Source organism: Astatotilapia calliptera, chromosome 16 (assembly GCF_900246225.1).
Source record: "Astatotilapia calliptera chromosome 16, fAstCal1.2, whole genome shotgun sequence".
Classification (NCBI taxonomy): Eukaryota; Metazoa; Chordata; class Actinopteri; order Cichliformes; family Cichlidae; genus Astatotilapia; species Astatotilapia calliptera.
Window position 1 is genome coordinate 19,699,671 of NC_039317.1, and position 243,793 is coordinate 19,943,463.

General features: G+C 40.1%; 17 protein-coding genes across 32 annotated transcripts in view; 5 read left to right on the plus strand and 12 right to left on the minus strand.

Annotated features, from left to right (window-relative positions):
- Nucleotides 1-46,379, minus strand: part of myo3b (myosin IIIB) — a 70,074-nt gene extending 23,695 nt beyond the window's left edge. Inside the window, exons 1-29 of one of the 6 annotated variants that reach the window (XM_026144906.1) lie at nt 46,284-46,379; nt 45,946-45,982; nt 40,181-40,364; nt 38,579-38,599; nt 37,761-37,895; nt 35,856-35,960; nt 35,476-35,575; nt 34,840-34,916; nt 34,054-34,199; nt 26,542-26,607; nt 22,935-23,090; nt 19,518-19,602; nt 19,306-19,422; nt 18,746-18,850; nt 18,382-18,465; nt 18,034-18,236; nt 17,855-17,953; nt 17,662-17,776; nt 17,422-17,548; nt 16,616-16,826; nt 15,660-15,807; nt 14,373-14,526; nt 14,151-14,239; nt 12,594-12,723; nt 6,500-6,579; nt 5,709-5,729; nt 4,468-4,545; nt 2,806-3,011; nt 86-197 (exon numbers count right to left, since the gene is read on the minus strand). In XM_026144906.1, coding sequence (XP_026000691.1) covers nt 86-197; nt 2,806-3,011; nt 4,468-4,545; nt 5,709-5,729; nt 6,500-6,579; nt 12,594-12,723; nt 14,151-14,239; nt 14,373-14,526; nt 15,660-15,807; nt 16,616-16,826; nt 17,422-17,548; nt 17,662-17,776; nt 17,855-17,953; nt 18,034-18,236; nt 18,382-18,465; nt 18,746-18,850; nt 19,306-19,422; nt 19,518-19,602; nt 22,935-23,090; nt 26,542-26,607; nt 34,054-34,199; nt 34,840-34,916; nt 35,476-35,575; nt 35,856-35,960; nt 37,761-37,895; nt 38,579-38,599; nt 40,181-40,364; nt 45,946-45,953 — 3,162 coding nt within the window. In that variant the 5' untranslated portion in view covers nt 45,954-45,982; nt 46,284-46,379. Of the gene's footprint in view, nt 1-85; nt 198-2,805; nt 3,012-4,467; nt 4,546-5,708; nt 5,730-6,499; nt 6,580-12,593; nt 12,724-14,150; nt 14,240-14,372; nt 14,527-15,659; nt 15,808-16,615; nt 16,827-17,421; nt 17,549-17,661; nt 17,777-17,854; nt 17,954-18,033; nt 18,237-18,381; nt 18,466-18,745; nt 18,851-19,305; nt 19,423-19,517; nt 19,603-22,934; nt 23,091-26,541; nt 26,608-34,053; nt 34,200-34,839; nt 34,917-35,475; nt 35,576-35,855; nt 35,961-37,760; nt 37,896-38,578; nt 38,600-40,180; nt 40,365-40,693; nt 40,844-45,945; nt 45,998-46,283 lie in introns of those variants that run through there. The other 5 variants (XM_026144905.1, XM_026144901.1, XM_026144902.1 and 2 more) reach the window with 5 other exon arrangements.
- Nucleotides 46,380-49,272: 2,893 nt separating this feature from the next.
- On the minus strand, nt 49,273-84,825 carry ubr3 (ubiquitin protein ligase E3 component n-recognin 3). 2 transcript variants are annotated; one of them, XM_026144151.1, is made up of 40 exons: nt 84,321-84,825; nt 82,751-82,890; nt 82,315-82,467; nt 81,977-82,132; nt 81,583-81,623; nt 81,285-81,351; nt 81,071-81,201; nt 79,592-79,820; nt 78,547-78,726; nt 77,583-77,716; nt 77,383-77,469; nt 77,235-77,300; nt 77,052-77,141; nt 76,718-76,846; nt 76,455-76,507; nt 76,229-76,362; nt 74,842-74,927; nt 74,591-74,732; nt 73,312-73,408; nt 72,285-72,426; nt 71,864-71,968; nt 71,574-71,744; nt 70,939-70,971; nt 69,699-70,144; nt 68,379-68,467; nt 64,853-65,002; nt 64,309-64,442; nt 63,749-63,859; nt 63,241-63,441; nt 62,550-62,686; nt 59,796-59,881; nt 56,265-56,370; nt 54,472-54,572; nt 53,359-53,483; nt 51,202-51,309; nt 50,854-50,979; nt 50,590-50,769; nt 50,090-50,299; nt 49,806-49,945; nt 49,273-49,633 (listed from the first exon to the last, which is right to left on the minus strand). In XM_026144151.1, the coding sequence occupies exons 1-40, from the start codon at nt 84,752-84,754 to the stop codon at nt 49,516-49,518; spliced, it is 5,568 nt and encodes a 1,855-aa protein (XP_025999936.1). In that variant the 5' UTR covers nt 84,755-84,825; the 3' UTR covers nt 49,273-49,515. The 2 variants fall into 2 exon arrangements, with proteins under 2 accessions (XP_025999936.1, XP_025999938.1); XM_026144153.1 differs by lacking the exon at nt 70,939-70,971.
- Nucleotides 84,826-86,180: 1,355 nt separating this feature from the next.
- On the plus strand, nt 86,181-88,378 carry mettl5 (methyltransferase 5, N6-adenosine). The gene is made up of 7 exons (XM_026145089.1): nt 86,181-86,452; nt 86,538-86,652; nt 86,743-86,927; nt 87,466-87,548; nt 87,720-87,771; nt 87,853-87,902; nt 88,256-88,378. Exons 1-7 carry the CDS (start codon nt 86,353-86,355, stop codon nt 88,295-88,297), a joined length of 627 nt encoding a protein of 208 aa, XP_026000874.1. The 5' UTR covers nt 86,181-86,352; the 3' UTR covers nt 88,298-88,378.
- ssb (small RNA binding exonuclease protection factor La) lies at nt 87,964-97,252 on the minus strand. Its single transcript, XM_026145087.1, has 12 exons — nt 97,123-97,252; nt 95,016-95,082; nt 94,825-94,928; nt 93,037-93,211; nt 92,673-92,780; nt 92,467-92,570; nt 90,852-90,923; nt 90,718-90,760; nt 90,479-90,619; nt 89,782-89,968; nt 89,545-89,652; nt 87,964-88,475 (listed from the first exon to the last, which is right to left on the minus strand). Exons 2-12 carry the CDS (start codon nt 95,073-95,075, stop codon nt 88,396-88,398), a joined length of 1,182 nt encoding a protein of 393 aa, XP_026000872.1. The 5' UTR covers nt 95,076-95,082; nt 97,123-97,252; the 3' UTR covers nt 87,964-88,395.
- Nucleotides 97,253-99,187: 1,935 nt separating this feature from the next.
- On the minus strand, nt 99,188-103,023 carry klhl23 (kelch-like family member 23). Its single transcript, XM_026144892.1, has 4 exons — nt 102,527-103,023; nt 101,085-102,314; nt 99,892-100,044; nt 99,188-99,812 (listed from the first exon to the last, which is right to left on the minus strand). The coding sequence occupies exons 2-4, from the start codon at nt 102,307-102,309 to the stop codon at nt 99,502-99,504; spliced, it is 1,689 nt and encodes a 562-aa protein (XP_026000677.1). The 5' UTR covers nt 102,310-102,314; nt 102,527-103,023; the 3' UTR covers nt 99,188-99,501.
- A 1,423-nt stretch (nt 103,024-104,446) lies between these two features.
- phgdh (phosphoglycerate dehydrogenase) lies at nt 104,447-111,601 on the minus strand. Its single transcript, XM_026145878.1, has 12 exons — nt 111,348-111,601; nt 109,412-109,563; nt 109,259-109,324; nt 109,106-109,160; nt 108,819-108,917; nt 108,600-108,732; nt 108,360-108,508; nt 108,108-108,260; nt 107,100-107,238; nt 106,706-106,833; nt 106,389-106,611; nt 104,447-105,681 (listed from the first exon to the last, which is right to left on the minus strand). Exons 1-12 carry the CDS (start codon nt 111,483-111,485, stop codon nt 105,527-105,529), a joined length of 1,590 nt encoding a protein of 529 aa, XP_026001663.1. The 5' UTR covers nt 111,486-111,601; the 3' UTR covers nt 104,447-105,526.
- A 3,832-nt stretch (nt 111,602-115,433) lies between these two features.
- On the plus strand, nt 115,434-119,363 carry cfap210 (cilia and flagella associated protein 210). Its single transcript, XM_026145182.1, has 9 exons — nt 115,434-115,615; nt 116,001-116,200; nt 116,338-116,511; nt 116,597-116,802; nt 116,907-117,063; nt 117,135-117,274; nt 117,384-117,576; nt 118,161-118,325; nt 118,411-119,363. Exons 1-9 carry the CDS (start codon nt 115,567-115,569, stop codon nt 118,762-118,764), a joined length of 1,638 nt encoding a protein of 545 aa, XP_026000967.1. The 5' UTR covers nt 115,434-115,566; the 3' UTR covers nt 118,765-119,363.
- A 2,110-nt stretch (nt 119,364-121,473) lies between these two features.
- On the minus strand, nt 121,474-128,804 carry ppig (peptidylprolyl isomerase G (cyclophilin G)). 3 transcript variants are annotated; one of them, XM_026144956.1, is made up of 13 exons: nt 128,630-128,804; nt 127,990-128,056; nt 126,899-126,973; nt 126,705-126,812; nt 126,532-126,576; nt 126,354-126,441; nt 126,199-126,228; nt 125,960-126,099; nt 125,687-125,861; nt 125,417-125,602; nt 125,245-125,335; nt 124,983-125,122; nt 121,474-123,352 (listed from the first exon to the last, which is right to left on the minus strand). In XM_026144956.1, exons 2-13 carry the CDS (start codon nt 128,048-128,050, stop codon nt 122,356-122,358), a joined length of 2,136 nt encoding a protein of 711 aa, XP_026000741.1. In that variant the 5' UTR covers nt 128,051-128,056; nt 128,630-128,804; the 3' UTR covers nt 121,474-122,355. The 3 variants fall into 3 exon arrangements, with proteins under 3 accessions (XP_026000741.1, XP_026000740.1, XP_026000739.1); XM_026144955.1 differs by having other exon boundaries at nt 128,607-128,804; XM_026144954.1 differs by lacking the exon at nt 128,630-128,804 and adding an exon at nt 128,135-128,383.
- Nucleotides 128,805-129,327: 523 nt separating this feature from the next.
- On the plus strand, nt 129,328-134,224 carry fastkd1 (FAST kinase domains 1). Of its 4 annotated transcripts, XM_026144953.1 has the most exons (16): nt 129,329-129,692; nt 129,794-129,977; nt 130,083-130,222; nt 130,300-130,368; nt 130,447-130,572; nt 130,662-131,060; nt 131,149-131,259; nt 131,408-131,539; nt 131,620-132,106; nt 132,189-132,303; nt 132,379-132,507; nt 132,605-132,736; nt 132,842-132,955; nt 133,455-133,599; nt 133,684-133,798; nt 133,918-134,224. In XM_026144953.1, exons 2-16 carry the CDS (start codon nt 129,885-129,887, stop codon nt 133,999-134,001), a joined length of 2,391 nt encoding a protein of 796 aa, XP_026000738.1. In that variant the 5' UTR covers nt 129,329-129,692; nt 129,794-129,884; the 3' UTR covers nt 134,002-134,224. The 4 variants fall into 4 exon arrangements, with proteins under 4 accessions (XP_026000736.1, XP_026000737.1, XP_026000735.1 ...); XM_026144951.1 differs by having other exon boundaries at nt 129,328-129,710; nt 129,794-130,222; XM_026144952.1 differs by having other exon boundaries at nt 129,328-129,692; nt 129,761-130,222.
- A 1,574-nt stretch (nt 134,225-135,798) lies between these two features.
- Nucleotides 135,799-139,316, minus strand: klhl41a (kelch-like family member 41a). 2 transcript variants are annotated; one of them, XM_026144763.1, is made up of 7 exons: nt 139,031-139,316; nt 138,141-138,943; nt 137,908-138,065; nt 137,717-137,824; nt 137,431-137,616; nt 136,181-136,327; nt 135,799-136,052 (listed from the first exon to the last, which is right to left on the minus strand). In XM_026144763.1, exons 1-7 carry the CDS (start codon nt 139,224-139,226, stop codon nt 135,941-135,943), a joined length of 1,710 nt encoding a protein of 569 aa, XP_026000548.1. In that variant the 5' UTR covers nt 139,227-139,316; the 3' UTR covers nt 135,799-135,940. The 2 variants fall into 2 exon arrangements, with proteins under 2 accessions (XP_026000548.1, XP_026000547.1); XM_026144762.1 differs by having other exon boundaries at nt 138,141-139,316.
- Nucleotides 139,317-139,918: 602 nt separating this feature from the next.
- Nucleotides 139,919-146,488, minus strand: bbs5 (Bardet-Biedl syndrome 5). The gene is made up of 12 exons (XM_026145906.1): nt 146,278-146,488; nt 145,994-146,076; nt 145,680-145,745; nt 143,159-143,208; nt 142,720-142,847; nt 142,498-142,633; nt 142,007-142,102; nt 141,027-141,089; nt 140,779-140,913; nt 140,533-140,616; nt 140,274-140,297; nt 139,919-140,176 (listed from the first exon to the last, which is right to left on the minus strand). The coding sequence occupies exons 1-12, from the start codon at nt 146,337-146,339 to the stop codon at nt 140,075-140,077; spliced, it is 1,029 nt and encodes a 342-aa protein (XP_026001691.1). The 5' UTR covers nt 146,340-146,488; the 3' UTR covers nt 139,919-140,074.
- A 1,582-nt stretch (nt 146,489-148,070) lies between these two features.
- Nucleotides 148,071-163,778, minus strand: col28a2a (collagen, type XXVIII, alpha 2a). Of its 2 annotated transcripts, XM_026144752.1 has the most exons (37): nt 163,562-163,778; nt 163,245-163,382; nt 162,418-162,992; nt 161,758-161,778; nt 161,548-161,607; nt 160,541-160,594; nt 160,247-160,249; nt 159,803-159,847; nt 159,693-159,719; nt 159,567-159,611; nt 159,393-159,437; nt 158,439-158,492; nt 157,519-157,587; nt 157,365-157,433; nt 157,155-157,223; nt 155,730-155,798; nt 154,876-154,944; nt 154,678-154,746; nt 154,284-154,352; nt 154,101-154,172; nt 153,946-154,014; nt 153,792-153,863; nt 153,530-153,598; nt 153,346-153,414; nt 153,198-153,266; nt 153,014-153,082; nt 152,811-152,879; nt 152,579-152,647; nt 152,308-152,376; nt 152,139-152,219; nt 151,995-152,030; nt 151,872-151,908; nt 150,249-150,806; nt 149,874-150,163; nt 149,535-149,778; nt 148,718-148,894; nt 148,071-148,623 (listed from the first exon to the last, which is right to left on the minus strand). In XM_026144752.1, exons 2-37 carry the CDS (start codon nt 163,372-163,374, stop codon nt 148,616-148,618), a joined length of 3,669 nt encoding a protein of 1,222 aa, XP_026000537.1. In that variant the 5' UTR covers nt 163,375-163,382; nt 163,562-163,778; the 3' UTR covers nt 148,071-148,615. The 2 variants fall into 2 exon arrangements, with proteins under 2 accessions (XP_026000537.1, XP_026000538.1); XM_026144753.1 differs by lacking the exon at nt 160,247-160,249 and having other exon boundaries at nt 163,562-163,777.
- Nucleotides 163,779-166,768: 2,990 nt separating this feature from the next.
- LOC113007807 (ATP synthase subunit beta, mitochondrial-like) lies at nt 166,769-169,939 on the plus strand. The gene is made up of 10 exons (XM_026144754.1): nt 166,769-166,957; nt 167,473-167,646; nt 167,728-167,902; nt 168,086-168,207; nt 168,313-168,497; nt 168,624-168,782; nt 168,870-168,992; nt 169,076-169,288; nt 169,387-169,588; nt 169,691-169,939. The coding sequence occupies exons 1-10, from the start codon at nt 166,852-166,854 to the stop codon at nt 169,786-169,788; spliced, it is 1,557 nt and encodes a 518-aa protein (XP_026000539.1). The 5' UTR covers nt 166,769-166,851; the 3' UTR covers nt 169,789-169,939.
- zgc:172182 (coiled-coil domain-containing protein 89) lies at nt 169,487-173,424 on the minus strand. The gene is made up of 8 exons (XM_026144755.1): nt 173,216-173,424; nt 171,634-172,106; nt 171,357-171,487; nt 171,155-171,291; nt 170,979-171,055; nt 170,262-170,361; nt 170,084-170,177; nt 169,487-169,548 (listed from the first exon to the last, which is right to left on the minus strand). Exons 1-7 carry the CDS (start codon nt 173,273-173,275, stop codon nt 170,091-170,093), a joined length of 1,065 nt encoding a protein of 354 aa, XP_026000540.1. The 5' UTR covers nt 173,276-173,424; the 3' UTR covers nt 169,487-169,548; nt 170,084-170,090.
- A 213-nt stretch (nt 173,425-173,637) lies between these two features.
- Nucleotides 173,638-229,161, plus strand: lrp2a (low density lipoprotein receptor-related protein 2a). 2 transcript variants are annotated; one of them, XM_026143784.1, is made up of 81 exons: nt 173,638-174,256; nt 179,286-179,393; nt 179,695-179,817; nt 180,102-180,218; nt 180,638-180,748; nt 180,885-180,998; nt 181,088-181,204; nt 181,755-181,898; nt 182,012-182,131; nt 184,923-185,051; nt 185,375-185,544; nt 187,949-188,172; nt 188,599-188,805; nt 188,893-189,095; nt 189,239-189,379; nt 189,573-189,776; nt 190,229-190,421; nt 191,431-191,556; nt 191,675-191,805; nt 192,005-192,142; nt 192,249-192,530; nt 192,669-192,908; nt 194,372-194,491; nt 194,941-195,057; nt 195,150-195,530; nt 195,869-195,883; nt 196,184-196,432; nt 197,008-197,219; nt 197,304-197,488; nt 197,588-197,816; nt 197,950-198,127; nt 198,267-198,395; nt 199,149-199,315; nt 199,524-199,667; nt 199,761-199,870; nt 200,339-200,516; nt 200,618-200,831; nt 200,922-201,161; nt 201,357-201,545; nt 202,730-203,662; nt 203,742-203,907; nt 203,986-204,144; nt 204,230-204,519; nt 204,614-204,814; nt 205,002-205,028; nt 205,133-205,168; nt 205,268-205,510; nt 205,595-205,720; nt 206,766-206,885; nt 207,476-207,607; nt 208,952-209,153; nt 209,233-209,528; nt 210,941-211,607; nt 212,693-212,863; nt 212,948-213,171; nt 213,277-213,454; nt 214,016-214,212; nt 214,308-214,553; nt 214,702-214,830; nt 216,239-216,358; nt 218,161-218,277; nt 218,823-218,939; nt 219,117-219,254; nt 219,409-219,531; nt 219,629-219,757; nt 220,558-220,689; nt 220,792-220,923; nt 221,008-221,151; nt 221,232-221,397; nt 221,477-221,605; nt 221,698-221,921; nt 222,018-222,197; nt 225,146-225,265; nt 225,445-225,535; nt 225,685-225,752; nt 226,565-226,682; nt 226,792-226,912; nt 227,095-227,202; nt 227,712-227,828; nt 227,928-227,999; nt 228,093-229,161. In XM_026143784.1, the coding sequence occupies exons 1-81, from the start codon at nt 174,187-174,189 to the stop codon at nt 228,261-228,263; spliced, it is 14,049 nt and encodes a 4,682-aa protein (XP_025999569.1). In that variant the 5' UTR covers nt 173,638-174,186; the 3' UTR covers nt 228,264-229,161. The 2 variants fall into 2 exon arrangements, with proteins under 2 accessions (XP_025999569.1, XP_025999570.1); XM_026143785.1 differs by lacking the exons at nt 205,002-205,028; nt 205,133-205,168.
- A 541-nt stretch (nt 229,162-229,702) lies between these two features.
- rdh1 (retinol dehydrogenase 1) lies at nt 229,703-236,193 on the minus strand. The gene is made up of 6 exons (XM_026143786.1): nt 236,057-236,193; nt 233,461-233,496; nt 233,009-233,339; nt 231,285-231,543; nt 230,371-230,534; nt 229,703-230,279 (listed from the first exon to the last, which is right to left on the minus strand). Exons 1-6 carry the CDS (start codon nt 236,177-236,179, stop codon nt 230,059-230,061), a joined length of 1,134 nt encoding a protein of 377 aa, XP_025999571.1. The 5' UTR covers nt 236,180-236,193; the 3' UTR covers nt 229,703-230,058.
- Nucleotides 236,194-236,609: 416 nt separating this feature from the next.
- Nucleotides 236,610-242,115, minus strand: dhrs9 (dehydrogenase/reductase (SDR family) member 9). Of its 2 annotated transcripts, none has more exons than XM_026143787.1 (5): nt 242,043-242,115; nt 239,329-239,645; nt 237,384-237,642; nt 237,137-237,300; nt 236,610-236,838 (listed from the first exon to the last, which is right to left on the minus strand). In XM_026143787.1, exons 2-5 carry the CDS (start codon nt 239,639-239,641, stop codon nt 236,615-236,617), a joined length of 960 nt encoding a protein of 319 aa, XP_025999572.1. In that variant the 5' UTR covers nt 239,642-239,645; nt 242,043-242,115; the 3' UTR covers nt 236,610-236,614. The 2 variants fall into 2 exon arrangements, with proteins under 2 accessions (XP_025999572.1, XP_025999573.1); XM_026143788.1 differs by lacking the exon at nt 242,043-242,115 and adding an exon at nt 241,804-241,952.
- Nucleotides 242,116-243,793: the final 1,678 nt, after the last annotated feature.

The window sequence follows — 243,793 nt, forward strand, 5'->3', positions numbered from 1 at the left end:
TCTTTTATGTCTTTACAAACTTTAATGTCTTTTACAAATACAAATAACTTCAATATTAAACTTTTTGTTTTAAAAATAACCCCACCTTTGTCTTTCCCAGCACCCAGTCTTTTAATTTGGCCCTCTCCAGTATGGCAACAGCGTTTTCTTTGCTAGTTTCAGGCATCTCGTGAGCCCGAAATGCAAGATAGTAATATCTGGAAGAGGAGATAATGAAGAGAAAAAGGACACCTTTGAACAAATGTAGTTACTCAAGCAGAGATATTGTGTTTTGCTATTATTTTAAAAAAAATCTGGGAGTATTTGGAGCTGATAAATATAAAAACTAAGCATTATCTTTGCACAGGAAGTCGTTACTTTGTTACATAGTTTTTACGTCCTCAAAAAGCATAACACAATAAAATCAAGGTTGGATAAAACACTAAGTTAAGTGAAAAACTGTGCAGAAAACCCAAAATACAGTGTCCCGATATGAGAACACAGGGTGTCAAGAGGCTAACGAATTGCTGAAGGTGTTTTTATTACAAGCTGCATTCACAGATTCACTGACACACAACTGACAGAGCTTTATTCGACGTCTTTAAGCAGTACAAATGCATGCACACAAATGCATGTAGCAGGCAGTCAGATGGATGCAGAGAAGACTATGTGCAAACTAGAAGACCCGGAATCAAACTATGAACTTGTGGACAACCTGCTTTACCTCCTGAGACACTGACATGCCAATAATAGAACAATATAAACAGATTTAAAGAATTTTAAAAAGCTACTTTCAACTGCTTTCTTAGTGACAAGGGATCACATATTTGATTTGGCAACTTTTTTAACACATTTTTAACGTATGTCATTCCTATAAAAGATTGTTCTGCCACTTATTCATTTATTTTTTGATTAGGCAGTCTAAAAGTTTCAAGTTAGGTATCTAAAAATGTTGACTTACAGCTTCAAACTTCAAACTTCTGATTTTTTAAGTGAAATAAGCCTCCATACCCTCCTAATGCAAGCTCAAAGGGATCTTTGTGTTCTCCTGGGATTGAACCAGGAATCTTTCACTTATTAGGAAAATATATAAACCACTAAATTATAGAGAATAAATCAAGCATGTGTCTGAAACTGGAGCCATCTGATATACAAATCTTGAAATGTTGAATATTTGACAAGATATTGATAATTTAGCTAACTTAGTTTTGGTAGACTAGGGGATGACGTAGTGCCTACTTACTTAACTGTCTTCAAGAAATGACATTATCAATATCAACATCTTGTTGCACATTGCTACTAGAAGTACTGTTAAGAGAACCACAGTTAAAAACTTCCTGCTGCTCAGAAATCTGAGTCAAACATGACTCTTTAACAGAGACCAGCGCTGGATCTCTTTTCAATGCATCATCGTCTCCTATTTCAGTGGCCACAGAAGATCCTCATTAGCGCAGGCCTATCAGTGTGCATCACCCACGCCGCTGTTTATTGCTCACATTGTCTGGATCCATCCACTGATCCTGCTGTTTATAAAATACCAGCATAGGACAGAGTGGTTCTAACTGTTTGCTCAGGGACATCAAGGCTCCAGAAATACTCGTTCATCTTTCGTGTTCTGGCAGTGGTCAAAAAGAAGAAGAACAACAAGAAGAAAAACTTCTTTGAACTCCCCTCCCCGCCTCAGTCTACAGCCTTTCATTCTAATTCCTGTTGATACCTGTTATTTCTTTGATGGTAAATACAAAGCACTGCAACATCAGACGAGCCTTTGATATGGGAGCACAAATTTAAATCAGTTTTCACTAAAGGTGCAGTTTAGCCATTCAGGTCTGTCTGTATGACTTCTGCCTGGCTCAGGTAGGATGATATGGATTCAATAGCAAGGTTAAAATATATTTACACACTCTCCTTCTCACACAGGCACACTTCAGGCACAGGAGACAACAGGGACGTCATCGTGCCGGGGGTTGTGTGCGATCTTCCAGTAATCGGCCTTCAATACTGGGAGCAAAAGTAGGACATGCAGGGAAACACCATGTGGTCATTCAAAGTTTCAGCTCGCCAAAATTAGGCCCACATTTTTAAAGCTTCCCCCGAAGCAACGACACTAACCAGTCATCTCAAAGTTCTTCTTTCCACAAGTCTAAGTTAATTAAATTTTATATAATCTTAAAGTCTCCACATTAGAGGTGGCTGGAATACTTTTCAAAGGAACACTGATCAAACATAAGCTTTCTGGCATTTTCGCACAGCCTCATCTAAATGTGTGGATTTTTTTCCCCTTAAAATTTAGGTGTACGCTTTTAAATTGGAGGAAGCGTGTAGTGCTTAGTAACAGTTAAACGGATCCTGTCCCATATTTTTAAAAACCCAAAACAACACCCTTACGTAAAGCCCCCCGTTAATGATGAGACTTGTTTTAATTGTGCTCTAATGTAATACCGATGGGACAAGGAGACTATGTTTGAGCTTTTTCAGGTCACCGAGTATAAGAACAAACTCTTTATGAATAGTAAAAGGAAATCTATTAAAATGCATCACCCCTTATAATCACAGTTCCTCCTTGTTTGAATTTAATCCATATCTTCCAGACTGGAGTATCCACCCAGTTAAAAGAGCTGCAGGATTTAGTCTTGCACTATCACTAATGACTGCCAATTAGTCAGCCTCTTGCTCTGCTCAACATGTACCCCTATCTAATTAAAGAACCCGTGTTTTTGTGTGATGTAGAGCACGGCTCACTTGTTCTACGCCATCTCTGGGGTTGTGTCAGCGTGCGTGCGTGCTGCAGAGAGGAGGCGCCGCCTGTCTCGACGCCACTCTTACCTGTTGACAAAGTCTTCAAACAGGATGCGGTGGGAGTAGCCTTGGCGGCGGATGTTCACCGTCTCCAGGATCCCAGTGTAACGCAGCTGCACCATCACCCGCTCCTTGCAGAAGCAGAGTGCCTGCCTGTCGTCATTAGGTTTGATGCAGCGCACAAAGTGTGGCTGGCCCACGACCATCTTAGACAGCAGGTCCATCAGGGAGTACTGCACAAACACAACAATGAGGGCAGAAGCAAGAGAAGACACGAGAGAGCAGTTATATCGTTTCATATTATCAGGGTTCAAAGGTCAGATCAGATCTGCACTGGAAGAAGCATTCAAACTTTTTCCAGACAGTCTCATAACAAGCTCGATGGTACCCACGAGAATGAATCAGTATGAATCAATAAACAAATCTATCCCAACAGGACACAACAGTGTTTTCAATTCTAAAGTAAAAGACATCGTGAATTATTTAGGGATTTGAAAAAAAAGCAACACTGTGTAATTCTATTTGCAGAATTGTTGGTATCAGTTATGGTAATGTTAAAAAAAAATGCAATGTAATAACAAAACGAATTAAAGTGTGCAAGTAGATTCTCATTCATCCAGGTCCTGGCAGTCTTCAGCACTTAAAAACAAGGTATGTGACCTGCTTTGGGATTAAATATAGGGTTTTGTCCATCAGTTGTTTTAGAAGTGACGTCTTCTTTTTAAGCACTAATTAAAGATGTATTTACTGAGATGTATTTACATTTTATGAAATGAAAGGTGTGTTACAGGTTCATAGTCTATGAGTATGCTAAGGTCCTCTCACTTGGATCCAATTGACCAAAGCAGAGCACATTTCATCATCAGGCCATGAGCATGACATCCCTGCAGACGTTCAAGTACCTGCCAATTCTGTGTTAACTTGTTCAACTTCACACTCGTCCTACAAGGCAATATAACAGAAATGACTACTCATCCATGGTGTCTGCAACTATTTGTGTCCACAAGTGAGTACAACCCCTACTTTATAAAGCTGCAGTGGACTTGTTGGCAGACAGTTACTGATTTACACAGAACAAATTCATTAAATTCAATTTTGCTGTCCACCAGCCATCTTCAGCAAACATTCCCCAGCTAGTCCCCAGAGCAAGCTGAGGACATCTTTTAATGCTTTTCATCAGAGGTAAATTGACAAAGAACACATGAATACCCATAATTCATTTAATGTAAATATTATATCAGTAATAACTGAAGGATCCATTGATATCACAGACTTTGCTGGTTTGATCAGTTACAACATCATATTAATAACAAGTTAATCCACTCATCAGTGGAAGGCTTTTAGTTGTTTTCAGACAATCAGTGCTCCTGCTTTACGTCATTGAATCTTGCTGTTTGGAGTTATTGATACAGCATAAATTAATCATATTTGTATGAGCTTCAAATTAGTCTGCAGCTTCATATGTTATGAAGATCATTAGCTGCTCAGCTGAACCTGAAAAGCAGCTATCATTTTATTTTCACATTTGAAGCTTTTCTTTGTTACTCTTACAAACAAAGTACACAGTTTAAAAATGCTCAACGGCAAAATGAGACCAGCACGCAGACTTCAGTCTCATTTTCCTGCTGATGTATGGTGGAGTACGTGTCATCCGGGCAGTCATTTTTAGTGAGAAATGCAAACACCTACACGGAAATAGGAGGCCACCGTCTGTCTCCTCATCTTGGTGGTTTCTTCTGGGTGGCGGATCATCTCCATGGTGTCCACCTGAACACAAACAGTCGCGATAAGCACGCTGCACTGATGATCAGGCCAGACTTAGGCCACTGCAACATAAAATGCAGCAGATTCAAATGAGATGCTGTTCATTTGCGACATGACATCTTCAGCGGGCTCTGCAGAAATAAAGGTATTATTACAGCAGGTCCCCTTCCTCTAAATGGGCCAGTTGGGAAAACACAGCTGTACTAACTGTGCCGTCTGTATAACACAGCCTCATAAACACTTAAAGCTAACAATCTAGAGAATAATTCGGCACTGCTGTGGGGCATGGGAAAATTGCAGAGCATTCTGAGTAATGAGACTAGCCGTCACCGAGCAGACAGTCATCCTGATGACGGCGGATTAACGAGGACACAATATAAGCTTTCTAATGGCCTTCGCAGTTCATGGCTTCATCAAAATTAATGATGCAATAGATATTTTATAGTAAGTGAATATCTTAATACTTTATTTCATCCTTGCACGGAGAAAGGAAGGTACGTGAAAGGCTGTGCGAGCTGCATAGGAACGAGACACTCCGACACTTTGTACTTCTGTATGATCTGCTTTCAGAATAGCAAACGGCTATCGGAGACTCACTTCCACTGTTCTAACAACTGTCACTTTAATCTGAGCGCACTGGTAGCTTCTCGTAAGCGTCAGTTTCTGTCAACTTTTCTCCAACTCTGATTGAGAACGAGACGCATACATATTACATCAGTCTCACAGAGTTATTACTAAGAAGTCCTCTCTTCTTCAAGAATAACTGAGTAGGTGCTTAGTGGAAGCTCAACAAAGTAGGACTGTTATTATTCCCACTGTTATTCTGGCCTTTGTTTCCGTCTCACATGAAGCATTTTTATAATCTAAAAGACACATCGCAGTGCATTTGTTTACATTAATAACTCAGGAATGTGGCTGTGTGGAGAAAAAATGGTTCAAAAGGGATGATTTACATTTTCCAAAAGCAGCTTGTGATTGATGTTTTATGACTGGAGCTGCACAGTCAGTCTGTGAAGCGCAGTTTGAAGTTTTAGTTTTTGGATTACAATAATGCGATGATAACTTCAGTGAACTATGTTGGGTTTATTTTCTCAGATCTGTCCTGTGCTTCAGAGGTGGTGCATTTGGATTCAGAAAGTTTTACTATTATCAAACAGGGCTCTTACCTTCAACAGGTATTTGGGAGACTTTGAGTACAGCACATGTTGTCGAATAACATGGAAGGAAAGGAAGAGAGAAATGGAAAGACAAGAGGAATCTGAAACTCAGTTTTAAGAGAGGTTCGAGTGTTAAAGCATCATGTGACTTCGTATTTCCTACACAAAGATCAGATTAAAGTTAGTCAACATAGGCTGAATATTTTCAGTCATTTAAGAAACGCGATCTTAGAGATATTATTAGCTTGTGAAATTCTGCCCCTTAAACAAAGAAGGTCCAGAAATGAAAGTGTTAAAGTTCAGAGGGAGAGGCAGTAAGAGCTTTTTCTTTTAAGAAAATTTCCAGCCACTGATGCTGCCAAGACTCAGCTCAAACAAACTTAGAGTGAACATGAACAATCAGCATTGCTGGATGCAACAAGAGATTCTACATGAAATATCATGGAAAGAAAACCGTCAAGCCAATGCAGTGATTTAAGCTGATTTAGGAGAATCTGCAAAAGTCATCCTTAAAATTTAAAACGCTACCTGCCAGCGACAAAAACAACAATATTCACTAAGTCTCAGAAACTACTTTTATGATGTAGACACTGAGTGCCAGATGGCGATGCTGTATCACCACAAGCAAGACAGCAAACATAACAGGGCAGTCAATTAATGTGGCTATGCTTCACAGCACAGGTTTTTACTGGGTTTCTTATGGTGCAATGCCTGTGAGCAACAAATAAAAAAAAATGTAAAAAAAGCATTATGGGGCTTTTTTTTGCACGTGATGATTCGGGCTACGGCTGAATGCTCACCTTGGTGCGTCCTGAACCAAGCTGTGGTGGGAGAGATCTGGAGGCGGCGGTGACTCTCGCTTTGGACGTCGCCAGATTTCCTGTTGAACACAAGAATGAAGCCAGTGGACTTTCATGCAGTAATATGAGAAAGCAAATAATATTTGGGAATGAGCCAGCGGCGTTTCAGTAAACACTCCGGGATTGATTTTCTTTTCTTTTTTATTCAACATACAAGAAAAAGGTGTATAAAGCGTGCACCACTATGTTGGTGTTCATAGAGCAGGAGAGTATAAAGGAAAAAAAACTAAGCTGAATCCATGGGCTCAGGAGTGCATCTGTGTGCACAGCAGTCCAACAGCCCCACACACAGTGGAAAGGATGTGAACATAGCATATGCAAGACAGTCTGAACATTTCAAAGTTTCTGCACAAGATGTCCAAATGTTTTCTCTGGCTATATCTTCAGAGGCTAAACTGTGATTAATAGCAGTGAAAGAAGCCTTTGAAGCAGGATTGGTGACATCAAAGTCCTAATCCATGGGTGGCAGGATTTTTATAATGAGTGGGAAGTATCTTAACACATTTCAAAGGGTTTACTCCATGAATAAACAATAGCTGCACAGATGTGCCACACACACCTTTAGAAAAATACGTCTGCAGACACAGGAGGCAGCATTACCCGAGCAGCCGTGTATGGCAAGAAGGAAAACCTTTTTAAGTTTTTTTTTTAAAGATAAAGCCAAAGTGACAGCCCAACAATTGTTCTAGATTTTCTACCGCACACAGACAAACTTCGAAAATGCAAATATGCTCTCGTCTTCTGCGATATCATTTCAAGACTCGCATCGGTTGGTGAGGACATCGTCTGACAGCGAGCCAGAAACTTAAACACCGGATCAGCGCCTGCCTTTTCCCAGAGGACGCTGCACTATCAAACATGTATTAGAAGCTTCAATCAAAAGCCGGACTGATCAAAATCAATTTAGGATGGATTAATTAACAGGCAGTGCACTTCTAACTTTAGACAAAGGGTGTCCTACTGGTGCCAAAGGGTTTTGCACTGAGCCAAAGCAATGTGCCGTTCATAGCACACATAGATACACACACACACAAATATGTGCACACACACACTGCTGTAGTCAAAACAACCAAAAACATATGATGTGAGCACTCTTCAAAAGAGTCTTTTAAGCTAGTACTGATGTTGCTTTTAGCTTTTGACAGTTATCTCCCGATTTCTATTTATGCATCTGCTTGTTTATTCTGCTAATAAATCAGTTTTTTTTTTGTATCAGGCAACAAACTAAATGCAAGACATTCTGCCATATTAAAATATGCTTTTTATATTTGTTGTAAATACGTTTGGAAAAATAACCAACAGATCAAAACTGGAACCCAAAAATAGAAGAAAGGACAGAGTAAAGCCCGATATGATGGAAATGTGAGCAGTTAATTGCTCATTATGAACACATGTTTGTGAGAAGGTCTTGTGTTTAGGATACCGGGAACAGATTTTACAACCTCAAAGGCCCCTTCGGCAAAACCTACACACATGCACGCACGCACGCACGCACAAAAAGTATGATCTTTGAGAACAGGGGCTGTTAAACTGTGTCGGGTATATTACCAGCACACAGGCAGGGAGGGCCCTGCTCCAATTAGCCCAGAGTAAAGCTGGATGGATTAATTGGAGTGGGTCTTGTGCAAATGAAGTGCGCTCTCTCTTCTCCCCATTAGTGCTGCTGGGCCAGATCATCTGAGCACATTTGTCATGATGAATTAGCGGCTGCGAGTGGAACGGGCTCGTGGAGTGTCACTGTGCTTTTACGCCTCTCACTTCCATGACACCATCAAGAGGAGATGAAGGGGCTGCGCTGCGATGAGAGAAACTATGACAGTTGTACCTAAGCCTTGCAAATGGACACTCGCTGCTTTCTTCGTGTATTCCTTGGCGGGTCGTATTAATTCATTCTTCCGGCGGGTTTCATATCCCCTCCTGACTAGATGATTAGAGCATTGGTTAATAGTCAGTATCCTCAAAGATTTCTGCCTCCTGAGACACGAAGCCAAGGGAACACCTGTGATGTCCGGCCTGAAAAGAAGACCTTCTAATTTAGATACAGTAAGGAGCTTGTCTAATGATGTGGATAATAATTATTCAAACACAGAGACGAGCTAGAAAAGGAAGATTTGTTCTTTGAAAGCGGATTCAGCTGAAGAATAGGCTACATGTGTTTTAAGTTACAGATGGAGACAGCCCTTATTCTCAGAGTTCTCATGATAAAAATAAAACGAAAAGAGAAAAGGAGTGGAAATATAAGAGGTTAATAATTGAAAAGGAGGGCGAGCAGGTGAGGGGAATATTTCCCAGGTCATTCAGACTTGAGAAACAGGTGGAGGAGCGTCCCACTGATCGTTTCTGCTTCACGCATGTTGCTCTTGGCATGGACTACCAAGACGCAAACAGAGAGAGGCAGAGCGGTGTGTGGGGAGTGGGGGGTAGAAAGAGAAGAAAAAAACCCTTCCTTGGCATCTGTGCGTTCACTTTGAAAATTAAGCCCAGCAAGAATCCTGTAGGAAAAAAAAAAGCTCAAGCTGGCAGTTGTATTGGGGTTCTATTGACAAGAATAGTCAATGTGCTCGGGATTAAAAAGCAATCCCGCGTTCAATATGACACCTCCCTACATGCTTTTATGAGTGCCAGTGTGCGCCTTGTACTTCAGAAGCTGTGGATCGAGCTGTCGACACGGGGGACAATCAAAGTTGTAAGAGAGAGCAGCCTTCCTGAGCTGAGTGAGCAGAGCCTTGCTGGATATTTCTGCCCGCTCTCCCGCTCTCTTTTTGAAAACATGTGATCTAGAAACTCAACTCAGCAACCAAGCAAATTAGATTAAAGCACCCGTAACCCCCCGCCACCCTACCCACCCTCTATAACCACCACCGTTTATGCCTAGAGATGGCTTCGGGGGCTGTTGATTTAAATGCCATCCACTACTGTCAAAGCAGATCAATCATAAAAAAGCATGGTGTAATTGGCTTTTAGTGACACAACACAGTGTTGCATTTATCAAAGGATGTTGTACCATGTGACTTAGGAGAGCCGGCTTCTTGCTATTGATGTGCAAGGCCCGTCAAAAAAAAAAAAATCCCTCTGCTGACTCAAAACATTCCCCAATACTGCGATTAGGAGAGAATTCAAACAAAAGTATTACTTGGTGAGTGTCTCTCCTGCTAGAGAGAATATGTGGAAGTGCAGTGAAAGACTGCAGTGTCTGCCGACTGGGATGAAAAAAGGCAGAGAACAAAGAGCCAAATATGTCATATCGCTGGGAGAAGCCTGTCACTTCCACACAGGAGGATCTCCTTACATGAAGGGAGACGGAGGGAGATGGCAGAGGATGGGAGAGCTGCAACTGTGGCTTTGTGTGAAGATGTAAAACCAATATGTAAATTGCTCAATATGAACTCCACAGCCCTAAAGATCTTGCAGAGCATATTAACGGCATGAGCTTCTTTAGCAACTGCAGCAATTGGCAAATGGCATAAATGCTCCAGCTGACAAATATTAGACTTCAGATTGTGATGTGACGTGGTAAAACTGACCATTAAAAACAGCTTTTTGCTTTTAAATCTGCAAAATAACTAGGGGAGTTAGGTATGAGATAAATGTAATCAAAGGGACATTAAATTATAGTATAAACTTGAAAATAAATGGGAAAAACTCAGACAGAGGATAAATATTTCACATTTGTTCTGAAGGATAGTGCAGGATCTATGATATATCTAATTATTTATTCTGCAAATACAAAGAGGAAAATACAAAGATGCATACAAACTCAGGGAGGGTTTATTTGTTTAGAAGCTGGTAATAAGAAGTCACGAATGCTATGTATTAGGTGCTAATAGCGTCCCTTTCAAAGACGGCATGTAATAGTAAATCTTTATATACAGAAATCATCCCGTGATTAATTTTTTAAATGGTGGCTTGCCAATGAATAATTCAAAATGACACCAAATTACATCAGTGCAGGTCCCGTTCATACCTGTTATTTTTCAGCGTACAGTATAAGATGTTAAAACCTTATCGGTTGAATGAGAATATAGCATGTGTGTGCCTGCGCGGCCCACTATCTGTGAACTCCATCCTCTGACAAAGAACTGGCAGTCTCGATGAGAAGTGTGCATGTGCAGATGTGCTATGCTACAATCAGCAGGGCCAGGCAGCCCTGAGGCCACACACACACGCGCACACACACACGTCCACTGTACTGTGACCGTGGGTTGCCCAAGCCCTGGTAGACCCAAGTGAGCTCTGCCAATTCAAACACTGTGATTCCCCTGATCTGGGAAAGGCCCTGGCTCTGAGGAATTTGTCCATGCAAATACATCCCATTTCCTCTGACAAAACACCACCACATGTCCAAGCCTCAAGGACCCACATTCTGCAAGGCTCAAGTGCCCTCGCTATTCACCGCCTGGGAACTTTTTACTTTCTGAGGCCTTCACACTTCCCTGCTACCCTTCAATCATGAACGGTCGGGATATCACATTCTCAAATTGCGGTCGCTTGTTTTACAGTCGACAGAAACCAAAAAGCTAAATTGTCTGATTTATAGGTATTGTGTCCTCACTGCAGTGTGACATGTGCATCACCACAAACATTAACCTCCAGTGCATTCATGCACAATATGTGTAGTCCAAAACCCCAGATCCAGCATTTCGCTTTCATCTCTGCATCCAGGCCGCTGCAGGTCTACGATGATGTCCCCTAGTGGTGACACACTGAGGGGGCGGCCCAGACAGTGAAACCACCCTGGTGTAAAACAGATTTCCATCAGATCGCCCCAGATAATGGTAATTTCACAGATAACAGAGAATCCATAATGTGGAGTAAAATGCAAATTAAATCTCCCCACAAATTTTACCCCGAAGAATAGATTTATAATTTTCTCATGCGTTACTGTATCTCACTTAAACAGTGCTCCATCTTTTCCGGCACGATAAGCCCGAGCAGTGTTTCATAGCTCTTTATCTAACGAGATGATCTGCGGGTCCACAAGCTGCAATATGAAAATCGGACCTCTGACTCTAAAATTAAAAAAGATCTGTGTAAGCACGGTGTTTCTAAAAGAATCTTAAACATTTCAGGATAGTCAGGTCAGACACAAACACAGTTGAAAAGAAAAAAGGAAATAAAGAAGCTTTCAGGAGTGCAGCAGTAAACACTGCAGCACATCTTAGTTTCTATTCAGTGCCTTTGTGCACTGAAATTAAGTGTTCACTGAATTGGGTTTTATAGAGTGTACTTTTCTGAAGCTCGTAATTGCAGAAAGGAAGTGGCTGAAGGCTCCCTCGTGCACAGCCAGCAATTGAAGTTTGCAGACACGCTGCACAGATTTCTACAGGAGTCTCAGCTTAGGTGCCTTTTGTGAATCGAATCTCCTTCTAATGCCACTGGGAGAGAAAGCAGGAATTTACAGGTGCCTAAAAAAGGAAGTGAATCACATAAAGTGGCTTAGCTGAAATAAAAGTAGGAAGTGGGAATCTGATAATATAAAACATCTATTAGCATTTCAGCTAAATCAAGTGACCAGGAGGGCCCCAGCCCCAGCTAATGACAAGCACATTACTCTACCTTCATTTAACCAACAGAAAAGAGGTGGGAAGAGTTGCTTTTGTGTTCTCTAAATACTCTTTTTTCATCCCCTGGGTATTTAGAAACCTTATCATAAAAATATCCCACTGCACCCACAATCTGCAGATAGCATTCAGCAGAGGGAAACCAAGAGGGACAGCTTAGTGAAAATAAAAACAGAGCGCCATGCGGAGAGCTGAGCCTCTCAAGAGATAATGGAGACTGCAGATTTATCCGAGCACGGCACGCAGAGGCTTGAAATGAAGGGGGGCTGGGGGGGGGGGGGGGGGGGGGGCAGCAGATGCCTGGGAGTCGCGTCTTAAAGAAACCCACTTACCTGAACATTTATGGGAAGAGTACACAGCAGCACTATTCACTGAGTGATATAGTCCCGCAATTGTTAACAAAAGGAAAGTTTCCATTTCCTCTGTGGCTAGTGGTTAGTTGCTGAGATTTTCTAAATAGCATTATATCATACCTGTTTTAGTTAAGGGGCTGGAAAACAGCTGCTGCAAAAGTTTGTTCTCTGACGTCCTCAACACCACAACAATGTCTGCAGGGAGAGTGTCTCTGTTTTTCTCCAAAAAGCCATTCACATTGTACATTACCTGTTGAGTAGGACATGAGAAATACACGTACGTGTAACAGTCAATTCACATTTTCTGAATCTGAATTGTCATCACTCTATGATAAGGCTGAAATTAATGCTGGGGTATGGTTTAATTTATATATATATATACACACACACACATCTTATGTGAGGGTAAAAAGATCCCAGAGAAAACTGATGTTCCTTTTAACCACAGAAAAACCACAGGTGTGAGCAATAAAAATACTGATGGCTGAAATCCATTTGAGGTTCAGTTGCCGGTGTTGCGCATGCTGCTTCTGCCAAACTGTCAAAGCTTACTGGAATACAGATGTTTTTAGAAACACCTGCGTTTTTCCTCAGTGACATGCGATAAGTTTGCTGTGCCGCTATCCAGTCCTGGATTTATGAAAAATTCCAATAACACAGTTCAAACAGCTTGGTGATTCCCAAAGAGCTATTAGCTGAAAGCTTGGCATATCTCGGCATGGTGTGCAGTATGTCATTAAAAAATCTGAGGAAACTGAACAACTAAAGGACAAAGGAAGAAGTAGCAGCACTAAAAAATGTCTAGCAGATGAACAGTATCTGAAAGTCATGGCCTTAAGAAATAGGAAGAAATCTACTGTTTGCTGAACCCTCGTCAAAAATGGTTTCCCAGCGAAGGATGGCTGTCAAGAAGCCATTCTTAAAGAAGGGAAACAGGGAAAAAGGGCTGAGGCCTATCCTAGCTGTCATGAGTTGACAGGCAGGGTTTCTAATCTGTCACAGGGATAACACAGAGAAACAGACAACCATTCACATTCACCCCTTTGGCCAAATTAGAATCACCAGTTACCTACACAGGCAGATCTTTGTAGTATGGGAGCTCGGGTACCCAGAGAGAATCTATGCAGGTGCAGGGAAAGAGGGTAGACTCATTGTAGGGAGCCCCAGCTGGGTGGTAGATTTGAACCCAGGACCTGGTTGCTATGAGGCTCCAGTCCTAACCACTGCTGCACTGTGCCACTCTTCATATGTTCGCATGTCTCATATTATAATCCACTCAAAAAAGTGTCTCTTTTCACATTTTCTTCATATAAGATATTTATAAGAAATAAGTATGAAAAAAGTTAACATTATGAGAAAATGTGAAGGATCAACTAAGATAGACTTTTTAGTAAAATTTCACAGACTTATAGGATTTTGTTTCCTATTTTTCTCTATATGGGATGTAATAATTTTTTTTAAGTCACAACAAACCTAATCAGACCCCAAAACAGATGTAGAGAAAAATCCTTCCATAAAGTATGCAGATGTTTATGAAATACTCAAAGTAAAGGCATAATCAGAATAGAAGGTTTTACCAAGCATTTCAAAGGCCTGAACACTGGTTTACATGCTCACACCCATCATCATCAAGGCAGTAGATTGTTAGTTAAACACATCCAATGAAGTATCTGATACCTGTCCGGCATAGTGCTGAATTCCAAAACAAAGCTCCACTCGTTTTGGTATCAAAAAATATTTGCAGCGCAAATTGTCCTCAAACTTATCTGTAAAGAAGACATGTAGAAGAAAATTACAGCACGTGAAGGCTCATTATGCATTGATCTGTGAACTCTTATGTAACTGAGTTATTTTATGTGCTACATCTCAGCATGTTTGCGACTGTAGTTCCAATCTTACCCACTAGGGTCTGGTCGGTGGCCTGAGGGAAGCGGCTCTCTTCATCCAGCAGGGACAGCAGACCCATGGGCTTCTGCAGAAACATGTCCAGAATGGGCCTATTGTCCTCATACTCCACCAGGCTGGCATCAACTTCCTCGCTCTGGTATTCCATCTAATTAGAACCAGTGAATGCAGAATAATAATCTAGTTATGGTTTCCCTAAATGACCCAATTAAACAATCTAGGCTAAATATGCAATGTGCATGTGTGGTTTAAAAAAAAAAAAAAAAAGAGTTTCTAATCAAGCAAACCACACACTTGCAGCCAGCTGTGTGTGTCTACGGCTGAAATTTACAGCGTAATAGAGTCTTTTACTGAATGCATAAAACAGAACAGCTCCAAACCAACAAATAGAGCCACTTACTTATTCATAATTTATTTCAATGTGCAAATAACCCAGAGTCAAATCACATTATTGCATCTATTTAATTTCAGATCAAAAAGTTGTTTTAAATATATATTTTACTAATAAAGTGGAACCAATGGATCTAAACCATCCTCATGTTTAAATCATTAAGTCAGAATAATCAGTTTCTGTGTACAGCAAGACTGAAGACATCCACACACAAAATAAAGATCCCTTTTCCACCGAGCATTAGCCCTACATCAGGGGAGGATGTTTTCCACAAGCTAAAGGCCTTTTTTTCAGAGATCACTGCTATAATTAATCTGAACGGGGAAAATGTAGCTTCCAATAACACTTCTGGTCCTGGAGAGAGCTAAAAATGTGAATGTAAATGAAAGTGCAGAGGCTATTATTAGTCCATATGCCGTGCGGAGTTTGGCCTCAATAAATAATAGTTTGTATTTTTCTAAAGAAATGCACACTGAGCTATCTAATGAGAAAATGTGCCACATCACTAAACCGAGCCACTTTTCTTGAGTTCTCTTTAAAAAAGACTGTTGCAAAGTTACTTCAAACAAAAGGGTTTCTGATTGATGTCAATTCATCTCCATCGAGGAAAAAAGGCTTTTCGCACTTCAGGGTAAACAGCTTCATTAAATCAATTAAGAGAGTAATTTGGGGTGACTTGTAGGAAAAATTAATGTTGAGAGCTTTTCTGAATTGGTAACTGTGTAAACACCAAATTTATTTAAGTGACTAATTTCCATAATAGTGTTTTAAATGGAATGTTCTCTGCATATTTTGTGTTATTCTTTCACCCCAAACACATTACAGTGGTATCTTCTACTTTGTGCATTAGAGCGGATCATTTAAAACCTATTTATGCATGAAGAACTCACCTGTTCGAGAGCAAATATGTGCTGGTTGAAATAAAACTGAATCTGCTCGTTTGCGATGTTGATGCACAATTGCTCAAACGAGTTCTTCTTGAAGTTTTCAAATCCAAAGATGTCCAGGATTCCCACATTCATGCCGCTCTCTACGGCACTTCAAAGGAAAAAAAGGGGGACAAACAAACTTATTCTTCTATGCGATGGAACAAGCAAATCCCCAGCAGCCATATTAATTGATAAAACTTTAATGATAATCCAAGTTCCACCCAAATACGGAGTCTGGTCTGGATGGCCTAGTCTGACGAGAAATCATAAACACCGTCTTTGAAAAAGTCAGATCTTCTTAAATGGCTTTTATTTCAGTCTCTATTGATTTAACCTCCAGTTATTTTCAATGTCTGCACTAACAATACTCACTTCTGCAACACAGCATAGATATTTATGATCCTGTATTTTATATTCAGTGCTTGGAGCTGCTACTTTCATGATCAGTCATTACCCACAGTATGTAGAGGTCACCTTTAACCAGTGCTACCAGGTTATTAATGGCAATAAGGAAACGGCTAAGATGACTGGAATGCAGACGGGAACTCTGGCTTCATCTCTGAGAGACGACTCCTTGACAGTCAATGCTCATATTTATGAAGGAATTCTTTTGGATCAATGAAAAGCCTCTTTGCAGTCTCTCTGAAGTCTTTTTAATCATCTGAACATTATTTTCTCTGCACGCAACTCTGTATCAAAAATTTATTAAAACTTTTTTCTTTTTTGCTCTCCTTTTGCTTGTCTTGTGCTTTCCCATTGATATTCCCCTCTTCATGTTTGCATCTACCTCTGCAGACTTCCAGAAAGGTCATCAGAGCTTTGCAGAAACTGAGTGAGAAATTACACCCCAAGAAATTACAGAAAAGACAAAAACAGTGGGCATGCAAACAAATTGTTCATCACTAGCACGCACTGACCAGACATTCATGTCAGGCTGCAGGAGTGAGTTGATGCGATTCACTATCCAGCTGAACAGGCGTCCGTACAACGCCTTGGACATGGCGTCTCGGACATCGGCGGCTTTGTCCACGGTGTTGGAGCGGATGATGGTTTCGCCCCTCGTGACCACACACTGAGAGGTAAGTGCTTCCTGGAGCTCCTCGGGTCCAATGCTGAGGAGAGACGCAGCTGAGAAAAAGGCGAGACAGTCAATCAGTTTCACAGTGAAGAGATTACTGCATCTTATCACAATACTATAATAACAAACTATAACATGGTTATACTGCAGATATTTAAAGTGGAAAGTGGAAAGGTTCCCTTTTCTCAAATTCTACAACATCACCTCAAATCAACAGCTCAATGATCCCAAACACACATCTAAACTGTTTTGGGGATGGATAAAAATTTGTGGACTTTATTTAAAAGCCAGCTGAGCTCTACCAATTCTCCCAACAAGATTGGTCAAATATCCAAGCTTGCTGATCATGGTGCAGCTTGCTAAGGGGCATTTAACCAAATATTAGTGAGAGGTAATGTATATGTCTGAGCCTATATGCATACTTTTGACCATGTGTGGTTTAGAGAATATCCAAGATACATTCAAAATCACACTACACCCTACAAGTTCTTGTTTTTAAAGCAGCTAAAGATGTACAATCCTGTTTTTTTGCAGCCAGTGATTAACTTCCTAAAACACTTCAGGTCGTACAAGTTTATGGGAGTCACCGATGACCATTTTTTATTTACAGTCAATGCTTACAACACACATTGCCTAACATCTCACCGTTCTCTAAGGCCTCTGAGTTAGGCACTTCACTAATATCGGTCTGATGCTGGGATGTGATGGAGGCAAATTCAATATTCCCAGTATTCAAAATTGCTGAGAGAATTTTGTAAGCAGAGTCGACCTCCTAAAAACAAGATATCAAAAGAAAATTGTTACATATTACGTATTTTATATATTACAGCTCTCAATAGATCTGTGCCCAAACATTGCATATGTGATTGCTTGAGTGTTTAGTACCTCTTCTGTAAAGCCGATATTTCGGAAGCACTCCTGAATGGCATCAAACTGCTCTTTATATTGTTTCCTTGACACAATGTCTTGCATCACTTTGCAGTGCTGACTGTCAATGTACCTGCAGATTCATGTTATGACAGTCAAATTAGTTTCCACATTGTGAGGAGCGAATGATGGGATTATTTGCATCACAAACCTGGGAGGTGTCCCATCTGGCAGCCTGTAAGTCTTCAGCTCGTCTTGGTGGTAAAGGCCGGCATATATGTAATAGAATATGTGGAAATTTTCCTCCCCTCTGAAGGAAAAACAAGCAGAAGTTAGATGAATTACTCAAATCCAACCGCAGGAAGGAAAAAAGCAAGGGCAGCTGCTTACGGAGCCTGTTTGATGACCCTCGACTTCTCCAGCAGGTATTCAGATATCTTGGCCCCAATAACCGCTCCTGTCGGCGTGAACTTCATCTCCAAGTACTTGCCAAAGCGACTGGAGTTGTCATTGATTGCCGTGCAAGCGTTTCCAAAGGCCTCGACGAGAGGGTTAACCTGCAAAATCTTCTCACGGAGTGTCCGATTGTTTGCCTGAGAGCAACAAAATAATTATTTCATGAACTCTGGTAGATTTTTAAGATAGTTTATGAAGTAGTTATATCAAGTAGTTAAGTCTGGTATTAACAAGTTAGAAATGATGATGAAAAATAGTGACCAAAGAGCTACTATGCAGTACCTTTCCCAGGAAAGTAAGATGCTGAACAATTAAATGAGCACTTTCTGTTTTCCCAGCACCGCTTTCTCCACTAATGATGATACACTAAACAAACGAGATAACAGTTCATCAAGCGGGAACACTGACATCATATACCATAATTTTTTCATATGTTATTTACTAACATTTCCTTGCTCCTTTGCTTTTGTCCAAAAGTTTCCAAATCGACATTAAAAAATAACTGATTGTAATTAAAAGAAATTGCTCGAAAGCATTTGTAAAACCTACAGTGCTTTATACAAAATAATTTTCATTATTATTCTATCAGTTTTAGGATTGCACGGTACAATGCTTCAACCTATTCAGTCACTTTTCTGGAAGATACCTGGTCTTTGCAGAATGTCACCATGCCTTGGTAAGCTGCATCTGCAGTAGCAAAGATGTGTGGAGGGTTGTCAGCTCGCTTTACGCCATGGTACAGCTTAGAGAACTAAAAGGGGCATAAAAGTATTCATGAAGACTTTTATTTTTATTACGGCTTTGAAGAAATTAACAACCAACAGCTTGGAGAAGACAAAACTCTGCAGCGTCACATAATATCAATATCGGATATCCAGTGAAGAGAAAATTTGAGGAAAAATGCATGCAAAGTTGCTGACTATGCATTAGAGATGTTTAGAGTAATTTAAAAGATTAAAAATAGTTGATTTAAACTGACTGAGCAGAAAATTTGGGGGCCAGATTGTTGCACTAACTAATATGACAATTGCCATAATAGTTGCTGTTACTGTGAATAAAAACAAAATAATAATAATAACAATAACTAGCCCTACAAATAGAGTATCCACTAAAGCAGAACCTGCATCATGACTGGCATCCATTCATCATTTCCACTGTGTTTGTAAAAAAAACACAAAAACTATTTGTGACTGATGTGTTACCGACCTGAGGAGAGTAGATGCTGAGATTCTGGAAAGGATTGAGAGCGATGAGGATGTCACCGACGTAAGTGTACACCTGCAGCTCATCATACCTCTTGTGGAGATGGCTGATGATTGTCTCCTGCAGAAAAGAAAACACACACACACAGCCTAAAATCAACAACTTTTCAGCTTGGGCTCATCAATGCATGACGAGATAAACACATAAAATCCTACCTCGTCTAAGAACTCCAGGTTCACCAGATCATCATCAGGACAGCTCTCTATTATGAGGGTTTTACGAGTATTGATCCGGACGTGCCTGTATGAAGTCAAGGACACGAGATGCCTTTTAAGCCTGTAAAGTGACCACTAAATGAGAAACAGTAGTGTGACTGGCTGAATGTAATACCCAGTCACTTCCATGTTTTTCACGAGGCCCTTTAAGCTTTCCCAGGGGACAAAACTCCTATTATCACAGGATGTGGTTGCACTTTATTCATGTTTTGACCTATCACTCTCCAAAGAGCCCCTGTGGACAGAGGTCAACTAACCTCCAGCTGGCTCCACGAAAACCTCAGGGGAAACCACAGAGTGTGAGAAAGAGAGTAAAACAGAGCGGTGCTTGTGAGTGCCTACTGCTTTGTGTGCTGTATGTGTATATGCACAACACAGAGTGGACATTTTGACATTTCTATAACATGTAATGCATCACAAATCTTAGCATGACTACCAATAATAGTCGCTTAGGACAACATGAATGTAGTCAATTCCACAGAGAAGAGACTGACATCAGCCAAACCTAACAGCCATAAAATTTAGACCATTTTTATCAGCGTAATATGGTTTAGTGGAGTCAAAAATCCCATATACTACCATGAATCCAGACTCCAATAGTTAAGTCTGCATACAAAGCCTTTTACAAGTGAGTAACTACCAGTACTAGCTAGTCAATCTAGCCCTTTGCTGAGCTTAACCCACTTTGTTCCAATTAAGACTTTAGTGTGAAAATCTTGCTGGGAGCCAATTGTAGCAACATCCAGTCAAAGGCCATCTACAGTCTAAAAAGTCAATAAAGTGTCACAAATCTGAGAATAACTGCCAAAAATAGTTGCTTAAGACAGCATAAAAAAATCAAACTTACAATCTTTCTTAAATTTAGGGGGTTATTTAGGGTTTTTTTCAGCAATCAAATATTTATATTGTGCTAATAATATAAATATTCATTGTCCAGCCTCCTATGATAACCTTTTTATAATACACCAAATCACTGAAGGTTCTATTATGACATCATGTTGCACAGCAACCACACACCATTGGGCTAGAGTGACCCATTTCCTTATCTTCCTATAAGACACTTAAGCTCTGTAATGTTTTAATTTCACAACAGTAACATCTACTTTAGTAAATACCAATACACTCATTTTGTTATGCATCTCCAAATTGTATTTGCATTTCCATATAATAAATTACAGTAACTGTCACATTACCTTGTGAAATCAAGGTTTCTGTATTTGTAGACCATATCAAGATTTTAATATTAGAAAAATATTTGTATATTTGTACTTTAAGGCAAAGGCATTTAAAGCTACTAGAATGAGTCTAGCTGGAATATAATTCCAGCATGTTATTTACACGTATAGGTAATTGTGAAATCCTCTTTGACCTTGTGATTTTTATATTTGATTGAACAAAATCTTTCATACCAATTTTTCATTATATATACTTGAATGGGGTGGAAAGTGTGTGGCTGAAAGGGGAAGCAGTGCATTTATATCTAAACAACATCTAACACCCCTAGTTTTTATTTACTTTGGTTTTTTTATTTTTGCTTTTGTAAGTGTGATTAAGTACATCAGTTTATTAGCAGCACGACAGACTAAACAATACTGCAGCATGCACTTCTATAAATAACCAGTAGCTTTGTGGTTGGTACTACAACACAGGGAGCAATATTGCATTTTGGATAGCGTTAACATTTCTTTCACCACTTTTGTTTCCAGAGTTATTAACGTTCCAAACAAGAAGAAAAAAGCAAATACAATTAAAAATGAACTTGACAGATTTTTTCTTTCATTTTTTTTAGAAACCACAATAATAATATTGCCGAATGTACTCAGCGAAATCATATAGTAATACTGAGATAGCCATAACATATCTTAACCTAACCAGCCCAGTATTAGTATCATGACATTTTGACTTGTCTATGCTATTTTTTTTAACATGCAGCTGAAAGCCGTCCCAGTTTTCAAACAATATTAATAAGCATTTAATCAAGTGTCAGGTCAGATAAGTGGGCCATATTTAATTTCACTTCTTTGACTTGTAAGCCTGAAGAGCTTATGATAAAACAGGGTTAAGTAACAGTAACAAGTAATCTCTAAACGTGGACTAGTTAGGTTGCATTGTGCAACCTAATTTTAATGCTTGGTGGTTTGGGGCTTCAACAAAAGCACAAACAATAGTTTTTTTCTTTTCTTTTGTCACATTTGTAACATGCATCCATATTCCATTATAATAAATATACAATCATAAGACTAGCTCGAAATATAAATTCAAGCTTCAGGTTAGGAGCTTTTTCCTCATCTACTTTTTGAATTAATTCTCTATTCTGAATATAGTGTAAATGCAACAGCACAGAAATATGCTCAGTATGTGGTCCCTATAAAGTCAATCCCCGTCATCATGTCCCTTAGAGAAAGACTTGAGACCTCTAGCGTCTCACTCGCTCCTGCTTTGAAGTAAATCACACTATTCCACCTACGGCAGCTACTTTTAAGTTCTCTATGTCTTTATTCTTATCTGGAGTCATTGTTTGCTGATCTGTGGCATGAGAGACTAAACCAGGCGAGCCCAGTTCTCGCCCTACAAGCTCCTAATCCCATTATCCACTTTCACTGTGGACAGGAATTCGGGATCAGGCTCAGGCACAGACTCTGCACACTCCCGGGAGTAAACAGAGTTGGCACAACATCAAGACTCTCAGTCAAGGGCAGGTTCAGCAAACTCCTTTATAATGAAGATTAAGCAATGCCAAAGTCAGTATTTCTCCAGTAAACAGGAGACTTTCTGCTCTGTCGCTTGCTGCCATGTGAGTGTCAGGGTGAAGATTTAACTTTCAACATGTGCCTTTTCATATGGCTGCGTTCATTTTTTACACACATAAGGAGGTTGTAAGGTAGTTGCTATTTTAATTAATGAAGGAAATAACTAATTAGCTCATTAAAAGTGAACAGGCTGTAATGCTGCCATGTCACCTATTTCTGGGTGCAAATCTATATTTAATTATTCCATCATTGGGTTAATTGGTTGGAGAAGTGATGTGTACTAAGTACATCCACTGGACTAATTGGGATTTATTAATCTAAGGTTACTCAGCACAATAACTCCTTCTGAATTAGTCATACTGCCCTTACTTCTCTTTAATCACATACTGTAATTTCCATTACTCTGTTTCATCTTCATTTCTGTGTTGGAGTGTAAGAAGATGAGACCCTGCCCCCTACTGGACAGAAAAAATATCAGCACCCAATCCATGCCTATCAGTGAAATAGAGATCTTCAACATCCAAATGAACTAATACAGTTTGCATCTTTACTATTTCATAACAGGGAAATTTAAAACAAAACAAAACATAAGATTTGGGATACTTACTTGGATTTGGTTTTGCAGCCTATTTGTTGCTGCTCTTGGATGAGAGCTGCTAACTGCTGACGGAGAGCTATGTCCTTGCCATGGGCCTGCTTGATGAAGGGGTGCTCCAGAAGGTGGGTCACAGATGGACGTGCCTCAAAATCCTTTATCAGACACCTTAAAGCAACAAAATATCACACAGTTACCTCTAAAACCCTCAGACAGACAAACTGTCCTTCATCAGTCTATAAATCAGAGTGAATTAAACAGTTAAGTGCAGTCACCTGAACATTGCGGGGAGCTGATTTGTCTGGATCAACTGTGAGTGATACTCATACCAGTGCGGTGCCGCTTGCAAGTGTTTTTAAGCGTGGGTCACTAATCGATCCTTCTCCGAGGACCACATGGTCACTATCACCATGGCCCCGAGTCCAAACAAGCCCTGCTGTGGCACAGCGGCAGGTCCTATCTGTGATCTGCAGTGTTTGCCAGCAAGTGATGTCACTTTGTGATACAGGCCTGCCTGCAGCAACCCTTCAGCCACTGATGTCAGTTTGCTGATACAAAGGCTCTTCTAATATTGACTCTTCTGCGCCACACACACACACTGAAACACCCGCAGAACACATTTGGCTTCACCCTCTGACAGTTTTGATATATTGCTAGACTGGAAATCACTACCCGAGTGCCACGATACATCTACCAGACATCCAGATTCGTGCTGTTCGTTTACAGCCAAAGACTTAAAAGATTCTGAACACCAACAATTGCACTCAGAGGAAAGATAGGAGTAAAAACACTGATCTAGCTTCTAACACCTAATCGACACTGAAATTCTGTTTCTTTTATCAGTTTAGGCTCAGAAAGTTAATTCCATGAATTCATTAGCGTCAGAACATTAAGTGGAGGTTGCTGCTATTAGCAAGGCTGTGCTGCTGGGAGACTGAAAGGCAGGCCACTTTGTCATAGGAGTCAGTTCTTTGGCTGCACAAGTGCAGACACCGGTGATGGATTTATTATCCCCCCCACCCTCCGCCTCAGTTTCCTCCTTCCATACACACACATATACACAACAAGCCTGACAGGACTGTCAGAGGGTTCACAAAAAGCCTGCAAAGCTTGATAACATTGTCCAGCCTCCTCACATTGAACTCTGGTGGGCTTTGTTTGAGGAGATTAACTTTGATATGATATCACACAATCCATTAACCCAGATTACAGAGCTGCAATCCAAAGAGTAGCCAATAAAAACCAGGACAATGACATTGTAAAAAAGTAATATCTGTGCTGATTTAAGGAGAAATATGCCTCCTGACCAATCAAAAACTGAAGTGACATAAAAAAAAAATCCAACAGGCCTTTGAGGCAGATGACGTCTGCTTGTTTTTACTCTTTTTTCCACCAATGCAATCAGAAACCATCCCTACACAAATAACCCTCCAAACAAATTGAATTTATTTTCTCATTACAGTTAAGGCCTGCACGCCTCTCTGCAGTAGATATTAGGGTTGTATTTTCTAGGCCTCCACTACAAGCCACCTCTGACATTATTAGCTTTGCACAGTGTAGGAAATGATAAGTTATCTGGCCCTCAGATAGCACTGATAACTCAGGTGAATTAGTTTGTTCCTCTGTGGCAGATTTATACAAAAGAAAGTCAATGAATAGAAAGAGAGGTTGATAGAATCGGGCAATAAAATATCAATTTCAGTTCCCTCTATATTTACATGCACATTCCCCCCTGATGTACAGATCTGTCTCCATATGTTTTACAGTTTCACACACTCATTGCATTACTATTATAGTAGTGCAATGAGTGTGAAGAAAAGAAAAGAAAAAAGATTTGTCTTATTATTTGTCTTATGTGTGGAGGCACTGACATGGTATTTTTTATTTGTTTATTTGGATTCCCATTAGGGTAAGGGCAGCTGATCATTTAGGGGACTCCATTAAAAACACACATCAACACGCTTCAGAACGACATTAATAAAGCACTAAAAATAATAAAAGCAAACAAAAACAAAACGAAAACAGATTTACGAGAGTCACGTCTAAATTAAATTTCAGAGGTCATGTTTTAGTGACCTCTTCAATTAATTCTGTTTTTTTGTTATCTGTCTGTAGAAAACAGCTCTCATCATAAAATTATCTGAAGGTCCAGCTGACCAGCACTCACTGGGTGTATCACATAATTATGACAAAAACAAGCCCAGCTCTTCTTTCAGTATACTCTGTGCATGAACAGACGACTGGTGATATGTCTGTGAAAGCGTCTGGACTTCTTTAAGTTGCTTGAAGACGTTTCACTTCTCATCCGAGAAGCTTCTTCAGTTCTAAGGTCAAATGGTGGAGAGTCCCAGATATAAACCTAGTGGGAGTGACCCCCCACAGAGGGACAAAAGGACCCCCTGATGATCCTCTAATCGCCTGAGCCAAGGTGGGAAACTGGGCGTGGGTCCCAATCAGCCAGAGTTTCGGGTGTGTTCATTGTGAAACCTGGCCCCACCTTATCATGCAAATTCCTGAGGTCAGATGGCCCAGGATGTGAGTGGGCCTTAAGGCGTCTGGGAAGGGATCTCAATATGTGAAAACTAATAACTAATGAATTAATAATTATTCAATTAATTATCCACAGTTTTTATTGCTTTGTACATTTGACCTTTTCTTATTTGAAGTTTCCTCTTTTATTTGAGGCAATGTAATGAAAGTATTATATTTAAAATTAGTATTATTATTTTTCCAGGAACATTTAATGTTTAACATTCTTCATGAACATATTTTGAAAGGTAGTATTACTTTATCCAGTAAATGTAAATCTATACAATTTTACAGACTTTTGGTGTATGTCAAGTTCTTCTTGTAAATCTATGGCTTTAATCTCAGACCTTTTTTTGAGATAGGACAGTGGAGAGAAGACTGAAAAGCTGGGAGAGACAACAGACAACACAGTATAAGGCCACGCAGTGGATTCTAACCATGTCCTCTGCAGCAGCCTCACAGCAAACAGTCTGCCTACTGAACCCACTGAGCTTTACCAGCACCCAAGCTGAGAAATTCTCAGAATGATTATCCTCTGAGCTCAGTATTTGTTATAGTATCAATGGCACTAATACGACATAATGTAGATCACCCATAGTTCTGAGATACAGTATTTTTAGGTTGCCTTGGCACTCACAGCATCTTTAAGGTCACCTCAAAGATCTTCAGTGGCATTTAAAAGGTTAATTCATAAGCTACAGCTTGTATTTCAAAGCTGAAGCCCACTGTGGATCATAATCCTGCTGTGAGAGCAGATATTGTCTCAGTTTCACTTTTATGACATAGCAGATAACAGTAAAAATGTTCTGTTCTTGAAATGCTGCTCCTTTTTTCTCCTTAATACCGTTTGTGCTGTGGATAGAAGTCTGAGCTTCTGTCCACAGCACCTTTTTTTTCCCAAATCAATTCCTGTAATGCTTCTATTTGTTTCTTGTCACCATAAATCAGCAAAATCTGTAATTTCCCGCAGGAGGCCCAAATATTAAATGTTTCTTTCTTCACAGCCGTTTCTGTGAAAACGTCCACTTTTCTACAAAATCTTGACTGTAAGATGACAAAGGCTGACAGGCTGAAGTCAGAGGAGACTTACTGGCTGATGAAATGGCTGAAACTCCTGCTCCACTCTTCAGGATGTCGTAATGTGGGTGAGGGATTTCTGAAACACAAATCAAAACAACATTTAAAAAAAAAACAAAAGCTAAGGAGATATTAAAGGAAATTCGCATTAAATGATTATTGCTGTAAATGACCAAGATTGTCAGCATGTCTCCTGAATCATTTGACAAATGACGGCTGACAGTTAGAGTGCGACCATCAGACTCCTCTGAGAGTCTGATGGTCCGAGGACAAGCTGATCGGGGTCCAGGTCTGTGGCAGCCAGAGAAAAAGTGACAAATGATAACTGCTCCTCCACTGTCTGGCAGGAAGCATCTGCCATTGGGAGCCAAAATTATGGGAGCTAGTTATACCTCTGTCAGCAGCATTTACGGAGGCCATCCATAATGAGCCTAACACTTTTCAAGTGTGCACGATGACAGGAAGCAGGTCTGTATGAGGAGCCAAGGCTGGAAAGAGCCTGAGTACAGTCATCTTCACCAGGAGCCGTCAGCCTGACAGCCGGAGGCCGAGCTTTCTGTCACTGTCAGGCAAACAGTGACACACCTGGTCAATGCATTTACTGACTGTGTTAATTAGATCGCACATGCTGCTCTAGAAAGCTGCCAGACAAGCAGAGCAAAGAGGGAAAAACACAGTTTGAATTAAAAATGAAAACAGTTTAGTTTATGAAAAACACGGCATATGTTTAATATCTTTTTTTAAAGATACAAGGGCAAGGGGGGTGTTAGGGCACAAAATCTGTCATTTTCTACAGCACTAAGTTAGTCGAGTCTTTGATAAGAATTCAGACAGGCAATCCTTTCCAAAGTGCAGATCAAAGCCAGTAACTGACTGCCTCAATGCAACCTCTAATATGAGCCCGAAGACACGTTCTCGCCTTGACGTCGTACCATACTGCTTATACGTTACGTAGTCAATATAGCAGCGCACTGCTGATAACACTGTCAAGAGCACTCATTGTGCTTAGTGAACTCAGGCCGCATTTTTTCCTTCAGTTTTTGCGAGTACTGCCAGCTAATGTTGTAAACAAGAATGGCTTATTCAAATTTTGGACCAGGCAGAGCTCGTACTGTCAGGCTCGAGTCACTGTGGATCGAGGTGTCAACAACCCCTGACAGCTGTAGCAAGACAAAAATAAAGTCAGTAAAATGTCTGAATATGATACTAGATATGTGTAATTTTTAAGTCCTGTATTTACCATAGGACATAAAATATTACAATTTATATTCAAGGAGAAACTTAAGAAGTACTTCAAGCCTCTCCATAGTCTATTCTCCAGCCTGGACACACAATGCAGACATTGCAAACAGCACGTGTGATTACAGTCAACATCGTCATTATAAAACCTGACCGTTCTTCAGCATCTGAAACAAGCAGTGACATCCTTTAAATTTCACAAATCAACTAAAGCCACACTTAAGGTTTCAGTACCTTACACACTGCTGTTGTATTCTCCAGCTTGCATTAAGCAGAGACACAGTGGCCTTTATATAAGCTTAACAGAGAAGGAGTACCAGGGCCCCAAATAAAGACTTAGTCAGCGAATGGAGCACATACTTAAAATTTTGGCTCATCCATCACTGCCGCCACAGCACCAGTACTTCTTTGAGCATACATGCATGAACACTGAGAAACTACAGCTACATTTATCATGTCCTTGGTAGCTACATCACCAGTGCCTCCAGTCCAGGACAGCACACAGAGACGGTAAGATAACTGCATCAAAGGTGGAGATATGAGAAGCCTTTAATCGTGATTGGAAAGTCATCCAACCAGACAGTGATTTCCTGTCAGGGATCGTCAGTGTCAGATAATGGGAAATTTGGAACATTAAGTGTACAATTACTTCACTACACTGACTTTTTTTCCTACATAAAATGCCAATATAGAAAAATCAAGGCGATGTGGCAGGTTTTTTACAGTAACAATGAGCGATTTGATAAAACATCAGTGGGGTACACGGTTTCAAAATTCAGCATTATTTCTGCCATTCATCTGTGACAGAAAATGTGGCAGGTTTCCAACCCTGATCATCCACAAAAATATTTCATTTTTGCTGGTGGATGAGGGATTTTGAGCCAAGAAAGCAACTAAGGATGGATGTGTTTTCTCTCAGTCTTAGCTCCATAACCTGTTAAATGTTCATCAGCAGTTATTGCAATAAAAAAATAGCATTTAAAACAAAGCCTAAAAACAGCCTTAGGCACAGATCATTGTCATAACAAGCTACGAGGCAGCCAAAGTCTGGACCTTTTAAATAATACAGTAGAAATTTGTACAAATCACTTGGACAGTCTGACAACCTAGACGGCTTTTATTTTGAAAAGACTTTAGGAAAAATTGGAGAATTGTTGGCCTCTGTTTTGGCGTTTAGGAGGTCAGCTCAATGCATAACTCATGAGGAATCCTAATTGGTGAACCAGAGGCACAGCGAGCCATTGAGTAAGCAATTTTCTCCCTTGTGCTATTTTAATTTCAGGGGAAGGAATAATCTGTATTTTGACATTTTGTTTTATTTCATTGTTTTATACAAACAACACTCTGCGTTCATATTTTTATAGACACTGTTGCTCCTGCAAAAGAGGGAAGCTGTACAAAATAAAATCCTTTATAGCTTTCAAAATTTCTGGGTTTGATTGTGTTGCAGCTTTAGGACCTAGTCTCTACAGAAGAATGGCCTTTTCTACTGGGGCACAGTTTGAGGAATAAGGAACCTCACTAATTTCTAACCACTGGTTGCAGCACAGGGCACATACATGCTAACATTTCTATATCCACCAGCAACCTTCAGGACTGAAAAATGAAGCCAAGCTAAAGTGCCAAAGCTGCAGTTCCTTCAATGGCCACTCGAGGCAGGCTGCAAACACGAGTCAATCCCCATACACTCCTGTGCTAGAAGACCAGAATTCAGCAATTTCCCATAATACTGCAAAAAACAATAAGTTATTCTTTAATGGAGAATTTCTCAAAGATTGTTTGGTGGACTCTGCCGTCCTTATATTCTCTGAGAAAAAAGAAGCAGTGAACCGTGACAAGATGGATCGAGGACATTGCGGGAAATCTGTCAAGAGTAGCTGTGAGACAGGCTGAATGCATGACTCAAATGCATGACTCTTGAGACAAGGCTAAAGCTTAAAGAGTGGCTTTAATGGAGAAATCGCTACAAAAAATTACAATATGAAACTCGGATAACTCTGGAACCAGGAAGTAATCTATATAGCAGGGATGGGATCCATAACACTCGTGAACATGGCCATAAACAAAGTGTGCAATTCTGACTTTTCTCCCTGGCTCTGGACGAGAGCTGTTATGTCCATGGCATATGCCAACTACTAATCTGTGTACATGAGGTTACAGAGGAGATGGCAGCATGCAATCAGTGAAAGGGACCACAACAGAGAGTGATTTGTTCACACAGGTAAATGTATGCTTGGATAGGCTGAGGCTAAAATGGGAAAAAATGGGAATATTGATTAATTAGCTGTTGGGGTTTTACTCTACCTAGTCCACATTTTTATAGATATACTGGTAACCTGTCCAGAGTGTACCCCACCTCTTGCCCTATGACAGCTACAATAACCTCCATCTCCCTTGAACATTTACAAAAAAAATAAAACTAATATTGAGTTCAACTTATTGCTGCCGCCAACCACAACAGTTCCAGTTCCTCATGTGGACCTCTCGTCTCTATCTGTGGTGGCTTTCAAAGTTTGTTTTTTTAAATTAATATTTGGCAAATAACCAGGTTTATGCTGCACTTTTGGTGAGTAAAATAGCGATAGTAATACTAGTATTAATATCCTGCTTTATTAGCAGGTGTCTGTTTCTGTGCGCTCCACCCACGCAGCTTATGAATGCAGCTTCTTGATCGAGCTTGCTAGCATCAGCTGCTGAATTAGCACTCCATCCTCTGGTCTAAATACGGCAGTGTTTGCCATATTTAGACGACCAGCATGGTGGCAGAAAAAAGCGCTGACACCAAGGCTTCAAAATATGGTGTCCTGAAAGCAATAGGGGACACCACTTCTGTTGACATCTGTTCTGCTGCACACACTATAATACAAAACAGCACACAAGTCTGGATATCTTTCCTTCAGCTGAATGATTGTGTTAGCCTTTGTTGCCTCTGACAAGCCATCACTTACTTTTATTCTGCTTGTCCTGGTCTTACTCAGACACATACATGTACTATCTAATACGTAGCTAATATCGACAGGGGTAACGCTGAATAAACACAACCTTGGACATCTTTGCCAGCCGCCTCTAAGCTTTACAAAGTATTTTACACACACTTTGGTTTGACTTTACATGGAAACTGTGAGGCTGTGTGGCAACGAGAGCACTGGCTCAAGCAATTAACCTTTCCGCATATTAAATATCAGACACCATCTTCGTCTTGAGTATCTATAATTAGTTTTGCAGTTGATTTTACAGCTTTGTCCTCTGACATGCTCCATTACCTTCATTCATGGTCACCATGATCATCATACATCTGTCATACGCACTCAAAACAGCAGGTAATAGTTAAAAAAGCATCATGGACACCTTGGGTTCAATTTAGAAATTAAGCAACAAGCATATGCATGCTTCAACAGGGTGTCACAACTCATCAAGTGTGTGATTTTTCTGTCGCACAAACAGACCATTTACCAAGGTGCCCCTAATTCATCGAGCTCATCAGTGTCCTCTCTGACAGCTGTCAGTGCTTCTCTTATCATCCATGGTAGCCTGCTGGGATGAGAATCATTTCCACCAAAAGCACGGCCAAAGCGGTGACATAATGGCTATCTGCTGCTGGGCTCAGAAGTGGCCCCACACATGGGCAATTAAATCCACAGCTTGACTCGAGAGACTGTCCAGCAAACAGCATAGGAAAGCAAGGAATGTGATCCACAACTGTGCATATTTGTCTTCCTTTTTACTATCTGGATGTGTTTCAGCTGAGAAAGAATGACTAAGTGGATAATACAGAAAAGATTAACTACCCGACAGTGAAACCTTTAGCCTGGAAACACATTACTACGTGCAACTGTAAAATACCAGAGAGATGAAAATGCTCATTACATGTTTTAGCGCTTACACAGGTTTCATAAAACATGCACCACTCAAGGACAATACTCCAGGTAGAGGCTCCTCTAGTAATAGTTTGTGATGTATTAAATTGAGAAGGAAAAAAAATTTGTGGATTGATCGAAACCTGTGACGATGAATCTCTTGGATTTCCTCATGAATCACTCTCACTGCCACCGAAGACCCAAAGGTGAAACTCATTTCCTTATTCACAAAGTCATAAAAGGTTTTTCTCATGATTTTGCCTGCGCCGCTGCAGCAATGGGGGAAAACATATTTAAGATAAATGACATGTTAACAGAATCCTTTCATGGTTCGACACATTCATGGTGATTTATAACAACTTCTAAACCTTTAAGGTCCCGTTTTACACTAAAAAGCTAAAATACACATTTTGATTGGAAAAAAGATGACGAAATGTCACTGAAGTATTTGTTTCCAATTCTATCATCATCAGAGTTATTCATAAAGGGCGAAAGGTCAAAGAAACCTCAAGGAATGATTGAAAACTGTCTGGTGAAATGGAAATGTCTAATATTATGGCTGGTGATTAATAGGGAAGTATGACTGCAACTTGTTTCTTTACATTTTGCCTCCAAGAAGCCAGACTTTCTTTTAATTTTTGTGGTCTTGACTAACAGTCCCGGCTTTGTGAAGGTCTTTAAAACGTTTCTTTGGACACTGGGTGCTTTTATATTCATTTTCAGTCCAGTTCAGTTGTGGTACCTCATCATTTTTTAGAGGACTTTTGGGATTTTTTTTGCTAAGCTACTTAACACTGACCTCTGAATCATACATGCATCTGAAAGGCGCTTAACTCAAGGGATGAACCAGTGTCGCATCTACACATAACATTTTAAAGTGCATCTTTAGGCCCTTTACCAGCAGCCTGTCACAAAAACACATATTTTGTTTCCATGTCTTTAGCTGAATTGACAAAATATGCCAAAGATGGCACAGTTTGACAGGCCCAAAATAAAGTTTTTGCACTATCGAGGTGATTCCCAAAGAGACATTATCCTAAAATGTATAACAGCATGTTGTGCAGTGTGTCCTTACAAATATTAGGAAACTGAGGGATAAAAGACGAAATGGCAGGCCTAAAAAACATCTACAGCAGATGAACAGCATCTGAAAGTCGTGTCTTTAAAAAATAGGGAAGAATTTGACATTTCTGTCTCAAATTCTCATCTATATGTATATATATGTATGTATAGGTGAGAGGTACAACAGTGAGTGTCTACAGCCGTCTGTAAAACATCACGGAGACTGGTTTATGATTTGCAACGGATTTATTTTTCAGCCTGACAATGATCCCAAACACACTGCCAGTGCAGTAGAAGCAAACATTAATAGAAAAGCACACAGTGGGACACTATCAGTCATGGATTGGCCTCCTCAGAGCCCAAACCTCAACATTATTGAAGCAAAAGGCAGCTGACATCCAAAGAAGAGCTTTGAATATCATTCAAGAAGCCTGGAAAACTATTCCTGAAGACTGCTCTAAGAAAATGCAATCATACCAAGTGTTGACAATCAAACTTGGAATTGTACAAACTCTGTTTTTGCCTTACTTATTTTTTGCACATTTCAATAAATAATTGCATTTATTTCCGTGCAAAACATAAAGACATGAATGATGAATCCTCCAAACTCTATCCCGAAGCGAGAAAAAGAGTTACAAATGTGTTACAGAGTCAAAGCCTGACAAAATCTTCACCCATGCGCTCTGCCATCAGCTGTAATTTCTCGTATAATTATTTTACATTCTGGTTAAAATTTGGTGCTGATGAAATGCTGCGTTAGCTCCCATAATTCCTGCTACACAAGGCCTGCTCCCGAGTCTTGGCAGGGAGGAGATAATATTGTGACTGGGAGGAGGTGACAGCCTCATCTCAATGTGAATGGAGCTAATCACCAATGCAAATTGCAATCAGAAGGGGCATATCTCTACCTAACTGAGAGATAATTGCGCGATTGTACTGATAACAAAAGGTCAACTGCGTGTAGCCACTAAGCTCTCAGATGATCATCAGACACACACGGTTTCCAGCAGTGAATATTTTTACAGATTCAATCGCTGCATTAATTTTAAGGCCAAACACTTCTACGTTTCTGATGATGGAGATTTTAAACACTGATTATTCAGCAGATGCGTCCTTTCAGATAGCAAAGACGAAAATGCAGCGGCAACTGGGAGAGTGAAGCAGAGCCTACCGATTCAGCTTTTTATTTTCTAAATTCAGCACAAAATCAGTTGTCAGAGAAGCCGCAGTGATTTTTACCTTTTATCCATTTGATCATAAATTTCAGTTCAGAATTTTCCTCCTGACAGTAAGGAAAGGGTTTTTTTTTATGTCCCTGTGGCAGCTGCCTCCAGCTGTGTGGCAGGAGCGCCCTCTACTGGACTCACCGTGGGATCTTGAAAAGGGCTTTTACTGGATGCATCTCAGCCAGAGGGGGATCTCCGTCTGCCAGCTCGATGGCTGTGATGCCGAGAGACCACACATCGCAGCGGGCATCATAGGAGTAGTCGTACTGCTGTTCACAGGCTATGACCTGGAAACAATTCACAGGGTCCATTTTAGACAGTCACCGAGTGGAAAGTCCGTTTTTCTAGAAAGAGGGGTGAGATTAATTTTGTTTGATTTTTAGGGTATTAAATTCAGATTAATGATTCAAAGAAAATTACTTTTTTTTTTTTTTTTTTTTAAAAAGCATTGTGAACCTGAAAAAATCCTCTTAATGCCAAAAACAGTCAGCCAAGCTCATTCACAGCCCATTTAAAAACAAGCACTGAAAGGCAGGTCAGTGCAGTAGCTCCGGGTACGAGCTTCTCTTTGCCACAGTCAATAATTATAACTGGCACTACATTTTACAGCTGAGTTTATTCTAATTGCCCCCGAGGTCCCTCCCTACCAGCTCAATCACCGCACCTCATTTCTGCCAAAAGAGTAAGCCGAGGGGCCACAGACTCCCAGCTATTAACCTTGAGGCGACCTCAAGAGCTGCACCCGTGGAGAGGAATACACAATGACACATGGGAGGGAGAGTCACACGGAAATAACTGAGGCGCTCTGTTTAACAGCTACATCACACTGTACATGTATATAAAAAGAATCCATTAGCCACTAAAACACGTGTGCATGTTTTACTGCTGCATTACATGAACATGCGTGTGCAGCCCTTAGACTCTGACCTCAGGAGCCATCCAAAACGGTGTCCCGACTGACGTGTTCCTCCGCAGTCGTGCGCTCGTCAGTTGAGCTGAAACACCTACAAAAAAAAATGGAAATGGAAAAAGAATCGCAAAATTCGATCTTACTTCATTAGCGTGAATATTTCTTGGGATAAATTACAGCAGACAGTAAATGTTTGAACTAATCAATAAATCCTGGCATATAATTTAGTGTGGCAACCTGCCAAGCAGCAATAATAATGGGCTATAATCATTTCAAATTATGTAGGACAGATTTTTATCAGCGTGAGTCCACTTCATCTCCATGACACAGGGGACATAAACATGCCTGGGGGTGACTCAAAGTCATTTGCCATAGCAGCTTTCTTTTAATATGCAAAGGATCAAATAATGCAATTTAAATGAGCAATAATAGCTTCGGGCTAAGGCTACGGTCCATGAATTAAAAGACGTTATGGTGAGCATGGGACTAAAGTGTGGGTTAAATGATTTATCCTGCGCTTGTGTTTGCCTTCACAAACAATGTTGCTGACACTTCCAAAAGATCACTCACAAAAAAAAGAGTCATTTATCTATAACAGCGCACTTCAGAGAAAAGATTGGAGCGGCTAAATTGCCTCTTTCAAAGATCATTACCAAAGTCAACCAGTTTGACTCCTCCCTCAGTTGTCAGGAGGATGTTGTTGCCTTTGACGTCACGATGGATAATCCGGTTGTTGTGCAAATGCTGGAGACCCTTTTAAATTAGAGGACAGATAATGCAAGGTGCTGCTGAGCATGAATCACGACACACAATTAGTCATTTGCGTAAAAAAATAAATAAATCTGCATATGATGCATTAAAAGTTGAGCTGTACAAACTACATAAAAGAACTCCCACAGCTGTTCGTAAGGAGAGACATTCATAACTGCTTGTCACACTTCCCCAGCTGAAAATAAATCCTCAGCCCGCTCTCTGCATGTTGGTGTCCCACCTCCTCCCCCTGCATTTGCAGCTTTGCAGAGGGCCATCTTACCAAGAGGGCACTGCATAAGATGTATGCGATAACAGGCTCCTGCAGACGCTGGCCACGCATCAGCAGGCCTTTGATGAGTTCTGTGACAGAGCCGCCGTTGCACAGCTGGGAGGGAGACAGAGAAACTCCAGTGACTCGTCCATCACTCACCACTCCAGATTATGATTCATGGAAAGAGCTAGCCCACACACACAAGTTAGAGAAAGCAGAGCAGCACAATAGCATTGATATTCGTGTAGGTGGTGTTTCCTGGCTAACTGAGACCCAGATCAATGCTTTCTTATATACAGAAGAGCGACAAATTAAAGGGTAAACCAACATAAAGTGTCTCAGTATGGTGTTATTGTGTTTGGTCAGTACTTGGTCAGAAAGCAGCTTCAATATGCAAAGATTCTTCATGTCTGTGAATCAGCTAACCTAACACATCACTCCAAAACGTCTCAGAGCATTCAAACAGGTTAAGAACTGGTGACTTCTAATCAAACCAGTCACTGTGATCCTGATCCTGAAAAGCTGTAAAGCTGATAACTCAGAACACTTTATATTGATTTGCACTGACCTTCTGACTAAAGGCAAAAGCTATCCCAGCAAAATGTCTCTGCTGGCATAACTAATTCCCAGGTTTCTCAGACTGTGAGCCACAGTGGATTAATGTTTTTCCTTTAATTTGTCACCGGTCTATGTGAAAAAGGATTTAAGAGTTTTAAACTTCATTTTTTTAAATAGGGGTTTTATTTACTTGAGCCATTTGATTATGAAATTGTGACGAAATACAGGAAAAAGACACTCCAGGTAACAGATTGTTTGGTATCACAATCATTGCACTAACTGTGCATACACGCATGGTTAATTTGAAGCTTGGAATAACCCTGGCATTTCCCACCAACCTCACACTGTGTATCCCTCAGGCCTAATAACGTGTTTTTCTCTCAATTTCTTTGTTTCTGAAACTTGTAATGCTATTATTGACTAGCACGCTTCTTCCTTTCTGCCGTTTTGTTGACTGTCAGAGACATGGGTGGTCTTTGAGGTAAATGACAGCTTTATCCACCATTATTATGGCCGAACTGAAGAGTACACCTGACACACAAATGGCCCATTTCCCACTGAGCCAAAGCAGACATAAAGCATTAGCAAAAGCTTCCAAGTGGTATAAACCTGGTAATAAAACCAAAATGTGTTGTTTCTTTCTACACTGTTGTTTGCAGGGATTTAAATGATAGTGACAGAATATCATCTTTACCGAGTTTTAAAGGGGCTGAGAGCCAGATTTAGACAGCTTCAGACAGAGCCAGGCTAGCTGTTTCTTTTGTTATGCTAAGCTAACTGGCTATGGTGTAGATTCATATTTAACCTACAAACATAAGGATCTAACTCTTATGGCTCAATCACACTAGAGTAAAAACTAGACAGCAACCTCCTTGCAACTATGAAAAATTTGGTGATTGCACTGAATTTGTTTGCTATAAGCAACAGACTGCAAGGAGACTAGCTGTTGATCACAAAGCGATTGCACAAGTTGCTCGACGGGAGGCAACCTATTTCCTAACAATCGCAGTCTGACTCAGAAAGACTGCAGTCAGCCAGTTTCTAAATAAGTGCCAACACATTACATTTAATCTTAGCCTGTCAGGGCCAATGAGATCACATACTGATAACAGACTGACAGAGTGACTGTTTTAATGGCTGTCTTGAAACACCAACGTCACTTTGAAGACAGCAACTAACTGTGTGCTGTGGCAGACCTGGTCCCTGTCTTCAGTTTCTTCAGATTGCCAGTTTATAGAACATGGTCGCAATAATTTTCCCAACCACAGTTGCATTAATGAGAACTGACAATAAGCCCTTCATAAAGTATGAAAAGTGTAACACGTGTTATACAAATATACATAATAAAGTGCTCACCTCCAGTATCAGCCAGAGCTGTCCGCCAGTTAATTTGTCGGACTTATGAAACATGCCATAAAACTTCACCACGTTAGGATGGTTGGGCAGGGACCTCAGTATGTTGTATTCTGCCTCAATCTCCTCATCCACATCCTTTAAACAGCATCAGCAAACAAGCAGTGTTTAAGTACAGCAAGGAAAGAGATAAACCAACACTGTGATGTGTTATAAAAGGTGTATTTGTGCTTCAATATTTCAGGCTGCGTTTCATTTTTAGTGAACTAGGCTACTATAATAAGAAACCTAAAATTGGGGTTATAAACTCAGTAAATAAGGAAGGGATGGGCCGCTGTGCTGAACTATTTCTGGAAGCACTTTTCTATCAAAGTAAATCTCAGTGGGAGGGAAGATCAACAGTCAGAGAGGCAGAATTTCTCTTCCTGGATGTCTGAGTGATAGTGTCAGCAGTCTAATCAGGGAGAGGGATGGGAGAGGAGGCAGCTTCATCTTCATGGCCATCAGGGGCGCATCATGGTGGATAGCGCTGCCAGGATGGGGATTGTTCCACTGACACAATCACAGGCTCGCCTCAGACCGAGTCACACTCCCACAATATGCTGCCAATTCAGAGTCTACAGTATCCTTATCACGCAAACAAATGGACGGTTATACAGAGAGGATACAGGCGATGCAGGAGCTACAGTTTCTGGTAAGAGCACGTTAAATTTAGCACGACAGGAAATAAATGAAAAGGGGAGACATTGATATATATCACAGGAGCAAGTGCAAGTACGACTGCATCAAGATGGAGAGGGGGAAAAGTACCGGCAACTTACTCTGTTTGAATGGCTCGAATGCTGAGACAAGTTGGTTACAAAGAAAAACACAGTGGTTTTAGTTTTCTGTCGCAGTATTATGAGGTCCTGCAAGGTAGAAACCTCCTCACCAACACTATATAATAAAAGGTTACAGTGAGCCATACATGCAATGTCAGATATCATATCATTCATCGGGAAAACCTGGAGGTTTAATCTGCATAAAGCCAGCAGTTAAATTACATCTTTAAGCTAAGTTTTACTTCTACAGGATAGGCTTGTGAGTGATGTACAAAGAGCCAAAAAAGGCCATAGAAGGTAACAAACAATAAAAAAGGTGCAGGTTCAACTAAATAAAGTGTTTAAAAATGGATTTGCAGAGTAATTAAACCTCTTAGGAGTTTTAGGCAGGTTTAGTTATGCTTTTGTTTAGCTATGAGATAACACCTGGCAGAACTGGCTGTATTTACACGTTACATTAGCATGCCCTAATCTAAATCAGTGGTTCCCAACATGTGGGTCAAAGCCCTCAGATTCAATTAACAGCACGGTCCACTGCCATGCAAGTGAATCTAGGAGGCTGACAGTGACATTTCAAAAAGAAAAAGGATTTGTCTCCAATTCTCCCTTTTGTGACAACTCCATGGGGATACATTCTTCTATAACTCAGATGCTTTACTTGTATTAAGACTTAAAGTCACGTGTGGTTCCTTTGAGCAACATGTGGGTATCTAAACAGGTGGTCGGTTAGACCTCAACTATAATTATTTTTTTACCCCAGTCTCTCGGAGCCCCATCTAACCTGTCATCTTCATCTTCAGTTTCTATCACTGATGGGTGTCCGCTCTGCTGGAATGGTTCATCTGAGTCTGATCACCAAATAGCTTTTATTCAAATTCTGTCTTTGAATAAATAATTTATTTTTCCAAATGATCTCTCTCTTATTGAAATGCAATTATCTGACGAATAACTGCTGTGCAGTTTATATGTTATCTTCATATCCAAGAAGTCTGTGCACCAAGTTTAGTGAAATTCAGGTATTTGAATTTTCCATGGTCTTAACTGCATGTGTAGGTAGTGGTTTACACATTCACCTAACATGCAAATGATCCCTGGTTCAAGACCAAGAGGAAACACAAATCGCTTGGGGGTAGCACCAGGAAGGGCAAACAGCAAAAGCTCAAATCTACAAAGCATATTCTTCTCATAATCGCATAATCACAAAGGTCATGGCAGTCAGGTGAGGAGTTGTTCAACAGATTTCTTCTGCATTTGCAAACATTCATTTGTTCTTTCTGCCTGCTGTCTTGGTTAAATCAAATAGTGTCATTTCAGGGTGCTATAAACCAAATAAGCTGGGAACCACTGAGCTAATGGGTGCTCATCCAGAGCTAGATCTACTCCCACAACAAAACACCTTAAGATCGCCATTACTTCACTGCCAAACAGCATCAGCATAAACTCATACACCTCAAACTTTCTGACATCATACATACACATCATTACTATTCTGCAAAAATAGCCTGAACAGATACTGCATCTAAACCCTAACCAGTTCTGTGAGATTGAAAACAGTCAACAAGAAGCCGGGTCCAGCAGTAAACACACTTTAATCAGACTTACATTAATCGGGTCCAGCACTTTCACTGCTGCCTGACTCCCATCTTTTTTGTTGGTCACTCTGTAGACTTTTCCATAAGTTCCTTTGCCAATGGTTTCCACTATATCCCAGTCACCTGATGGATCGCCCAGAGTCTCCAGTCCAAGCATGCTGGACTTGTAGGGGTACAGTCCATATAGTGATCTCCTGGACAATAAAAACAGTCATACCAAGATTTAAAAAAATAAATCTTGAATAATTTGCAAAGTTTACAGAAACAAATGGAAATGTTAATTCCCTTAAAACCTTCACTACTTCGTCTTGCAGAAAGGATGCTTGTTGTGAATAACAGTTGAACCTTACCGTGACAGAGCAGCAAGTAATTAAAACCTATAAACTGTGCAGGTAAAGCACACAGAGTACATTTATTCCCTGAGGCATTTTTGTTCAGCTAAAACCAATGACTGCATCGACCTGGACAAATCAAAGCAAAATAAGTCCACAGATATGGATGGAGAGGACAACACTCTACTTACATGGCAAGTGTTATTTTCTCCTGACTCATCTGGGCTGAGAAGAATTACAACCAAAGACTCTCTGGCGATCATAATATAACAACACCAGTAGCAACAGGAATGGCCTCCATGGGAGGACAGGCAACAAGTGGCATTTCCCACAGCTACTGAATTAGCCCTCTCCACAGGGACCTTGTCACTGCACACTAAGAAGTGCAATCTTCTAAAGATCAATCGGATTGGTCAGAGATTATCTTGAGAAGCGCTGTCCTGAGTGAACACTGAAGCATTGCCACACCTCCAAATAAACTGTTGTATAAAACTATAAAGCGTTTGCACGTCTTCAGCACTAATGACCAACGGGAATGGAAAACACCAATGTAAATCATCCTTGTAGTCAACATGTGATGCTTCTGTGGCAAAATACAACATATATGGCCAATGATGCAAAGGATTAAGTGTCAAAACAGCTGAGAACAAATAACATGATGGATCAGCAAGTGATACAGCCACGTCGGGATGCATGAATCTTATTTTTACAAAACGACACATAATCCAGATAAGCGTGATGGAGAGGGATGTTTGTGTGCAATCCCACGAATGCTCCTTTTGTCATAAATGTGTTATGCATCACGGAGGTTGTATGACCCTGAGAAAGGCTGGGGAAGTTCGCATACTGATGGGAAAAACAGTGAATGATGTTTAACCCTCAGGGGCGCAGCAACTCACACATGAGGACAGATTTATGAAATGTTGTGCATGCACCGTGAGCAATGGCATGCTAACTGATATTAGATGGATATACCACGATTCTGCAGAGACGCACAGACATGCAGCACAGAGTGACACCCTTCAGAGTGTCCTTCAAGGAGCTGCATGTGATCGCAGAAAAAGCCAAAGTGCCTGCTGTAATTATGAGTTTTTTCACATCACACATTTAAATACAAATATACCAGATCACTTATATATTACTATTTATAAACAAATATGTTGTCTTACCCATCAATCAACATCTCTTTGCAAAACCATCAAAGTGGAGAGTTTCCCCCCCATGAGCTGTAATGTTTTTATCTCATCACATAGAAAGTTAGTTTGCCCACATAAGTGGAGCACACACTGTTGGAATTTACATAAGTAGCAGTAAAGACTAATTACAGTCATTCAGTTTTAATAATAGAGATTTAATAATATATTTTTTCTTTAAGGATGTCTACTGCAAGTTCTGTAAGTACTGTAACATCACCTGCCACTTGTTGCCACCACACCTTCTATTTTTTTCTATAACAGACAGCTCATATTTCTCTACAGTAGCTTTTCTCTGAGATATCTGCAATGTTTTCCTCCAACTAGCCTGTATGCAGATTATTGTTAAATGTACAATTAATTTAGTGATTAATGTGTAAATATTAGATTTTTAGAACTTTACAAGAAGCACAAGAACTTTGATCTCACCCAATTTGAGCAACAAACCCTCCCCAAAACCTACCTTTTGAAAAGAATCCATCAAAAAAATACCACATGTTAGCTCACTCGCTTAAATCTATTCATAACTCATTTAAAATTAATAAAGTGCAGATGATAAAGCTGTAAGTGAGACATACCTGCTACTGTGAACGTGCTTGCCACTGCCTCACCACAAAACACTCCAGGCTAGTTCATGCCAATCTATAGGGATTAATAATTCACTAGTAATCTGCAACCTGATGCACAGTGCTGTTAAATATTCAGGTGGCAGATGTAGCCACTCATAATGGTGGCTGATATGAAGCATCCCCTGTTGCAGCCCAGTAACCAGGAAGTCCGTGACAGTTTCTAAGTCACATGGTTTCTGCCTATCTTCACTCAGCTCATAATGTCCTTTACACACCGAGCTGCTGCTGCTTCACTCGTTCAGACAGCTTCTGATGCTCTACAGCCTTATAAACCTTAAAGCAATAAGACAAAGATATCCAGAGCCTCCAGAGACAAAAGAACCCTCCCAGGCTATAAGTATATAAGACTACAAATATGTAAGTATTTCAGCTTTTTAGTCTAAGTTTAAGCATTTAAAATGTGCCTGGATCAGTACTTTATACTAATAATAATCAGTTTCACCTGAAAAACCACAATGCTACATATTCCAGGAGCTGGAAAGTGCCCCAACACAAGCCGACACTTGCACCAACTACGTAGAAGTTTCTAACATTTTTATGCCGTTCCTCATTTTGAACGTTTTCCCAAATATGGGCATTTGTCACATTTTGATTAATCACTACAGCATTAGCAAATAAGGGGGGGAAAAACACAATATGACTGTAATTTTTTAACAAACTAATTAAAAACATAGAGAGCATGTTTCTTCAGTTTTTTGTGCAAATTAAAAACATTTTTAGACACAAAAGGTTCTCTCCACGCGTGTACTTGGAGCTGAAACAGCCGCTCCAAACAACCATGCCTTCATTTAATCTCCTACACAATTACTGGTATTATATTTCTTGAATAAAACTTTTCTGACTATAATTTGTAGACAGGTACAATCTATGACGAGGGATCACAAAATAGACTGAGCAAAGTTTTATAGCATCTAAGAGAAGAAAAAAAAAAACAGATGCTGAAAGAGAACAAGATCAATTTATTGATTTTTTTTTTCTTGCATTCCACTTGACATGTTTGCTAAGTGATTATCGGCATAATAGTGACCATTAAAGCATTTAAATTATACAATGTATTTGTGGAAGCCAACTAAGGTTAAAAATAGCATCAGCTATAAAATGTCTCTTTTCAGCTCAGCATCAGTTTTATGCTCTGTACTGGAACTGTGTTAAACCGCTCGGTGCCTACTTAATAAATAAACAATGTAAATACATAAATGAGAACCAAATCTGATCAATAAAGACTTGTTCGAGCTCTTTTTTACTGCAAGAAGGCAACGAGAATTTCTTTAAATGGGCAGGAGATACAGTGAAATAGCGCTTAAGAACAGGACACCGCTGCTCTTCGATTGCAGTGCTCAGGTTACCCTTTGTTTACCATTCTTGTCAGCACAGCTAAAAAAGGGATGCTGTGTCTGATACACAGTGGTACATGGTATTTTCAGTTACAAAACAGGAATATGTGCATAGTAACACGGTGATTATATTTGGAAAAACTACCCTGCTCTGCCTTTGCTCATCGGGCACATTTTCTGTGCATCTACATAATGCTAAGTGTAGGTCTGATGCGGTAACAGCTGCACATGACGTGACCGGCTGCAGCACATCTTTGTCACCAGAAACAGTACAGAGTGAAAGGCAGTAATCTAATTTTCTGCTTCCATCAAACTCGCACAATTCCACCCTCTGTGGCAGAGCCTTATGGGAAGTCCGCTGGGTAAACCCCTTTGGTAAGTCTATGGAGAGGGGAAAAAACCAATAATCCCTTTTAAGGGGATATGAAGAGGCTTTACGGTAAACCTCCACTAGCTATGAGTCAGGCCTGAAGCATTTCGCCCTTGTTCTCACCCTGGAAGGCCAAAGCCTCACACAAGCAGACACAAATGCATTTCTTTTAAACATTAACATCTTTAATCTTAGCGGTGCACCTGCATGATTAATGATCCCTGATTGACATCTTTGGATACACAAAGCATCAACTGTAATAACAAAAAGGCACCATCACCATCTAAGTAATCAGTCTTAAATGAATTATAATTTATTATTTATAATTAATTATAAATTAACCTCAGCCATATCATCACAAACACCACAGCTGTGCCACTGTGATGGATGTGAGTATGGCTGTGCTACTGTTTGAACGCAAGGGAAGCAATTTTTTGTTCTTACATTTGTTTTGGTCAGTCATCAGGCAGTTTGTGAAATTTTCTTCCCTTCAGGACAATCAATTGATCTATTGTAAGCGGTATTACTGTAAAGTGGAAAACATTTAGGCATGACAAGCAAACCACGTAAAGTTTACAGACTGGAGTCGAGTGAGGCGGATAGCATGTAAAAGCTGCCGATGCTCTGATAAGTCCATAGCTCTGTACCTCATTTGGCATTAACATCAGCACCAAAACTGTGTGCTGGGAGCTTCATGGCCGGGGTTTCCATGGCCAGGCAGCTCCTGTTAATGTAATGTGTAGGTGACCCAGTGCTTTTTTCTTTAGTGTTACTCTAATAATGTGTTACCTGAAGTCAGGTCTTTAAGTGTTTCACACAGTGTCGTGTATGGACACCAACACCTGATGTAATCAGCAAGTGATTTAATTGTACACTTTAAACTTTAACTCAAGGGGTTTAAGAAACAGGTTTAAAACCTTTTTTTATAAGGTCTGTTCATTTTTTACACAGTTTACATGCAGCTTTGAGCCATGTGTGGTCTGTTTCCACATTATTGGCATATAAAGTCTGGAGTTGATTCCAGTTGTTTAAGTTCGGCAGCTGTTGAGAATGAGAATTCATAACATAGAGGCACAAAGAGGCATCAGACCAAGTAAAGAAGGCTAAAGAAGGCTACCATAAGGCAGAAAAATACCAAACTGACCTATCAGAGAGACAGGAAGCTTCCGAAGTGGCCAAATCAACAATGCAGTAAAGAGGGTGATTACAGAATCTTTTACTTGGAAAACCACTTCACAGCATCTAACCAAATCAACAGCAGTTCTGAGGCAAAACAGACCCCTTGAAAACACAGAGGTGGTGTGACAACATGGGCCTGTTTGACTGCCAACGGAACTGGGTCACTGCTGTTTATTGACCAGAAGCAGGACATCTTCTTAAATGCATGGAGTTATACTTCCTGCTGAAGCCCAATGCTTCTTAATGCCAATAAAGAGAATACTCTTAAACATCAGAGTCAGTCACCTGACCATGTCTTTCACCAAGTAAAGACAAAACTGAAGGTGGTATAGGTCTGGCAAAGCCTATAAAAGAAGGAAATTCAGAGTGTGATGAAGCTTCTGTACTAAAGATGGAAGTGTACATTTCACATCTTTATTGTTCTGCTTTAAACCCACTGTGGTAATGAACAGAGACAAAGAGAAAAGAAAAGAAAAAGGAGCATTTTAAGCTAAAGTAAGTGTAAAACACAAAAAGTGTTGTATATATTGGGATTTTTGCATAACTATCATAATGTAGCCTATTTAACTTTTTTTCATGTAACTTCCGGTTTCTTCCCTGAATGATTGCTGGTTTACAGTATTTCACAGAGTAAAGTAAAAAACCAAACTGACACAGTGATTAAAGATATTTAGGTTTAAGATTTAGGGCTGTACATTTTTTTTTTTTAGCGCTACAGATGAGGAGTCTCGTACCTACCTCGACATTGTCGCCTCAGTATTTCCATCTCTGTCATCTGCAAAACAGGAACCTGTTTAAGACAGAGCATCACTGCACAGCTGAATCTCCATCTCCGTGTGAGTTTAATAAAGGCCTAAAGCACACTGTCTGAATCAACTCTTTAGACCCATCTTACCGTCCATAGCAACATATGCGAAGTAATTTCCCTGTTTATTCAGCAAAGACTTTAATTATTAACAGTATGGACACCTGAGCATGTTGTCCTGCAGACCGGAAACGGTTAACTGGCTGACCAGTATCACCTGATGTAACCTTGAATAGTCTATTCATGCTGTGGAGAGCAGCGTTTTACTTACCTGCGTGGGGGGGAAAAGAAGGAGATGTCGAGTGATGCCCCCCCGGAGGACGGCCTGTAACAGCAGCATCTCCCAGCCTGACACTGGTGACACGGTCTCAGCTGTGTCCTTCATAAAAACTCCCAGCCTGTGCAGATTACTTCTTTTTTTTTTTTTCTTACTTCTTTTTGGCCTAATTGGTAGCAACCAAAGCCTTTGTGTGACCATTGGTCTTTACCCAGAGGGCCTCACACCAATTATCCTGCTCAGTCACATGGCAGTGAAACCTTTTTCAGAGCACTGGGCCAGAGACTAGATGGAGCAGTGCAAGGAGAAACCAGCACAGACGGCTACTTGTTTGCAATTGTGTTGTAGTTTTTCTTTTTTATAATGATAATGGTTGAGTACTGGATTTTAAAATATATTCAACTTTTTTTTGCAGCACCTCTATTCTCGTCTTTGTTGAAAACCTGACCAGATCTGTCTGTCTCTACCTCCTCGGATTTGAGCACCAATGGCCCAGAGACCTGCAGTTTTCATTATGAGTTGAACAATGACTAGTCACCACTTCTTCACTCAGCACAGTAAATAATATCATTTCTTTTCAATGTAATCTTCCTGTGGGAATGTTAGCTAAACATTGTTGCAGACCAGTCTACCCCCAGAGAAGGATGGCAGCATCCTCTCACAGCAGGAATAATACAGTAAAGTCTGAATGAGTATCTCCAGAATTTGCTGTTCAGGCTCAGAGGTGTACGTGTCATAACATTTGCATTACCTCTACAAGTCACAATAGTGAAAAGAGACTGAAGTAAGCCAAGATTAGATAAATGAAAGAAAAATATTAATCTCCTGTCCCACCACATCCCAAAGGAGATATATTGGATTGAGATCCAGTACAGAGAAATTACTGTCATGTTCAAAATGATCATAAAAAATGAAAAAAAAGACACAAAATCACTGTGTTTATATTTTATTCACATATGTTACATTTTGCATTAAATGTCCCAAGTCACACTTTCTGGTCAAACTCAGAAAGTTTGAGTCAGCACCTACAGTAATGTACTGTATTCTCTCCCCATTCATACAGGAAAACACACAAAAGCTTTCAGTTACAATTTACACCCATCGTTGGCTATTTGGTTGCGGTCATTAACGAAGTGGGTACAACAAAAATAAGAGAGACAGGAAAAAACACAAAAAGCAGCATGCATGAATTCAAGAGGAAGTCTTTCAAGTGTCGACTTGTTCCTTAGAGATTCTGCGATGCAGCACAATGTGACCCAGCATTTCAAAACCAAACATCAGGGATATCAGCTGTGTGCTCATCACTGAAAGTAAGCATTAAAAAAAGGGGGTCCTATTATGCCTTTTCTCTTTTTCTGTCATTTACAAATAAACTGGGTCATTGATGTGCTGGATGCTGACAACAACTAATTCCTTTAAGCTGCTCAGTTCACAACAGTTTTCCCCAACTCCTGTGCCGAACTGCAGTTTTGAACGTGAGATGAGGAGGCGGAGCTTGCAAGCACTAGGTTTTGGTTTTTGGGACGCCAGGCAAAGGGCAGCCAATCAGAAGAAAGTGAGCTTTTAGGTTGACAGAGGTTTGAAGAGACATTTTAAAGAAGAAGAAGAAGAAATGATAATAAATAAGGGGCTTTTTATGTTCTTGTGAACTGTGAAGAAGCAAAGTTTCTCTAATGAAGTCTCATTTAAAATCATGGAGCTGGAAATAAGCATAATAGGCCCCCTTAATCTTGCAGGCACGGCTGGATGAAACTTCTCTTCCAGGATAAAAAAAAAAAAAGATGATAATCGCTAAGACACTTAAACAATGGTGGCTTAAAGGATGTCATGCACAGTGTACAACAGATACTCAAGTCTGATAGTCTTGCAATGTTGGAATGCAACTATAAACCACAACTACATGATGCATGATGTATAACAGATAGTTGTTAATAATAATAATAATAATAATAATAATAATAAATGTTCTATACTGCAGTTTATGACCTGGCAATCAGAAGCGTAAAGGGAAAGCCTTTTTCTGATGGCACAGACAGACGAGTGACAAGTACTGCAGTCTCCTCACAGAAGCAACACAACTCCCACAGAGTTTCATACCTCGAGAGAACACTGACATAACTCATGTAGCATTTTTGCTCTTGCATGACGCTCAGGACACCAGATGTGCAGTGAGATCTCTTTGCCTTCCCTCAATGTTTAGACTTATATGTTTATATGGGGGTGGTGATGATGAGGCTTAAGACAGCTGAGTGTCTTAAAGGTGGAGTTTTGAGTTAAACAGAGTGAAAAGGCCAACGCTATGAAAAGTGTAGTGGGTGTAACTTGGTGACCGCACACCTCCTCAACCATTAAACTGAGTTTGAGTCAAATTTCCCAGCCATCTATGGTAAACCCAAAACACAACCTTAGGAAAAAAACAAAAACAAATTCTTCAAAGTTAAAATTAATTACTTGAACAATGAGCAGCAGCATTTATTTAAATATCTAAAACGTATTTCAGCAAAAACAAAAAAGAACAAAAAAAATTCCTGAGGATGGATTGCAACTAGACCCATAAAAGAAAGAGTCTTTGCTTGTTAGCAAAATAAACTCTAGTGTGTTGATGGGTGGACTTGTCCTGCCTCCTATCACATGTCAGCAGACAATGAGTGCACACTGCAGTAACATCGCTATACTTACCAGGAGCTTGAAACTCATGCCAGCACAGCAGAGCACATTTTGATAAATAATAGGGATATGCGTTTACATCAGAAATGGTGGTAAAGTAATCAAACTTTGCAGGGACAATCGGCAATTGATTTTTGTTTTGTTTTTTTAAACCAAATAAACTGGAGCGACTTTAAAAGCCTGACCCAAACCAATTCGGTTTGTGGGCAAATTTGTGCTTTTTTTTTATATCCCCCCCCCTTTTTTTTCTTTTTTTACTTTTTTACTTTAATCTCACCAAATTCTGTTTTTCCCTGTAGAAAAACCACACAATAAATCACTTGAACACACACACGTGTTAAATCTTTAGGCATGACTGTACACCAAACTTCACATAAACCAAGGCTGTAGCAGAAATAGCTCTCGCTGGATGTTTGTGTTTATCACAGCAAGAGTTTCCAAATATTTTGATCAAGGCAGACACATAAGCCAGAAGGAAAAAAAATCCCTAAAAAAAACAAAACTAAAAAAAAATCTTCTCCATCATGGGATGTGGTTTTTCAGTGGACTTTGGAAGATCTTAGAGTCCATTATAATGAGGCCCCCAACGCTTGTTGATGTGATCAAAGGTGTGTGAAACCCACTGTTGCTCCAACACTCGATACCGCTCCTCACATAAGTAGAGAGGCTTGCCACGACTGGAAACATCCCAGAGGGGGGAAAACAGGAGTGAGGAAAAAAAAGGGGGGGAACTACATTTAAATTCATACTAGAATCACACCAAGTGTTATAAGTGTACTTAAAGAGTTGCTCTAAAGACTCTATGCTATCTATTAACAAAAAAGTGTGACTGGGTGTTACGCGTCTTACCGTAAATCCCGATCTTCCTCTCCGTGTGCATCAAGGTAAACAGAGCCCCACAGACAGAAACGATGTCCACGGATGATGATGATGACTGAAGCATTTATCAGTAGAAAGATGCCTGTCGCAGCGCCACAATGTTGGGAGTGCTACAAAGTGACAAGTGTGGGGGGGAAAAAAAGGTTTGCTAAAAGCTGACGACTTCAACAAGCAGCTATGTCAATTCTGCATGCTGAGCCTCACAGAGAATGCTTTGAAGATGATAAAAATGGAACTATAGTGGGAAAACTCACCAAAACGCATTCACAGATGCCCTGCTGCTTGCAGCACACGCCTTTGAGACAGACGAAAGCGCCGCAAACAAGGCAGAGCGCGGGGTCTTTTGGCACCTTTTTGCAGGCAGAGCAGGCCTTTCTGTGATAGTACTGGAAGATGATATTGTAGTTGTCAGGCAGCTGCAGGAGACGGGGCGCTGCCCACTGAGGATCGTGGACCAGCAAGGTCTGAGGAGGAGAAGACAGACACCCAGCAATGAACTGATTTTATCTCCTTATTACACTTTGACCCAAAGGAGGAGGCCACAAGACACGTGGTCAGCTAGACACATGTGAGAGGTACAACAAAGGCTAAAACTAAACTTTAAATACAGGAATCAGATCTGGCACATTAAGTTAAATTAAAATCCAAGTATTTCTTATAGAATATGTGAGTATTTTTTGATTGTCATTTTAAGAAACCTTTACTTGCTTTGCTCGACTGCACGCTGTTAAAAATGAGAAGTTCATAAACATACCAGTGACTCGGCAGCATGTATCTGAGAGAGCCCTTTGACCTCAGCGCCCCACTGCGTCACCAAGTCAAAGGTGTTGACTGGCCACTCCAGACACGAGGCACTTTGCACGGTGTTGGCAGGCTGAGGGGCGGAGGGTAAAAGCCCTAAACATACAGCCAAGGATGCAAACTCCTCTTCCTCCTGTAAGAAGCCAAACCGCTTTGCAGTCAGTTAGTCTGAAAAGGCAGTTTTAACATTTAGGATGACATTTATGATGAATCATACCAAGCAGCCGGTTAGGTTGTCTCCATACAGGTGATGCTGCAAAAGGCAGGAGAGGCGCAGGAAGGGCAGGCAGAACTGCTGCAGGCTGAACTCGATAGACTGCGGGGACCACACACTGGAGCTCAGCTGGAGAGGGAAACAGCAGTAACACCTGATCAATAATCAGCCTACAGCTCGCTGATAATACAGTGATGTATATCTCCCCTAGAGAGATCAGTAGAGATATTAAACACAGTCTCCCACGGTAATGGGCAATTTATTGTTAAAGGGAAAACGAAAGAGGCAGAGAGGAGAAAGAGTGTAATCCTGAAGGCAGTCATGCTCTAAGCAGTCATTTTAGTGCCTCACCATTGTTGCTTCTTCAGAGTTCACCTTGTAGACACTCTTGTCCTTCGAGAGCTCACTGATAACATGACTGAGCAGTGCTTCAAAAGACTTATCAGAATTTGCAGCGCTCTGTGGAAGAAAATAAAAATGCAGACAAACATTAAAAAGGCCAAAACTCTCCGTTTAATCGGACACATAAACTTCTTGGAGGATCAACAGATATAAGCTTTCATCTACTGGTGAACATTAACACAAATCTTCCTGCTGTTTTGATATTATTATGTCTCTCTCCGTGTTCGCCGGTGTCTTGTCTCCACAAACTTAAACCTATAAGAACCTATTAGATGTTAATATCTATTGTACCATTCAGTACAAAACATCTGAAAACGTTTGATGAATTCAAGGAAAAGCTAAAAACAGGTGTTGGATCTTTAAGAGTCTCCAGGAGCTGGCCTAAACTGTTTTCCACACAGTGAGTAAATCAGGCTGGGAAGTTGTCCTTTCTCATGTGAACCAAGGAAGAGTTGGTAGCTTGAATCAAACTCACTCTGATGACTGGAAATGCTCAATTAGATTTACACAAGAACTATAGTCACAGAGGCAAATCTGGACATCACAGAGAGGCTGTCAGGTTAAAGACTGTTTAATGACTCTATTGGAAACTTGTGTGATCATTTCTAAGAAAGTGAAGAGCTCAAATACGTTAAAAGAAAAAACAAAACAAACCAAAACCCCTCCATCCATCTGTTCTGCTTATCCAATTCAGGGTTATGCTGGGATTGGAGGCTATCCCAGCTATGATGGGACGAGAGGCATAGTACATCCTGAGCATGTGTCCAATCTAACACAGAGACAGACCATGCTCTCTGGTTTGCTACCAGACCACCGTGTTGGACATTTAAAAAACTGTTTTAAATTAGAAATGGCTACTATTAAACCAGCATATTTCTCAATATAAAAAAAACAAAATCCCTCTATATAATTCTAGCAAATTCTCCACAGTCCTTCTGTTGTGCATACAATGTGCTGCACTATAGAATATAATGGCTAACACAGAATAATTCTTTAATATAACATCTGATAAGCAGTAGAGACATTACTGAATGTGTGTTCTGATAAAAATTCAACCGGTTTGGCTCGTATGTTATACAGAGCAAAAGCTGCGAGCATTTATCAAGCTGAAGGTGGCGGAATATAAAACAGCCACCTTATCTCGTCTGCTGTCCTTTGTCATAGATTTATAGTGGAGGAATTTCAAGTCTACCGATTTCCTTCCTTAAGGCTGTGATATTTCTGCATCTTTTAAAAAAATAAAAAATAAATTCAATTTAATTACAATAGCGTAGATGCTGTTCTTGTTGTAGATTTAAAAATGGAAGCCCGTGAATGCCCTCGCTCCACTGCTCGTGACTGTGTAGGGGGAAGATACAAATCCATACTTCCATTATGGATGACAACACCCCAAAGAGGAGGGTTTCGGCTATTCGTCTTTTGACATTCAAACCAGCCACTCACTAACACAATGGTAATAGACTGAAGACAGATTGCCAATTAATGCAGCACTCTCCAGCAACACTGCTTTTCCAGATAATGAAGATTGATACTGTCGATTGTGGAATGCACATAATTGAAACTGCAGGGCCTAAAACAGCTGAACAGCGACTCACGCGCAATGATTTACAGTGCTGGAAGCTGGTGCTCGCAAACAATCAAGATTCTAGTCGTTCAACAAGTAGGAGATGTCATTTGGACCCAATGATAGTGTTAAGCCTCGGAAAATCACAAAACAGTGACAACAGTTTCAGCAGCACTTTAAGGTTTGTGAAGTCATTAGTGCTCGTCATTATCTATATGGTACGACCATCTATTTGTGGCCTAAAGTCTGACATAATGACTGCTGATTCACCGACTAGAGAGGAGGAGGCAAACTGCACGAGAGGCAAAGGAGAAAGGGGGAAAAAAACCAAAGCAAATAAAGAAATTCAAGTAAAAGGCCAAAAATAAACACAATGCCATAGAATAAATATCAATACAAAATAAGAAATGGGCAGTGTACTGCATCACTAGCAGAAAGGTCACAAACTCAAGTAGTTCTGTCTCCCCCTGCAGCCACCACTCTGTGCGAAGGAGAGGGGGGAACAGAAAAGTACGACGACACTAATGCGATTTCATTTTTACCTTCTTGAGTGCTCCAGATGTGCTCCAGGCCTGCCTTTCCTCTGAGCTGAACTTTGTTGACAGTGCAGCCAGAGCCTGAGTGAACTGCAGGTTGTACAACATCTTCACCACGCAGGTAAAGTGCTCTACAAAAAGAAAAAAGAAAAAAAGGACAAAAGGTGACACTGTGAGCATTGTGCCACTTTGAATTCATGAAGATCTTCTCTCGTCAAACACGCTCGCTGGAGGAGGACGGCTGTTATTCACAGGGGCATTGTGTTGCAAAGTAATTAGCAGAGTGTTTCAGCTGGAAAATGTAGCCCGAAAGGTATTTAACTTGGTGACTGAAAAGAGCAACAAAGAGTGCAATTTGTTTTCTGCAGAAAAAAGGGGTTGCTGACAGCTTCTGTCCTGGTCACTGTAACTAGTGTCACTACACACAATTATGCATAGAATTTTAAAAACTGGGCTTTTCCTATTATAGGAATCACATGCAGAGGACCTCTCGGAGACAGAAAATGTCTTGCTCCTTCCATTTCCCATAAAGGAATCCACCTGAAAATGCATGTGCATGTTAATTCACGAGCATCTCTCACCACTCTAAAATAAAATGTATATTCTCCATCTTCCAGAACACTGTAATAATCAGTATATATCTTCAGTTCGCAGTGGTGTGCCATGTGCTACTAAGCAGCACCATCTTGAGACTAATATGGCAATCCTTAAAACAAAAATATATCTAACAGACATCCAATTAATTAAAATGCAGCCATTTCCACTTATGAGCTAACCCTTCTGTTAAATCTGCCTTGTTCATGTTCCAGAACTCACTAATGATTCTTCCACTTAGGTCTCTAAGGTGGCTCTGCACAGTTTAGAAGTAAGATGGGGCAGATGCAGAAATGAAGGGCACCACAAAGGAGGTGAGAGCACCCCCATAGTCTGGGTCACGTCTTCCCGATCCCCCCCACACACAGCCAAAGCAGCAACAGCAACCGAGATAAGACATGCAAAATGCTTCTCATTTTCTCCTCAGCCTGGATTACGACTGATAATGGGGCTTCCCTTGTGGTGCATCCACTGAGAAAGCCCCTGCTGCCTTGTAGTGCCATGATGCAGAGAGAGTTACTGTACCTTTACGCAGAGGCTGGGGCATCGTTAACACAAAGATAATCAGGAGCGACGGGACGTCTCGAAACAGCATGGGTACCTCAGGCCTCTCTTCATCAAAGGAACTGCAAAAAGCAAAAAAAAAAAAAAAAAAAAAAAAAGCTTAAGTTTAACCTCAAGTCAAATATCTGGGAAACCCTGGAAAGCACATACTGGACAAAGCACAAGTATCCCTTCATCAAATTAAAAAGGAATATGCAAACGGCTTAGCTGTAGCAGTTCTGCATGCATCTTTCAGACATATACAATAATAAAACCTGTCACTTCTTGTTGATTGACATTTGTGTATAGCTACCTGAATATACAGGACAGCTGGACTCTTTTTCAAACACTTTAAATGATAAAGCAGATGTCAGAATTGTTGGTTTTACAATTAGAAGTGGAGATGAGCTTGATTTGTGCTTACGGAGGTTTCTAAGCTTCGACAGTGAAATAGATTTCAAGACCAACCTGTGGCAGAAATATCATGCAAATTTTAGACCTTCTCTGCCTGTAAACATCCTGCCATATTTTAATAAAGTAATAAGGAACATCTCTGTGTAATGTCTATGTCTGACTTGCAAAAAGCCATCTATATAAGCAGGTAGATAAGGGAAGCAATGTTATTTATTGAATATGTGGAAAGGACTTTAAAAGGCATGAGAACAAAGGTCCTGCTGTGTAAATGTGCTGAATTAATACAAGGCTTGAAAAGGCGTTCCTTGTATCTTTAATGCAACCTTAGTTACATATTCAATTTGTGTGCCATGACATCTCCATTTAAATATCTTTTGTTCTGTTGACAATTTAGCGAGGTCCCCATCTCCGCTCTACCCTTGAAAGGCCTTGAGGGTTTTGCACTAGAGGAACTGCACTTAAAGAATAATACCTTCCATTACCAAACCACTCGCCAGTTAATTCCTTTGTGCACTTGAAGAAAGCCTTAGAAAAGAGAGCTTTCAACCTTCCGTCCCTTCGAACAAATTTTACTGGAATACTCTCGTTTCTATCATAAACAATAAGGTGAGAGAAATGTTTTGCATCTATGTAGAAACATCTCTCTCTGCCCTATTTAACCAGACTATATCGGGTTTACTGCCTAAGGGTGTCAATGACACTGCTCCTCCCAAAACCCTAACAAAGTATTTTTAAACGGCAAATGGGTCCACTGAGAGTGCTGTATGGCTGCGAGCACTTAACAGTAACAGGTGTAAAAGCTGTCTTACAACACTAACAGGGAAGAAAGGTTGCAAAGACTTGTACTGTATTGTTTAATGTTTGCAAGCACTTAAATTAATTTCTTTTTTTACAGCATGCAAGAAAATTCATATTTTTAAGATGTTCAAATGTAAAGTAGTCCTCAAGGCAGAGAAAGACGTGCGCGAATGAGTGCAAAGCTAGGTGGAGAGCTGAAAGGCGAGGCGCGCTGCTCGTGTGATGGCGTTGTTTCTCAGTACAGTGAATTCGAAAGGGTCGTTTCGCTCTCTGTGGAGTGCCCGGTAATTTGCTAGATGTACCAATTATTGGTATCTATGGAAACCAAGCATGGTCCCTTTTCTGTTTTTAGCACCTCTTTGTGTGGAGGAAAAGCGGCTGGGGGCAGGAGGAAATGGTGGTGTTTAGAGAGAGGACAAAGTGGCACTCTGATTGCATGTTTATGTCGATGGGTGGGGGCAGAGCTGTGTGAGAACCAGTAAAGCCTAGAAGGTATGAGCAACATATGAAAAGATTTATAGATTTCCCATTAGCAGAGGTACTTAAGGCTTTACGCCACTCACTCTGCCTCTTTAATTTGTACAATCTGAGTCAACTTCGTCCAGGGGTTGTAGGCTGAATCGATGCTGTACAGACGCATGTGCATGGCCAACACGTGAAACAGCTGATCTGAAAGAGGCAAAGACAAAACACACTATTATTATGAGGTTCATCTCTGTGTCTATTGTCATGGCAGCGTTTAACGTAGATCAAACGATGAAAGCACTTGACTCGGGCTGACTGTAGGCTAATGCTCGGCTCAGATAAAACCAGGCCAGGCCAGATGGACTCACTCTATTTCGATAGCCTTGAGCAAACTCTTCAGTCGGGCTGCACCTGTTCGATGTGAAACTAATGGAACATGAAGACAGACCTCCTGTGCACACAGTTTTGCATGTTTATACGCATGCTTTAATAGCAGGACACCTCAGAGCCTCAACTGTCTTTGTCTGGACTCCTTTCGAGTGCCAAAATGTATGCCGAGACACAAAAAGCAGGGAAATGTCCGACTATTTAGAATTTAGTTATAATGTTTCAAAGTGGAGTACTGGCACAAATTAATCAGGCTTTCTTAAATCTAACTTCAACCTCAAAATTAAATGATGCTAGTTCCAATAAACCACCAAGTTTTATATAGTCTGACTGTGAGGTACAGACATATATGCAACATATTTCTGTTTAACATTTCTAATGACCAACATGAATCTTGTTGGATTCTGGCTGACAATGAATTATCACGCTGTAATGCAGCAAAGTGCTTCAAATAATCACCACTGCGAATTTGACTTTTGTGCGTGCCACCTATACTTGGAGCAACACTGCCCCCCACAGGTAAAAAACAGGCACAGCATAAAAAAGTCTTTCAGTCCTCAATTGAAAACCATTTGTCTTCACTAGAGCCCATTTCCTCTCATCCCTCACCACCACTCACCTCTTACCAGGAATTAACCCGGCAGAGGAAAGAAATGGAGGAGAGATGTCGCTAATGACGATTGTTGTTTCTTATGCTAGATCACAGAAATTAAAATCCCATATACTAATGTAATTAAAACTGCGGTGCTCCATCAGTTAATTGCTGTACTCTTTAAGTCTTCTTGTCTCTCAATCCTAACCCTTTATTCAATCTGATCAACCCTACTCCCCACCTTCATTTTGATTTCCCCCGTTTTCCGTGAATGATAATTAGTACTGACTTTTGGCTTTAAAGCCAGAGTACCCAGAGAGAACCGGGATGCTGAAATGGATAAGCAGTTAAGGAGATGGGCAGACGGATGGACAGTCGGTAAACCCTTAAAACCAAAGCCGGAAACCAAAGCAGCTAAAATCCAGTCAGACATGAGATTTATTAAACCATAACCACATTTTGAAAAAGATCTTTAAAACCGTCAGCAGAGACTTTCACTGAGGGAATACTGCTGCATACTCACATCTCACTGCACAGTGGTCTTCATGTAAAAAAAAAAAAAAGAAAAAAAAAAAATCACATCAGCCACACACAATCAAAGAACACAAATATCACCGCTGACACTCACCATGTACTAGAAGACCAACAACTGAGGTCAGCACGAGTCGCCTTTAATGTCGCTGCACAGTAGGAGCCATGTAGTCCCCAAGATTAATTCAAATGTTTGCAGTTTAATAAACCCAGAACTGATGCCACTTTCAAGCCTGGACTTTTCAGATTTGATTTAGCTCATCTCAGGGGAATTGAAGAGCTCTTGCTTGTGTGGTCAATCGTATCCTCGTCATTTGAAAAGACCAAACCCCTACTGGGAAACAAGCTTAGGAAAACCCCCATGGGCTCTCACAGTTAGCAGACGTCGGCTGTTTTCCCTTTAAATCCATTTCCCTAAGAAGAATGAGCACTAATGTACTGCAACTGAGTAAATTTGGCTGTCAGCATGGCTACATGGTTAATGTAGCTCAAAAATGGCAAACCTCTGGAGTGAAATCTCTTTTCAGCCACTCAGGGATGACAGGCCATTTCACTGCAGCCGCCGCAACTTTGACAGAACAATTAAACAAATGGAGAATGGCGTGTAGGCTACACGACAACCTTAACTCTCTCCAGACTCACCATTCACACTTCCTATTGCAATAATCCATCCTTTATTCGTTTTTATTTTACAACTGATTACATCTGAGATTAATTTATCTTCTAAGAACTGATAATTCAATGCAATGTTCTGCTTTTCCTTTGAGATTCAGCTAAGATCACAGTTTTCCTCCTGCCCTAGACAGATGCCCTTGTCAGCTGTGACACAATCAACCAAGTCAGCACTTGACCCATTTGTCAGCTTCATTTACCCCGACTGCTGCAACTGCTCACCTGGGACACCATCTATCCTTTCCTGCCATTTCTAATCGACCCTTTGTTGTTGGGTTGTTTTTTTTCCCCCCTCAGCAATAGAAGTCAAATCCAAGAATGGGTTTGACTGCAAGTCAGACAATTTATTACATACCAGCTGATGGAGAACAGGATACATCCACCTGTAGTAACACATGTCACTCTAACTGATATTAAACCTAAAAACACATTTCAGAATCTGTTATTGCGCCACCAAAGATTTACATTTTATTCTTTTCCTGCACCAACTTTGTCTTACACTGTAAACACGACATATGAGACAATTTTCCAAAAACTACATTAAACTCATCAACTGATTTTCGTTAGAGGGGGTTTAAAAGAAAAGAAAAAAAGCAAAATGTGTAAAAATAACTGCATTCCTAAACAGTTAATACAACACTTTTCTGAAACTCATTAAGTTAAAGGATTTCTAGTCTGCTTCAACAACTGTTTGATATGATATTGTAGTTTGTATCATGGTTTCTGTGTCAGTTTCAGAAATAAAAGTATACGTGATCATTACTGGGGAAAATGAACTGTTAACATAGACATATAGGCTAAATCTGATAATAAAAACGTGATGAAGCATTAAACTACACAAAAAAAATTATGTATACTGTTCCTTGGAATACAGCCATTATCGTTTGTTGTATTGGCCTTGGTTCACCCAGGAGTAGTCTGCTTTCAGTGATAGGGGGTTTTTGCTATCCAGTGTGTGTAATAAAAAAATCCCCTTACCTGAGAACTTTTGGTTAGACTGTGGTTTTAACTTTCATGTCATGCTTTCGAGGAGATTCAACCAGCCTGGGGACCATTTTTGAACATTTTTGGAGCCTCAGATCTAACAGAAATACTTGTTTGTTGTGACCCATGTCATTTTGGCTTCATTCTATCCTTTTAATTGATTTGTTTTTGAACTTTTTTGATGTTGTGGCCCTTTTTTTCTGAGAAAACATTTTGTTATAAACACACGTCTTGCTGTATGTTTGACAGGAGACACAGATTGTTAATATTAAAATAAATCAAGATTATTTTTTTTGAATTGTTCATTTGAATTTCGTTAAATTGTAATTCTTTTAACATTTAAAAGAGGCAGTAGTATCAAGCCACAAGTGTCACACATGGTATGGAATATAGGATCCAATACAACGAGTCGAAAATTAATAAAAATATAAAAATAAGAGCAAGTGAGAGAGAAGCTACTCACTGAGACATGAGCGTTTGGCAGCTGCACTGGCTCCTCCAGAACACAAGTTTCCTCCTCGATGCACAAGTTCCAACTCCAGGTTTGTCCTGAGGTGACAGAGACATGAGCATTAGCAGACAGGAGGTACACATATTAGACAATTCAGCTGGTACACACGTGAAACACACTAGACATGCACAAAAATACATATACATCTCCCTTGCACATATTCAGGTGAAAGTCTAAGATTCAAAATCTCCTTTTAAACAGAGACTGAACCAAGTTGGCAGCAGACACAAAGGTACTATACTGTATACATATACCAGAGCTAAAGCAGATTTCTTCAGTGTTAAGACTCAATTAAACATTATAAAAAGCACCATTTACAAGTTTTCATCAATACGATAGAAGAGGTTTCCAGGCTCGTCTACACAGCTGGCTCTGTTCTTCGAGCAGCAGCATCAACAGCATCATAGCTTACATGGATCATCCATTTAAGAATATTTTACTTTTGACCTAGCAAACTTATTTCACGTAAAATGCATGTTTATTAATAGGTGTTAATACTGCCCAATTGTATAAACTGAGACATTTGCCACTTAAGAAGAAAAAAAAAAAAGCCAACTTCCTTACAGGACAACAGCAGAGAGCACGGTTGTCTGTGAGGGAAGGTGTGTGTGTGTATTGGCATAAATGGCTGAGGATCAACATATTCAGCTTTTGGTTACATGGCCTGGCTCTTTTACCAATTTGATTAGGAAGATGAAGGATGCTGCCTAGTCACGCCATTTGCTATTTAATGCGCCTGTTTTGCAGCAGCAATTCCATATCAAATAAGTGACAGCTTTCCAAGACTGATTTTGCACAAGCTAAACCATTAGCATAAAAGCCTTTCCGAATACAGTTCGTGCATAATCCCCAATACGGATTTCTCATGCATATCGACACATTTTTCCTTCTGCATTTTAATTCATGCTATTTCACACAGAGAACTAGAACACTGAAAAAAATAGGTAAAAAGTACATTGATGGTAAAAACAGATAGGCATCGCTAAAATAAGACTGATCTGGGCCTGTTTTTAGCCTATCACTGGCCATTTCTTCCTGTGGGCCAATGAGGAGGGGGGGGCAAATCCTCGGGTTTCCTGGGAGAAAAAGCAATTTCACTTAGATAATGCAGCCACGGTGAAGCTCCATCTGGCTTTTGCTGATAAGAGCACCCCTGTGACAGAGGAATTTTCCACTCCTCAGGCAATTTGCGCTGTTCATTGAACTTCAGAGAGCCAACAGGCACCCAGACACACTCAAGGGATCATTCCGTTCAGGGCGGAGGGCTGAGGGAACCACAGCATTGGGTGGGCAAAAGGCCTCGGTGGTTACGCTTCAAAAAGGGCAAAGTTTTTGGAATGGGAGTGGGGTGGAGTCAGAGACCCCAAGGTGAACTGGAGGGCAGTCATTTCTCTTACCTGTGACCAGTCTGCTGAGAACATACAAAAAACCCAGAGAAAGGACTGTGTAATTTTGACTTTTCAGCCATTCCAGTATATTTTGTGGCTAACGATTGATGCAATTAATACTGCACACTGCTAGTTAATCCCAAGACAAGCAGAAAAGAGATGTGATTTGGCGAGCTTGCCATAACTTGGTGAGAAGAAACACCTGAAAGATGCATTCAGAGTGTGTAATCACTGTATCCTCAATCAGACATAATCAGTAGGAAGGGAGTAAGAGTGAGTATTATTTTATTGCAGACTATCGTGACAAAGCTGCTTATACTGGTTTGGAAAACACTTTTAAGACCAACAATGAGAAGCACAAAGAGAAACAACTCAAGAAACTATGCATTTCGGTCCAGAATTTTTGCTGTACAACTTATAAACTCCAGTACTGAATTTCAGTATCAGTTATTCAGAAGCCTTTCAGGAGTAAAAAACTAGAGAAGACTTTGTTCACACTAAAGAGAGGATTCTACTGTCTGTTTGCATGAAGGATCATTGCTATTCAAGTTGAAGATCTGACATTAACCGACAAAAGAAAGAGCAGAAAGGTATCTAAAGCGCTGCAGCCAACAGTCAGCGGTGTGTTCAAGTGTGTAAAACTGTGTGAGTTTGTGGAGAAAGAGGAGCTCCATGAAGGAATGCAGTGAATCAAAAAGAATCCATAAAGGCTAGAAGGACACCAAATATACCTTTAAAAAAAAAAAAAATGTATTCAGGGTGCCAAGTATTCCTCTATACAGGGAAAAACTGCTCAGCGATTGAAGGACTGAGTTCTCACAAAGCTCCTTATACTCAAGTTCAATCTGCCATAAGGTAAAAGGTCTGTTTGATGTAGACAAAATGGTTCAGAAGAATCCTGTTTATTAATGTCACACAGAACAAAAACGTAACAAGACACAATCACAGTCACTTGTAAACTGAATACTCTCATGCAGCATCCTTTAAGACTGGAAAGCAGGTTAAAGAGACTACTAGTTCACAAACAACAGAAGTTAAGCTAATGCTTCTGATCTGAATGAAAGTGGGCTGTATCATTTTCCACAAGAAAGCAACTAGTTTAACAGATTATCATCTTATCCCTTCCACAGCTCCAAGCCCCTATTTCCCCTAATTTCTGAATTTATTAATCACATTTGACCTTTCCCTGTATTTTTGCTCGGAACGTTTCCAAAAATGGAGGTTTTTCCAATGCACAGTCACATAGGAGTTATTAATGTTAAAATCCTGGAAAATAAGTAGTGTTAAATTTTAAATCCCACTATAACTTGGTTCTTACCTTGCCACTGAATACATGAAGAGGAAATCATTGTCAGGGGAGCCAGGGTTCCTGCCATAGTCCATGTACTTCTTCTGGGTGGTGTTCTTGATGTCTTTGATTACTAACTCCATCTCTTTACTCAAATTAGACTCCGTCTGGAGATTAAGACCAAAAACAACAATAAATTAAGTCAAAGTACCGATTAACCTAAGGCAGTGGTTACAAACTCATTTTGCATCATGGGCCACATACAGCCCACTTTGATCTCAAGTGGGCTGGACTAGTGAAACTACAGGATAAATGGGACAAATGCATTGCAAAGATTCAAAGAAAATGTCCTTTTGCTTGCATTTAATTATTTATTTTTTTGGTAATAACAAATTGGGCAGATATTTCAAGTCTATTTGTGGTAATCTGAAAGCTAAAAATGTCTGGTGCACAGGTCACGTGCAAACAAAAAGTTGAAAAAGACAATAAAACACTGGCATTTGAGAAATTTTTAGAGTTGGCATCAATCTAGCTTAAGCAAAAAAAAAAAAGAAAAGGAGAGAACAGTCTCTATGAAAAAGAACCGCCCTGTTTCAATCTCCATCAACGCTACAAACTAAAGTACTGTTTTCAGTCATTAATATCACTGCCAATGTGGCCACTAGCTAAATGCAGAGTACAGATTTAAAGACATGCTGTCTGGGTTAATCATCAAACTTACTGGGAACAGGCCAGGTTTCTCCTGAAGTTCTTCCACCTCTTTTACGAGCAGAGACGTCTTCTTGTTTGTGGGTGTGTGCCAGGTACCGGCTTCAGTGCCCCTCCCAGGGCGACAGGGGAGGACACTATTGGCAAACTGTCGACACAGCGGGCATGTAAACTCGCCCTTGTCAACAGAGAAACCCTGGAGGACCTGGTCATTCTGGGAGTGGAGAAAAAAAACAAAACAAAAAAATCATCAAATGTGACCTACAGTATAGAATCTAAACTCAATAGTTAAGAGCATTTTCAGCTGAAAGGTCTAAACATATAAGGCTCTAGCTCCAAACATCATCATATAATTTTAATTTCCAATTAAACATTAAAAAAAAAAAAAATCTGACAAATAGGAAACAGAGACTCTTGATATTTAAACATGAGTAATGGTCTGAATGATTAACCAACTGACATAGTTGACCAATAAAGCAATAAAGCAAACAATTATTCCATGAGGTCAGGCTTATCCTCACCCTCAGAGACTCCATGTAGGACTTATGGCAATCTATATGCAAAGTGTGTCCACAGGTCTGGACATAGACGCCACCATCCCAACCTATTGACACTGACTGCAGACAGGAACTCTGCAGAAATCATAAGAGAAAAAAAAAAAAACATCCATTAGAGTATGCAAATACATCTTCAGGCTCCTGTCTTTCAGGAAAATGTATTTTATTTTAAGGTGCTGAGAAGTTTAACAAACTGAATAAAACAAATGTAAATAAGTTCGTGTTACTTATGAAGCAAATGGTCATCTTTGGATTTATTATATTCAATACTCAGAGTGATCACTGTTTAGAGAATAACACACATAATGTCACAGAGGCCTATAAATAACATTTTAGACTAATTTAAGCTTACAGCTTCAACACCTAAGAACAGGTGTAGATTCTCACTTTAGTGACATACATTTAAAATAGATCTCAGTAAGAGGCTATTTTAAGATTCAAGATAAATCCATATCCACAATAGTGATCTGTGACTTTTTTAATCTTTTGTGTATAGGCATCAGTATTTTCTGTGAATCACGTACATCTTTGAAGAACTGTTGCATGAGTGTGAGCCTGACATCATTAGCCGCGCCGCACGTGTCTGCTGGGTAAACGTGTTCCTCGTCGCTCGTCGGCAGATTTTTAGGCTCCGTGCTTTTGCAGCGGTGCCCGAGCACTGCAACACAGAAACAACCGTCAGCCCCAATGATTTTAAGTTAATATGATGAACATTTTATGAATAAGACATGGCATGTGGGATGAGATGTTCCAGTGAGAAAAGTTGCACTCTGTGGCAGTGGGCAGACATTATCCAGGCTGCTAACTAGGATTATTCACAATAATTTGTCAATTATTTTTCAAACCAATAAATTATTATTTAGACTTTTACACTTAAGACTTAGATTTCTAAAAATATATTAAAATTAAGCAGAAATACAGATTTTTTTTTCAACTTAAAGTTTGATGGTGTCCAGTCACTGAAGACAGTAATGATATAGGTGATCCACTGATGGTCACTGACAGCAAATTTTGTTTCAAGGTCAGAAGCTTCATGTTGGAAGATGAAATTGCTGGCAAATGAATTACCTGAAGAGGCTTGGAGGAGAACTACTAGGCCAGTGGGTCGGTCCTCAGTGGAAGGTCCACTCTGGCCACAGATGACGCAGTCATAAAGGATCTCGGACTCCATCACTTCAGATGCTCCTAAGTCCATGGCTGCTTCAGTGTCAGGGGATTCTGCCACAATAAAGACAAAAAGACAAACATTTCATGCAAAATTTTATGTAACAGTGTTGAAAAAAGTATATTGATTAAAAAAAATATATAAATACACAAATTGCAAAATCCTATGTCATCTTGTTCTCAACCATATTCACAAGAGTTTCAGAAAACTTACTCTGACCTTGAGGCCTGCTCACTGAGATTTGAACTATGTTGCCTCCTTCTCGAGCTATCACATACACAAACTTAGGTGTCCACGCCGTCCACTTGTCCATCGGAGCGACGACAATACTCCATCAGCCTTTTATGGCTGAAGTGTAAAAACTTTATTCCTATCCAAATAAACTATCACAGTAAAAAAATATAAACGAAAAAAAGTATGCTGGTTTTAAATAATTTAAAAAAAGAAGACATGTTTGACCATGTCAGTGCCTTTGTCACGGGTCAGTTGGTTGTATCCCTTCCACAGATCCAAAGCGTGATCTATCAGAGCAAACTTCACAAGATAAAGTAGTACCACTATCTAGTAGTGTCTCTAAACCTCATTTTGTAAGGGAAAACAAGGCCAAATGCTTGGAGTGGCCTGGACAATTTGACTACACCCTCCAGAGGAGAAGTACCTCTTGATTTTTTAAGAGGCCTGACATACCTTCTGGTTTTCATCTCTGTGGAAAAGGATTCACACTACAGCAGGATAATGAACTCAAACACATAAAGGCTTCACAAAAACTACTTGAAAACCAAAGAAGACCGAGAAGTGCTGCTGACTATCACAGACTATCCTTCACAATCTCCCACCTCAGTCTCATTGAACATTTATTTGACACTCAAAGACAAAAAGGTCTGACATACAAAGAAGCTTTCTGGAGTATTATCAGATGACACTGGGATGGCATGCTAGTTTGTGAGTGCTGGAAGGAAAGCAAAAAGTGAAACGCATGATATCACTCTCATTCTGATGTTACTTGTAATGGAAACATCTGTACTGATTTCAATAAAAGCATGTCCCCCAGTGCCCTTCCTGCATACACAGTGGGGTTTTAAAAATACTGGGAACTAAAATGGGATTTGTTTTCTACTACTCCTCACATGTCAGTCTGGCACAGTGCTAGAAATTACTTACTGATGTGAAATTCATTTTAAATGTTAAAAACTGTGTTCAATTTGAGCAATAAACATCGCGGAAATGTCGAGCTGTGTTACAAATTGATTTATTGCTTTTTGGGAAAACATGTTCGCAGGAGAGGTCACCGTGTTCCTGAGGAAATGAAAGTTGTTTGCATTAGATGTCAGTGCTACAGTTGTACCCTCAGGCCATCTGAGTACATAGAGCCATAAACGTACGTGCATGTGTACACACAGACACACACAAAAAGCAAGACAACAAGCACACCAGCAACAGCATGCATTTGTGGCACCCTCCTAAAAATATTGCATGTTAAGGTTGGCGCCTAGTTCTTAGAAAAGGTTAGACTCAAACTATAAAAAAGACCCCAAATCAAAAACCATGACAGCTAAACCACTGCAACATCCATCCATTTCCTCTCCTTATCCAATTTAGGGTTGCGGAAGGGGGGGCAGGAGTCTACCCCAGCTGGCATAGGGCGAGAGGCAGGGTACACCTCGGATAGGTCGCCAGTCTATCACCGGGCCAACTCATAAGCAACCATCAGATTCAAAACTATGGCCAACTCATATCCTCCAATTAACTTCATGCCAGGTATGTCTTTGGACTGGGAGAGGAAGCAGGATAACATGGAGAGAACCAGACACTTAAAACCCCATGACCATCTTGCTGTGAGGCAATGGTGCTAACCGCCCCATCACTGTGCTGCCGTCCTACTGCAACATATTACTAAAAAGATCCTAGTTAACAAACTATCTTAATAACATCTACATAGAATTGCATCCATTTGGCTTAATTAAAGATGCCATCTTTGATATTTCTGCTTCCAGCAATACAGAAGAGGAAACAGGAATTTGATGTGTGGTGAATTGAAACGTAACATTTAAAATTTCAGCTGCAAGATCTTTTTCCCAAAAAAACAGCAGTAAGTTGACTCTGAATGATCCAGAGTATTTCTGGTACAGATACAGCATTTCACAGACGGGTCTGTTTAACAGAGTAAGGCGGAGACTGAATAAACAATAATCATAATAATAATAATTTTTCTTTGTGCCGATATTGTCACCAACATAATGGAAATACTCATGTTATGTTGTGAAAATCCAGCACTGAGACTGCAGCTGGTGTTCTGGCTCGGCAGCGAGTGCTTAGAAAGACATCAGAACAGTCCTTCTGAACACACCGGCCATTATTCATTTGCTAACCATGCTGTGTCAGAGGGGGGCCCTGGGAGTCCAGTCTACCATTAGTGCTTTGATCTTATGTGCCCTCACAGCTAGCAGCCACCCACACTCCCACAGGATCACCCTACTCGCAATTTCTCCTGAAAGGCCTGCAGAGACCGTACGCACGGGCTCGGCCCACTGTCACCTTGCCCCAGTGAAAAACATACAGCAATGATGAGTTTATTTTAGCTAACAGCGCTTCAAGGGCTACACTGGCAAAATGTCCTTGAAACAGAAAGTGGTAATATGTGTTTTATGATTTTTAAAAGGTCTTTCCCTCCTGCAGTACTGCACAAAAATATAAGACATTAAGGGTAAAATAAGGACGTTTAAAAAAAAAAAAAAAAAAGCAATGAATCGTTTTCTTATTTACTAATAACTTCTGACAAAGTACAGCAGCAAATACTAATCAATACTTCACATTTTTCACAGTTTAAGAACTTGGAGATGAAGGTTGATCCAAACGCCGTGGAAAACTTGCTACAGCTTATCTATGGATTTATTCTGTCTTTACTGCTTTTAATTCTAGATTGACTAACTTAGATCCTTAATATCTAATTCATAAATTCTGTATTGATTATTAATTTAGAACCAATTAATAGTACAGTATTATTTACACTGTAGTTTGTGGTGTGTTTTTAGGTGACTAAGTAATTGTGCTACTTTGCGATGCAGAAACACATCACCCTTTGCATATAATTGTATATCTGCCATTTAACTTGGTGTTACTTGTCCAGACTAACTCATAAAACTTCAAGCTGCAGGGAACAGCTGTGATTGGGTTATGCCACCATGTGGTGAGAAATATATGACTGTGATACTGTGATATGATATTGCACATGTTTGCATTGTTTTTTTGCAGTTTTCATTTCATAACTGTCAAACGCCTGCGAGCAATGATCATGAAGCTGGCGCTACTGCTGCTGCTTTTCTGCAAACAGACTTTAGCTACATATCATATTTAAGAATTTTAAGCTCAGAAACTCTAAAATATACATAACAAGCTGGCAAAAAAGAAGATCAGTCAGCCTTTTCTTACCGACATCCATGGCTGTTTCCATGAAACTCTTCTGCCTGGAGGCAAATTCAGCAAGCAGTTTCTGCTGTCTCTCTCTAGCCCTTTGACGCCTGAAAGAAAGAAAAACAGAAATGTTTTGGTAGATATGAAGTAGTTTGTTTGATAGGTCACTGAGATCATAACCAAATAAATGCCATGTGTCTATATTTCCATATAATCTAATCAACTACTGAAAGAATTTGCTTTAATTCCCCCGATCAGATTGTTTTGAGGGAGATACAATCAGTCCTGTGATAAATGATTGTCCCTCATTTACAGAAACAGCAATTTCTGATGGAAAGTGTTGCATAATATGGTGATTTTTTTCTTCGTTTTAAGAGGATTTATTATTAGCGTTCCCCTTCGAATAAGTGATCCCTCAGTATTCTGTGGAAAAGCATGCCTATTGTGCAGAGCTTGCTTGATCACCCATAGCATGTGCATGTAACAGGGGCTATTTTCACACACACAGGATGTTTCTGATTTCAACAAGGCTGCGTTTTAAAATTTGGAAAAGCTGATTATTAAGCTAATCTCGTGGGTTTAGTTCTCACCAGTGCATACAAAGGCGAGAGCTGACTGTAAATTAAGTCCCTAATAAGAGGACATAAACAAATGCTGACAGGAGTGTCACAGCTCAATAGTTTCACTGATGGCTTAAGGGGTACCGACAACCAGACTGAAGAATGGCCTTCTTAGTTCTCACTGCCACTGCCTATATTGCTGTGTGACGGACACTGATCTAGTTCATGGGAACAGAAGAGGCTGTAACTTTAATTTTAGCTGTGGGGTGAAGCCAACCAACCCCAGAAGCAGACTGTTATCAAATCGCTATAAGCCGTTCCATCATCATTAAAGTAGGGGAAGGAGAGGACTAGTGGGTGAATGTGTGGTGAAAAGGCAAATCCTGCACATTTTAACTTTTCACACAGTCAATGGAGTGCATTTCCATTCAAGTACAAGATGTACAAAGCCAGCAGCAATAGAGCCACTATTTATGTGGATTTATATCGAATAAGAACATATGAAATCATTACATTAAAGCACACATTAAAGCGCATCTGCATCTTGCACATCTGGACCTCTAGTCAAGATAATTAGATTAAATAGTAAAGATCTCTTTATTTACACTCACATGTCTTATAAATGATAACAATACCATGACTTCAAAAGGTTCGATAAAGATCAATTATTGAATGCAATATCATAAAAACATAACAAAATACTACTCAACAGAAATTAAGAATAAAGTTAATGATGTAGCACGGAGGTGTGTAAATGAAAATCTGAAGTTATAATTACCTTTCTTCTTTGTCCATGGCTTTCTTGTCAGTGGGACTGTTCTTCTTTGGTGGTACTGGTGGACACACCTTTCCACAAATGTCCTGGATGCTACGCTTGATTTGGCAGCTGCGCGCGGCTGCCTTGGTGAGGATACGTTCAATGGCTGTTATGCCGTCTCCGTGAGCGAGGCGGTTCGACTCGATGTCCTCTAGCCAAGATGCCGAAAGAGAGTTCTGCTTAGACGACATCTTTTGGTGGAGCTTGATGAGGAGGGACAGCATGCTTTCACGGATCTCCAGGATCTCTGTGACCAGCTGCGGGGGCGTGCCTGGCGGAACCCAGCGTGTCGAGGAGCTCTTGGGCCTGACAGCCTGCGTGGCTTCAGTGGTGCTGCGGTTGATTATCTCTTGGAACTTCCTTCTACGTTCTGCCACGAGACTGAACACCTGAGCTTCGCGAAGGTTCTAAGAAAGCATTGAAGGCAAACATTTCTTTACAAAAAGATGAAATATTTGGCCAATATAGTGAGACACCATTAGATCAAGAACCATAATCCATTATTTATCAATAAAAGTACAGGAATCTAGAAGAACACACATGAATAAATATTACATATCACACGTGAAGCTCACAATAAAGAGAAACATGACACAGCTCTTCAAATTTCACAATTTTTTTATGGAGCACCTAGACCATTTCCAATTATTAATATAACTAATAGTCTGGTCGACTTTGATGGATTGTAGGTCGGTGTCATTACCATATTCAGACGGGAACGTGCACGTAAAAGTCAAATAAAATGTTCATTATTTCAGCTGACATTTTATGAACACTGCAGCTGATAGCGCTGGGACAACCAGACTCCTAACGAAAAATTCAAATACAAGCCATCTGAAGGATTGCCCTGACCTGACCTGACATAAAAAAAGCACCTGAGCTGCACTGTTAAATAAACATACATCATACAGCCCAGTCAAGGGAACATCAATCATTCTGACATGCGGTTAAAAAGCGTTTACCCCAAACCTGCATTACACACGTAATTAGTTTCAGCAGTCAAGAGGGAGGGGAACTGCTGAAGCATAGCATTACACACACATACACACACCATAACACAACAAGACAGAACTCCTTTGAAATGCATCAAAGAAACACATACAAGAGAAGTCTTTCAAAGTAGAGATAAAACAAAGGCTAATGCAGCTGATTGTTTCATTCGAGCATTAGTCTTTTCATAGAAATGAGTACAAACAGCTACCTCTCTCCAATTTCCTGAAAGACGCCTGGAGTTCTGTGGAACGAGTAAAGTAATCATGATATGAAAGTGGTGCATGAAGCAACCAGTAATGCAAGATGATAAATAAACCACATGTTTGACAGGACAGACCTAAAAGAAGAGTTACACCCTCACTTCCAGACCAATAGATCACTAAGGCCTACAATCAGTCAAAATCTGCTGTGATTTCTATTTAAGAAGACAAAGTTTTTAGAGAATAAATCTATATAGTGGCAACAAGCCAAAAACTATCCAGACCATCCAAAACCCCATCAACAAGAGAGAGACCTTCTTTAAGTGACTCTCAGCTACTTTTTTGATTTTATCTTGACAACAAACTCTTTATTCAGAGCATTTAGTTCCATGTAGGATCACCCCTAGTGGTGCGGTAAGATATATTCTGAATACAGCATCTGATGGGTAATTTTATTTATTTATTAAACACATTTTAAAAGCAGTAATGTTTTTAGAAAAAAATCCTGCTTTCTCATTCCTTTTCCATAGTTATGATGCAAGCTGGCAGTTAGCTTAGCACAGAGGATGGAAATAGGAATGTAACTCAAATTAATTTAAAGTTAATGCAAACAAGCACGGCCTGTCACCGAGTTTCCTTTTACCTGGCCATAAGAAGAAGCTTCGGTGCTGGTGCTGGGAGGTGCCTCTCTCTTTACCTCTGGAGCGGTCTCAGGAACCCGCACCCTGACAAAGTTGATGACATGGTGCAGATTGGAGAGGAGATTGGTGCCTGGGAACCAGCTGTCGTGACAGTGCTCCTCAATGCAAGGCTCCTAAACAAAAAAAAAGGAAGAAGACGACGACGACAATGACTCAGTGAGAAACTGGTTGGCACTAGGGGCCTAGACAGTGAGGAAAGTGGTTACAAGTTAAACCAAGCAAATTATCTTACCTCATCCTCCTTGTTGTCTTGAATCTGGTTGTCCAAACCCAGTTCAATCAGGTACAGCACCATGCACAGCACGTGTTCAGACATGTTCTGATGATCCATCCAGATCTAGAACATGATCAAACCATTAGCTTACCCCAGAGAACAAATAACACAAGGTTTAGCTGTCAATGTGTTTGCTTTTTTTAAGTTATTATGCATCCATAGATCAGCCTCTCATTACTGATACCAAGCCCTCAACTGGCCATCTGTCAATGAATTTGTATTCTTAAATACATCTTGCCTGATCGATACTATGAAGATGATTATTTGGTGATGCGCCAATTTTCAGCACCAGTTGCAAACCAAGTCATACTACAAACTGCAAAGAGAGACGATGGATTTGGCTGTTTTATATGGCACTGGTAGTGGGTGAAAGACTCACCTTGTAAAGTAGAGTGAATATCACAATGTGCAGCGTCTTGCAGTGCAACAGCCTTATTAGACCTTTGTAACATGGGTGCAGAGGAGTCCTTTCCTTGTATGGTGGCCAGGGGTTGCCAGTGTGAATGCCAAACTGTTTCAAACTAGTGGACATCATCATCAAAAAGGAGGCGAGAAAACAAATCAAAAAAGCAATTACTAGCAATAATCAATTTTTATACTCATTACATACAAGTAATAATGAGAGAAGTCAGAGTTAGGTTGAGAGAAATAAGCGTTTGGGAAAGTGACACCGAATGCTGTTCAGAATAAATCACGAAAGATTTCAGTCTACACAACAGAAGAGCCGAGGGGCAGCACTCTATTAGTGATGATGGGATTATTATCACACGAGCCAGGGCGAGCCTGACATGTAATCCATCATATTCAAACAGTGTGAATGAGCAACATGAGGCTGGTATCAGACTCTGAAGGTGGCACAGGCAGCTTCAATATGTCTGAGAGAGAAATATGCTCTAGTTTCATCTGTACTGGACACAAAAACTGAAGAGAAAACTGAAAGCATGTACGTGAAAGAGGCGGATGAGTGATCCATCCATGAATTACAAAGGCTCTAACCAATTGCCATTTCAGACACAGAAACAGAGTGAGCCACTTTTAGTTTAATGAGTATTTTCAGAAGCCAGAAAGAAAATTAACCCCCAAAGTATCTCCTTCACCTCCGCTGACATGTTTATCCTTGGAGACGTCTTCAGGACAATCAAAAAAAGAAAGACTTCCACAACTGCATTACAATTTAGCCTGAAATATTGAGCTCTCTCGACACCAATCTAATTGGAATCACTTCAACACCTAGCAGAGCTGACCTTTGTAATCATGTCCCTTCACCAGCAGAAAGAGAGACGACCTGATTTTTGTCATGACTGAACATGAAAACAGCAACAAAACTACTGCCGAGCAAAGGAAACATTTATACAGAGTTTAGAAGGTGACAGAAAATAGAAATGTGTGGGGAAAATCAAACTTACAATGCTGCATATCTGTCCATTGCGGACTGGACATCACGGCGATAGACTGTTCTGAGAACGACCATGATGGGGTCAAACTCTTTCTCCCACACTTCAGCTAGTGAAAAAAAGGAAGAGAAATGCTTTGCAATCTCAGGTACAAAGTGACACTGTTTCATGGTTTCCCTGTTTTTCACCTGTCACCATCATAAGTGGTGTAAGTCTGCCCCCAAGTGGTGCCCTGAGGACATAGATCTAGTGCAAAAGATTGAGCCCCATTCTTAACTATAACAGGGAGCGATCTAAAAAGCAATAGAATAGATTTAACATATGTTCGTTTTTAAGTGACAACATTTATTCTTTCCGTGAACTGGATAAGACAATTAGTTATTTCACAAGAATGCACCACCCATAATGTGTGTATATTACCTCATATGCTTCTTGCTGGAGAACAAAGTAAACTCCCTAGAAATCAGATATCAGCTTTGTGATTAAAATGACTGCTGTTGGTTTGAAAAACTATTTGCTGTAAGTTCTAGGCCATAAAACAAAAATAAGACAATATTTAAAAATATGATAAAAAAAATATATATTTTATCATAATTTCTATTCAAAGCTCAGCGACCAGCTCATTAGATCTAGTCTTAAAAAGCTCTTAAATATTACAGTCTTTTGGGGTGCTGATTTAGCTCACTGGGTTGAGCAGGCAACCCATTAGCTGCAAGTCTAAAGCACAGACCCAGGTTTGACTCTGTCCTGACGCCTGTGTCTCTTCCCCCTGGTCTTTCTCCCAGCTTTCCTGTGTTATCTTGGCGATCCTATCAAATAACAGCTAAAAAAGCCTCCAAAAATATATTAAAATATTACACGCATTCTTAAAGCTAATGTTACTGTTGGCCAGTGGAGGGCAGCAGACATATCTTCATGCTGCTCAGATGATGATGCTATCACCAAGCAGAAAGCCCTCAGCGAGGACATGAACCCAGAATTGTTAAAACCCACAAACAAGCCATGAACTAAACACCAGTTATTTGCAATGTTGTTTATTTCCGTCCCACTGTGACTACAACTGTTGATGAAAATTTTGTTTAGCTGCTGGTGGAAAAACGTCAAATAGATTCTTAGGTTTCATATTTTAACTAAACTACTTCTATAACAGTATCAACGACTGCGTGTAACGTCTGCCTTTACCATACCAGACACTTCTGTAAAATCTGTAACAACACTTTTATAAACATCTGTTACTTTTTTTTAAGATCTGTTAGGAAATCCTGCCTTCTCCTTCACGAGAATATCCTACCTTTGGGTGTGTACATGCCCTGCTGCATGGATCCTCCAGGCTCAAACACAGGTGCTTTGAAGTCGGCTACAGCAGAGAGCATATCCTCAAAACTACAGCTACCGGGTACAATGCCACTCTTTGGGTTGGGATTTTCAGGAATCTACGAAAAATCTCTTAAGGAAAAATAAAACATATATAAATACATATATACTGTGGATAACTGAATACAGTTTCTCTTCAGAAAGTATTTGTTAATGACTGAAGGATACAAGGTCTAAGAGTGCGCTGTGCGTACGATCGTTCATGCACAACTGAGAGACCATTTCAGCCCGAAGGATCTCATCATCGGTCATCCCTGTCGGTGAAAATGAGAAGAAGAGTGTGAAGGCAAACTGACAGTGAGGGGATCTGACTTTCACCAGTACAGAAACTTGACAAAATAGGAGAAATGGCTGACAATATGTAATCTTAAAAATTTTAGTGCTGGCTGTCTTGGCAATAACCAAGCCAGAGGTGGTTACAGGCCACAGAGTTACAGAGTGGGGAAACAAAAGAAACTTTTTGTTTTAATAAAGGAATCAGGCAGTGCTGTTTGCTGCCCACATCATGAGTCAGCAAACCACAGCGAGTCGGTTACCTCGCTATGGTAACTGACCGGCTGAAACCCAGAGCCACTGACCACTGTCACGATTTGTAGATGCTTTTCTGATTGAGTGCAGCAGTAAATCGTAATCTCACTGACAAACATGTTACATTTCATGCCACTGGAGAAGATATGCTCACAATTTGTGTTTCAGGAGCTAAATACTTTTTTAACCTAAAGCCACTATACTGGTATTTTTTTTTCCTGGGAGCTTACAAAGTTTATAAAAGTACAAGTGTATCACTGAAGCACAGGCTCAATCACCAGTTGGTTACATCTTTCTGAGACCGTAATGAAACAGACATTTAATTTTATGTCTTAAATAAATGAATAATTAGGAACAACTTACAGGTCTATTCTTTCAATAAATTCAAAATGATCTATGAAAAAACTTCAAGATTGCCACTTTAAACACCAGTAAGAGCTCAGTTTTGAGGTTTGGCAAGATAATTATGAACTGAGGAGTTTTTTTTTAAAAAACAGACTGTGACCACTATCTCTTTAACATAATGCAGTTTTGTAATGCAGTGTTCTGTAATATGGATGAATAAGTCAGCAGAACATCTGAAAGCACTATCTCCCTAGGGAGAAATTGTATCACAGTTATATTTCAATATATGCAAAGAGAGGAGTGTCAATGTAGGCCTTTTGCGTCAGAGTATAATTTACAAAGTCCTTGGTTATCTCCATGAACAAATACTAGAAATAGTTCAAATGACATTTTCAGCCAAGTAAAGGACTTCATTGGAGAGTTTTACGTGAAAAAGTCACTTCTTATTGTAATACAGCAAAGAAAAACACTCCTGGGATGAGTGCCAAATACAGGAAAACTGCACCAGCAAAGAGAAACAATGGTTACATGAACTCGTGCCAACAGCGACACGACCTACCAGCTATCAACACCTCGCAGAGCCTCAGCAAATGATTTATTAGCTCTAGGGTAACTCTATATACCGTAAGGTAGTTTGCTACTCTGATAAAGATGCTGCACAGCCCTCTGCTGTACCACTCACCCAAATGAATGCGAAGGCTTGTTAGTATGACCAGAAAGGTAAGTGCTCCTTCTAGCATTGGTCTCTCTTGCTCAGAGTCCAACACGGCATTCTGATGCTGAGACGCCATGGTCAACAGGTCGACTACTTTAAACCTGCATCAGAGGACAGTTTATAAACCAGATGTTACCCATCTGCAAATGTTAAATGTTTTATGTAGCATAATATTATCAGAAATATAGCTTACCTCTCAAAAACACTTGAGATAAAGTAGTCAGGGTCTAGTCTTGATGCACAAACCTTCAATAATAAAAGAGAGAAAGCAGACTTAAAAACTAAATTGAAATTATAAAAGAACACACACACACACACACACACACACACACACACACACACACACACACACACACACACACACACACACACACACACACACACACACACACACACACACACACACACACACGAGTGACACTCAGCAAGTATTGTCTGTGAAGCAGGAGTCCTCACCTGCAGCAGATAGATGTCAGGATCAATCATGGAGTTGCAGAAGTGTGACTGCACGTAAGTCATAGCCTGTCCCTTAATCTGCAGTCCATTCCTCACCCACATGTTGCTGTGGATTTCTGACAGGCACGCCTACAGTCACATAGAACAAAGTGTTAATTGAGTGAGGAGTCTCTGCAGACCAGTGTTAGACGTGGTAGGCTGGAATCACTTAACCTTCTCCTAACCTGAAGCCACGTAGTCTGCAAATACTTTTACTTGTTACAATAAGTGCATGGACACAGATGTGCATTAGACATGCAGGTAAAACCAAATCTATTGTCTTCCACTGTTATACCTGGATCTGGAGTGGATGCACCATGATCTTCATCAACATCTCTTGGTCAGGAAGGAGGCTGTCCAGATCCAGTCCTTGGCATTTTACAGCCTGGGGATTTTGAACCAAACAATCAACTTTAAAAACACATAAACACAGACACCAAAGAGAATAGACTGTGCACTAAAAGATGAGGTGGCATACCTTACTGAGGAACATGGCGTAGTAGCGGTGGAGTGGCAGGTGAAATGTCACTTGATTCGGAGCAGGCTATGACAGATATACAGACATTTATGTGAAACAGGGGAGGGAAAATATTACTTGTACATACGGCAGTTTGCCATTAATATACCTCATCAATGAAGCCAATGGCATCAAACCAGATCTGCAAGGTCTCCAGACAGTATCGAACCACAGTTTTAGTGTATTCTTGTGTTTCCTGGTAACACATAAAATCAGATGTAAAAAATTTGATATAGTATTATGTAGTAAGTGATTGCAGCTTGGGGTGCTTATAACGCATGTTCCATTAATCCTGTGAGTGAGACTTACTTTGACTTTGCAGTGTGTTAAGAGACCCCACATTGGTTGTGCACAGGCCTCAAGCTCTGCTGCGAATGCTGCATAGTACGTCTGAGACTCAAATTCCACATGTTCATTCAACTCCCGCTTATTCAGATTCATACCTATGACAGCAGCAGAATGGTTATAACCTGTTATGCACAACTTCTCAATGCACATAAAAAGTTTAAAATACAAGTCTGCGTTTTTAAAATTCAACATTTCCCCTCATATTTATATGTAACCTAATAAAATGTCAACAAGTATGTGAATTACAAAACTCTCTATTGAATGTGTCAGTTTGTGGCTCGCATGGATACAGGGTAATAGTGACACTGTCCTCATAGCGTCAGCAAGAGGATACTCAGGCCCACTATACAAGGGTGAGCGTTATTTTTAGGATTGTGGTAGAGTGCAGTAAAAAGCCAGCAGCACCAACCACAATTCAAATCCAGTGATAAAGAATCTATCGCACCACAACTCTGCTTTTTGGTTGAACTATTTAAAAGGAGGGCAACAAATCTCCTTCTGAATAAGCCCAGAAGTTTAAATAAATCTGCAGGAACACGCTTTTAAATCAAGCGTTGTGTTTGACTTGACTGTGACTGAATAACAAAAACTAGATCTATTACACTGATATCCATGTGGTTTGATATCTCTGAACCCACCATACCAACAATAGATGGGATACAAGCATTGTCTGAAATTAACTTTCTGAGTCACAGATGAAAATACTCACTAGCCTCACACTGACTATAATAACAAAATCACTTTTGTGGTGTAAGTACATTTGTTTGAGTACATTTCATTGGGATAACATAGCATTAATTTAACAAAGGAGGCTAGGGGAAAATTTGAAGCTTTTTTCTTTAAATCAAGAATTAATTAATACAAGCCTCAATCTAATCCAGTGATCTTAAAGTGTAAGTAAGTGTAAGAAAGTAATAGGACTTACCTTGGAAAAACGACACAAAGCTCATCCACAGCATCAACAATGCGTGGTCTTCCAGGAACTTTTTCGCTACACTTTGGTGTGAGAGGATGTTAATGAAATCACTAACTAGGGGCCAGTAGGTGTTGTTCTTCAATAGTGCTTCACTGCAGTTCACCACAACATGCCGATTGTTCTCTTCATCTAAAAAAGAAAGACAGCAAGACAGGAAACACTGACAATTGGAATCAAATCGTATTTAGGAATCTACAAGAAAATAAACATAAAGAAATACATAGACATGGGTCAATGTGTTATTTAAATCAACACCTGGCTGTTATTATAACACTGCCAACAATGATGAGTGCAGCATTAAAAAAGGAGTCTATGCCAGTGCTACTGCTCAGCCTCCTAGTAGATACCTATGGTATCAATTTCAAACTCCTAGGTGACTTCCTTCTCAAGTTACCGCATTTGCAAAATTTTCAGAAAACTTGACCTCCGACCTTAACCTTGAGGTCTAGGTCACTGAGATTCAAACTTGTCTAACAACTATGGTATTAATTTTAAACTCGCCATGTTCTCACGTCATCGCACCCACAAACTTGGGTGCCCACGTCATCCACTCACCCAACAGGTAAAGATTCAAGCTCATTTTACTTGGAGCCAGCAATGAAATGAAACATCTGTGCAGGCTATACAAGCACCAAGAATGATTAAAAACATAGGGCAAAATTAGCAGCTGTTCTTTGTTCTTTAGGAAGCATTTATATTTAATTATTGCTTTAGAAAACTCAGTGGCTTCATGTAACAGATTTGCACAATTAGACATAAAAAAGGCAGCTAATGCCATCCATTATTTGTGTCATGATGGATCTTTTGACCAGGTGCATATAAAACCATTTAAATCCAAATTTCAGTTTTATTAATAAGTTCAAGACAAAAATATCAACAATGAATAACCTGGAAAATACCATTTAAAAAAAGAAAACAAAAAAAACCTTCTCATGTTTAATAATACAACCCGAGTGAGCATTTATCAAAATAGTGAGAAAACTGGCCGACTTACCCTGAAGCTCACTTTTAATAAGGCAACTCTCCATCATGTAGAGGAGGACTGTGACCATGATGTCCAGCAGCTGACACTCCTCTGTGACATGTCGAGCCAGCTCCTCGTTGCTGAACAGCTGCACACTAATGTGAACGATGCGGTTGGACATCGTATCCGACTCGTGGCTTTTCATCAGCGTTTTCATGATGAAAGCGTAATGTTGGACAAATGTTTTTGTAAAGGTGATCTGCCAGAGAGAAAGACAAGAAGCCCATAACACGATTAAGGCTTGCCTTCAAAAACTCATACATACTGAGCTTTTTTAAGCCCAGTTTGATATTGAAAAGGCATGATGAAAAGGCAATGCATGAATCCCAAAGCACAGAAGGTAAGATTCTTATATTAAACACAGGAAACATAATTTCAAATATGTGCATGTAATCCCAGCTCAAGCTTTAAACAACTGAAACATTCCAATTTCAGGCTGTGTATGGTGTAACTGGGACCAGATATCCACAATACGGTTATTTCAGGCTGTGACCACACTTCTCTGGTGTTCAAACCTTCTGTTTACGAAGGGCAACCAATCAGAAGAAAGCTGGCTTTAACGGAGGAGGAAGGAGGGGAGGAAGTTGCACCAAGGTCTAAGCTCAAAAAGGATTTTTTTTCCTGTAAATCATTTACTAGAGTAGTTTTGCAAGGACAAAAATACTGAGATGCAATAAGAATTTAATAAACCATCTATTTAAAAAAAAAAAAAAAAAAAAGTCTGAACTGTCTTGCGCGATTTCAACAATGCGTCAGTTGTTCCACATTCAGTTGCTGTAAACTCATAAAGAAACACCACTGTTGTAAACGTGTGGGTGCAGGTCCTTGGCTTAACAATACCACTTTGGTGTCATGCAGCAGGTTGTGGTTAATGCATTCGTCAGCAAGAAGATGATGACGATAATTCCCATCTCTAATTTGTTCTCAATGACATGCAAACAGCTTTCTGGTGCAGAACGAAGCCAAATGAAATGACACCCTTTGGAGGCCTTTGTGGACCACTTTTAGCCTGTGAGCTGTATAACTGCTCCTGGTCTGCACCATGTCATAGGAAGGAATCCTTTAACCTCCAAGGACCTGGCGTCCACATATGTGGACATCACATTTCAGGCCCTTGTAGACCAAAATACTTAATTTTTCTGAGAGCCTGATATCCACTTACAAGGACATTATACTGCTACTGTTCTATCGAAATTTTAAACGAATATCCTCATATGTGGCTCTTATTTTTCTAAGAAACAAAAATCAGGTTAAAAAAAAAAAAGAAGCTGGTAATTCTTTGTTTTTACATTCATCGGGTCCCAATATGCCCAAATATCAAAGAGAAATTAAAAATGCATGCCGTGGAAGAGTTTGGGTCTTAGGAGGTTAAAATTAAGATCAGACAGGCATCTGAAAGGTGGTATGCGGCATTAATTTTTGCACATGAAAAATTGGAAAAGAAAATACCTTGTAATCTTGATCTGGCAACATGTTTAATAAGAAGGTGACCATCTTCTGAGGAAACTCGTATTTTATTGTCCAAAACAGCAACTCTTCCAGGAAGCATTTATGCTTCAGAGATTCAATAATACAAGGGTCTGAGGACAATAAAGAGACATAATGAATACACAGTTCAGCTCAGTTCAGACATTATAGTGTGAATGCCTTTCTTTTCATGCACCTTTGGTACTGCTACTCAGCTTAACCCTCTTCCTCTGACCAACAGACTGTCCTCCATCTTGATCCTCCTTGGAAGAAAACACAAAACAACATAAATTTCAAGAAGTCTGCAAATTTTCATTAAGGCATCAACTGAGCATTTTTTGACTGAGCATAAATTAGAAACAACATTAATGTTGCACAGGTCAGTGATATGGCTTTACCAGTTTTATAAAAAGAGGAATTAAAAAAACGTATTACTTAAAATAACACACATTCATTATCAGGTCAGTGTCATTTTAAGCATTAGTTTAACATACCTCTTTACATTGCTCGTCTGGACTCCCTGGTCCGCTGTTTCCTAACAAAACAAATGGACTAATTACTATTTAGCAACAGTTAGAACATATGTCACCTGTTATTATAGCACCAACAAACTTATTTATGAAATGTTTGGTCTCTTATTCACTGTACGTGCATTTATTTATACATTTTTAAAAAGTACTGCATGTGTAATGTATATAAAACTTGGTAGAAAAAGAATCTAATATACGTTTATAGGAATGTGGACTCGTTTACAATACTAAAATGTATTCAAATAAAAATAATAATTAATAACAAATGGAGAGTATTATGATTTTTTTCTTTTTATCTTAAAGATGTGAAGCAGATGGATGATTATTGAAAGAAAAAAAAAAAAACATGTCATCTTACCTAACAGGACCATCGCGCCTGCACCTCCTTCAGCCCCAACACCAACATCAGCAGCAGCACTCTGGCCTTTTTCCTCCACTGATACCAGACCTGAATTCTTCAGTGCTGACAAATACTTGTCATAGTTCTTCTTAGCATACAAATTCTCCTCTTGGCCTGCAACAGTTAAGCAGTGAGCAAGAAAACCTTCTAATTTCTTTTTTTTTTTTTGGTTCACATATATCAAGTAAAATATTTTTCACAATTAGTACATTGCTGACCTAAAATTACAAAAAAAAAAAAAAAAATCAGTGGTAATGCTCTGTTAATTGAGCCCAAACCCTAAGCTGGATATTTACCCATGCTCAGCTCCTTGAATGCCTGCTGATTGGTCAAGATTTTTGTCAGCACAGTCCTCATTGCTCCTCCCATCTTTGTAAGCTCCTCAAGGAAGGAGATCTGAGGCTCCAGCTGTTGCAGGACTTTCTGTAGATCTCTCTCAGTTGAGGTGTCTGGTAAAATAAGATAAGAGATGCGAGACCCGTGAGACCCAGCACTCAGTGAAAGTAACTCTACGTGTAAATAGTTGTATAACACTTGTATAAGGCTTGCACAGCAGCTCATGTTTTCCATCTTATATAATATCATATCAGATGTAAACCACTGAAGTTAAAGCGAATGAAAGTGTCTGGTGTTGTACCTTTAATTGGTGACAACCACACATTAAAGTTACAGGTTCAGTTTACGTTGGTTAATAAGTATTGTACTTCATGTGTCTGTTATGACTGTTTTCACCTGGTTCAACATATCCATCTCTCAGATACTGTATGATACACAGGATAAAGCGGGGAAGAACCATCTCAGACATCAAGAGCAGGTCTCTGGGAATTAAGGGGATATTTTCCCCAGTTCTCAACCGATGCCTTCGACAAAACCTGTCAGGGGAAAGGAAATGTTTTTTTAAAACAGTGTCACACAGAAAGGTACATTTGACCGCTCCTGCTGTTCCTTCATGTGCACTAAAAGAAGATAAAGTTGGTCAAGAAACTGTTAGCATGTTTTAATTATCAGGTAGAAATTGAGTACAATTTGCATTCAGCTTCTGAAACAGCCCAGAGGTCTGAGCAGAAGAGTTTTCCTTTTGGTTTATTTCATGAATATATTGTTGTGATATTTACTGGATTGGGCTTTGGGTAATAATGGTTGATTGAAGTGGGAACTAAAGGGTTATTCACAGCAGCCCACACACTACCACACCTCTTTCTCATACATCATTAAATATCCATACACAAATTTTATGAGCTAATGAATCAGTATGACACAAAAACATAGTCTAACATATGAATAATTTGTTATTGAAGATCATAAGACTGTAATATTTTAAAAAAAAAAAAGATCATCTGTTCATAACACTTAGAATTATATATCTACATTCATATAATCTGTTTATAGAGATTTCATAATCTGTAAATAACGCATGTAAAGTGCATTACTGCTCAATTCCACATATTTACAACCCTGATATATACATCACATATTTATAAAGATGTAGTCCAATCTTACTCTTTACATCATCCAAAATGACATACGTTTCTATATAATTTATGCACAAGTATGTATATGTTCACATATGTATTAGTATGTGTGTGTGTGTGTGTGTGTGTGTGTGTGTGTGTGTGTGTGTGTGTGTGTGTGTGTGTGTGTGTGTGTGTGTCAGTATAAGTACACTTTATGCACCATTTGAGGGACAATAACTATAATTTCGTTATGCTTACTTAATAGCAGTAAAGACTCTTGCATGCTGAATCTCTATATAGGTTTTTACTCAGTTACCCAGTATTTTGCTGTCCACGTAACAAACTAAATTATCATCTCATGATAATCAGGCCAACTCTGGAAGCAGGCTAATAGTTTACTACATTATTTTATCTAAACCGCGAGTGGAAATTAAGTTTTATGATTAGGAGGAAACTGTAATCAAGAACAGAGATATGATGTTGAGTCAGAGAGTAACAGAGACAGTCGCTGTTTAAACATTAAGATAAAATGATGACACTTACTTAACGATCATTCAGACTTTGACAGCAGAAAGGAGACCACACCATATCTAAAGAGCCACAGACAGAGGTACACGGAAACCTGTAGCTACACCTCCCAGTATGATCGTTGGAGTTTAGCTAGCCTAGGTAACCCTTAGCCCGTGGGTTGTATTTATAAATGACAGGAGTATCGCTAGATTGAAAAATGTTGTTCCCCTGCAACAGCATCTCATAAATTTATATGGAAACTGTCATTGACAACACACATGAGAAAATGTCACTGGCTGCGCCGGTTAGCATAGCCGGGTTAGCTAGCTCGGACTTACCCACTCTCTCGCATGACATTACTGTCTCCACAGTCACAGGCCCCACCAGCCTGGCTCCGGAACATGTTGAAATCATGGCCCGTGTGGTCTCCGTTATTGAAGCACTCAGCACACAACGACATGCACGGAGAGATGCCACAGGTCCGGCATCGATATGCCACGAAATTAGCCGTCCAAACCAAGCCGCACAGAGTCGCGTTGTCATAGGAGCGCACCGTTTTGCAGAACTCATCGAAACCTTCGCCTCCTGCAATCAGACATTTACACCAGTCAAGAGCTTCTCCGTCCGCCGCTGGTTTTTCGGGATTCAGTACAGCGTCAAGAAGCTCCTGTAGTTGCCGGACTCCGGAGCTATTGTCAGTCCGGTTTAAGTCTGCCTTCAAGTGGGCGGCAGTGGCTTTCTTGTCCCGGCGTAGCAGCGACGCCGCCATCATGCACTCTGGCTTGTTGTCCACAAATTTATTTTTGTTGTCTTGTTTCCATGTTCTCGGGTTTTCTCGCGATACGGCTGATTACGTCGTTGTTGGCTAGAGAATTTCCTGAAGTAATTTCCGCTCGTTGTACTTCATGTACTGGAAATAAATCTACACAGTATTTGACCTACTTAAACCTAGTATTGGAATTTAGGGATTTATTTTCTTTTCGTTAATTTTTTGTGGGGGTTGAGTTTTTGAATCTTTATCAGCATTATTTTTATTTTTTGTAGACACATCTAATAGGAGAGGGGAAAAACAAAAAGAAAAATCGCAAGAACTAACAAAAATCTAAGTGTGTAAAAAATATCTATCACATAAATTAGCTTTAAGCAATAAGACGTAAGGTACATATAATATAATATAATATAATATAATATAATATAATATAATATAATATAATATAATATAATATAATATAATATAATGTTATGTTATGTTAATATATGTTCAATTTTGATACGACATGAGAAGGTAAGGAGTGGTAGAAAACTTTGCAAGGGTGGTGCAGGACATGTATGATGACAGTGAGATGGTGAGAACTGCCCCTGCTTGTTTCCAGTGGTCGGGACTCTTCATGGACCATGACGTTTGCAGAATACATCGTGATCTATAGTGAGAGTATTGAGCAGGTGGAAGAGAGGGTGGAGAGGTGGAGGCCTGCTCTAGAGAGAAGATGAATAAAAGAAGTAGAAGCAAGACAGAACACATGTGTGAATGAGAGGGACATAGGTGTAAGAATGAAGCTCCAAGGACTGGAGGTACTGAAGACAGAAGGGTTTAAATACTTAGGGTCAACCATCCAAAACAATGGACAGTGCACAAGAGAAGTGAAGGAGAGCGAGCTAGAGTTGTCAGAGCTGAGGTTTTCACTGTGACCGGAATAGCAAAATAGAGAGATGGTTTGGACATGTGTAGAGAAGGGATAATGGATAAAAGATGAAGACCACAGAGAGGATTCAAAGAGTGGATTCATGTAGTAAAGGAGAACATTCAGATGGTTGGGGTGACAGAACAGGATACTGGAGGTAGAAGGAGATAGAGGCAGATTATCTTTTGTGTAATCAAAAGAAGATACTACTACTACTACTAATAATAATAATAATAAAATACTACATGTGCAGATAACAAAAAGCACATAGAGTAACTGTCCGCACAGAGCAATCTGCGTGTCTATGTAGCAAAAAATATGTATTTTTTTTTTTTTTAAAACATTGTAAATTTTTGATAACAAAGGGAAATGACAGATTATTATAAAAGTGTGGATATTAAACTAAAAGTTTTTTTTTTTTTGTAAAACGGTTTAACAATATTGTCATCATTAATTTAATCACTAATATTATTATTAGTGTCATAAACACCATTCGCGGGTAGGAACATGTGCGCTACCACGGTTTATCGTCGGATTGTTTTGGTTGACGTGCACAGCTGCTTACCCCGTGGAACTTCTTAGCTTCAGTAGAAATCATGGCTCAAATTATCCTCTCAATGTGATTTAAACTAAAGAAGGAAATTTAAATTAACCCACTGTTGCACGCAAAGTTGGGACATTATAAGCGATGAAACTGAAGGAATTAGAAAGCTGTCTGCAGCAGGTGGACACATTTGAAGAGCCAAAAATCCTTCTTGAGCAGTATCCAACCAGTGCTCATATTGCAGGTATGACGGTAACAGTGACGATCAGTTGAGCGTGTAACAGCACATATTTTGTATTCATTATTATCCCCCCCCCCCCCCCCCCCAGCATGTATGCTCTACACAATCCAGAGTACATTTGATGACATTGAGGGTAAACTCGTAGCAGACCTGGGATGTGGCTGCGGAGTCCTCAGCATCGGAGCTGCGATGCTTGACGCAGGGTGAGAGCATTGTTTATAAGTTTAACATAGCCGTGGCTTACTGTAGTCTATTCTCTGCGCTGTATCTATCTTTTTTCCTTCTTTCTGCAGTTTGTGCGTCGGCTTCGATATTGACGATGACGCTCTGGACATATTCAGAAGAAACGCAGAGGAGTTTGAGATTTCTAACGTGGATTTGATCCAGTGTGACATGTGTCGTCTGGAGCCAGAGGCGTACGCCGAAAAGTTTGACACTGTCATAATGAATCCACCATTTGGGACAAAACACAACCAAGGTGAGCGCATGCCTTAAATATGAGCGGTTTCTTTCTTTACTAATTTTGAAAATCCTCTTATAACTGAAGCACTAGAGACTTAAGCCCCCCAGCCTAACAAAATGCAAAATAACTCAAAGAAATAATACATTTAAGTTTATTCCGTGTTTATGTTATGGTAGTAAGGATTAGCGGCAACTTGTCGTTTGCACAGTTCTTTACTGTTGCAATTATATGTGCACACTACTCTCTTCACTTCATGTGTCCAGCTGTGGAGCGCTGACTGTTTAAAACCTCACTACTGTGTGTGTGTCCACAAGTAGCTGATCAGTCCATGAAGTTTAGAATGAACCAACTAGCCCGCAAACATGCTTCTTTATTTCTTTTAAACCATTTTGTGCCACAGACAGGCAGTGACGACAGTTTTGTCCACCTGAGCGTCCACTCACCAGCTGCCTAATTTGTCACATCTTTTCGGGCAGGCTGTGCATTTGTAGTCACAGGAGCATCCCTTTAACCCTTCATACAGCCCGTTACTTATTGTTCTGTTTTGTTTAAGGTATGGACATGAAGTTCCTCCGAGCTGCTTTAACCATGGCAAAGACAGCCGTTTACTCACTTCATAAAACGTCAACACGAGAAGTAAGTTCACCAGCCCCTGACAGTCTCTCAGGTCTCTGAAAGCTGATCTTTTACATCTTACTTAGCAGTTAATTTATCAATGTGACCATTAAATATGAAGCCAAAACTCACATCTCTATCTACAGTATGAATGTTGTGATGCCTGATCTGTTTTTTATGATCCCATTGCAGCACATACAAAAGAAGGCAAATGACTGGGGAGTAAAGATGGAAGTCATAGCAGGTAAGAAAAATAAGGCCAATCTTTTTTTTTTCTCTTCTATTATTAAAATATTCAAATATTCACTAAATACTTTTATTAAAGAACTGCGATATGACCTGCCAGCATCTTACAAGTTCCACAAAAAGAAATCGGTAAGATTACATCAGACAGTACATGTTCTCCAGCTAAATGTGACACAGGACAGATTTCCCCCATTTTTTGGTAAATGATTTATTTGCAGTCCACATATGCAAACAACAAATTAGCAAAGAAGATATTTTCAATCAGTCAATGTAGGAAAACTAACTCCACACACATTCTAGATGTCACACAGGTCTTGCAAAATAAACTAAAATCTCCTGGTGAAATTAAATTATAGTGAAAAAGTTTAAGGTGAATGCAAAACATCTTCAAAAGAGAAACATGGGTACACAAATAATATAAGAGGCACAGTATTCGGGGACATAAAAGGCTGCAAAATGATGCTTTGAACATATTTCTCCAGGTTGACATCCAGGTGGACTTCCTACGATTTTCCAAAACTTGAAGCTTTCACTGGAATGGACTCAAGTTGTCTCTGTATTTTCCATTTTCACTGTTTGTAATAAACGTTTTCATTAAAGAAAAACTGATTTTAAGTCATAACTAAGATCCATTTTCAGTTTTGATAACTTTTGCTGCAGGACCATAATCGGGATCTTCCCGTTCTCTCTTTATAGGTGCAGCTGTTAAAGGGAAAAAACACAAACAAAAAAGAAAATACAAATTAGATAAGAAATAATCTTAACACAGACTACAATATGTTCCCAAGACTACATTTTGAAGCAGAATATTGAAGTGCAATATTTTAGCAGAAGGCAATGGAGCTTTTGAAGGGCAGGTGTGATGTGACTGAGTTCTGGTGATGATGCAAGCAGCAGAAGTCTGTAACAATTGACGTTTATGAACAAGTTGAGAGAAAGACCAAAAAGAGCTACAGTAGGTGGGTCCTAACCGAGGTGTGACCAAGGATGGCAGTACAGTCAGGTAAAAAGAGATGGATGGAGGCGAGTGTGCTTGAAAAGAATGACACCCAGAGTCTGGACCAGAAGGAAAGGAGAAACTGTTACATTTAGACAGTGGATTTGGTGCCAATGAGGAGAACCTCTATTTTATCAATTTAATTAGAGAAAATTGCAAGGATTTGATTTTCTGGAGGTAAACACATAGGACAGTGGGTGGGATGACAGCAGTAGGTTTAGTAGACCGGTAGAGTTGAATGTCATCAACATAACAACGGAAACTGATATTAAGTTTATAGAAAATAAGGATCCTTGGCCCCCAACATTTGGCCAGTGGATCAGAGACGTGGTGAGCCACATTCATCTAGAGAAGATTAAGTTCACCATCAGAGGGTGTGCTGGAAAATTCTATGCTTCCTGGCAACCATTCATTATTTATGTTGAGAATATGTAAGCCTGCGAAATGGATTCATGATTATTTTATGTTGACTCTATATAGTGGCCCATTGTCTTACACATCTATAGTTTAGTGTATATCGTGAGTATATATCACTACTTTGTTTTCTGTTTTTCACGTGAGATCTGCTATCAAAGGGAGGGAAAGGGTGGCAGCAATGTTGTGCCTTCATCTGCATGAGTTTAACTGTTAGAAAAATGACAAATGGGAAACAGATGACAAATAAAAGAGGGCCCAGGATAGATCCCTGGGGGACTCCATTAGGAACTGAAAATGAATAGGATATTAAATTTTTGAGTTGAATGAACTAAAAGCGCTAAATGATTTTGAACTTACCCTCCTCATGGTGATCATCGCTTTCAAACTTCATCTTTTTTCCTTGGTACTGAGTTCTGCCTTGATCTCTGCCACCTCTTCCCCGTCGGCCTCTTCTTCCTCTTCCACCTTTTACGACAGACAAGACTACCTTACTAAATCATATAGATGACACTGTGGAACTGTATCTTTATTGACATTAACTGATTACATTCCAATGCAGTCAACAATGTTAAACAACATGGAAATGCATCTCACCTCTGCCTCTGCACCTGCTGAATGATCCTTGTTGAGCCTCTATTATCTTCTTCATCACATCCTTCTCCTCATCTCCTTCAAGCAGCTGCCATGTGACAGTGTTGTCGTTGATTTTCAGTTCCTCTCCGTGTTCTTTTTTGGCTTTATCTAACGCTTCCTGTGCTTTCCCGTCAAACAGAAGGGTGCCCTTATCAGGAGGAGAAAAAAATAAAATATTTAAACAAATAGTATTTCTTTGAAATGAAACAGCTCTACTCATTTTCAATCCTGAGTCATGCCACCATGTTGTGTTGTGGAAAAAAAGTCTGTAAACCTGACTTCAGTTTTCTGGTTTATCAGTCTCTTTATTGTCATGCAAACATTAGAAACCTGAGGAAGACATCACCCCCTTTCTCCAAGAGACAAAATCTCTCTGTACTGTCAATGAAAACTGCTTTCTGTCCTTGGAAATTTCCTATAATTACCACAGATGTGGATATTATCATTCATCACCCCACTAGTCTAAACAACCCCAGACATCTCGTCTCTCTTGCAAGGACACAATTTCACCAGATGTCCTCAACCCGCACAAATATAAAAACACAAACACACAAAACAAATGGTTACAATTAAAACATGTTGAATTGAATTACACAAGTAAATGATGTAAGTAGATAAGGTTATACCACATGTATGAAGAAACAGATGGAGAACATACCTCTTTGGCCCCTCTTGTGAAGTCAACCCACTTTATGTGTTCGATGCCAGAGAACAATTCATGGAAGTCTTCTCTTGAAACACCTTCAAGCTCTCCTGAAAACTTCAGTAAACGTCCTGACTGCTCATCCAAAAGCAGATCCTGCAAGTAAAATGAGAAAACATCATTACAAAGCCTATTTATTCTTTAAGTGGTGCGTTCATTAGCAGAATAAGCTCACAAACACTTGGAGAGCTTACCATTTCTTTTTTCTCTGCGTGTTTCTGCTGTTGTTCCTTTTCCCTGAATAAAAAAGACAGAAGTAGGAAGGTTATTTTTCACAAAGTGTAAAATCCAGTTTTATGATTAAAGATACTAAAGAATATGTACTCACTGTTTAACTTTTGCTTTTGTCTCTGCTTTAAACTGTTTTCTCTCTTCTACCTTCTTGGCATGGTAGGCTTCCCTGAAAAAAAAAAAAAAAAAAAAAAAAGAGCTGATCAATTACATTGTTTCACACAGAGAAATTCAAAGGTTTGCAAAACCCCAGTTAAAAAAAATGCATCTCATCCAGATATATGTATGTAGTTTAGTATAATTGTAAAACTTTGTTACAGCTGTTTTCTATCCTCTGTATCCCAGAAATACCACCTGTATTTTTCTTCTGGGATAGAGTAGTTTTGTATGATTCACCAAAAAAAAAAACCCTGTATAATCTTTGATTCTCTCGGCTTCTCTACTAATATCATTTAAATGCTGGTAAAAACTTTACAGGCTCCATGCCGGGAAACATTTACTTGTTAAAACCGACATGATCGAACGAAAAGTAGGGGTGGGGGAAAAAATCGATACTGTGTAGTATCGTGATATTTTGTTTGCTAATAATGTATCGATACAGGGACAGCAGAAATCGATATTTTGTTACAAAAAAGGTTTTTGTGCTCAGAGCATGTTGATCCTTTTTCTGAGCAAGAATCCTGACATTCCTTCACTGTCCAAATGTGTTTAACTTTTTTTTGGCAGCAATAAACATGACAGTTTACTTATTTTAATTTAAGAACATGTTTTATTTTAATTAAGTTTAAAACTTTTTTATTTGATGTAAATTTATATTTTGTTTTAATTTACTTTCAAATTTTTCAGTTGCTGAAGGGGCTGCATAGTTTTCATAAATTGCTTAGTTCAGAATAGCTATAATTGTACCAGATGGTTGTATTCAGTTAAGTTGGACTAGACTGTAATACAAACCGTTCACTTTGTCAACAATAAAACTGACTGAAATGAGAGAAAGACTGAGTGCGAGACTTTGATATTAGACAAAATGAATATTGATAAAGTTTAACTTTATGTACAGAATCTGAATATTGCAAAATATTTAAAAAAAAAAAAAAAAAAAAAAAAAAAAAATCGCAATAATATCATATCGTGTGTTAAGTATTGTGATAATATCGTATCGTGGGATGTATGGTGATTCCCACCTCTATCATCCAGATATATGTATGTAGTTTAGTATAATTGTAAAACTTTGTTACAGCTGTTTTCTATTCTCTGTATCCCAGAAATACCACCTGTATTTTTCTTCTGGGATATAGTAGTTTTGTATGATTCACCAAAAAAAAAAAAAAAACCCTGTGTAATCTCTGATTCTCTCGGCTTCTCTACTAATATCATTTAAATGCTGGTAAAAACTTTACAGGCTCCATGCCGGGAAGTGCACAGCAAGCTGAAACATCATCAGCAGATGTGCTGTCACATTATTCACAAGGTCAAGTACGATGGGCCTGTAAGTCTATATTGGCCCAACACACAAAACAGTTCAGTTTCTTTGTTCAATTTAAAAGATTAAAAAAAAATAAAATAGAAGTTATGCAAGCTACTTCATCCGATTTAAAGGCATCAAAGTACATATATGACACATCTGCCACACCTCTTAAATCAGTGAATTCTTTATTAAATCACTGACACCATTGATAGCTGCTAGCTAGTGCCTAAAAAGCATCACAGCCTACCTTGATAACACAAGCATCTCGTTGTCTTTGAATGATTTTATATCCGTGCGTTCTAGGAACTGCTTGGCTGACTCTTCAGTGTCAAAACAGATAAACACAGATCCCTGAAAAAACAGAAATACAAAAATTATATAAGGGAAGGTCTCCTAAAATTGAAAAAAAATATTTTTTTAAATTATATACATCTCAAGTTCTGTTTCCCGTACCTTGAACTGCCTTTGCAGGTTTCTCCTCATCTGAATGTTTACTACCGAGCCTTTGCCATTCAGCCACTCCTGAATCTCATCCAGGGATGTTTCAAGAGGGAAACCTTTCTAGATGAGGAAAAAACAAAATGTAGGGAAAACAGTAGGAATACAATCAAGGTGGAGAATAATTGTGATTTTGTCTACACAATTTATAAGAGTGTGGGTAGGCTAAAGATGTATTGCACTGTTGCATTACGCTGCATTAGTTTGAAAAAAATAAAAGTTGTCTGAATGCCACTGTGAGCACAAACAAATATTTACGCATTCTCAAAGCATTTGCATACAGTTAAAAAAAAAAACTAAAAAAAACTAAAAAACTTGCCATGTATACAGATTTGTGTTTAAGTGCATCCTTGTATTCATCGTCCTGTTCGGGTAAGGGCTTGCTGGGAGACCTCCTGATCTTTGTCTTGTCTTCACTGATTTCCAAGAGACCAGTCTTTGACTTCTCCAGAGCTGCAATGAGGACGCTGCTGTCTGTGGTTAAAGACTTCAACCTATGAAAAGAATGCAAATCTTTCAACAAACACTCAGCTACAGGCGGCTGTAGGGCTGTGTGTTAACACTAATGATGCATGCATTCATCTGCATTATAAGGGAGAAGACCCTGCAGTTTATCTAATTGTCCCTCTTTGAATTCTCTCAGCCTGGTCATGTTATGTATGTGAGTGGGGTGGGCACTCCCATTTCAAGTAATAAAGCTCAATTAGAATGTAATTTGCTGACTCACACACTACATTACATTCTAAATATACACTTTAATAAAGGGATTACAGGAATGGATTCCTCCTGCTGTGTTAATTTGCCCTTGCTGTGGCCACTTGTGACCTGACTGCTAACAAGTGAACCTGAGGCACAGCATGAGAGCATGCTCTCATCTCATCCTGCCCATCATGAATCATAGAAAGGGTCCAAACACACCGATTAGTCATCACTATCCTCCTTTTCTTGCCCAGCACACCCACCCCAAACAGCTATACTCAAAAGCCTACCCTTGTCCTTGTGGACTGAAGGTTGTTACTGCAGCTTCAGTATGTCATGTTGTGCTAGTATTTTTACACTAAGTGGAATAGAACTGCAGTCCATAAAAGGCTGTTTTTCACAACAATAAATATAATAAATAATATACTGGTATTAAGCTAGTTAATTGCCAATTACTGTCAGCCCTCAATCACACCTCCTTTAGTCATTACAGGTGTGGTGAAGAGAAAAAAGCCACTTCAACAATGCAGTAACCACAATGTGAACACACATTGAAACTAACATTCACTACAGCCACAGGCACTGTCTCCTCCTATTAGCTGCACTCGCATGCTGCATTTAAAGATCCTCACACACATATATACACCAACATCCAAAATATCCAAAACTACAACCTCTAGAGGATGACAAAACGTGGGACTTGATAGGACACACTAGCAGAAATTGTCAGAGCATTTTACATCATGTGTCAGCTTTCATTTATTAATTTTCTGTGGCTAATTTCTGTGCTTTAGCAGGCTTTATGGCCAGTTTTCTGTGCTCATATTTCAACAGATAAAGCAGTGTTAGAACTGCACTGCACAGAAGGTAAGCACAGTGTTTAATGCCGAGTTGTGATAAGCATAGTATTTAGTTAATCTGTAATAAAAAGTGTCTAATATAAGCAACCAACAAATATACCCCACAGGTATATACAATTTCACAGTGAAAGAATTTTAATTAACAAATTTACAAAGTAGATTTTAGTGCAGCGTCTCGTAATGTCAAACAACACCTTAAAAAGTGCATCTAAAATTCAGTCCTAAGTTTAGTTAGAGACCTCAGATGATGACATTTATAAATACACAATGCAATCAGCTAAAAATCTTAAGTTAAAGAGACTTCTCATCAATCAGTAAACACAAGTAAGTACATCAGTAGTACTGAATAGTAATCTAAAGATGAACAAATTGAAGATAGCGCCTGGACTTTTAAACCCCACTTATATACTTCAGAGTAGAGTTCCCCCCCTTAAAATCTCAATAAACAAAAAGCATAGGTAAATAAATGAAAGCCAAAAATAGAGACTAAAATAAAATAAATACAGTAATTATTTGACACGGAAAGCATTAAAGAGAAATAAACAAACCTGTTGAATTTAAGCATCGTCTCCAAAGTCACCCAGCCATCATCGACCTGCAGCTGCTCTTTGAGAAACCGGTCTCTTGGAAGATTGTGATCGCCAAAGTAGTACTGAGTAGGAATCATTTACAGCCAAATCAGGACCAGTTTTACCTGGTAAATACCAAATTATGAGTTTAAACTTTAAATTGGAAATACCTCGATCTGTCGCACCACTTTCCCCTCCAGTGGAGACATCTCTTCTTGACTTTCTGCCATTTTGGTTCTGCATAGAAAAAAACAAAACAAAAAGAAAGGTGTCCTACTGAGTTAGAGATTTCTCTGATGTTTACAACAAACATTTAAATAAAAATATCTTACAAGAAGAGATTTTATCCATGTTACATATGAAACAAAAAAATCGAAATGTTTTTTTCGGGGAGCTTTTTTGTATTAACTGTAAATTTGTAAAAAAAAAATTTTTTTTTTATAGCCCTGCGACAGACTGGCGACCTGTCCAGGGTGTACCCTGCCTCTCGCCCTATGACAGCTGGGATAGGCTCCAGCACCCCCCGCAACCCTGAAAAGGATAAGCGGAAGCGAATGGATGGATGGATGGATGTAAATTTTATATTAATGGCAGATTCCCAACATGTGGGTCGCAGCCCTCTGTTGGGATGTGAAGGTACTGCAGGTGACGTCATTCACAATATTTATCTATATTTAATAAAATTTCAATTCACTTATCTAAATTCTTGATTGTCATAAGTTTTAAAACAGACTGGACACACACACCCACACATAAGATCCTATAGGATAACTTACAATTTACGATGCACTCTTATTGGCCAAATATATTAAGATTTTGGTTTTACTAATACATTAAAGATTAAAAGGAATAAAATTTGGATTAAAAATGATTTTTCTGGAACAAATCCTAAAGAACTTTTAAATTGGGTTTTGTAATTTTGTTTATAATTGTTTATAATTTGCATGAATTACACATAAAACAAAGCTATGACACTTAAATATTTTCATTATTTTCCATTTCATTTGATTTTTGATGTACCTCTTAATTTGTTAGAAATGAATTTTTTTGAGAATCAAGTAAAAATATCTGAAGGTCAAAAACCATGAAAAACACTTGTATGACAACCTGTGAAATCAAAAATCTAAACAATCTAAAACATGGCAAAGATTAAATTTATACAACAGGTTGTTCTAACAAATATTAGACTTTAGTACTCAAAGAGTCAACTGTTTTAAACAGAAGGTATAAAATGACTAAAAACTGCCAGGCTTAGGCAGCCTGAACCATGTTAATGGGAAATCGGCTTTTTCACCCTTAGAATTATTATATGTTGATATTTTATGTTTGTAAACACAGAAAGTTCCATTCCCCTTTGCTATATTGAGGACAGCGCAGCTATGTGGCCATTTTCTAGGGATGTTGCTTGACATCAGCTTATCCGCAAACCAAATAATATTTACGAACCTCCCTAGCCGACATTGATCAATGTTGTGCTGGCTGAAAGTTCAAATACAGCACGAGGAAGAGTATAAAGAAATCGGAAAAAACAAACAACACAAAGCAAAAAAATAAATAAATAAAACCCAAAACTGAAAAACAACATACAAGCAAAACGAACTAGGGAAAAAATATGATTAGCTATTGGCCACGTTGTCATATTATTAAACGCTGGTATGAGGCCTTGCTGTTGTCTGAGTTTTTGTAAATTATCTGCAAGGCCATACAGGAACCATCTTTAAGACTTGATTATAATAACCAAAGTAATAACTTAATGCAGTTACACAGTTATATGCACTATTAAATATCATTTAGTTGCTATATATTTACATTTAGATACACACCTTCAGATAGATGCCCAGTTTTAAATCTTACAAAAGGGAACCTAAACCTAAAATTGTGAGTTGTAGCACATCGCAGGACTAAACCGACGTGTTTCAGTCACCATAATTAACTACGGGCTCATCTAGCTCCACGGCTAACTTGTTAGCTTAGCTCTTTCAGTACACGGGCCACGCTTGGCATCAACACAACAAAAGCAGCTTCTCATTTGTCTATCCACGCTATCGGTACATGTTTTACTAAATTACGTGATTTGTTAGTGCGTGAATTACTTTTTTTTTGTAGGTAAATTAAAGTAGTCACCGCTACTCTGCTAACACTATTCTAGCTGCAGCACGCTGTTTAAACCTGCTGGAAGAAAATCCACTCTGTTCTTTAGTAACGTTATAAAACACTCCCTGGGTAACATAAAAAGCCTTAAAAATTGTTTTCACAATCTTAAAAAGTTACACTTACATAATAAGTCGCAGCTAGAAGCAGTTTAAGCTGTTCAAACCAACAGTCCCCACTTCACTGCTCGCACGTTGTGGAACTGCGTGCTACGGAGCCCACCAAGGGCCAAAAAAGACTCATGTTCGCGCAAGCTCCTCTGTGCTTGATCCCTGCAGCAGAACAACAAGAAATTTGGTCTTTTTCATTATGTATACGTGCTAATGCTTTGGAATAATTTTCTCTAGTACATATTTGGGTAATCAGAAAATTAAAATTAAGAAACTTAATTTATCAGTGCACAATGTTTAAATTCAAACTTAGCCAGAGTGCACTTTAAAATCACAAGACATTACCTTCTTATTTAAAAGTTTAAGCAAACTGATCGATGTGCATTTGTTTTTCAAACACAGGAAGATTCCCAAGCCTGAAATAAAAATAACGTAAGACTACAAATGTATCCAAAAACTTCAGTATTCTTTTTACATGTTCCTATACCTGTTAAACATTCTTATGCTTTTCATATTCGCGCTTAAAAATAGAATTTTTGTTTGTTTTTTGTTTTTGCTAAGTCACGTATTTACGCGAACAGTGTGTTAAGTTTGATACCTGGATTATAAACTGCGATGATATATCACAACCACAAGATGCCGCTGTGATTCTAATCACGGCGTTTAGTTTTTATGTGTCATTTTAAAGTTTTTGTTTTTCGTATTTATTAGGTTGTTTTTTATTGATGTGTGTACCTTTTAAAAACAATTATAGTAGGACTTCAGTTGCACCGATTGTTGTAAGAAAGGTCAGACTTTTATCAAGGCTGACATTTCATTAGCTTAAAATAATTTTGCCTCTTTCCTGACTTTGTTTTGGGAGACATCTACATTGTATTTTTATTGTTGTATGTGTGACGTAAATATCACCCACCTAAGTTTGGGAAAAGACTGATGTTATTATTATCAGTATTTTTCTCTTTTGATATCAACTTTAAAAAAATGCAATGTAGCTCGTCTTCTTTTAATTATTTGAATTTAAGATAAGATAAACCTTTATTAGTCCCACACGTGGGAAGTTTGTTGTGTCACAGTAGAAAGTGAACAGTGCAAAGTTAAAGCAACAAAAATTAATAAAAACAATGGAAGAATAAAATACTGTGGAGGTGACTGTGGAGGCCCATTTGAATACAGTGAGCTCACTGTCATGTCAGGAAACCAGTTTTTCACTTTTGTGACACGGAGTGTTATCCTGCCGGAAGCAGCCATCAGAAGATGGGTAGACTGTGGTCATAAAGGGATGGACATGGTCTGCAACAATACTCAGGAAGGCTGTGGTGAATAAACAATGTTCAGTTGCTACTAAGAAGTTGAAAGTGTGCCAAAACAATATTCCCCATACTGTAAGACCCTAATCCTGAACCTTTGTTACAAGGCAGGATGGAGCCGTGCTTTCATGTTGTTTTTGCCGAATTCCTTTCATCCAAATGTTGCAGCAGAAATCAAGACTCATCAGCATTTTTCAGTCTTGTATTGTTCAAATTTTGGTGAGTCTGTTTGTACTGTAGCCTGTTTCCTGTTCTTAGCTGACAGGGGTGGCATGCAGTCTGGTCTTCTGCTGCCAAGTTAGCCCCGCTTTAAGTGGTTATTTGAGTTACTGTTGCCTTCCTATCAGCTCAAAGCAGTCTGGTCATTCTGTCTTGGATCAGTTATTTCAACTTGCGAACTGCCACTCACTGGACATCTTCTCTCTGTAAACCCTAGAGATAGCTATCTGGGAAAAACCCAGTAGATTAGCAGTTTGTGAAATGCCAACAACCCTCAACCATTCAAGGTTACTTAAATCACCTTTCATCCCCATTCAGTTTGAACTTCACGGGATCATCTTGAACATGTTTACGTGCTTAAATGCAATGAGTTGCTGCTATGTGACTGGTTATTTAATATTTGTGTTAACAAACAGTTTAACAGATATAACAAATGAAGTGCCAAATAAATTTCTTAAGTCCATAAAATTCACTGAACTCAAACAGAACTTTATTAGCATTTTAGTACTTTATTTAATCAAGGTACAACCTAGTACACCTCTACTAATAAAAGTCTATTTGTAGTGTGATTTTTAAATAATACTTATTAGATTATAAAATGTCATCTTCTCTTTTTTTCATTTCTTTTCAGTCTATTTTAAACAAACAATCAAACAAACAAAAAACGCTCAACATGAGGCCCCTGAGTTTTGTATGAAAAGCTGGTATTCATCACTATATTCACAGTTTGGCAAATAGCTTCCTAAAGGATCTGGTGCAGGCTGACATGCTGTGAGATAAATATGAAGTGTGGAATATTAGCTCTCTTCAGTGGAGTCACTGTTAGATCCATTTGGCACAAAATAATCAGTAAACAAAAATTTGTGTCACTAAACACCATAAACACAAATACAGCCATGTGACCTGGTCGGGCTGGGGAGAGTCCCCACTATCTCCCACGAGTCCAGCTCAGGGTTATATTTCTCGATGCTTTGAAGGTAAGTCCCTTTGGAGTACGAGTATCCACCTGTTACGTAAATACAACCATTTATTACCACGGCCCCACACTCCATCCTCCTCTCCTTCATCACCGATATCGGTCTCCACTCGTCTCTCTCTGTGTCGTAGCAGTCGGCAATCGTCGTCTGTCCACCCACCACATACAGCTTGTTGTTGAGAGACACAGAACACAGCCCGTACTCTGAAATGAGAGGAGTTCACCTTAGAAAACAGCATTTAATATACTCATGCTTCTGTTTGGTCTGCTTTAGCACGCATACCTGGATGGGGACTTATTGTAATGATGCTCCACTCGTTGACATCTGGTCTGTACACCTGTGTTTTTTCATAGGTGCAGCTTCCTCTGTAGCCATAATGACCTCCGGTTACATAGATTTTATCCCCCATTACACACGCAGTAGCATTTCCTACACCTTCAAAGAAAACAGAGATCATAAGCATCACTTGAACACTCCAAACTGTCTATCACGTAAAAAAGATGATACCTTAAGTATGTGTTTTATCACTTCATTCATACAAAGTTATACATATATATATATATATATATATATATATATATATATATATATATATATATATATATATATATATATATATATATATATACGCACAGTGCAAAGGCACAGTTCACCCAAAATCAAAATTACATGTTTTTCCTCTGGCCTGTAGTGCCATTTATCCATCTGAATCTTTTTGGTGTGAGTTGTTCAGATTAGTAGATATCAGCTCTATCAGATTCTGGTTTTTCCTTAATAAAATGGAAATAACTGTCACTTGACATCTGGTTATCAAAGCACTGTTTGGAAAAACTCAGCAGCTTTCGCAGAAACTGTGGCCTAGTCGTTCAAAAATCTGCAAACCTTGTTTCAAGCAGTTTCAGTTATGAACTACTCAATTATTTGCTAAGCTATACCCCCACAGTTCATCTAACCATGCTGAAAAGCATGAGTTCGCAACAGTGTGACACTATCTAAACATTAATGGTGTCTCCTTCTGTTGAGCTGTAATGTTAGCTGCCTGCTCGCTCCCTTTGGGTGGTGGATACAATTCTTAATGTGAACTCTGTCGGCTTGTTGTTCTGTGCAGAACATATAATAAATAGCTGCTACCGTAAATGGTATGAGTCACATAAATGATTGTCAATGATACTGTTTAAAAAAAACATATAATGACATTTGATTTTAATGCTCATTCTTGAACTGAGAAACAACAAGTTCCATGTATGAACTGCTCAGGAGCTTTCAGTCAAAAATCACATGATCTTCATCAGCAGATGGTATTATGACCATGTGTTTTAAACAACAGCTTTTCATCCTATAAGAAGCCCATAAAGAACTCATACAACTCCACTAAATGGACCTTGTGGTGAAACTGCTTCCTCTGCCTTCATTTATTTATATCCTGCTCATCATTTCAGCCCTGGAGATAACACAATCCCAGTATTTCAGCATACCTTGGATCATTTTGGCCACAGGGAACCATTTCTTTTTTAACGGATCATAAAATTCGGTGTCTCGTTCTGGAGCTCCTCCCCGGTAGCCTCCGATGGCATAGATGCAGCCGTGCAACGCCACAGAGCAATGGTAGTACCTGGCTGTAATCATGGGGCAGCCCTCAGTCCATTCATCACAGTCACAGTTATAAATTGAAACAGTGTCCAGGGCCTCAACAGTGTTTGTCTTGTAGCCACCTGTCACATAGATATTTGCACCAAGTAAACTGACGCTGTAGCTCTCTCTTGCATGGTTGGGCATGTCCTTTCCTTGCACCCATGTGTTGCTGATAGGATCCCAGATGTGGACTTCACAAAGGGGGTGCCAATAGTACCCTCCAATGATATACATGTTGGCAGACATTTTTCTAGCCGCAGGTATCTCTTTTCCATTTGACCTTAAAGCCTGGATGATTATAGATTTCAATTTCCCATCATTCTTCTTTAAGTATTGTCTATACACGTCTAACGTGGTCTTAAAGTAAATCTCATCCAGATCCAGATGGATGGAATGTAGCATAATTGAAACGTGGTGTATGCGATTATCTAAGTCATGGTTTACCCATGTGGCGAGAGCATCTATCAACACTTCATCTTTCTGCACAGTGAGGCTCTGTACAGCCAAGACTTCTCTCATCTTCTCAGGGTGCAGCTCTAGAAACTCCTCCTGCTGAATGAGCTCCGGGAACCTGCTCAGCATCACTCTGCGTGCCTCCCTCTCCAGCCCAGGGCACAGGTGCAGCTCAGCGAAAGCGTGCATGCCCAGGCAGTTGTCCACATCCAGGAGGCGAATGAGAAACTCCTCACATGCTTGCTTCACAGGAACGAACTGCAGCAGGTCTGCAGCCTCCAGCAGGCTCTGTACGTTGCTCTCAGTGATGCACACCTGAGCAGTGTACACATAGTCCACCAGAGCACCCAGCACCCCGTAGTCTATGCCGCTCAGTTTGATGACGCTGTTTGATCTCTCCTTCATGTCAGCTGTGAACATGACTTTGAAATAGGAGCTGCGGGCTGACAGCAGCGCCTTGTGGCAGTGAAACACCTGTCCCGACTCGCCACACTGCAGAGCGACATCGGTAAACAGCCCGCTAATGTAGAAGTGCCTGAGCGCATCCAGGAGCTCTGCCGGATGGTCACCATCACAGAAGTCATATGTGTAGATTTCGGCTTGTTTATGTGACATGATATCTAGAAAAGAGAGATGGAGAAAGTATGTGTCTAATGTAAGCCAAACACACACACACACACACACACACACAGGGCTGGCGAACATCAAAGCAATACCGAGGCGTCACATTCCCATTTATAATTAATTGCAGTGTGACTGGTCATAGAAGAGTCTTTGCATTTACGCTTTAATCCATGTATCCAAGCAGACACACTGCTTGACTACCACTCACCCTATTTCCATGAATGACTCGAGCTTTTTTTTTCTGTCTCTCCTTCCACACTGTCCTCAAGCTCTCCCGTCTCCACCACACATGAGCCTCAATTTAGCTCACGCAGGACAGTCGCAGGCAGGCAGCTCGATCCTATTTTGGTATTTGTGCGCAGCGTCCATAACCCCCTCCTCCTCCTCTCTTCTCCTCTCCTCTGCTCTGTAGTCTCAAACAGCGGGTCCTTGACAAAACTCCTTCAGAGGAATCACCCAACCCCACCGTTTTCTCTCAGAGTCTAAATATAACCTCCATCCATCCACAGTCTCGTGACGCGCTCACGAACGGCACATTTTCTGTGCACCCAGCAGGCGCAAACAGAATACAAATAGTATACAAATGAGCGTCGCTTTTTACTAGGGCGCAAGAAGGAGAAAGGGAAGACGACGACGAAGAAGAAGTCATTGCACTGGTCCATTCATGTGTTCACCATTCTTGGCGTTGCCATGGTATTCTGAACCCAATTCGAGTGCGGTAAAGGCTTTAGCTAATCCTAACGAGGATTAACAGCACAGGGCTGCAGAGACGGAATATGTGTTAATCTCAGCAAATCATATATAATGAAACAATATTACTGCATCAGAACTAGTAATAACAGAGCCTTTGTAAAACCTTTTTTTAAAAGACAGATTGTTTTTTGTGCCCCATAACAAGCCGCCTGGGTTTATAAAGCAACAGAGAGGCAGGTCACTGCTGTTACCTGAGAGTTTAACGCTTAATGCTGAATTAAAAGGGACAGCGGTGCAGACTGGACTCAATGCATAACTTAATGGCTAAGTGACAGAGATTTGACTGGCAACTGTTTTGCATAAATGTTCATAAAAAAGTTACCTTCCGTGAGACATGCTGATTCTTTTCTTTTTAGTCCAATGAAGGATTTTATTCATGAATTTATTCTATCGTTTAACTGTTGTTAAAATGAGCACTGCTACGGTCCCACTCAGTATTTTCTGAACGTTTAACTTATAAATCAAACGACTGATGTTGATAAAACAGCCAACTGAGGTAAAATATCGAATTAAACTTTCAAAATGAATCGCACTTTGTCTCTTGTTACAACATCATAACCGGTTTTATGTAACACAGAAGTCTGTGTGAACGGGTGAAATGTTTTAATTTTATATTAACGTGCAAAAAAACTTGAGCTAACTTCTTTATAGTTTGCTTCCAATGAGCCAGACGTGTAATTTTGTTTCAGGTGGTCTTAGGGGATAGCTCTCTGGGCTTTCTGAAGGCCCTTTGCACATTGGCTGCTTTTTCACTTATTTTCAGTCCAGCTCTTGTACCTCACCATTTTCATAGAGATTTTCTGTTTTGTTTTGTTTTGTTAAGCACTTTAACATTGATATATGAATCATTCAAGCATAAAAAGCCACCTCAATCAAGGGATGAACCAGTGTTGTGTATACACATAACAGACAACTTAGCAAAGAACCAATTATAAATTGTATCCTTAGCCACTTTATCGTACAAACACCTAATTTGTTCCTTTAGTTGAATCTATGAAAAATTCCATCACAGTTTGACAGGCATTGCAACAACAGCATGATTTCTAAAGAGCTATTAGACAAAAAAACGGCATATGGCAGCATGCCATTCACTGTGTCCTTAATAAAAATTAAGAAACTGGACAAGCAAAGGACAAACAAAAGCTTGCAGGCCTAAAAAAAATCAAACTCTGTGTTCAGCAGACGAACAGTATCTAAAAGTCACGTTCTTAAGAAAGAAGGGGGGGAAAAACAGCAAAGACCTGACACAGGACCTGAGAGATGCTTTAGGTCCTAAAGTTTATCCATCTGCTGGTGACATTAGAAATCGTCTCAAGGTGGCTGTCAAGAAGTCGTTCTTAAGGAAGGGAAATGAGGAAGAAAAGCCTGAGGTATGCAAAATTACACAACAACTTTACTGAAAATTAGTGACAACAGGTCGTTAAAGAGTGAACAATCCAAATGTGAAATGCTTGTTTCAAATCCATCATCCAATATATGGATGCAGAAGGACTGTTGTATCTGACATTTACCACAAGCCATAGCGCTTTGCTGTGGATTAAACAGATTGCTGTGTAGGCTGGACTAACTGCATGACTGATTAGGCAGCGGACACAGATTGAATTAAGTTTTTCATGCAACGATTCCACAGATTCCATTATTTAATCTCTTTATTTATTTATTGTTGAAAAATATACTACTGTGGCATCCACTGTGGTTTTCTGGGAGGATGGAGTAAAATATATCTTTGCTTAAGGATTCAGAGAACTGAGCATATGCACTGCATGTGGTAGGACTCATATTTTCTGAAGGTCTACAGAAAGTAAATGCCTATTTCTGGCTACTCTGTTTTGAGACAATGAGCTGAAATGTATTCTTATTTAGAAGTGGAAAGTAGTGAGATGAGATGATCTAAAGTGAGTGAGATTTCCATGATGCCACAGGAACAGATTTACATGTGAAAAAAAGTTGTGTTGTTGCTTGCTTGCTACAACCTACAAAGCAGCTTTCTGCCACTAGCTCTGGGATGTGTTGTGCAGCCCTTTACTGTGTAATCTTACCAAAAATTAATAACAGTGGGGCAAAAAAACCCCCATAGAACCGACACAAATCACACATTGAACATTTTAATAGAGGAATTATTGAAGGGCTGTCGTACTGAACTCGAGCTGTGTAGTGAAGTATTTTTAAAATATTAAAATATAAGGCGTTCATATTAGAAAGTCTTCTTTAAGAGGATCAAACAAACTGAGCAGCGTACAACAAACATTTTTATTTAATTTCTACTTCTACAAGTTAATAAAAACAACTAAACACTGGAATGTTATAAAATGCAGGTTTTAAACTGCAACTTCTGCACAAGTTGTTAGCTGTAAACACAAAGACCGGATCATTTATATTAGACGCTCCTGAAAATGTTACAGATCTCACATCCTGAATGCTATTCAGTGCCTCTGTAAGTGCTTTGCGCTGTCATTTAAAAGCTGAGCTGCGCTGCATCCTTCACCACGGAGTTCAAGGCACTGAGATCTCTCAAGAGAGAGGACACCCCCACACAATACCACAGATCCCCAGAGCGGTCTGCAGGAGCACTGAAAGACTCAATCTCCACTCCCTCTGTGGCCAACACTCCTAAACAAAGAACAATTGAAGAGAGAAAATAGGTGTGAATGGAAAGAAAAGAAACATGGTGAAGGTTACAATTTAGTTCTCACAACTCAGGGCCAGCTTTCATCTAAATTCAAACTCAAAAACAAATGTGCGTAAAGAAGCAGTTGAGGAAAAACAACAAGAATGCATGCTTTGTTTTCAGACACACATTTTAACAGACAAGCAAACTATCTACCACCAACCTAAACTTTCCATTTAATTGTTCTGAAGTGAGAAACAATTTTGACTCTTTATATTGTGTTTAAGGTTACTGCCTTAACCTCCAAAACTGATGGAACTAATGGAAGTCATAAATTAATTCGTAAAACACTGAAAAGAAACTTTTCTCAGTTACTGATTGTGAATGTTGAATATACATTTGAATATACAATGAGGGAGAGTTTGTGCATTCTATCTATTGTCCAGAGGGTGGCGACTCTATTGCACTACTGGGTTGGACCTGCTTTTTCTCTCGCTTAATACTTTGTTGCATGGATTCAAACAGGTGCTGAAACAAACCAGTATTGATATGATAGAATTGCACAGTTGCTACAGATTTGTTGGCAGCACATCTGTGCTTCAACCATGTCCCAAACCTGCTCTGAGATTTGATGACTGTGGAGGCCATTTGTGTACAGTGAAATCTTTTATATTCACAGATTATAGTTTTGATGTCTACATTTTCTTACCAGCCAGTGAGGACAGGAGTTGAGGATTCGCAGGGGCCTTAAAGAACAGCAGATTTCCAGTGAGAGAGATGGGCTGTCTGAACACACTGTTGCACAGCTCCAGGAGGACAGGTGCTCCACCTTGAACTGAACCGCTGGCTTTGTAGCTGCAGCCATTGGCCGCAATCTCCACCTTACACACTCCTTCAGTGGCCCCGGCAGATGCACAGTGGGCCTGGTAAACCTGAAGAAGTTGAGATAAAGGAAAAAGATTTATTTGACATATATTCCACTTGTTTTTCTCATGTTTTATTTGCCTGAATAAATTGACGGTGTACCGTGATTCCAGTTTCCTTAGCTAAGCTCAGCGCGTTGATGAGGTTCGGGCAACATCCTGATTCATGATTGAGTAAACCCACCAGCACAGCTGAAGTCATGTAACCAGTGGAGGACTTCATGCAATCCCCTGGTTTGTTGAGCAGAGTGCAAAAAGCTTTTAATTATAGGCAAAATATTTTAAAGTAAAACTGTTTTAGAAAAAAAAAGACAAAAGAAATTACACAGAAATGATATTCCTATAATAGCTTATAAACCCACACGACTGATTGGACAGTTTCACTGTGACACCAGCAGAGGGAGGAAAAACTGCTTCCTAGTATTTTTCCTTCCTATGAGATGAACTCTCCTTGAGGTCGCTTGGTTACAGGAAACTGGTTAAACCAGAAATGTTACCTTGTGTAGTAATTTGAACGTGACTGAATGGTTTCTTAGACGCGCTGAAAGACTGAAGAACAGATCCAACGGCTTCTCCGAGTTTAATCAGTTGCTGCGACTCCTGGGAGAACGTGCTAGCCAAGACCTGAGCATTTACCTGCATAAGGAGAACAGTTTAAAATCTGTTACAAAATCATTCTTTTTTTAAAAAAAAGGTTATAATTATTTATTTTAGTTGAGGGCTTTTTTTTTTTATAATTTTTTTTTACCAACACCCTCCAAATGTGATCAAACTGGATTATCTACTGATACTGTTTCCTGCTCAGTCTCTGTTTCTTTGTATGTATCACCACTGTTTGCTTTATGTTTTTTGTACTAAACAAACAATAAAATATATCAGTTTTAAAGCTCCAGATGTCCAATGTGCAGCTGTCATATTCAAAATAAACTGCAGCACTGACGGCACATGGAGTAAAAGAAATAAAGAAAAATTTAACTCACAAATTCCTGAGACTGACGGTTTTCTGCGAGCATTGCTCGCTTGTCTTATTTCCAGAAACAGCGCTGCAGTTTTATTTTTTATATTCTTCACAGCTTTATAATCATCTGCTTATCTGATAATACTTGACATATTCTGCTGTCCATTTGGTGCAGATGAAAAGTGAAATGATGCATCAAATTCCCACTTTATGGCAAGTGTGGACAGAACCCGAAGCAGAAAGCCTGGCTTGACAAAGAAAGCTAATAACCACTGCTGTGATATCCATTAGGTTCCTGTTTTCTTCTGACCTGCTGCACGGCAGTCTGTAAAACAGTCCACTACTTCCTGTACAGATAACTGTGGGTATGAAGTCTGATTTGTTGATAGTGATGCTTTTGAAGCTTGAGAATATTTAGGCTTCTTTAGCGATTCATTTTACACAAATCCGCCAAACAATCACTTCAGTAGCCCTTTAGCAAATTTATAACTCTGGTCTGAGGAGTTATTTTTTAAACACAGTATTAAGACGAGCATGTAGGACTTACTGCTCCGACCAGGTTCTTTCCCTTCACCATGTCCACGATCTGCAGGGCAATGTCCTCCCCACAGCGAGCCTGAGCCTCCTTCGTACTGGCTCCCAGGTGAGGGCAGCTGATGACATTGGGATGCTCCACCAGTGAGTGGTTCTTAGGTGGCTCCTGTAGCCAAAAACATAAAGACAATGTGAAATTTAAGCAACAACATCTCTTTATTTAATAAAAATAAAGTCAATCAATCAATTTGACAAAAAGAAAAACCTCCACAAAGACGTCAAGGCCTGCTCCTCCACACTGTCCAGACTCCAAGGCTCTGAGCAGAGCCTCCTCATCGATGATGCCCCCTCTTGCACAGTTCACAACCTTCACGCCTTTCTTGCACTTGGCAAAGCTTTCATCGTTAAGCAGACCTTGGGAACATCAAAGAGAAATTCCACATCTTGCTGATGGACTTTGCGCCACCGTTATAATCGACCGACATATGATTGGTGTTTAGCTCACCGACAGTAGAGGGCAACAGGGGAGTGTGGACAGTGATGTAGTCACACTGGGGCCAGAGCTGCTCCAGAGACATCTGTTCCACTCCCCAGCTGGCTGACACCTCTGGAGGAGTGATTGGATCATAGCCAATAGTCTGTTAAGGAGAAAACAACCTGTCATCTTTTTATGCCTGTTTATTTTAAATATCACAGTAACTGTGAGTAGATATCATATGCTGACCCTCATGCCAAATGACTGCATCCTCGAGGCGACCTCCTTTCCTATTCTTCCAAGTCCGACTATTCCGAGCACTTTGCCGTACAGCTCTGCGCCCATGAACTGAAAAATCGGAAGCAAAACAATGACCCACCTCCAAAAATCTCAAAGTACACAGATCCAAGTGTCCCATCTGATTATTCACAACTGAGTGGACAATGGAGCCAACCATGCAACAGTAATGGCTTGATGCTCCCAGTGCAAACAGCCGTTCAAACAGCACACTGGAGAGCAAGCGAAAATGCTTTTACCTTCTTGCGATCCCAGTTTCCTTGCTTCATTGACATCGCTGCTTGTGGCACATTTCTGAAAACAGATCAACGTAATAATGGAATATTACTGCACTTCAATTACAACCACAGAGCTTCTCGGCAATTGTTCAGAAATGACATGACTCGTCTTGCCTTGAGAGGCTCATGAGCAGAGCACATGTCAGCTCAGCAGCACTGATCGTGTTGCCACTCGGCGTGCTGCAGAAAAACACAGTTATAAAGTAAAGTCAGTGGTATACTGGAACTGCACAGTGAAGAAAATCTGCATTTAAACTGGAGGCTTACTTCATGACAATAATGCCCTTTTTGGTAGCGGCAGGAACATCTACGTTGTCCACACCGGTCCCAGCTCTTCCAATAATTTGGAGATTATTAGCAGCACTGATAACATCAGCTGTTACCTTGGTTGCAGATCTAACCACGAGGCCATCATAGTCCTGAGATTCAGAAAGAAGCAGAGCTGTTTTAAATACACCCAATAGTTCACACAGAGTCAATGGGTGTCAGTTATTTTGAGCAGCATAAAAACTGTGAACCAGTCAAAAATCCTATGCCAGGATATGATATACTTACTAAATAATTCTCATTAATTCCTCATTTCTAACACTGATCTTTGGCCTGTTTTATGCCAAACGATTTACCTCTGTTCAACCAGAAATGTTACAAGACAGGTTATAGTGGGGTTTTTTCCCCTGTTACAATGTAACATGGACTTCTATAGTTTCCCATTGCCAGGGGGACACCTGTTAACCATGCAAATAACTTTTTTCCACAATAAAATGTGATTTTATATCTCTGTCTGTGTCATGTCATGGCACATGACATGACACAGACAGGTGTTGTTTCAGGTGCCGAGTTCTGGGTTTGAATCTGCTTCAAGACCATTCACTGTGTGTCTTTTTCCTGCTCTCAGATTTCCCTCTCTTCTTTCCACTTTCTTGTCTAAATACAGACTAAAAAGCAAAAAAAACCCCAAACAAACAAAAAAACAAAGATCGTAAAGATTTTTATTTTTTTTTTAATGGTTGAAACTGCAGCATTCAAAACTGATCATGCTGCAAAATGACATCTGACTGATAACGTTGTTAAATAGTTGTCAGCAGAGTGCCAAACAACATCTGGTTCGTGTACACACACACACACACACACTACTATTACCAAATGTTATTCTTATTAACTATAAAGGACACTTTTAAGCCGCTTATGTTGATCTTCATGTAAATTCTATCCCATTTGTTGCATGGTGATTTATTAGCCTGTGTTGCAGCCAGTTATTAGATCAGTTAGCTCAGTGTGAGAGATGAACACTTTGTGTTACCCTTGTGGTGTATATTCTTGATTTATTTTATTCTAGAGGACAAAAGCATAATAAATCATTTTAAAAATTCTTGAACAGAAGCTTTTTCTTGCTAGAAAGCCCAACAAGGATGTACAGGCATTATTTAAGCAACACAACCAGTCCATTTTCATCTCAGAGCTATGTTTTTTTTTTTAATTTAAGACTAGATGCTGAGAAACAGCCATCCAATGGTCATTCAACATTGAAATGTTTATTGAGAATAGGCTAAAATAAATTTTTAAAAATAAATACATTTTGGACTATGGGGGCTCCAAAAGGCTCACAGCCCCAGGGTGTACAATAATGTTAAGACACCCCTGCAGGGGCCTCATGTCATTTAGGGCACCAGAAGTTTTAGAGCCAGCCCTGTACAGTCCATTCAGCTTACATGAGAACAGCTCATTATTTCTAATCTGACAAATTGAATTTGTTCACATATTCTTAGACATACACACAGTGGCTCTGTGGAGAAAATGTGGGATTGATGGAATAGTTTGGGTTGGGGGTAGAAGTGGAATCAATGGCCGCCCGATGCACTTGCAGCAGATAGGAGGTCTGACCGTGCGGCAATAGTCACAACACCACGAATGAGTTGCATCAGCTTCACAATGGGCGGTACTAACCGAATAAATCAGTTTTTAACTGGCTGCCGGGATCATTTAATTACACGTGTCAGGTTGAATTGTGTTACGGAATAAAAAATGCCGGCTGCTAGTCCGCAAAAACTTTTTTAGGCGTGCAGGGGCACATGCGCACCGATTAGAGCGAAAGCGGCTTTAGACTAAACTTTATAGAAACCTGCTTGGTAGGAAGAAAAAAATAAACCCGACAGCGGGTGCATGTGAAGAAATCACGCAATATAACGCAGAGTGCCATTACTACCTTTATCTCCGCGATTAATTCATCCTTAGTCATGTTCTGCTTCTCCGTGACTCGGATGCCATTTTCCTCCAGAATCGTCTTGCAGCGAGGGTCGACACTTTCACTAATCAGCACGGTTTTGATGGAGATCGGGGCCATCTTGGTGTTTTCTCTGCGGGTCGCTCGTTGGTGGGCCACCGGTGGGTGCTGAGTGATCTGGGAGAAGAGATGGATGGATGGATCGGGGAGTTGCTTCTTTTTTCTTTTTCTTTTTTTTCCTTCTGCCGGTTTTGAATGGTCGTCTCTGATTTAAGACGCCCCCTTTCTACGTGGATCCGCCTGCAGCTCTCAAAGCATAGAAAGTCAAATCCGAACAATGCATACTGGAAATCCTGGAAATGGCCTGCATTCAAAATAAAAGTGCAGAAGTACTCTAACTGAGGCTAATACTGGCTTTTGGTTTGTAAGACTACACGTAGTGCTGGTTCAAGGTTAGCAACAGCCTCCTGTTAAAATGGATCAGCGTTATTTATTATTTTGCACATTTGTCACACATACATGTAAATACAAAAAGCAGTTTTTAAACCATAATTCAAACTATTAAGTGAAAAAAGCTATTCCTAAACCCAATAACTACTTGTGCCACTTCTGCAGCAAGAACTGCGATCAAGCTTTTGTGATAACTGGCAATGAGTCTTTCACATTTCACATGGAGGAATTTTGGCCCACTCTTCTTTGCAGAAATGCTTTAACTGAGCCACAGTGGGAGACGTTTGGTGTGAATAGCCAGTTTAAGGTCAGGTCAAAGCATCTCAATCTTCCATCTAACCTTCCTTTTATTTTTTGGGGACATTCAGTGGACTAGCTGGTGTGCTTCATATCACTGTCCTGCCACAGGCTATCACACTACCACCACCATGCTGATGTGATGTTTTGTTTTGTTTTTAATTGAAATGCTGTATTCGTTTTATGTCAGATTTAACGGGACTCAAAGCTTCATATAAATTAAACTCATATTATATAAGGTTTCTTTTGGTGAATGTGAGATGAGCCTTTGTGTTCTTTTTGCTCAGCTGTGAGTTTCTCTTTGGAGTTCTCCCATGGATGATATTTTTTACCCAGTCTCTTTCTTATTATTAAATAATGAATGCCGACTTTAACTGAGGCAGGTGAGGCCTGCAGTTGAGTTATTTTATGTCCTTCTGGAGTCACGTCATGGAAGCACCTGAAACTGCAGAACGCAGTCATTTGGAGTAATTTTCATTTCCATTTTCAGACGGATAGATGTCAATGACTTTGTTTCTCAGCTGTTTCTTTAGATTTTGAGAGCTTTTAGCCTTCTTCACGTTGTCAGGCAGGTTCTATTTAAGTGATTTCTGGATTCAACAAGTCTGGCAGCAATAAGGCTTCGTATTAGCTAATGAAGCTTAACTTTCCAAAATCAATGGTTTATCACAGTTAATTCATTATTCCTTTTCATATAGGGCCAGGCTTGTAAACTTTTTTCCCTTGATAAATGAAATCCTCATTTAAAAATTTCTATTGACTTGGATTTTATTTGGATAGGGTGTTTTATTTTGTACATACTTTTATTTGTCAACTTGAGATTTTCTTTAACTGATTGCTAGCTTTTATTTTATATGATGGGATAGGATATGTTTCCTTTATGGCAAAGATGGAAAATGCTTTTGTTAGAGCAGTTAAAAACTAAGACAAACACACAATACATATAAGAAATAGTGCCAATAAGTAGAATGATATGTTGCTGAATAAAACAGAATAGGACAAAAATATATCAATAAGTATCAAACTAATCTAAACAGATACATATACTGAAGGGAAATGAGTGTAAACTGAAATAAAAAATAATATATAAAAAGGTAAAATATTGTAAGTTCAATAGAGCAGCAATGGCTTATTAAATGTAATACAAGCAGTATAGCAACTATCAGATGATATTAAGGTTACTCAGTGTAGCTTATCCATACACCAATCCCTAACTCGAGACTCTAAACGATACATAGTTTTTAGTTATACCAGGGATAATATATGAATTGTATGCTGTACAAATTAGAAAAAATGAAACTGAAAGATTGCAAATAAAAGTAAACACATAAACCGCATTCATAGCTGGAAAGGGATACATCTTTAGTTTGTAAGTACTATGAAGTACTTTACCTTTACTAAGTACAAACAGTAGAAAAATATTATTCTTAGCCTGTCTCCGACGTTCAGTGAAACTCTGCTACAAATTGAAAACAAATTCTAATCATGAGGTGTTGATTATGCTTATTTCTAGATCCATATTTTGTTTCTCAGAGTTTACCAGCATAGCCTTGTATGAAACACAGTTCAGAATAACCTTCAAAACTCTATCAAATAACTGAGTATAAACTATAACAGCTGAAACATAAGTAGCAAAGTAAAGGATCTGAGAGATGTAATCACCTAAAGATCAAATTGGTCCATAACTCTCCCCATTTAACAGTATGTCAGGTCAGGCGAGTCTTAATTCAACAGACACTGTTCATCACCTGACTCATTAGGCAGCACATGACAGGCCATGTTTCACTGCTGGCTCAGTAAATTTAGCACATCTGTCATGGTTACACAGCTGCATATGCCTAAAGGACCAGATTTTACAATGGATTTCATTGACCAAGATCTTAAACAAGAGTAAAGACAACAAAATTATTTAATCTGAAATTGCCAGGAGTCCTATTACAAACCAGAATCACTGTCCAAATCAGAGACTCCATCTTTGTCATCAGATTTCCCATCATGTTTAATTAGTATACTGTAAATAAAAACTTTATGAACCATTCATCTATTACTTTCAGTTACTCTTTTAACATTTTTTCATAACTACAGGCTTTGTCAGTGGGCATATTTTGACACATCAGAGTAGTAAAAGTAGTAAAAACTGAGCCCTAACTGTCAGCACGTGAATCACAGGTGGACTCAGCCTGAAGACTGCAATGAGAAAAACTTTACCTGCTTGTTGTTTTTAATAAACCAAACATTGTACTTCACAGCGTTCTGGTCTATGTTTGTAAGAAAAAAAACAAATTTGTACAAAGTACAAATGTGGTGCTTAGAAAAAATTAATTTACATATTTGATGTTGTTTTAAACCATAGACAAGATTGTTCTTTCTAAGTTTAGACAACCACTTTTCTCCTCTTGGTGTCAGTGAGATAACTGAACATGCATCCCCATGCAGAAATTGTGTATAACTATGGAAAGATCACAAAAAAACGTGTGTCACGCCATTTATTTTCCCTAGTTTTTTACATAATGAATTCAGAGTGTATACGAGTGTGTATATATTCACTTGACTGCGGTATAAAATACTGTTGTAGATCAATGGATTTATTGCCTACTAATTTGAGAAAAACAGAGCTTTCTCTCTGTGTTCACATGCCGGTGTTCAGGTGTTGTGCCAAAAAGTGATTGTCTGCCAAAAACTGATTTCCAATGTTTCTGTGTATTTTTTATGTGTAATATCTTTACGTATGTTCGTAAATAGACTTCGGTGAACAGGGTTTACAAAGGGGTTATATAGAGAATTAAAACAATATCTGTTTTTCAAGTATCTTTACAACTCTCTGCTATTGTACTTACATTATAACCAATCCGGTCCTTTATCCCCACTTAAAATATTTTTACAGAAATATTGTAATATTTGCTGCCATTTCTGCTGTCCTCTTGGCCAACTTACTCTTACAAAGGGACATTTTTAATGTTAATGAGATTTTTTTTAACTGTTTAAATAAAGGTTATATAAAAGTCACTGCCAAAAACTGATTGCGGCTTCTACCTTTTTACACGAATGTTGTTTGTGGCTCAAGATGACTTTATGTCATCCATGAGGGATGCATTTGACATATGTTTCACATATTATAGCCTAACAAGTTACTTATAGCAGTTTAAATACGAGCAATCAGTTTTTGGCAAATACCGGAAATCAGTTTTTGGCAGACAATCACTTTTTGGCACAACACCGGCTAATCACTTCCTGAGCCCCGCTGACCCTCCGAGGGCTCTGCCTATCAGTATTCAGAGGATGATTCTGATTGGTTCCGTCATTGCCTGGATACGACGCAACAAACTCAGGCTACGTAGAGCGGGCAGTCTGATGAACGCCAGCTTTCAACTATAATAAAATAAAAGAGAACCTTTACTTTGTTTTTTGTGTTTGACATTATTTTCTATAATAGTAGCCACTCCATCCGATAGGAATGGCAGCGGTGGTTCTGTACGGCCGTCGTAGAGGAGCTAGTAAGAATGGTGAGAGCCAAACAAATATTTCAAAGTTTATTATGTGTAGTTATATAGTTAACCTTTGCTACCAGAGCCGTTTTAAGCCATTATTGAACCAAAAACTCTAGATGGAGCCGAATGTAATGCTCATTTATTTAAGCTATTTGTTTGTCGAGGCTATTAGCCTATAAGTGCTTTTGATTTTAAATTTTGAAAGTCTTTCCAAGATCCTGCTTCACTTCACTTCAACCAAGAAGTACAACTATGAAAGTCAGTTATTTTACAAGTGGGGTGTTGTGGTTTTTTTCTCTATATGAGTATAATATCTTCTAGGGACGTAGTAGGAACCTTGGTGTGATCAGTGGTTGCTGTAGCACATGTTCCAGTGGTAATTTCTTTATTAATGTGTCAGCAGATGAAGCCATTAGAGCTATGCAGCCACCAGACCTCCGACATGTTACTGTCTTACGTAAGACTGAATGGCTGAGGATTCAAGATGAACTGTGTGGGGTTAATAAAGAAGAGAAGAGAATAAGAGAGGCAGCTAAACAGCGAGAGAACCTACACCTGCAGTCACAGGAGGTGGTGAAACTTTGGCCTGATACCCTCCATGTAAGTTCCATGTTGAGAGACATTTCCTAAGATTAGATTTATACTAATAAAGTCATGTGCACTTGCTAGGTTGAAAAGAGCTGGAACACAAAGACAAAAACACACTGCATCTTACGTACACTTATGTCTTGTCACAGGGACAAAGGCTGAAAAGGCTGCAGGAAAAGAAGATTCGAAAGGAAATTGAGGAGGAGCAAATGAGACTGGCTGATTTAGAAGAAGCAAAATACCAGGAGCAGAGGCGGACCGAGATTATTGAAAAAGCCAAGACTCAGCTCTACTGTCAAACCGACAGAGTCAAAGGACTACATGTTAGTCTCGCTTGTGCATTATTATGCCACTTGTGTATAAAACTGCACAATTTCACCTAACAAATGATTAACACTTCCTCCACAGAGTGCACTCCTGCTGACAGAGGTGCTGAAGGAGAGGGATGCTCAGATTGAGCTTAAACAAAGAAGAAAGAGTGCCAATATAGATGTGGACAAAGCATTTCTGCATATGGTACAGACTAGAGAGGATGAAGCCTCGAAACAGGAGCAGGAGAAGGCAATGCAGAGGAAGCTTGTGAGACAGGTTGCTGCAGAAGACCTGAGAAACCAGTAAGACCTAACAATCAGGCTCCAGCTGTATGTGTTAAGAATTTTAAATCCCCAAAACACCACTACCCCAGGACAATGACAATTATATGATTACTTTTCCTCAGAATAAAAGAAAATGAGCTGCTGAGAGAGCGACAGAAGCTGGAGAGCAAGAAGGATGGAGACGAAATCCAGCGTCTCCAAGCGCTGCATCAGCTGGAGCGAAGGATGGAGGCAGAAAGACAAGCAAATCAGAAAAGAAGCCTCATGCAAGCTCGCCAGGTAGGCTCTTATCTGAATCTTATCTAGTATTTAGTTCACTGGACATTAAGTTTATTTAATGCATTTTACAGGAGCATATCACCAACAGAGACCTCGTAAGAGCCACGGATGCTCAGAAACGGGAAGCTGAAGAGGAGCAAAGGAAACTGTTTCTCTCTACTAAGCAAAAAATCATCAAGTTACGCAAAGAAAAAGAAAAAGAGCTGCTTAGGTAAGACAGAGTAAAACAGTATATATCAATAAATAGCTCTGGATCAAAGTATCTCCAGTGCTACATCTTCTTAAATATAATGGATACTCGTATGCATTTTCTTCTCTAGAGAGGCCCAGACACGTAGAGACAGGATCATAAACAAACTGACGGTCACACAGCAGGAGCAAGCTGTCAGCGAGGAGCAGAAGATCGCAAAGGCTGTCGCAGAGAGCGAGGCAAAACAGGCGCAGCAGCAACTGGAGGAGGATGAGAAGAAAGCTGCAATGTTGAAGTCCATCAGTGTACACAGAGAGCTAATGGTATCTCAAACCGAGCATGAAACATCCAGTGTGTTTCCTCTAAGTCCAATTTTTCTTAATGTCGTGCCATCCCCCCTAATTAACAGTTTTTATTTAAACTTACGAGAAAAAAACCACAATCCTCTCTCCTGCCCCAACACATCTCATCACATAAATGTCTCGTTGTAAATGCATTCTTTATTTTTAATGGACACATTTATAATGGTATTCAACAGTATACAGAAAGTAAGGCAATGCATGATCTTAAATTGAATGAGTCGTACCTTAAATACCTTTTACTGCTCGTACACATTATTTTCCATTCTTTTTCATCCTGTTTCAGACTTAAATCACTTTCCCATGTCTTCTTAAGAGCTTTATTTATGAGCTCAACAGCTTTGGGTGCTCGTAAACTACATGGGTTAGGGTTAGAAGATCCCTGAGTTGCAGATGTTTAAATATTCCAAAGTGGTACACAAGCTCTATTTATTTCAATATACCATCACAGTGTATATATATCCTCCAATGTGTCTTTTCTGTGTAGAGAAATCCATATTGTTGCTGACAAAATGTAATCATGTGTGTAATGCAAACTGTTTTACCAGAGACAAGAGAAGGAGGAGAAGGACAAAATAGAGAGGAAGAAGGCCCAAGAAGCACTGCAGGCCAAGAAAGAGGCTGACAGAATATTTACTGAGAAGCAGCAACTAAAGGTTAAGAAAATCAGAGAAGAAGAAAGAGAGGTGCAAGACTTCAATGCTGCGCAAATGGTAATGTCGGCCAAAACTTAAGTTTTAATCAGAAACTTTGCACCTTTTTCACTGAAACTCGTTTGCCTTTGCCTTGCAAATACAGGCTGAAAAAGGTGCCAGACTTCAGCAGCTGAGACAACAGGAACATGAGTTTGAAGTGAAGAATGCAGAACTCATCGCTGAAGAGGAAAACCGCTTCCAGCAGTATTCACAGCAAATCATCAATGCTGCAGCAGAGGCTCAGCGAAACGTGTTTCCACTTTGTAAAGCTGCGAGGGAAGGGATCGGAGGTGGGTCCGGTCCTGTTTTTAGTGGAGTCAGGCCAAGTTACCTTGTTCAGGACCGCACTGGAGCTCAGATGCCCAAATACGTGTCATTGGCCACCCAGAACATCAAAAAGCTTCACCAAGCTGTAGATATTCAGGATGCCAAGAGAAGACTTGGATTCACATGGTGATAGGTTACATCCAGTTTGAGTGCACTTCCAGAAAGCAGGTTCAGTAAGTGTGAGTTTGTTAACTCTGATATGAGGGAAACACTGTTCCTGAGTCAGGCTGTGTGAACCTAACCTGCTTGCTATCAGGTTTCATGAACAAACTCATGAAAACCTAAAAACACTGTACCAGTTGTCAAGCATGGCGGTGGTACCATCGTGCTCTGGCTGTTTTGCTGTCAGTGGTGCTGGTACATTGCACAATGTGGATAGAATAATGAAGGACGATTATTGACAAATTCTTCAACTTTATCTCAAATTCAGAGCTAGACCATTGAAACTTGGACACAACTGGGTGTTCCAGCAGGACAATGATCCCAAACACACATAAAAACCAGTGTTGGAAGGAATAAAGCAGGCTGGCATTAAGCTTCTGGGATAGCTTTCTGAAAGTCTGGACCAGAATCCTATTGAAAATCTGTGAACTATGCTTAAAAAAACAAATTTATGCCAGGAAACCAACCATTTTAAACGAACTTCAGCTTGTAGAGCTGCAGCTTGAGGTCTGTTTGAGGTGCAACTTGCTAAGGGACATTTAAGAAAGATTAGCTGGGGTGCATGTATAATTTTGACCCTGTGTGGTTTAGACAAATCTAAATTAAATTCAAACTTGTGTACTCAGTTTTTGTTTTTTTTAAGGTTATTAAAGATGTGTGCTGCACGATCATTTCAACCTGTAAAAAGAACAGTTCAAAGAAATCAATAAAAGTCCCAAATTATCATGATGAGTGTAAACTGCACTGTGTATTTGAAGCTGTCTGTGATTATCACTAAGTAGACAAAGCTCTTTTCTTCCATCCGGTTCTTTAATATAAATGTCACGGACCACACTAAGATTCGTATTAGTCCACTGGATTTTAAATAGAGGCTCTGATCTTTATTTATCTGTTGCCATGGTGAATCCTAGTAACGAGCTGAACTCAGAGACAACATACTCAGGTTTTCTGGGACTAAAAACTCAAGAGTTAATCTGCTCAGAGGTTTTTGAACCTGCTTTCAAACATGCTAAAAACATCTTGATACTGATTGTGCCTCCTTACTCTCCCTGCGGCCAGGGAGCCCATGTTGTATTTAATAAACCGTAATGTTTTGAAGGTTTTAGTCATGGTAAACATCCACTAAACAATGAGACCAGTGGTAAAAAGCCATCATTACCAAGGTTGAGACTGCCATGGCTTATTTCAAAATATAGAAATCTTCTGTGTCTCAACCTCAACTTTAAAGACAATTTTGTTCATTGTCCAAGTTTAATATATTCTCTTTGTTTTTTCATTGGTCAATTTTGATCTTCTGATGAGTTTATTTACTGGCTGTTAGCCACTGCTCCCCTTTATTTTTTTGACAAAATACAAGCAGAGTTGAAGTTCAGAAATAGATCAGAAACAATAACAGTATAATAACTTTTATCTACAGTCAGTGATCAGGAATGAATATGTTCTCATACCACTGTTTTGCTGGTCCTGTATTTTTAAAATGTGAATATTTAATGGCAATGTTAAACTAATATATAACTAATATATTGAGGAACAGAAGAGTAATTCACTTTGGTGTCTCAATGCAAGAAGGTCCTTGGCTTGAATCCACTAGCTCATCTGAGCACAGGTAACCATGTGATGGACTGACAATCTGTCCAGCGTGTGCCTGTCTTGCTCTATGACAGCCGAGATAGGCCCCAGACTTCCCACAACCTCTTGTGCCCTACTTGCAGTACTTTCATATCCCACTAGGGGGCCACGACACAAACTGTGGGAACCACATGACCACTGCCTTGAAGGGAAAGGGCTACACTAAAACATTGCTGCTTTATGCTGATGTCAGCATCGTTAATATAGAAATGTAGTGTAGTACATTAATCTTTGTGTCATTGTGAAGTCATGTTCTACTTAAACAACAACGTTTTAAAGAGCTCAAACAAGGAACGTGCTTATGCACCCCGATAACTAATATATTGCTCTGAAGTTTGGAGATGATCCAAAGGAAACTTAAGCTTTTTCATAATTAGTATGATCCTGAACTTTGACCTTCAAGCACTATATACTAAAAGTGCATTTTATAATCTTTACCCATATAATTTCAGCCAATTCTGCTTCAAACTTTAGCTATATAAACTATAAAACTTGAGATTTTAAGATACTCGAAGTTTCACGTTGCATGAATGTATCAATGTGAGGTTGTGGGGCATTGTATTATAATACAAAAAGTGTGTTACACAGCCCTCTGTATGCCCTTTTATATAGTACTTGATATGGTTTCTAGAATTTGTTTTTTTAAGGTCAACTTTAACCTTGGGTGCTAAGAATAAGGGTGCTTGGCCAATCTCGGTACTCATGTTCCCCAAAGCCTACTATATATTGAAGGTTGAAGATTATACATTTTAGGGGAAAAAAAATTACATCAGCTTTAGCCGTTATGGCAACAACAATCACACAAAATTTGAAAATGATATCTTGAAAACTGGACACTAGACTAAGACAAACAGAATTCATACTCCCTTGCTTTGAAGGGAGTAAAAGAACATCACTCAGAATTTGTTATTTGAAATGATGGAAAGATGACTCATCCAAACTAAAAATAACCTGGGAACGGATTTCCACTGCAACGACAGAGTGATACAACCACTAATGACTCACTAATAACGGTATCACTTAACGAATAAAAACAAAAAACAATGAATTAAAATCAAACAGAGCCTTTTAATTCTTCAAACACTCCAGCAGTTCTTAAAATCAGTTTGAACCAAACAGAACAGAAACAAACTGCTTTTATCTTATACTTAACAGCTTGGCATTAACATTTTCTCTTTCAACAGAATTACAGTAAATGGTTAAAAAAAAACAAACAAAAGAAACATCATGGGTGTACATAATCTGACACACAATGACAAAGATGAGCATGCAAGACACGAGTGTTTTCTTCCAGGCTGATTGACATTAAAATAACTCGAGGATACCTTCAAAATCTTTTTCTCCCCCTCTTTAAAATTTTTTTTAAAACAAACTAAAATCAGAGAAAATTTTAAGTCAAGACAGAATTACAGATTTTACCACATGATGTAAAATTCAGAAAAAAAACAACAACAAAAAGAAAACTTGCCTCCAATCTGACTTCACGCGATTAAATAATGTAAAATTTAGAAGAATACCTGGTACGTTTACAGCCCTGCCTGTGCAGTACACACACTTTGTAGTTACAAATCCTTTGTTTCTAGAATGGCTCCAAAATGTCAGCTACCAGTTAACTGTGTTACACACTCAGTGGTGGACAAACCCACAATCCCCATAAAGTCCAAACTTCAGCCAAAGGTTGAGGATGCTACAGTTTGCACCTTCAGGTATGAGCCTTTTTAATTTAAGGTCTTTTCTACAGTCTGTTATCTGAATACCACAGTTATTTAACAGTCAAGTAATTAGCTTTGAGGAACCTTTTACAGTCATGTTATCTTTGGCAGAACTGTTTATTTTGTACTGTATGAGGACTGTGATTGTGCCCCACTGTAGATGGAAAGCTGACGCTGCGTACTACATATACGCTGTAGAAAATAAGAACATTGCGCGTTTAGTTGCTGTCAGAGCTGGAGCTAGACCCCGACCGATTCCTCTTGCTATCATTTCTATCTTTGCCTTTCGTACTGTCTGGTCTTTGGCTGGCCGGGCTCCTTCGGTCTTTGGACTTGTCTCTTCTTTTAGAATCTGGGCTCCTATGACTCTTCTTTTTCTCTTCTCTGTCACTCTCAGAGCTGCTGCTACTGCGTCTCCTCCTCTGGCCGGCAGCCTCTCTGTCTCTGACTTTTCTATGAGAGGATCGATCCCTGCTTCGGTCTCGCCTGCCACTCCTGCTTCTCGAGCGCCTGCCTCTGTGCGAGTCCCTAGCCTTACTTCTGTCTGGGCTTCTTGTTCGATGTTCTTTATCCCGGGATGTTCCTTGTCTCTTACTCTCCCTATCACTGTTGTGTCTTCTTTCCCGACTCCTGCTGCGCTCTCTGCTGCGCTCTCTGCCGCGCTCTCTGCCGCGCTCTCTTTTTTCTTCTCTCTCTTTTGATGCTGAAGTCCTACCTCTGTCTTTGTTTCTGCTGCTTGATCTCTGCTCATCCTTTTTGGCAGCTCTCTCTTTACTTCTGGACTTTGTCCTGGTTCTCTCACCATTTCTACCTTTTGTGTCTTCTTTATGCTTTTTGTCAGACTCATGACCCTTATTTCTATCTTTACTGTGATCAGATTCTGCCTCCTTTTCTTTCTTATGAACATTTCTATCTTTGCTCCTTGAGCGACCTCTCCTCTCGTCACTTCTGTGCTTGTGACTCTTCTCTCTGCTTTTTGACCTTTTCTTTTCTCGGCTTTTACTGCGACTATGGGATTTATCCTTTTTCTTTGCCTTCTGTTTATCATGCTTCTCATCCTTCGCTACAGTATCCTCCTCCTTACTTTTAGATCTATGAGATCGAGTTTTCTTGTCTTTTTTACCCTCAGTTGTATGTTCAGCTTTTGAACTTGAAGTCCGTCTTTCTCTTTTCTGTGCTTTAGCAGCCTCATCCTGACCCTCATTCATGTCACCTCTGTAAAAGAAATAGTAGAAAAAGAATAATAACAATAATAAACTTTAGGAGTTAGACAAAACATCAATTTGGCAGACAAAAAAATATTTTAAAAAAGTAACTTTTCTGTTGTTTTGTTATATAATCAAGTGCACATCCACTCACCTGCCACTTTATTAAGTACACCTGTTTAGCTGCTAATATATAATCTGTCAATCACATAACAGCAATTGAGTGTATTTAGCTCACCTTATTATTGTTAACCATGCCTGTCGTTTTATGAGCACAGTGTACCCCATGTTCTGATGGTTGTTCCAACACAATAACATGCCATGTCACAAAGCTCAATCAGCAAATCATGAGTTCACTGTACTCAAATAGTCACCAGATCTCACTTTTGGGACGTGATGAAAGTTCATCATGGGCGTAAGGCTGGAAAATCAGCTACTGTGTGATGCCGTCATGTCAATATGAACCAAAATGTCTGAGGAATGTGACCTGCACCTTGCAGAAGAACTAATACAGTTCTGAAAGTAAAAAGGGGTACAACAGTACTAGCAAGGTGTACTTAAAGAAGTGGCCAGTGAGTGTACATGCACCATGTGATATAATGTTGATGCCTGCTCAGTAATCCAGGTAATTTCATCTGGATGCATCATTTTTAGTGGGAGAAACATCTCACTCAGCTAAGTGACTTCTTCAGTCTGAAACTGGGATATCATATGATATGGGAATTTTATTAAGTATGCACCATATACCACATGTAACTCTATGTTGTGTATGTCAATAATAATCATATTGAGTATGCATTTGGGATTGAAAATATTTAATTTTTCTAACAGACAAAACTCATAGGACGAGTCAGAGTGATGGAAGCCACCTCAAGACAACATGTGCATATCTGAAACAAAAATGATTTAGCAGGACTCTCCCTGCCCTGCAAAGTAATTCTGATTAAGGGTTTTGAGAGTGGTCAAATTGAGTTGTCATTTCTGAGGGGGAAAAAAAGCCACTCACATGGCTCATTTATTAACTAAAAAAAAAAAAAAAAAAGTCTGTCACATCTTTATGTATTAAGAGTTTCAAAGGTACTGTAACTCAAAAGAAATGGTTTAGGCCCTTAAAAGTTTTAAAAAGTGTTATAGAAATGAAATCATACATGTTGGGAATAATATTCCAACAGTTTAAATATTCATGCTTTTTCAGTGGTCACTGCAGTTTACCAACAGCTTGTCTGTGGTCATCTCAGGTACAAGGCTCGAGGCTCAGCAGGTTCTCCGTTTTATGACAAACACTTCATCTCTGCTAGGTGCACAGCAGAGGTGTCAATATTTACCAGCTTAGGAGGAAATGGAGCTAAAGCTGCTGATTGTCAGGATCCATTTGCAGTGTTCACAACCTTTTTACTGCCCTTTCAATTGCTTTATATTTTTTAATATAAAGCAATGCAAAGACCGTAAAAAAAATAACAAAAATCATACATGCACACTGCAATGTATGCTTTTTAAATCTGAAATATGGAGCCCAACAAAAATTTCTTCTCAAGTGCTTTAAAGTGGATTAAGTAAAAAACAAAAAACAAAAACAAAAAACAAGTCCTGCCTACAGGGAACTTCTACAACATCTTTGACTTTAGGTGATATCATCTTACCTGTCACCCTTAATCCATCGCTCTCCTGTGACTGCCCTCATCCTCTGACGCTGCATCTCCTGTCGCCAGTGTGGGGGAGTTTCACTGCGCCGAAAACGATCTCTAGACCTTGAACGAGAGCGTGATGGGGTCCGGTATCTCTAGATGGGAGAAACATAAATCAGCATCTTCAACATGCCTGTGCATAAGTAAAAACAAAAAGCTTGTTATAAATAAATCGTGCTGTATGACGTAAAGTGTGCAAAACGTTTGGTCCACCTACCCTTGGACCCCTGCCTTTTATCTTCCTGCCAGATCGAGTCATCACGAGTCTTCTGTGATATGTTGATTGAGAGTTGTAAGCTGCACCAGTACTGTAGGTGAGAGAAGGCGTGAAAATGAACAAACTGTATTACTTTTTGATATTTGTGATATTGGCTGACTCTCAAACACACCTTTGTCTTGGTCTTTCGTCTTTATTTCGCTGATCCTTGTTAACCTCCTCTTTTGGCTTCTGGGCTATCTGGGGACTTATCCTCATAAGGAATCGATTTTCAGGGATGGGTGGGATTTCTTCAGGACGCACTGTAGATGTAACCAACTCATCTTGTTCCTTCTCTTCAGCACTTTCAGCTTCTGATCTGTAAAGATTTTGTGGGTCAGTAGCAAGACACTTGGTGCCATTTACACAGCAGACAGTGAATAGGTGAAAATAAATGAAGTACTTCTTCTTGTCCTCCTTCGGTTTCTCTTTTTGCTTCTTTGCCTTCTTTTTCCGCTTCTTGGATTCTTTTTCTGACTCTTCGCTCTCGGAGGACGACTCTGAGGAGCTCTCCGAGTCACTGGAGCTACTGCTGGAGCTTGATGAGGCCCTCTTCTTCTTTTTTGCATCTTTTTTTGCTGCAACAACATAAACAGCATTATTATGATGACTGAAACTCATTAAAAAAAAAAACCAAACAAACAAAAAACTTTGAATATACTTTATTTAAACACACCTTTAGATTTGGGGATGAGCTCTCCACAGTTCAAAACTTTCACCTCAGCGTACGGTCGGCTGTTGGGGTCCGTCTTCTGGCTCTCCATGGTTTGAATGACTTCTTGGCCAGAGATCACGTGACCAAAAACCACATGCACACTGAGAAAATAAAGTGGTAGCAATGCCTCATTACATGCTGCGTGCATTGTGCATAATGGGATTAATTAATAATTCAAAATGTAGTTGGGAGGCACTTACCCGTCGAGATGTGGAGAAGGTTTTGTTGTTCTGAGATGTGAAAGCAGGACATTCAAGGGGAAAAAAAAAAAAGAAGCATCTAATCACTTTCAAAGTTCAGAAATGCAACTAATAATGCACGATGTCAATTACAGGTAGGAACAGATGTTGCTTACATGAAAAACTGGGATCCATTTGTATCTTTACCCCGATTGGCCATTGACAGCAGGTACTCCTTGTTGTGTTTGACTGCAAAGCTTTCGTCTGGGGGGGAAAAGGAGAAGATTGTACTGACATCTTGAAGCCAATGTCAGTTTGGATAATAACTGATGGCATTCACAGTGGCCTCTTTACCTTCAAAAAAGCCTCCGTAAATGGATTCGCCTCCTCTTCCATTACCTATGATTAAAAAAAAAAAAAAAAAAAAACCAACAAAAAAACCATGAACCATGAAAAAAATCTGTTGACTCATAAGTAACACCATCCTTCCATGTCGAATATAAAATTTACAAGTCCTGTAAACTCACCTTCGCTGAAGTCTCCTCCTTGAATCATGAAGTCTTTTACAATTCGATGAAAAAGGCATCCTTTGTAGTGGAGCGGTTTCTGAGTTCCCTTCCCAATGCCTTTCTCACCTGGACCAAACCACATATCTGATTAATAACCTGTGCTGTTAATTGTCATCATTTGTGGAATAGTTTTATTGAGTAAATTCCTTCACCTGTGCAGAGACATCTGAAGTTTTCACAAGTTTTGGGACAGATGTCTGCAAACAGCTCCACCACGATTCTGCCAACTGTGAGGAGACAGTGAGATCAGAGAAATTTACTTCTGTGTAAAGTACAATGGAGCACACTGATCAGTGGTTACAAGAAGCGTGAATCACCGAGTTAATCATCACACAACACAATAATCTCTTTAACCAAACAAGAAGAAGAGAAAAACAAAACAGACGAGGTTATGTATCCATTCACTGCACTGTTAGTCTGAGTTTCATCATTATAATTTAATCTATACAAACACTTTTTTTTTTTTTACAAAAGAACAGGTGTTATAGGTGCACAAAAAGTAATTAATTTTTAAATTTACTAGTACACATCAAATGCCTTGATTAATAGTAAGGATGGTAAGATTTGTGATGACACAAGACTGCTCACTTTCTTGCAGAAAATGCACTAAAAGAAGTTTTTCCTGGTCTAGAGTTCAGGATCTGAACAAAAAATGGAAATAATGTTAATAAAAGGACTGTGTAGATGTGTGCAAGTTGAACCCTGATGGAGCTTTCATCTGACAATATAATATAAACTGGCATTGATGTAGTTCCAGACTACACTGAGGCTATTTTCAGCAAATTTAATAAACAGTGTGTAGTGTTCATATACTGAAACATTTTACTACCCCATTCATGTCTTTAAGGGCAGATTACAGAGTACTGTTGAACAAAGCTAAAGATTATTGCCTTCACTTGTCACATTTTTTGACATCCATATTTTTCCCTTTGCCAGCTGCTGACTAGCTTGTTTTGGTCAGCATTAACCTCATCTTCAGACTATGAATTAACTGTGATGTTTTGCTCACTTGGTTGATCATGCAACCCATCTATAGTCCTCACTGCAGGGGACTTGGGTTTAACAGCTTGCTGTCTGTCCCCTCACTCTCTTCCCACCCTCCTGTTTGCCCTGTTCTATTCAGTACAGGCAAACCCCCCACAAACTTAAAGAAGACCGAAAGAAAATAAACCACGTGTGTTTTCTTGGTAAACCACACAAGGCTTAAAGTACCAAAAAGCAGCCAGAATTTTTTCCTTCTTACCAAGTACATTGCTGATTCCAATGTCAAGGAAGCAGCGAGGGCGCTGTACCTTGATCCCCATGATCACCTGAAAATGAGAAACAAGGTATGAACACAAGGATGACAGAACATCGAACAACCCCCACTCTGACCATTAAGACCTTACCAGTAACTTCATTCAGGAGCAGAAATTAAACACACGGGTGGCTTCTTTAAATGTAACATAAAAGTTCACTTAAGTTCTGTTCGCCTGCATGATATCAATACAAACAAAGTACCGATACAGTTCCCATGCGACTTATAGCAGCTGCATTATCTGCAAATTAGCCTCGGCTAGCTAACCGCGCGATTAAGTATCGGTCGACTGGTTGAGCGGACAGCAGACACACGTTTTCATGCTTAAAAATAACAAATACCGACGCTTACACACACTCACTAACGTGGACCTTCACGTTACAGTTTCACACGCCCCCCCACCGTATCTTTTTAACGGCAGGCCTAGCGTTAGCATTAGCATTAGCAAGTCACCTATCGTTAGCCGCAGACATGTACATAGAATTTACTGCAAGAAGTGAGCGGTACATTTTCAGCAAGTTTAAACGGCGCATAAAAGTAAGACTGACGCAACAGTACATCACCTGGAAAACCGAATATACCGCACCGTAAGGCGAGCAGCTCTCCCAAACAAGCAAAATGAAGTTTCATTCAGTGCTGGGCTCAGTGTTTTCTAAAGATGGCGCGGCGAGGACGTCAATGTGTTTCCAGAGCCGTGCACCGGTCAGGGCGTGGGGCCATTTTTACCCTGAAACTGGCCTGGCAGGCGCAAATGCTCGATTGGGCTGCCGAGTCACTTTCCTGCAATGACATAAAACCAGTTACATTTGCCGTTTCATGTTGCTAAAAATTGCGACCACTTCATATCCATAGTTTATTGCGCAATTTTGTCTTGTTATATTGTATTTTATGTTACTGAGCAATTCTACTTTATTTGAGCTACTTTGTTATACGGTCGGTTCAATGTTTTGGTTACTGTAAACAAGTAACATTTTGAATGACTAACAAATAATTAACAATTTAGAAGCTCTTTCTGCTACTGTTTATTTTATTCATAAGACACAATTACGGTTTAGCATCTTCAAATTTCGATTGGATAACTATAAATTTTGAGCATTTAAGCATTTCAACATTTTAATTCACTCAAAAGTAACAAGGATTTTGACACATTAAGTCAAAACTTCGACAAAGCTTTGCCTGGGTAAAGTTTTTTTTCCATCACCAGAAACAAACTTTCATAAAATAAAACAAAATATGTTTTATCATATTTTACCTTTTTCTATTGATTGATTGATTGATTTGCAAGAAATCATTTAAATATATAAACCTGAACGAGCCACTGCCTGAAAGCCCTAATCCAGGGTTTAAAAAAACACACATTGCCTTATGTCACTGCTACGGAAGTAAAACTTCAGCGCACACATGTAGGGTAAATTTGACTTTGAGCCGTTTTTATTACCTTTTTGTATTAAGATATGTGATGCACGAATCTCGATTATACACAGAAATCTAGGCAAGAATGCAGCTGTAAGGGCAAGTCCGAGGTTGTTGGGGGGTTTAGGTGATTGCTTCTTTAAACACGTGAGGCAGCAGCCTCCACTTCAGTCCAGTGGTTACCAGTAGAAAGCCTCCGAGCGGACAGTTTCTTCACCAGCTTCTTGGTTAAAGAGGTCAGCCCCTCATCCCGAGTCAGTGTTTGTTTCTGAGCATAGTTTGAAATGTTTTTGTGTTTTCGCAGACCATGTCATGCAGGTTGTTTTCATCCCTCCAGACTGTAACTGTGTGGGGTTTGATCTCAGCTCACTTTGAGGAGGTCAGAGCAGTGGACACAGGTACAATGAAGAGCTGAGCCCAAGCCTGCGATGATGTTTCGCCTCCGATCTGTGAACTCCTGCCTCCGTAGGCTCCTTCATGGAGGGGCGGTGACCAGAGACCAGGTGCTGGAGCAGCTGCAGGTGTGCTCTGCTGAAAACCATGTGTTTGATGTAGTGGGCAAGAACAAGGCTAAGCTCACAGTGGACCACGTGAACTATGCTGTGCGGTTGCTGTGGCAATTTCAGAAGGAGAGACCGGAGATGCTCCGGACTGTGGACCTCATCAAGAGTCACCAACAGTTCCTGACTCTTCGGGTTTTGGCAGAAAACAAAATAGATCTCATGGATGACTTCATGTTGATCGATATCCTCTACGCTTTTCTTAGGTACATGGTCACACATTATCCAGTGTATTCAGTTTATATGACTGCAAAGGTTAACATGCATGCTTTCCTTCTAATAGGCTGAATATGGAGCCACATGACTCTCTTATTCAGCAACTGGTTTCAGAAGCATGGCTAAGAATAGACCGGTAAGAAAATGTTGGCTAATTTAAAAAAAAGAAAATTGTGTAATGGTTAAAACACAGTCATGATTTACTTTTTTGCAGGTTTCCAATGGCTTCTCTGTCCAAATTTGCTGTCTGCTTAAATGATCAGCACCTTCAGCACAGTCCTCTAATGGGCCGCATAACCAGCATTGTGAATGAGAGGCTGCCAACTATTGATGATGCCAGGTTTGTTGGGCAACCCATGATTTATCAGTGTTTTGAATATAACCACCTCTTGTTGTGTCGTCACTCCCCCCCGCTTTATTATGTTTCAGGATCCTGACTGCTCTGATGATCAGCGTGTCATCCCTGGTGTCTCCCCAGCTGCGGGACGCTCTCATCAGCAGAGCCGATCACCTGCTGCACACCACGGATCCCTCGAATTACAACATCCCGCGACGAATGGTGCAGTTTCTGCGCAACATCAAGTACATTCACAGACCGCTGCTGGAGAGGTGCAATGAGATCTTCCTGCGTAACATCCCCAGACTGGATGCAGAGAATCTCAGCATCATCCTAGGGCTGTATCAGTCACTGCAGTTCAACAACTGTGACTTCAGGCTAGCTGCTAAACAAAAGCTGACCGAGCTGATCGACTCGAGCATCGATCCTTTCTCCTTCACCAAACTGTTTGTTGCTCTGGCCCCTATGGCCACTCCAGAGATCAGAGAAAGGTTTGTTTCATTATCAGTAGCGTGATATGAGGGGAAATCTCTTTAAAGCAGTTCCCACTGACCTGATATCCACTTTGATTCTTTACAGGTTGGAGAACACTGCCCTCTTGTTGGCGGATGAGCTCAATGCACAGCAGGCACTGGCTGTAGCTGAAGCACTAGAAGAGATTCAGAGCAGGAACCTTAGCTTAATGAACAAGTGAGTTGTTTATGTGTTACCACCTGTTACAGTATGCCTGGTGTTGTCTTCACCTTGTGTGTGGTGTGCCTTATAATCAGTTCCTGGATCAGAGCCTTTGTAGCCTGACAGTAGAGATAATCAGTAACTATAACTAATCATTTTTCAGAATTGCATCGGTAATCCAGAGAAACCTTCACCTCTACAAGTCAGTGGAGGTGGCCAGAATCACACAAGCCCTTTTTCTGTTGCAGTATCAAAACCCCGAGCTCTTCGCCACACTGAGAAACATTTTGATCAAGTAAGTGTCTGCCAAAGGCGCAACTGCTGTTTCACAGTTTATTTGGATAAAATGCAGACTGACGCCCTTCTGTCTCTCAGGTTTTTGGAGCACAGCGTCTTCCCGTACGAAGTGACCATGCTGACCCGTGTGCTCTCCATGCTGCCCTGTCCGCGACTCGAGGAGGCCGTGGTCTCTCGGGTAGACGCGGTAGTGGAGCAGTGTAATCTCAGCGAGCTTAACACCATTTCTTTTGCCGTGGCCAAGTGGGTGCGCAACGATCAGTCCTACCGCCACAACACTCACAGCAAGTACGTGCGTCTGCTGCAGACGTTGAACCGCTGCGGGCACGAGAGGCTGCAAACAGCCGACCGGCTGGACTTACTGCTGGACGAGCTCAAGTACGTCTCGGGGGAATGGTTTGAGGAAATGCTGCTGGACGAAACCATGATCACGCTGCAGAGGATGATCGACCAAATAAACTGGACCAACGTCTCCGAACTGGCCTTCTTCCTAACCAGGATAAATCATCTCAGCCCTCCTCTGATGGACCGAATCGCCAGTGTGACTGTTGAACACATCCATAAGGTGCTTCAAGAGACATTCATTGGATCACTATGTTAAATACTGCATACTGACATCCTCTATTCTTCATGTCTCTTTTTTTAAGATTCACTACTCAGCAACATACGCCACACTCCTCCCCTTTTCTGTCCTTAACTATGACCCTCCACAAGTAGACGAGCTGTATGATGCTTGTATTAAACGCTTCACTCCTCATCTCAGTAAGTTATTATGTGTGATTGCAGATAATTTTTCTTTCTTATTTTTAGGCTTACACTCACTGTATGTACTTGTAGGCTCCTTTGACCCACATCTGCTGGTCCTCCTGGCATACTCCTTGGCTGTAGCTGACCATTTTCCCGAGGAACTGATCAGAGCAATTTTCAGCATAGACTTTCTGGGAAAGCTGGATTCACAACTGGAAAGTAAGCTGCCAGTTTCCTTAAATTTGAGCATCTGTGCCACAGCTTCCATAGTGAAATCTGATGGGACTAATATAAGTGTTTATATTGCTTCCTCCAGCCCTGCCCGATGCGCTCAACATGCGGACACGACTGCGGCTCATGGAGCTCAACCGTGCCGTGTGTCTCGAGTGTCCGGAGTACCAGGTGCCTTGGTTTCATGAGCGCTACTGCCAGCAGTTGCATAGGAAAGGTAAGAGGATGCCCTGAAATCAAATTTTCTCTTTTTATGTAGGCTTGGTTTAAAACTGCTGCAACTTAATGCTATATCAGTTACATGGGAGTTGTTTGTTTTTAGGGAATGGCTCTGTGAGTCCTGTGCAGCAGCAGATCCACAAAATGCTGGGTGAAGTTCTTGGAGGCCTTAATTGTGTTCAAATGGCAGTTGTTACGCCATATTTTTACACCATAGGTGAGTAATATGAGGTGACCGTATTTTCTTACACTGTTTTTCTTTTGTAAAAGTCTTTAAATGTATTGAATGGACTGATTCAGTTCAAATATTATCAGTTTAACTCCTAATTAAAAGCCTTTCATATAGTTATATTAAATTTCTGGTCCTGAAACGACATGCATATGACACATGGTAGGAAGCAGTCTTCAATCAGCACCACAGGGTCTGTTACTACAAAGGAGGATTTTGTCATATCCAGATAACTTAAGGGTTAATAATCAGTTGTTCTGTTGCCAGTACACTCGCCAGTAATTGTGATTGGTCCGATGCTGCCAGTGCCACCCCTTTCTTATGAACATGGGGGAGGGTTAACTTCGCAAGTTGATAACTACTTTCTCAGGAAAATACCATAAACAAATCCTGATCCAGATTTCCTTCTTTCTCGAGGAGCTCTGCACATGATGTTGTCACGCAGTCTCATTTTTAAAAACGCGACACGTCACTTTGTCTTTTTCAGACTTTGAATGCAAACTGGACAAACACTTGAAGCCGCTGTCCTACATCGAGCCAAGCACACTGCAGATCTCAGACAGAGGAAAAGTTCACTGGGACACAAGCTCACTGGAAAACATCAGGGATGAGCTTCCAACTGGAGCTCAGCGGTATGGAGATCCTTATATGTACTTGTATTTACACAGATCAAGGATACTTAGTATGTTGACATCCTCACTTTGCCTTTTTCTCAGTGTCGCTGTGGACTTTCTTGATTCAAAGTACTTCTGCAAAAACACTCATCACATGAAAGGTGAAGCCCTGATGAGAAAGAGACACCTTGAAATTCTGGGATACCGTGTTGTTCAGGTGAGACAGTTTTACTCTGGTTGATGTTAAATGTCGTTCTCTAACTGCATCCAGTTTAAATACTAGCAATATTACAATACACCTGCTGTGCAGTAATTGGTGATGTTTCGGTTTCGCAGATCCCTCACTTTGAATGGAACTCTATGGAGCTTTCAACACAGGATGCCTGGAAGGAATATCTAAAAAAGAAGATATTCAGATAGCGTTCCTCCCGAAAGCCCTTATTTATAAAATCATGATTGAAATGTTGCTTTCAGCACCGAAGTCGGAGTTTCTGTGACTGAACACGCAGCACAGAAAATCCCCACATATTTAATTATAGTCTAAAGTTGACATGAGTCTACCTCATTCACCTTAAATGAGATTGTGTATTATGTGCTTTTGTAATTAATAAGATTTTTTCTAAATAAAATCTGAAAAATTGTATTTGTGCTTTATATTTTCAATATTTAGATCAGTGAACTTTTGCAAAAAATGACTGTCCAGCTTTTAAACATCATTGCATATCTGTTACTTAGAACTAGTGTTTTAATGCATCATTATATGTTTATGCTGACACGTGTCAGATTGCACAGGGCCACACAAGAGTGGAATCCTGAGTTTTTGCTATCAGGGGATCACACATCCAACAGTATTTAGATTTTTTTTTTTTTAAAGTTGCTTTTATTTTTCTGCATACATGATGTTGACCTCTTAAAACACCGTGTCTAAAATACCAAAGAGCCATGGTATATTTGTGACTGATTTCAATACTATAAAAGAAAACCATGTGTTGGGGAATTCTCAGATGTGCTATAGAGCGAGGGTTCTCAGATTGTGGTCCATGAGCACAGTAAAATGCACTAGTACATAATTTAATCATCCACAATTAAAATGAGATTCACTTAAAAAAGTTTAAACACTGATCTACTCTTCAAGATCACTTTCAGCACGGCTATCCTTTTTTTTTTATTCCTCTATGTGCTTTCATGGGCTCTCTGCAAATGTTGAGGATGATGAGGCAACAAACAGCAGCTTTCAGTGGAAGAGTCACATCAAAGACTAATGCACAAATAATGTGTTCCAGTGTCACAGAACCAGATTTTGCCCCTTGCTGCTTCTTCCTTTTACCCAAAATAGAAATCTAGAGAAAGGATTTTGTGCAAGACTTCTAAAAGTAGAAGCTCTGCTAGAGAAGGTTTGGAGGTACACATGTGTTGTGATATTTTGATACCATGGTAGCATTTACAGGATATTGTTTTATAGTGATATTATACAGGAAAACTGTTACTCAATAAGGCCCATTTACTAGTTGTTTTTCTCTTTCTCTGTGACCCAAGAATTAATGTGTAAGACTCACAGGCTGGTACCCCAAGGTCGAAAATACCACAGAGACGAGCCCACTTCCTTACTCCCATCCTCCCTTCCTTATCCTTTAGAAAAGAGCTTGTTAAAGGCCAGGTGGTTTGTTTCAGAATTCACTAATGAAAGAACTCTGTATTCTATGTCTAGGAGTGTATTTTGCTGGGATGATCATAAATTGTAGCTGAACTGATAAACTACACAAAGGATACTTCTTTGCTCAGAAGGCAGGAAGACGTTTCCTTATTTGGTCTGTACCGGTTTGAACTGAGAACCTGCTGACACACGAACCTTTTTTTCCTCTATATAAACTGTTGTATACTGAATAAACCTTTGAGTTGATTGTGGGAGAGCAACCTGAACAGTCTCTGTATCATTTTGTTCTCCTAACTGCTCCCGACGTCGTAACTAACCCAGCTGAACGGCATACCTGAGCGTTACTTTGAATAATTAGGAATCTTATAAGGAAAGGACAAAACTCTGCTTATCGGTGCTCACGCCTTGGAGGAAACCCGATCCACGGAGAAACCCGGGACGGAGATTTCTTTCAACATGGACACTATGTATGAGAACTGAAATCAGGTACGCGTAGAGTAATGAAACCATTTTTCTGTGTGGACTCTAACCACATGCTGGCAGCCTAAAGTAGCACTCGGTCATTAAAACTTTATAACATGATGGTACATTTTATTAAAGAAGGGCAGGCATGTGTGAAAATGAGAAAAATAACCTGCTGAATAAAAACATGTACAGAGTATTCTCTATCCTGCATCAGTAACAGTGAACATGCATGATGTGTTGTTACAGTTTGGGCATTCTGGCTGCATTCAGGCGCATAGAGACACACGAGGCTCCGGCTGCATAACGCATCTCTTTGATCATGCCAGTCCACTGTTTCTTGTCATCTTCATATCTATTAAAAAAAAAAAAAAAGAGTCAAAATAAGTATAAATGAATTAAAATATTTTATCCCCCCGAAATAAAATAAATATCATGTAGAAAACTGTAATACATAATGCAAAAGTAAAATAAAAAACATACTGCCAGATGTCAATGACTTCAGAGGGTGTACACTCTTTGTTCTCATTCTCCACCATAGCAAAGCCTCCTACAGCATACAGCAGTCCGCCACAGCTCACCAGGTTGATTGAGCTCCTCTCCTGTGGAAAATCTGTAAATGGTGTCCACCTGCAAGAAGATGCACATAAATGTAACATGAAGCAATTCCTGTGTGCTTTTAATTTCCTGAAAGATCTATTTAAAAATGAGCTTTGTAGGCCTTACAGAATGCCTTTTCTCTCATCAAAACGCTTTTTTCAGATACCACTCGTGTCATGTCTGCAAAGTCCTTGCTTTCTCACACAGCCCAGAAACATGCATGTTAGGTTAGTTGGTGATTCTAAATTGGTTGTAGATGTATTCTGAAAAGTTTGTCTCTCTGTATTAGCCCTGTGATAAATAGGTGACTTATCCAGGGTGCACCCACCTCTCAACGAGTGACAGCTGGGGTAAGCTCCACAACAATCTGCCAAGAGCATTAAAGACCCTACTGCAGTTTGTCCCAGGGAAACCAAATCCTTTCATCTTTCTGTCCAGTTCATAAAAGAACACTTCCAAGGGGGGTTATTTTCAGAGATAGTGCTGGTTGTCCATCATTTTTAGTCAACCATGCAGTTCTTTTAATGTTTAGGGGTTATTATCTAGCAGTCTAATGTTTCTAATCATTCTAATATCAAAATAAAGTTCTACTTCCTGCAGAGGTAATGCCTTTACAGGGCATCAGAGGGTGTAGTAACACAGGTTTCTCCAGCATTGCCTCTGTTGTGTGAACAAGGCTTAAATTACTTTATTGTAACTTCATCATTTTCTTAATCTACGAGAGACACCTCGAAGGGACGGTTGTTGTGAATTAGCACTATATAAATACAACTGAATTTAATTTAATGACAGGCCCCATTTCTCCATGAAAATGAAGGGCTTTTCAGTTTTTGACTTTGCCCTGAATCTTTAGTTTGTCAATAATCATTATTTACTCCAGTTAGATTACTCCAGTTGGATTACCGCTCACCTTTGTACTGTTTAATATTGTCTCCTGGACATTGGCTACTCATGTTTGATTTAAAAACAGAAAAAAATGGGGGGTTGTGTAAAACCTTTTAATGGTAGTGTGAAAACAGTTTTTAGTGAATCTATTTTTATGTTTTTAACAGTATCTATATCTTCTACAAATCAGAAAATCTAAATCTGGTTTAAAAAAGGGAACTTGTATGGTTTATATTAGCAGCACCTACTTGTTGGTCCCAAAGTCGTAGGCTTCACACACAGCTGTCAGGCCTTCTTCATTGACACCTCCAGCAACAATGATCCTTCCTTTGTGGATAACAGCGCCAAACATGGATCTGGGTGTCTTCATGGCAGCGACCTCTTTCCACTCTGACTTCTTGTGGTTGTATGCAAACATCTTATTGATTGCTTTACTTTATTAACAGACAGAAACGATTCCAGGGAAGAGTTAATAACATGTGAAAATCGTGGTTTGACTTAACGTGTAAATATTTGGGGTATTTGCAGCCTTACTTCTCATCGGTTTTTCCTCCAATGCAGTATACCAGCCCGTTCTCAGAGACCACACAGTGGCCGTGGATTTTTAAGGGCAACTTTTTTGTTTCTGTCCATTTCATTTTTCTGTTGACGCAGATAATAAGGGAATAGGAAATGTTCAATGCAGAACCGTGAAGCAAGGCTTTTGTAAAATGTGTTGAACTTACTCGGTGTCATAGCACATGACGGTGTCGTGAGACTCGTTGGTCTGTAAGTCTTTTCCTGCTACAGCAAAGATGAGATTCTCAAATTCACCCATAGCAAAGAGACACCTGGGGGAGAGCATGGGTGGCAGAGCGATCCATTCAGCAGCAAGACTGTCCAACTGCAAACAATGATTTCAGATTAAGAAAAAGATTCAAATTGTTGCTTTAATATGAATTAAAGGAGCACTTTCTACCTGGTAGAAGTAACACTGCAGGGTATTCTCTTTCTCGTCCTCATCCACAAACAGTCCTCCCAGCACATACAGGTTGTTCTTCTTTGTTGTCAGACTGACGTGGTTTTTGGGGATTTGCTCAGCCATTGCTGCCAGAAAACATTCATTTTCCTGGACATCGTAGGCCACCGCAGCTGTGTCGTTAATCATCAGAACCACATCTCTGCCATACATGCCATATCTGCGGTTATCATTCAGGTAACCGGGCAGCTTCCCCTCCTCTCCTTCCTCTGCATCTTGCCCCTTTTTCTTCTCAGGTAGCTTCCCCGCAAAGGCTTCCTTGATGATTTTGATTTTTTTCTGGACCTCAGGATCAGCCTTGACGAGGTCATCTTTCTCCACTTTCTCCTTGAAGTACTTCTCCGGCAGCAGTCGGAAACGGATGAAGTCAAAGGCCTCCACCAAAGACTTCACACGCTTGTCCTTGTCCTTTCTGATCCACCTCATGAGACACTCGAACACCGCTTCTTCCTTTTCCACATTGAGCGCATCTGCTCCGATAATGGCAAAGAGTTCAGGTGGAGCAAGCCCCAAGAAATCATCATCCTTGGCTATGGTTTCAAAGTGATCTGCGACGTAATCTCGAGCCGCCATTGCCAATCTGGCACAATTCAGCATCAGTCCCAGTCTGTAGATGGCAAGGCAGCTTTTCTTGTTCAGCCTTTTCTGGAGATAATTCACACAAACTGTGAACACTGAGGGAATCTGGAAGCGATTGGCAGCAGTCAGAATATCCTGCACGTTGTCATCGTTGATGTCAATCTCTGCTGAGTACATGTAATTCACAATCACCTCCATAATATTGGGGTCAAGGTTCTCAAGAACAACCTCTTTTTGGCTTGATTCCTTACCGTCCTCTGAAAAGTAGAGCTCCCGGAAATAAGGACTGCATGCTGCCATAATGAGCCGATGGCAGGGGATGCTTCTGTCTCCGACCTTTAGGATACAGTCAATCAATTTATTCTCATTGAGAAGCTCCTTGAGCCCATCCTGGAGCAAAGTGCTCTGAAACAGACGAAGATCTTCCCTCAAACCTTGGGGATCCATTCTTGTGGGACAGGAAGTAGATTGAAGTAAGGGAAAACTGACCGTCCTTGCTGGTGAAGACAGAACTATAGACAGGCAGGTCTGAAGCCAGTTCAATATAACTGTGCCCCTCTAAATATAGCCAAACACCCCATCCATGAAGAATTCAGGTTGGCCAAAGCAGTGCGCTCACACAGCTGTCATGGAGTAAAAACAACTTTCGTCACCCCGAAAGATTAGTAACAACATTGTTGTACCAAACAGAAAAACACATCATCTCCTTATTTTATTCACTTTTGACTAAATTTAAAAAAAAAAAAAAAAAAAAAAATCATCCACACAAAACACCTTTTAAACAAAGTGGCACCACAGTGCAATCCAGTGCTCTGCAGGTTTACACAAACAGCTGGCATCTATACCACAGCTGTGAGCAGGGACGTCTACATGTGGAGTGAGTCAGAATTCAGTGATAGTAATGACTTCTACGCTACAGTGTGCAAGCCCGTGTCGGTGTGTGAGGCATTTCCACAGGAGTTACCAAACAAGCAGCCGGGGGTCAGCGAACAGCTGCAGCCACAAGAGCTCAAGGCCTGTTCTCAGACCATTGTGTCCCTTACACACACAGTAGCTACAAAAGATATAAAGACATCAAAAAATTTACTTTCCACCATCTGTTTGAATATCTTTATTTATATTACATTCAAGTTCACTACAAGAAAATGTTTTATATAGTAAACGTCACAATTTACTTTTCTTTTTTAGGAAACTGCACTCAGCAAAACTGTACATCTTTTAACCAGAGCTATAAGCAATATTGTCTATACAAGCAGAACAACTACATAAAATATGTACATGTGTTTGATGTTATCTCAGCTCATTACTTCCCACAGCCCTTGAAGAGTGAAGCCGTCCTTTAGCTTTTCAATGGCGAGACCGAGCTCCTCAGAGAAAACTGGCTCACGGTCTTGTTGCTTTGGGAAAACAAAACAGAAATCAGGTTTATAGCACTTTTTAAGTTTTATAGCAAGCTGTGATGATTGTATTATTATATATATATTGAAATTTTACCTTATTGCCATCTGCAAAGTAGGCCTGCAACCAAACACATGAACACATGTAGTTAAAAAAGCTAATGTAAATTAAAATAAAGCATTCTGCTTGTAGTAAATAGTTGATGACTCCCAGACACGAGCGCCAGGCAACATAAATTCATGTTTGTTCATTATGCTGGAGGATATTAGCTAATAGCTATTCTGAGAGTGTGAAAGCTAAACCTTTGATTCCCAGACGAGTGATGAGTGTAAGGGTTGCCAGCAGGCACACTCACAGTAAATGCATCGGTCTGCTCATCGGGCTCGATTTCCACGTCATCGGGAGGCTGTTCCACTGTGAGCTCTTCCAAAGGCTGCGGCTGAAATCGTTGTTAGGACAAACAGTGCTATGACAACACGATCAGCTGAAGAGCCGGGAAAGCCAGCTACATTAAAATATCTCCTTAACAGCTGTGAACTCAAAAATAGACTTGCAGGCTATTTTTGAGTTTGTGATTCTTATATTGTGTATGTATGCCTACCTTTTCTTCCATTTCATAATCCACTCCAAAGATGGGGTTAGCAGAGTACACTTTATGCAAGGAGTTGATTTCTTTGAGTGCATCTTGGAGTTTTTCCACTGGGTCAATCTTAAACCCAAGCACGTACCCACCACTCTAAAAATCACAAAGTGGATATTTTGGTATATTAGAAGACCAAAAACTAAAGAAGAAAGTCCCAATAATAGAATTATATCAGAAGACTGTAAATGACATTGCATAGAAGTTACCTGGCGTGAGCTCTCTATCACCAGCGCCAGGCCAAACTTTGAGTCTCTTATTCTGATAGACCACTTGAGAGGAAATAAAATATGTTATACACCATCCTGATCTGCATTGAACAGGACACATTATTTCATAAGAGAAACAAATAATAAGACTTCTGATTTATGTGGCAGACCACTTTATTAGGTATATCTTGCAAGTACCGGTGGAAACTGCTTTAATTCTTTGTAGCATAGATTCAATATGATGATGGAAACATTGCTCACAGATTTTGGTTTATATTGACACAACATCATCACACAGTTGCAGCAAATTTGTCAGCGGCATGTCCGTGATGAGAATCTCCAGTTCCACCACAACCCAAATGTGCTCTTATGGACTACACTTGATGAGATGTACCTAACAAAGTGGCTACTGAGTGTGTTTTATAATCGTAAACACATAAAATGCATTTACAGACAATGACTGATTGTTTGAGCTTTACTAGAAACATTTTATGAGAGAAACATTTCCCTGAATAAAAAACATATAGTTCTGTTTGGGAAATATGTGAGCCAATCGTGTTCAGGACAATTTTAACCATGTGGTGGCAATCATATCCACGCCTAACGAAGGTAAAGATACAGATAAGTGTACTTATTATTTGTTCCTGGCTGACTGTGTCCATTCACATGATATGCTCTGATAAGATGTAGGCAAACTGGGTTGAACTAGGAATTAAACTATAATGTTGTGTAATGTGTGTAACAGAAATATAACAATCAGAGCGTCAAACTTTTAAAGCAGATTTAATCAGATTTCAGTTGCGATTCTGTATTTATTATATCTCAGTGATCACTGACATGATAATCAAACAGTTCTTCTCCTATTTATTTAGAAAGATACTTTAAATTAACTGCACAAACAATTGCCTACACTGTAGTTTTTGCCAAGATGTTTGCCAAGTGGTAACAATTGCTTCTAGAAGGACCTTGACTGTACTTACAATCTGGAGGTAAGGAATGCTGACGTTGAAGCTCTCATTCATGTTTGCGTGCCACACAATCCGAACATTGGTAATGAAAAAGGTTCCAAGGTTACCCTAAAACACAGCGTCATCAAAGGAAACTCACTTTCACATATTTAGAGATTATTTTCTATAATATGTTTTCACATTTTTTTAACTGTCATAATTTAAATGTGAACCGCTTAAAACAAACAAACAATGGAAATAAGTTGATCTTTGCGTTTCTGGTACTTACTGCACGCACACTATCATGCGCGTCTTAATATGCTTACATGTGTTTGTCTGTGATATTTATTGGTTTGGGATATGTATTGGAATTAAATAAAATCAATCAAACAGCTCTTCACAAAAACATCTCAATCGCCTGTAAATACTTCTTTAAAACAGTGTGGTAACTTGTTCAATTTTAGTCTGTGCATGCATATTATCTGAGAAACACTAAACAAATATTTTAAAAGTCACACTAGTACCTGATCGCTGGATAAATTCCAGACTCCATTAATTTTATCATACACTTGCTCGCGGGGCAGGAGTCTAAGCTGCTTATTTTGAATCAGTGCAGCTCGCAGTTTCAGGTCCCGGTACATTTTGGAAGTCTCATAGGCTCTGTAACAACACAAGTCACATTTTAAAACAATGAGAAAGATGTATGTTTGATAGATAATTTAAAAACTCCCTCAGTGCTGTTTTACCTGTGGACAGCGATGACAGAGGTGAAAAGCCTCGGACTTCCTGGAACCACATTTGTAAAAATAAACTCAAATCTCGTGTTGTTGGACTTGGTCAAGATGTAGAGAGCTTCAGTTTGACCTCTTAATTTCTGGAAGAGAGTAATTACTTCCTAAATTACCAACACTTTTATACACTTTAATTCTTAGCACGTCAAAAAAAAACCCCAAAAAACAACAACAACAAAAAAACAATGCTGCCGTAATTTGTCCTACAGGTTTGACATTTGTCCACTTTATGTGAATAATGGATAAAAAAAAAAACCTGTTGGCACACTTAAGGTGCATCAGTTAAGAAGTGTTAATGAAATTAAATATTTTTGATGTGAGGAAGTGTAAAAACATTCTGAACAAATAGTTTAAAAACAGAAACAAAATGCACAGGTAAAACGAGTTTACTTACTGAGTTGGCTGTCCTTGTTGTGATGTTAATGATGGTGTTGTAACCTACAGCTGAAACAAAAAAGAAAAACTTCAGCCCCCTGTCTGTTTGTCACTGCCTGTGTCTCTAAACCATAAATCATATCAGGTCTCACTGACATCTTGCAAACCTTCCCTTTCACTCTTCTGCACTCTCTTCTTCTCCTCTCCTGTGGAACGTACATCACTATGGATGGTTGACCCCAGGTAGTTAAACTTATCCACGTTCACTACTGCTGCTTCACTGTTAAACCTGTCACCTTTTTCATTCCCACACATATACAATCTCTGACTCGTAACGTACAACTCACCACTGTCTCACTGTCCTCGTACTTTGTCAATCCTGACTTCCTAAAAGCAGTAGCACAGTTCTTCTCTGGCCAACCTATCATATATTTTCTCTTGATCCAAAACAACAAAGAACAACTTATATTGACCTTCTCCATCAACACTCTCAAAGCTAACATCACATCACTATTGTTCTTTCTGAGCATGAAGCCATACTGCAGGTCACTGATTGTAACCGCTTCAACAGCTCTTTCCCATAGCTTCATAGTATGGATCCTAAACTTTATCTTTCTGTAGTTATAACAGCTCTGCACGTCACCCTTTTTCTTACAAAATCTCTATCAGTACACTTCTTCTCCATCTGCCATGATTGTTTTAAATCTGGTGAAAAAGTTCACTCCCCTCTCTACGAGACATCTCCATACCTCCACAGGTACAGTGAGATGCAAAAGTTTGGGCAACCTTGTTAATAGTCATTATTTTCCTGTATAAATCGTTGGTTGTTACGATAAAAAATGCCAGTTAAATATATCATATAGGAGACACACACAGTGATATTTGAGAAGTGAAACTAAGTTTATTGGATTTACAGAAAGTGTGCAATAATCGTTTAAACAAAATCAGGCAGGTGCATAAATTTGGGCGCCACAAAAAAAGAAATGAAATCAATATTTAGTAGATCCGCCTTTTGCAGAAATTACAGCCTCTAAACCAGGGCTGCTCTAAACGCTTCCCGTAGGATTTTGAGCAGTGTTTCGGGTCGTTGTCTTGCTGAAAGATCCGGCGCAGCTTCAGCTTTGTCACTGATTCCTGGACATTGGTCTCCAGAATCTGCTGATACTGAGAGGAATCCAACTTTAACAAGATTCCCAGCCCCTTGTTATGCCCAAATAACTCAATTTTCGCTTCATCAGTCCACAGCACCTTATTCCAGAATAAAGCTGGCTTGTCCAAATGTGCTTTAGCATACCTCAAGCGGCTCAGTTTGTGCTGTGGGCGGAGAAAAGGCTTCCTCTGCATCACTCTCTGTGTAAAATGCGCCGAATGGTTGAACGATGCACAGTGACTCCATCTGCTGCAAGAGGATGTTGTAGGTGTAGGTCTTTGGTGCTGGTCTGTGGGTTGACTCTGACTGTTCTCACCATTCGTCGCTTCTGTCTTTCCGAGATTTTTCTTGGTCTGCCACTTCGAGCCTTAACTTGAACTGAGCCTGTGGTCTTCCATTTTCTCAATATGTTCCTAACTGTGGAAACAGACAGCTTACATCTCTGAGACAGCTTTCTGTATCCTTCCCCTAAACCATGATGGTGAACAATCTTTGTCTTCAGGTCATTTGAGAGTTGTTTTGAAACCCCCATGTTGCTACTCTTCAGAGAAAATTAAAAGAGCAGGGAAACTTACAATTGACCCCCTTAAATACTCTTTCTCATTATTGGATTCACCTGTGTATGTAGGTCAGGGGTTACTGAGCTTACCAAGCCGATTTTAGTTCCAATAATTAGTTATAAAGGTTTTGGAATCAATAAAATGACAACAGGGCGGGGCAATCGTGGCTCAAGAGTTGGGAGTTCGCCTTGTAATCGGAAGGTTGCTGGTTCAAGCCCCGGCTTGGAAAGTCTTGGTCGTTGTGTCCTTGGGCAAGACACTTCACCCGTTGCCTACTGGTGGTGGTCAGAAGGCCCGGTGGTGCCAGTGTCCGGCAGCCTCGCCTCTGTCAGTGTGCCCCAGGGTGGCTGTGGCTACAATGTAGCTTGCCATCACTAGTGTGTGTGGATGACTGATTGTGTAAAGCCCTTTGGGGTCCTTAGGGACTAGAAAAGCGCTATACAAATACAGGCCATTTACCAACAGTGCCCAAATTTATGCCCCTGCCTGATTTTGTTTAAATAATTATTGCACACTTCCTGTAAATCCAATAAACTTAATTTCACTTCTCAAATATCACTGTGTGTGTCTCCTATATGATATATTTAACTGACATTTTTTATTGTAACAACCAACGATTTATGCAGGAAAATAATGACTATTAACAAGGTTGCCCAAACTTTTGCATCCCACTGTATGTCATCTGGACCAACTGTGTTTCTACTCTATATCCTCTTCATAGCGACCCTCCCTTCATCCTTTCTAAACTTTTAACTAAACAATTCAAATAGATTAAAAAAAAAATGCATACAACACAAAGTCAAATAATGGAGGCATCCAGGTGTACTTACACAAATTGACTCTTGGCAGAGCCAACGAGTGCCAAATGATTCTCAAATTTGTCACCAAGAGCCGTCCTGGAAAAAAGTGAACACCATGATCCGTTATTATTTTTGTTAGTAGCTCTCAGCATCAAGGTTATCATCGTTAGACTGAAAACTAAAAATGTTAAGCAATAAAAAACTCAAATGTAACGAGTAAACCCTCGCTGGACAACTCACTGAAATGGAATTGAGGTCAAAAACTCAAAATGAAAAGAAAGAAAAAAATTAAACTATAAAAAATCTGGTCTAGATATTTGCAGTCTCTAAGGTAGCAAAAGCACCTCGGTCTCCGTTGTTTCCTTTCGTATCTTCAATTGAGTCCAGGCAGTCTATGAGCACCTCTCCAGGACGTGTTTTCATCTGCCTATGAACAGCATGGATTACAATATTGGCACTCAGTGCGTGCGATATAAAGCCACCGCAAAAACGAAAACACTTTAAACTTAATATATTTATCAGGAAAACCTCGCATCACAGTGTCGGTGTAAATAATGACGCTAGGCAATTAGCTTAGCTAAGCTCCATTAACCAGTTAGCCTCTACGGGCGGTGACAAATTAACTTACTGTACAGTGATGTCAAACCTAACATCTCGGTCTTCCCACAGAGCATCTAAAACAGACGCCATGGCTGCAGGTTATCACCCCCACAGCTCGTTGCGGTAAAGCTTGATGTACTTCTGCAGTCGATATTCCAGCTAAAGAGGCTAATCTCAAAAAGCCATCCCAGCGTCATAATCACCACGGCAACAGACGGCAAGCCGAAAGGTCAAAAATGTGTATCCGTGCTTAAGGCGAATACTTGATCCCTAACCATTTTCAGACAAAAATGGCCCCAATTCTTCTCCATATTTGTTTTATTTCAACCATAGTGCCAAATGCTTCAAATTTAAGCCTAGCTGGATTACTAATCAGGGCTTTATTATAAGCAGGTATGATAAGGAGGACGGTGCTAATTAAAACAAAACAAAACAAAACAAACAACAACCAACACCAGGGGAAAACAACAAAGCTTTATATTGAAATTATAATGTAATTATAATGTTGAGTTGCTTACATTTTAAATTGGGATAATATTTTTGTGAAAACTTTTGAAAACCTATACTATTTGCGTGTGTGTTTATGGTATCATATGCTCTGGATTTTCAATTTTACTGATTAGGATTTTATAAAACGGCAGTACAGAATCCACAAACTGGCAAAATACAATTGGTAGTTATACCAGTTTCCACTAACTGACATTATCCTATTTTACTGCAGACACATCAACATAAATGGAATTAGTGGAAACAATTGTAGTGCTTAAGTTAATAGATGCAAAGCAAACAATCATCCTTTTTGATTTTATTATTAAAATGTTTTTAAAAATCACCTGAGATATACAGACTGCTCAAATCAACATAACTTAAATGAATAAACTGCAGAAAACCTCAATCTTTACAAGAAGATCTGATCTCCAAAAGTTAATTCTGTTCATCTGGACGTAGTTTTTTGTGGGAGAAAGGTTTCGTCACTCATCCAAGTGACTTCTTCAGTCTCAGCTGACTGCAGGTTTCCCTGATCTTATAAACAGTACATTTGCATAATGACTGAAACCAGCCCACTGAAGGAACAATGGGCTGGGAGGTCAGTTCCTTAATCTTAATTATGCCAATTCTCATGACCATTGATCAACAACCACTGACCAAAACCCACTGATCAAAGACAACTGATCAATGGCCATGAGTATCGTTCACAGAGAGTTGGGGAATGGCTGCAATCACAGCATTGTAAGATGGCGAAAGATGTACAGAGTATCAGAGATGGTCTTTCCCTTTTCACGTAAATGGCCTCCTTGACTCCGCGCTCAAACCAGTGTTCCTCCCTGTCCAGGATGTGTACATCCTCATCATTGAAAGAGTGTCCACTGGCCTGTAGGTGTAAATAGACTGCAGAATCCTGGCCTGACGAGGTAGTTCTTCTGTGTTGTGCCATCCGCTTCGCCAGAGGTTGTTTGATTTCCCCGATGTATAAATCCTGGCAATCCTCCTGGCACTTAACAGCGTACACTATGTTACTCTGTTTGTGTTGGGGGACCCGATCCTTGGGGTGGACCAATTTTTGGCGCAGCGTGTTTTGGGGTTTAAAAGCCACAGAGACCTGGTGTTTAGAAAATTCATGAGAATGTCATGAGGATTTGCATAATTAAGATTAAAGAACTGACCTCCCAGCCCATTGTTACTTCAGTGGGCTGGTTTCAGTCATTATGCAAATGTACTGTTTATAAGATTGGGGAAACCTGCAGTCAGCTGAGACTGAAGAAGCCACTTGGATGAGTGACGAAACCTTTCTCCCACAAAACGCTACGTCCAGATGAACAGAATCAACTTTTGTAGATTTACTTTCCTGGATGATTGAGAATGCATCAAGAAGAAGATCTGATCTGCAGCAGACCTCTGGAAGCAGGACACATGTAGTAAAACACCTTTGTTACTTTATTACAGCTGCCAGTTTTACCCATGTGGACACATTGCAATAGAATCAGGAAAAACCAACAGGAAAACACAAAAGTACTCAAAACACATATATCAGCATCATATAAAACATTTCACTAATGCTGTTTTACTCTAAATATATTCAGCATATATAAACTGCATGTCTGGGTGAGGTATAAGAATAATCCATAAAAGTTTAAGCCTAGGAAGGACAATACAATATCGCCGAGGTAAGAAAGGCTTTTTAATAAAATAAAAGTCAATCTGATTTTGTTTCTGTTAAACCAGGAACATGTCAGCTGTCTTTCTATTTATTAAAAATATTTTTGTGTCTAAGGCCAACTGTGACACAAGAGTCACAAGGCATCTCATTAAAATGAGGAAAGCTGAAGGTTGTAGAGCTGGACTCCTAGTGATGCTGTTTCCTCCTTTTATCCACCTGAAATGGACAATGAAGTGACAAAATGATACTCACAGAAGAAACACCAATAAACAAAAATGCACATTTACTGTTTAAAATCTACAGATTTTACCTCTTCTGAGCAGAACGCAAGTCTTCTTGCATTCATCTTCTGTTTCGTAACGGTTGCCATTTCCACCACAGCCTCCGTACCAGAACTGTGCACAAGCATTGGCCTGCTTGTCATAATACCAGCGTATGATATAGTCTCGGCAGGTGCCTTGGTCCAAGCTGAGGTCACAGCGGGGATCTAGACGAGGGAATGGTATGTGAGACACATGTTTACTAAAAAAAACATTTATGTGCTAGAAGAATAGACTTAGCCCTTTCCCGACAGAGCTAACGCTGATAGATTCAAGGTTTCTTAAAGTGTATAGTCAAAATTAGTTCTTGCAACAAGACATTGATACCAAGCTCATCAGCAAAGCTACAAAAAAAAAAAAAAGGCTAAAAAGAAAAGAACCAATGTCTTTTAATGGCCCAATGGAAATGAAGATCTTGACCCTCAACTGAAATGCTGTGACAGGACCTTAAAAGAGATGTGTACAAATGAATTTCTGCAAATTTAACATACTAAAGAAAAACTGTAACAGTTGGGCCAAAATTCCAAAATGATGTGAGAGACTAATAAAGTTATACAGAAAACAGCTGCTTTAAGTTATTGCTACTAAACTTTTACAAGTTAGACTGCAATACTGCACAGAGTCCCCTGAAATCTTCCCTTTTCACGACTCTACTTTGGAGAATTTCCATGTACTACAACCCCACACTGCTTACAACCTTTTTTTTTTTATTAACACAGTGTATTGATTTGCCTCAGTAGGTAATTTTCATTTAGTTTTTATGTTTTTCTTTCTGTGACATATCCAGTACAGGAGTGTGGTACTCACCTCCAGGCTGAACTGGAATCACCACAGGCTGTAACTGATTTGAGTTTGAGGAGGAACTTGAAGTCAGTGTTGATGAAGATATTCCAGATACAGATGATGATGAAGATGATACAACAGTTGTTTTGGACACAGAACTTTCTCTACCAGGCGATATAAATGTTGTTTTGTTGACTCTAGACAGATGCTTGTCACCCCGCACGTGAGCCCTTAAATCTAAATCTTCACCATCATCATCCTCTGTTACCTGTGTGAAACAGCAGCACAGTGTTTCAATATTGCAATAAATACATTTACTGTAAGTAACAAAGTATTATGTAATTAAAACAGTGAAGACGAGACCTGAACAGGAAGAGGATCGGCACTGATGGGCAGTGTGAAAGTGTCTCCACGGCCACGGCTGTTGGTGTGTCTATGGTTTTGGATTTCTTCTTCATAACTGTTCCCATATCCATTGTTTCCAAAAATGTAACCATTGTTGCCATAGCTATTATAGTTATTAGTAGTTGCTCCATTATTTCCACTAACACTAAGCCCATTGTTACCATTCCGGTGTCCATTGGTAATGTGATTGTAAATAAAGGCACCATTTTCATCTTCACAGAACTGGCTGACAAGTTTGGACTCCAGTGCTGTGGAAAAATGAAAGAAAAAGTGGGATTATTAGGCATTTTAAATCTCCTCACGATATTTAAAGTATCTGGCTTTGACTTTCACCTGTTAGCGTGTTGAAGTCATCAATGAGGTACACGTGTTCACTGTCTGGGTCTGAGGCTATAAGATTGAGTTCCTGTAAGAACTCAGCCTGGGTTGGATCAGAGGAATTGACAATTCCCAGGGCGTACATCTCAATGTTTGCAGCGTGAGCCTCCCGCACAGCTACATCAAGCTTGACAGGCTCTCGTTTGTCAGTTTGACCATCAGTGATGACGATGGCTACTTTTCTGACACCGGGGCGGGCGCTGAAGAAAGCCTCCTGAGTCGCCTTTCTAATTGCAGTGCCAGTGTAAGTGCCCTCTCCCATGTAAAGCATTTTTCTGATCGTCTGCTTGATGTCCTGCTTGCTGATGTAGCGAGCCAAGTTGAATTCTAAATGAACATCCAGACTGTAGAGGACCAGGCCAATTCTGGTGGCGTTGCGGCCAACTGTGGTCCGATCCACTAACCTTGTGACGAAATCTTTGATGATCTCAAAGTTCTCAGGCCCAACACTCTCTGAGCTGTCAATGACGAAGACAAGTTCCATTGGCCTTTCCTTGCACTTGATGCCACATCCTGAAAAGGTATAAAGTGCAGTTAGTACATGACTGCTTTATTGCACATGTGCAGTTTATGGGCAAAGGCAGACCATCAGCGGCTACTCATACTGGCACAATCTGCAATAACAATAAACCCTCTTAAACCTAGGAGTGTTGCTTCTGCAGCTGGTTGCTATGATGGCACCTGCAGTTCATCCAGTGGCCACTTGAGGCTGGCTCCATAACTGAGTCAGTCCCTACAGACTCAAATTTCAAAGTAACCAACTTTACAACAAAAATATGCATGTTGACAGTCTGGTACAAACAGATTTTGGTCTTTAAAGCTAATTTTCCTCTTTTAGCTATTAAAATGATAAACAAGCTAGGGTCAGGCAACTTTATGACAAGTAGGTGTCGACTAGGCCACTAGCTAGTTCTTGCCTCAGCTAATACAAGTTCTCGTGGATTTGAAGTGTCAGTGGAATATTTTTATTCCAATTTATTCTGAAGATACCATGGCTAATTATAGTTTTTAATTTACTAAAACCCTGTTTAAGAAGTCTTCACTCCAGGTTTTGCGAGTGCAATTCTAGCATTTTCTGTTTTATCTCACTAGTGCATGTATACTGTATACAGATGATCTAATGCATTTGTTAAGCACTGCAGTCTTTACATGCACTTTGCTTACTAAACAGAATAGTATTAATTAACACCTCAGTACTTTAACCTGTCATCAAAACATTTTAATTTCTTGTTCAAAACATCCATAGATGTTTGACTAAGTTTAAACTAGAGGGGCACATACTGAGCACATCCTCCATCAGTGCCAATGTCAGTGCTCCGTGTTGCATTGTAAAGGCATTTAAAGTCTATGGTTTAGAATGCAGACATTCAAAAATACAGACAAACAAATGGCATAATCATATATTTTTTTGGCTGCTGCTTTGGCAAACTAATAAAATACCAGCATGACAGTAATGAATTCAAAGCTCCTCTGCACACAGATTTAAAAGATTTAATTGCAGATTTTACTTTGCCACATTGTCTGTTTCTACACAATTGTTTATTAATCATTATTAAAATAGACAAGGCTCAATCTTACCACAGATTTCTTTGATCAGCTTAATAATTTCTTCTCTCTGAAAAATATGGAAAACATATGTCAGTGGAAAATGTTTTTACTTTTTTGAATGGCCCCAAAAAAATGTTGAATTACTGAACTTACAGTGAGGCTTGGTTCTCCCTTTTCTCCAGGCCTTCCCTGTAATTTGAAAAAGGATGAAAAACAACATTCACGTTTCAGTTTTGTGCTGTTAAAAACACATATATGAGTAATTTATTTACTCGTTGTTATTTTGGTCTATTTTACCATTTCACCAGGGACTCCAGGATCTCCCATGTCTCCTTTTGTACCCTTTATCCCCCTCTCACCCTGTAGTCCACGATCACCCTATCATAACAGAAGAATAAATTATCAGTCAGAGACCAAGTAATCCGACATCAATAAAATATTTGAAAGCAGCATGTAAATTCATCACTTTTTCTCCAGGAGGCCCATCTCCCCGAGGCCCTCTAGGCCCAGTCATGCCTTGCGATCCTGGCTCACCCTGAAATTAGACTGTGTTATTCACTGAATCATACAGAAGAGATCCAAACTCAAGAAAGGTCATAAATAATTTTTGTGTTTATCCTGCGGCCGGTTTGCCAGGCAGTTCACTTGTGAAACATGTCAGCACCAATAAAATGCCGCTTCACTCTTTCATATACAAAAATGAATGAATGAATATACAAAACATATAAAAAACTTACCTTTGGACCTTGAATACCTTCTCCTTGAGGTCCAGTTGGGCCTGGAGGACCTGGCCTTCCAACATTGCCCTTAACACATAGAATTTCAAGTATATTAGTGAATCCATATTCTACACAAAGCAGCACATACATTAAATATGTTCAAAATACAACTTTCAATATTATAATTTGTCAACATTAGAATTAGCATGTAGAATTAAAAACAATTAGATCAAACTGTAATCGCTCTTACTAGTGGTCCCTGTAAGCCTTCTCCTGGCGGACCAGGCAAACCTGGCAATCCTCTAAACCCAATGTCTCCCTGAAAAAGACATGATAGTATAAAACAGGCATCCTTATACATATCAAACCCACCTCCCAAAAAACAGCGATGCAAAAACTATAATAACAGACTAACTAGATTATCCCAGAATCACGTAGCATGTAGGTACAAACCTTAGGTCCAGGAAATCCCACTCCTTCTGGGCCGGGTTCACCTGGTAGTCCTGGCTGGCCTGGAGCACCCTGGATAAAGTACAGAGATTATTCCAGTTTTAGCAACCTTGCACAACATTAACTAATTACAGAGTTGCAGGAAAAACATTTAGAAATTTGTCATGTCTTGGCAGTTGATACTAACCATAGGGCCAGGGATGCCTTGGCCTTTTGGGCCAGCAGGACCTGGTAAACCTGGATAGCCGCGATCACCCTGGTACAACAAATTCAACAATGAGGCCCAAACCTTTGTGTTTTAATCAGTGCGTCTAATAAATTAGGACTGCATTTACCTTTGGACCAGGTAGTCCATGGCCTGTTTCTCCAATAGGACCAGGTGGGCCAGCGGGACCAATATCACCCTGAACGCGAGACAGTTAAGTCTGACTACAGCAACAGTTTTTTGATGCATTATGTTGCATCAGACTACACTGGTGGATGCTTACCAAGATCAGTGTAAAGAGAAAATTTATTTACCTTTGCACCTGCTATGGACCGTCCCTGCTGCCCTGGCATGCCCTGCTGGCCTGGTATCCCGCGTTCGCCCTGGAAGGAAGTTGTTGAGGAACTTAAGATCCTATTCACACTTGTCTTTATTTTAACAACAAGTGTGCTGCCAACAACTGGTAGAAGACTCATTTTTTTGGCTTCGTTCAAAGTTTGGGTTAATGTGTATACACTATCACGGACGCTTTGTACCACAGTAAGATATTATCATCATGTTCTGTGAAATTCTTACTTTTGGTCCAGATGGTCCTGAGACCCCAGGAGGTCCATGTAACCCACGGATGCCCCTAACACCCTGGTCACCCTGGGAGTGAATACCAAATATATTTTGTGAGTAGCATTAAGAAAACTGTGGGATACACAAGACTACTGAATTATAAACATACCTTCTCGCCTTGAGTGCCAACTCCTTGTGGCCCCTCAGAACCTCTTAAACCAGGCAAACCAGGCTCACCCTAAAAGAACGAATGGGTTTATTCAATAAATAATAAGACTTTTTTTCATAACCATTGTTAAAATGATCAGTCAGATACTGCTTTACCTTCTGCCCTGGAGCTCCATCTTCTCCTGGCAGACCAGGCAGGCCACTCACTCCTGCCGCTCCAGGTTCTCCCTGTAACAGCAGAATGTTTTCACATCCAGCTTTTGCTGTATTCAGTACTGTTTTATGCTGCTAGACCAGGATTAGCCTGACACACTTTGTTCAGGAAATGTCTTATCTTACCTTTGGCCCAGGTTCACCAACACCTGTCTCTCCTGGAGCTCCATGCTCTCCTGGTAAACCTTGGTCTCCCTTTGAAGAGAAGTCATATTCTAGTCATATCCTACCACGTTTAATTAAACTTAAATCTGAAAACTTAATATTTCAGATTTAATAATAATTCTAAATTTGAAATATTTTACCTTTTATTTTATTCATTTGTAGTAGTTTTAATTTTCTGCTGTCTCTGTTTGATAACTATGGCAAGCAGCTAAATTATTTTGTCCTGATATAACAGGACAGGGTAAAGTTAGTTCTAGACTGACCGGGAATCAAGTTCTTATCTTGTCTGCGTGACTAAAGTAAACAAGTAAACCCGAATAATCTGAATATGCATCTTAAGGGTTTTTTAACAAACCTTGGGCCCAGGTAGACCTTCTCCTGGAAGACCTCTGACTCCTGGAGGGCCTCTTGGTCCTTCATTTCCCTGTACAATAATAATAATGATTCTAGGGTTATTTTAATGTGTGGTGCTACTGCATTCCAATTCCTCAGCATATGTGTCAGAACAAATAAAGGCAATCAAATAGCATTTAGATAAAGATGTCGCCCTGACCTTTTCTCCCTGTATGCCCACTGCTATTGGTCCAGTTGGCCCTGGCAATCCTGGTTGGCCCAGTTCTCCCTGGGAATAAACCATCATAATCATAAATACTTACTGTTAACATTCATGTGTTCACCCAGTGTTAGCTGTAGAAGAGAGGGTGAATGGATCCCTTTCCTCTTTTGTGATCCCTGAGATTTTTTTGTGCACTTTGCATTAAATTTGTGTCCTTTTGGTTTCCCTTTCATTAATAAAGATTTAAAGTTGATTTTGATTTCAGGGAATCACTATTGTTGCACAAAAGTATGCAGGCCCAGTCTCAGCCTCCCGGTGGGTTTTAGTTTGTTCCTGAAAATGCTAGAATTAGTATTATAGTGTATAGGAAACTCATATCGTGAGAAAGACTGTAAAGATCAACAGCAATGCAAACAAAAACTCATTTTTATTTTATAGATTACACTTCATCATATCCTGTACACACATACAGAATATGGTTATGTACAGTAAGTTCCCAGACTCATTTTATCTTCATATACTGTATTTTCACATTTGTTGTGTTTATCAACCTTTTTTCAGGTTAATAAATGTTTAACTCACAAGCAGCCAATGAAAGATTGTGTTATAGCTACCTAACTGTATAGTATATAGTGCAGCCCTGCTGTATGCACTACCGTTAACATTCCCACAGTAACCAGATGTTTAATCTAACACACTCCTGTATTTTGCCTCACTCAGTCACAACATTTTTATAATTGTAGCCTAAAGGACTTCTAGAGTTTCCCCTTGTGGATTTCATTAGAGTCTTTGTTGTGAACAGTCTTTGTTGTTGCACTGAATTTTCTTAATTAACTTCATTTACAACCCACCTTTTCTCCTTTGATGCCTACACCCTGCTGTCCCCACGGTCCCCTGGGCCCTGGCAGCCCTCGATCCCCCTGTAGACCAAAGTCAGGTTAATTCCATTAGTCAAGATTGGGTCACAGCCAAATCCCACTGTTTCAGTAAAGCATGGCAGGAGGGCATGTTTGCTCCTGTTGCTGAGTGATTCACAATGATCCCATGACCCAGGAATGACATGTTTTTGTTTGTTTGTCTTTCTGACAATTTTTGAGTGTACAATACTTTTATCTAAACTAGTGTTTGTTCATTTAAAAAATCTGAATGGAGAGGAGGTTTTTTCTCAATAGGATGGTATAGTAAAAAGTATAATCACCAGAAAGTCTGAAAGCGATTAAAACTGCTTGAGGACATTTCAGTGTTAATTCCCTCAACAAATAAAACTGCTTTTAGAATTCTTTACACAGAAATTTCAACAACTTTATAAAGAGAGTGTTGCTAACATTATTTTAGGTTTTTACTCTTACTCGGTTATTATACTGTTTTTACTTCGCTGTGGTTAGGTTGTTTTCTTTGCTGCTACACAGTAAGACCTGCTGTCATTAGTATTAACATGTCTTGCTAAGCCCTTGGTTGAATCCCAGCTATCTCTATTTGAATGAGACGTCTGCTGTGTGTTTTAAAATGCAGCATGTGGCAGCATGGGGAAAACATAGTTTTTAGGCTTAACAACAGAGTGTGTATACACGCTTGAGTGAACGCCTGTATTGTGAGTCAGTGAGCTGGAACAGAGGCTGATTTTGACAGATGTGTATCAACTAGTTACCTGAGACTGAATCATACACTCTTTGTTTCTTTTAGTAATGCTCGCTGAGGAGCTTATTTAATCACAATTTATGTCTTTGTAACCTTCAGATACAGCAAATGATTCATGGAATATTTACTGTAATAGATTTTGAAGTTGGTAATGATGAAAGTAGTTAGTTTAAAGATCATTATAATGAAGGCAGATTATCTGCAGCACTCATTTTGTCTAGTAGTGTGAGATCAGAGGTGTGTTTTCAGTGTCGTGATATAGAGGTGAAGCACTCTCAGATTAGTTCAGATCAATATTTTGCCATATTTCTTATGGTTTCAAAATAGTGTTTTCCTCCTCTATTTGCAAGATTATGCAAAACTACCAGTGTCACATTTATCAAAAATTGGGGAGAAGTGGAGCATGGCTGAAGAAAGAACCTATTAAAATGGGCTTTGGTTCAGGTTTGTTTTTCCTCCAAAATCTGCGATTAATAAATTATATCTTATCTTAAATGCAATGTAGGACATTTGCCTTGGTGGAGGATACACTAATAATGTTTAATATTTTTTCAAAAATATCATTTGTCTTTCACTCGCCTGCCTTTTAAACACAACCCCAAATTTTTTATTCTCTAATGATAGATTTAAAGAAATACCTTTGGCCCAGGAAACCCTTCACCTTGGGGTCCTTTTCCCCCTTGAACACCTTGTGGTCCTTGCGCCCCCTGTAAAGATAATCAGCGTACAATATAGCTAGCTGTAAGTCAAAATACAGACTTTCTTCAGAGAGCAGATCTCCCACTAACACCAACACTGACTTCACAGCTATAAAACTGTAGCACAGACTCTGATGCTTCTGAACTTACAGGAAGGCCGGGTTCACCCACTCCTGGAGGACCATGAGGACCTGGTCTGCCCTGGAATCCCATGTCACCCTGAAGAGAAATATTAGTGCAAATTAGTCACCCAAACACAATCACGACGATCAATATTCAGAGGAAAGTTCATAACATGACTTGCTTTTGGTCCAGGAAGCCCAATACCAGTCTCCCCTTGAATTCCTGGAGGGCCGGATGGGCCCCGTTCACCCTGTATTCACAAACATATTATTTAAACAACTGTATGTTGGACTTGCAAGCATTAGCATATAGACGTACTGAACGACAATGTTTATATCTCTCATCGTTTGTTACCACTTAATTTAAACCTTTAGTAGCTTGGTTTCATTGTATGAAAAAGATGGAAAAAGGACTGAAATGTTTTATTTTTTCCTGTGTATAAGGTTAAGAAGGCCCAAAGGTCATTACTACATCAAAGGTGAATCTCAAAGTTGGGGTAATGGTAGCTGTTATCTAAAGATAAGAAGAATAAGCTCAAAATCATGTAATCACTTAGACTGTTTAATAAAGTCTCTGTCTACAGTTTTAATCTGAACTGATACAAGGAATTAATACAAAGACTTGTCTTACAGCTACTCGACTTGCTTGTGTGCTTGCACAAATTGCATAGGGACCACCAAGACTCCTTGTAATCTTTCCAAATGCATACAGGTCCTCACATGGTGAGACACTGAGCATACACAGACTTTCCATGTGTGTTATTAAGTGCAAGCCTTGTTGGAAAAGCTGAAGATGGTGTGGGCACCCCATAATCTGTATTTAGACACAGGATATGGGCCATTGGGAGAGCCTAGAGTGAGACTTTTCCATTATGTTTTTTTCCCTGAGCTCCTGAATGGAAGTAATGATGGGGAAGACATTGGCTCATTGCCAAGTCTTCACGCAGGGGTCTATTAGAAGACAACCGGCTTCTGTGTTATAGAGTTATTACCGAGGTAGAAAAACTCTAACCTCTTGTTTATACTCAACATAAGAGGAAATGCAAAGGTCACAGCAGATGTGCATGGTAGGATAAGTAAAAGTTGTCAGAAAGTGGCAGACCTGCTTTCCCTGGGGGCCCTCAGGTCCCCTGTCTCCATGCGGTCCTGGTAAACCCTGGATAAGAACAGCATACGGTGACTGATCATCACTTGAAATATCACAATATTGTGGGTGTGCAGTTCAAATGTTGACACAAACATTTGAACTGTTTAGTAAATGGAGCAAAAAACAGCGTTACTAAATGCTAATTGCTAAAGTGCATAACAAAACAAATTCAAAGGTAATAATCCAAAAGAATGCAGGACATGAAATGGTTAAGCACCAGAAAAAAGAAACTGACAGGATTTCAAATGAAGCTTATGTGTAAGTTTAATAAGGAAAATCTGTAATCACTCATCTGCCTGCTTCCCTGTCCCTATCTCTGCTGAACCTGGTCACTCACAGCTCTATCCAAATCTCCATCTTCATCTTCGCCGGCACCAGTGTCTAGACTCCAGGAGATCCTGTCTTTATTCCTATTACTGCAGGCATTCTGTTACGATGGGTTATCATTAACTAATTGCCAAATAGCTCAACTAAATGCTATATTTCAACAAATCATCTTCAATAATTCCTAATGGTCTATCCTTTTTAAAACACACAAAGCATCATTTACAAAACAAGACACAAGTGAAACAAAGCTCAGGTGTGAAAAATCAACCACACCACAAACCTGTGATGCCAGATGATCACAGGGAAACAAAAGCAGCAAGTACAAACAAAACAACACAAAAAAATGATGCTTCATGATAAAATTAGGGGAAGAAAACAAACAGGTGACACTAAGGCATGAAGGCTACTACTGAACAAGATGACAAAGACAGGAGAAAATATGAGTTGCAACTAAAAACTGATGAAAAACAGTGATGAAGACAGTACCCACTGATTCTGAGGTATAACACTTTGCTGCTCTGTTTTGTCTGCTTATTAAGTTGCTTATTAAATTTATGTTAAGACACATGAATTCATACTAACCTGCAGGCCTCGGGGTCCTCTTTCTCCTATTGACCCCTCAGGACCCTGAAACACATTAAACAACCATAGGAAACAGACCATAAACCCAATTACCATATACACAATTAGTAAAATCCATTAAATTGAAAATGTTAGTTAATGTTAGAATGTTTAATACCAAGAGCAATGTCATACCCTGTCTCCTTTGATTCCTGGAGTGCCACATTCACCCCTCTCACCCTGCGCAGAAATTACAAAAACAGTTCAGGCTTCAATTCGCTCCAAAACATCCCACCACTGTTACTAATCTAAATTTCATACCTTATCTCCTCTGTAACCTGGTTTTCCCTGCAAATAAACATGATTGAGACGCCATGTGTGAACAAGTTTCAGAAACAATGAAGATGCTGATCACAAATAGTGTCATTTACCTCTGGACCCTCTCGCCCGGGTACTCCACTTAATCCTGCTTCACCCTTAGGTGGGATTAGAAACAGGTTTAGAAACAAAAATGGATACTTGTACATTATTAGTGTGTTAAAGCAATTCAGATAATAATTCTGAAATAATTTAGAAAGACCTCATAGTCACTATACTTAATGGAAGCCAGTAAATAAAAGTTAAGATTAAGAAAGACAACACAGACATTTCATAGTTACAATGTAAATCAATACTAGCATGTAAAGCAATGTTGGAAAGATGTAAATGTAGTTCTTAAACATTTTAATTACAAAGTAGCTCTTAATTACAAGACGTAAACATGGGTTGAAAGCTCTGCAAGCATTTATAGTCATGGAAAAAATGTCTGCTATTATACAAAATGCATGTTTATCATCATAGGCACTAAAGTTACCCTTATGAACCTAATTTCTTACCTGCTGTCACCAGTATATTAGAGGTAAGGAAGAGCAACAACAGATTGTTATTCACATATTTTTAAATGCAAGGTAATATGAATATGAGGAAAATAAAATCGGACCTAATATTGAACCTTGTGGTACTCCACTGGACACAAGCGAAGAAGTGAATTAAAAGCACGAGTTTTGTAAGTTCAGGGAAGCCTAACGTCTTTTTGCAAAAGACGGAAGTATTAAGTATCTCATGAATATTTCTGCAAGCTAAGAGCTTAACATTCAGAGCAGTCCACATATCTATCAAAGGGCACACACCTTTTGCCCTTTAGGCCCCGGGGCTCCATCATCACCAGGGCGACCTTTCTTTCCCTGGAAAATGCAACAAAATCAAGATAGAGATTTGATAATTTGTTTTGTAAATTTTGCATTCTTGTTGCTGTGCACAAAATGACTTCAGCAGATAACACTATGACCTTTAACCTCAACCAAGTTGTTGCCGAGTAACCGTGTGGAAAAAGGTCAGGGACCTTTCTGACAGATCTGTATGATCGCTGAAAATATGAAACATGAAACATCTTGTCCACATGGCCATAGGTCATTGTTTTGAGCTGCACCTGGATAGTGTGTGTCAGTTATTATTCATCAGAAATCCCTAGTTTGTGGTAATTTTACCAATAAGAGCAATTATGAGAACCTCTTAGTCTGAGTGTAAGAATGTGAAGAATCTCTCTGTGGTGAAAGCACCTGGTCTCACAGTAGTTGTCAGTCAGTAATATGACTGTCTGCCGATAACTTGACCACGTTATCTGAGCAGGAGAAGGGCTTAAACTAAAGTTGTTATGAGTAAAATATGTGAGTATGTGTGTAGAACAGCTCAGATCATCTTGTGTAAGTATTCTTCTATCCTCGTCCCATTGACCATGGCAAGATTAGTGAGCTTTACTATGGCCAAAGAATCAGTTTTACAGGAAGCTCTAAATGTGATGCTTCTGTCTTCCATGGGTCACATCCGATGTCACATTAGTATAATAACTAGATGAGGGTAAGTAAATATATTTCTCTTCAAATAGAAGATGAAAGTCTCTGGTCCTTTTTCATTAATCTTCTTTAAGATGGTGGGATTGAACCACCCATCCTCTTTGTTTGTGCAAATGCCTCTAAGCTGCATTTAAAAAGCAAGCAATTATCCCGTCTGAACAAAAACGACACAGCAATCATAACTAAAATATCAGGTTCGTATAAAATGTTTCTGAAATCCTTCTCACCGATGAGTGCGACACTTCAAAGAAAACTCATTGCTTATGGTGTATTTTCATACTTACTGCAGGCCCACTGGGTCCTCTCTCTCCTTTGTCACAAGCACATCTCTGAGCCACTGGGCACTTCCAAGAGCAGAGATACGATTATTAAACTGTGATAAAAGCCATTTTTTAACAGTCAATTAAATTAAATAATTTAGCTACTTAATGACATTTTATTGAATATCAAATATCTACAGTTCGTGTGAGTTAATATTTGTAACTTGTACTTACATCTTCATCAGCTAAGCCAATCTGCAAAGAAAATAGAAATGCACTTGTTGTCAGTTGTACAAACATACTTCAGACACTTATTAGGTTTCTTCTGTTATTGCCAAGATGTGTTGTCTTGATTCAGCATAACTTACGTGTCTACATGCATTGGTTTTGATAAAAATTTAGGAAATAATGAGATTTTGGTATACAAATCTTAACTTTGCATTATCTATTAACTTTTAAAGTCCTTTAAAATGATGAGTTACAATGAGTGAATGAGTGTGTGTAATAAATAAAGTGGTCAGATGCAATGGAAATGGATATATGCACACCATGTATTATTCCACAGGAAATCTAACCGCCTTAACCCAATTATTAATTTTAATTGTTAAGGCAGTTTAATATCAACAGTAATACAATTAGAGATTACCAGACGGAAAAGAAAATCCTGGGGGCTTTTCCTTTGTGTGTCTTTTTAAAGGTTCGGGAGAAAGGCATAAATCCATAACGGACATGAACATCTTTCATTTGTTTTTTCCACAGCACTGTCATCACTTCATCTCTATAAGATTTCATGAAGCTTGCATATCAATGTACCAACTCCCATTCAAAGCAAATACATCACTTTTCTTTTTTGTTTTGTCTACTGAGAGATGAGCTTTAATGCTAAATACTCACAATTTCAGTGGAGATTTTTTCGACTATGTTATTATCCTGTAAATTACGGAGAAAGACAGAAGCAGGGGAGCTGGCAAGGAGGCGGAGATTAGCAACATTGGCCGGCTCATTGGCTGCTCGGGTGATGCCCAAAGTGAAGAACTTGATGCCCTGGTTTTTGGCTTCAGCAACAGCAGAGAAAATGTCAGGGTTCCTTGGGTGGGAAACACCATCTGTAAGCAGCACTGCTACTTTGATGCTGTGGGGGCTGGATTCTTCCAGGTAAATCTTGGTCATGTTGGTGATGGCGTACGTGGTGTAGGTGCCATGCCCAATGTAGACTATTGGGGCTATTTGGGTCTTGAAATTCTCTGCTCCTCTCCAATCTCTGAAGGTCTGCTCTGTGATAACGTGGCTGCTGTACTGCAGCAGAGCAACTCTCAAACTCAAGCTGCGTCCAGTCTGCAGCCGGACACCTCGGAGTCTGTCCACCATGTTCATGGCAAACTGCTTTTCATCCTCATGATTGTCTTTTGCACTCTCAGAGCTGTCCAACAGGAAGGCAAGTTCCAGGCTACAGTCTTCATCAAGGATGGCTGTGACCACACAGAACAAGTTATCTGATTAACTGATTGACTGCATCTCAATCAATTTGATGAGAAAATGCTGCAATTTTTGTAACAAATCCAAAAATTTATATTGAGAAGATGTAAAAAGTTTTGCAAAATCAGTTGGGGTTATGAATTTGTGTTTCTTATTTTGTTGAAATATACTGCTTAAGTTTTGAGAATGAAGAAATATTAATGCATCACTTTAAAAACTGTCTTCTTTATTCATTTATTTCTTACCTTGATCATTGTAGATATTTACAGCAAGAGGTTTGGCTCCAGAATTCTTGATGGTTTTCCTCGCTTGGTAAAAGTCTTGGGCCCATATGCTGGAAAGTGCTGTGGCCAGCAGCAGTGGTGTAAGAAACATCCTTGCCCCTTAGAGAATACAGCAACGACAAATTAAAGTCAAAATTACACTGTACAAAAGAGGTCTTCACATCAAATCAGAGTGTAGCAGGTTGTTTTTTTTTGGAGAAATCAAACTCTTAAATGTGACATTTAGAAAGGTAGTAGATCTTTAAAAGTATTAAGAGACTTTCTTCACATTGACTTACAAGCCAGCTTCCTGTGCAATTGCTGCAGTCAGTCCTGTTTTCGGAGTCGTGAAAAATGCAGAATTAAAAAAGGCAGCAGGGTGGGCAGAGGACCAGCAGAGGACAACTAGCACCGTGGGTTGCACTTCATTGATTGTGAAGCAGCAGTAGCGTCAGTTCTGCTGGCAGAAGAGACTAAGAGACCCTCAGACATTCACTCCTCCTTTATAAGGAGGCACCGACAGACCAGATCCAATGGAGCAAGGCCAACACTCCTGCGCTTGCCTGAGGCAAAGAGATCGCTGAGATATGTTTGAAAGAGTGAAGCAATGTAGTGCATGTTTGGTGAACTTGGTATTTTAATGACTACAAATTGAACTACAGAATAACACAGAATTATATTCATCATGTTAAGTAATGGATTGAAATCATTATAGTTACAGAGTTTAATTAGCTGCATTTAGATTCTTCTATAATCATTAATGTCATTAAACTCACTATAGTTAAATAGCGTTATGTTAGATGCTTAATTCTTTGTATTTGCTGTGAGCTCGTAAAATTGGAATGGTTTTAGTGATGTTTTTGTAATTAAATTCCATAAGGGTGTGGGAGGTTCAAAATGTAAAGGCTCTAAAGCCAAATTCCTTGTCACCTTCGGTCTCACTGGGGCTTTGGAATGACCATAACAGTGCTGCCTGTGGAAAAATGGGTTAAAAGGTCCAAGATTTATGTTCGCTTAAATGCCGAGCAATGAAAACCAGTGAAGAGGTGCAAAAAGGTGGCAATCAAATAGAATTTTGATCCAAGTATTCTCCACAAAGAAAGATAGAAAGATTCTGCTTAACTCTGCTTTTATTTGTTTTTAAATGTTTGTCCAATGCTGCCCCTGTGTACCTCTCTGAGCTTCTTCATCCATACATACCTTTCCGGTCCCTCAGGTCGGCAGACCAGCTCCTCCTGAGCGTGCCCAGGACTAATCGTAAGCTCAGAGGGGATCGGGCATTTGCTGTGGCAGCACCAAAATTGTGGAATGAGTTGCCTTTACATGTTAGACAGGCACCTTCCTTATCTGTTTTTAAATCACGTCTTAAAACATATTTATTTACCTTGGCTTTTAGCACAGCAGGACTTGTTGATGTCTCTTAATATGTTTCTTATTAATTATATTATTTTTAATTTTAAGATATTTTATATGTAATTTAAACTGTTTCCTCTCTGTTTTATATTTGTAGCACTTTGGTCAACATTGTTGGATGTAAAGTGCGTTATAAATAAAGATGCTATGCTATGCTATGCTATTCAGAAGCTTCAAATAAAGCTTAAAACCTCCAAGTGAGTGACAGGCACTTCAATTTTCAGAAAATAAATAAAAGGAAACTGCAGGTGGTATTTCACCTTCCAGACCATGAAATATGACCTTATGATATTGCAGAAGCAGAGGTGACCTTTCATTGTGCTCCTGGTGTGGTTTAGAGATGAGGACGGTTCTTGAGGATTCACAGAGCATTCTGCCTGCTGTGCTTAAAGTGAAGAGGCTCTGTATTACAGACCTGCAGGCTAGGAGTAATTAGAGGAGACTTTCTGACACAAAGGAATGCAACACTGAATGATGGTTTGGAAAAAAACACACACACTGCATCTTTGGATTATGACAAAGGACAGCCTATCAGTATACTTCGTATGTAGGGTGTATGACTGTAAAGTTCAGGTGTGGTCAAAATGGATTACAAAGAATTCGGTCAATATTTCTGATCTGCAACTGCTTATCCAATGAATGTCACCAAATGGCCTGGCGAGAAAGTAAGGGTGCACCCTGGATATGTTTGCCTGTCTGTTATAGGGCTCACTGAGAAAGACAACTATTCACTTTCATATTCACATGTACCACCAATGTAAAATCATCAGTTAACCTAAACTTGTTGACCAGATGTGCAAAGGAAGAGCACCCAAAGTCCAAATGGAAAGGTCCGAAACAAACCTTTTTTTTTTACCAGAACCAATTTTTTTTTTTGCCATCCACGAGTCAAGATTTTCCCAGAGGTCTGAATTTTCTTGAGTAAATCTAAATTTCATCCATCTATCCATTCTCTGCCGCTTATTTTTTTTCAGGGTCGAAGGGGGGCTGGAGCCTATCCCAGCTGTCTTGTGGCGAGAGACAGGGTACACCCTGGAGAGGTCACCAGTCTGTCGCAGGGCTAATAAATTTAAAATTTAATTTCAAATAATTCCAAACTTTTGAACTTATAGATGGCATAAAAACTCCAACTTATTTTCATTGGCAGAAACAAGTTCCACATTTCGCAGCACTGTCATATGTTCAGTCTCGGCTGTTGGCTTCATAAAGCATCTCTGCATCACACAGTGTGTTTTTATAAGCTGTAAAATTAGTTATATGCATTACTACTACAGTATCTCTTTCAAAATACACTATCCCAACCTATGTATGCAAGCACAATCTGACCTGAAGAGTTGTAGGGGCCATCTTCGCCTTCATTTGATAGGCAAAGACAGACATTAAAGCCAGACATAAAGGCAGGGTGAGAAAGAATGACATGGAGGAAATCACCATGATCCCAAGCCGCTGCAGCTTTTCAGCATTCAGGTTATCCACTTAACCAAGTGAGCAACAGCAGTCCCCCAACAGATAAGATTTGAGGTGTTCCTTCGTACTCATCTCATCATGAATTTTCACAAAATGCTGAATTTATCTAATTTATTAACATGTAATTTTATTACACAAGTTAAATTTAATGGATAGTTTATACAAATAACCTTTTCCTTGATGAATTGTTTGAATAAATAAACCTTTGATTTGATATGTTTCAGTTGCACTTCATTCAAAATTATTGCTTCAATATTATTATAATTAATGCTTGAGAGGGTGAAGAATCATTTTTGTGAGTGAATAAAACTAAACTCCTAATATTAAGCTGGCAAACTAACTTGCAGCCATAATCAGCATTCCTGAGCCTTTTTTATTTACAGTTGACCCCAATTAATAAATACATAAATAAAATTTAAAAAAAAAATCTGCTGACCAATAACTCCCCCTTTAATTAAACTCCCAGTTAAAAATCCAGTCCAAACCTTTCAGTTGGAGTAAATCTATATACAGGGAGTAGTTGGCCTGTGAAGGACTAATTCCCTTTACCTGTATCGCGACTGTATGTTATTGGAAATGTCGGCTCTGCCCTCTAGCGGTGTATGAAGGCATAAAATCAACTCATACCGCACATGCTCAGAAGGGCCCGGTTCAGCGGTTAGAGATCTGCCATAAGCAGAGTGCGCCGTCACCTTCAGCCATCTTAACCATGTTGGGTGCCTTGGGACGGTGCTGCAGCGGGTCTCTGCAGGCTCTGAAGCCTGGCTTCAGCTCTCTGAAGACAATCCCCGGGAGAAATGCGGCTCTCTATTCCAGTAAGTAAAGTTTAAAACTGTGGCCGACTGTCAGCATTATGTGTCGCTTGTTACTACAGCCAGTAGATGCGAACCCGGCGGAACAGGCCTGTACCATTAAGGCTCCATTCATTGAAGATCAGTGGGTATTTTAGCCAAACAAAGGATCTAAAATATGAGCGAACCAGTTATTTAGGCATGTTTTTGCTTCAGGTATTTGTCTTTACTCCTGATATGTTTTACTTCGCTGTCTTCCATGAATGACCTTCGTAAGCGGGTCATTGTTTTGCCACAGACCCTGTGCTCTCGCTGTTCCAAAGTTTTAGTTAGTCTGTGTGCTTTAGTTACAACAGAATACGGAAGTGCATTTAAGAAAACCTAAAAATGTGGCAGTATTTTATAGGCAGGCAGTTAATTTGCCTGCCCTCTAGATGTACTTCAGTTCACTTGCATAGGTTAATTTAGTATGCATGGTCTCTCTGGGAAGCATGAACTGTTGCTGTCATGTGCTGCCATTCATTTCACTGTCCTTTCAGGCAGGGGTTATGCTGCCCCAGCTGCTCAGGCTTCGCTGGCCAATGGCCGGATAGTAGCTGTGATTGGTGCTGTGGTGGATGTCCAGTTTGATGAGGGCCTGCCTCCCATTCTCAATGCCCTGGAGGTGGCAGGCCGCGAGAGCCGGCTGGTGCTGGAGGTGGCACAGCATCTCGGTGAGTGTGCTGAAACGAGCCAGCTCAACGCTCCAGAGTGAATATTTGTCCTTTAATGTCTTTCTTTGTGCATTCATTCAGGTGAAAACACAGTCAGAACCATCGCCATGGACGGTACTGAGGGTCTGGTCCGTGGTCAGAAGGTTCTTGACACTGGAGCTCCCATTCGGATTCCCGTGGGCCCCGAGACCTTGGGCAGGATTATGAATGTCATCGGAGAACCCATTGATGAGAGGGGTCCAATTAGTACAAAGCAGTGAGTATTGAAAGGATTTAAACTTTCCCACCCTCTGTGAATATCTCAGCTTTTGTCTGTTTTACTCAAATAAGAGTTAAAATGTGTCTTTACTATTAATGGGTTTGACAGATGATAAAGCACACATGGCACCTGTCTTATTCAATTGTAAGCATGTTTACAATAACAAACATTACTTGGCAGGACTGCTCCTATTCATGCTGAAGCCCCTGAGTTCACTGACATGAGTGTGGAGCAGGAGATCCTGGTGACTGGCATCAAAGTGGTAGATCTGCTGGCACCCTACGCCAAGGGTGGAAAGATCGGTTTGTTGATTTTTTTTTTTTTTTTTTTTTTATAAAATCCACATTTATTTTTTCACACAAGAATTCCTTGTTAATTTATTATTGTGTATGCGTCATTCCTTAAAGGTCTGTTTGGTGGTGCTGGTGTTGGCAAGACTGTGTTGATTATGGAGCTGATCAACAATGTGGCGAAGGCTCACGGTGGTTACTCTGTGTTTGCTGGAGTGGGCGAGAGAACCCGCGAAGGAAATGACTTGTACCATGAGATGATTGAGTCTGGTGTCATTAACCTGAAGGACACGACCTCAAAGGTCAGAGCCTTTTAACAAGTTAGCTGTTAAAACATACGTAGTCATTGTATTGTAGCAGTAAAAGTTTGGTTTTTAGCTCTGCTGTTGGATTTCAGTTTCCTGGGACTCTTGCATCGTGTTTCTCAGGTGGCACTGGTGTACGGTCAGATGAACGAGCCTCCAGGTGCTCGTGCGAGAGTTGCCCTGACCGGTTTGACTGTTGCAGAATACTTCCGCGATCAGGAGGGACAGGACGTGCTCCTCTTTATTGACAACATCTTTAGGTTTACCCAGGCTGGATCAGAGGTTTGAAATGGAATAAATAAAAAATACTTTTTGTTAGACCTAATAGTTATGTCATCTCACTTTAATATTTATATCATTATCCTTTAGGTGTCTGCTCTGTTGGGTCGTATCCCTTCTGCCGTGGGTTACCAGCCAACACTGGCCACTGATATGGGTACAATGCAGGAGAGAATCACCACCACTAAGAAAGGCTCCATCACCTCAGTACAAGTAAGAATTCCCAGGATGCTAATCCTAATTACATGTCAGCATGCTCTTGTTTTCTGGTTTATTTAAACTGATTTGTATTGCAGGCTATTTATGTCCCTGCTGATGACTTGACTGACCCCGCTCCAGCTACCACTTTTGCTCACTTGGATGCGACAACCGTGCTGTCCCGCGCTATCGCCGAGCTTGGTATCTATCCTGCTGTGGATCCCCTAGATTCAACTTCCCGCATCATGGACCCCAATATTGTTGGTTCTGAACACTACGATGTTGCCCGTGGTGTGCAGAAAATTCTTCAGGTAAGCTGTATGCCATAACAATTTATTAATAACAAACAATCAATACAAAAGGCAAAAACTAATGACTGTTTCTTTCTTTCTTTCTTTTTTTTTTGTAGGACTATAAGTCATTACAGGACATCATTGCTATCCTTGGTATGGATGAATTGTCTGAGGAGGACAAGTTAACTGTAGCACGTGCACGCAAGATCCAGCGTTTCCTGTCTCAGCCCTTCCAGGTAGCTGAAGTCTTTACCGGTCATTTGGGCAAGCTGGTCCCTCTGAAGGAAACAATCAAAGGCTTTAAGAGCATTCTAGGAGGTAAAGTGCACCACTGATATAAAGACATTTTTTAAATGGCATCAACTTGGTGTGCTTTTTATAGTAATGGTTATTGTTGTTTTTTTTTTTTTTCTCTTCAAGGTGAATATGATGCCTTGCCAGAACAGGCTTTCTACATGGTGGGCCCCATTGAAGAAGTAGTCCAAAAGGCTGAGAAACTGGCCGAGGAACATGCGTAAACGATATCTTTCTGAGGCCGGAAAGTTTTGAGATGAACATTTGTACAGTGTAATTTCTATTTGAGGAACTTCTAACGTGTCATGCTAAGTATGTTTGTTGTGGTTCCATTTCTCTGGAAGATTAAATTAAAAAAAAAAAAAGAAAAAAAAAAAAGTAAATTTGTGTTGTATCCATGGCTTCTTTTCTTTCTTTCTGTCTTTTTTTTTTTTTCCCCACCCTTCCCTCGAAATTGTCCACAAACATGCATACTTGTTCACAATAAATAAAAACCATCATACTGATTAGAAAACATACCAGATGTTTATCCAATTATGTGGCGCAGCTTCCTATTCAGCTCCCTTTCCTGTGTGAGGAGGCTGTCACTGTGTTCCTTGAAAGCGTCGAAATCCTGTGAAAATGAAACATTTGGAACATGTTCTCAGCCTCAGTTTGGGCGACCATGAAATTTTGCAGACTGCCTATTTCAATGCACCTCTTTTAGCTTCTCGAACTTTCTCACAGATTGATCGAGAGCAGACTGGAGGGACTTCACTCTTGCATCTTTGTTAACAGCTTCTACTTCACGTGCAAATCTGAAAGTCGAGAACAAACGGAAGATCGCTCTCATTTGTGCTTCAGTCTTTCTGTGCGTGATCCTGGAAATAAATCTTAGTATGCCATGTTGAAGGATGTCGCAATTCCTAAAGTGTGTTAAGAAGAGAGAGGCTCGCTTACAGAAGTAAAAATGAAGGATGCATTTTTACCTTCAGTGTATAAAAGGTGAAGCACACAACTGGAATAGACAAATCACAGAGGAAGGAGTCCCTAAACTAATTGTCTATTTATAACTTTTTTCATTTATTTAAGATGATCAAACTTTCTGGCCTTCACTGTCACTGTGGTTAAGAAACTTAGATATACCTTGTCATGTTGTAAATTAAAAGAATCGATCAATATAAAAGAATAGCATGAGGACTGCAGCACTGGAGATCATAAAGTCTTAGTCCTGCAGTGCTGTAAGTAGCATAACAAAATTTATAGTGCAGATGTTAAACATTCTCATTTGACACTTTAAAGTGATGGCTTGAGGCAAAACTGATACTTCTCTAGTGGGAAGGGCTAAGACACGAGGACAGGAGTAGAGGAGAAAATAAGAAAGTCAGTTAAACTTTAAAGTCTTAGAGCAATGTAACGTGAGCACTGTTAGTACCTCTCCAATGCCTCCAGTTGCACTTTCTTCTCTTCTTTGCATTTTGTCTCCAGGTTCTGGATTTCCTCCTGTTTCTCCTGCATTTAAGAGCAGTTTGTATGTTAATGAAGCCATTCATTCATTCATGAGCATTTATGTGTGTTTATTAGTTAGAACAATGCTGTTTTTTTATTGACCTGCATCACTTTGCCTCTTTCCATAGAAAGACACAAAAACTTGTCCTTCTCCTTCATGAGACTTGTTATCCTTTCTCTCATTTTGATTTCATTCAAAGCTCGCTGTTCTTCAGCCTCTTGTAGCTGCAGCTTCAGTTCTGTTTGCAGAAAGAAAGACATTATTTTGTAAACTGTAGAGATAGACCTATAGTTTTCTACGCACCTTTGCAGTTGTCCACAGCCTCTTTGTGCTGCTGGTGTGCATCCTGTAGCTCATTGATTAGTGATGTTTCCCTGGCTATATGCAGATTTTCTTGTCCCAGGAGTTCCATCTGGCATCCAGCTAATTTCTCCCTTAAGTTTTAGTGTAAAACAATTCAAAAGAAATTAACAACTATATATTTAATGATTTTTATTACTGTTCAATAATTCTTGTTTTTCAAAAGTCTGAGATTGAATCTCAATAGAGTCAAGCATTAGAGTTAATTAGAGTTAATTACCGATATTCCTTTCTCTTGTGTGCATATTTCTCTATCTGCCGTTTAACTTCTTCCTCCAGTTTTTGCACTAACACTTGGCTGTCATGTAACCTCTGTGAGAAAAGCGATTCATTCTCTGACTGCAGCTTTTCGTTTTCGAGTTTTAACTGGCTGTTATGATTTTTATACTCCTCCATGAAAGCAATAATTGCTTGATTGTTGGCAGCTAAATCCATAAATCTTTTCTCCAGTATCTTTGATTTGTTCCTTTCCTCTTCCAGTTCTTTCTGACAGCGTGCCACTTGGTCCTCATGCTCTGCATTGATTTTCTGCAGGGCTTGATATCGGAGAAACGCCTCGTCGGCTCTGTTTTTCAGAATGCAGATCAAACTTGACTGCTCATCTACTCTGGACCTCAACATCTTTTCCTCTGTTAGATCCTCCGTGGGAAGACTTTGAAGTTTCCCAGGTGACTTCTGAATGCAGTCCATATGCTGTGAACAAAGGGAAGAAACCTAATGTTAAAACATGGCAATAACTTCTCTCACACCAATCTGACAAGGCAGGCAGCTGTCCATCCTGAGCCTGTGTGTTTAGGCATGTAGACATGGTTAATTCAACCTTCTCCTTAGTTAAAACTCAGCATCAAAATGGAGACGAAAAGCAATTTAAGTATTTTAAGTAGTTCAATTCATGATTCAGCAATTTAAGTAGTTCAAATAACCAGATGACTTGTGGAAAAGCATCTCTGAATGCAGAGCATATTAAAACACTGAAGCAGATTGTCTTGACCATTTTAAATGGGGACAAGTCAGCTGGTGAGTGTATTTAACTCAGGGATGTCAAAGTCATTTTACATCGTTGGCCACAAACAGCCCACTTTGATCTCAGCCAGTGAAACTCCAATTTTAGTCAATGTAAAAAGAAATTTACTACACATTTAATCAATGAGATATCTTAATACAAGACAAAGAAGAGAAATTTCAACAGTATGTCTCAGTTTTTCTACTACATGCGTAGTAATTGAAAGATAATCTGTCAGCATGACTCTTTGGGCTTCAATTGTAAGAAGTAAATGTATAAAATTTCAGTCTATAAGATAATTACTTTGCTGTTACGTGAATGGCCATGGGATGAGATATTTATAATAAGGCAAAGTTGTAAAAGACACCTAACAATATTGGAGCCTTCGCCGGGCTGATTCTGGCCTTACGTTTGACACCCCAGGTCTGACTATTAACTATAGCGGTTAAATGTACTAAGTACAGTGCTATTGTTGTAGAGCAATTGCTCATAATTTTCTTTAAGTACACTATTGGGCTAAATGTACTTCTGCGACTAAACACTTTTAGGTAATTAACGGTTTTAGATACTCTGCGTATCTTAAAAGATCGCTAGCTTATACTTTTTATGTTACCCATCTCTTATTATTCTTTTTTTAGCATGTTTCCAGTTTATTCACACACTTAGCTCACTTAGCTTAAATTTATTCCTCATTTAAAGCATTTAAGTAATACAGCAGTACTTAAAGTTAAGAATTGTCGAGAAAGTAAACTTAGTATTAGTTTGAACTAACTTTTTTGTTTTGCTTTTTTAAACACACCTTCACCTCGCTGCCCTCCATCTTCATGTTTTCCTCTGCATTGCTCTGTGAAACTGCCATGTCGAGTTCATATAATACAGATTTTCAGTCACATTTTTTCCGTACCTAACTTCCACTTTTCGTTGAAAATATCTTTTAAAAGTCTCGGTAGTTTCGGTTGCACCGTCGCTAATGGCAACCATCTTTGAACCGCCCTTTCTTCTGATTTATCGAGTCCCACTATTCGGCCGCATGAGGGCGATGTTGAGCTTATTATCGGCCGCCAACTTGGTTAACAGTAGGTTTTCTTTTTTTAAAAAAAATAAAAATATTATTATTATTTTAGTAGTAGCAGTTTATATTTTTTATTTATTTATTTATTTTTTTGATGATTGCATTTTTCCGTGGCGCTAAATTTGTATATTTTTATTTTAGGGAGATCATTACACCATAATTCCGTTAGTTTACCATTAGATAATCTAATAATCGTTTGACCTCCTTTTGCAAAGCACCGTTACAAAGACTCTTAACAAAGTGCATGTTTGTCGTCATATGTGCCAGAAACATGGCCCTTGCTCGGGCTCTAACCAACCATACTGGGATTAAGTTCTCTGCCTGGGCCTTCTTGGACGCCCTAGAAGGCCTTGTTGTAGTTGCATGCTTTTTTATTTAGTCGCCCACTCTTTATTTTTCCCCCCAAGAACCAGTAGGCACCCATTTCAATCCCTAAATCAAAGTGATAGCCCGCTGAGAGTGAAAAATCACTGGCACTGGGACGAGTCGGACCTTACTCGGCATTATGCAGATTCCAGAGCCCAGAGGGATTTATCGTGAGGGCCGAGGCTGGGTTGGGGGAGCGGCTGTCCTGGCCTTTGTGCACGCCCCTTTTCATCAACTAGCGGGCCAAGAAAGACAGAGGAAAGCAACAGCATCCCAGCCCCAGTCCTTACAGCTCCTCCATCTGCACAGCGGAGCTGGACGGACCAGCCAGGATGTGGAGAGCACTGCTACTTAAATTCCTTTTTGTCCTTATATGCTGTGTTACATGGCACCACTCTGAAGGTAAGTACTGTGATTTTTTTAAAACTTTTTTTTCTCTGTCCACACAGGATGTTAGCTGAATGACTCATTGAGGAACTGCATAACTGCTGCGCTGCACTGCACTTGTTGCACATAGGAAAAAAATATGAGAAAACTGAAAATCAATCATATTTGATGGAATTTAAAGAGCAAAAGAAGGTGGAAATAGTATTGTTAATTCAAAAGCCTTTGGTTTAGTGCCTGCACTCAGGATGATACTGTATTTTTATTTATTTATTTATTTTTAATTTAGCCACCAGGTAAAGTAATTCTGTCTGTGGCGCTAAATGCTTTTACACATAGTATTACTTTAAAGGTTGAGCACAAAGCCTTCCTCACACCGATTGGAAGTTATCTTGAGGAACTTTTGCCTGAGCTTTACTGTTGCTAGGTAACGGAAAAGAGCATGTGACTTACAGGCAATCTGCGAGGACTGTGGGCCACTGGTACAAGTCTCATTCAGTGGAGCAGATTTTACGCTGCAAACCCACCGATTCGGCTCAGATTCCAGCTTTATTTTCTAATGCAAGAGAGAGAGAGAGAGAGACACACACACACACACACACACACACACATGAAAAAAAAGCTCACACACTGCTCTTTATACGTGACAGTCTCATGCTTGTCTGTTGTGTTAGGAACACGGCTAAGATCTTACTTCTCAAATTGTAATCTGCTTTCTTTTTGCTCAACCCTTAGTATGTAAGCTCCTTACTGTGAATCAAGCAACTAATTACAGTGCAGCTGCTGCAGAAAGGAATCATTTCTAACCAAGAGAGAAACAGTTTCAAGTTTTTTTGTTTTTTAAATAAACCTAAAGTGAGGTCAATGCTACAGCTTTTTTATTTACTGTTATGAAATATCCTAGACCTATTTCCTCACTGGCTAAAAGGCAGAAAATCGGGCCTGTCTATGTAAAAAACCCAACAAAAAACAAAGACAATATAACTGTACCGTATAACTGAGACTGTAGCATTTTAAAAAAAATCACTTGGCATTTCCTTTGAATCTTGGCAGTTGCATGCAACTTGAAGATGAATTTTGCTGATGACAGCTGAAGGGCACAAAATGATGACTTGAGAAAAATAGCAGACGTCCAGCACACTTAGTCAGCTTGTGCATGTCGATCATTAGCTTGGATTAGTTGACTGCTTAAATATTATTTATTTATCTTTAACCTGAATTTATGAATGACCACTCCGTGTTAAACCATATTGCTGGACATTGCCTCCCTGGCTTCCCTGGCCTGCTTTGTCACTTAGAATATAAGATTGGTGATGGCTTGTTTTACTGTGAGGGGGGCAGGGTACTTTCTAATCTCTTCCTGATCCTCCACAAAAATCCTTTAGTTTGATAACTGTTTCTTCCAGGACCTTCTGGAAAACATTATCCAGGCCTTGAGCTTGATACTACTACTGAATGCTTACACTGGCATTAATAGCTAACGTGACTGTTTGAGAAGATTTCATGGTGTTGGTTTATTAACTATTATCTGCCATTTCTGCTGTTTTGGATGTGTTTTGTCAGCAAGTTGAGCTGTTATCTCCAATTATCATTTACCAGGGAATCTTAATAGCCTATTAGGCGCATAGTGCAAATTTTAATAGCTCTATAAATTGCTTTTATTTAAATATACTAGTAAACAACATGCAAATTGCAAGACAGATTACAGACTGAAACCTATTTTTAGTTCCAGTCTGTAATGACGTCAATAAAAATGTTTTCCTTCTTGTTGAAACTTTTCGAGACTTTTCAAGCTCAGCCAGCACGTGCACCTTAAACCTTGTGCCCGTGGCCAAGCGTCTTTCCGGTGTAGGAGCCTAAGTCTGCATGCTACAGTAACACTGCGGGAGAAACTGGAGCACAGTTGACACAAATTGAGAGCAAATCCTTTTGGTAGCTCCCCCGTTAAAGTCCACGTTAAAGACACCAAGGATGGAGTTTAGCCTCCAACCAGCTGCTTCGTGAGCTGTGACACACAGCGTAGAGGAGAAGTAAGATGTCCAGTAGCTGTGTTATTGGGTTGTGACAACTTAATTTATGATTCCTTTCACTTACTGTTTTGTTGGTCCATGCATCAAAAAGCTGAGCATTCCTCGATTCCAACCAGACCAAGGCTTTATTCCTCGCCCTATTTATGCCTTCCTTTTGTTCCCATGCCACTGCCAAAGCTGCCTCGTTTTTTGTTTTTTTTTAGACGTTTTTGAGTGTAGCACTAAGAGCCAAAGTCACTTGTTTGGCAATTGACTGCATTCTGCTGCATTGATTTCCATATGAAATGGGCAGCAGCACTTCGCTCTGACAGCGTTTCATGCTGCCAGCAGACGTTTTCTCAACTTTTCTCCGCTCACATCCATTGAGTGCAGAGGGCTGCACCAAAACAAGACGGCACTGATGAAAGCGTGAAGACTTCTTTTGACATACCCCATGTGACAAGAAAGAGATGTTTCACAACAGCAGTGGACAGACAAGTTTTTTTCTTTTTGTCAGAAGGTGGCATATAGTATGTTCTTCTCTGGTTCAGCAGCTTGTAAGGCTTACTTTCCTCTACTTTTTTTTAGGACGACACTTCAGAGTTACGAGTTTGCATCACTGCTCACACCTCTGTTGTGCCATTGTAATTTCACAGAGGGATTTATGGCGTTTGGAGGACTTCATTCGGAGGAAAATTCCACTCGTGCGCTTCTTTGTCGGGCGTTCTTATCCTCATCCTCAGACAGAGCAGTGCTCTTTCCTTCTGTGGGTTTAAGTTGCTAATTAGAAAAGACAAAGCCAGAAGGAAGGGGAAAGGAAAACAACAACATTACAGAAAAGCCTCAGCTAAAACTCTCATTAGAAAACACTCATCATCACCGCCCCCACACACACACACTCACTTAAAAAAAGCATTCTTAATAAGACCTTTGCTTTGTCCTTGCTTAATTTTGACTGACTTTCTCAGTTTAACAACATAATTTAAGGATTTGGAAAAATGTTCTATTGTGAATGTAAGAAGAAACCTAACACAAGATAGTGCCGTTAAAGGTTCGGCATCAGTGCACGGTATCTGTCACCATTCCCAGAAGTAATGCTGTCAGGAAATACTGGCTGCATTTGAAAGCATCCAGTAGATTGGTTTCTTCCTGGCATACTGGCCTTTAAGGTGTCACTGTGTGCATTTATAGCGTCTATACACCTCTAGATTTATTTCAGTGGTAGAAGAAGTACTCCAAATACTTCTCTCTTTAAGTAAATAAGGAGAAATACATAAATGTTAAAAAACTTCATTGCAAGTAAATCTTCAGCATGAAAACTGATTTCAGATAAATGATGTAATGTAGTGCCAGCAAGATGTAGTCAAAGCAGAAGGCTATAAAAGAAGTGTTTGCCCTCCCTGAGTTAAGCATTGTTACATGTAATATCATTAGATAACTAATTGGCAAGCATCAATGGGTAAGCAGCATGCTACTTGCTTAAAAGTTCCCGAGTGAAGCATCATGTCACAATAAAAATTGTCACCTTAAAGTGTACTTACTTACAAATCACGATTATATTCTTATGTAAGTCTTAATGAAACATTTTTTCTGGAAAAATCACTTTCTTTTAGATGTTTACATTGATAAGATTGCGTCCAGTTTCACAGTCAATAGCAATCAATATATTTTTGTTATTATTTGTCATTCTTTTTTCTCTTTTTGAAACTCCTAGTTGTCCTGCACAGACAACACTTCTTTTTATCAGCGTATATATGCTGTTTTTGTTTAATAGATTTAGTCTTTTTGCTACTTGTGTCCTGCATCCAACGCTTCTTCCGTGCTATAGTTGAAACCTCCAGGATTATTGACTTGTAACAACGACCTCCTTTGAGCAAGTTTGTGAGCAATTTTATCATTAGTAAACTGAGCAGGAAAAAAGGTTTGCTTCCTGGATAGCTGCTGGCAGAGTTAAAAATGTGGCCCTTTTTTTTGTTGAGTTGTTTGTAAAGCAGTTAATTGGAGACAAGAAGGCAACCTACACAACTATTTTAGTGCAGAAGCACCGGCAGTGACCACACAACTGCTTTAGAAGCAATCTATCATTAAAATAGTCCATAACTCAAAGCAATGATAAACTCTTGGCGCTAAATATAGTCTGTGTTTCCTTTAAATAGCGTTTAGTACCATCACTCAACTGCCCGCTGGCTTTTCTGACCTTGCAGACACCTTTTCACTCAGTTAAAGCTGAATTGCACCATAAAAATGTTTCCTTGTGGCCAAAACCATTATTGTGAAATTGTAAAGGCATGATATAGGTTACTAAAGCCCTAGATTTTAGATAAAAACTCTCGATTTTTAAAAATTCTCAAGAAGGTATTTGATCAAAGGGGAACGTTGTTTTCAAAATGCTGGATAAGACAGGACAGAGACAGACCCCCAACCCTGAGCATGCACCACCAATCACCACCTCACACTTCCTCTCATAAAGAATTTGGGTTGAAATGGCTGCGGTACCACCCAGTACCAGTATTTATTCTAATTACATTTCTGACTGGACAGGAAAAGCATGCACCATAAATCAGGCTGTCAAAGAGCCCATCAAAATTGCACATTCCTATTTGAACGGGGTCTGATGGAGTGCTCTGCCTCTGAACTATGCTGCTTGAATCAATCTCTCCTGGTAAACGTCAGGGAAGGTAGAGCCATGGTACCTTATCTCTACCATTGCCCCTCAGTGAGAACATCAAAAGGAAGCTTGGGAAGAGCGCAGTGAAGGTTGTGTAACTGTCGGTTGGATGGCTGGCACGTTTGTCTCCAAGGCTCATCAATGCTGTTTGCAACAGACTATATCAGAGAACACCTACCCTCCCTCCCCATGGCCTGTTTTTCAATGCATATATAAAAGACAATTGATTCATAATTTATTTGTATTTATTTATGTTTTGTTTTGGACAGGATGACAGGAACAGGAATAGAACTAAAATTGAAATTTAACATAGAATGCACATTTTGGGGAAAAAAAGCTTAAGTTGAACTCAAGCTGTGATTGCATGCAGGATGTGAATTGGGGCAGTTCCGCTGCAGGACAGGTCGATGTATCCCCGGTGACTGGCACTGTGACGGGACGTCAGACTGTGTCGATGACTCTGATGAGCACGACTGCCGTGAGTTACTTATTAAATTGCATTTTTTGCCAATATGATGCCTGCAAAGGTTTTAATATTTCATGTACGATGCTTGTTAGATGTGAGTGCTTTCGGTAGTGGAAGGAACTAAATCCTGCTATCGATGAAAATATATTGCAATAAAGTGTTTCTGTGTGTACAGTAATTAGTAACGTTAGTGTGGTTGTAGCTAAGCACAAGTAAAGTATAAGTAATAAAAAAATACACTTGATCAGCAGTAAGATTTGTACTTTTGGATTTCATTCAGGAGGCGTAAGTAATGAAATGCTCTGTCTCACAGCTCAGGTAACGTGTGATAGCAACCATTTCCAGTGTCTGAGTGACGGCGAGTGTATCCCAAACCTATGGGTGTGTGACGATGAGGAAGACTGTGAGGATGGCTCAGATGAGAGGCAGCACTGCCGTGAGTATATTACATCATTATCAGATTATAAAGGGAGCTGTTCAGTGATTAAGTAAACTTATTAAAAAATACTTAGAATGAAATATTTGAAATAATTTGAATTCTTGCAAACATAAACTATGGCCATGTGGGATTGGACATTGAAATGATTAACAATGACCCCCCCACATAGTCTGTGGGACTGAAGTAAGATACGGTGATGACTTTTAAGTCCCTTTATCTACAATAAAATGAAATTTGAACTGCACATAGATGAATACAAACTTTTTTTTATCTCTTCCTAGCTGGAAGGACATGCACCAGTGGCCAGTTCAGCTGCAGTAATGGTGCGTGCATCCCAGGAGAGTACCAATGTGACCGTCTGGCAGACTGCTCAGATGGTTCCGATGAGAGAAATTGCCGTAAGTCTTCTCCAAGGTGGTTCCCCCCACTTTTTTTTTTTTTTTTATCTCAGGCTCCTGTGGCATTTTAATCAATTTGTTAAGATTAAGAGGCTCGCTGACTGACAGAATGGACCACAATATGCTTCTTGTTGTCAGAGGTTGATTGCAGATTCTTTGGTGGATTAGTCAAGCTGAAGTTCAGCTGCTATGCCATTATTGTGCCGACATGGTAGACTCGCAGCACTGCACACGGTGGTAATCTCACAGTTGCATAAAGAATGCTGTGGCAACTGCTGGTGCTGTGGTGGTGCTGTTAAATGTTAGTCTCTTATCCCTCCTATTCACAGAGCTTTTCACGTGTTAAAGGCTGAAAAGAGCACAGTTGTCAGGTTGATTTAAATGCATAACATTTGCCTGATGATGGGTTAATCTTACAGATTATCCCGAGTGTACACAGCTGAGGTGTGCCAATGGGGCCTGCTACAACCGGACCCAAAGATGTGACCAGATACTCGACTGCCGTGATGGCTCTGATGAGGCAAACTGCAGTAAGGAGACAATAAATTTTGGTGCTAATGCATGAAGTGAAAGACGTTTTGGGGTCTTCCAAAAATACAACCAGAAAGATGACAAAATCAACAAATCAAGCCCTTTTTTGTTCTCTTTCTGCTGTGATTTCTTTAGCACAGCGCTGCAATGCGGGCCTGTTTTCATGTCATAATGGGATGTGTGTCCCTCAACGCTACGTCTGTGACCACGACGATGACTGTGGAGACCGAAGCGATGAGCTTAACTGCAGTATGTGGCTCCCGTCACTGTCACCGTCACTAATTACAGTTATTTTGGTGCAGATAAACAAATGTCTTATTCCCCCCCTTGCTCTGCAGCATATCCTACATGTAGAGGCAACTACTTCACCTGTCCCAGTGGCCGCTGCATCCATCAAGTCTGGCTTTGTGATGGAGAGGATGACTGTGAAGATAATGCAGATGAAAAAGGCTGTGGTATGTATACAGTAGCTAAAAAAATCAGTCAACGTTTATCTGATTTATCTGTAAAATTAGAATGAGAAGCGTTGGTACTTTAGCTGGACAAATAGCATTGAAAGGGGTAAGAACTGGAGCTGTGTAAACCTGATTCATCTTTAGTCACCATGGTTGGTTTGGCTTAGAGTGATACTATGCCTGTGCTCCCTTAAGTGTGGTATTCAAATGCCTCTTTGTGGCACAAGATTGTGCAGCCCCCCAAAGTGCTTTAGAATTCCTCCACATGGCTGTGAAGAGTGTGTGTTTTTAAAGGATGGGCTGCAGAAGCTCTCTGAGCCCCCATGTGACCCCCCTCAAAACTCCACTCCTTTACGTCAATTTAAAGTGACAGCCATTTCCCGGACAATGACCCAGCCACAGTTTTCTTTAGATCAGAACCACTGAATATCTGTTCTATTCCCAACAACTGTACCACCTTTAAAACTTTTTCCAGTTCTGTTTTTTATTGTTGCTTTCCCTTTCTGTGCATAATCCTGCAAAGTGGATGAATTTCTTTTTTTATCTACAGATAATGTACAACGGGAGTGTTACCCAAGAGAATGGCCATGTCCATCTTCTGGCCTGTGCATCCCCTTGGACAAGCTTTGCGATGGGACGCCTAACTGTCCAGATGGAGAGGATGAAACGAACACCACTGCTGGACGCAACTGCAGTTAGTATCAACACAACCAGTGTTGTGTACTATTGAGTACACATTAGGAAATCTAATCTCACAAACGGTGTCACTGAAGAATATATCAGCAGTCAGGTTTCTTTTTTGGTCAGGTATTTGGAGATGTGCCTCCCTGAGCTGTGAGCATCACTGTCATGCTTCTCCTGGTGGTGGAACTTGTTCCTGTCCTTCTGGATACATTGTCAACAGCAACAACAGTCGCACATGTATAGGTAGATACTGTAGCTATCACTAACATCTTTGACTAAACAGTGGTATGGGTGAGTTGGGATTTTTTAAATGCTTTTCACTATGACAGAAATATGTTTCTTTTGCTATGTTTCTAAAAGCCAAACATGTGTAGTTTATGTTGACATCTTGATGCACCAAGTCATGTGACGGTAGAAGTATGAGTATATTTTGAACTGTTGTTTTTTTCAGGGTGATATGATTATATGGAATACATCTTTAACAACTTCAAAAACCAAAGATTGGGTGCACAAGTTTTCATTTATTTTGGATTTTCTCTCATCCACACAGGGTGAAAAGTATGCACACAGGCTCAAATATACACAGTGGTGTGAAAACGTTTTTGAGTTTCTGATTTCCAATGTTTTTTTCTGTTTGACACACTTAAATGTTTCAGATCATCAAACAAATTTAAATATCAGACAAACACAACACAAGCAAAAACAAAATGCAGTTTCTAAATTAAGGTGTTTATTATTAAGGGGAAAAAATCCAAACCTACATGGCCCTGTGTGAAAAAGTAATTGCCCCCTAATCCTAATAACTGGTTGGGCCACCCTTAGCAGCGACAACTGCAATCAAGCATTTGCGATAATTGGCAATGAGTCTTTTATAGCACCAGGGAGGAATTTTGGCTCAGTCTTCTTAGCAGAATTGTTTTAATTCAGCCAGGTTGGAGGATTTTTGAGCATGAACCACCTTTTTAAGGTCATGCCATAGCATCTCAGTTGGATTCAGGTTTGGACTTCAACTAGGCCCCTTTAAAGTCTTCATGTTGTTTTTCTTAAGCCATTCAGAGGTGCTGGTGTGTTTTGGAACATTGTCCTGTGCATCAGCTTGGGTTCACGAACAGATGGACAGACATTCTCCTTCAGGATGTTTTGGTAGACAGCATAATTCATGGTTGCAATTACCACAGCAAGTATTCCAGGTCCAGAGGCAGCAAAACAGCCCCAGACCATCATATTACCACCACCATATTTCGCTGTTGGTATGATGTTCCCTTTCTGAAATGCTGTGTTAGTTTTATGCCAGACGTAATGTGACACACACCTTCCAAAAAGTTCGGCGTTTGTTTCGTCGATCCACAGAGTATTTTCCTAAAAGCTTTTGTCTTGTCAAGATGTTTTTATGACAAATGTGAGAGGAGTGGGTTTATTCTTTCTCCCATGGATGCCAGTTTTGCCCAGTCTCTTTCTTATTGTTGAATCTTGAGCTCTGACCTTAACTTGTGACATGTGAAGCCTGTGGTTCTTTAATGTTGTTCTGGGTTCTTTTGTGACCTCTTGGATGAGTTCTTGCTGCGCTCTTGGAGTACTTTTGGTAGGCTGGTAACTTCTGGGAAGGCTCACCACTGTTCCAGGTTTTTTCCAGTTGTTTATAGTGGCTCTCACTGTGGTTCAATGGAGTCCCAAAGCCTTAGAAATGGCTTTGTAACCCTTATATTATAAATAAGTGTCTGTTACCATCAATAAGCTTTTTGTGTAATTTGACCACTCTTCTTTGCAGAAATGGTAGAATACATTTAAACTGGTTGGTTTCCTAGCAAAGACTCAGATTTTAAGTGTAGCCCATAAACTTTCAATAGGGAAGACCATTCCAGAGTGTTAATGTTAGTCTGCTTTATTCTTTCCAAAAACCAGTTTTGATGCGTGTTTAGGGTCATTGTCCTGTTGGAACACCCAACTGTGTCCAAATTTTAACCATCTAGATGTTTATCTGAGGTGAGGTTCAAGAATTTGGAGGTTGTCCTCCTTCTTTATTCCATCCACTTTGTGCAGTGTATCAGTACCACTGACAGCTAAACAGTCCTTGAGGATGATGCTACCACCACCATGCTTGACAACTGATACAGTTGTCTTGGGTTGGAAAGCCTCGCATTTACTTCTCCTCTTCTCATTGTGGCCAAATACCTCAATCTTTTTCTTTGTCTCAGTCTTTTGTGCTTATATACAGTCGTTCAAACGGATGATCTTGCAACTTGTCTCAGCTGAACTATGGCCACGCACACACACACACTTACACTGATAAGCACGCACTCATCCCCCTCCCTTCCAAACGCCTTCGATGCTTGTTCCTGCGGGGGAAAGCAGCGGGTCTGTGTGCCGCGCTGAAATGATAGCATGGTGCAGGACGACTGCTGTGTTCCTTCGAATCACCCCCCATCCCCCTATCCATCCCCTGTGGCTTGTCATGTGCTCTGATGTTGTGATGTGGACATTAATGTGCTCTCTGTGCAGAGGAGTTTTTTTTGTTTCCTGTTCTCATGCTGTCCTCCCATAGGTTGCCCAGCGTGTGAAGAGGTCTCTTTTTTTCCTCTTGTACTTTTCCCATTGTTGTGTAATTCACAACCAAGAACTTAATAGACTTGTCAAATTAAAATACATTGTAGAACCTTAAGCACCACTTATTAAACAATCTAAGTGAATGTATGTGTATATTTGAGCCTGTATGCATACTTTTGACCTTGTGTGGATTAGAGAAATTTCAGAATAAATTCAACTATATGCATCTAATTCTTGTCTAATTCTTTAGAATCCATAAAGATGTATTTGCTATAATCATACCAGCATGTTTGAAGAACAATTCAAAGAAATTATTAAAAACCTAAAATAACTACAAAATACATGTCCATGATTAGTGTATGTAAGCTTCTGATCGCAGCTGCAAGCGCAACAGACCAGGCTGAGATTCGGCTCTCGGGTGTGTTTGTGTATTCAAATTAAAACAACAAGAGTTTAGTCCTCACTTGCTGATACTGATTTCTGTTTAAAGATTTTGACGACTGTTCTATGTGGGGCGTGTGCGACCAGCTGTGTGAGGACCGGATCGGCTCCCATCGTTGCAGCTGTCGAGAGGGCTACATCCTGGAGCAGCACAGATACTGCAGAGCTGATTCCTCTAGTAAGTGTCACTTTCTCTCTGTTTAAACAGTTTAACATACATAACAAATGTTCACATTTTGAAGGTTCGAATGATCTAGCCAAATGAGGTCTATTAGCATAGACACCTCTCCTTTTTGGCAGCTACTGAACACATTGTGCGAGTTTCTTTGTGGTGCATTGTTGCATAGTAAATGTTGTTTTAGTTTGTCTCTAGCCTTTGTGTAACATAGAAAGAGTGTTGTCCGAGAGGCTGACCTCTGTGCCTTTGGCTTTAGTGAGAAACCTGTGTAAAAAATTTGGCTGCGTTCTTTTCTAAGGTTTTGTATTTTGTTTCCCTTGCAGCTGGAGTCCCTTCCTTGATATTTTCTAATGGCAGAGACCTGCTGATAGGTGACATCCATGGCAACAATCTGCGCACTTTAGTTAATTCACAGAACAGAGGGATTGCAGTGGGAGTCGATTTTCACTACAATCTTAATATGATCTTCTGGACGGATACCATCCAGAATAAGGTGTTTTATAAAGAACTGTCACATTCATTGTTTTGTTTGAGCTTTTACTTCTGTGTTAGTCATTCATCTTTTAGAATGTAAGACCAATTTCTTGTTTGTGCAAATGCTCGAGTTAGACTCGCGCTGGCCAGGACCAAATTCTTTCAGTCATCCTATAAGATATCAGCAGTGTTGATACTATAATAATGGGATAGCTGTTGGCCCCATTGTGGCTGGGTCATAATGAAGGGGAAGTAGATATGGAGTGGAATCCAAATGGCCTAATCTTGAAACCTGTCTGATAGGCTGGTATGATGTTCACATACCACAGTGCAATTTTTGTAATTCAATCCTGTAGGATCTAATCACGCAGTATTTGTTTTCAGTGACACTGTCCATTAATGTGGATTCTTTGGCCGGGTAAAATGTCTTTGTTCAGATTATGTCTTGGCTTGTCTCTGCTTTAAACTGTAGCCAATTAGCTGAAAGGGTGACACTGTGCTTGAGGAAGTACTTTTACTAAAGTAAAGTAGCAATACAAAATAAAGTGAAATTGTTAGATTTCAAACCATACTTAAGTAAACTAAAAAGAAATAAAGTGTATAAAGTATTTATTACATACCAAAATAGGCTTTGCCAGTATGCAACCTTTTACATTATACCACTGGGTTTTAGTACTGGTATGACCCGCATTTTAACATTGCAGCTAGTTTTTCCTGCACAGTGTTTCCCAGAAAGGATTTAGTCACAGCATGATTGGAGTTACGCACATTGTGGCAGACAGGGTTTCATTTCCTCAAACCTAATAGAGATTTTTGCTGATCAAATGCTCAGAAATAACTGTATATATTTCTTTTGAAGGCATTTTTCCTTTACTGTGTTTCCATTGCAGGAAAAACCCAGGTACCTTAGTAAAAACCATGGTTTACTCATTAAATATGGTGTCAGATTGCTTAAGTAGCTTAATTATACAGTCATTATGTCACAATAGGTTTTAAAGTTGTTCTTTGTTTTAAAGTAACCACTACCTACAGCTGTTAGATGAATTTAGGGGATTAATAACTTCAAATTAATTCATTTGAAATTCTAATTTTATTTAAGTACAGTTTTTTAAATATTTCTTTTCTCTGTTACTTATCACCTCTAAAGCTAGAACAATTATTTGTTTGAAAAAGTTGAGTTTCACAGGGCTCTATGCCATGATTAAATAGCTTGTAGAGCCTCCTGTTGTAGCAATAACATGACGTGCTGTGATTTCAGTGCTGTATATTATGGCCAAAATCTCCGCTTTGGTTTCCAGATGGAGCTTTGCGAACAGTGATGCTACTGTGTTTCAAGGGAAGAGGTTTTTTCCAGGCAACCCTTCCAAATGAGCCTTGATACCTGTTCAGTGTTTTTCTGTTTATGCTGTCATAAACTTTAAATTTAACATGCTAACTGAGGCCTGTAGAGTCTGAGATTTAGCTCTTGAGTATTGTTCTGTTTGACCTTGGGGTAAATTTGCTGGCATTCGCTCTCATGAAGATTGTGGTATTGTGTTAACACACACCTGAATGCTGCAGACCAGCAAACTGAAAAAGCTTCTGCTGTTATAGAAGCGCTCACACGTGCTGATGATCAGATAATCATTAGATTAGCAGCACCTGGCTGTTGCTTACCCTCTTGATTCCTATGTAAGCAGCAAAAGTGTACTTAGTTTTTAACAGTATTACACAGAGTCCTGTGAAAACTTTCTCACATGACTTTACCGCTGACTGGGCATCTGTGAATATTAGCCACCTCCATGGCAGCATGTCCGATTAAAAGTAGGGAGAGCACAAACAGGGCATGTGAATGCAACCGGAAAGGTTAAACTACCAGGCTATTTCCACATCTTCAGTTTCTCTTTAAACAGGTCAGTTGAAATCCTGCTTTTAAGACGTGTGGATCTTGTTTCAAATGAAGCAGAGCTGCTAAAAGCAGTGCCCGTCTAACCACCTGCACACTGTCAAGTTTTCCAAAAATCTGTTGAATTCATAGTAATGGGAGACAGAAACTTGACAGAAATGTCAAAAGCCAGAAAACTTAAATAAGCAAACACACTGTCTGATGCTTCCTTGACTCTTGACTGTTCTATATTGCACTTAAATACTTACTTGTCAAAGCTTTAAGCTATAACTGTATGCCAGTATGCAATCCACATTCATACTGGCTTTAATTTCAGTGGTGACAGACAAAATCTTGGGCCTATGGTCTTAAAATTACATACATAAATAAAAAATAAAGCTAATATTAGGGTTTACTTTAATGAGACTGGATAAGCATTATATTTAGATTCACTAGAAAGCAGATGAATGAAGCCTGTAAAATGTTCCTATATTTTTTTCTTAAAGCGTGACCACCTAAAGACTAATATTCTGAAAACAATGGCATCTTTTGTGTACAGGTGTTTTCCGTGGATATGGCCGGTTCCAACATGCAGGTGGTTTTAAATGTATCAGTTGACTACCCTGAGAATCTGGCAGTGGATTGGGTGAACAATAAACTGTATGTAGTGGAGGCCAGCGTCAACAGGATTGACATGGTGGACTTTGATGGAAGTAACCGGGTCACACTCATCACTGAAAACCTCGGAAACCCTAGAGGACTGGCGGTGGACCCCACTGTCGGGTAAGCACATCTCCCAGTTTCCATTCATCTGTGTTTCCATTCCCAATCCCCACATTCAGTATCTGTCGTGCTCCATTGGCATGGAATAATGGGGTGGAGGGGGGGGAGGCAGGTGAGATTAGCAGATTGCCCTGGGTGGATTAGTGAGGAGCAATATAAGTGATGACCCTTATTGTAATCCAATAGTTTAGTTCATGGGGGAAGGAGAGCCAGGTGGTTACAGAGAAATTGCTTATCCTAAATTAATGTACAGCCACCCACGTTGGAGACATATAGCTATTCTGTACATGCTGGATTTAATTAAAAGAGGAAAATCCTTTAAAGATTTTGTAGGAGTTTCTGTTAGACAATACATGTGCTGTACTTTTTATATGTAGAAGCTGTGATCTAATAATCCCACTTCAATATATTCCCCTCCTTTCATAGGTATATGTTCTTCTCAGATTGGGAGTCACTGAATGGACAACCGGGCCTGGAGCGGGCCTTCATGGATGGAACCAACCGCTATGGTATCATTAGCAGTAAATTGGGCTGGCCAGCTGGTATCACACTAGACATAGAAGCTAAGCGCGTCTACTGGGTTGATAGCCGCTATGACTACATTGAAACTGCAACCTATGACGGCTTGCATAGGTAAATACTTAATCAAATGCAACAAGTAGTAAGATTTTTCATTTATATATTCTAATAAATAAACATCCCTAATGTTTTTTCTGATAGAAAAACAGTGGTTCACGGAGGTACTGTGATCCCTCATCCATTTGGCATCAGTCTGTTTGAGCACAATGTCTATTTCACGGACTGGACCAAGATGGCTGTGATGAAAGCCAACAAGTTTACAGATAGAAGCTCTGAAGTGGTTTACAGAACATCTCAGACCCCACATGGAGTAGCAGTGATACATCAGCTGAAGCAGCCACAAGGTAAGACCATCAGAGAAACAAATCTTCATTATGATGGTCCTGATGCTGCTCATACTTCTCATGGTTCCTACTAATGTAAAGTATAAGTCTACCGAGATTATATAAGTTTTCCAGTAACCTGGATTGCTTTCTTTTGTGTCCAGTGCCAAACCCTTGCAGTGTAGACAGAGGTGGATGTGAGCAGATTTGTGTCCTGAGCCACAGGAGTGACAATGGAGGACTGGGTTACCGCTGCAAATGTCGCATGGGCTACGACCTGCATGCTGATGGCAAGCGATGTTTAGGTAAGAGATTATTTCTGTGTTTAATTGTTGCAAGTTTGGGTTTTTTTTGCAGACTTTAGTATGTTTCTTGGTTTAAAATGCCAAAAATAGTGTGTATACAGAAATCAACATGAGTTTTATACTGTTTTCTACTCAGCTCTGTGTCACTAATGTCCGTTTTCTTTAATCTTGTCTGCTGATGTCAAACCCACAGCCGTGAGACAGTTTCTGCTGTTCTCCAGCCAGCTGGCTATAAGAGGGATCCCTTTCAACCTCTCTACTCAAGAGGACATCATTCTCCCTGTTACTGGATCCCCCTCCTACTTTGTTGGAGTGGATTTTAGTGCTGAGGATGATGCCATCTTCTTCTCAGACACAGCCAAAGATATTATCTATAAACAGAAGGTGGATGGGACAGGTGAGCATCTTGTCTAGCTGAATTTAAACTAAAGATATGGCTGCTGCTATGGGGGAGGGAACTGACAGGAGCACAGATCGTGTAAAATAGATCATATTTCATATAACTGATATCAGCCTAAAGACCTGAAAATAGAAATAATAAGGACCAAGAATTTCTTGTTATGAAGTGAAAGTAGCTACTATGTCACACACACACACACACACACACACACACACACACACACACACACACACACACACACACACACACACACACACACACACACAGAGGAAGAAAGAAAGAAAGAAAGAAACAGCACTGCTCTGATCAGGGGTGTTGTTTTTGGAGTTGCTCTAGTTTTTTCTGTCCGGTCCGGAAGAGGAAAATGGAAGCTGACAGCCTATTTATTTAAATGTGTTCCTCTTTCATCTCTATGTTAAACGGTGCTCTGACTGCTTTGATCTGCACAGGCAGGGAGGTACTGGCAGCCAACAGAGTAGACGGAGTGGAGGACCTGGCTTACGACTGGATTTCAAAGAACCTCTACTGGACTGACCCCCGATATAGAAGCATATCCGTCATGAAGCTAGCTGATAAGTCCAGGAGGGCCATCATTCGTAACCTCAATAACCCCAGAGCCATTGTAGTGCATCCTCTTATTGGGTAAATCACTTTAACATCAACGAATTGTTAGTATTTTTCTGTCTGTTTTTCCTTAAAGCAAATTCATGCTCACCATTACATGCACCAGGTACATTGTGAAGACTTTGAATATCTCATCATTTATAGTGCATAATAGCATCAAAACATTCTGAGAATGTGAAGAAATTTATGTGCACAAGGCCAAAAATAGCTAATAACCCTGATAACTTTGGACTCTCAAGTGGCACTGTGCTAAAAACAGGCATGATTCTATCATGGAAATCATTGCATGGCTCTGAAAAACTTCCATAAATCACTGTCTGTGAACACAGTTCACTGTACCAGCCACAGATGCAGGTTAAAACTCTATGATGCAAAGAAGAAGCCATATGTGAACATGATTGGGAAATGCCTCCATCTTCTCTTTGCCAGGGCTTTACAGTGGACTGAAGGAAAATGTAAAACTACAAGTTTGTCCATCTAACCTTATGCTCTAATGTTCTTGCACTAACATATTGCCTTTTTCTATACTAGTAACTGTAAAAACTGCATTCAGCTGCTGTTCACATAAATTCGCACCATATCTGTAGAGTTCACATTTGCTGTGTCTCTTCATGTCATATTGTCCCCCATGTGAAATTAAAGATTAAATTATATACAGCTCATACAGCTAGGAGGCATAAAAATGCCATGCAGTCCCATGCAAAGTGCGGTCCCTGGTCACCCATTCATAAAGTATCCACAAATTAAACTCTGCCTTGATTAAAAAGAATGATTATTTAGGACAAGCTGTTATTTCCTTTGGCCTCAAAGTCATAAGGCCCCTGTGCCAAATAGCTGAGATTAGCTGATTATGTGAAAGGCAGTATCGTAATGAAGACTAAGAAGTTGGCTTAAAAATACAAACAAATAAACAAAAATGCTCTGCGCTGACAAAAGTTCAGATAAACATGTCATGCAGTTTAATGGTTTTGCTTAAGTGGGAGAGTTTCTGAATTAAATATGTTGTGCTATTCATTTTCTTCATCAGGTATATTTTTTGGACTGACTGGTACCGGCCAGCGAAGATTATGAGAGCTTGGGGTGATGGGTCACATGCACTGTCTATTGTAAACACTACTCTTGGTTGGCCAAATGGCCTAGCTATCGACTGGAGGTGAACAATATACCATTACTCTTTTTTACCCATAAACTGTTGCTCCTATGAACCACTCTTAGCTTCAATGTGGCTGTTGATTGTAAATTGATATTTCTTTGCTTTGCTGTCCTCACAGTTCTATGCGTCTGTATTGGGTGGATGCCTTCTTTGACAAAATAGAGCACAGCAACTTTGATGGACGGAACAGACTTTCTTTGGACCGCATATCCCAGATCTCCCATCCATTTGGTCTCACCATTTTTGAAGGTTAGGCATCAGCTTTAAGTTACCCTGTTATCTAGTACAATATCATACATTCGATCTAAATGATGAGTGAGTTTTGATTACCAAAAGCTGTCATGTCTTGCTTTGGTGATGATCATGTTAAATGGACAATTGTTGTTAGCAGATGTTTGTGAAAGATGAAGTAACTGTGGCTGTGCTCCATTTCTCCTGTCCCTTAAAGGCTATGCATATTTCACTGACTGGCGCATGGGAAGCATTGTACGTGTGCGCAAGACCGACGGTGGGGAGATGGTCATTATCAGAAGAGGCATTAGCGGCATCATGCATGTCAAATCTTTCAACTCCAACTCTCAGATTGGTGAGTACCTTTATTCACTGTTCTTCTCACTCCGCTTGCCATGCGTAGCCTCAGCCTGCAATTGTCAGTCATATTCCTGTTAATTAGCCTCCACTCCTCTTCTCAGGTTCCAACCTCTGCAACAGGCCGGCAAATCCTAATGGAGACTGCAGCCACTTCTGCTTCCCAGCCCCAGACTCGCAGAGGGTGTGTGGCTGCCCATATGGCATGAAGCTGTCGCCAGACCAACGGGCTTGTGTGGAGGACCTTTCCAATGAGCCCCCCACACTGCAGTGCGGGGCCAACTCTTTCTCCTGTGGCAACGGCAAATGCATCCCAAACAGCTACAGATGCGATGGTGTTGATGATTGCCATGACAACAGTGATGAAGTCAACTGTGGCATTAATAGTAATGCATTTTTTTTTCTTTAATTTAGTTGATTATATAATCCCACATAAACCCTACAAAAAATCTTGCCTTTGGGTTTTTACTCAGCTTATGTTAATATGGTTTAAATTAAAGATGATACCTTTTCTTTTGTTTTAGACACCACTTGTTCCCCCTCTGCGTTCACCTGTGCCAATCAGCGCTGTGTGCCTGCAGGATGGCGCTGTGATGGGCAAAATGACTGTTTTGATAACAGCGATGAAATCAACTGCCCAACACACGTGCCTGGAACGTGCCCTGCCAATCAGTTTACCTGCGCCAACCACCGCTGCATCCCACACACCTGGCGTTGCGACACTGATAATGACTGTGTCGACGGTTCGGATGAAGTTGATTGCCGTAAGTGCTGTTAAAGAAGCTAACACTTTAACATAAATAGGATTTGCTTAGAGATTTATCATGGTATCTCAACACAATACACACGGGAAAGTAACTGATTTTTGTATGAATTTATCAGTTTCTCATCTAATTGTGGTGGAATTTTGCCCACTCTTCTTTACATCGTTGCTTTATTTCACTCGGGGTTGCAGGCATTTGTTTATGCACAGCTTTCTTAAGGTTCAATCACAACATTTCAGTCAGGTAGAAGCCTGGACTGTGACTGGGCCATTGCAACAGCTTGATTCTTTTTTAGCCATGCTGTTGTAAATCTGCTGCTTGATTGATTTGTAGCATGACTCGATTTCAGCTAAGCTTTTGCTGTCAGACAGCTGTCACATTTGACTCTAGAATACTTTGATTTTCAGAGGTGTTGTAGTCAAGTCGATGACCAAAAGATGGTGAGAGCTGTGGCTGTAAAACAAGCCCAATTCATAACCCTTCCTCCACCATGCTTGATAGCTGGAGATGTCTGTACTGGTATCCTGTGTTTGGTTTGCCCAAATATGGTTCTGTGCATTGTGGCCAAACATCTACACTGTGGTTTCATCTATCTGACAAATGTTCCAAAAATCTTTGATGTGGTTCCAAAAATCTTTGGTGTGTTTAAATGCAATTTTGCAAACCTAAACCATGCCGCCACGTTCATTTTTTAAAAGGAGAGGCTTTCTCCTGGGAACCCATACAAGCCACACTCGTGCAGTCTTTTTCTAACGATACTCTCAAGAAATATAACATTTAAATTGCTAAGTGAGGCCTGTAGAGTCTGAGATGTAATTATTGTTTTTTGGGGAGGGCGTTTGTATTTCTCTAAGTTTTCTATGATCTCACCTTAGGGTGAATTTGATGAGATTTCCACTCCTGGGCAGATTGCAGCATTGTGTTAACAGATGAGCAGATGCAGCAACAGATGAGCAATCTGGCAAAACCTTTGATACTCACTAATAATCAGTTAATTACGTGCATTAGATTAGCAGCACCTGCTTGCTATTTGCTCTTAATATATATAGAACCAGTGAGGTTGTATTAGTTTTTCACAGGATTGCATAGAGTCCTCTGAAAAAACTTTCGTTACATATATATATGTGTGTGTGAGTGTGTTAAAGCTAGTCAGTAGGCTAGTGAAGATTAATATTTTATAAATATTATTTTAATGATTTAACTCCTCAGGCAACATGCACATCAACTCCCTACCAGACCCAAGTTCCCTAATAAGATCCTGTTTATTTCTTTGGAGAACACTGACTCTTTTGTGGACTCGCTGCACGTTGCCACTGATTAGATTTTGAAGAAGCATGGTTGTTTTTCCTCTTAAAAATAACATCGTTTTAAGCTAAGACTTGTACACTATTATATGCATTGCCCACTAATGAAGGAGATGAACTCACAGGCTCATGTTTTTTTCTAACATTTTGCGTTGACAGATCTGGGAAACACGTGCCATCCGGGACAGTTTCAGTGTCCAGACCACCGCTGTATAGATCCTAACTATGTCTGTGATGGAGACAGGGACTGTGTGGATGGGGCGGATGAGCAGGGATGCAGTAAGTAGCGTTCTAGATTATACACAGAGTTGCTAGCCCCATAAACTTTGCTGGTTTAGTGTGGTGCTTACTTGCAGTGTGCCAAGCATTGTGTTTAGAGCACATGTGCGTGTTTGATAAAATCAGTTTAATTTCATTTTGCCTGCAGTTATAAAACTAATAATATTAGTTGCTCACTAGATCACTTTGACTTCTGAAGATCTAATTGTAGACTTGCTGCAGCCTGGTCTCTTACTTTGAGAAGTTGTTATGAACTGGTGTCTTATTCATACAGCCCATTTCCCTATAAGGAATTAATTAATTTGTTCGGTCATTCATGCATTACAGTATCCTCTTTAATATTCAACAAACATTTCCCAAGCTTCTTAATTTATTGATCTATATGCATAATAGCTAAGCTCAGAAATATAAAATATCAGCATTAATGTATGTGGCTGGATTTTTTTCAGTATACAACTGCACTATGAATGAGTTTAAGTGCTCCAGGGGTCACCAGTGTATCAACTCCTACTACCGATGTGATGGAGTCTTTGACTGCAGCGATCGTTCAGATGAGCAGAACTGTCGTAAGTATTTAAATGCTTCCAGTGGTCAGAGGTTATACTAGCAAAGTCCTGCATAGTTATTTAGCTTGCTAATGTATTTAAATTTTTTTCAGCTACCAGGCCCCCAGGGATGTGCCACCACGAGAGTGAGTTTCAGTGTCAATCAGACGGAAGCTGCATCCCATCTTCATGGGAGTGTGACGGTCATCCAGACTGCGAGGATGGCAGTGATGAGCACCACGCCTGCCCACCTCGCACCTGCCCTTCCTCGCTGTTCCGTTGCGATAACGGAAACTGCGTGCTCCGCAGTTGGATTTGCGATGGGGACAACGACTGCAGAGACATGAGTGATGAAAGAGACTGTCCCACACCACCTTTCCGGTGTCCAAGCTGGCAGTGGCAGTGTCCCGGTCACAGTGTGTGCATAAACCTCACCACAGTGTGTGACAACACTCCTGATTGCCCCAATGGTGCTGACGAGTCTCCCCTTTGCAGTAAGTCTGTTCTCTGCTTTCTTCAGCTTAGACCGTAATCTTTGGATATCAGCACTTAATTGTTTTATTTTTGAGTCTGGCCTCACCAAATTCAATTACATTTTCACATCACATGGCGAAACAGGATCAATCTCTCAGCTGATTTAGTTTAATTTGACAATTTTCTGGTTCTTGTTTTCTATAAGCAGGAGGGCCTTAAATTCACAGAAATTTTGTGTTGAATGCCATCGGTTTGTCTTTGTATTCTCATTTTAAAATCAAGCATGTATGTGATTTGTCCTGTATTAACTTGAAAATGATCTGTGATTTTCCCTTCTTGCCCTTCTCACAACTTTCAGATGAACCTTTGCCAGGTAGGAACAAGCAAACTCTCAATCACTGCTAGAAATTCTGCAGTTGTAGTTTTGATTCATGTTTCAACAGATGCAGCATTTCTATTTAGTGTTTTAATAGTTATATAGATGTTTATTCATTATGTACCACAAACAGGCATAAAAATAGTTCTGGCTCAGAATAATATTTCTGAGGATACCTAATTAATGTAGTGACTGCTTTTTTTTAAAATTTATTATTAGATTGCTGCATATTTATTAAAGGCCTAATTGACTTTTTTTCCCCAGTACTTAATTGTCTTTTCCCTGCTTTTAACTCAGATCAGGAGAGCTGCTCAGACAACAATGCTGGCTGCACCCATGGATGTATCCAAGGTCCATTTGGGGCCCAGTGCACATGCCCTGTGGGTTATCAGCTTAGCAATGACTCCAAAACTTGCGAGGACATTGATGAGTGTAATCCCCCTGGACTATGTAGCCAGCACTGCTTTAATGAGAGAGGCTCTTTCCGCTGCCACTGCCAGGATGGTTACACTCTTGAAGCAGACCAGCGTACCTGCAAGGCATCAGGTGAGGATGGATACAGCTCAAACCTTCTGTGCACTGAATACAACTCATTTAAAAACTATCCATAATCTCATGATGGATAAAAGTAGGAAAAAGGCAGATCATCAGCCTTGTAGTCATTTGCCTATACAGCACATACTTTCTCCACTGTGCTTCTTCTTGTAAGGAGGCACATCAAAAGGGGAGCTTAGACCCTAGACTGCAAGACTGACACTCTTTTTCTTCTGTCCTGTCTCTCTTTGCTGCTCTGATTTCATAGGATAAGGCAAATAACATGTATGTCACTCACTGCCCATCACCAGTGTAATTAGGACATAATCACAAACAAAGGGCTGTGTATGGGGAGCGTGCCTGACATGAGCTCCTCTTCCCAACAGATAACCCGCTGAAAGACTTTGCAATACAATAGGACCTTATTTGGACAAAAGCTCCTTCCCAAAGGATTGTCATTTGAGTAGGGGCTATTTAACCGTCTTTTGTATGGTTTTGGTCTGCACACAAAAGCTGATAAGTCCTCTTATTAGCACAAGAATGGAAACTGAAAAATAGATAACAGGGATTTTGATTCATGTTTATAGATTCTCGTCAGGCTTTCCTGTTGGTGGCAAGTCGGAATCAAATTGTACAAGATGACATTACCACCCAACCCAACGTAGTCCGGTCACTTGTTCGAGATGGACGCAACATTGTCGCCCTAGATTTTGACTCAGTCACTGAGCGGGTTTACTGGTCTGATACGAGCCAGGACAGAATCTGGAGTGCTCACAAAAATGGCAGCGACAGAGTCGTGGTGAGTGTAGTTTGCAAACAGCTTTGAATGAAGTCAGATTTGACCGTCAAGCACATTAACTAAGAATGAGTCTCTAATGCACAGATATTCGACAGTGGAGTGACTGTGACAGAGAGCCTTGCAGTGGACTGGGTGGGGAGGAACTTGTACTGGACTGACTACGTCCTGGAGACAATTGAAGTGTCTAAACTGGACGGCACCCACCGAACTGTGTTAGTGAGTGAAAATGTAACCAACCCCCGAGGTCTAGTGCTGGACCCGAGAGACAGGTGAGAAGAATTTGGATCTGTGTGTTTTAATCTGTATTTTATGGTCACAGCTTCTCATCACCAAAGAAGTTGATATTAAGAGAGAGTTTTTTGTTTTAGTGCTCACCTGATGTTCTGGACCGACTGGGGGAGGAACCCCCGCATCGAGAGGGCCAGCATGGATGGAAAGCAAAGAACTGTTATCATAAGCAGCAAACTGTACTGGCCTAATGGTCTAACCATAGACTACCCAAACAATTTGTTGTACTTTGCCGATGCCTACTTGGATTTCATTGACTTCTGCGATTATAACGGCAACAACAGGAAGCAAGTCTTGGCCAGTGACCTGGTGAGTGTATGAGATAGCAGACTTTATGCTAGTGATACATCTATAATGATAACGTTTATGTTAATAATCAGTTTTCTTCTGAATAGCATGTGTGAGACACACTTTTTTTTCTTTTGCTACTCTCTATGAAAAGGTACTGCAACACCCCCACGCAATTACCATTTTTGAGGATTTTGTGTATTGGACCGACAGATACATCAACCGTGTGATGCGAGCTCATAAGTGGCATGGGGAGAACCAGACAGTGATGCTGTTCAACCTCCCTCAGCCCATGGGTCTGGTGGCAGTGCACCCAGCCAGGCAGCCAGCAGGTATGATGAATAGACTGAACCTGATCTAGTCTTTGCTTCATCTTTATCCGCTGATGCTGACCATTTTGTTGGCCACATGATGAGAGAACCTGACTTTTTGGATTCTGTCTGTGTGCATGTGTTGTTTGACAACTTGCAGGGGAAAATCACTGCTTGAGGAGCTCCTGCACTCATATCTGCCTCCTGTCTGCTGTGGGACCGAGGTATTACTCGTGTGCCTGCCCCTCAGGCTGGATGCTGGCAGCGGACCAAATCACCTGCACCAGAGGTATGCGCCCTGCCACATGGAGGAAAACACTCATCACTCAGTTTGATGAAAAAGGAAGTCAGATCAGATGTAGCAGATATGTTGAAATACTCAGGTCTTCATCAGCTGTGGTTATTGCTACAGCAGAAAGGATGGCGTTTTCATGCTTTATCTGCAGCTATCTCAATGCTGGGAAGAGAATAAATCTTTGAAAACACTAACCTGAACGATCCAGATACTTGTCAACAGTCTCCCATTTAGATTCTCCTGTAAACTGCTGTTCCAGTTATAAATATTAAGAATCATATGCGTGTCTTTCAAGGTCTTAAAAAGACAAGGGACCTTTAATTCAGTGTTCAAGGAGTCTTAGTTAGGTCACCAGCTTAACTCATCTCAGGTTTCAACCCATTCAAACCAAACAGGACACAGTCTCCCCCTGAGGCCAGCGATTATCCAAGAATGAAAATGCCCTACAACCATTCATTGATTTTAATCTGTGATGACAAAGCAAATCAGATTGTGCAACCAGCTTTCACCAGTCAATCCTCTTTATAGATAAGGGTTTTTTAGGGATGTCTAGCGATGTGTAATTTGCACCAGATATCATGCACTGAAAGCATCCTGGGGGCAAATCTTTTGAGCTCTGTCTTGGAATTTGTTTAATAATTTTAAAAGTATTCTTCTTTTTTTTTGCTTTGGGTTTGCTGTCATACTGTAGAAAAAAAACGTTTAATGTCTTTTTAATGTTTTTTGCTTTTTTTACTCCATCTTTAGTTGAGGATCCGTTCCTGGTCGTTGTGAGAGACAGCATCATCTATGGCATTTCCCTGAACCTGGATGACAAGAGTAATGATGCCATGGTTCCTGTCGCTGGGCTTCAAAATGGCTACGATGTCGATTTTGATGACAATGAACAGACCATCTACTGGGTGGAGCACCCAGTAAGTGACTGTGCAGAAATACTATACAGCTTTATAGTTCTTTATGCCTTTTCCCAAAAGTAAATAAGGAACTCAAGTGTTGTGTAGAGACATCCTGTGCATGTCATAAGGGTTCATTGTAAAAAAAAAAGAAAGCCAATAAACTTGCTAAGAAGACATAATACAGACTCATGCTGAGGTTAATATGTCTGTCTTTGTCCTCCTTCAGGGTGAGATCCACAGGGTGAAGTCAGATGGCACTAACAGGACAGAGTTTGCCCCTGCAGCCATTCTTGGCTCCCCGGTTGGGCTGGCCTTGGACTGGATAACAGAGAATCTGTACTACACCAATCCAGCTACACAGTCTATTGAGGTGAAACGAATAATGCCATGTTCAGTAAAAAAAAACTAGTGTTGCAATGCAGTTGTGCAGCACAATAATTGCACCTCTTTGTGTTTGGCAAAGGTCTTAAAGCTGAGAGGGGAGGTACAGTACCGGAAAACCCTAATCACGAATAACGGCTCCCCAACTGGCGCTGGTAGTCCTGTTGGCATTGCCGTGGACCCAGCACGTGGGTAAGCCCTATTTAACACAGTCCTGGCACAGATCGCTTAACCACACAGCTACTGAGCTCTAACAGCCTCCTCATTGCCATCTGCTCGGCCTCTAGAGAGATCTCAACTTGTGTTACTGAATACTACACTGCACTCTAAAACCCCAGCAGTGTGCAGTCAAGCACAAGATATTTCTAAGATTTTTTACTCCCGCATGAAGACACTATGTGCTCATTAAGTTTCTGCTCTATGACTTCATCGGCATGAGTTCTCAAATGGAAGATAGTTCATTCAGCTTAGAAAGTGTGTTATTGCTGTAGATGCTGATATTGTTGCGCCTCATATTTAAACAGTATACATTTAGCGATAACAGTGTGCTTCTCTGTTTTGCTAGAACTTTTAAAAAATTTTAAACGTGATATGCATGTGTATTGCATCTGTGATTAAATTGCAAAGGCAGACGCTGACACTGTCTGTCATGTTCTTAAGCAAACTGTACTGGACAGACCAGGGAACCGAGAGTGGCATCCCTGCCAAGGTGGCATCTGCAGACATGGATGGCTTGAACCCCGTCACCCTGTTCACAAACAATCTTGATCACATTGAGTTCATTACTGTGGACATCCGAGAGAACAAGTTATACTGGGCTGTAACAAGCACTGGCGTGGTGGGTTTTTACTTAGCTCTCTCTAAGGTGCTTTAATCCTGATAATTATTTGCAATTTATTTAAAGCACTAATTTGTTTTGGTTTCCCTAAAATGCCGCAGATTGAACGTGGCGATCCCGACGGAAGCAACCGCATCACCATAGTGACAGGCCTGTCGCACCCCTGGGGTGTGGCTGTCTATCAGAACTACCTCTATTACACTGACCGCAACTTTGAGGTGATAGAGCGTGTGGACAAGTCTACAGGAGCCAACAAGGTCGTGATGCGAGACAACGTGTCTGGACTCAGAGTTCTGAAAGTTCATTTTCGAGAGAGTGAGTAACACACAGATCTGCCTCAGTTCACTGCCTATATTATCTTTGCTGTTGCTCTTTAGTCTCACTGGATTCTGTTTACGCTCTCAGCCTCTGCAGGTACATCTAATGGCTGCACAAACAACGTGGGAGCGTGCGAACAGCTCTGTCTGCCTCGGCCACAGAGTCTGTTCACCTGTGCATGTGCCACAGGTTTTAAAGTTAATGCCGACAACAGGACCTGCTCTCCCTACCAGTCTTACGTCGTCATCTCTACTCTGTCTGCTATTAAAGGCTTCAGTCTAGAAGGGTCAGACCACTCTGAGGCCATGGTGCCAGTAGCTGGAAGAGGTCAGAGATTGTAATACTGTTGCATACATAATTAACTATGCAGGTTATAATAAAATTAGTAATAACGTTTTTAAAATGTGGGTTAGTCTTTGTTGTAATCAACTAAATAAATTAGTGATCTGTTGTTGTTTGTTTGCATTCATTCCCTCTGAAGAGACAGTAATGACCTCTAATGACTGGGTTATCCTCTTACAGGCCGTAATGCTTTACACATTGATGTCCACATGGCTTCTGGTTTCATCTACTGGTGTGACTTCAGCAGCACTGTGGCGATACAGAACGGGGTCAGACGAATCAAGCCAGATGGCTCAGGATTACGTAGCATTGTGACATCTGGAATCGGACGCAACGGGATACGAGGCATTGGTGTCGACTGGGTGGCAGGTATGCCGTTCATTCATTTAAGCACATGTTTTGTTTACCACACAAGTAATGTGCAGATGGGTTTACAGCAAACTAATCTGTGTTACAGGATGTATTCTGTACCTAGGCTTTAGCATCTTTAATTCCTATAGAGGTCATTTATTGTTTAGCATTAAGCAATACTCTGCAGCAGTGAGATTCATTTAACTTCTAGCACATCAAATCAAATCACATCACATCACTTTTATTGTCACATCACATGTGCAGGTACACTGGTACAGTACATGTGAGTGAAATTCTTGTGTGCGAGCTTCACAAGCAACAGAGAAAAAAAATACAATAACTGTAAAGCATTAAAAATACAATAACATAAAACAAGCAAAATATAAGAATGGCTAAATCTGAGAGTAATAAATATATGTACAATACATTACAAATAGATCACAGTCCCTTCTAATGGAGTTGTAGTAGTTTGTAGACAGTCACACTGTCTGTTATTTTCCTCTCAGTTTCCATCACAGTGGACTTTAAATAAAACAGTGAAGACTTCACTGAAATGCAGACTTTCAGCTTTAATTCAAGGAGCTTTGCTGAATTTTTGCAATGACTGTTTAGGAATTGTGGCCATTTCTACCCACAGTCTTCTATTTTCAGAGGCTCAAAAATAATTTTGACAATTGACTGACAAGTAGCTTCACGGTCAAATGAGGCCCATTGCCTTGTTATTTCATGACAAATGAAGCAGAGATAATATCTGAAGTTGATTCAGTTGATTCAGAGTGTTGAAGAGTGAATCCACTGGCCAACTCAGCAACACAAAAAGGCCTGAGAGACCACAGAAGACAACTAACATGCACAATATCACAGTTACTTCTGTGATAAAGAAAAACAACTTCACAACATCTTACCTAATCGAGAGCAGTCAAGGAGGTAGGTTAGTAATTGTAAATACACAGGATTTACAACAAGCTGCAAAATGCTGGTTACACTCAAGAAAATGAACGGCAGAAAACATGTGAAAGAGCCGAGACTAGAAAAAGACTATAAATGCTAGTCCAGTTACCATGTTGTACTGATAACACAATCATCCCAGTAACTTATACTGCTACACCAAGCATGACCGACCAGTTTCTTTCAAAACTATCTTAACATGACTGGAGTTGATACTATATTAAATGCACACTTTACTGGTTTTGTCTCTTAAGGGAATTTGTATTTCACCAATGCCTTCCTGACTGAGACGTATGTTGAGGTGCTCCACCTGAACACAACTTTCCGTAGGGTGCTGCTCAAGACCCAGGTGGACATGCCACGCCACATCATTGTAGACCCCAGAAACAGATACTTATTTTGGGCTGATTATGGTCAGAACCCAAAAATTGAGCGCGCGCTCTTGGATGGAACCAATCGCACGGTTTTAGTATCTTCAGGGATCATCACGCCTCGAGGCCTCGCTCTGGACTTTCAAACTGGTTATGTTTACTGGGTCGATGACTCTCTGGATATGATTGCTCGAGTCAGCCCCCAAGGAGGAGAGACAGAAATAGTCAGGTATGGCAGCCGCTACCCAACTCCTTACGGGATTACAGTGTTTGAGAATAACATCCTGTGGGTGGACAGAAACCTGAAGAAGGTGTTCCAAGCAAGCAAAGTGCCAGGAAACACAGAGCAGCCAGCTGTCATTAGAGACAATATCAATATGCTGAGGGACATTACCATCTTTGACCAGCGAACCCAGCCCAGTAGTGCACAAGCGCTTAACTACAACCCCTGCCTGGAAGCCAATGGAGGCTGTGCCCACTTCTGCTTTGCTCTCCCAGGTTCTAATGCAGGCAGTCAGAATAAAAAATGCAGCTGTGCTTTTGGGAATCTTGGAGCAGATGGAGAAAGCTGTGTGGTGTCAAGGGACGATTACCTTATCTATACTACGGAGAGCACTGTCCGGAGTCTGCGACTCGATCCGGATGACCATGCGCTGCCCTTCCCTGTCGTCAATGTGCCTCGTACTTCTGTGGCACTGGATTTTGACATCGTGGACAGAAGGATTTACTTTACCCAGAGCTCCGGTGCAGGATCAAGCAAGATCAGCTACATCAGCCTGTCCTCTCCCATCTCGGCTCCTGTAGTGGTGGCTTCAGGTATGTTTTACACTCATGTTGGTAAGTTTAGTTGTGTTGATGCGTTGCTCATGGCGTTGTGATCTCTGTGGTTTGACAGATCTTGGTGCTCCTGATGGCATTGCTTATGACTGGATAAACAGAAGAATTTACTACAGTGACTATGTCAACCAGAGCATTAGCTCTATGTCTGTTGATGGCTCCCAAAGAACTATAATTGCTCATGTGTCCAGGCCAAGGGCCATCATGTTAGATCCCTGCAGGGGGTAAGATTTACACAGCACTCTATCTTCGTTCGTAAGACTAAACGGCACATTTATAAATGAATCTTTCTCTTTCAACAGATACATGTATTGGACAGACTGGGGAACCCATGCAAAGATTGAGCGTGCCACCTTAGGTGGAAACTTCAGAATAGAGATCGTGAACAGTAGTCTTGTGTGGCCCAATGGCCTGACCCTGGACTATGAAGAAGAGAGGCTTTATTGGGCAGATGCCAGCTTGTAAGAGCTGAAAAAATCTTATTTTATCTTGTTGTCTTGTTAATCTGCAGCAACTGCCATTATAATCTGTTTGCTCTGCCATCAGACAGAAGATTGAGCGATCCTCTCTTACTGGTTCCAACCGTGAAGTTATTGTCAGCACAGCCATCTACCCTTTTGCTATGACCATGTTTGGCCAGTTCATCTACTGGACTGACTGGAACACCCGCAGCATCTACCGAGCCAACAAACACGATGGTTCTGACCAGAGGGTTATGATCCAGAACCTTCCATCTCGACCAATGGACATCCACGTTTTAGCTGGCAGAAAGCAGCAGCAGTGTGACAGTCCCTGCCAGCAGTTTAATGGAGGTTGCAGCCACATCTGTACTCCAGGTACAAGAAACCCCTTTGTCTCGAGCATGTTTTTCTTCTAGTGCCTTAATTGAGAAGGAATAACACAAACTGTTCTGCAATTTTGTCACGTTAGGACCTAATGGAGCTGAGTGTCGGTGTCCATCAGAGGGCCGCTGGTACCTCGCCGACAACAAACACTGTATCCCTGATAATGGGACTCGCTGCCAGCCAGGGCAGTTTGCCTGCATGAATGGCCGCTGTATTCGAGCCCAGTGGAAATGTGACAATGACGACGATTGTGGAGATGGAAGTGACGAGTTAGAAAGAGTCTGTGGTAGGTGTTCACGGTAATCCTAAATTTGTCACGAGTTTTATTGGGTTACCAACAATCTCACTCTCACAGCAGTCCTTATAGAGCCCTCCTGAGGTCCTTCTCCTCTCTGTTAAATGCAACTCTTAATCATTTAAAGTTACTAATTCTAACAAATGCTCTTTTTCTGCTTTAAAATTTTATTTCCAAGGACATAAAACAATCCTCAGCTACGCTGGTGTGTATTCCTGCATATTTATGATTATTTTTCCAATGACCGTCTTGAGCAATAACACAAATCAGTACTAACACATGAATCAATATACTTGTCTTTGCATGCAGTCCCACAGTTGCTGTCATCCTTTATTGCCTTGTCAGGTAAAATGAGCTTTTAATGGTCGAGTGTACAAGCCCCCATTTCCTTCAATCTCACTCTTCTGGCCAGAGCTCTGATCTCATCTCGATTCTGTTTGGCAGCCTTCCACACTTGTGAGCCTACAGTCTTTACTTGTGGCAATGGGCGATGCGTGCCCTACCACTACCGCTGCGACCATTATGATGACTGCAGGGACAATAGCGATGAAGTGGGCTGTCTGTTCAGACCTTGTGACCCAAACACAGAGTTTGCTTGTAACAACGGACGCTGTATTGCAAAGGACTATGTTTGCAATGGTATCAACAACTGCTACGACAATGGCACCTCTGATGAACGAAACTGCCGTGAGTATCCTTAGTGTGCCACATAGAGGAAAGTACTGGAAGTTGTTTTTGCATTAAATGTGCTTTCATTTGCGATCATCTCAGCGGAGAGAACCTGCCAGCCAGAGCAAACAAAATGTCAGTCTACCAACATTTGCATCCCACGCTCGTATCTGTGTGATGGAGACAACGACTGTGGGGATATGAGTGATGAGAGTCCTACACACTGTGGTAAGTTCAACAACAATATCAGGATCAAGTTGTTATTTTTTCCTGATGCATAACTGCATCAGGTAACTGTTGCTGTTGCTAAAAATCTCTGCCAAAGTAGGAGAAAAGACATGGGTGTTATTAATAACATTTATTTAATTTATGAAGAAAAATAAGTGAAAAAACATTTATTCATTTATAATTACGTTCCTTTGTTTCCCGTGGCACAACGAAGAAAAGAGTGAGTATAAGTAACCTAAAGAAATATAATTGTCAGCATGTGCCATCAGGCAAATTGTTATTTTAAACTTTGGTACCAGCCCACAGTTTCTGTAAGGATAAGTAAATGGACTTGGACCGGACAGGTGGAGCGTTACATTGTACGTAGCTATAATTTGATGTATTGGGATTTTATGTTATGTATTCATTCATTCATTCATTCTGCTATTCTCCTGTGTTTTTATTACTAGTACATTTCCATCGGCATGTTTGTGGTGTTGGCAAAATGATATACTTAATCACATTAAGAAAAGGAAAAGAATGAATGAAATAAAAAATAGGAGAGGCAGATGTTGTTTATGTGCTAAAAATGGGTCATTTTAGTTCGTTGCTGGGTGGTTGCTAGGCAACGTAATGATTTAATAACATCTGACATATTGTATTACATTATTACAACCCTAAAGAGGTAAAATGCTGTATGGTCTAGGAAGCGGATAGAGAATTCAGGTACTGCAATTAGATAATGAATATTATGTAGGTTTGCTGTTTGACACAAAATTGTACAAGTGGCATCATAATGTTACTTCAGACACTTATTGGTTTTTCAGATATTTAAGTTTTTTATTTGCAACCATTTTTCTGTAATACAATGTGAGAAAACAATTTAAAAAATATGAATAAGTAATTATTCTAGTAGGTTGTCACATAATGATTTGATCTTTACTTTTCAGCTCCCAGATTCTACAAATCAGCATACTGTATATTAATCCTCAAAAAGATTCATTATGAGCCAGAATGATATTAGAAATAAAAAGAGATTTCATGACTTTCTGCATCCTCTCCGTAGCTCAATCCACATGTTCCCAGAGCGAGTTCCGTTGCTCGAGTGGCCGCTGCATCCCCGCCCACTGGTACTGTGATGGAGGGGCTGACTGCAGTGACGGCTCTGATGAACCCCTCTCCTGTAGTGAGTGTTGCAAAAAAAACTCTCTCACCACCAAAATGGGCCTTTTGGCTTTGTGTGTCTGCCCCCTTCCCCGTCATCAGCTGCTCTGTTATTGTGTGTTTATGCCTCTCCGCCAATCTGCATCTGTGTGCTGTGTGAGAGAGCTCCGTGAGTGATGTAGCGGGGACTGCAAGTCAGTGGTGTATTTCTTTGTTGATGATGTGGTCAGTCAGGCCTCCTATTGTGTGCTGCATTCCTGTGTGGTGACGCCCCTCAATGTCCTCTGACAAACAGCACCTCCCCCTCCTTTTGTCCACCAGGGGTTACAGAGCCTCACTTTGGCTTTTGTTTAGATAGCTCACCATGCATGGGAATGTGGAGTTGCCATGACTATTTTGAAAGCTTTGCCAGTGTTGTATTGTGCCTTCTTTATTAGTGGAAAAGCAGATGGGGGAAGTACCTGAGATAATTGGCAATTACAAAAATAAAAAAACAGGGAGTGAACATATTTACATTGGATAGAAACGAGTTGGCATATGTTATAAAGTCGCCACACTGTGTTCATGTTGGTGTATTATATACATTTTAATGTGTGTGATTTGTGCCTGCAGCCACATTGATCCGAACCTGCAACACAGACCAGTTTCGCTGCGATGATGGCCGGTGCATTGCCTCGTCCTGGATCTGTGATGGGGACAATGATTGTGGTGACATGAGTGATGAAGATCAGAGACATAACTGTGGTATGTGTCCTTTAGTCCTATATCCTTTCCCCCTTTTTCATTCACTCTTTTTTCTATTTGTCCTTTTTGTGTTTGTAACCAGCATGGATACAAGTGCTGGTCCGTGCATGGGTCATTGAGGACAGTTGGTCATCTTTGCTATATCCAATAAGCTAATGAGAAATAATCGGATAGGGTCACCTGGAGGCAGATGATTCACTATGGCAGCCCCTAAAGGGAGCATCCAAAAGAACACGAAGAAGAAGACTGGCACTAGTAACTATGGCAGCTGTCCAGCAGTTAAAAAACAACTGGGTATCCATGAGTAAAATTATGAGATAATAACCTGAAATCTCGACTAAATTTTGCCACGATCACGAGTGTGAGCTTGCCCGAGTGCCTTGAGAGAATGTCCAACTTGGTACAAATTTGGAAAAATTGGTGGTTAGAGTTAAAATTTGCTTTTCAAAGGTCAAAGGTCACCACGATCTAAAAAAACCAAATCTTGGACCTGACTTTATATTCACCCAACTACAGTATCACAAAAATCTTGGGACACACTCAGCCACTCGAGCAAAAGTTCACAGAAATGTTTAACAAGATAAAATGATTAAATAAGATTTAATATCCAAGAGGTTAAAGGTCAACTCTGGTGTGATGTAATGCTTTAAAACACACGCTATTGAACATAACTTTACACAATAACTCAAAATGAAAATGGAAGGCTCGTCCCTACACCGTTGACTCAGTTAAAGAGCAAATCCTATTGACTGCAGAGGTATTAAGCCACGAGTTGGTAATTCTGCTTAATTATTTTACTACGTCTTCTCACTTCTTTACCGCCCCATCCCGCCTCGAAGACCATCCTCTTGTTCTCCACCACTTCTCGATTGCCCCCTCCTGCTTCCTGTTGTTATTCGGGATACTGATTTAGGTACACACCACTGGGTGAGTGTTGTTTGTAGGGACAATGGAAGTGAGCTGCCAGCATCTAAGTGTCCTGTAGAAGGTCTCCAGTCCAAGGAGCTGACATTCCTAATTTCTCCTGCTTCACTCGCTACTTTGTGCATGTCTCCTTTCTTTGGCTTCCTGGCTCAAGGTGGATCAAGATTCTTATATTTCACCGACATGCGCTCCAAAAATAAGATGCCTGAAGCTAAAGACTTCAGCGCTGTAGGAGACTCACTTCAAACAATGTGAAGTGATCACATGAGACGGATAAAGAATTTGTGGTCATAGCCGCATGTTTTGAAATACAGTTTGGAATGTTTTTGGATTCACAAAATATGTAGGTTGACGCTGGGTCACCGCATTCAATATTTAACTTCTTGTAAAGCCCCTGCCTGTTTTGTTTGTCTTTTTCAGCCAATCGAACGTGTTCAAGTGCAGAGTTCACATGTGTGAACAACAGGCCACCTCAGAGGAAATGCATTCCCCGTGACTGGGTGTGTGATGGCGATGCGGACTGTGCGGATGCTTTAGATGAGCGTCAAAACTGCACGCGCAGGTCCTGCGGCATCAACGAGTTCACCTGTAATAATGGTCTCTGCATACGCAGCTCTTACAGGTTAGAAGGAACGCTGGGATATCATCTGTGATGAGTCTGACTGGAAATTTGAGTTCATTTTCTTTGCTCTTCAAATCAGGTGCGACCGTCGTAACGACTGTGGAGACAGCAGCGATGAGCAGGGCTGCACGTACCAACCTTGCCAGCAACATCAGTTCACCTGCCAGAACGGCCGCTGTGTGTCACGTGACTTTGTCTGCGACGGCGACAACGACTGCGGGGATGAGTCCGATGAGCTGGAGCACATGTGCCACACGCCAGCACCCACCTGCCCCCCGGGGGAGTTCAAATGTGAGAATGGTCACTGTATCTCCTTGAGCCAGGTGTGTGACAGGAGTGATGACTGCTCTGACAACAGCGACGAGAAAGGATGCGGTGAGTGAAAAGTATTTTGACAGCATTTCCTCGCTCTGATGAGATGTGAGCCTCACTGAGAAGAATGCTCAGCAACAGACTCAACTGAAGCTTTCCTACCTTTGTAAAACAATAGAGCCTCAGATAATTTAACATTACAGGGAAATTGTTCACAGGTGCATACAAGCACCAAATATGGTATGTAAACTCTTTTATGATTATCTCCTTTGATAAACCTCATTAGTCTTTCAAAAACACAAGACGGCAGCCATTTTCAATCTGGCTGTTGGGAAAGGCAAGAAAACATATTTATATAAACTAGACTTGCCTTTTTGAATTGTACTAGTGTGAAATCATACATGTTCAGTTATAGAGAAGTCATACTATTTGTTCAGCCACACTTATAGACATTTTACACTCCTTGCTGGTTGCACAATTCTTACCTAGGCTTGGATTTAGAGAGGGCTGTTGACTATTCAGAAGGTTCGTGGTTCAGTCCTCACCTCTTGCATCTGTATGTTGAAGCATCCTTGGGGAAGAGTATCCCAAGTATCCCACGATGTATCTGTCCAGGTTTGCATGTGTGTGAGTGTTAAAAATGTGTACATTGAAAAGTGCTTTGAATTTAAAAAAAAAAGCGTTGTATGAGTCCATATCATAGACTAAACTAAAAGAGAACACAGAGAACACTTACCAACCCAACCTTAAGTACTTGATAGTGTAGTTAGAGTAGTTACATGAGGTAGCCAATCTAGCAAACGGCTTAAAAGCACAGCAGTGTATCAGCCGCCTGGTCTGAACCTGTCCAAAGACCTGCTTATCAGGTCAGTTGGTGATTCTAAAGGACCTGGTTGTGTGACACACAGTTATCTGACTCTTAATGTATGCCTGTTACCATAATAATAATAATGATAATAATAATAAAAATTGAGGACAGGGTGTGCAAACATGAGCCGAGTGTAAATGAGATTTGACTTTGAGTTTGAATGACAGTCACTGGATGAAAGTTAAATGTTCAAGCATAGTTGTAAGTGTTATGGTGGCAAAAGGGTAATTGCGTCATTGCAGTTATTTTGTTTTACTTGGAGTAAAGAAGATCTGAAGAAGTTCTAAATGTATCCAGTGGCTGAAGTTCTGGAGTAAAACAACTGTTTCTTAATATAGAAATGATGATTCTATATCTATAGGATTTTTCAAATGAATAGCTTCAGAGAGACAAATATGCAAATTCTTCCTCTTGTATCCACTTTTGCAAAATTGTTACACTTATCTGTAACAAACAAATACATCCAAGAATGTTAATTTAGCAAACTGATTATAGATCTAGCACTATAATATAGTAATTGGTAATTGTTTATTAATAGCAAGTTAAAAGGTTAAATGTTTTTTTTTATTACTTTAATTTTTGGGCTCTTTTACTTCTCTAACTGTAGGTATCAATGAGTGCACAGACCCATCCATTCACCACTGCGATCACAATTGCACCGACACACCTACTAGCTTTATATGCACCTGTCGTCCTGGCTACCGCCTCATGTCTGACGGCAAAACGTGCGACGATGTCGACGAGTGTACAGAGACCCCCAGCGTGTGCAGTCAACTGTGTGAAAACACAGTTGGTTCCCACATGTGCAAGTGTGCTCCAGGTTTCCTCAGAGAGCCGGATGGGCGCAGCTGCCGTCAGAACAGCAACATTTCACCGTACCTGATCTTCAGCAACCGCTACTACCTGAGGAATCTGTCAACAGATGGGGTGGCCTATTCTCTCATTCTGCAGGGTCTGACCAGTGTGGTGGCCACGGACTTTGATCGCGTCGACAAGCGTCTCTATTGGATTGATGTGAGCCGCAGAGTGATAGAAAGGATGCATAACAATGGCAGTAACAGAGAGGTGGTGGTTAATGGAGTTCTGCATGGGGAGGGCCTCGCAGTTGACTGGGTAGCCAGGAAACTGTACTGGGTGGACAGCTTCCTGGATTGTCTCAAAGTGTCTGAACTGGATGGCCGCTTTGTCAAGAAACTAGCCGAACACTGCGTGGATGCCAATAACACCTACTGCTTTGAAAACCCCAGAGGCGTTGTGTTGCATCCCAAATATGGGTGAGGAATCCAAATATAATAAATATGTTTGCTTATCAGATGGTCAGAAATAACCATCTGGTACAGATTTATGCTTATTGACGTGTCACACTCTAAAGGGTCATTCTGATTCAAGCCCAAACCCATGTTGGCAGATTTTCTGAAATATCAGTAAACTTAACAAATTAAAGAAATTTATTAAATTTTTTCCCTCTTACTTTCCCTCATATGTCTCCATTAAGGCTCTTTTCACTATGCTTAGTATAGAAGCAGACAAAGTTCTGGTGTGTTTATACAGATTTTAAAAAAAAAAAATTATAAGCAAAACTGAAGATCTTCTCTTTTCAAGCCCACTTAAAATTATAAAGACTTTGTTCCTTGCACCTTTGTTCACAAATGTGGACAACCTTTTGTTTTTGTGTAAAGCCAGAGGCAATTTATCAGAATTTATTGATTTTAATTATACTATCTGAAGACTCTACCTTTAGTTTTGATGTGTAACAAGGACCAGATTACTCATGTCCAAAGTTTTTACAGTGTAGATATTAGTGATCTGATTAGAAGCATTCAGTAAGCAAATAACTGTTATTGTGGTACCTGGAAAACATTAAGTAATCCCCAAACTGTAGAATTTTTTGAAATGTTTTATTTGTATCTTAATATTATTGTTGCTTTTAATTATCATTTATTGTTTCATTGTTATCCTGCTGCCAAAACATGTAGCACAGCACTTAAATAACCATCAATTGCGGTTAAAAGACTTACTCTCAATGCTAAGCGGGTATTTCCCTGACTTCCTGCAACCTGAGCTTTTGCTTGGGTTGTATTTTTAATTTCAGCTAGCTATTTGTGATTAGTTGCACTTTATAAGTCTATAAATTCAGCTTCTGTTTTGAACAAGAAGTTCGTACCTGGTTATATAGTTGTTACATCCTTTGTTTTTTTGTTTTGCTTGTTTAAAATACAGCTTCACGTCGGGGTAGTGGGGTCATTTTACAGCACAACACAAAACAGTCTACATTTTTTGGCAAAGTGCAAAACATTATATACAAGGTATGTAGGGCCTCAAGAGGTTAAATAATGTATATGTCTTATCCCCCTGATAGATTTGTGTACTGGACAGACTGGGGTGACAAAGCCTTTATAGGTCGTGTTGGAATGGATGGAACCAACAAATCGGCCATCATCACCACAAAGATCGAGTGGCCCAACGGTATTACAATCGACTACACAAACGACAGGCTCTACTGGTCCGATGCTCACCTCAACTACATTGAGTAAGTGCACCTGAAAACAGGCAGATTCTTTTACCCTGCCGTAAGAGGAAGCCAGTAACTCTGTGAATGTATTTCTTCTGTCAGATACTCTGACTTGGATGGTCAGCACAGACACACGGTGTACGACGGAGACTTGCCTCACCCGTTTGCCCTGACTGTGTTTGAGGACACTGTATATTGGACTGACTGGAACACGCGCACGGTGGAGAAAGGCAACAAATACGACGGCTCCGGCCGTCAAGTACTTGTTAACACCACACACAGACCATTTGACATCCACGTGTACCATCCTTACAGGCAGCCTATTGGTGAGTGAATCCTGTTGCAGGTATTCACCAAGGACTAAACCGTACCTGGTCTCTGTTTTTCTAGAGACCAAAGTGTTTTAATGAGTGTTGCTCTTCCTCTAACAGTAAACAACCCCTGTGCGGTGAACAATGGAGGCTGTTCACACCTGTGCTTGATCCGTCACGGGGGGCGAGAACACACCTGTGAGTGCCCAGACCATTTCCTGACAATTCAAATAGGAGGTGTGACCCGATGCCTTCCCATGTGCACCAGCACCCAATACAGATGTGCTAACAATGAACGGTTTGTTAAAGCTTCTTTAATCTTTGGCATGTTTTCTGGTCTTTTTTTATTATTTGCTACATTTTTTAAATATAATTTTTGAATTGACTGTGATACATTATTGGAAATAGGGAGGACAAGATTATTTATAACCATGTTTTTACCCAAAAATGTCCCTGCTGCTTACAGCCTTCATATGACTTTATGCATTTTTATTCTTTTTTGGGGGATTCTCCCCAAAATTCTTCATCTTTCCAGGTTCTCATCCACCAGTTCAAAAACTTGAATACATTCACTTTTTTAAGACTGCCTTTGAAGAATAGTGCCACCTAGTGTTTGTGTAAAATACATGCTCACAGGTCTTAAATACTTTTGCCGAGGTTTTGTGTATTTATATAGCTGCCCTTGTATTTGAAAATGTGAAAGTTTGGAGATGTATTTTTTCAGCCTTCCTCAAAATCAGAGTCTATATGTAGGAAATTCAATACATTTGAATGGGTAAAGGACTGGACTTTGTTATTCAACACATGGGATAAGTAAGCAGTTTAAAGCTTTACATAATGCTCACTTCTGCTTCAACAGGTGCATTCCTATTTGGTGGAAATGCGATGGTCAGGCGGACTGCAGGGACGGCTCAGACGAGCCCTCCACCTGTCCGTCTCGACACTGCAGGCTTGGTCAGTTTCAGTGCAACGATGGAAACTGCACCAGTCCGCACTTTTTGTGTAACGCCAACCAGGACTGTCACGACGGATCAGATGAAGACGCTGTGCTCTGTGGTAGGTTTTTTATTCATTTTTTGAGGCTTTTATGTCTTCCTACCTGCTTCCCATGTCCTAATGATTTTAAAAGTACACATTTGTATACTTTGTAGCTACACACATGTGTGAGTCACACCAGTGGCAGTGTGCAAACAAGCGCTGCATCCCTGAGTCGTGGCAGTGTGATGGTGAGGACGACTGTGGCGATCAGTCCGATGAGGACCCTGCACACTGCTCCTCCAGGACCTGTCGCCCTGGACAGTTTAAGTGCCGCAACGGACGCTGCATCCCACAGAGCTGGAAATGTGATGTAGATGATGATTGTGGTGACAATTCTGACGAACCGCTGGAAGAATGCAGTAAGTAAATTACAGCATATCAACTAAACATTAAAGAACTTAAATCTGTAATAATTTTATAGAAATGTTACCCTTTAAAATAAGTTAAGTATCCATAGATATTAGTATTTAAAAAAATATATTAATTATTGAACTGTTTTCTCCAAAGTGGGACCAGGATATCGATGTGACAACCATACAGAGTTTGCCTGCAGGACGAACTACCGCTGCGTGCCGCTTTGGTCTGTTTGCAACGGCCACAATGACTGCAGAGACAACAGTGATGAACAGGGCTGTGGTGAGTTTTAGTCCAGTTTTGTAGCGGCAGCAATCTGAAAATGTTGTGTTTTTCTTAAACACACACTTCATGCCTTCGTTTAAAGCGTTACTGCCTGATGTTTCTTTTTTTACATCCAAGGTAAGATTTTTTAGGGATTTCAAAATAGATTCAAAACAAGAAATTAGCTGAAGGAGCGAGTGAAGGGCAATTAGCCAACGCCTCAGCCTCCTGTGGAACATTACACGGTGTGATAGTGGGAGGTGCTGATGCTGATGGAGAGCATCTCACCACTTACCCTCCCCCACCTTTTACCTCTCCCAGGGAGCACGGCAGATTTATGAGCTGTCCACTGGTTTGAGTCCACTTGTACGTGCTCATATGTGTGTGTTGGTGCTCTGTCCTTGCGTGGGGGCAGGGTTCACACAAGGCTCTTTGTACTTGCTACGATCCAAACACACTCGCCGCGGCCCTCCCGTCTCTTATCAGAGGCCCTCACTCCATTAGTGCCATGCCTGCGCAGGAGTGGAGATCTGTGCTAATCTTTCTGTAAGAATGTACCAGATGGGCCAGGTGGAGGGGCTAAGAGGGCAGGACTAGCTAACACCGCGCTATCTTTGACCCCCAGCACTGTGTGGTAGCGATGGCTCAGACCAGCTCTGCTGCACTCCTCTCCCTTCTGTGCTTCTCATCTCCTGCAGCCTTATCCTCCACAGACATACACTGGCATGGATAGAGGTCACCCATCTGTCTTTGGCAGGCTGCTCCCCTCCTTCTACCACTTTGCAGTTTAATTAAAAAGAAAGATCTCTTTTATTTCAAACTGACATTTTATCATTACCTAAATGTCTAGAAATTCAGTGTGCCTGCTGATAAAGCCTCATATTTTCTCATCTCTTACTGCTGCACATAAGATTTTCTCAACAGTGAGAATACTTTAATGGTTAATACATCATAGACTGGTGCCGACATAGTGACAGGCTAGTGCCGGAGAACGTTTATAATAAATAATGCTAAACAAAGAATGCACTCAGTTTACTGTTTCTTATTTGCAATTAGTTTAAATACGCGTGTCTAATGTAATGTATGCTGTATACTGACAGCAAATTTATATTTGTGTTTTTAAAGTTTTAATTGACATTTCAGGACAAATTTGTCACACTGTAATGTATTTAGTAGATTTTTTTAAATATCCTGTCTGTATAAATATTTTAAATACGATAATACTTTAGTGTATTTTAGTTTAAAAAAATTCTACTATCCCTATATAAAAATACAGTAGTAGATGTTTTCTTGTGCTTGCTTCTACAAGTCTTTTGTACCTCTACTGGAGGTTTGAAAAAGTTAAGCCAATTGTTTTGAGTTTTAAAAAAAAATATTGGTGTATAACAGCCATTATTGCTTTAAAGCGCCCTGGTCTTCTCTTCAGATGAACTGAGCTGTGATCCTAACGGAGACTTTCGCTGTGACAACCACCGCTGTATCCCACTGAGATGGAGGTGTGATGGGGACGACGACTGTGGGGACAGTTCAGACGAGCGCAGCTGCAGTGAGTCACCTTGGCCCTCACAGATAAACACTTTGAACTATTTCTAAAAATATCAGATCACGTTCAGTTTGAGTGGTTTGGAGACAAAGAGAGACGGTTTAGAGATGTGCTGAGGACAGACAGTGGATATATTGGACAAAGGATGTTGACAATGGTACAGGAAAAGATATGTAGATTTTTTTTTTCATCATGTAGAAAAAAAGTCAGCATTATTTAAATGCAGCACTTTTTAATAACCTTTAATCTGGATTTTTATACTGTACTTATATTTTAATGGGATAGTCTGGTTATTGGGATGCACATACACAAGCAAAGAGGGCTGTGGTTTATAATCATGAATAATTCAACTTCTGTGGATATAAAACAATAACTGAAATGAATTATTGTTGTCATTAAATTGAAGTGATATGATACTTCTGATAACTGCTACATAATTTAGTCAGTTGTTAGGTTGTTGCTTGGAAATGCAATGCAATGCACTTATAGCTGATATCAATAAGAAGCTTCAGGAGCCAAAAGAAATAAACAAAGAGATTTCATGTATAAAAAATGTTTAAAAATAAAGTAAAGATTATTTTTTGTTGTTGTGTGCATCTGCTCTAGGCCAAGCTAATAGCTAAATCAGGTACAAGGCATGTTTGTTTGTTTTTTAGATCAGTAATGTGCATGATCCCTGACAAATAAAAGCAAAACAAAGTTCCATCCTTTTCCGTAAGCTGCTCTGAATGATGCCACGCCACCTAATTTGAAGTGTAAATCTATTAAAACGAGGTGCCAACGGCAGCAGCGTTATAGTGCAATAGTAATGACGAGGTATTTTTCCTCAAGTAGTAAAACAAGTTTATTGTTTCCACCTTTAGCAGGAACAATTTTCTAACATATTTCACAAAGTATTGTGATAAGCTGGAGGTTGTTGAAGTAGCTCCCCTTTTAGGTCATTGGATGCTGGCGCGTGGCTCTCACTGTCAGACATCTCTTAGCTTGTGTCATTGAAAGTGAAGTTATGCTGTCACTTTTATATCACAGAAAAATGTACATCAGTACCATCGTAGATGTTTTGACATGGCACAGTCCAAGTAAACAGTGAGAAAATAGATCTCCTGATATGTGCGTGACATTTCCCGCCAAACTGTCCAGACTTCATGTGTGAAAGCGGTTTGGTTGTGTTTTGGTGTCGGCTGTTCCGACAGCTGTCTCTTTAACTATTTTTATTGTGGGGTTTTAGTGTAGCGCAAATAAAAGCAGGATGTTGATCCCAAAGAATAGCCTCGCTATCATTTATTCAGACATTTGGGGAGGTTTTCGTAAGAGGCTCGAGACTTCTGCCGACAGCGGAGCGGTGAGAGAGGAAGTCTTATCAACTGCTGGAGAAACAGGCTGTCCTCAGTGTTTGAGAAAGAGGGAGTGAAGGAGTCTGTCACCTTTTGCCCTGAAGAATTTAAACATGTCTGAGAATATGCCAGGTAACAGGGATAATGTTGCTACTCAAAGGGGAAGCAATGGTGTTTAATCAGAGCAGCACAGTGTTGCTGTGCTGGTTGCCCACGCCAAGAGAGTTTGTCTTCTTGAACTCATGAGCTCAGTGCAGAGTAATGTGTGCGTGTACTTCTGTAGTTAACATAAGATCCAGTATTTAATATTTGGATATGGAAGCAAATCATACATTAAACATTTTATGTTGAAAAGTTTGCGACATACATAAGAGCCTCTGATGTAGTTTTCATCATTTTCTCTCAGAAGTCATATTTGTGCATTTCTTGGATTCCACCTTGTTTAATTTGTGTTTCCATGTTTTCTCCCAGCACCACGCGCATGCACGGAGAGCGAGTATCGCTGCGATAATCTGCGCTGCATTCCCGACCGTTGGGTCTGTGACCATGACAACGACTGCGAGGACAACTCGGATGAAAGGGACTGTGGTAAGTGGAGGCTCTTTGTTTTGGCTCAGGGTCGGCCTGTTTGTGAGTAACAGAGGGCCGCACTAAACAAAGAAGCAATAAAACCTTCAGTTTTGAAGCACAGACAGACAGGACCACCAACAGTCCGTTTTTCAAAAAGAGTTTATTCAGTCTGCTACAAATGAGAGTTTCTACAGTGAGCGTTGGACAGACGGGTCGTTGCTTTAGAAACTTATTCTTGATGAATATATGTGTGAAATAAAAGGTTGTCAGGGGTTCCTTAAAAACTCGTAAAATGTCTCAAATACACATTAACTAATAAGTATTAAGTGTTTTAAATTCAGGACCTAATGCCACTGTTTTTGCCTCATCCACACATTTAGGTTATGCATTGTAACTGCATCATTAAGGCTGAGCTTTATAATTTGACTAATCATTTAAGGCTGTTTGTAGATGTAACCTGTAGGTTAACTATGAGGTTGATCAGTCTAGAAACTGTGTAGCTGATGAACCTGCTATATGCAGTTTAGCTGTTGTCACCTGACTATGCTATTCCCTATTTGCAGAGTTGCGGACCTGTCATCCTGGCTACTTCCAGTGCGGCAGTGGACACTGTATCGCCGAACGTTTCAAATGCGATGGGAATGCTGATTGTCTGGACTACACGGATGAGACGTCATGCCGTGAGTGTCTCTCATCATTTGGTTTTCTGTGTCCACTCTTTGATAACATAACTGGATTCTTTATATTTGCTTCCTGATTGTTGAGGCGTCATTAGGAGAGATGATTGTGAGTTTGGTTATTGATTTTCTTGTGTGAAAGTCACAGATTTAGTTTAATAGACTGCTTCTGACTTTCAGCAACCCGCTATCCCAATGGCACATACTGCCCCCAATTCATGTTTGAATGCAAGAACCACATTTGTGTCCCGCCTCACTGGAAATGTGATGGAGACAATGACTGCGGAGACAACTCAGACGAGGAGCTTCATCTCTGCTGTAAGAAGTTATTAAAACACCCACAGTCCCTCAAGTCCACCGCACACAAAGCCAAATCTAACAGCACGCTAACTCGTGTACACTTTTTTGTACAGCGTGCTGCTCATTTGAATGGTTGAATCTGCTAAAGTAGGTTTACTCTGTTCGTCCACAGTGGACATCCAATGTGAGGCTCCATTTCGTTTTCACTGTGACAATAACCGCTGCATCTACAGCCACGAGCTGTGTAACTCAGTCGATGACTGCGGTGACGGTTCTGATGAGAGGCAGGAAAACTGTAAGTACACATTTTTTTACTCTTTACTACTATACTTGAACAGAGCTGAATATCTTTACAGCTTCTGTTGAGAATCACCATGTTTCTCCTCTTTTAGGTCAAAAGCCAACGCATGGACCTTGTACAGATGATGAGTACAAATGCAGTAACGGACAGTGTATCCCTCTTCAGTACGCCTGTGACGATTATGACGACTGTGGAGATCAATCTGATGAACTTGGCTGTCGTAAGTAATATCAGCAAAGAGCAAATTAATAACAGAGTCAGAGTGGATAAATAAGTACAAAAAGACCCCTTAAATTTCTAATCTAAACTGACTTAATCCAGTACCGTATGTGTAAACAGATTCAACATATAAATATATCTGTAGCAGAAGCTGTCTGATTTCTCATTGTAGTCTGGGGGCTGTTGAACAGTGTAGGCAAACAGACTGATCCAGATGCAGGACACTACAGGCTGACCTCACAACAAAATGTAGCGCTTTACTTGGGAAAGTACAAAGTCTGAAACCTCCACTAAACACTCCAGAACATAGAAGTAAACATAGCTGAAAGAAACATGACTGAACATAAAATGGAAAAAGTGGAGAAGGTAGAAAAATTATGTCATAAGGACAAAGAGGGAGGCAAGACTATTTAAACAGAATGGGCCGAAAAGGGAAGCGGAGATGAGAAGTAACGCAAGTCAGAAAAGTAAGTAAATCAAAGATCAGCCATCCACAGCTCCATAAAACCAGACAAGAAGTAGAACTTAGACTATAAAACTGAAGCTCATCACACTACAAAAACAGTGGGAACATGAATCCAAATGCTGAATCCCAAAAATGACAACGTACTACTAGAAAAAGAAAATGTAGAAATCAAACCCCAAACTCTGGGACTGTGACAGAATACATATTTTAACTTCACTTTTCTTGACTTGGTAAGAAAAAGTGACTGCATGATATAATGGTTAACACGCAGTTAACATTTGTGAGTGTCCAGCTTTACATTCAGAGCATGTTTTCATTAAATCCACTTTTCTCAGACCAAACCAGTGGGCACTCATGCAGTGCCAACATCTGTGAACACAACTGTACAGACCTGACAGGAGGAGGGTTCCTCTGCTCCTGCAGACCTGGATATAAGCCCAAATCAACAGAAAGACACAACTGTGAAGGTAAACAACATACACGTTAGTCAGTGGTGTATTAAAACTAGTTACACTCCCACAGACGTGTTTTATAGCATTCAGTTTGTGTTGTCTTTTGTTGTTCTTCAGATGTGAATGAGTGTGAGGTGTATGGGACGTGTCCACAGGACTGCAAAAACACAAAGGGCAGCTATGAGTGTTTCTGTGCTGACGGCTTTCTTTCTTTTGGCGAGCCCCATGGGACTGAGTGTGCTGCTCAAGGTAAAGGATAATGCTCTTTATAAACCTTTTAGTTTAATTCTTATGATTCCCAACCTCACTTACAACACCTCACTGTCTGTATAGGAAACCCACCAGTGATGCTTTTGCCAGACAACGTTCGCATTCGTCGGTATAACCTGTCCTCTGAGCAGTATTCAGACTATGTAGACAACACTGAGCACATCCAAGCCTTAGACTACCTGTGGGATCCAGATGGTCAAGGCCTGAGTAAGACTGCTACGGTATAGCTTTAAAATATTGTGGCATGCAGGGTATATGAGTAAAATAGGTCTTCCTCTGGTGTGCAGGTATTGTGTACTGGACAGTTCTGGGTCGGGGATCTCAGTTTGGCTCTATCAAACGTGCCTATATGACCACATTCAATGATTACGGCAACAACCCGGTGAAAGAAGTGGACCTGAATCTGCGCTACATTGCCAATCCTGATGGTATCGCTGTGGACTGGGTTGGCAGGTAATTAATCAGGAATGAGGCTTTACTTTTATGCTGTAGATGATGATCTCTACTCAGTTTTTTAAATCACTGTTCACAGGCACATTTACTGGACGGATGCTGGGACCAATCGAATTGAAGTGGCTAAACTTGATGGGCGGTACAGGAAGTGGTTAATCCACACTGATCTCAACCAGCCAGCTGCCATTGTTGTGAACCCATCACTCGGGTATGAGGATGTATACAACATTTGTTTATAAAGATTTAAGCTTAAAGTGTTTGGAGAAAAAATGGGTTATTTCTGTGATTGCTTCTGGACAGGATGATGTACTGGACAGACTGGGGCAGGAACCCCAGGATAGAGTCCGCATGGATGGATGGTCAGCACAGACAGGTGTTGGTACAGGAGGAGGACCTGGGCTGGCCTACTGGTTTGACTGTGGACTATCTGAATGGAAACAGAATTTATTGGTGTGACTCCAAAGAAAACATAATTGAATCCATGAAGCCTGATGGCACAGACAGGAGAATCGTCATATCAGGAGGTCAGTGCACTAATATCTGCGGAAACCATTTAAACAGATAAAACCCTGACAGATTCAGCGTAAGTTATAGTTTGTGTTCTTTCTTATTTTTCCCAGACATTGGACATCCCTACAGTCTGGATGTCTTTGAGGGACATGTGTACTGGACAACAAAAGACAAAGGTGAAGTGTGGAGGATAAACAAGTTCGGGAGAGGAAACAAAGTGAAAGTTCTCACCATAAACCCTTGGCTGACACAAATCCGAATTTACCAGGAGCACCGACACAATCAGTCAGGTCAGAACTCATTTATCTAATATATATCATGTCAATTATGTAACAATTGTAAAGGTTTCACTCTTCTGTTGGATATTAAGAATGTTAGTGTAATTACATGCAACTTACTATTGATGCCAAATAAGTCATGGTTACTTTCATTCACTTACTAGTCTAAGTGAAGTGTTGGCATTCAGAGACTATTGGATTCAACGTTGATAGTTTAGGTTCTCTTTAATTCATTCTTTGAACAGAATTTCAAACCTATTTCAAACAGTATGAAAAAAACTCCAAGAGACTCTAAATGTTGTAATTTTTTTTTCTACATCTAGAAATGTTTCGCTTATGAACAAAAACATTTTTATGAGTGGAAGATATTACCGTATCTAAAGGACATCAGGGGGGATATCCCAAATCTTAAACTCACAACTCTGACTGTGAATCATGCAAAGCTACACAATAAGCACGTAGGGCTGGGTGCTAGCTTGGCTCACCTGGCTAAGTATGTTAGCACATGCTTTAATGCTTCAGTGGCCTGGATTTAAATTTGAGATAGAACCTTTTACTGCTCTCTTCCTACATTAACCACAGAATAAATAAACTAAAGTAACCAACTATTATCTTACGTGGATATCCCTAAGATATTAGTCACAATGTAAAGATCCTGAATGAGCTCCCATTTGTCACAAACTGGATCAGAGTAGGTGGCCAGGAAGGAGTCTGCACAAGAAGTTGACTTAAATATAAAATCATTTATTAAACATAATCAAACCAAGACATAACGATCACCAATAAGTTTATCTGGGCCAGCTTTTATAGCCTGCAAGACACAGGTGACCTGCATTAGCTGGCGACCCTCCTATAACAACTAAGAAACAGCAGGCAATGGCTTTCGGGTGTGGCAGTATTGCAGCGCGTGTTATCCCCCACATGATCGCTCCCCACTTTTCTGTCTAATCTACAGTGGGGCAAAAAAGTATTTAGTCAGCCACCGATTGTGCAAGTTCCCCCACTTAAAATGATGACAGAGGTCAGTAATTTGCACCAGAGGTACACTTCAACTGTGAGAGACAGAATGTGAAAAAAAAATCCATGAATCCACATGTTAGGATTTGTAAAGAATTTATTCGTAAATCAGGGTGGAAAATAAGTATTTGGTCACCTCAAACAAGGAAAATCTCTGGCTCTCACAGACCTGTAACGTCTTCTGTAAGAAGGTTTTCTGTCCCCCACTCGTTACCTGTATGAATGGCACCTGTTTGAACTCATCATCTGTATAAAAGACACCTGTCCACAGCCTCAAACAGTCAGACTCCAAACTCCGCCATGGCCAAGACCAAAGACCTTTCGAAGGACACCAGGAAAAGTATTGTAGACCTGCACCAGACATGGAAGAGTGAATCTACAATAGGCAAGCAGCTTGGTGTGAAAAAATCAACTGTGGGAGCAATCATCAGAAAATGGAAGACATACAAGACCACTGATAATCTCCCTCGATCTGGGGCTCCACGGAAGATCTCATCCCGTGGGGTCAAAATGATCATGAGAACGGTGAGCAAAGATCCCAGAACCACACGGGGGGACCTGGTGAATGACCTGCAGAGAGCTGGGACCAAAGTAACAAAGGTCACCATCAGTAACACACTACAACGGCAGGGAATCAAATCCCGCAGTGCCAGACGTGTTCCGCTGCTGAAGCCAGTGCATGTCCAGGCCCGTCTGAAGTTTGCCAGAGAGCACATGGATGATACAGCAGAGGATTGGGAGAATGTCATGTGGTCAGATGAAACCAAAGTAGAACTTTTTGGTATAAACTCAACTCGTCGTGTTTGGAGGAAGAAGAATACTGAGTTGCATCCCAAGAACACCATACCTACTGTGAAGCATGGGGGTGGAAACATCATGCTATGGGGCTGTTTTTCTGCCAAGGGGACAGGACGACTGATCCGTGTTAAGGACAGAATGAATGGGGCCATGTATCGTGAGATTTTGAGCCAAAACCTCCTACCATCAGTGAGAACTTTGAAGATGAAACGAGGCTGGGTCTTCCAACATGACAATGATCCAAAACACACCGCCGGGCAACAAAGGAGTGGCTCCGTAAGAAGCATTTGAAAGTCCTGGAGTGGCCTAGCCAGTCTCCAGACCTCAACCCCATAGAAAATCTGTGGCGGGAGTTGAAAGTCCGTGTTGCTCGGCGACAGCCCCAAAACATCACTGCTCTCGAGAAGATCTGCATGGAGGAATGGGCCAAAATACCAGCTACTGTGTGTGCAAACCTGGTAAAGACCTATAGTAAACGTTTGACCTCTGTTATTGCCAACAAAGGTTATGTTACAAAGTATTGAGTTGTATTTTTGTTATTGACCAAATACTTATTTTCCACCCTGATTTACAAATAAATTCTTTACAAATCCTACCATGTGGATTCATGGATTTTTTTTTCACATTCTGTCTCTCACAGTTGAAGTGTACCTCTGGTGCAAATTACTGACCTCTGTCATCATTTTAGGTGGGGGAACTTGCACAATCGGTGGCTGACTAAATACTTTTTTGCCCCACTGTATGCTGTTCTATCGGATAAATAAAGGCAAACAATCCAAGAATACTAATATAAAGCTTGAAAAACCTAAACCCTCACTGACAATAGGCATACTTGCGAGTATAAAACTGAGATCCAGATAAATTGAGTTTCTGTAGAAATCATTTGAAGTCATAGAGTTAGACCAAATCTTTGCAATTTGTTAATTTTCAGGCAGGAAGCACAATACATTAAACTTATTTTTATGTAGTTAAGCACAGACACAGGGACCAATGTAATTATAAAGGGCTTAGTTTTAAGTGTTTTCTCTTGTAAATGAGGACTAGTGAAGTGGTAATATGTCTTGAAATGTGTTGCCAGCTTAAGATATTTCCCAAAATACTTTTATTTTGCTCACTGTGTTGCTTTCGCTCTCTGATGTCATTAGTTTCCAACCCTTGTAAGAATGTGTGCAGTCACCTGTGTCTTCTTCGACCTGGTGGATACACCTGTGCCTGCCCGCAAGGCTCCTCCCCGGTGGAGTTTGACTCCAACGAATGTGACGCAGGTAAATAACAACAACTGCAGTGCATGTACTGTCTGCACCCTCACATAAGCTGGGGTTTCGCATCAATACATCCATCCTCCACTCGTGCTTGGCTGCTCCTGTGTGGTTTTGAGAGACTGTGCTGTGATATTGTTTCATTGTTGTTGACTCTCTGGTACGCCTGGCTTTTGCTCCTGCAGCCATTGAGGCTCCTGTTGCAATGCCGCTTGCATGTAGATGCATGAATGGTGGAACCTGCTACACTGATGAAGGGGGCCTGCCCAAGTGCAAGTGAGTTCATGTGCCACGGCCATTTTTACCCATCGCTGTCAGTGATACCTCATATCTTTGGAATTTTCCAGCACACTTCGGGTTGTTTTACCAGTGAGGTTTTCCTGCGGCTAAAGATTGTTATCGCATTTGATCATGATTCTGTGCAGATGTCCTTATGGCTATGTGGGCAGCTACTGTGAGATGGGAAAGTCGAGGGGTGCCCCAGCAGGAACAGGTATGGTCGTTTACTTATAAGCTAACTAACATTTTTTAATGTCTTAGTATTGAAACTAGACCCAGTGTTATTGTTAGCCAGTAGCAGCTATTTGCCACTATATTGTTATTGGCATTAGAAAGAAGAAATATTTAAAGAAGAGACGGGACCTTTCAATATCCTTAGGGATTAATAAAGTATTCTGATTCTGATTTAACTACGTTACGAGTGGTATACTTTGTCCACCAGAGGGCACTCTGCGACTTTTGTCGCTAACTCACTGTTTGGAAAGCGACAAGCAACAACCAGCTGATCTGAGCAGATCGCAAAGAGTAATCTGCGACTTGTTGAGAGATGAAAAGAAGTTTATTTATAAACTGCATTGTCATATTATCTTAGTAAGAGCTCATAAATAACTACACATAAATGTTTCACACAGAAAAATATTGGCTGCTTTTTAAATCACCAAATATCAGCATCAGTCCTGTATCCTATATCCTATATCAGTCAAGCTCTACTTAAAGCAATATTTCCTGCATGCATGCTGAAGACGTCACATTTATTTACTGCTTATTTGCCTAAAATTTTAAGGTGGGAACATTCTGGCTCAGCATTTGCAGAATTTGTTGAGTGGATGAAATCTCAGAGTTTTTAATAGCTAGCTAATTAACACATTAGTTTGACCAATGTTTAACATAAACTAACAGGTCTGCTAAAAGTCACAAACACTAATGGGCTTGTCAGCAAAATGTTATTAGTCACGTTAATGATCTGCATCTCACTGCGAATGTCCTGTATCATGAATCTGCATATTTACCCCCTTTTTCCTTTAGCTGTAGCTATTTTATTGGCAGTCATTATCATCCTGATTACTGGAGGTTTGGCTGTTGGAGTTTTCCTCAACTACAAACGAACAGGCTCTTTCATCCCCTCCATGCCCAAACTACCCAGGTTTCTACCACTTCTTTTCGGTTCAGTTTTTTTCAGTTAAAACTGTGATGGAGCTCACGGTATAGATTTCAGACCAAAGTTCAGGTGTTTGTGTTTTGTTTTTGTTCAGCCTCAGCAGCTTGGTGAAATCCGCTGACACTGGGAATGGGGTGACGTTTCGGTCGGGTGATAATGTGGATCTCGGACCCTCACACGTTGGAGTGTCATTCATTGACACAGGCATGCAGATGGTGAGTCTTGGATAAATGCATACAAGCAGCTAATCATTTCCAGGATCACTAAAAGTACAAAATCAGCGTTTTTGAACATGTTCGCGTACAACTTCAAGAAGTGCTTGTTTGAGAGCTTAACAAATATTTAAAAGTTCAGTAATAACTATATCAACAATCTCACCATTATAATATCCCCATAGGATGATCATTTTGCCATGGAGCCTGGGAGGCAGCCGATTACATTTGAGAACCCACTGTATGCCACTGGTCACGTGTCTGGGGACCCTGCTGTTATTCATGCCACGCAGGTACTCACAAATGAATATCTTTTGCACTTTACAGGTTAGAGCAGGGACTTTCAGACCTACACAGCTTGTAGAAATTAATTAAAGAAAACGAATAGGAATTGAAATTGGCTCTAAAATCATTTTGACTAACAACCAAGTAAAATAATAAAAAAAATAAAGAAAAAGAAAGAGGTTCACAAATTAACAATAGAATAGAAGCAGATAATATACTTACATCCCACCACATTAAGCCTTGACCCTCTGAGGCTGGGTTAGTATCTCCTTATGACTATTATACAAAGTGTATACTATACATTTATTATGAAATAGAAATGAACAATATAAAGAGGAACTACTGGAGATCCTGTGCTGCCAAAATAACACTAATCTGGTGCCTCTATTATGTTACACAAAGGAGGAAAAAACAAACCACAAAGACATCGCTGTGTATTTTTTTTAGATTGTGTTTTATGAACCTTTAATTAATCTGATTTATAATCATAAACTGCTACATTTTTGCTTTAAAACAGGTGACTGTGAATGTGAGCAGTGATCAGCGGGAGAACAACTTTGTAAACCCGACTTACCGTGGAGACCCGAGCGTAGGCGTGGTAAACACGTCTACCGTCAGCACCCAACCTGTCCATGTGAATATCATACGTGCACAAAGTCAAAAGAAATCTACTTTAAATACTTTTAAAGCACCCGTGCATGGAGCCACCTCAGTGACTGTGTTTTGTTTGCAGGAGTCAAAGTGGAGCTTATTCAAACGAAAATTAAAGCCAAGCACCACATTTGAAAACCCTTCATATTCAGAGGTATGTCCGGCCATTTTCTAAGATATCAGAAATTAAACAGAAAGTTGGGGTGGGGAGGGGCTTCTCTTTTTTACCGTCTGTGCTGTTTTACAGATGAGGGATGAAAAGCCCGTAGGAAGCAGCGGGGACTCTTCTGCCCCTGAGCCATCTCCGTTTGCCCCCCCTGCCAAACCTCAGAAGAGGGATCGCCCCAACACCTTCTCGCCTACCGAGGACAGCTTCAAAGACACGGCCAACCTCGTTAAAGAGGACAGTGACGTATAACCCCTCTCTTGCGGACGGGAATTGAAAAATGAAACACACTTTGCACAGAATTTATTTTTTTATGCAGCCTGTGTACAAAACTCAAATCGTTTTAGGAGAGAAGTACCTTTCTATAGAACAAAGAAAAACGTCTTCCGTGACTATGCCTTCTGACATTTCTTATGCCAATTTTGTGTTAATGTTTTTTGTTTCTTTATCCTGATGTACGATATGTATATCTTTGCACTGAAGCTGCTGATAGAAATGTTAATAAATATGTTGTATATTTGTAAATTTGGACAGTAAGATTTTTTTTCAGAAATATTCTGGAATAGATCCTAAATAGTTCGGCGTGAAGAAAATAACACATATAAAAGGCGAGCTGCATTGTGAATGTACAAAATGATCAAAGGAAATTGGAGAAATGCGATGGGTAATAATATCTGTTTCACCACTGAATATATACCTCATTTCACGGCTTAATTGAAGCAAGACAGATTCGATTTTATATCTCTTCAGTATGTGCTCCAATATAAACAGATGCATAGGCTTAAATACGTGTGCAAAGCATACTTTTATCCTTCTTAATCAAACTCATTTTTACCTTACATCACCTTTGCAACTTTTGAATTGATACGATTGTTTTTTAGTGATATTACTGAAATGAATAATGGCCAAATTAGTTTGGAACAGTACTTGAATGTGCCCAAGTCTATTGCGTGGATATGTAGTTGATCATCTTAAAGAGCAATATACAACCCAAGAATACAGATGTAGACATTTTCTAATAAGTTCTTTACAGATTGATCTATGTTGTATCATAATGAGGACAAATAAAAAATGTTATCTGTGAGGAAATGTCCAAATGGATTCAATTTCTGCTGCTGAGACGTGCATGAATAAATTTCTTATTTTGTAACTTGGTCTCTTTTTCATCACTTTATTGTTACGGTCCATCTATAGATCTTAGAGAGGTCTGGGGGCTACGCCTTGGACACCAAACAAATGCATAGAGGGAGACAAAGATTTAGGGTCATGTTCATCCATGTTTGCCCCTTTCTGCCTTGAGAGCTGCCTTAATTCTTCACAGCACAGATTCAGCAAGATGCTGGCAACGTTCCTCAGAGATTTTGGCTCTTATTGACATGATAGCATCACACAGTTGCTGCAGATTTGTCAGTTGCACATTAATGGTGTGAATCTCCCCTACCACAACATCCTAAATGAGTTAGTGTTGTCCTGCTGGAAGTCGCCACCATAGGCTGTGGTGTTTAAACAATTTCAAACATATGAGCTTAAATATGTGGCACACTTTAGGTCCTTTAGATCCACACCATTACACCACCACCTCCACCATGAAACACTGATACAAGACAGGACGGATCCACGATTTCATATTAATTATGTCGTATTCTGACCCGATTAACTGAATGTCACAGCAGAAATCAAGACTCAACAGGCCAGTCTTGTATTGTTTAATTTTGGTGAGCCCGTGCACATTGTAACCTTAGCTTCCTCTTCTTAGCCGATGGGAATGGGACCCGGTGGGGTCATCTGCTGCTCTAGCTCATCTCCTTCAGTGTTTGATGTGTTGTGTGTTCAGAGATGCTCTTCTGTATATCTTGGTTTTAACAAGTGGTTATTTGAGCTACTGTTTTATCTTTTTTTGAATCATCTTTTCTAACCCCTAGAGATGCTGTGTGGAAAAATCTCAATCAGCTTTAGCTTAGGGTGAACATGGTCAACATATACACAGGAGAGAAGTAATGACACAGTCATACAAAGTTTTACAGCGATGTTAAAGGCTGTCTGCTATTTACATCTTTTGTTTAGGAGAAGGGAGAATCAAATTGACTATAAAGTCTGCAATGAATGAAGGGAGGTAGGACAAAGGGATCCAGAAAAGCTTTGCGTCCCAGCCTGCTGCGTAACGTGTGCGTGGGAAGCGAGCGGTCAGCGCGTGCTCCATGCACCTCGTCACCTTAGAGATATCCGGACTGCACAAGAGTCCCATGGAGAAGGTCTGAGCTTTCACATCTGAGAGATCAATAATCAGATAAAAGTGATCTTACAGAGCATCTGTTTAGTTGATCTGTAGCTGATTTAAACAAAGTGCACTTTTACTCACACTCATCAAAGTATGTAGCTCCATATGAGTCTTTCACATCTTGAGGGAGGCGGGACCACAGCCTCCTCAGGTTAGCGTCAATAAGATCAATGCGGGTCACGTTAGTCTTGAAGAAACCGGGCTCGATGATGCTCACATTAATACCAAAGTGCTGCATGTCCCTCCTGGTCAGACAAAGCAGACAGCGTGTCTCTTGAAAGCAAGTGAAAGAATTTTACTGAGCACTTCTCCATCAGTACTATGCTGCGGCATAGTTAATATGTGAGTATTTTCAATCCTTTGATACTTTCATTAGACTGTGGTAGATGTCATTTCTGCTTTACTATATTTTTATGTGTATTTTTATGTGTATGTATTTTTTTTTTTATAGGCAGAGGTCAATGGGTCCATTTTTGGACAAAAGGTCCATTAACAGATAACAAATATCAAATATTTGTTATTTGAAAATAGGCATGAATTCAAAAGCTTTGGAAGTGTTTCTTAAAGCCTGGTTCTGCTGGAGGTTTCTTGCTGTTAAAAATGAGTTTCTCCTTCCCCACTGTCGCCAAGTACTTGCTCATAGGGGGCTTCTTATTGTTTGCGTTTTCTCTGTATTTTGGGGGATTATGAAGTGCATTGAGATGATTTGATATTATATAAATAAAACTGAATAAAAGTGAATTGAAGATTTCAGCTCTTTCAACTACTGCTAACATCGCTTTATAGTAGTCTCCTGATCTCCCCTTAAAAGATGCGTAACTAACTGTAGTGTGGAGTTATCAAAGCATCAGGACACTCACATTATTTTATTGGTCCAATGTCACCAAAACCATCTTGCCTACCCAAGTGTTAATCCTTTCTTTTTTTTTCTTTTTTTTAAATTATGACTTAAAAACCCCCACCTCAGCAGTATGTTTTTAACCACATGTTCATACCTGAGGCTGTCAGAAAAGGCTTCCACTCCCCATTTGGACAGGCAGTATCCTCCACCAGTGAGAGACAGTCGTCCCAGAATACTGGCTACATTCACCACTCTGCCCCGAGCTTTCTTTAAGAGAGGCAGAAACTGGAGGGTTACGTCAATCACTCCTAACAGATTCACATCCAAAACCTTTGTGAAATCCTCTAACTTCATCCATTCTGTTGGGCCGATGGGTGTCGATCTTCCTGCATTATTCACCAGACCCCACAGACCTGCAGGATACACAATAACGACCACCAGAAAACAGCTCATGACATCCAAAATGCTGCAGCAAGAGTCCTGACAGGGACTAGAAAGAGAGAGCATATTTCTCCTGTTTTGGCTTCCCTTCATTGGCTTCCTGTTAAATCCAGAATTGAATTCAAAATCCTGCTCCTCACATACAAGGTCTTAAATAATCAGGCCCCATCTTATCTTAATGACCTTGTAGTACCATATCACCCTATTAGAGCGCTCCGCTCTCGCTCTGCAGGCCTACTTGTTGTTCCTAGAGTATTTAAAAGTAGAATGGGAGGGAGAGCCTTCAGTTTTCAGGCCCCTCTTCTGTGGAACCAGCTTCCAGTTTGGATTCGGGAGACAGACACTATCTCTACTTTTAAGATTAGGCTTAAAACTTTCCTTTTTTCTAAAGCATATAGTTAGGGCTGGACCAGGTGACCCTGAATCCTCCCTTTGTTATGCTGCAATAGATGTAGGCTGCCGGGGGATTCCCATGATGCATTGAGTTTTTCCTTTCCAGTCACCTTTCTCACTCTTCATCTTTTAAATCTTTTGCTTTGTAATCTTGACAGATTAAACTGCTTACAGCCCATGCAGATGCTTCTCTGCATCTCCAGATGTCAAACACTGACCTGCTGTGCAAGGTTTTAGTACAAGTTGATCAATCTGCTACCTATGTTCAACCCTAGAGAAGAGTATGAGATGCTCCACATACACAGGTTGGCCAAATTTTGGTTTGTATCCTTTTCTGTAGGCATTTTGTAAGTATGGCATGAAACTTCCTTGTGTGTGTGCTAATATGCATCTGAATGTTGGATGAAGCCAGGTCTATAATTCCTATTTGCTGGAGTAGACTCATTGCAGAGATGACTTTGGACATCTTTTGCATACAAAATAGTATTTTTTCCCAACTTATGTAAAATTTGTTTGGTTCTTGTGGAAAATCAGATGTTTTTGCCCCCTGGGTTTCGAAAAATTTGAAAATCTATGTGGTGAAAATCTGTCATTGACACACTGAACATCTGAGAAGCAGGTGAAAACAGACATATGGGTTCTTTTCTAATGATCTATAAGATAAAAAGGTTAGGAGCCACTTACATAGAGCATGGGCCTGACAAACTGATCTATGGCATTTGTTTTACACATTTGCCACCTTTATTTTTTTCAGTAAAAATCTTTTTCATAGATAAAATCAAATGATGGAATTACTTTTTGCCCATCAGTAATAACATTTGTTTTCAGCACATGCTGTCCCACAGTTGGTAGTCAGATCTCAGTCTACAGTCTTGATTTATGTCAGAAGCAGGTTTCTCCCTTAAAAGGCAAGATGTGTTACATGTATCAGTAGGAGGATGATGGGTTGATGACGGGATGGACCAGCTTGGCTTTATCTCTCCCAGTGCTTCACTCTGACTGGCACCCTATCAGTGTGCACCCCCTGCTGTCCGCCCGGCTCACCTCGCTCTCCGACCTCTCTGCTCACAGACTCCACCGCCTTCCTGATGCTCGCGCTGTCCGTAACATCCAGCAGGAAGGCCTTCAGTCTGGGGGAGGCAGCCGCTGCCAAGTCTGCGGCACCTTTCTCTGTGAGGCAGGCGGCCATGACTTGGAAACCTTTTCGGTCCAGCTGTTTGGCCAGAAGATTCCCAAAGCCGCTGTCACAGCCTGTGATGAGCACATGTTTCTGGCTGAAACCATCAACCTTGTAGGAATCTCTGATGTACCAGCGGACGGCAGCGAGCGTGGCCAGAAGGAAAACACAGGTTAGGGCCAGGTGTGACAGGATTACCTAAGACACAAAAATTACAACTAAAATGAAAGACTTCACACATTCATAATGCCATCCTCTACTTTATTTTAATCTCTGGATAAAGTAATTAATTTATACAAAAACAGAGAAATCGTCTTACCCCTGCCAAATAAGCTGCTAGACGGTCTGTAAATACCTGGTGGGAGAAACTTGGGATGCATTTCAAAACATTTAAGCAGCAGTAATGAAACCTGAATTATACACACGGCCTCTTAATGTTTGTTTAGCCTCGTTTTATTTTTCATAAAGCAGAGCATCACATAAAAGTTCTGGACATCGAAGAATAAAGCAATTTAACACTTAAATAAAAGATTTAAAACTTGTCTCAGTGTTAAAGCCTGTAACCACATTAGCAAACCAGGGCGCCACTGCTATTATTTAGCTTCAGCTCCCCCTTGTGGCTCAACTGGTTATGGCAGAATTACATAGCTTTTAAAGCCATTCACAACTAAGTGAGCCCTTAACCCAGTATTGAGTAGAACAGACTGAGATCTAAGAAAATGTGGCCACACCTGATTAATATGTCCCCAAATGAAGTTCAGTTCACCCAAACAGAAAATTGGCATCTACCCTCACAGGTCTGAAAGCTGGAAGGTTAAACTGAATACATTTAATCAGTATGTCTTGATGCATTCTCAATCATCCAGGTAAGTAAATCTCCAAAAATTGATTCTGTTCATCTGGATGTAACGTTTTGTGGGAGAAACGTTTCGTCACTCATCCAAGTGACTTCTTCAGTCTCAGCTGACTGCAGGTTTCCTCATCTTATAAACAGTACATTTGCATAATGACTGAAAAGCTGGAAAGGCACCTAAAGAAAGCCCCAGCTGATCCAGGAGTGAAGGACAACCGCTCCCCAAGCGAAAACCTGTAGTGATCCCATATGTGTCAGGAGTATCGGAGTAGTTGAGACGCATTTTTTTTAAACACCAGGTTTCTGTGGCTTTTAAACCCCAAAACACGCTGCGCCAAAAATTGATCCACCCCAAGGATCGGGTCCCCCGACACAAACAGAGTAACATAGTGTACACTGTTAAGTGCCAGGAGGATTGCCAGGATTTATACATCGGGGAAACCAAACAACCTCTGGCGAAGCGGATGGCACAACACAGAAGAACTACCTCGTCAGGCCAGGATTCTGCAGTCTATTTACACCTACAGGCCAGTGGACACTCTTTCAAGGATGAGGATGTGCACATCCTGGACAGGGAGGAACGCTGGTTTGAGCGCGGAGTCAAGGAGGCCATTTATGTGAAAAGGGAAAGACCATCTCTGAATCGAGGAGGGGGCCTAAGGGTACATCTTTCACCATCTTACAATGCTGTGATTGCAGCCATTCCCCAACTCTCTGTGAACGATACTCATGGCCATTGATCAGTTGTCTTTGATCAGTGGGTTTTGGTCGGTGGTTGTTGATCAATGGTCATGAGGATTTGCATAACTAAGATTAAGGAACTGACCTCCCAGCCCATTGTTCCTTCAGTGGGCTGGTTTCAGTCATTATGCAAATGTACTGTTTATAAGATCGGGGAAACCTGCAGTCGAAACGCTTCTCCCACAAAACACTACGTCCAGATGAACAGAATCAACTTTTGGAGATTTAATCAGCATATTTGTGAGCACAGGTTTACTGACCTTTCATGTGTTACTTTTTACTTCTGCTTTACCAGATTTCATATGGTAACATTATGTTATCCTAGAACTCATTTGAGAGGGGAATATATGAGGGAGCGGATGTGGCTCAGGAGGTACAGCAGTTCATCTATTATTCAGGAGGCTGGTGGTTTGATCCTTAGCCCCCCTGGTCTGCATGCTGGAGTATCGTTGGGCAAGATACTAAATCCTGACTTGCCCCTGATGTGTGTGCATGAATGTTATGCATTAAAAAAAAAAAAAAAGTGTATATGTGTGAGTGAATGAAGCTTGAAGTGAGAGAGTGCTTTGAGAACTCAAACTGAACTGATAAGCACTAGAACTACAGCCCATTTATCTGACATCTGTTAGCTCAAACTACAGGAAAATGCTGCTTAGAGCTCACGATTATAAAAGACTTACCAAAAACTGGATCATTACTTTTTATAGACACTCAGCGATATACTTGAACAATAAAACTGTAAAGAATTATTCCAATGTTCTTTTACATTGTGGTGTGAGAGATTTTATTAAAAGATCTTAATCCAGTCCTCTTTGTTTCTCACACGAACATGCGGGAATAAGGAAGTATGCAGTTGGAAAAAAATGTGTACGATTTTGGGCATTTTCTCAATACATTTTATTTTATTTGTGCACCAATTGTGTTTCATTAACATAACCCTGTGAAAACTCAAAGCCAAACTATCTGCATGTTAGAAACTACACTATGGGTAAACAGATTTTTAAAAACATGACAATTTTCATTCATCCACCAGATGGCATCAGATCTCATTAGGCTATCTACTGAAAGTAAAATGTAACAAAAACCCCCCAAAAAACCCCAAAAAACGCATACAAAAATAACAAAAGGTTTCAATCGAGCCACTCCTGTCAAGTCTGCTAATTAACTTAGTGTAAAATAAATAAACAGCCAATAACTTATCCAGACGTTAGCTGAGCTAGGTGATCACAATGGGTACCAAGAGCCCAACAGCACAAATTTAAGCACCACTAAATGTACAATAGTAGAACAAATAATAATCATAAAAATAATACAAACATACCATGGTTACAGCTTTAGATGTTTCTGCTGCTTCACCCCTGGGAATATAAATTAACTGAAAGGTGCTTTCTACATCAAAACCTGGTGCTGAAGGTGAAGTTATGTAACAAGTCTGCAGAGTCATAGTCCGATTTAACAGGAGGGTCTAAAAGGTTACACGCTTGGGCTTGTGTAATACACTCAGAGTCCATGAGCCCTGGTTCTGATAACAGCACTCCCCTTTCAACTGAAATCAATTGTGAAAGCACAAAATCTCTGACTAAAGGTTACAGAGCACACTCTTCGATATGTAGGACGAATACATGTTAGGATTTTTTGCTTTACTAGCAAAGGTGAGATGACACAGCATTCAAGATTATTACATGACTTGACACAAAGTTAATTGTCAGTGCTCAAAGGTTTCTTCATTACCTGACATGTACTCTTCTGAGTGCAGCTCTATTAATCAATTAAATAGATGTAATAATGTCTAGAGTCATAATTATCGTAAGAAAATAAACACACGCCCATATAATCTTCAGATTAGCCCAAAATGCTTCACTGACTGACGTGACAGAAACTACAGCGCAGATATTTTGGGTCTGGGTTTACTTTTAATTAAATACGTGTCTGAGAGCCAGCTCGGCATGTACGACATCGGCAACCAGAGGAACTTGGCGTCCCACCCGGGGGAGTAGCGAGTGCGTGGATAAAGGGCAGAGATGGCGTGCTCCATACAGCCGACCACCTTCATCAGGTCCCCGTCTACAATCTGCCTGTACCTCTCGTCCAACTGCTCAAGCGCTAAAAAGAGAAATGTTTCACACATGAGTTCTGTAAAAATGATTCAATTCAATTAAAGGACTAATGATCATCAGTCGGGATCATAGGCAAGATTAATGCAGCTGAAAAGAGTCCAGAAAGCTTCTGGTGCACGAAATCTTGTCTGCTGCATATTGATTCTGCACAGTCACATGAAATGAAGAGATTAAAGTAGATACAATGTCAGGCTGAAGATGGAAAGGAGTGCAATGGATGAACAGCTTGAAAACATAATGCATCCGAGTAAGTCTTATCTGTTAAATGAAATAAAGCATCTCACTTGTGTCCAAGAAACCATGCCCGTAGTCATCTTTCACTTCCTGAGGTAATCTTTCCCAGAGCTTCATGAAGTTATTCTTCAACATAGCTGTGTCAGTCACGTTTGTTTTAAAGAACCCGGGCTCAATGCATAACACCTTGACTCCAAATGGTGTCATGTCGATACTGAAACACAAAATGAGATGCTGCAAGTCAGCAGACTCACAGGGTACGCATGTACAGGCTTGAAAAGTCAGATGTGCTCTCACCGGAGGCTGTCATTGAAGGACTCCACTCCATACTTGGACACACAGTAAGGTCCGCCGAATGGGCTGATTCGACCACACACACTGGCGATGTTTATCACCCTGCCTTTGGCCTTCTTGATGAGGGGGAGGACACTCAGGGTCACATCGATGACACCGAGCAGATTGACCGCTATCATAGGTTTGAAATCTTCTACGGTGAGCCAGTCGTTGGGACCGGACGGCACTGAGATTCCAGCGTTGTTCACGACAGCCCAGAGGCCTGAAGTAACACAAACCCAACAACAAGAAGCACAATGAGAGCCACAGTACGGACACACAAATCCCTGCTTTGGACTGCGTGTTATAATCATTATTGTTGAAATATAGTATACCATAAAAACAGGGCCACATGAGAATTGGGACTGTTGTTGAGGGCTGGAACAGTAAGATTAACTAATTTATACTCAACGTAACTTTATCTCCTTACAAACTGCTGTTGGAGAGAGATGATGTCAAAAATATTCCCCAACTGTGGCCCTTGGGAAAACTCAAATGTCATAACTTTTTAAATTCTTTGTGTTATTGCTGGGAGATATTGTTTCTGGGTCATTAACCCAGACTGATTGTGAAATCATAGCAAACCACTCTTAAGAACATTGTGTATTTGCTTCTCATTTTATGTCATGTAGGCCCACTTTAAAGTGATAAACATGCTCTGCCGGTTTCTAATCTAGACTCAATTCCATGAATCCACACTTTGAAAAATCACTGATATGAGCAGCTAAGCATCTACTACAATAAAGTCAAATGATTTGCAGATACACTTCACTTTCCACTGCATAACATTAACTTCTCAAAGCCAGTTTAAAAATTGGGCTCAGAACTTTGTTTTCATTTCCCAGGTCTGATATTCAATTCAATTCAATTTATATAGCCCCAAATCACAACAACAGTTGCCACAAGGTGCTTTATATTGTACAGTAGATCCTATAATAGATACAGAGAAAAACCCAACAATCATATGACCCCCTATGAGCAAGCGCTTTGGTGACAGGGGGAAGGAAAAACTCCATTTTAACAGGAAGAAACCTCCGGCAGAACCAGGCTCAGGGAGGGGCGGCCATCAACCATTAAAACAAGCCCCAAACCCTAAAATGACTGGAAATGAGTTAAACAGGCTGGCTCTTCCTGCAGGCACACTTCAAATCCAAACACTGAGTCATTAAATACATTAACCCTTTTACGCATAGTGGTCACTACAGTGGACAGCTATTCAAAGGCTGTTTTCTTGTCTTTGTGTCAGCGTTGGTGGTATACTTGCACATAAATACAACACACAATGTATATTATTTATTTGTTTGTCAAATTCACAAGTCAAAACATATGTTGTCCACCGAAATTGACATGTAAAAAATTCTTTGAAAAGTACTTGCTTTTAAAAAAAAAATGAAGTTCAAAAATATTTTTTTCGTGCCTAAAGATGAATAAAAACACTAACATAATGAGATGTTCTCTTTGCTTCATTGTTCTTACAGTTCAGTTGTTCAGGGTTTGTTTTATTTTCCTTCATGCTGGAATAAACAGAGTGAGTGGGTGGGTGGGTGGGTGGGTAGCTGGGTTATTGACTATACTGACAACAGATAGGAGTATACAGACTGACACAGTCCTCACTGTGAAAAAGGAAGGCCTTTACATTAAGTTTCAGTCTTGTTCACATTTTATTCAAGAAAACAATACTGAATAATTCTTTCATTAGTATATTTATTCTACTCACGCCTATCTAAAGCGATTAAAAATTACTGTGATGGACTACTTTTGCGATAAAAATAAAGAAATGACTGTGAAAACAGATGAATTGCCTTAACAGCCACTTTAACTAATCCTGGTTTTTCCTGGCATGTAATCCAAATATTTGACATTTAAGTTCATCAGTTAAAAATGGGAGACTTTACACTGAGCCACTCACCCTTCTGTCCAACCAGAGTCTTGATGAAAGCTGCCACTTTGCTCACACTCTCAGAGTCGGCGACGTCCAGGTGGATGGTGGTCAGTTTGTCGGAGGAGACCTTCTTCAGCTCATCCTCACCCTTCCCGGTGTAACAGCCTGCAATCACGCGGAAGCCCAGCTTGTCCAGGTGTCTCGCCAGGAGATTACCAAACCCGGAGTCGCAACCTGTGATGTACACATACTTGTCCTCCTTGTTGGAGACTCTTTTGGTTTCTCTGTACCAGCGATAAACGAACCAAACAGCCACCAGCCCGAGGATGTACAGAAACATTTTTCTAAGGTCAAGAAGAAGGTGGAACATTATTATTAGGTTATATTCAAATAACTTCGGGAACTTTTATACATATATATTATAGGTCATGGTTAAACGATTATAACAAATAGGTGTTGATGTGCAATAACATAGGAGGTTGAGCCAAAACCCTTAGCGGCTGTGTGAGGGGGTCAAAACTACGAGTGTAGGCTGCTGATAAATGACAGCTTCATCTGATGATTAAATCATTGAGATCAATGACACGGTTCTGAATTGTGCCAGTCCGGTTGGCCAATATGATTACATACCTTATTAGAATGACAGGGTTTCTAATAAGGTATGACTCTAAAGTCTTGACTTGTTTTCCTTATTTTAATTACTTAAAAGACCTGTCATATTTGAATGCCTACTCCATCATTCTTCTTTGGTTAACCGGCTGCTCTTTTGTACAAATACTCGTCATATCTGAATCTACTTTGTAAAGAAAACCAGCACTTGTATTTGCATTGGATGTGAGGAATAGACAGTAACGAAACCATGCTGTGATTTACGGATCATCCTGTCACTCCTGTTTGGCCAACCGTACACCTAATGCTCTTTTCTTCAATGAAGGAAATGACCTTACACCTACTCTTCTGCATATTCCTGTAATATGTTGTCTTGACTTTGCGCACACATTCACACTCCTATTTGTCATGCATAGTTTTACATCTGTAAACCATCTGAGCATGCTACTACAGGTTAACAACCTGCTGTGACTTGACACACTCAAGCTCCGTAAACATGCTTTACAACGCTCATGACGTGATGCCTGTGGGCTTGGCAGACTTCACAGACAACCAAAAAGACTAAACTTTTTGGGTTTGGGGTTTTTTTAGTAAATGAGAAATACTTTATTTGTGAAATTATTTAAAAATGCCCGATGATTAAAGTGATGACAATAACATCTGGCAGATGCTTCTCTCCCAGACTGATATCATGCATTATAGATGGTGACAGCATGTAGCATGAAGGCCTTACATATATACACAATGGCGCCACTGTGAGGGAACCTGTTAGAATGAAAGATTAAATCATCTGTTTTGACTACAAACACAATCAGCAACTGGTGAGACTGCAGACGGAAATATAAAGATAAACTAAACATCTGCAAAATGCAAAGAATGAGAGATAACACAAGGCTGTGAAGAATTTCACATATTACTTTGACGACTTTTACTGTCATTTGAGAAATGAGACAAAGGAAATGGCCACGGGAAGTTTTACACTCTCGTCTAGCGGATGAAGAAGTATTTAAATTATTGTGAGTAAATTTAGAAATATTACACTATAAAAGAAATTAGCACGAACATACATTTAAAGCTACTTTTGGGTGCTCTCCTTCTTTCCCCAAAGGTTAACCATAGGAGATCGATCCACATGTTTGATCTGACACAGATTTTATGCTGGCTCTAATGCACCGTTGCCAGTTATCTGTGTTTCCCCCCTGTGTTTTTGTGGATCCTCCTGGTCTTTAAACTAGTGAATGGTTAGGTTAGGTAAAGTACTTAAAGTAAAAGGCCGAAATTTGTGTATCATAATTACAACAATTTAGGTTCAGATTTATTTTTATTTTTCCAAGTTGAAAATACCGATTTTAAAATATGTTCCCCTGAGTCAAGATGAGGAAGTAGGAGAAATGCTTGAGTAAATGTACTAGTTGACAGGTTTATCCGGTGGAACAATGTACTAAGGTGGGGATGGAGGTGGGATCAGCCTGGGTGACTGGAGCTGGGTGTGGCAGGAATGCCCTGTGGGCTATGCAGGAGTCGCACAAGCTAATTAATTTTGAAAATCTGGATTCATCTTTATGTTAGATTTTTGGATCTAACATATCTGTAAAACACTGGAGGAATAACAAAAAATCTCTCTTAATGTTGTTCCACAGTGATATTCTCACACAGAGTCAAGAACAAGAAATAAAATTCAAATTAGTTAATTTCACAAAACAAAAAAGAAAGAAAAAAGAAAGAAGGAAAACAGGAAATAATCACAGTTTAGAAGCCGGGACCTGGGGGGTATTTGATACTTTTTCCTCAGTAAGATTTCTCTTAATAATACTCATCTTGACCCACACAGTTCATTGATTATGAAATCAGTTGATTATCCTCCTCAGCTGCAGGTAGATTCAAAAGCCTTACCTGTGGTGGGGTGAATGCGCCTCACACCTTTGAACTGATCAGAATAAACGAGTAACTGAAGTTACTGGGTGTAACACTGAGCCAAGCCTTTTATCGCATTAACTTTAAATTCGTCACCTTTAGTTCACTTTCCCGCCTGTTATATAAAATATAAAATTTCAAGGCGCGGAAAGATTGATAAACTTCATATATGGAGTGTAAGTAAAAAAAAAAAAAAAAGATATAAAAAAACAACTCACTTCCGTGTTTTCCAAAGTCAGTACATGAAATGAGACCTGCAGCGCAGCGAGGCATGAACCTCCACCGAAAAGAAGTAAGAAGCTCATTTTTCTCTCTCCTCTATTTAATTTGTTGCCAGTTCTCCGAAACTTCCGGGGATAGTGGTTGACTCTAAGGGTTGCCATGGCTGCGTGACAAAATGCACCAAAAGGGAGAGAACGCGGGGGTAAGAAGCAGCACAGCCAGTTCAGCGGAAAAATTACTGAACTGGCAACTTCAGCCGGAGCTCTGTGTTTTTTTTCCACTGAAAATTGAATGAAGAGCGCCAACCCCTGGACACTAAATTTCTCGCTCAATTTTTATTACACTTATTTCATTTATTTATTTATTTATTTTTTAATCTTTTTTTGTCTTCAACTGTATCTTTACTGGTTCTTGATGTGTAGAGCTTGGACCTGAAGAAACACAAACCCATTCCGTTTCTTTATTTTATATGGAGAGAATGACCATAATCAGTCTATCAAAGTCTACACTGTTGCTTTCGTGTCTCACTGCCAGGAAACCAGTGGGACCACGGAAATTCACAGTTCCCATTTCAGAAGTAATGTGATAACCACAGCCCGCCTCCAGCTCTAACATACTGTACCAGTCAAGCAACGATATGTTAATTACTGAGCTTTGGGAGGTTTTGGAGGTGCATTTTATTACCGTTCAAGCCACAGTAGGCTGGTTTCCAGTCTGTGCTAAGCAGTGTTGGTCAAGTTACTTGAAAAAAGTAATCAGTAACTAATTACTGATTACTTCCCCAAAAAAGTAATCCCGTTACTTTACTGATTACTTATTTTCAAAAGTAATTAATTACTTAGTTACTTAGTTACTTAGTTACTTTTTAAAAACACGATTTACAACCTGAAGAGGTGATAAAGCGATAGATCTTTCAGCCCAATTCTACTTTTTCTACATAATCCATCATACAAAATGTAATCAAATGGAAAAGTCTCTTTTTTTAAGTTGTTTTATCATTTTTAATCTTTTAACTTTATGCATCAAGCAAAAATTTAATTATATGCAACATTCTCTGAGTTGAATAAATGAGTTTAACATTTAAACCTATTTTCTGCACATTCCAGCACATAAAATAAAATAATTTTTTGTGTTTACACTCACTCTTTCAAATAGATGCAAGTAAAACACAGCAGAACATAAATAAAGTCAAAGACTCAGCGGTCCTGTTGCTCTATTTTCACCTGTAAAGCAGGACTGCAGTAGGCGGAGGTTTACCCTGGTGCAGGTGTGCAGCGGTCAGTGGAAGGATACGGCAGTTTCTCTGTGAGTTTCCCATCACGTCGTAGCTACTCGGTGCTTGCTCGGAAGTTTAGGGGTTTTTTTCGCTGTAAAAAGAAGTTTTCTTCCCACGCACGATGGACGCTAATGTTTTTGTCACTTTTTATGGAATCAAACTCAAAGTAAGGTCAGTACTTCCACGCTTTAAACGCTGCATGCTCATACTCTCTCCCGCACTGGATATGTGATCCATTGTTGATCTGCACACAGCTGTTGTCACTAACGGCGCACTCGCTTACGTCACTGTCGTGAGACATTCTCGCAAAAAATCACGGTTTTAGTAACGCAGTAACGCAGCGTTCCTACGGGAAAGTAACGGTAATCTAATTACCGATTTTGCAATAGTAATCCCTTACTTTACTCGTTACTCGAAAAAAGTAATCAGATTACAGTAACGCGTTACAAGTAACGCGTTACTGCCCATCTC

Coding starts and splice junctions, on each gene's coding strand:
- cfap210 (XM_026145182.1), top strand. CDS start 115,567: ATGGCAGCGGTGGTTCTGTACGGCCGTCGTAGAGGAGCTAGTAAGAAT. Junction 115,616..116,000: donor TAGAGGAGCTAGTAAGAATG/GTGAGAGCCAAA, acceptor TTAATGTGTCAG/CAGATGAAGCCATTAGAGCT. Junction 118,326..118,410: donor ACTTCAATGCTGCGCAAATG/GTAATGTCGGCC, acceptor TTGCAAATACAG/GCTGAAAAAGGTGCCAGACT.
- fastkd1 (XM_026144951.1), top strand. CDS start 129,885: ATGATGTTTCGCCTCCGATCTGTGAACTCCTGCCTCCGTAGGCTCCTT. Junction 131,061..131,148: donor ACTCCAGAGATCAGAGAAAG/GTTTGTTTCATT, acceptor GATTCTTTACAG/GTTGGAGAACACTGCCCTCT. Junction 132,956..133,454: donor GCCATATTTTTACACCATAG/GTGAGTAATATG, acceptor TGTCTTTTTCAG/ACTTTGAATGCAAACTGGAC.
- mettl5 (XM_026145089.1), top strand. CDS start 86,353: ATGAAACTGAAGGAATTAGAAAGCTGTCTGCAGCAGGTGGACACATTT. Junction 86,453..86,537: donor AACCAGTGCTCATATTGCAG/GTATGACGGTAA, acceptor CCCCCCCCCCAG/CATGTATGCTCTACACAATC. Junction 86,928..87,465: donor TGGGACAAAACACAACCAAG/GTGAGCGCATGC, acceptor GTTTTGTTTAAG/GTATGGACATGAAGTTCCTC.
- klhl41a (XM_026144762.1), bottom strand. CDS start 139,226: ATGGATCCCCAAGGTTTGAGGGAAGATCTTCGTCTGTTTCAGAGCACT. Junction 137,617..137,716: donor GGAGGAAAAACCGATGAGAA/GTAAGGCTGCAA, acceptor CTGTTAATAAAG/TAAAGCAATCAATAAGATGT. Junction 136,328..137,430: donor TACGACTTTGGGACCAACAA/GTAGGTGCTGCT, acceptor ATCTTCTTGCAG/GTGGACACCATTTACAGATT.
- col28a2a (XM_026144752.1), bottom strand. CDS start 163,374: ATGTTTCTTACACCACTGCTGCTGGCCACAGCACTTTCCAGCATATGG. Junction 153,083..153,197: donor AAGGCATCCCTGGCCCTATG/GTTAGTATCAAC, acceptor TACTTTATCCAG/GGTGCTCCAGGCCAGCCAGG. Junction 152,648..152,810: donor AAGGCTTACAGGGACCACTA/GTAAGAGCGATT, acceptor CTATGTGTTAAG/GGCAATGTTGGAAGGCCAGG.
- lrp2a (XM_026143784.1), top strand. CDS start 174,187: ATGTGGAGAGCACTGCTACTTAAATTCCTTTTTGTCCTTATATGCTGT. Junction 189,777..190,228: donor ACAGAAGGTGGATGGGACAG/GTGAGCATCTTG, acceptor TGATCTGCACAG/GCAGGGAGGTACTGGCAGCC. Junction 218,940..219,116: donor CACGGATGAGACGTCATGCC/GTGAGTGTCTCT, acceptor TCTGACTTTCAG/CAACCCGCTATCCCAATGGC.
- phgdh (XM_026145878.1), bottom strand. CDS start 111,485: ATGGCCCCGATCTCCATCAAAACCGTGCTGATTAGTGAAAGTGTCGAC. Junction 109,325..109,411: donor AAGGGCATTATTGTCATGAA/GTAAGCCTCCAG, acceptor GTTTTTCTGCAG/CACGCCGAGTGGCAACACGA. Junction 105,682..106,388: donor ACTCCTGTCCTCACTGGCTG/GTAAGAAAATGT, acceptor TTCTTTGTTTAG/GAGTGTTGGCCACAGAGGGA.
- ssb (XM_026145087.1), bottom strand. CDS start 95,075: ATGGCAGAAAGTCAAGAAGAGATGTCTCCACTGGAGGGGAAAGTGGTG. Junction 93,212..94,824: donor ACGATGCTTAAATTCAACAG/GTTTGTTTATTT, acceptor TTCTTTTCATAG/GTTGAAGTCTTTAACCACAG. Junction 90,620..90,717: donor ACGCAGAGAAAAAAGAAATG/GTAAGCTCTCCA, acceptor TTTTACTTGCAG/GATCTGCTTTTGGATGAGCA.
- ppig (XM_026144954.1), bottom strand. Junction 126,100..126,198: donor CCTTCTCCACATCTCGACGG/GTAAGTGCCTCC, acceptor TTATTTTCTCAG/TGTGCATGTGGTTTTTGGTC. Junction 125,862..125,959: donor GCTCATCCCCAAATCTAAAG/GTGTGTTTAAAT, acceptor ATGTTGTTGCAG/CAAAAAAAGATGCAAAAAAG.
- dhrs9 (XM_026143787.1), bottom strand. CDS start 239,641: ATGTTTCTGTACATCCTCGGGCTGGTGGCTGTTTGGTTCGTTTATCGC. Junction 237,643..239,328: donor GACTCTGGTTGGACAGAAGG/GTGAGTGGCTCA, acceptor GTGTTACTTCAG/GCCTCTGGGCTGTCGTGAAC. Junction 236,839..237,136: donor GCATGGTTTCTTGGACACAA/GTGAGATGCTTT, acceptor TTCTCTTTTTAG/CGCTTGAGCAGTTGGACGAG.
- zgc:172182 (XM_026144755.1), bottom strand. CDS start 173,275: ATGGCAGTTTCACAGAGCAATGCAGAGGAAAACATGAAGATGGAGGGC. Junction 171,056..171,154: donor AAAGAGGCAAAGTGATGCAG/GTCAATAAAAAA, acceptor TCTTAAATGCAG/GAGAAACAGGAGGAAATCCA. Junction 170,362..170,978: donor CAACTGGAGGCATTGGAGAG/GTACTAACAGTG, acceptor CTCGACTTTCAG/ATTTGCACGTGAAGTAGAAG.
- klhl23 (XM_026144892.1), bottom strand. CDS start 102,309: ATGTCACATAAACAAGCCGAAATCTACACATATGACTTCTGTGATGGT. Junction 100,045..101,084: donor TGTGGCCAAAATGATCCAAG/GTATGCTGAAAT, acceptor TTTTCTTTGAAG/GTGTAGGAAATGCTACTGCG. Junction 99,813..99,891: donor TACAATAAGTCCCCATCCAG/GTATGCGTGCTA, acceptor CTCTCATTTCAG/AGTACGGGCTGTGTTCTGTG.
- rdh1 (XM_026143786.1), bottom strand. CDS start 236,179: ATGACTCTGCAGACTTGTTACATAACTTCACCTTCAGCACCAGGTTTT. Junction 231,544..233,008: donor CAGAGAGGTCGGAGAGCGAG/GTGAGCCGGGCG, acceptor TGTATCCTGCAG/GTCTGTGGGGTCTGGTGAAT. Junction 230,535..231,284: donor GCCTTTTCTGACAGCCTCAG/GTATGAACATGT, acceptor TTGTCTGACCAG/GAGGGACATGCAGCACTTTG.
- bbs5 (XM_026145906.1), bottom strand. CDS start 146,339: ATGGCGTCTGTTTTAGATGCTCTGTGGGAAGACCGAGATGTTAGGTTT. Junction 140,298..140,532: donor AGCAGACCGATGCATTTACT/GTGAGTGTGCCT, acceptor GTTTGGTTGCAG/GCCTACTTTGCAGATGGCAA. Junction 140,177..140,273: donor ACTTTGCAGATGGCAATAAG/GTAAAATTTCAA, acceptor GTTTTCCCAAAG/CAACAAGACCGTGAGCCAGT.
- ubr3 (XM_026144151.1), bottom strand. CDS start 84,754: ATGATGGCGGCGTCGCTGCTACGCCGGGACAAGAAAGCCACTGCCGCC. Junction 82,468..82,750: donor AGATGGATATGTTGAACCAG/GTGAAAACAGTC, acceptor TTATTTTACCAG/ACACCTCAACTGAGAGAGAT. Junction 71,745..71,863: donor AAGACAACAAGGAGGATGAG/GTAAGATAATTT, acceptor TTTTTTGTTTAG/GAGCCTTGCATTGAGGAGCA.
- LOC113007807 (XM_026144754.1), top strand. CDS start 166,852: ATGTTGGGTGCCTTGGGACGGTGCTGCAGCGGGTCTCTGCAGGCTCTG. Junction 166,958..167,472: donor AAATGCGGCTCTCTATTCCA/GTAAGTAAAGTT, acceptor CTGTCCTTTCAG/GCAGGGGTTATGCTGCCCCA. Junction 168,498..168,623: donor TGAAGGACACGACCTCAAAG/GTCAGAGCCTTT, acceptor CGTGTTTCTCAG/GTGGCACTGGTGTACGGTCA.